The 268375-nt window shown below is 43.6% G+C and overlaps 8 protein-coding genes and 1 pseudogene across 23 annotated transcripts; 4 read left to right on the top strand and 5 right to left on the bottom strand.

The window, feature by feature from the left end:
* Nucleotides 1-5405: 5405 nt before the first annotated feature.
* Nucleotides 5406-31645, bottom strand: GPS1 (G protein pathway suppressor 1). Of its 3 annotated transcripts, none has more exons than XM_077328035.1 (15): nt 31506-31645; nt 29490-29693; nt 26278-26370; nt 22402-22583; nt 21158-21322; nt 20257-20392; nt 19871-19948; nt 19353-19413; nt 18943-19028; nt 18606-18700; nt 17804-17909; nt 16640-16720; nt 16414-16551; nt 11653-11787; nt 5406-9774 (listed from the first exon to the last, which is right to left on the bottom strand). In XM_077328035.1, the coding sequence occupies exons 1-15, from the start codon at nt 31536-31538 to the stop codon at nt 9700-9702; spliced, it is 1668 nt and encodes a 555-aa protein (XP_077184150.1). In that variant the 5' UTR covers nt 31539-31645; the 3' UTR covers nt 5406-9699. The 3 variants fall into 3 exon arrangements, with proteins under 3 accessions (XP_077184150.1, XP_077184151.1, XP_077184153.1); XM_077328036.1 differs by lacking the exon at nt 31506-31645 and adding an exon at nt 30592-30754; XM_077328038.1 differs by lacking the exon at nt 29490-29693.
* RFNG (RFNG O-fucosylpeptide 3-beta-N-acetylglucosaminyltransferase) lies at nt 31616-47625 on the top strand. 6 transcript variants are annotated; one of them, XM_077328045.1, is made up of 10 exons: nt 31658-31859; nt 32250-32337; nt 33444-34008; nt 35702-35750; nt 38570-38672; nt 39127-39280; nt 41902-41987; nt 42066-42231; nt 45039-45124; nt 45324-47625. In XM_077328045.1, the coding sequence occupies exons 3-10, from the start codon at nt 33511-33513 to the stop codon at nt 45388-45390; spliced, it is 1209 nt and encodes a 402-aa protein (XP_077184160.1). In that variant the 5' UTR covers nt 31658-31859; nt 32250-32337; nt 33444-33510; the 3' UTR covers nt 45391-47625. The 6 variants fall into 6 exon arrangements, with proteins under 6 accessions (XP_077184164.1, XP_077184162.1, XP_077184160.1 ...); XM_077328048.1 differs by lacking the exon at nt 32250-32337 and adding an exon at nt 32502-32653; XM_077328049.1 differs by lacking the exons at nt 31658-31859; nt 32250-32337 and adding an exon at nt 31616-31638.
* A 1322-nt stretch (nt 47626-48947) lies between these two features.
* LOC143831206 (14-3-3 protein gamma-A-like) lies at nt 48948-51787 on the bottom strand (annotated as a pseudogene).
* DCXR (dicarbonyl and L-xylulose reductase) lies at nt 51702-57634 on the top strand. The gene is made up of 8 exons (XM_077328050.1): nt 51702-51940; nt 52023-52120; nt 52874-53028; nt 54015-54057; nt 55512-55611; nt 55820-55884; nt 56245-56362; nt 56976-57634. The coding sequence occupies exons 1-8, from the start codon at nt 51892-51894 to the stop codon at nt 57077-57079; spliced, it is 732 nt and encodes a 243-aa protein (XP_077184165.1). The 5' UTR covers nt 51702-51891; the 3' UTR covers nt 57080-57634.
* On the bottom strand, nt 57235-66665 carry RAC3 (Rac family small GTPase 3). Its single transcript, XM_077328052.1, has 6 exons — nt 66398-66665; nt 60418-60489; nt 59290-59407; nt 58716-58778; nt 58287-58446; nt 57235-58135 (listed from the first exon to the last, which is right to left on the bottom strand). Exons 1-6 carry the CDS (start codon nt 66430-66432, stop codon nt 58005-58007), a joined length of 579 nt encoding a protein of 192 aa, XP_077184167.1. The 5' UTR covers nt 66433-66665; the 3' UTR covers nt 57235-58004.
* Nucleotides 66666-69613: 2948 nt separating this feature from the next.
* LRRC45 (leucine rich repeat containing 45) lies at nt 69614-92382 on the bottom strand. Of its 4 annotated transcripts, none has more exons than XM_077328031.1 (18): nt 92259-92382; nt 89763-90080; nt 87778-87839; nt 86882-86952; nt 86257-86435; nt 85516-85644; nt 83530-83642; nt 82871-82929; nt 82324-82401; nt 81600-81735; nt 81260-81337; nt 80996-81107; nt 80805-80875; nt 80037-80129; nt 79319-79411; nt 76427-76600; nt 75220-75367; nt 69614-72179 (listed from the first exon to the last, which is right to left on the bottom strand). In XM_077328031.1, exons 2-18 carry the CDS (start codon nt 89998-90000, stop codon nt 71983-71985), a joined length of 2031 nt encoding a protein of 676 aa, XP_077184146.1. In that variant the 5' UTR covers nt 90001-90080; nt 92259-92382; the 3' UTR covers nt 69614-71982. The 4 variants fall into 4 exon arrangements, with proteins under 4 accessions (XP_077184146.1, XP_077184147.1, XP_077184144.1 ...); XM_077328032.1 differs by having other exon boundaries at nt 92288-92376; XM_077328029.1 differs by lacking the exon at nt 92259-92382 and having other exon boundaries at nt 89763-90350.
* On the top strand, nt 92370-101221 carry CENPX (centromere protein X). Its single transcript, XM_077328051.1, has 5 exons — nt 92370-92483; nt 98746-98797; nt 98982-99035; nt 100255-100343; nt 100531-101221. Exons 1-5 carry the CDS (start codon nt 92370-92372, stop codon nt 100543-100545), a joined length of 324 nt encoding a protein of 107 aa, XP_077184166.1. The 3' UTR covers nt 100546-101221.
* ASPSCR1 (ASPSCR1 tether for SLC2A4, UBX domain containing) lies at nt 96590-218507 on the bottom strand. Of its 5 annotated transcripts, none has more exons than XM_077328040.1 (17): nt 218487-218507; nt 215627-215682; nt 211795-211909; nt 187512-187612; nt 169989-170046; nt 168271-168344; nt 165810-165916; nt 165522-165682; nt 160765-160904; nt 150008-150089; nt 149343-149409; nt 147885-147947; nt 147584-147636; nt 115967-116018; nt 111313-111382; nt 110840-111033; nt 110110-110245 (listed from the first exon to the last, which is right to left on the bottom strand). In XM_077328040.1, exons 1-17 carry the CDS (start codon nt 218490-218492, stop codon nt 110232-110234), a joined length of 1413 nt encoding a protein of 470 aa, XP_077184155.1. In that variant the 5' UTR covers nt 218493-218507; the 3' UTR covers nt 110110-110231. The 5 variants fall into 5 exon arrangements, 4 of the variants coding, with proteins under 4 accessions (XP_077184156.1, XP_077184155.1, XP_077184154.1 ...); XM_077328039.1 differs by lacking the exon at nt 218487-218507 and adding an exon at nt 217891-218439; XM_077328041.1 differs by lacking the exons at nt 110110-110245; nt 110840-111033; nt 218487-218507 and adding exons at nt 96590-99310; nt 217891-218445.
* Nucleotides 218508-233387: 14880 nt separating this feature from the next.
* On the top strand, nt 233388-250068 carry NOTUM (notum, palmitoleoyl-protein carboxylesterase). Of its 2 annotated transcripts, XM_077328034.1 has the most exons (12): nt 233388-233485; nt 234182-234541; nt 235909-235961; nt 237351-237446; nt 240087-240147; nt 241902-241960; nt 242792-242894; nt 243622-243813; nt 244187-244287; nt 245013-245160; nt 246287-246334; nt 248930-250068. In XM_077328034.1, exons 2-12 carry the CDS (start codon nt 234198-234200, stop codon nt 249234-249236), a joined length of 1512 nt encoding a protein of 503 aa, XP_077184149.1. In that variant the 5' UTR covers nt 233388-233485; nt 234182-234197; the 3' UTR covers nt 249237-250068. The 2 variants fall into 2 exon arrangements, with proteins under 2 accessions (XP_077184149.1, XP_077184148.1); XM_077328033.1 differs by lacking the exon at nt 233388-233485 and having other exon boundaries at nt 233748-234541.
* The last annotated feature ends 18307 nt before the right edge of the window (nt 250069-268375 follow it).

The following is a 268375-nucleotide window of genomic DNA, read 5'->3' on the forward strand; positions in this document are numbered from 1 at the left end:
CTTCCACTTCCCTCCGAGGCTCGGAGGCTGCAGATCCCTGCTGCGTGAGAGCTGCTCCTGCCAGTGAGTTCCCTAACAGCTGCCTGCAGCCTTTCCAGGTCCTGGGGGAGGGGGAGGCCATCCGCAGAGTTCTTGCACTCCACCCGCCTAATCTAGCACCCTTGGTATTCCCAAATGCAATTGGCTTGGCCCCTAGTTAATAATAAAATGCGAGGGGGGAACGACTCTCATTTTAGGCAAATAGGATTGCTGCCTTGCTTACCTACTGAGGACTGACTGTGACAATAAATCATTTTAATTACAAAACAGTGAGACAGCTGGAAGGGAACCCACATACTTAACTCCACAAAACAAGACTCAAAACTACACAGCCATGGAAACAAGTTCACATTTACATGATCCACATGAAGTTGCCTTATACTAAATCAGACCACTGGTCCCTCAAGGTCTATACTGTCTATGCAGCCTGGCAGTGATTCCCCAGGATGTCACCTAGTGCCTGGCCCTTTTTTACTGGGAATGCTGTGGACTGAACGTGGAACCTTCAATCCGTGAAGCAGCTGAGCTTTCACTGAGCCACAGAACTGGGGCATAGCTCTTTCTCTCCTTCCATATTATACTGGACATACAATTGTGAGAGAGCCCTAGGTGGAAATATAGCTCAATGGAACAGTGCAGATTTTGGATGAAAGAAGTCCCAGGTTCAATCTTTGGGGAAATATATAAGGTTGCCAGCCTCCAGTTGGGGCCTCGGGATCTGCTGGAATTGCTCTGGTGAGTGGGGTCTATGGCATTATCTATCACTGAGGTCCTTCCCCTTCCCAAACTCCAACCTGTCCAAACCACAGCCTCCAATCTTACGGGATTTCCTAACCCAGACTAGGGAGCCTTGTATAGGAAAACACTTAAGACTGCCAACTGGCCTGGAGAAAAATATTCTGTCCCTTTCCTAGAGGTTCAATAGACCATTATTTACCAGGTGATCTTCTTTACCTACATACCATGGAAGCCTTCTGCTGCTTATTTCCGCACAGTAAGACTGTATTAGAAGTTTCCCCCCACACTAGTTGGCAACCCTAGCTCATTTACTGCTCTACCTACAGTAGCTTCCTACAACTACTTTCCTCAATCACGTCATTTTCCTTTTTGCCCATTAGAGGGATGCCAGCCTCCAGGTAAACCTGGGGATCCCCTGGAATTACAGCTCATCCCCACACTACATAGCTCCCCTGGAGAAAATGGGTGCTTCTCTAACAGGGACTCTAAGGCACTGTACCCCAATGAGGTCCTTGCCTTCCCCAGCCTCCATCCCCAAATCTTCAGGAGTTTCACAACCTGGATCTGGAAACCTTACCCATCCATCCCCTACAAGTGTCCAAGGGCAGCCCTGCCCTGCCACCTTCTGAGCTGCAGATGCAAACACAGGGTCATAACATTTAAAATATTTGCTAAATGTTCATGGCATCCCAGCCATGCCTTAATGCTGAATTCTCAAGAGCTATTTCGCAAAACCCAGCCAGAGCTTTCATCAGAGCAATGAGTTATGTCCCAAGAAAGAGATGAGGGGGACCATTCATGGATGATTAGGAATGAGTAAATGCTTACTGTGTCAATGAAACAAGCTCAACTACCTGCTGGCAAATGCCAGACACACCTGCACCTACTGTCATTTTGAGATTTGCTTTCAATCTTAGGGATGATGGTTTATTATTCTGTTTGTCATACCTTTACATGGTGAAACAGTCTCTCATCCAAGGCCGGGGGTTAGTTTCCCTGCGGGTGTTGCACTCCTTGGGTGTTATAGATCATTTGCAGTCTGGATCCTTATGCAATGTTTTCCTCTGGCAGAAAGCACTTCTGCCAGCAGAAAAGGAGGGGGCAAGTTTTTATTGATTTCCCCCTCCCACTTCATCTATCATGCCATCCTCAGGAGCCCAAGTACAAGCAAACACAGACAAATGGGACAGTTTGTAGTGTCTACAATAAAAGAACCTATCCCTGGGCTACGAATAATATTCTCAAAAATTATACAGAATAAAGTAAAAAGTCTCTTCGTTCTTTGTTTTTTATTGTTGTGTAGAATCCTACCCAACCTGGACGGAGTGCGTCTAACAGTAGCCCACTCTGCCAGAAACCTGGGGGTGATCCTCGACACCTCCCTTTCCAAGGAGGCGCAGGACACAAGAGTAGAGCGGCAGGCCTTCTACCACCTACACCAAGCCAAGCTATTAGAGCCCTACTTGGCACCAGAACATCTAGCCACAGTGATCCACGCGACGGTCACCTCTAGGCTGGACTTCTGCAACTCGCTCTATGCAGGCCTACCCTTATCCTTGATCCGGAAACTGCAATTGGTGCAGAAAGCAGTGGCCAGGATTCTCACCAATACACTGTGGAGATCTCACATCCAGCCTATACTTCAACAACTCATCAGGCCCCCAGCTGAATTCCGGATCCGGCTTAAGGTTTTGGTTCTTACCTTCAAGGCCATACGCAGTCTGGGCCCAGTGTACCTAAGAGACTGTCTCTCTGCCTATGCCCCCAAAAGAGCATTACGCTCTGCCACCGCCAACTGGCTAGTGATCCCTGGCCCCAAAGAAGCATATCGGTCCTCAACGAGGGCCAGATCTTTTTCTGTCCTGGCCCCACCTGGTGGAACGAGCTCCCTGAAGAGATCAGAGCCCTGTCCAAACTCCCAGAATTCCGTAGGGAGAATGCAAAAGGGAGCTCTTCCACCAGGTATTTGCCTGAGACTGACAACAGGTCCCCCCTCAGACATCCCTCCATGGCCTGAACCAGTCTGTCCTCTTTAAGGGCCTTAGCTAAGTTCCTGTTCCTGTTATACTGTTGTTTAAGATCACTGAAATTCTGTTATTTAGATTATTGTTGTTGCTGTTGTATTGGCTTATGTTATATATTAATTTGTTCCATGTATCCCCCCATATTGTATGTAAACCGCCCTGAGCCATATGGAAGGGTGGTATAGAAATCAAATCAAATACATAAATAAATAAAATGGTTTATAGATGTATCCCATTTTCAAAGGGTAATTTTCCTCAGTGGTTGTCCTCTATTAAATAGTTTAAAGCATACACCAGCCTTTGGATCTGCACTGTAGGGGTGCTAGTAATCCAACTGCAGTTAGTAGCCAAGGGAGAGGTTCTTTCTCTTATTGTATCCTCAGGAGCCCACCCGGAGCGCAAACTTTGAGGGCACAGACAGAAATTTCCAACAGAACAGGAGAGGTCAGTAAAATATTGTGTGTTTATTCCAAAAAGGACTTGAACCTTAAGATATTGTGCCAGAGAGGGAACTTTTTAAAAATTAGTTATCAATTTGTGCCCACCTTTTCCCTCAAAGGGGACCCAAAATGGCTTACTTTGTTCCCCCCTCCCTTTTATCCTCCCCATCAACCCTGTGAGGTGTGTTAGGCTGAGTCTGACTGAATTTCTCAGGTACCAGTCTGACGTTCTTAACCATACTGGCTGATTAATGCGTAAAAATCAGGACTACTGGGTGATGGGTGAAATGACAATCCTTATTTAACTTCCAGGGTATATTAGTCTATTGCATATGCATATATATACGTATATACATACATACACACACATACACACTGTCCAAAAGTCTAACAAGCTTATCAACAATACATATCGCTACTTGATATGTGATTGATTGTGAAAACCTGACCCTCATGACTGCCGTTGCCTCATCTTGGGATGAATCACCACCTTATCATCTAGAGCTTCTTTCACAACTCAGTTATGAGACAAGAAAACACCCTTGTGAGCTTCCAGTTTGGTTTCAGAGCACAATTCAAAGGGCTGGAATTGATCTCAATGACCCTAAGTGGGCTGGAACCTGTGTATCTTTAGGGCGGCTAGCTCCCCTAGGAACTTGCCTGTTGATATCCATGCCAGAGGCACATCTCTAGGTACTATCATCTTTAGAGGTTATGGAATGACGTATCTGTAGTGGTGGCCCAAAGACAGAACTTCCTTCCTGACTTGTCTACATGTGGCATACACCTAACCCCCCTTTTGGTGTCAACAGAACCTTTTTGCCAATGCTTTCAGGGGTATTCAAGGAGTAGTCGCTTCTTTGAATTATGTAGGGTTTTTATTACTGATTTATTTATTCTACAGATTTCATAAATGCTTTTGATTGGGTGTTACCTTGAGTGCTTCTGATACAAAAGAACAAGATAATTTTTTAAAAACCTACTTCTATTTGGTATTGCACAGGAAGACTCAGCCTTAATCTGAAGAGGCAGAATGGTATAGGTTTAAAAGACAGGATCTCATCCCCACTGTGCCATGATGCTCATTAATTTCTTAGAGTCACCACTTTCATACCACCCTGACAAGCTTTTTTCTGCCTGAATCCTAAGCACCAGTTTCACAAACCTAGCACATGGGCTGCTGCTTACCAGTGAGCCTGAGAAAACTCCATGCCAGAACTTCCAGCCATCTCTGAATCCGTCCTTTCCCCTCCTGGGTCAGGCGCCATCTTCCCTTCTTCAGCTGTCCAGTTCATCTTGATGATCATACCCAATGTCCTCTGGATACTGCATACCCTCTCACAGCAAGGTACCTGGGCTTCTCCCCATCTACCAGAGGGCAGGCATTCAGCCAAGCTGCCCACACCCTTCTGCTGAGGCATGTCAGGTAGACCCCTACCAATGTGAGGCTTGAGCTGTCTGTTCAGAAAATTAGACCAACGTATATACTTGCCTTGCTTTAAAATGTTAACTAGTGACCATTCCTTGTTAAGTACAAATTCCATCATTGTTATTGTACAGAATTCGATATAATGGAATTTTGATCAGAACAGACTAAATCTTCACCAAAATTGCCCAGGTCTCTTCAATTCTATTGAATTTAAAAACACACAACATGACTGTAATAAAACAACCCTGGTGGATGTCCTCAGTAGGGGACTTCTCTCAAACCATGTATCTGTTAGCCTTATATTTGGCCCAGCTGTTGATGATTTGAATTGGGGGAAATGAAGGATCAGCCTTCCTGTAACAAAGTAAGCTCCATGTAGCATATAAAGAAATGCACTTGAATCCCACCTAAATTTTCCACTTGTGTGTGTGGGGTGCGTGTGCACGCACCATGTTCAGTTCCTCCTCACAGGGCAGACTCTGCTTTCACCCCCACACTTTTCCTGAAACTCCACTGAACTCCAAGGGGACAATTTCAAGGGATGTGGCAGATTGAAAAGGTTTGTGTGGGGTGTGCAAAGTGACAGCTCCTCCCCTGCTGGGGACATTACTTTCTGCCAGAAAACTTAGGCAGCAGCGCAGTCATTGTGGCAGCCAGGGAAGAAGTTCCACAACTACTTTAGGTAGTTTTCAGATATAGATCTTTGTAACAACACTGGTAAAGTCACCCCTGTGGTAGTTTCAGTGATGTTATCCATTTATTCACAAATGCTTAAATAGCTTTTATGTTACAGCAACAATTGTGTGGTCATTTACCACACAGATGTCACAGCTCCCTTACAAATCTGCTAGGTGACACAATGGCTTCATATTCCCTGGAAAACCAAGAAAACCAATTGGATGCAGTAATTTGTTTCAGGCTACAGTCTAATGCACACTGACTTGGGATCAAGTCCCATGGTGTTCACGGGCCAAAAGCCCAGTAAATAGCCCTGATCCATTCTCAGTCATTTTGGAAAAGGAAAATTGGCAGTGTTACAAACAATACAAATTCACAAATGTACATATTTATGCCATCAGTGCAACACCAATGTAATACACAGTCCAACTGCACTTTCCCTTGTCTCAACACAATGGTGGAGCTGGACATCTATTGTTGCTTTATGATTTTATTGGAAGCTGCTCGGGAATGAGGGCTCAGTGGCCTGGATGCCAGGGAGCAAATAAGTCAAAAACATGACAATTTCAGGAAGGTTTGACATTGTAACCCTAAACTCTAAATTCTCAAATTACTCTTCATTGAGCTGGTGCTGAGCTGGCAGGTTAAGGTATCACACTAGAAACTTTAGCTGTCCTGTAAGTTCAAAACTTTAAAATGCAGGTATGAGCATGGCATCAAAAGTGCAGGACCTTTCTACCCACATGGCTGGGCCCAATTACCTAACTCCCAGAGTCCCTTCCAGAAGGAACTGTGGAAACTGTCACTCAAAGGAACATCTGCATCCATCTAAAATTGTTACTGCCCATTTAGTTGGCAGCACAAAATAACTGAGTGGGGCAAGAATTCTCATCTTTCACATTCAACTGGTGCTACCATACCAAAACATTTTGGAATACAGGTAGGAAACAGGCAGGCTCTGACGTACTATTGGTGCTCTTTCAAAGGAATCTGGTTCTGACTCAGAGCACAATACAGGGGCTTTTCTTTAGCTATGATAATTGCAGGAACTTGAACAGAAATGACAAAAAATGCTTATGGGTGAACAAGAAGTAGCGCACACTAGTTTCCTTTTTCAGCATATGGTGTGCTAATCTAGCAAGTGTTTTCTTCCAAAGGAAGGGTTCAGTTTCTCTACTAATGGCAACAATTTTAGAGTACAGTAGAAAAAAATTAAACACGGTCACCCGTGAACATGACTTTTGGCATGCTCCTAATATGCTAATGCAATTCATGTAGGCAGAACAGCTGTGTCCTTCTAATAGAAAAAGTATTTTCAACATGAGCTTCAGTTCTGACAGTTCTGGGTTGATTCCGTTTAACAGGAGCTCCGTTGTCCAAGGACTACTAAAAGCTTTCCTCCAATAGCTGTTGCTACTGTGTGCCTCGCCTCCTCCTTACACTATAAGAGATCCAGGTTCCTGGAACTAAATCTAGGCGCTTCCTTACTATCCTCTTAAATTCACTGTCCCTGGAGACTTGTTGGCCTTGACTAGCTGCTTGGGGCCTTTGTACAGACAGCTTTTATTAGCAAAACCACCACAAGTAGAAATCCCACAAACCAGGTGATCAAGGTCAAGACGACAATGACAGAGATGCTTGCATACGCAAAACATTAGAAAGAAATAACTGTCTCCAAGGTCAACTGGAGAAAGTGCCGAGCGCCTGAGAGATGTTGAGGAGTCCAATCAGAACGATCACTTTTTGCTGGAGTTGCAAAACAGAGTATGGTATTATCTGCAGCAAACCTTTTCCCCACCTTTTTCTTCAGCTGAGAGCCAAGCCAGATGTGATTGTCCTTGTGCCTGCCACACAGATGCTGCCACGTAAAAGCCATTTAAATATGCTGTGAGGGCCTGATTCTGATCATTCTTACCCCCCATACCCCATATGCTTTATAAAGTGATAATTGCGGCATTCCTCCCCACCATGATTGTTTCGGCACTTGAAAATGCATTGGGGGGGGGGGCGGAGAGGCTGTTTGCTATGGGTCCAGTCTTGATCAAGTCCTCATGGCATTTCTAAATGACTTTTAAAATGCAGCCTTTTCTTCATGGCAGACTTGAGGATGTGGTCACATCTCATTCGGCCCTGATAAATAGCCTCTTCTCTTAGTCTGGGGCCTGCAGTAGATCAAGTTTTATCTTGTTTTGTACAAGAGAATGTACATTTCCTTCCAACTAAGCTAACAAATCTGGTGCTAAAAGGGATGATAAGGATAAATACCTAAAGCACTGTCAACCACAATACAGCATCGTGCAGAAAAGGACAGTTCCTGAATCCATTGACCTTTCCCTGTTTCTGGAAGTTAATACTGTTTGCTAAAACCTTCAGTTTCCATAAACACTTCCCAAATAGGTCAGAAAGGACTCCTTGTATGAAGGGCTTCCATTTTGTTCTCCATCTCCTTGTGCTGTTCACTTGTGAGCCTAGCTGAGGAATGATGCACTTGCATTGCACTCTCAAGCAGTTACACCTTTTTCTAAACCCATTTAAGTCCACGGGCCTGAGGACTAAACTGTAAGTCACAAAATTGCATCATGGACCACCCAACCACTCCCCACTCTAGACTTGTAGTACTCCACAAGTTTATACACTGAATATGCTCATGCTCCTTCAGTCCATGCAAATCAGTATATATCTGTTCTGAGCTCATATGAAAAGGAGAAGGAAGCAGGTTACTATAGAAAGAGGCAAGCGTTTTTGTTTCCTTGCCTTCATACAGATTCCAGAGAATAAGTTACTAATATGGCAGCATTCTGCCAAACACAACAGGACTTTCACCTTCAGCCTACTAGCCAGAACTCCAATGAAAAGCAAGGTTGGTTTGGTTTACAACCATGTGACTAAGACATCCTAATTCTATGAACCTTGGACAGCCTTCAGGGCTTTGTGTGCTAAGGAGCACTTGGATTCTGATAAGCTCAGTTTTCAGTGAGGCAAACAAACAACTCAGGTTCCCACCCCTTATCATCATTTGGGAGGGTTATTTATTGGGGGGGGGGCAAGACCCAATACTTCCTTTCCCCACAATACTAGCACATCTCAAAAACCTGACTGGGGCTGCTCTGTGGCTCTGGTTCTCTTCCTTATTGTTCGAAAAATGATTTTGGAAAAAAGTATACCAAGCCTTCATGCTGCCTGCTCAAAGACTGCCCAAAAGGATTACAGTATCCGCTTCCTGCTCCAACCCAATAAGGCCATGGCCATTTCAAAAGACTGCAATGCAACCATTCCTTATTTTAGAGCCATTTTTGAAACTGGGCTTTTCATACAGCTGTTGGTTCCACAGTTTCCTGTGCTAGAATTTTGTCTCTGTGTTGTTGTTGTTGTTGTTTTGGGGGGGAATCCATCAGAGCAATTCATTGCTGCAGTTATCTTTACAACTATGCTTTTTAATGCATAAGAACGTTGTTTTTAAACTAAATATCACTGACAGTGTTTTGCTTGTCAAGGGCGAGATCCAAATTGGTAACTTTGTCCCTGGGACTAGGGAATTAACTGCAAAATATTCAAAATTTTAACTACTACCATTAACATAACACCATCCATGTCTCACCTGTAACCACAACCCTCTTCTGTAAAGGAGAAACAAGAAGTGGTCCTGGGAGTGCAGACAACTGGATACAGGTGGAGGCACTTCTGTGCCCTTTGCCCTCATCATGTTTTCCAGAGAGGCTAAAAAGCCATGACACACTACAGAAGTAAGTCTGGATAAGGAAACCTTAAAACTATACCCAGAACAGGGCTAGGGATGAAAGAACAAGCCAAAACATAGGCTTTCTTTTTTCCAAGGGAAGAACAGATTGAAATGGAGCTGACCCAGGGTAAATGCAAACACAAGCCTTGGATGGAAAGGATACCAGATTTCCTATGGGTATTACCTGAGAGGCACTCTATTTGGGCTGGAATCAGGGTAGGAGACAACACTGGTGTGAATAAGAAGTTCTTCAGGAACACACCCATCCTTCCATGTTCTCACTGTGGTTTACTGAATGGAAACTACAGAGATCGGTTAGCAAGTCCAAGAACCCGAGATAAGCCTCTGTTTGTGAAATACCCTGGGAAAGGACGAGATGCACATTCACATGCTCTTGTATTCTTGCAGTGCGGCATCTAATGGAAGTTTCAACTCTAAAAGGAATTACCAGACTCCTAAGGCATGCCCCCCCCAATAGTCCTGCCCCTCCCACACCCAGAGAGACAGAAAAGGCACCCAGGGATCATTGGTGGCTCGGATGTTGGATGTGCATGTTCCCAGGTGCAGAGTGTGTGTGTGCGGGGGGAAAGTCTTTTGATGATTCCTAGAGCTTTACATATTGGTGCTCATTCGGGACTGGCTGTTCGCTGGAGTGAGTTCACCTTGGCTTCCTTCTCTAGGAGGAGACTGCAAAAAAAAAAAAAAGAATAAAAAGAAAAAGAAACAGACCAGAGGTCCAATGAGCTACTTGCTAGAATGACAGCCCTCTTGGACAATTCCCAAGATGCCAAGGCAGCAGACAAATGTAAGAAACCCCTAGAGTGCCAGGCTAGAGGAACTGATATGCAGCCGTTTACCCAACAAAGCAATCAGATGAACATTTTCCCACTACCAGGAATGACTTCGAATTCCTGCAGCATAGCTGGCACATCACTTAAAGAATCTGAGGAAGTGTGCATGCGCACGAAAGCTAATACCATGATTAAAACTTTGCTGTGTTAAAGGTGCCACTGGACTCTAAATCTGTTCTAAACTACTGTAAACCTGAAATATCTTTCAGAACCGAAAAAGGCACAGGCAACTCTTTCTTCAGCAGTCTGCCAACAGTTGCCATGCAGTGTTGTGGGGGCTACTGTTTTATTGGTGTGATCTTCAGTTATTTACACTCCTTTTAAATGATCATACAGGACATCATCAATAGATCAAGAAGAAGAGTTGGTTCTAATCTGCTGCTTTTCTCTCCCAGGAGTCTTAAAGTGGCTTACATTTGCCTTCCCTTTCCTCTCCCCACAACAGACACCCTGTGAGGTGGGTGAGGCTGAGAGAGCCCTGATATTACTGCTCGGTCAGAACAGCTTTATCGTGGTGAGCCCAAAGTCACCCAGCTGGCTGCATATAGAGGGGCAGGGAATCAATCAGTTTGCTTCTGAATCAAGTTCAAGGTATTAGTTCTGACCTTTAAGACTATACATGGCCTGGGTCCTGCCTACCTGCAGGACCACTTGTCTCCTTATGGCTCCTGCAGGGCATTGTGCTCTGCGAGTACAAATTTGTTGAGGATCCCAGGTCTCTGGGAAACACGCCTGTCCTTGATCAGTGCCAGGGCTTTTTCAATCCTGGCTCCTACCTGGTGGAATGAGCTTCTAGAAAAGCTGAGGGCCCTTTTGGAGCTCTCTGGGTTTCCTAGGGCCTGCAAGATGGAGCTCTTCCACCAGGCTGTTGGTTGAGGCTGGGCTGAATATGGGGCTATAAGATCGGGTCATCCCCCGGCCTTGTGGCATCTGGATCTTCCCGGGGCCATCCATTGCCCCAGCTTGCATCTGGTTGACACTGCTGGGAATGGATGAGCAAGGCATTTGCATCTTGTAGGAATTTTTATGCCTGCCATCTTTGCCAAATTTTGAACTGTGGATTTTGTATGTATTTATCGGCGAGATGATAATCTTGCCATCCTGTGTTTTTATGTTTTAATTCTGTTGTGAACCGCAACAAGCCAGCTGGTCCAGGAGTTGGCGGTCTAGAAATTTAATAAATAAATAAACAAACCAGGCTTGCCAGATTAGAAGTCAGTGCTTCTAACCATAAAGCTGGCTCTCAAGGGGCTCAGGACAGCAAACAAAGCTCTCCACTTTCAAGGTTATCTTTACAACCCTCCCCTGAAGAAGGTGAGACTGAGCTGCTGGTCCAAGACCACCCAGTAAGCTGCATCCCTGACTGGAGATTTGTATCCAGGTCTCCTTGGTCACATTCCAACTTTTGAATCACTGTACCACACTGATTCTCCCAAAAGACTCCCAACAAAGTAGTTTGAAATAAAGCTGTATTGAAGTGACCAGGGATTAATTTTTTTAAAGAAGCATTTATCTAACCTTGTTTGATTATCTATTAGGTAATGCAATTCAGAACATTTGGGGGAGGGGTGTTACTCTCAGAGCACCTATCGACTTGCCCATGATGTTTTTACCACAAGCCAACTTAACTTCCCTTAGCAGTAACTATTTATCAGCTTATCTAAAAAGTAGCCAGCTCCTGCTCCAAATTCCCAGGCAAGGACTCTTTGCTGACCTTCACATGGATCTGGTTACGCAGGACAGCTGCTCGCAGGATCATAGCTTTGGCGCGACGTTGAAATTCCTTCCCCATCAGCAAAGACTTTTCAAAGGTGGTGCTGCGCTGATCAACATCTCGTGCATATAAAATCTATCCCAAAAAGAGATTAAAATAAAAAGTTGCTGGAGACCTCCAAAGGCCGAGCTTCTCAGTGCACTCCTAAAGCCAATCTGAAAAGCTACCACTTATCAGCTGATGCTCACTGACCAAGAGCTTGCAAGAAGATGGGTCACAAAGGTAGGAAGGAAGCACTGCAGAAACCCTTTGGACAAAAGAAAACACGCCCCCAGTGGAATAGGAGGGAATGATTCATTGGGCATGGGGCAGCTGAAAGTCCAGAAACCAAAAATGACTTGGGCAGGTCTTTCACTAACCAGAACAGCTTATTCTCCCTGCATAATTTCCTTTCTTTTCCCATTGCTTACAAATATCACACTAGGCGCTCTTGAATTTTGGCAGGGCTTGATGTAGTGTGTTTATTTATCAATTTTATATCCCACTCCCTCTCCCCTGAATGGGATGCAGAGTGGTTTACAGCAGTGGTCCCCAACCTTTCTATCACCGGGGACCAGTCAATGCTTGACAATGTTACTGAGGCCCGGGGGGTTAGTCTTTTGCCAAGGGACATAACTGCCGCTTGAGCCCCCGCTCCACTTGCTTTCCTGCCAGCACCCCGACTTCCCGCTGCCCGCTGTGCAGTGTCACGTTGAGGGGGAGCTCCAGCCATGGCCACCCCTGAGAGCACCAAAGGTGAGGCGGCGGCAGAGTGGCAGGGCAGCCTCCGAGGCAGCAGCTGGGGAGGAGGATGAGGAGGAGCCACAGCCCGGTACAGAGTGATCCACGGACCGGTCCCGGTCTGGGGGTTGGGGCCCACTGGCTTACAGCATTTAAAATACAACAATGCTCAGAAAGACACAATAAATAATCTTTAAAATATAAAAAGGTTAAAAATATATCCCCATTAAAATCTATCCGCTATCAAACAGGATAGGATGGGAAGATGATGAAGACACAGCTGAAGTGTACCAGCTGCCTGGTGGATCGTGATCATCCAAAGCTCACCTGGAAGAACAGCCCTGCATACAAAACACTGGACTCACCTGAAGGTTTCTTCTCCTCAGAGGGGCAAAGTCATCCAAGCTGGTTAGGTCACACTTCTGCTCGCTCAGGTAGGCAGGGCAAACATGCAAATTTTCCTGAGCCACTTGGTGAGTAATCAGAGTCTGACCTTCCAAGTCTTGCCCAAGCCCTTTTGAGTTTTCATGTATCAACTGTATTGACCCAATAGTCGTCTCGACTAGTCCACTATTTGCATCCGGTTCTTTCATTCTTCATCCTGTTTGATTAATTTTAATGTTTTTGGTGGTTGTTTTTTTTTTAAAACATCAATGAGGACTTCTGCACATCTTTTGCTGGATGGGGAGTGAATTACTTCCCCCACTGAAGAGAAGAAACCTCTAGGTGAGTCTAATGTTTTGTTCTCCTTAAGTGGGACAAAGTCATCCAAGCTGTACCCAAGCTGTTCTCCAGTGCAGGAGTTCAGAATCCTCCTCAGTCCTGTGCTACTTGCTGCAGCACCTGGTGGCTAAAGGTTGCTTCAGCTGAGTCCATCTGGTCAATACAGTAATGCTTGACGAAGGTGGAGAATGATGAACATGTTGCCACCCAGCATACCTCCATCACCAGAGTTCTGGTGGAGAAGACTGTGGAAGATGAGGCAGCCCACGTGGAATGCACTGTGATCTTCCTGGGAGGGATCTTGCCTTGAGACTTGTATGCCTTGATAATACAATAAGCTATAATCGGAGCCACCACCTTTCTGCCCAGGTTCAGGGTGCCATGAGAAACGAACAGTGTGTCCAAGCATCTGAACCTGGCCATCCTATTCAGGCAGATGCGTACATCTAACTTGTGCCACCCCTTGTCCTCTTGATTATTAGGTCTGGGGTAGAATGATGGAAGCACCACCAGCTGCTCCAGGTGGAAGTCTGAGTTGACCTTTGGGATGAAACTTTGATCCATCTGCAGCATAACAGCATTCTTTTGGAAGATGCACAACCTGAACAATTGTGCTGCCAGTTCTGACATACACCTGGCCAGAGTTATAGCCACCAGGAATGCCATGTTCCAAGAAAGTACTTTGAATTCCGCTCTCCTAAGGGCCTTGAAGGCTGGTTTCGTAAAGGCTCAGAGAACAATGGCAGTCTCTATGTGGGAAACCTATGCTGTACCAGCGTATCCAGCTGTTGGAGGCCCTTGAGGAAATGTTACCCCTACATGTTCCCTGACAGGGAATTAGCCCGCATGAGCATTGCATTGAGGACTGCCCTCAGGGCTACCACCTGTCTTCTCAAGGTATATGCCCACAGGCCATACTTTCTGCCCTCAAAGAGGAAGACTATAACCTCCTTGAAAGAGGGGCTAAGCAGATCCACTCATCTGGTGAACACCCACTTGCTAAAGGTTTTCTAGGTGAGGTCGTACAGTCGCCTGGTCAACGAGCCTAGCTCATGATTTTTACAATCTCCAGAGTGAATCCCAGGCATCTCAGCATGTGCCATTCAATTTCTAGGCCATTAGCAGTAGCCACTCTGGCTCTAGATGGAGAATTGGTCCCTGATGAAGGAGCTCTCGTCTGACTGGAAAGATCCAAGGCTCTGACTTGGATAACTGGATCAGCCTGGGCCAGTGAGGTGCAATGAGAATTACCTTTCCCTCCTGATTTTGTTCAAGAGTCTGTTGACCAAGAGTCTGTAGCAGATGAGAAGTATATAGCAGGCCATGGGTATGTGAGGATGTCTCACCCTCTGAAGCTCTGTCATGGAAGCATGACAGAAGCCTCTTGGTCTGCACGTTGACTGATGTTATCAGAAGGTCGATCACGGGGGAGTTGAACCTGGTTGTAATTTGTGCAAGGGCCTCCTGGTTTAGGCTCCATTTGCCCAGATCCAGGTCCTGCCTGCTGAGCCATCCCACCTGCTGGTTCATCTACCCCTGCAGATGCTCCACTCTCAGTGTGGCCAGGTTCTTCTCTGCCCAAGCCAAGAGACAGCAAGTTTCTAGGTAAGGGAAGCGGGACTGTATTCCACCTTGTCTGTTGATAAGAGGTTTCTTTGTCATACTGTTTGTTCAGCCTTGGACATGGTTGCCTTTAAGCGTGGTCCAGAAGGCCACAAATGCTAGCCTCGCTGCCCGTGCATAGGGGCTGGTGGGGCCTCCTCAGCCTCTGTATGGGGACTTAAGACCCAGAGCTCTGGGCTGCCCTGCCCTCTTTCCCCTGTGGAGTTCCATGGAAATTGGGGTTTGTAGACAGGGTTTGAAACAGGGACTCAATGGCCGGGCTCGCTGGCCCTGTGCTTCTCCCTGACCGGCTGTTTGTTGCTCCACAGCCCTTTCCAGGATCACCCCGCCCAGAGATCACTCATAGGGCAGAAGATGCTCTGAAGCTGGAGCGGGGAATCCCTTTTGAAACCATCCTTCTTAGTTGGAGTCAAGATTACAGGTTTCCCATCCATTCTTCGCTTCCCCATTTTAAAAGGCTGGTAACTTGCTCCGCTGATCTGTTCTGGGACTCATTCTTCCTCTTTCTTCTTTCATGGCTTCCTCCCTCTCTCTTTTTTGTTTTTAAACTCCAAAAGTCTGTTAGCTAAGAGCAGGGTTTTGAATAGCCTACCCAAGCAGTAGAGCAATCCAAACTGGAAGGTGAGGCTCTGGTCACTTACCAGGTGGCTCAGAAAAATTTGCAAGTTTGACCTATGTGCCTGAGGGAGCACAGGCAAGACTTAACCAGCTTGAATGACTTTGACCCCCACTGTAGAAGAATCCTGTGTAAACTAGGGAGATCCTGCAAGGCACGCAGCTGGTTCCACAGGACAGGAGGCCACTACTGAGAAAGCCTTTACTCTTGACACAAGGTGGGCAGTTTGTGGACCAGGAACCATCAATAAATTTCAAGATGAAGATCAAAGAAGGTGGGGAGGATCATGCCAGGAGAGGTGGTCCCACAGATCCCAGGCCACTTAGGGCTTTAAAGATCTTTAAAGTACCAACACTTTGAATTATCACCAGAAATTAATTGGGAGGTAGTGCGGCTGGCACAGGATAGATGTTATGCGCGCTGATCAGTACACTCCTATCACCAATCTTGCAACTGCCTTCTGGACCATTTGTAGCTTCCAAAGCATCTTCAAAGGTAGTCCTGCATACAACACATTATAGTAGTCTAGTTTCACAGTGACTGTTGAGTGAATCACCATGGCAAAGTCTTCTCAAGACAGCCAGTTAGCAGGCCTGGCATAGATGGTAAAACACAGTCTTGGTCATCAAGGACATATTTGTCCATGAAGAACAAATAATTGAGCCATACTCCCAAATTCCTAGGCAGTACCAAAATATATTATATTTCTGTGTAACAACTGGATTTTCAGGTCTGAGATTAATTCAATGGAACATCTATGCAGGATTTGGAAGGAAGTTTTGGGACAGCAGTAAAAAGAAGGTAAGACAATTACTCTCCAAAAGGAGAAATCCTTCAGTCTATGGAGATGTGCCATCAGATCTAAGCCTCGAGGCTTCTCAGACATGCCATGTGGGCTTTATGTCCTAACAGCACAGTATATATGAATGCAGCATATAGCATCATGGAGAAAAGTCAAGTATAGCAGGCTGTCCTAGAGCCATAAACTTTCAGCAGGAGTCAGAGACACAGGCGCTCACCTTGCTGTGAGAATCTATTCTGGCATTAATCAACCCTTCCAGGATCAGCTGTGTAAGCTCATCTTCCAGAGCTGCCACTGTGGTGTTGAATGCAGTAGCCATCTTGCGCATGTCTGCTGACACATAGGGACTGAAGTACTAGGAAAAAAAAGAAGTGTTCATCATTAACTCTGTACTGCACTCAGTGAGAGGAAGAAAATGCCATCCCTTGAAAGTGAGAAGTTACCTGGATGAGGGCCCGATTTCGGATCTGTGTGTAAAGTGTTCTCACATGGGGTGCCAGGTACATATCCAATAGCAGGTTATCCTGTACAAAGTGAGAACAGTACTGAATAATGCTACTGGGAAGACAAGAACACATGAGACTGCCTTCGTCCAGCAAGGTCAGTATTGTCTACTCAGACTGGCAATGACTCACCGGGGTCTCAGGCTGTGGTCTTTCACAATGCCTACTGCCTGGTCTTTTTAACTGGAGATGCTGGGGACTGAACCCTGGACCTTCCACATGCTGACCAGATGTTCTACCACAAAAAATGAAGTTCCACCACAAAAACATAAGCCCTCTTCCTTGCTCTTGCCAGCGGGATTACACAGAGTAAAGCTGATGAAGATCTTAACAGACGGGCACATTTATATTAGAAAAGATATGGGGAAAGGAACGCTGGATGTCCTGATCAAAGACCACATAGGGCTTTCTTTCAACAATGCTTTGAAGCAAAGTGGTATCCAATGTGGATCTTTTAAAATCAGCATAATGTGGATTTCCACAAGATGTGCCACCAAACAACCATGGTGCTGTGTTTCGAACCAGTGAAAGCTTCCAAACAATCTGCTCAAGCATGCTTAGAACACATAGAGCGCTATTTTGTTAGTAATATGGAGAGTTAAGGCATGCTAGTACTAAGGGGGAAGGTTTGTTTCTCCCTCCAATTTTCATCATGTAGCCATCTGAAATGGCTACAGGAAATGTTTGAGGGACAAAGAAAGGCAGGCTGAAGAGAAACCCATTCCCATGACTGAAAATACATTTTTGACCAGAAAGTAAAGCTACATACACAAACAAAGGCTCCCTTCCTTCCAGTAAAAAAGAGCACACAGCTGTCCCACTCTTTCCCCTTGGCACTCAATCAAAGAACAGGTGCTTTTAAACATTTACACCCAACAGTCTTCTTTGCCCCCTCATGTAGCAGTCTTCCACAAGGTATTTCCATCTACTAAAATCACAGTGATTTCAAAACCTGTGAACGCCTTTCTCATTCAGCCATGCATTTCTGCTTCTTTGCCAAAAGTCAACTTTGTGGGCAAGTTAAGAGTTATACTGCAGCCAGACAAATGTTGTTCTAGCCCCATCTCTATACACCCTCAGAGAGCTCAGGTCTCTAGAACACACCTTCATCTCATCCAGCATCTTGAGACATGAGGCATATTTGGATTCATAGAACTTGAAGATGATATCACGGACCTGTGGTTCCAGCTCCAAGAAGAGTTTGAAGGAACTGCAGAGACAACAGTAGTTAGAGGCGGCAATCTAGACTATTCTAGACTATTCCCTACTTTGCCAGAAGATGGGCACATTCTATGAGGACTGGATACACAGAGCCAGATCCCAGATATGTGTCCCTTGTTGAGGGAAGGCATTTAGCTCAGGATTTTGCAGGAAGGAACTTTTTGAACATCTGTTAGGATCCTTTAAACAGCAGATGGCCTGGCATTGAACCTGGGGACCTTCTGCATGCAAACTGGCTCCTCTCTATTTGACCAGATTGAAATCAGAAGTACAGGACAAGGGAGGAGCTTCTTAATCTTCCCCCTTCCTGCTATCTGTCTGTTGATACCACACTTGCCCTTCCACAGCTGTTGAGCCAGCTATATTCCCAATGAAACAGCTAAAGGGCAGTTTTAAGGGTGACAGAAAAGGGGCAAAGGAAAGGGAACGGATGCCAAATACATGTACCTTATCTCTATAATTGCAATTTAGAAGGATGTTACCCATCTATTTTCATTCATCTTCAGGTAGTCATATTGTTCTTAGGAAAATTAAGGTCCAGCTGCAGCAGCTCACCCATGACTCTACCACTAAACTACAGTCTCATTTGAATCATTCCAGGGAGCCAAGTGCTTTCAAAAAAGGCTAAGAGCAACTCAAACTCCAAAGGACTCTGCTTCAATTGGCTTGTGGATGAACCACTCACCTACTGGAGATGACATTGCGCTGCAATTCCTGACGGTCAAAGGTAGCTAGTGCACACAGGCCGCCATACACCGCTACATTGCTAGGAGACAGCAGCTAAAGAAAGGGAGAAGGATTCTGAGGAATAATATTTTGATACAGAGTTTCAGCTGTAAGCAAGAGAGAGCTAGATAGCCTGACCCCTATTTTGAGACTCTAAGCCCAAGGAAGTGCTAGTCCTCAAGGGAGAATGCAACAGTTTCATAAGTCACACTCAACCTGAAATAGATCACAACTGGAGCCTTACCCAGAAACATCCTCCAAACAACCCCCTACTCACAATTCCTACTAGTCCTCACCTCTGGGAAGTCACAGTGATCAAACGAGGCCAAGAGGAAGCACTTTGCTGCCTGCTTATATTTCCGGGCAGCCAGCTCAGCCAAGCCTAGGGGATTAAGGGACATGAATTGCATTTTACTATGGAGCCCTTCCATTACATATTTACAGTTCTAGGAAAAACAAAATTAAAATACAAAAGCTGTTCTTGGATCTCTTCCTATAGAAAACTGTTTGGGTAGGAAATAAGCATTACAGTGCATGCAGGTAGCACTATGTACACACAGCAAGTCTGCCTAGTACAGATTTCAAGGAAATCAGTACCAAGCACTCCCAAATCAGTCAAAAGCTCTTCTAATCTTTAGCAAGAGAAAAACAAGTCAATGAAAAGGGGGGACATCCTGTCCATAAAATACACATTTCACTCACTAACCTGCAGCACACTTCAATTTGGTGAGGATTGCCTGTGTCTGGCTGTCACGTTCTCCTCGTTGCTGTTGGGGGAAGAGAGGAAGAGGTAGAGGACCAGCAAATAAGCAAAAAGCTTTTAGCTAATTATTTCTATTAAGCCTGTCTGAAGAGGCCCTTCTGTTGTGCAACACCTTGGCCTTCCGCAAAGCCCAAGCAGTTTATCTGGAAAGGCAGATGGGTACACCAGTGCTCACAGAGAACATGCACACAACACATTGCCAAGTATGACAAAAGAAAAGTGGGACTGTGTTCTATTCACAAGGGACATCATGACAATCCTCACAATCAAAAGAAGAGCAGAGCTATTTAAGAGGACCTAAGACAGGAACAAATACTTATCCAGAGCCAGATTGTGGAGATCAGGGAGACTGTGGCAGCCTCTGGATATTAAGTAAGGGTACCAGATGAAATAAAAACATGGGTCTACAAGTGTCAAAACAGGGTATCTAATTATATTACTGTTGGATAAAAGTGAACTACCTCTGCAATTTCTGGTGTAGACTCTGCCTTGCTCACATAGCTCAGCACATGGGACCAATTCTGGAGGTAAACACTAACCTGTAAGGAAACAAACAGAAATACCACAATGCTGGAAGAGGACTTAAGGTAAGAACGAGAGTTACCAGTTGTTGGTCATTCTGTGTTCCTGTAACATGGACAGGTGTAAATAGGGAGACATCTGGTGTGGGAGGGGGAGAGCCCAAGCCAGTAATGGCCAAAGGCTGGGAAACGCCCAGCAGTCTGTATATTTCAAAGAGTACAGAGGAAAGGGGAGGTTTGTTTTATGGGTTATATGTGAGTCCTAAACAAAGACAGAATTCCACTGGCGTGCAGACAGAATTCCACTGGCCACTGACATGCCATACCTTGATAACATTGAGGCACATGTTAATAACATGCTTTGCGCTGGTGCAATAATCACGGGCTCGTGAGTAACATTTGAGAGCATTGCTAAGATCTCCACAGTCAAGGTAATGATCACCCAAGTCATCATGGCCTCTCCTAGAAAAATCAATAATCAATAAGGATATACATATAACTTTTTTTAAAGCCTTTGCTTAATCTTGATGAATGTCTAAATGCCAAACAACGTGTTATAGGGAAAGAACACAATTCTTCAGTGTTTAATGGATTCTAACATTATAAGTATTTTCAGATTTTGACAAGTTACAGAAAATATGCTTGACATTCTACCACTCTGTACCCAGCGACCATTTTGTGAGACATCAATCACTCAGGAACTGTTCCTTGGTGCTTTTGTGCTACAAAGTATCCATTTGCTGTTCACAGACAGCTCTACCTTTCCTTCTACACATTCACTTCAAAATATTCAGAAGCCCATCACAGTGAAATAATGCTATATTTGTGAAAATCATGAATTCAGAGGAATATATAGCTTAATCAACACTATATATTCTGGCTGAAGAATCTGGGGTGAAAGTGGATGGGAAGCAGTTCACATCTACAAGGTAGTGCTGGGAATGATTCTGAGAGAACAGACACAGGAAAAGACTTCTATTTAAATAGGTCATCCATACAATATTTACACAAGGATCACCTGATGAACCCAAGTCAGATTCCTCAACATATATACTTCAATGCACTAGATGCCAGGAAGCCTTTGAAAGACGCACTCCAACTGTACACCCACAAAACAATTCCAATAGGCATTTCTTGGACAAAAATATATTCTGGAATAGATGTAAAATTCCTTATTGCCAAATCACAAGAATTTGCTTTGGGCTAGCTAATGTCAGTGCATATCACCTGATGCTTTCCTTGATTGAATTCCCCTTATAGTTCTTTAGATCTGTATCCAGCTTTTCCAGCTTGAGAAGAGCTTTTTTGCGTGTTGCCTCAACCCAAGCTGTGTCTAGCGGCGGGGGCTCCATCCCTCCATCTGGGACAGCATCAGGCGTGTTCTGGAGCTCTCTGCAAAGAAGAGTATGGGCAACACAATCAACATTTTATCCATTTTTTTAAAATTTATTTTAGATTTTCATACCGCCCTTCCATACAACAATTAACAGCCAGATTAGTGATGAGTGGTTAACAGTAAGAGTTGTATTCAGTATTTCAGTTTAAGCACCATAACTTTATTTAAGTTAGCTCCCCTGTCCTAACTGAAGGCAGTGTGAGGATGTTTTCTTGTCAGAACAAGAAGTATTGTGCATAGAGCTCACTGCACACTTCGGCAGCAGCAGGTAGTCCCCACAAAGGACTACCTGCTGAAGACATTAGCCCAGGAGTGACACCCTCCAGCAAGCCCAGGTACTAACTCTGTCCCCACATTCCCTCAGGCAACACTATTTCAGGGCCTAATAACATCAGCCACACTTGCAGGGGCTCATTCAACTGCACTTCCTCCAGTGTGATACCATCTGTCAAAATCCATCGGCTGTCTAGATAGGACAAACTGGTCATGCTTCTATGCAGAACTTAAAAGGACACAAATTCAAGATCAACACATTCAAAAACCTGTGGCAGAATGTTTCAATCTACCAGGGATCTCTTCAGCAGCCCTGAGGTTCACCATTCTTCAAAGGAACTTCAAAGGGAGACTACAATGAAAAAATTACGAATTCTAATTCAACAACTTCTCACCGGAATCTCCCTTTGAAATATTAACTAAGAGTTGGACAGATCTAACACCTTAACCTTTGTAACAAGCATTAAATGGCTTAATACTAAATAGTCCGCACTACTGGAAATGGTCACTGGGCTTATCTTGTATACTTTTATGGTTTATACAAAAATATCATGAGTTCTGCCTTCTCCATTTCATAGCCTTCTTACCACTTGCTCATAATTCCCTCTGCTACCTATATCATTCTGATGAGATTTCACACCATGCATCTGACAACATGAGCTCTAGCCCACAAGAGAATTCTTTCAGTAAACTTGTTACAAGACTCTTTTTGTTTTGGCCATTACAGATATTCGTAATAATTAGAGATTTTTCTTCAGAGTTATACATCTCAAACAAGGCATTTTGAATATCATATTTGTACCTTGTGGCTTCAGTCAGTTTCCGATGGATTTCTTCATAAACGTCAACATTGAATGTTCTTTGGACAAAAGACAGAGCCATCTTGAGGGCTTCCACACGCAGCTGTGGGCAGTGGTCAGCAATGAACTGCAGTCGCTCAATTCTCATCAGGCCGCTGTAGCTTGCTGCATATTGCTCTAGATCCTGCAGGCCCCAGCAGGCAGAAGAGACAGATGCTATTAGCTCAAGCATCAGCTTGATCACTCTCTTTGTTGACCAAAAAGAGGAACCATAGGATTCTGGGATCAGGGTTGGGACAGGGAAATGTCTGCTCCATCATTATGATCCTGGGTCAGGTAGAAGTCATTACTAACAGTGCGAAATTCTGTCCCTTTACAATTCAGATTTATGGCTTATAACTATTTCATCTTTTGGCTTGTACTCTATTTGTACAGTAGCAACCTGTGCACCAACTCCATCTCTTTGTTAATACAGCAAAAATGATAAAATAGAGCACCCCCATTATTATGGAGAGTTTAATGCAGTGTGTCTAATGACATGTTTTATATTATGTTTTTTTAATTGTAAACTGTCTTGAGCAGGACTCTGAAGAAACTGCATGAAAACATGCTAAATAAATAAATAAAAATTCACAATTTAGATCATAGTGATTTTCTTCATACAAGCAAGAGCAGAATACAAGTCTTCAGCATGGGGATTCACGGCAATCTTGGCCTTGGTGACAGAACCATATCAGAATGTCGTTCAGAAGAGACAGCCTGACAGACAGCAAAGAGCAGAATGCAGTGATGACGGTCAGGATGCAGTCCTGTCCTTGATAGGTAAAAACTGCCACCCTGCTTTTTTCACCCCTGAGTCAATGGGAGTGCTGCTCCAGTAGCCAATCTCTTTCCAGAGGGGACTTGGGGGCTGCCTGAAGGAGAGTGCAGGCAGAAGAAGGGAATTGCCTCAGCAAGGGAGCAGATAGTTTTGTGCGCATATCAGCCTGGTAGGTCAGCTCAATGATTTAACTTTGCTTCTGGGAAAGGATAGAGTTGTAAGGCCTGTCTCAGGTAATGGCAGACCTTGTAGCTATGAGCTTTAATGAGAATTTGCAATATGACCTTTATATGAATAAATATTCTTTGTTGCTTCATTAAATCTACTGAGTCAGAGATCTCTGTACTGGCTCAATACAAAACTTAGAGCAGTGATCCAAAGTTCACAAAACCAAGTAGGTTCCCCCAGATTCAACCATGAGGCAGTTTGGAACCCCTTGGTTTCAAGAGAGGGCCTGTCACGGCAGCCATTCCCTACCCCAATGTTTTCATTTCAGAACAGGAAATGCTGTGCATAGAGCTCATTATATGGACAATGTTGGTCGGCCAATTCCTCAAAATGCTAAAAAAAAAAACACACACACAGAATGGAAAACCAACAGGGACGTGTTCAATTACTCTCACTTCCCCAGACATTTTCAGCAGACAATACTGCAAAGCTATCATGTGACAGGACCAATTAAGGAAAATGAGAGAGGAAAATGACCTACCCTTCTTAGAGCAGGGCACAAGACAGGGATGGGATTAGAAAACTGGATGGGTGCAATCCCACTACATGTTCTTTCTAAGCACAGGCACAATGGCTTTTCCCAGACTGGTGGAGACTCAGGGTCTCCCCAGTTCTAATCTAACCTCTCTCATAAAATCACTAACTGGCCTTAGACAAGCCATCATCTCAGTCCCAGCCCCCTTTCTGCAATGTGGGGGATAAAGAAAAACACAGATAAGGACACCTTACCTAAGAATATATACAGCCACTCCAAAGCAACAGTACACAAGAACCAATCAAAAGATATATGGATCTGCGGTGAAAGCAATCGATTGAAAGGAGCTTCTTGGAAAAAAATATGTACTGATATTGGAGTCCAAGAGGTACAACTATTTCAAGATTTACCAATGTATACTCCAAAGAGCCTCTTGTGGCGCAGAGTGGTAAGGCAGCTGTCTGAAAGCTTTGCCCATGAGGTTGGGAGTTCAATCCCAGCAGCCGGCTCAAGGTTGACTCAGCCTTCCATCCTTCCGAGGTCGGTAAAATGAGTACCCAGCTTGCTGGGGGGTAAACGGTAATGACTGGGGAAGGCACTGGCAAACCACCCCGTATTGAGTCTGCCATGAAAACGCTGGAGGGCGTCACCCCAAGGGTCAGACATGACTCGGTGCTTGCACAGGGGATACCTTTACCTTACTCCAAGGGAAAAACTACAACTGCATTTTCTCAGCCAAAGGCCAACTGGACAGAACATAAGTCAATGGGAGCAACAAGACGCAACAAGCCTCGATATGAGACCCCCTTAAGAAGCTTGGGGAACGGAAATGTGACACAGTGGTTGAAATTCTTTTCCTCTTTTCCCTCCTTTCCGTAGCTATATAGGCAATATAACTAGTTAAGAAGTTAATCTGGGGTCTAAGATCTTCTAAGTAACCTGAATTTGTATTATTAAATTTAATTTTGTAGTGTCTACCAGCCCAAAATTAAAGCCTAACTAAAAGGAGACACTTAATGGAATGGGTTTATATTATCATGTAAGTGTGGGGTTTTAGATTTCCTATGTTAGCTGAATTTGAATTATCTAATATATCTCTGTAGTGACTTTCAGCCTAAACTTAAAGCATAATTAAAAGGAGGTACCTAACTGAGGAGGTGTAAATGTAACTAACGAAGAATTTATTCTACTAACTAATGAAGACTTCATTTTATCATTTTTGGTATTAATAATGTACACTTATATAACTTAATAACCTTAACAACCCATATATATATATTTGTTTCTTTTCTTTCCGTACAACTAAGTAGGCTTGTATTTTTTCCTTTTTTCTTTTCCCTAGTGGAAATGTGGAGGGCATTAAGACCACGTTATGATTGTTAAAATTGTTAAAAACTATGTAAACAAATGTTGAAATGATGGTAACAAAGTAGACTTCTCTTTTTAAAATGTGGTGCAAACGTGAAAAAGTCTATAAGCTTTGGGTAAAAGTCCATAATATTGTAGCCAGTCTTATAATCTTAAATGAAGAGAAGAGGGTTTTCAAGAACAATGGGGCCCTTATCTGACTTACCTAAGAAAATAAGTTAAAAGGGGATTGAAACGGGGTATCAAGTGTATTAAACGAAGAGTATAATCTTTTTTTTTTCTGTAGCAATAATGTAGACTACTTGCATTGTATTATGTATATTATAAAAGGGGATTGAAACGGGGAACTAAATGTATTAAATGAAGAGCGTAACCTTTTTTCTTTTTTTTGTACTAATAATGTAGATTGCCTGTATTTCACTATCTTTAATCCTGGAAAATAAAATAAAAAATTTATTTAAAAAAAAAGAAAAAAAAAGAAAAACACACGAACATTACAGCTTGCAGCCAAGTCAAGTGGGGCAGGCGGGGGCTGGCCGACTCATTAGCAGGCCTGGGACAGAGCTCCTTAGCAAGCAGTCAGCAGGCCCTCATTAGTAGGGCCAGGCTAGCAGGCTAAGAGGCCCTTGTTAGCAGGCCCAGGCTAGCAGGCTGGGAGGCCCTTGTTAGCAGGCTCTCCACCACGACCATGGATAAGGATTTGTTATTTATTTCTGTAGGTTTCAATAGGAAACATATTCTCAGCTCTAACTTTCCCTTCTCATCCAAATGAAATGTTCTCAGGAATCCTCACCCAGAGGATTGTTTCCTGACAGACCTCAGAGGGAAAGGAAAACAAGATGTAATGCACAAGTAAAACAGGAATCTTTGGCAAATACTTTTGAGAAACAGTATCTATGCTAGATAAAGACTGAATGTCAGTTTCGACCAGTAATTCTATAAAGCCTAGCTATGACCTGTCTGCTGCTTTTACCTTCTAGTACATACCAGAGTCGGGTTCTCCACCACATAGTTGATGTCAGGTGCATTTTGCTGATCTTCTTGTGGGTCTACATCAATCTGCATGGGTTCTACCGCTCCCTGCAACAGCAACACATGAATGTAAAACAGAATCTAAGAGTCTTTTTTCCAAGAAGAAAGATCCTCCTGCATCAGCAGATATGACCTGGCTACCATTTCTTGCTCTTTAACATCTTTCTAGCAGTGCTTTTAGTGACTTTTTAGGTTAAAGCATAGAAGTTTTGATGATAACTTCTCTTACGCAGTACCAATGGTCCAGGAACACATGTAGCTGCTTTATACTGAATCAGACCATTGGTCCATCAATGTCAGCATTGTCTAGTAAGATGAGTCTCTCCAGTAGGTAAAGGTATTTCTCATCACCTGTTATGCAATCCTTTAACAGGCTATGCCAAGGATTGAACCTGGGATGCCAAACAAATGCTCTACTACTGAGCCATTGCCCATGTAGGTTACTGATGTTTCCTGACTGGTTGAAACACTCCAAGATTTCAAGTCCGAAAGGTTTTTACAAAGACCTGAAAACTGCTTTACCTGGGATTTTCAGTGTTCATTATCATGACCTAATGACATTCCTAAGCCCAAGAATCAAGAACACATGAAGACCTTTTAAAAATTTAAAATGTAGAATAAGGAAACAAAGAATGTCTTCCCTCTTCTTTCACAGTTAATTTACCCAAGCCTTATTTACGCTAATCTTATGTTTAGACAAAGAATCGGTATGTTAAAAAAAGTTAACAGCTTTAATTTTGCTCCCTACAGCTGGTCTGAGAAGCATGCTTTGGTTTGTCATGCATCCAGAGGAAGCAGTTTCATTATTCTGGGATATACAACTCTGCATGCTCTTGCATGCCAATCATGACACACAAAAGCAACTTTAAAGAGCAAAGTTAATTGGTAAAGGACTCCCTGGAGAAGAGCCTAATGCTGGGAGCGATCGAGGGCAAAAGAAGAAGGGGACGACAGAGAATGAGGTGGATGGATGGAGTCACTGAAGCAGTAGGTGCAAACTTAAATGGATTCCGGGGAATGGTAGAGGACAGGAAGGCCTGGAGGATCATTGTCCGATGGGTTGCGATGGGTCGGACACGACTTCGCACATAACAACAACAACAAAAGCATGTATAGAAACCAAACAGATGTATAATCTCACTTTACTTCAACTGGCAGACTGACAAATTTAAGCGAATATGTTGATACAGTTTACAAGTGAATCATGATTCCGATGAGCAGAAAAATGTATGCTGTCTTCTACAAAACTGAGACCCAGCAGTTTTGGCTACTGTCCTGCACAAACTATACACCACATGTAAGTGTGTGTAATGAATTCTGTCCATTCTTTTGTTTTAAACTGTAAATAGGAAGATAGCAATTTTAAACTGAAGCGTGGGAGGAATGTTTAACTCTTTACCTACTAGCCAGTTTCCTACTCAAAAGCATTCCTTTCACTGCTTTAGATGTGTATTTACAGTGGGTATTATGCATTTGAAATTCTGTAGGAGGAGATGCAGTTTGGGAAGCCAATTTGAGAGGAAAAACAAAGAAAAATTATTCAGCACCTCTCCGCATACCTCCATATAAAGCTACAGACTCCCAAGATTGTTCATTAAAAAGAAGAAACCAAAAAAAGTAAACATGCAGTTTATGCCATAATGTTAAAAGCTTAAAACATCAGGCAGAATCACCACCTCACACAGGCATGGAAAAGCACTTGTTTGCTTGGAGGACAGAAATGTAAAAGTTGACATAGGAAAACTGACCTTTTAATGTTCTATTAGTTAAAGCAGCAACAAATTATATAAAATTAGACACGTGTGCAGTGATGGTGCTAAAGCTTTTAGGTTCCTTAATCTCAAGTTAATTTTTTGTGTACCTCGTAGATTAAGTGAAAACTAAAATGCATGGGAAACAGAAGGATGGCTGGTGATTTAATAATGATGAAAAAAATGTCCAAACCTTCCATGCATTACTACTCTCTCCACAGCCCACAAGCCCAGACTCTTCTGTACTTCCCACTGACATCTTACCACATATTGCGGGGAGGGAGGGGGAGAGAGACACTTATGCAAGATGAAGTTAAGCTAGGTTGATTTTGCAGGTGGCAAAAACACATAATTGAACAAGACTATGGGTCCATCTAGCCCACTATTGGTGACCTTGAGTGATAGATGCTCTCCAAGGGCTGTTCCAAAGATCTATCTTAACTCTACAACCTGAAATCCATTTAACTAGAGAAAGCAGGAACTGAACCTGGATCTCTGTATTCAAGCCAAAGACCTATTACCCCTCCCTAAAATGAAAGATTTTTAGACACAGTATTTCAGAAGGTTTTCAGATGGAATTTGTTTCCTTCTTATTAATGAACGAGTCTGTTCCTATAACACAGAATTATTCATCTACAACTTCTGCAAAAGGTTACAGCTGGGTCAGCCTGGTGATTTAACTTATAAGGTAATTTCCTGATAGGTCATTGCCTAGAAGAAAGTTCCAGAAACTCTGCCAGTATCTCAGTGTCTTAGACCTTTAATGGTAATAATGATCAGTGTCAGCTCACCAATGGGCTTTCCTCATACTGCTGCCAAATTGTAAGAAGAGAAAATGCATGAGCCAATACCTACTGGTGGAACTGTTGAGGTAAATGGCCCTATAGTGCTAGCTTGTAGCAACACAGGGGCCATTTTGGTTGCCTTGCTGCAGAGCCATTTTAACTTCACCCCTATATTATAATCAGTTCCCTTCCCTGAAGATCAAATGGGTAGCCATGATGACCTGAAGCAGAACAAATTTAGAATCCAGTGGCACCTTTAAGCAACAAAGTTTTATTCAAGATGTGAGCTGTCATGTGCATGCACACTTCCTCAGATACACTGTATCATTGTACGAAAGCTCATACTTTGAATAAAACCTTGGTGATCTTAAAAGGTGCCACTGGACTCTTAATTTGTTCCACTCCCTTCCTGTCATTCCAACTTAGTTTGCCAATCCCACTGTCCACCCATTGGTTACCTCAAAAGTTTTTAAACATGGCTTTCAACCATACCTTGCAAAATCCCTTATTGTTTTGAAACATATTAATTCATTCTGAGAAAGGAACTATTTTAAATAAATGTGCCTTAAGGCTGGTAACATTTAAGCCATTCTCACTCAGTCACCCCAAAATGCTTTCTCCTTTGAGATACCTCATAGAGCAGGGTACAGGCTGATAAGCTGGCACTCAGGCTGAAGTCTCCAGATGTACCTGGGAGGAAGAGGTCTGACCTACTGCTGCGGGGGGTGCAGAATAGATCTGTCACTGATGATGAAGCTGAACTTGGAACTGAACTATCCCTCATCCTGTCCTGACTCTCTGCACCCCCTCGCCCTGACACAGAGCTTGCTGGCTGCTAAAGGAAAGAAAGGCAGTTAATACCTGAACAATCATAGACAATCTCACTCACACTGGGGCTAGAATAATATGCTCTGGCTATCTTATGCTTTCATTGTAGGTCTTCATTTCTTCCATACATAAGAAACAGTCAAAGAATTCCAAGACATCACGGGTTTGCATTCAACACCCACTAATTACAATCAACTGAACAGATAAATTACAATAAGCAAATTAGATCAGTTCCAATAAATTATCTATTAGGTAGCATCTGCAGTCAGTTTCTCTTATGGTGTAACATCTCTAAAAGAAGATGAAACATGGCAAAAAAAAGTGCATGGATCTTTACAAAAGTAAAACCTTGGAAACTAAAAAGCTCAAACTAAACAGTACTCTACATTGTATCTTAGCCTTGATTGACACCCTCCACAGATGCTGCCAGATGTTTTAAACTGTCAGTGATTCGTGTGCTAGCCTATCACAGTGCTTTGGAAAGAAAAAAATGAGCATAATTATATTGAAATACAGGCTAAATCTCAATCTGGCAAATACAGTCTGCGAGCCTCACTGGAGATGGCAGCACATGTTAGAGAAAAGACACAGTTGGATAGTCCCACTATAAACTATAAATATTTTGTTTAGACACCCTATGAAATCAAGCACATTCTACAGTTACACTACCGTCATAATGAAAGACCTTAATATGTCTGAGGGAGAAAAATCAAGGAGTAATAGTTAGGCTGGGCTTGGGAAACAGTGCTTTAGAGCATCGTTGTAAGCAAAGTTACACTGTCTTAAGCCCACTCAACAGGCTAGAAGAGTGCAACTCTGTAGTTGTTCATTTACGTCTCTATGAAAATACTATGCTATTACAACTATAAATATAATATTAACGGACTGTTGCATATTTCAGATACCATGTCTCTGTTGATTTTGATCTGACTACTCTCTTGAGGCAGATATTCAGCTGGACCACAAAATGAGCTTGCTAAGAAAAGCAACAGAATACTCTTCAATTACTCCAATCTTTCAAGACAGCACTTATTTTTTATTATGTTTACATAACGGTAAGAACAGAATCTGTAACCAAATACAAGAGCAGCATGTCATGGTTAGGTAACTAGACAATTCCCCATATTAGGCATAATATTAGTCTCATTTGAAACCCTGCTATGGTGCTTGTAGGGAGAGAAGTACTTGCTTTCTTTAAAGCAAAAACAAAGCCTGTTATTCAATTTATACTATATTACAAAATCTCTCAAAAAAGTTCTTTACCTCAGTATCCTACACAAAAAGATATCATGCAGTACCTAAGAGGCATATTTCGGTGGCAGCACTCATAGCAGTGGGGCTTATTAACCTGCACCATAGGATAACAAGGTAACTATGTCGGCTACCCAAAATTGTATATTAAGACCTGACGCCAAAAATCACGCGACAACGTCCACGAAAGAAGAGGGCTCGAACCCAAGAGTGAGTGACAGGAACCTCGGGGCCAAAGGCGTGAGACTGCAGGGCAGGCTGAGGGGCCTCGTCGTTGCCAAGAGAGAGGGAAGTTCTCCCAAACTGCAGCTGAGCGTCTCTGCCCCGGCCCGGCCGACGGGCCCTCTCATTCGCCTTTCTTTTCGCCCGCCGACACGTTTAGTGAATCCGCCAAGCTGACCGACTCAGTTGCTCGCTCAAGGAGCGCGAGCTTCGGGGGTGACCAGAGCGGCCCGGCAGGACCCACCAGATCCCCCCACCCCAGACCACCATCTAGCCGGCCTCACACGCCCCCCTCCATTAAAAAAAAGCCACACGCGCGCCCTGCCCCCCAAAACTTCCTCGATACCTGTAAATTAAAGACTTGGACGGGTAGCGGCATATTGACCCCGCACCTTACACTTCCGAGTCACTAACCCTCCCCACCAACTTCCACTTCCGGGTCGCTCGCCGCAACGAATTTGATCACATCCGTCGTACAGGTGAAGCCTTTAAAGGGGCCGCGGCTCTCTGTTTTCTTTCCCTTCGTCGTTGTCGCTGCTCTTTGCGGCGACTCCAGATCATCCCAAGGCGAAGCAGCTGACGAGCAAGGCGACCGGCGGCTGCTCCAGATTCTCTCGCCGCCCCTTGGGAGAGAAAGTCCCCTTGGAGATGCGACGAGCAGGGAGTGGCCAGAGCGCAGCGGCGGAAGGGGGGTGTTAAGGTGTGGGTCAGGTCCTGTTGCCATGGGGACCACGCGGGGTGCAGAGGAGCAGGAGTCTTTATGCCACGGCTGGGAAGAGCCCCCAGCTCCTGGCCTCGTATCCCTACACCGGCCTTGGGGGGAGTAAAGTGCTCCAGGCGACAGACAACAGAAATACTGTTGTTGTTGTTGTCTTCGTTTTATTAAATTTGTACCGTAGCTCCTATAAGTGTTCCAGCATTTGTATTGTCTGTCGTTACGTTGGCCTGAAGATAAATTGGGACAGGCTGCAATTGTACTGGCCTCCCTCCTCTTTAAGAGAAAGTTGCCCTTGGAATTATTTGAGGTACATTGTGGAAATTTAACTTTCATTCTGTTACTCTTATTTGTGGCCCTCTATTCTATTTGGAGGCTCAGAGCAACTGTATTAGAGTTCCAGCACAGACTTCCATTCAGGCAATGGCCAGGATGGTCTGCAAAACTGAAAATGCAGAATTAGGTGAGCTGTCCTAACTCAGTGTTCTGTGGAATGGGCATCCTGAATATTATTTATTATATATTATTATATTTATTATATGACAGAGTTACATGCAGGAAGCATATAATAATATAAAATATGTAGCCAGGTTGGTATATCTAATTTTTCAGTCCACTTATTTGCAGCTGGGGAGAATCCAAAGAGTTCTGACACAGCTCCCTGGAAAGCTAGACTCACTTTCTTGTGACAGATAGAAAAGAAAGTCCTCTCCTTTAAGAATTTCAAGAGGCTTGGCAAGACTCGTTTGTTTGCCAGGGCTTTTGAGGGGGTTTGAAAGGCAAGTATCTTTTAAGGGAGATTTGAGGTTTGTTATTTTGATTTGATTGAAAATGTTTGACCTGTTATTGTAAGCTGGAAATAAATGTAAGAAGGAAATAAATAAATGTAAGAATAAATGTAAGAAGGAAATAAATGTTTTCATAATAAATACAGTGAAAATCACTAGAGGTAATACAATGAAAAAGGTTATTTCACATCTCTTTATTTGTGTGAATGCTGTTGCTTTAAATACAATGATGTTGGAGTTTGGCAGGTGGAGTTTGGGGTTAGACAATTTTAAAGTTGTATGCAACTGTGTTTATTGAAACAAGGTTAAACTTGACATGCAAGACGCATTCCAGGAAGATGCTTGACTAATTCTGTTTTAGTTGCCTTCCCACCTATTTTAATATAGTTAAAGATGATTTCAAAAAGCCATGATCACTTATACTGTATATAACATAATTCTTTATAACATTAGAATACTGACCATTGTGTTTTTTAAAAAAATGTTTCGCTTGTTGAGCCTGAGCTGCCTGTGAATAGGTATGCTAGTCAATGTGTACTTTAAAGCTTGCATTTGTTTTCATTAATGCAGTTATTAATTAGCCTGCAAATTGTGTCTCCCTGTAAGAGCACCAGCAGTCCTTGTACTATTATTGACTAGGCAAGGGAAAGAAACAAAGTTCTATGGATCTTGGTGGCGCTTGAGTGCCATACAGATGCTGCTGCTTATCAGGAAACTTGTTAGATTTGTCTGATCCACACACAGCTGTGCAAATTTATGATCCATCTCTATTTTTTCCCAGAGGCTTCCACTTCACTTAGAAACATGTCCCAATCCTACAACATGGCAAAAGCCCTTTGGGCTGAAGAATGAGCTGTTCCTGCATTCGGTTCAGTAAGATCTGCTTCCTGATCTCGGTTATCTTTTGTGCAGTCCTCCTCTTATTAATCCCCAAATTCCAGGCTAATTGGAGACCTAGAAGTTATCCACAACCGCGTCCACCTTCAGTTTTTAATGCCTCGATCAGGAGTGAGGTCCAGTCCCAGCAGGCAGAGTCAAGCTCAGTTGATAATTTGAATGATGTGATTAACCATATCGAACCTTTTGTGAAAGAGGAACTGATACAAGAATGGAGGCCTCATGTCATAGACACTGGGAGATCCAGCCTGAAAGCTAACAGCAAGATGAATGAGAATCCAATTAATTCATGGTACAATGGGGTGAATCATGTGAGACCTGACAATGTCGCTGTTAAGGAAAAGTTGGAGTTGAAGGATATCTTTATTGCTGTAAAAACAACACGGAAATACCATAAAACAAGATTGAACTTGCTCTTCCAAACATGGATTTCCCAGGCTCAGGAACAGGTAAGAGTGCTTTTCCCAAAGAGTTAAAATAATAATTTATTCAACAGAGTTACATTTTCCTATCAGCTACAATATCCTTTTAACTGTTCGATCCTATATATATATATATAGTTAGTTCTATTGCATTTAATGGGACTTCTCCCTAGAGAAATATGCACAGTGTTGTAGTATCTCCAAAATGAACAGATGAGCCTTGACAATTTAGTTCCGTATTATGCTTCCCACAGTACCAGATCAGATATCTCATTGTCACAAAGCTTCCCCCTGCTGACATGGGGGAAATGGCAGCTGTCTCTATGACTTAATGAATTCAGACAGACATTTAAACTAAGGTGACCAGATTTTAACATTGGTAAAGCGGAACACCATTAACCGGGGGGGGGGGGGGTGTCTTGATTAAAAATTTGGACTATATGGAGCAACAAAAAGTTTCATAGAATGCATAGAACACACAAATAGTATTGTAATATATATATTTTTAATTTCAGCATAAGTACAATTTGCCAGGTACCCCCAGATGTCCCTCCAAGAGTGGGACAATCTGGTCACCTTAATTTAAACATCCACCCAGGAGTCAGACCAGATCCTAGTACCAACTGCTTTTCCCTACTGCCCATCAGCTTGATGATTTTTTCTGATACGAAGCAGAGTTATTTTCTGGGGGGATAAAACAGAAAATAAACAAAAAGTTCTGAGAAAATAAATCCTGACCTTTGTCTTGTTGGGTGATTTTCTGGGCTGAGAAGAGTTAAGCTTCTGTTATTTTATACAGTATTATACCACATTTTACTGTCTCTTGATCTGATTGTCCAATTTATACGTAATAAAGTTCTTGTATCCCCAGCATGAGCTGCCATGGATCCTGTTGATCAGACATATGCATATATTTTCATGTTAAGAGATAGCTCCTAGGGATACACAGGCCTGATTTGGAAAGGAACTGTGGTGGACAGGGAGAAGGGTCTTAATCCTCCCCACCCACCACCCATCCATCATTTTCTTGTCCTGAAATGGCCCTGATGGCTACAGATAAGTTTCCCAATGGGACAAACAGTGTTTCCCCAGAGATACTTCAGGTTATGAAAATAACACATGGGGGAAGGCTTACAGCCCCGTCCCCAGGCATGCAAGCCCAATCTGAATTATGTCCCCAAGTACCTGGCAGGTACTTCCAGGCACTGAACTTCAGGCAGACATTTGATCAACAAAACTCGTGGGCAACATAAGGATTTTATAAGGTTCAATGAGCCTCAGTACCAAGTAAATGGGTCTGTGTTCAGGAAAGAAACCATCTCTTTCTCGATCTTTTTTCTTAATACTGCAGGAAACAAAGAATATCCTCTTACATGGTATTCTGATTGAATTGAGCCTCCGGGGAGGGTGGTATAGAAGTATGATAAATAAACAAACAAACAAACAAATAAATAAATGAAATATTGAGTTGGGTCCTATGTGTTTTTTTAGTGGTGCAAGAAAGAAGAAGGGTCCTGACCCCCCAGAAAACCAAGACAAGTCTTGTAGGCATGTGTGGGACAAGATACCACATGGGATGGGGCTATACCAAGGAGGAAAATCAGGCAAGATTGCTCCTCCTCTCTTTCTAATGCCAGTAGAAAAGGGTTAGGAGCCAATCCACTGGTGTGACTCAGAAATCATTCAGAAATTAAGTGTTAATTTTCCTTGTCTCCTTTAGGCCTTTATATTTACAGACTGGGAGGATCCAGAATTGCGTCACAGAGCAGGTAAGCTTCCCACATTGCTGACAGGTATAGCATGTTTTTATGGGTAGATGGATTCAGAACATATGGAACAGCCAGGCCCAAATTTTGTATTCTTGCTTTAGTTGAAATGGATGATTCCTGTGGTCACTTCCAAATCTACAGCCATCTGCTGGTCTGGGTGAAGCCTGTCAGAATAAACGTTGAACACTAGATGGACATTGGTTTTATCCAGTAGTGTCTGATCTTAGTTTTTTAGTTTTTAGAAAGCTGATATTAGAAAAGGTAAAGGTATCCCCTGTGCAAGCACCGGGTCATGTCTGACCCTTGGGGTGACGCCCTCTAGTGTTTTCATGGCAGACTCAATACGGGGTGGTTTGCCAGTGCCTTCCCCAGTCATTACCGTTTACCCCCCAGCAAGCTGGGTACTCATTTTACCGACCTCTGAAGGATGGAAGGCTGAGTCAACCTTGAACCGGCTGCTGGGATCAAACTCCCAACCTCATGGGCAAAGCTTTCAGACAGCTGCCTTACCACTCTGCGCCACAAGAGGCTCTAAGCTGATATTAAAAATGTATTATTTACCATAAGGGGCTGAGTTAATTTGGTTACAGATTCCAGTGGGGTAGTTTGGTTAGCCTGTTGAAGCAAAAAAGAACATAAAAACATAAAAGAAGCCATGTCAGATCAGGCCAGTAGCCCAGCAAGTCCAACACTCAGTGTCCCACAGTGGCCAAAACCTAGGTGTCATCAGGCGTTCCAAAAAGGGGTCAAAAAGAAGTTTTGTGGCATCATACATTTTATTACTTTGTTGATGTTCCCTTATTGTATGGTATTTTTATTTTACCTTGATTAGAATCATAGAGTTGGAAGGGGCCATACAGGCCATCTAGTCCAACCCCCCGTGCTCAGTTCAGGATCAACCTAAAGCATGCAGGATAAGTATCTGTCCAGCCGCTGCTTGAAGACTACCAGTGAAAGGGAGCTCACCACTTCCTTAGGCACTCGATTCTACTGCTGAACTACTCTGTGGAATTTTTTCCCTGATATCTAGCTAATATTGTTCTACACATAGTTTAAACCCTTTCCTGTGGGTCCTATCCGCTGCTGCCAGCAGGAACCTTTTCCTGCCCTCCTTTGTTGACAGCCTTTCAGATACTTAAAGACAGCAATCATGTCCCTTCTCACCCTCCTCTTCTCCTGGCAGAACATTCCCAAGTCTCAGCTTTTCTTCATAGGACTTGGTTCCCAGGCCTCGGTTCATTCTCGTCTCTCTCCTCTAAATCCTCTCAATTTTGTCCATGTTCTCTTTGAAGTAATGCCTCTACAACTGCACACAGTACTCCAGGTGGGGTCTGACCAATGCGGTATACAGTGGGACTATGACTTCGTGATTTTGATGTGATGCCTCTGTTGATACAGAGCAAGGCTGCATTTGCTTTCTTTACCACCGCATCACACCGTCTGCTCTTATTTAGCTTGCAGTCCACTAGTACCCCAAAATCATGTTCATACACATTGCTCCCCAGAAATGTATCTTCCATCCAGTATGCATGTTTCTCATTTGTGTGACCCAGATGTAGAACTCTATACTTCTTGTTGAATTGCATCTTGTTTTCATTTGCCCACTTTTCCAGAGTGTTCAGATCTCGTTGAACTCTAACTTCTGGGTGTTCACTACTCCTCCCAATTTGGGGTCATCTGCAGATTTAATGAGGAGTCCCCCTACTCCTTCGTCCAGATCATTGATAAAAATATTGAAAAGTACCAGACCCAGTACTGGGCGCTGCTCACCTTCCTCCAATCTGATGAAATACCACTGACAACCACTGGGTGCAATTTTCTGGCAATTCCCTATCCACCTAACCATCTGAGAATCCAGTCTACTGTTCTCCAGTTTACCCATCAGAACATCATGGGGAACCTTGTCAAAAGCCCTACTGAAATCTAGGTAAACAACATCCATTGAGTTTCTACCATCTAATAAACCTGTCACTTGGTCAAACAAGGCAATCAGGTTGGTCTGGCAGAATCTGGAGACAAATCTGTGCTGACTTCCCCTGTTCAACAAATTGTTCTTCAGATGATTGCTGATCACTCACTCCTTTTAAAATCTGCTCCATTATCTTCCCTGCAATTGAGGTCAGATTCACTGCCCTATAGTTTCCTAGGTAAAATCTCCTCCCTTTTTTGAAGACTGGGATAATATTTGCTCTCCTCCAGTCTTCTAGCATCTCTCCATTGCTCCACAAGATCCTAAAGATGATGGACCTGGGTTCTGAAAAAAAAACATTTCTTGTTTCAATGGGCTTCCCAGGCCACTCTCAGCTCCATCCCAGTCTCTGATGGCTGAAGTAAATCTTGAAAAAGGAACTTCACCTCCCAGAATCAGTGCAAAGAGCATACATGGTATGTGAGAGTAGATTTAGGTGGGTAGCTGTGTTGGTATGAAGCAATACATATCTGAAGAACTGTGCATGCTCACAAAAGCTTATATCCAGATTAAGATTTCTTAAGGTAAAAAACTTTTGATGTAGTTCCACTTTTCTCTTGTGTTGTTGCTTGCTGGCTGTTCCGTAGCAGGTCCAGGCATGATCTTGCATATGTTCAAATAAAGTTCTCTTTCAGTACTGGGTGCCATGGCATTATTATATTCCATCTTTTCGGTTTGTAGTTCTTATGGCCTGGTTGTGTCGTTGTTAGGTGTGGATCTTACTTTGGTGGCATCTGGTATTCTCACTGAATATATCCAGTTTATTTTATTCACATGAGTTTCCCACTGTATTTGATGTTTCTCTTGCAAATCAGGCAGGCTGCCCACTAAAACTATCTTTCTGTTATAGGGAATCATATGATCAACACCAATTGCTCAGCTGTTCACACCCGCCAAGCACTCTGCTGCAAGATGTCTGTGGAATATGATAAATTCCTTGAATCTGGGCAAAAGTAAGTGAGAGTCACTGTTCCATTTGGTAGATTTGGGTGGGTAGTTGTGTTGGTCTGAAGCAATACGTATCTGAAGAAGTCTCCATGCTCACAAAAACTTACACCTAGAATAAAATTTGGTTGGTCTTAAAGGTGCCACTGAACATGAACTTTATTCTATTCTGGTTGGTGCTTTCCTTTAAATTACATTATCTTACTCCAGTATGAGTATTAGCAGGAACTCATTTAATCACTGATGGTGAGCATAAGGGCAAAGAAGACCAAATTTGGCTCAAAGATTGAGCAGAGAAGGGATATTGATTTGTGTTTTCGTTATGAGTTGAGCAGAGATTCACCAGTTTTCTTTGCTCAGTCTAATAACCACATGCACTCTTTGCACTGATTCTGAGAGTTGAAGATCCTTTTCCCAGATTACTTAATAGAGCTTGTGACTTTTGTATGTCCTTTCTTGCAGATGGTTTTGTCATGTGGATGATGACAACTATGTGAATCTGCAAAATCTCCTGCATCTCCTGTCTGCCTTTTCACACAGCCAAGATGTCTATGTTGGGAGACCAAGTCTGGATCATCCCATTGAAGCAGTAGATCATGTCCGGAATGATGGATCAGTGAGCATGTTCTTTGCTTGGGTTATTGATTTCTCAAAGTTTAATCAGATCAGATTCTTGCATTGTCCCCATATCTCCTAATTCTACTATATGGAGTTCTTTCCTCTTCTTTGGAATTTGGAGCCAGGTTTCCCTGTATCACAACAGTGCAGAACTAGGCAGTACTCCTCTTAAACATCAGGTGCAAAATTGATTTCTGCAGCTGTTTCTACTCGTACCAGTTATATCCTTTTTGGGGCATCATCACTTCATCCACCACTAAATACAGATGGCAGTTGACAGGAGTGCTGTGTTAACTATGGCTCAACTGGAAAGGGATGCTACCTGATTTTAAGTAAGCGCTGACATATCTCTGTAGTGTAAATGTGGCCCTGGGCCTCAGGAGAGAGCAGGATAGATTAGATTTGAATGACAGTCTTTTTAATGACCTTGTAGGTAGATTCAAGTGGGTAGCTGTGTTGGTCTGAAGCAGCAGAACAAATTTAGAGTACAGTGGCATCTTTAAGATCAACCAAGTTTTATTCAAGATATCAGCTTTCGTATGCACATACACTTCCTCAGATACAATGTCATGGAAAGAAAGTAATCAGCTCAAACCTATAGGTAGAGTGTAAGCATAAATTAACATACAAAGGAACTTCAAGAACAGAATGGAAAGAGAAATTGCTGAAATGCTAATCATTACAACACTCAGAACAAATTAATCCCCAGGACGCAACAGGGACATTGGTTTCTTAACTCACTATATATGCTATATGTGCATTCTTAACAAGCCCTTAGAAAGGCCTAATGTCCTCTGTATTTTAATTTTTCTCTTATTTGGTATAATTGATTTGAACAAGAAGATTGTACTGTAACTTAAGAAAAATATTGGTTTCTTAACTCACTATGTATGATAACCTACATTCTCAACAATCCCTCAGAAAGGCTAAATATCCTCTGTATTTTAATTCATCTCTTAATTGGAATAATTGATTTGAACAAGTAGATTGTAATGTAACTATGACTAGTATAATGCAATGTAGTTTTGAATATATTTATATATTGATATTGATATTTTCTGGACAGAGACAGCCAAATGCTCTACTTCAGGGGTCCTCAACCTTTTGGCACATGGGGGCCACATTAGCATGCCCAGTGCCTAAAGAGGGCTACATCTTAAACCAAATTATAACAAAATTATTAACCTACTTATTTAGATCAAAAGTAAACATTCAAAGATAAATGAAGAAATGTTAACTTTAATGCTGTGGAATCCTTTTATTTAGCTACACATGCCTACCTAGTCAGTGTGATTTTTGTGGCTGTTTTCTGTTAGCCAAGGCATTGATTTCCAAGTCAAGGTTTGTGACACTCTTAAAATGTCATGTAAATATTCATCTGTAAGCCTTGACATACACTTCGATTTCACAGTTGTATGTGATGCCAAAGAATGTGAACATACTTGCAGCAAATTTCTTTAGGTTGATAACTATATCAGGTAGACCAGAATCGAAATCTAACAATCTATTTTCTTTGTAAATGTCTCTGAGATGATCACTGGCTTGCAGATCAATTAGTTCCATCTGAAAAAAGTTAAGGATGAAGAAGATGATGATGATGAAGAATAGTTGATTCTTATATGCTACTTGTCTCTACCCAAAGGAGGCTCAAAGCGGCTTACAATCGCCTCCCCTTTCCTCTTCCCACAACAGACACCCTGTGAGGTAGGTGAGGCTGAGAGCCCTGATATTACTGCTTGATCAGAACAGCTTTATCAGTGCTGTGGCAAGCCCAAGGTCACCCAGCTGGCTGCATGTGGAGGAGAAGTGGGGAATCAAATCCTGTTTGCAAGATTAGAAGTCAGCACTCCTAAGCACTACACCACGTTGGCTCTCTGAACAGCAGTAGATGGTACCTCTTGAGACAGGAATAACATATAGGTTTGAGGGAAAATGCCTTGAGGATGATAGCAGCAGGGCCTCACAGAAAGACAGCGGCCTTAGGTTGAGGACCCCTGTTCTTCAAAGACAATAATGCTCCAAGATGCTTCCATGCTTGAGAGGGTAGGGGACAGAAGGGCAAGGTCATAGGTAACTGCTGTCAGCAATTGATTATCTATTTGCCCATTATTCTCTTGATGTGGACATATTTGTTTTACACCAAATGTTTCCCATGCAATACAGTCTCAAGTGAATACAAACAAATTCAAATTGATGTTTTTTCCTATTTATCTCTGAAATCTGTTAACCATCTTCATTATGTTAATTTACTCTCACACTCTGCCTATAAGTATGAACTGATTACTTTCATTCCACGACATTGTATCTGAGGAAGTGTGCATGCATATGAAAGCTCATTCCTTGAATAAAACTTGGTTGGTCTTAAAGGTGCCACTGGACTCTAAATTTGTTTTAATGAACCTGTATATCTTAAAGATCAGATTATCTACTGAGGACCCTTAAAAGTTGACCATGAATGATTCAGTTGCTCCTCCTGACAATGTGGGCAAATCTGATAGGACTGTTGGCTACAAAGGCTAAGCATACAAAGACTTACATTATTGGGATAGACTCTGACCATGTCCATCTGAGCTAAAATTGTCCATAGTTTTTCTAACAGCTATTTATTTATCTTGCTAGACCACTGTGAAGTTCTGGTTTGCCACAGGCGGAGCAGGATTCTGTATCAGCAGAGGTCTCGCACTCAAAATGAGCCCCTGGGCTAGGTATGTACAGCTTAGATACTGTTCTTCAGCCCTATGAACCTAGGGAGATATTACAGTACAATTCCTGTTTTCTGGCAGCTTGGGAAGCTTCATCAGCACTGCTGAGAAGATTCGCCTCCCTGACGACTGCACAATTGGCTACATCATTGAAGGGTTGTTGGAAGTGAAGTTACACCACAGCCCCTTGTTCCACTCACACCTGGAAAACCTACAGCGGCTGTGTGGTGAAGCAGTGTTCAAACAGGTATGGACAAACTTTGCCTACTTGAAATAGAATATCCAAAGGTTTCTGCTCCATAGATTTCCATTTAAAAATTTAAAGTTAAATTAGACATGGATATGGTGAGGCTGATGGGTTCAAATTCAAAGGGCAATTTCAGCTGTTGGGATGAGCTAAAAATCAAATTGGGGCCTTCTGATGTGGTTGCAGAGCCCTAAATGCAATTCTTGAGTGGAGATCAATAAATTAAGGATAAAATCACTACATCAGAAATCTATGTAAGTAAACAGTTTGCACTAACTGTGACAAATGATGTGTTCTGTACAGTTTGTGATAAGACCCTCCCCCTTGAAAGTGAGAGGCTGGAATTTTATTGATCTGTTTTGGTCCGATGTTCATCATTCTGTTATCGGCAAGGGTACAGTGAACAAAATAACCTAAATGGAATAGTTATGGCCTAAAAGACTGAGGAAAGCTATGGCAAATCTAGACAGCATCCTAAAAAGCAGAGACATCACCCTGCCAACAAAAGTGCGTCTAGTCAAGGCTATGGTATTCCCAGTTGCAATGTATGGCTGTGAAAGTTGGACCATGAGTTGGACCATGAGCGTCAAAGAATTGAGGCTTTTGAACTCTGGTGCTGGAGAAGACTCTTGAGAGTCCCTTGAACTGCAAGGCGAACAAACCGGTCAGTCCTAGAGGAGATCAGCCCGGACTGCTCCTTAGAAGGCCAGATCCTGAAGATGAAACTCAAATACTTTGGCCACCTCATGAGAAGGAAGGACTCCCTGGAGAAGAGCCTAATGCTGGGAGCGATTGAGGGCAAAAGAAGAAGGGGACAACAGAGAATGAGGTGGCTGGATGGAGTCACTGAAGCAGTAGGTGCAAACTTAAATGGACTCCGGGGAACGGCAGAGGACAGGAAGGCCTGGAGGATCATTGTCCATGGGGTCGCGATGGGTCGGACACGACTTCGCACCTAACAACAACAACAACAACAACAACAACAACAAAAGACTGAATGTCTGTGTAAACTAGACAATAAGGCACAAAAATATGCGTACATTTATTGTGTACAACTTTCAGAAAAAAAACTTTAAAAAAACAAAGCCGATAAGCCATTGCTGAAAAATTATCTTGTGCACAATAAAGGTTCACATACTTTTATAACTTGTTGTCTAGTTTACACAATCTCAACAATGATACACATAGATAAAACAGTAAACAAAATACAAAAACCTACTATGTAAGCAAGGCCAAACTTTTTTCCCCCCAAAATGCTGTTATATCAAAAAGCCAGCAATTTATATTTAACAAACAAACATGATACAGTGATTAGAGTGAGAGGTGCAAAACATGCTTTTCTTTCTGGCACAGGGTCTCACAACATGGCACCATGCCCAGCTTACAGTCCATAACTTCACTGGCTTTTACAAACTTGCAGTTGTTGCATGGTTGACCTGAAGATACTTGACAATATTCTTAAACTTCCAGATAACTTGCAGGACGTGACAGGAATTTCTCATATTTCCTGTTTCATGACTGCTTCCTCATATGTCCAAAAGACCATAAGAACTGTACATAACAAAGCACCAATAAATCTAATGGCAATATTGATACGTGCCATCACAGTAGCTTAATACAGACCATCCCAGTAGCTTGGTAAATATTAATAATTCTGTGGCCAGCAAGCCTTCCTTCTCTGCTGTATGTTCCAGCCAGATCAAGGAATTACATTCTATCTAATTAAATCCTCTCCATGTTTCATCTCATTTACATTCACTTTAAAGATCTTTAAAGGAACAGAGTTCTTATGCACCTTCTGATCTAAATATATAAACGTTTTTAGCTGAAATATTAGTTTTGACTCGTAAAAGTTTCCTTTGTATATCCTCTATATCTGCAGGCTTAAGAATATTGCCAAATTTCTGCAGGTCTATCATGCAACAATTGCAAGTTTGTAAAAGCCAGTGAAGTTATGGACTGTAAGCTGGGCATGTTGTGACATTGTGAGGCCCTGTGCCAGAAAAGAAAAACCTGTTTTGCGCCTCTCACTTAATCACCATATTGTATTTGTTTGTTAAATATGAATTGTTGGCTTTTTGATATAAATTTGTTGTGATACTGTCAGGATTTGGGGGGGGGATTGGCCTTGATTAGCAGGTTTTGTATTTTGTCTAGTTTACACAGACATAACTTTGTTGGTTCTAACTATTCTAGTTAATTTTTTTGTTTTGTTTTCTGTTCTCTGTAATATTTCTGTCATGTGTGGGGATTGTTTGTGCATCTTCATGATCCTCAGAGCCATCAATATGGGTGCACCTGTCTCCTTGAGAACTTCTGATTTAAGCCTGAGCTATATTTGCATTCTCCTGGGTGGTTGACTGTACGGTGGCCATTTAATTTACAGAGGAAGTTCCTGATGAGCCAGTGTCCTGAGGGCCTCTGACAGCCAGGAGCAAAGTGAGCCAAGTGGCCCCCGTGGTGGTGCTTGTAGTGCTCTGGCCCAGGCCATGACAACAATGCCAGTGGATGGAGGCTTATGCAGGTCTGAGCCATGTGACCCCTCCAGTGCTGCTAGTGCTAGATGGGTTCATTGGCTGAGCTTGCTCCAGGGCTATTCTCAAAGTCCCAGGCCATTTGTGGGAGTGGTTAGCAGAATGCCTCAACTGCAACATTATGATACTTATTTCTTTTCACATGACTGTTGCCACTTGTCTTGGAAAGACTGTAGGACATCTATGACTTTCCCCACAAAACAGAATTCCTGTATTGATTGCTATGCTCCAGCAAGTGTCCTTTCTGGGCATGTTTCTCTGTGTTTCCCTCAGGTTACCTTAAGCTATGGGGGTCCTGAGAACAAACATAATGTTGTGAATGTGGGAGAAGTGTTCAGTGTACAGCAAGACCCAACTCGGTGAGTAATAACTCTCCAAATGAAAACTGTTGTCCTGCTTGCTTGACCACTATGATAACTCCAAGCAATGGGCAGGAAATTACATTTCTCTGTCAGATATATTAGCAGATCATAACCAGTGTTCTTACAATGGTAGATTTGTAGCTATTCCCGGTCAAGTTGCTTTGAATCCTGTGAATTCTTACCTCTCTTTTTTCAGATTCAAATCTGTCCACTGTCTACTCTATCCTGACACTGCATGGTGCCCTACTATAACAGTGAAGTGACATCTGACCATCAAATTTGTCTCCTGTCGGCCCTTTATTTGAATGAACAACCAAAGCTGCCTTTGCAGGAGAAGAACAAAGATGAAGTCCAAGCAAATTCCTGGATGGTTGGAAGATCTCTGCTTATAACCCATATTTGACAGGACATCCCCCATCTCACGGATGTCCAGTTAGCTAATGCTGAATCCCTACTTTGCTGCATTCAAACAACCTCAGGAATGCCACAGTCTGGTACTGTAGCAATATGGTTGAGGGCTAATAGTCATAAATATTCCTGGAATGCAAAGTACTAAACTTAATTTTGAGACTGTAGAATGCTTGAGGCGACAGCATAATCACAAAAGTTTCACTGTCTTTTTTTCTATTTTACCCACATTTAAATCACTGTAGAATCACACTACAAGTATGGTTTCCCACTAAGCAAATAAAACAGACAGATCAGTAAATGGAGAAGAGTTGTTCTCTCTTGCCCTGGAGGGACGGACCAGAACCAATGGGATGAAATTAATTCAAAAGAAATTTTGTCTAAACATCTGGAAGAAGTTCCTAACAGAGTGGTTTCTCAGTGGAACGGGTTTCCTCGGAAGGTGGTGGGTTCTTCATCTTTGGAGATTTTTAAACAGAGCTGGACAGCCATCTGATGCATTTTTGCCTTATACATTTAATGTGCTAACCACTATTTCAAGATGGTCAGAATCCACATTATGTTGGCTGGACCACCATATAATCCTTGCTTTTTTATTGCTGCTGGGCACCATAGTTTGATGCATGCTACAATCAATGTGCTGGAAGTATGACAAGAGAACATTAATCGATCCTTGTTCTGGAAAAACATAAGATACTAGAACTTTTGCTTCTTCCATGATCAGTGGAATCCACACCATAAAAGATATTTCTGATATCCTGATCTGAGTCATAATATAGGAGTATTGCTCCTCCTTGCTAATACTGTGGCAGCATTCAACCAAAAGCCAAAAGGGGCTACATTCTGGAACAAGGTGAAGGAACACACTACATAGCCCTGGGATAAAATAGTTACTTAACAGGCTTTTCATAGAACCTTCTCTGGCTTGCTAAGCATCAACACCGAAATCAAGAGGGGCATAGTCGTAAACTACGAATAATGTCCCAAAACGCCATAAAATCTAATCCACCCAAATTAGGATGTTTATGGAGAAGAAGTGAGTGCACCAATCTGCTAACATATTCCAAGCCTTTTAAATATTTGTATGTGATGTGGCAGCTTCTTAAGGCAAATGTGCTGAAAATCTGTTTTCACAAAGTGCCAAGTATTGAAAGCTGATGGAGGTGGAGGGTACTGTAAGCTTGTGGAAGAGTATTTCCTTTGACTTTTCCTTTCTGAAAAAGCAACACATAACACACTTTGGGACAAAGGGGAAGGAATTTAATTGTTTTTAGAATAATTGTCTTAAATGTTTGTTGGGTATGTGTGCATGCAGTTTTTGAGTATTTATGTACATAATGCATCTCTGGGGAACATGACTGCCAGATGTGCCCACATGTTGCAGACCCCAAGGGCACAGTTGTGATTATGTTTGCTAGCCTGCTGATGTTTGACAATGCAACTCATTTTGGTCCCTATGGTGGCATCAGCATGTAGTACAATCTGGATGTCAGGGGCTCCTGTCACAGCTGATGCATCTCTTATGTTGCCACAATTGGTGCTTAGAGGCAAAACTTGGAACAGAATATTTGCTATGGGCCTTTTATAATACATGTGGATATGAGAATAGAATGTGGATTTTGATTTCAAATTTAAGCCCCCACAACTTCAGAAAAATACGTTAGTGTGCATCTGTTCAAACATTTAAGGGTGGCAGGATGTGTCTTGGGGGTATGGGAGGGTTTCTGCTGTGCAGTGTCCTCTGCCTTGTCCTATGTTTTCTGCCTTTTCCATTCTGTTGTATTGTATATGTTTAGCTTTTTCATCACCACTGCTGCATTTGAAGGCCAAAAAGTGCTGTCAATTATTAAATTTGGCATATTTGCATGATTCTGAATGCAGAATCTGTTTCCTTTGGCACATAATTTTGCATTCTAGGCTGTAGCATGTACCTGATTTTAGTTAGTGCAGAGCACTGACCTAAAGCAATTGATTTGGACTGTTGAATTCTGTTTGTACATGATGAAACTGTTGCAGCCTCAGTTGCCTAACAATGTAAGACCATTCTCATGGTTACTCAGACTTTCAGCAAATAAATATTTTTAGAAGTACGTAATTTTCTTATCATCTTTGAGAAAACCAGCTGAATATACCGAGCACTGCAGTAGTATTTTATAAGCATAGCCATTTCTTAGGCCTTTTCTAAACATAATGGCCTTTGAAGCCCTAGCTGAATAAAATAAAGAACTAAGCCTGTTGCAGATTTTGATGTTTGATTGCTATCAGTACAAGGCTGAGAATGACTTTAAAGCACAGGGGGTCACTGCCACTGTTGCCGCTCCTCCTGCAGGCGCCCACGCCTGGCTGCCAGCTGCTCCAACAGTGCCTCCGGTATGGCACAGTCTCCCACCAGGCACTCCAGGTGGCAGTGCAATTGGATGGCTTCGGGCTCCAGGTGACTGTCTGGAGCAGTGGAAAAGAGCGAGATCAGCATGGTGGGACAAGAGACAGAACCGAGAAACTCCAGGAAAAAACCAATTTATATACAATCATGAACAATGGATCTTCAAGCCATTGGTCAGTTTCAGTTTAATGTCTGTGAAAGAACACTTGCATAATTTTATGGTTGGGGTCACCACAACATGCGGAACTGTATTAAAGGGTCACAGAATTAGGAAGGTTGAGAACCACTGCCCTATATACATATACTGTATTTCAAATCAGTTTTTAATAAACAGCTGAGAATTTGATTTCTAGTGTTTAATGAGAGATGTGTCATTTAGAAACAAACAGCAGCTTTCAGCAGTGATATCCAAATTGTTAATATTACTAATGTGATCCAACAGAGGAAATTTCTTTCTAAATTTTCATTAAACTCTTGGGATCTAATCAAACACCTTGCATTAAGTACCGTGTTACCATGGTTTATTACAACATTCCCAAGGGCTTGGGCTGTAGAACGTTAGTTCCTACCTTGCCCCCAATAACATCTTCCAGTCAAAAAACAATTTAATCTCTATTTAATAAGAATTATCATGCTGACTCTTGCCAGACAGGATGGCAATTCTCACTTTCATTGAATTCTGTATTTTGACAGTGACCAGTCCAGATGGATGGCACATGAAAGTTAGCAGGTTAGACATGATGGCAGTGGCTATACCTTGTTAGTCCGTCAGATGCTGAGCTGGCAAATCTGACAGGAGTGGAGCTTGAGGAATTAACTTTTATTTCTAGTAGGGCATTAAGAAATGGAAGATACTTGCACCAGTCTAATTAGTGCAGCCTTTATCAACTTTTTTCCCCACTGAGAACCCCCTGAAACATTCTTCAGGCTTTGAGAAACCCCAGAAGCGGCACAATTGTGCAGAATATGATTGGGAAGCATAGCTGTGTACATGTCCACCTAAGGCCCCTCCCCTTCCCACCCCCTCTACTGGCCATTTTGGGAGAAGGTGGGTGAGTCAATATGACCATATATGGTCACATCATCCAAATTTAACACACACACACACATATATCTTAATTAACTCCCACCCATATGGAAATCCAGGTTCATCAAGAAACTCCAGGTTTTCACAAAACCCTGGTTTAAGAGTATAGATCTGGTACCTGGATGAATACAATACTAGGAATCTGTCACACAACTACCCATCATTGGCCTCCATGGTTCTGTTAACTGTTGATAGCCCAGTGCCTAACTGGGCCTTTTTATGGTTGCTTTGCCTAGCATGAAATATGCCTCAAACCACACTAGGACAACTTTTAATGGGTTGTGTATTTACTGCAGTGAAACAAAGAACACACAGAAGCAAGGGGAATGGTTCCATGAACAACTGCACAGAGAACAGTAGAATTACATACAGCGATTCCGCACCAGCAGCACCACTGTGTTGGACCCAGATGAAAGGTTCTGCTGCATCGGGTAGGGTGGGGTTGTGGGAAGGTGGGATTGTGTTAGAACACAATCCCTCCTTCCAAGAGAAAAATGCCCCAATCGGCATCACAAAGCACTGCAGAGCCGAGTGGGACATTTTTTTTTCTCCTCCAGGCCTCCATCCACACTGGCCTTCACTGGGCTAGGCCCCATTGGCCCTCTGAGTGCTTAAGGGAATTCAGGAAATATCTGTGTTCCCTTAAAGTGGGGAAATGGTGAACTAAAGCATGCCAAGCCTGGGAGGGGCCCGGCCCACTGGTGACATCATGTGAAAGCGGGGATTAGCCCCATCTCCATATGAGTGCCTTCCCAGGCCTTTTCTGCCCATGTAGAAATACTTTCTCCTTGGAGGCTGGGAGTGATGATGCCCTTGCAGGATGGGCCAATAACCTGGGGTCTCCACCTCACATTCCATCTCCCAGGACCACACTACAGCCTTTAAACCAGCCTTCCAAACGCTGCTGACAGGGATCCAGGTCTTTGCCTGGCAACAATTCCGACCTTCAAGGTTTATACATTACTGATGGCTGGCTCATGCCCTTTCTTCCAGCTGGCCTTGAGCTCAGGAGATAAAGTTCGGCCTTATTCAGAATGTTTCTTCAGCAGTTATTGGAAACTGTATTCCAGAAAGGAACAGGCTGCTTTCTTAGCTGCTTTCTCTGTCAGGAAACAAGTGCCAGGAACAAGTCAAACCAATACGTGAAACTATAACCAATCTCTAATAACTATGATCATTTAGAAGGTTGTAATCGTCTCCTTTATCACCATGGTTAATTGCTGGCTCAGGGCAATATTAGCCTTCAATATTGCTACTTTTCTCCAGCTATGGTTGTTGGCCACCAGTCCAATGAATAATGTGTACATGATAATGGGTGGATTCCTTGTAGTATTCAAGACTGAGGTCCTCCAGGCCAGTGATGGCTTTAGCAAAGGCAGTCCTTGGTAGTCTAGTTGAGGGTTGTTGACAGCCTCAAAGTAAAACAGCAATTCAGGGCCAGAGCCACGGGATGAGTAGTTTCCTCATAGGCTGCTTCTGCAGACTTTACTGCAGTCTCTTTCGCATCAGGCAGGGCTACCTCAGCTAGACAAATAGTTGTCTTCTTTCATTTTCAGGTAAAAGCCCTGATTTTCATAATCTGTGTCGCTGCAATGTTTCAATAGGACATTGCCTAACAGGCTAAGATTCTCCCAGCACTGAGTTTCCAGAGCCTTCTTTAATGGTCTCCCAATAGGCTTGAGGTTGCTCTTTCTGTTTCCCAACATCATGCCCCACGGAGTGCCTCTACTGATCCCAAGAGGAACAGTGCTCTTGTATTACGAGACCCTTTCCTGGTGGGTTAATGGATCCTTGCCTTCCACCACAAGCTGCTTCATGGCAGCAGCCATATCTCCTCCAGGCCTCCATCTGTGTGTCTGCCACATTGTTCTGCTAGCTGTGCTGCCTTTACCAGCTGCTTGTGACTCAGCACTGAGAGGGTGAGACTGAGGATCCGCAGCTGACCTGTATGGGCCCAGGGGAAAGTTTGTACTGACTGTTGTAGGTAACGACTGTTGCCATAGGGGCAGGAAAGTTCTGGAACATTGTAGAAGAGCCCACCGATTCTGTTCTACCCATACAAAACATCATACATGCCAGTAAAAAATATTAGATAAGAAACCCCATTACAGTGGGGCATCCCACCCACATTATCATATATGCCAGTAAAAATTACCAAAAACCATTATACTGGCACAACCCATCTACAGTGGGTAGTAGGTAAGCTATTAGAAGTTTGCAAAAATAATGAAGGGGGTTTACTCAGATATTAGTGGGGGGTGGGGGGTGCTCAATGGCAACAAGATTCAGAAGGGATGGAAGAATGAGGAAGGTTGTTTGGATGCAAGATCGATAGCAGCACCCAAATGCTTTTCTGGGACAGTGGCATTAGAACAGAAGGGGCAGGGTAAAAGCCAGAAAGGCCTGGAACAGTCCAGAACAGGCATTAAACAACCAGGAGTAGCACAAAAAACAGTGGGATGCATTACAGACACTTGTGGACAAATATTTTAGAAATGAGAAAGCTGAAATCTTGCACCTTTATTAACCCTTACCAGGCCAACTCCAAGACTGTCCAGAACAGGCATTAAACAAACAACAGTACTGCCAGAGGCATTTTGGCCTGGAACGGGTTAATAAAGGGGTGAGATTTCCACTGTTTCTGAAATATTGTTCTCAAGTGTCTGTAATGCATTCCACTGGTTTTTACGGTTCTCTCGTTTCTGTAATGGCCGCTCCGCCTTCTTCCCTGTCCCCAAACTGAAGGGAAGTCTCCCCGCGGGGGGCGGCCTGCGAGACGCATTAAGCGAAGGCAAGCGGCCATTGGGAGCGCGGCCAGACGGAGGGGCGGGAGCTGCTGGCTCCGGCTTTCACGGCCCCGAAGGCGAAGTCTTCTCTCGCACTGGGATGGAGCGTTTCGCGGGCCGCCGCGCTCTGGTGACGGGGGCGGGCAAAGGTATCGGCCGGGGCCCAGGACGGTGGGATGAAGGGTGTGGAGGCTGTCCCTTCTAGGCCCTTCCTTTCTCTCGCCCTTGCAGGGATCGGCCGAGCCGTGGCGGTAGCCTTGAGTCGCGCCGGGGCCCAAGTGGTGGCGCTGAGCCGGACCCAGGCGGACCTCGAGTGCCTGCAGGAGGAGGTATCGCCAGCGCCGCTTCCCGCCCGACCGCCCCTGAAACCGCTCTGTAACCCAGGCCTGGTCTCCCGCCCACAGGCAGCCCCTTCTCTTCCTGGGTACCTCCAAGACCTCTCGCCCCCTGAGACCTCACGCCTCCCCTGAGAAAACTTCTAGGAGAGCGCGTTTGGCCAGAGGTGGTCAGGGTTGCCAGTAGCGTTTTAAATGACAAGTTCTGGTGCCTAAAATGCGCAACCAGCAGAAATTCCGTCCTAGAATATTCTTCCAGCAGAATGATGGAGTGATAAGTTTCACCCACTTGCTGTTAAAGCAAGTAAAAGATCCTAGGAACCCGGCCATGAAAGGAAGCTGGCAACCTTTCATGGGGCAGAGTGGATCACAAAATTGCTGTGACTAGAGCGGCTGAACATTGTGCAGTCGCTTCCTCTAATTCTTAAGAGTATTTTCTCACATGGTATTAAAAATTCCTTTAAGCCTCTCGTATGTGAATATTACTGCAGGGCACAACATGGTAGAGACTCATTATGAAATTAAATGTATCTTCCAGATAGTATGGCTATTACGTTCTTGTAACCATTGCAAAGTGCACATTAAGCATTGTTTGAAAGTACTGTCTCTCATAACTCATCACCAGTCTGTAGGCACCATGTGTCTCCAGCCTCCGTCTGTGGTTTGGAAGGCCAATTTTTCATCAGCCGGCCCCAATTTTTCTGTTACTTTACCATTTTCTTAGGATTTCTCTGTTCTGCCCCCCAGTGCCCTGGAATTCAGACACTGTGTGTTGATGTGGGAGATTGGGAGGCCACAGAAGCAGCATTGAACAAAGTGGGTGATATCGATCTATTGGTGAATAACGCAGGAATAGCCTTGCTGCAGCCCTTCCTGGAGGTTACCAAGGAGGCCTTTGACAGGTAATCCCCGACGTGAAAATGCATTATCCAACATGTGCAGAATGGGGCCCAGTTTAAGGATTTGTGGGGCCCCATCAGAGTACAATTGCAGTGGGAGCAGCCAGACTGGGGGTAGAGGTGAAAGGGGTGTCACTCTGACTGTCCTCAAAGAGGGGAAATGGGGAAGGTGAGAGGCTACGGGCTTGATCCATGGGGGGAAGGTACTGTGCAAGACCGCTGGAAGTGCAGGGCTTGTAGCATGTGCTACATAGATAAACTGTCCCTGGCCACAGCCATCAGTTTGCAAGATCTGAGCAATACTGTTAATGATATGTTTAAGAGGACATTAATTCATAGGTCACCATAAATCAGAACACATACAGTAGATGGGCAATCAATCATTGTAACACTATAGCGATCTAGCAATTTCCAACTTTTTAAACAGCCTTGTGGTAGGGGAGGGGAAATGGTGGTTGTTGAGGGCTGAAACAAGGAGTTACAGGCAATACTTGTGTCTGATGCTTTGTTGCCACAGCAAATGTCTCTGCATTCACAGCAGCAAGACCTGGTAGACAGAAAATCATCTACTTCAAAGCAGCCATGGACTGAAGTGTGGTATTTCTTTCCAGTGGTATGGGGGGGCAGATGATATTTGACCATTCTCCATTGGAGGCAGACAAACTGCGACATAGTTTTTTGATTTTAACTGTCAGCCTGACCTTTTTGTAGCTTGTCTTGAAAACCTTTGTCCTGCATTGATGTTTAATTTTTAATCCCTCTCAGTCTGCCAAAGGAAAGAGGCATAAAGCATTCTCTCTCATGAAAATTCATTTTTAACATATCTGCTTGATTATTACCACATCAGATATGCTTGAAAAATTGCAGGGTGGGGACTGAGTTTGTAGATTACCACTGCCATGTTTTAGAATTCTAGAAACCAGTGCTAAACTGTTGCTGTCTGGGCATTCTTTATTTTGTCTATTTAATCTGACTGAAATTTTATACAGGTCTTTCAGTGTCAACCTTCGGGCTGCCCTGCAGATCTCCCAGGTGAGAAGAGGTAGTGGTATCAGGAGGGTGATGCTAATGCCTAAGCAGCATGTAGGAAACTGACCAAGAGAGATTTTGTTAAGTGGCTGGGCTGGTATTTTGGCCTCTGTGAAGGGTTATAGTTGTGATGAAGAAGACCTAATTTTAATACCCTATGCTTTTCTCTACTTTAAAGTGTCTGAAAACGGCTTCCAATCCCTTCCTCTCCCCACAACAGGCACCTTGGTGGGGCTGAGAGAGTTTGGAGAGAACTGTGGCTGTCCCACGTTCACCCAGTAGGCTTCATTGTGGAGGAAGGGGGAATTAAATAAATAATAATGGGTTTACATATATTAAATTAGCAAAACTTTGATACATAGCAGGTAGTAAACATTTTCATTTTTAAAAGTTATTTTTAATTGCTTCCTGCATGTGGACATATATACACCAAAAAATAATGAGTTACTCTATGACCTTTATATAGATTTTTTAATCAGGACACTTACCTTTTGTGTTTTTTAGGCTCAGATCAGAAATAGTTTTATATTATGAATAATTGTCCTTTCTAGAGTATGTTTTAATTATTCACAGGGGAATAATTTCCCATTTGACCAAAATGCATCTGGTTCTGTTTTTTTAGTATTTGCTATGTATTAAAGTTTTGTCCATCTGTTCCACATAATATATTTCTGGTAAGGGCTTGGAGGAGGAGTGTATTTCATGGCTTAAGTGCCACTCAGGGCTTAACACCCACTCAGGGCGACTGTCCCACCCTCCTCCTCCAACTGGCTTGCCTGTCTTTCCAGCAGCCAGCCAATTGCCTTCCGTCCCCTACCCCTGACCACCCCCTCCTCCTTCCACTTCCCTCTGAGACTTGGAGACTGCAGATCCCTGCTGCATGAGAGCTGCCCCTGCCGGTGAGTTCCCTAACAGCTGCCTGCAGCCTTTCCAGGTCCTGAGGGGAAGGAGAGGCCGTCTGCAGCTCACCCCCCCCCCCAATCTAGCACCCGTTGTATTCCTAAATGCAATGTGCTTGGCCCCTAGTGGAATATATATAAACACATTATTATTCATTTTTGTTATTAGGCCTGGCACAAACCTTCTTGGTTATCTGGTCCACCTGTGTTGAAGCTTTTGCTCCCCTCACCCCTTCTGTTTTGCTTTTGCTGTTTACATGTAGAGTTGGGAATCATATCTAGTTATCCAGATTATAGTCTGTGACAGTTGACCACTATACCACGGTAGTGTGTGTGTGTATAGACAAAGTTGACTTATGATTGTGATGAAAAAAACCCTGTTTTTTATGCCCCGCACTATTCTCTACTTTAAGGAGGCTGGGGCATATTGGAACCCTTCCATTTCACTTTTCCTCTGTGGGCTACAATAGATTCTGTCATAGTGCTGCTGACATTCCAGCCTAGCCTAAGCTACCAGCTACTATGCTGTGTTCGCCTTTCCAATGTCACACATTTCAGATCATTGCTCAGAAGCTGATTGCTCGAGGGTCTCCAGGTGCAATAGTGAATGTCTCAAGCCAGGCCTCGCAGAGGGCTATGCCGGATCACACAGTCTACTGTGAGTATAACTCTCAAGATGTCCTGTGTTGCTATTCCCACTAAAACATAAGTGGAAACAGCCAGCGGTTCTCAGATCAGTTGCACTGAGAAACCAGGCTCAACCTTTGCTTATTCAAGGCATCCCCAGATTTGCAATTAAGTGTATGGGAGGGGGAAGGAAAGAGCAGGCAGAGGCCTGATGCATTAAACTTTCCTGTTTACTGAAGGTTCCACAAAGAGTGCCTTGGACATGCTGACCAAAACAATGGCTCAGGAGTTGGGGCCTCACAAGGTACGAACTTAATCATAATGAAAAGAGCAAGGTAGATACATGGAAACAGCAATGCCTGCTCAGTGATAAGGGGAGTCAGAACAGGGTAATATTGAAACAAGGTACATGTGTGTGATTAGGCTGAAGGTGCAAACTGAGCGGGAAGCTTTCTGGAAACAGCATAATGGAATTCAGATATGTCTTCATGGGCCAACTGGAGGGTAAAACCCCAACACTGGAAAGATTAGTATCGAACTGAGATCCTGTTTGTGATCAAGCATATGAGGAACAGAACGAAATCCTCCAAACAGATGATTAAACTGTATGCATGGTCTAAGCCTGCATTCCCTGCCCCCTGCCCTGCCCTGTCTGTGCTTCAAGATCCGGGTAAACAGCGTCAACCCCACTGTTGTCCTGACTGAAATGGGACGCCGCAATTGGACTGACCCCCAGAAGGCTGCAGCTATGACAAGTCGTATCCCGCTGGGCAAGTTTGCAGGTCAGTTGGAGCATGAGTTTACTTTGTGAATGAATGTGGTGGGCTCGTGTAGTTGTAGATGCTGAGTCAAAAGAAAGAACTCAACACCCGCATAGCAGTCCTCTTTAAAGAATATGCTGCAGAGCCAGTGGGAAGTGCAAGACTGTAGCTGTGCTTGATGCCTGTAGCACCAGCAATTTGTGGGGCTCACATACCGAAGCTGCGTTTTCCGAGACATATTTGAAATGGAGAGAGAGCCTTCTTCCTTTGTATGGGTCTATTAAAATAAGCATTAGTTGAGATGAGCAGTACCATCTTTGCAGAGTTTTTGTGAAAGCTCCCTCACATGAATATCTCACGTTCTATTTAAAAAAAAAATCTGTGATGAAAAAATGTCACATAGGGATGATTTGTTATGTTAAGGTTGCATTACCTTCCAGACACATGTCTGAATTGGCCTGGGGATTCCAGTTACCAAGCTGAGGGAAACTGCTGTGTTGGGTCAGAGTACATGGGAGTGTGGGAAGTGTGGTCTTGTTGGGAGAGTGGGGAGTTTCTGTCTGAGGTCAAGAGGATGAGGCTGCTATGTCTCTAGAATTCCTTTCAGCTGCCCTTGGTGCATCTGTCTTTACAGAGGTAGCAGATGTGGTGAACAGCATCCTCTTCCTGCTGAGTGACCAGAGCAACATGACAACAGGTGTTGTGCTGCCAGTTGATGGAGGATTCCTTGTCAGTTAAAGCACAGTGGGTGCTCCATTCCCTATGGAAGTGTATCTCTGCTGATTATCTAGCCATCCTCAAGGAGCTAAAGAGAACATTCCACTACCAGGCCCTGCAGAATGAGCAAAGAATACAGGTCCCATTCCTTTCCCCCACAGAACCTAAACAAATCATGACTTATGGAGAAATGTTTATTGTATAAAATAAGAAGTGTTCTGCTCATCACTCTACACGATGATTAAAAACTGGACCTGTCTCCATCCCAACCCCTCCCAAGCTCTCCCTGCTCCATCCCCAATCCATCAGAACTGACAAAAGGAAGGGATTGGCCATTACCCTCCCACCTGCTTCCCTTTTAATCTTAGGCTTTTGCCACACAGCCTGGTCCTGCCCAGACTGGGCAAGGTAAAGCAACTGCCTCCTTCCTCTCCATCATTGGGAGGCTGATGGTCAGTAAACCAGCTCTGGAGTAGCACACAGGCTGATGCCCTGGAAGATAAAGACAGCTTTGGATGGCACAGAGCTGCTTAGCTAGTGTCTCACACAATAAAGCACTAATGGCTGTTCCTTCAACCTGTGTCTCATTTGCCTTTCCACCCCCACTGGGGTAAAGTTACCTGCTCCCACCACAGTGCTCTAGCACCAACTGAAGTAGTATAAAGGGCTGCTCTTCCTAGTCACGCAGTACCCCCTGGCATGGAGTCATGGAGAGCATGTCCCTCACACTGCTCCGCCCTGGAGTGGGAAGCATTGATCTCTTCTTTCTCCCATGTGGCCCTTTTTTACATTGACACAGACGTTAAATCAAAGAGACATTTAAAAAACACCGACTTCGTACATGATGAAGGGCCCCGCCTCTCCCACTGCGGGAACACCCAGAGAACGCTCCCTCCTCGAACACACAAGGAGAAGACACTCATTAACATGCTGAACTCAGATGCCCTTAGAACACAGTGCATTTCTTGCCAGGCTTCTTCACCGGTGGGGGGCACAGCACAGCACGGATGGCTTCATCGAAGACAGTCTTGAGGCCTCGCTGTGTAAGGGCAGAGCATTCTAGGTATTTCACCGAACCTACAGAAAGGGAGGGGACAGCCTGGCTTAGTGTGGCTCTGTGATTTATCTTCCTTACACTCTGGTGCTTTCAGAACCAGGAACACTGAATGAAATGCTTTGTGCTTCACATCTCCCTGTCTCCTCCAGTAGCCCAGTTTCCAAAACTCACCAATCTCCCGGGCCATAGCTAGGCCCTGAGGATAGGTGATGGGGGCCAGTTTCTTGTCACGTAGTCTCTCAATGGTGTCCTTGTCATCCCTCAGGTCCAGTTTGGTGCCCACCAAGATGATTGGGGTGTTGGGGCAGTGGTGCCGAACCTCTGGGTACCACTAAAAGTGGGAGGCAAAAGTAAACTTGCTTGGTGACACTGTGCACGGGGTGGGGCTGGGGAACGGTATCTGGGTTAGGAGAAGACTTCAAAGGGGGGGGGACTGATTCTGCTACACTGCATGCTCCCCACTGACTTTCGTCCTATATGAGAAGCATTACATGTATGCTTTAGTGAGCATGGAAGGCATAATGCTGGCTACCAAAAACACCACCCTCTGCCAAGATGTAGCCATGACAGTTTTCTTATGCTGGCAAGGAAATGTTTTACCTTGGCTCGGACATTTTCAAAAGAGGCTGGGCTCACTAGTGAGAAGCAGATCAAGAAAACATCCTGTGGGGATAAGAATAATCATTATATAAAAAGGGTAAAGCAGGGATGGTATATTCCTCTGCATAGTATACAGAACCACCCCATGCTTTTGTAGATCATTGGTTTCTCCTGCTAGAATCATCTAGTTTCCAGTTTCAGCCCCAACATACCCCAACGTTTACCCTATCATAAATACCAGATTCCATAAAAAGAATGTATGCTTAGGTTGCAACATGGCCACATCTCTGTTCCATAATACTAGAACGCAAGATCAGCAAAAATGGCAGTAGATTTTCTCATAATATGTGACGATAGCTTTAGATGGCTAACTTAAGGGGAATTAAACACATTCATGTAATGTATTTTCGCACAATGGAAATGAGTAAATGGATCAAATGGGTAAAAGGAACAAAAATAAACAGATTATATAGAGCCACTGCTTATTTCAGTAGACAGGAATTTGGGGAACCCTCTCTAAAAGGGAATACAATTAAACCCTGCTCAAAAAGCCGGGAACAATATTGGCACTTACTGTCTGTGGGTAGGAAAGAGGTCGCAGTCTGTCGTAGTCCTCTTGTCCTGCTGTGTCCCACAGCCCCAGGTTTACTGGCTTTCCATCCACCATGACATTGGCAGAATAATTATCAAACCTGGTGGGAAATTGCTCCTTTTAGAAACACAGTCTATCCCACCTCCATGCTGTATTCTCAAGGTGATTTCATTCTAGATCCAACTATTCCTGAATAAGTCCCACCTGTACATACTACCTTGAAAGTTCTCAAGCATTTTTCTGGTTTAACCCTGAACACAAGCCACTTTTGTTCTATGGACAGAGATTGGATAGTAAAATGGGTCTCTTCCTTCCCAATTTATTCAAAACTTACATGCCATATTTTATTAATTCATGTACTATTCCATAAAATCCAACAGCATGCACAAGAGGACCCACAAATATAAAATTTAAAACTCATTCTTTCCCTATCTGTTGGCCACTTTAATTGTGTGAGCAGAAATGACAACTGAAGCATATTTTAAGAGGTAACTGGAGAGAGCTAACTGATCTTGTATTCACTGCAAAATTGTGGTTGGCCTAGAATACAATCTACAAAGGCTTTATAGCCTTTTTAACATAGTAAATCCTATCCTATCTAGAATATAATCTACAAGGGTTCTATAACCTTTATAACATAGGACTAACTATGTTACAATTGTAGAACTTTTGTAGATTGTATTCTAGCCTAACCACAATTTAGTTGTGAATACAAGATCAATTATCTCACTCCAGTTGCCTCTTAAAATGTGCTTTAACTGTCCTTTCTGCTCACACAATTAGAATGGTATTACCATGTGACAGCATTACTTCATGTAGTTCCCATGCAGATAATCTTGAGTGATGGTCATAATATAAGTGCTTATATTTGCTGTGTGTACAACCATGCATGTTTCTGCACTCATGATTTTCACATGGGCAGACACACAGTTTCTTCCATGTGCTACCTCTGTCATGCTTGAAGTAGTCCGTTGAGTGGTTGGAAAGATTGGACTCCCAAAATCCAGAATATCAAAATCCCAGAATGTGTGCCTTACAAACCACAGCTTAGAATGCAACTTATCTCATAAGTATGTACTGGAACCTATGGCTTGGTTTCTAAATACTCACACAGTGGGGATATACTCTCCAGGGAAGGCATTGGTCGTGTAGCTGATTAGCAGACAGGTCTTCCCCACAGCCCTAAAAAAAGGAAAGCAGAGCCATAAAAGTACAGATATTGTAGGACTGTTTTTCCAAGTTTCAAGTCACTGATTCAAGCCAAAATTTCAGGTGCCTAGTCTAGCCAAATATAAAGTTAGGCCTGGATTAAGACATGCTGGGCTTTGATCAATGTCAGCTTTAAGAGACCCCATAGCATTACAAAAAAAGAGAACAAAAATGTAAATTAGTGATTAGTGTGGAGTTGTATTAGAAGTTCCTCATAAAATAATTTGTTTAGTTAGGAAGCACTGTGGCCATTCCATCCATATGAATGGTGTTATTTAGGATTGGGCACCATCAGGGTGGAAAAGTGACTGTCATGCTTCCTGCATGATCATAAATAACCTGGAATCAAGGATGAACAGTGAAATGGGCAAGTTTGCAGATGACAGCAAATTAAATTCAATGCAGGATCAGCCTAAAGCATCAGGAAAAGTATCAGTCCAGCCCCTACTTGAAGACTGTCAGTGAGGGAGAGCTCACCACCTCCTTAGGCAGTTGATTCCACAGCTGACTGTGAAAATTGTTTGCCTGATATCTAGCTGATATCATTCTCCACGTAGTTTAAACCCATTAGTACAGGTCCTATGCTGTGCTGCCAATAGAAACCTTTCCCTGTCCTCCTGTGACAACCTTAAAATATTTAAAGACAGCAATAATGTTCCCTCTCAACCTCCTCTTCTCCAGGCTGAATATTCCCAAGTCCCTCAGCCTTTCCTCATAAGGTTTGGTACCCAGGCCCTGGATCACTCTCATTGCTCTCCTCTGAACCCTCTCAATTTTATCCATATATTTTTTGAAATGATGCCACCAGAACTACACAGAGTATTCCAGATGCGGTCTGACCAGTGAGGCATACAGTAGGACTATGACATCTTATGATTTTGATGTGATGCTTCTGTTGATACAGTCCAAGACTGCAATTCCCTCCTTTATCACCACATCACACTGTCTGCTCATATTTAGCTTACAGTCCACAAGTACACCAAGATCATGTTCACATACACTACTACCCAGAAGTGTATCTCCCATCCAGTATGCATATTTCTCATTATTGTGACCCAGATGTAGAACTCTACACTTTTCCTTATTGAATTGCATCTTGTTGTCATTTGTCCACTTTTCCAGCATGTTCAGATCTTGCTTAACTCTATCTTCTGGGTGTTCGATACTCCTCCCAATTTGGTGTCATCTGCATATTTAATTAGGAGTCCCGCTACCCCCTCTTCCAGATCATTGATAAAAATGTTCAAAAATCTGGATCTAGTACCAAGCCCTGTGGCACTCTGCTGCTCGCCTCCCTCCACTGATATACCATTAACAACCACGCCTTGGGTGCAGTTTTCTAGCCGGTTCCCTATCCACCTAGGTCCACTATCTTATAAGAAATTCTAGGAGGACATGGTCACCCCCACAGGGGCCCTACCACCCCATCCACCACCTCTTGCCTGTTGGTCAGAATTAAATTGAGTATGGCTGAACCTGTCATATGTTCTTCCACCATTTGATAAATGAAATTGTCAGCCAGGCAGGTCAGAAAGTTACCCAACTCTGGACACTTAGCATAAAATTGAAGTCGCCCATAATTACAAGGTCCTGTTGCCCGGATAGTCCATCAAGCTGCTTAAGGAGGGCAGTGTCCACATCTTTACCCTAGCTAGGTGGTCTGTAGCACTAATCACTAGACTTTGGTTTTTCCTCCCTTATCTTCATCCAGATATTTTCCAACAAAGTATCACTCTCCTTCTCTAGTATCTCTTGACAGGCAAGCCATCTCCTCACATACAGCACCACTCCATCTCCTTTTTGACCTTTTCTATTTCTTTTGAACAACTCATATCCATCCACTACTATATTCCAGTCGTGAAATCATTCCAAGTTTCTGTATTGCTTACTAAATCGTATCTCTTTGAATGCATGAGAAGCTCGAGCTCTTCCTTTCTATTGTCCATGCTTTGGGCACTGGTATATAGGCACCTGAAGCCTCTTACCCTTGGTTCTATTTGACCCATCCTTCCCACACAGGTCAGCAGTATTTTGTCTCCTACATTAGAATCCCTACATTGGACGACATCTTCCCCTTGTGACTTCAGTTTAAGGTTCTCCTGATGAATCTCCCCAAGTTCCTGCCACACATTCTTCCCCAACTTGGATAAATGAAACTCATCCTGTCCTAGCAGGCCTTCTTCTAGAAAACCTATCCTGTGGTCCCAGCATCTAAATCCCACCTGGTGGCACCACTAATGCAGCCAGCAGTTCATCTCTATTATCTTCAGCTCCCAACTCATTCCTCTTCTCCTGATAGGCAGAATTGAAAAGAAAACCACTTATGCCCCCATTCATTTCAGCTGCCTCCCAAGATCTTCATAGTCAGCCTTAATATGTGCAATTGTGTTAATGGCTGTGTTGTTTGTTTCCAAGTGGACCATGACAAGCAGATAGGGATCCGCTGGTTTTATCAGTTTCGGCATCCTGTCCGTAATATGTTTAATCTTTGCCCCTGGCAAGCAACACACCTCTTGAACTAGGGGGTCAGGCCTAGCCACATTCTATTCCATGTCTCTCAGCAGAAAGTCACCAATGACCAACACTTTCCTTTTAATGCCATTTCCTCCTGTCCCCATGCCCTCTTCACTATGTCTTTGAATTTTAGGTTCTTCCTCTACCCTTGATGCTGCTTCCATCTCTTCCACAAGGGCTTGAAATATGTTCTTGAGCTTCAATGGGACCGAGTGCCATCTCACTCGATGCCTTTGGGCTCATGTTACAGCAGTGAAGGGAGGCTCTGTAAATAAGTCAATACTTACACTGTCCTTTGTACTTTTCTCTTCTTCCATATGCAGATTTGTACTGCTCCTATCAATGAAATCCTCCCCTTGCTTGATTTCATGCAGTGTTTTAATCCTCCACTCCAGGCCCCTAACCTTTCCCCCTAAAAGCCCTACCAATTTACACTTATGACAAATGTAGTTCATCTTGTCTTCAGGGAGGAAAACAAACATGGCGCACACCTGGTAGGTGACTGGATCCATGGGTTCCAAAAATAGATTGCTTGACTCTAGAATCTTTATCTTCAGCATAAAGTAGTTAGGTTAGGATCCTCAAACAAATCCCAGGCAAAAGCTTAAACCTCTAGCGAGGAGGAGCCTTTAACTTCTTTCCTTCAATGTTTCTTCCACTTTATTTCTCCCCATTGCCCTCCCGCAGATACCACAGCCAATTACTCTTCTCCAGGTAGGGCAGCTATGTCCCCCTTCAACTCACAAAGTACCAACTGTGGTAGTCATGTTGCATCCCAAGATTTCAGAAATCTTCCCCCTTTACTTTGTGGTGTATGGTCGAAAGATCCTCCACAAATGGAGTTCTTGAACAGAACCAGCATTTTACTGAAGACATAATTTACAGAGCTGGATCACCCCGGTACTTCTTTAGATGGGGTGTAACTACAGAACCTGTTCATAGCATTTGCTTGCTAAATGTTGGAATATTTAATTGTATGCATTCATTCCCCATTCCTCACTCTGTTTTACCATCTCTGAAGATATCTTTTATTCTTTTTAATTTATTTGCAGATTTATATACTGCTCTTCCTGGTAAACTGTCTCAGTAAACTTTATTCTGTGATTAGAATCTTTTTAGAATTTTGAGTACTGTAATAGAATGTCTCAAGCTTTCTAACTGGATAGGAAGGGGGCTCCTTCATAACAGGCAATGGACCAAATGGTTTCCAGAAACCTGAAATTATAATCCCAAACATGTAAAACCAGAAGAGATCCAAATGGCCAGCTGTCATTTTTATGAGTTTTTACATGCTGTGCTGGCAGAATGCGGTATCAAGTTGCAGCTGACCCATAGTGAACCAATAGGGCAGCTTTTCTCAACTTTTTACCATTGAGAATCCCCTGAAACATTCCTCAGGCTTTGAGAAGCTCCAGAAGTGGCACAATCACGCAGAATATGGTTGGGAAACAGCTGTGTACATGCCCACCTGGGGCCCATCCCCTCCCTTTCCCTCCCCACCCCTCTAGGCCCATTCAAGCAGTAATCACTGCCAACCCTTTCTGATGAGATGTGACAAGATCAGGCTACCAGATTAGGGCTTTTGAGTGTGTGTATGTATTTCAGTGTTTTTTTTAAGTACTCAAACTAATTCAATAATCTTCACAACAACTGCTGTAGGCCAGTGTTAGGGGGAAGGTGTGAAAACAGTGACCTGTATCCTACAATTCCATTCAGCAGAGCTAGTGGGCTTTCATCAGCCTAAGGAACCTTCCTCCAACTTCAGTGGCTTTTCCTCCCTTAGAAGAGCCACTTCACTTGAAGGACAACATTTAATGGTGAAAGGAAAAGGAGAACAAGCTGGCAGAACCAGACAGTGCCAGGAACCCAAACCTACTGTCAGCTACAGGGCCCTCCAACATTTTGATTGTTTAGGCTGAAGTGCTGTGGGAGGGATCAGACTCTACCTACACAGTGTTCTTCAGCATATGAAATCCATAGCTATTATTCTCTTCCTTTCAAGAAGCATACATGGACTTAGTTTTAATCCTCACCGCAGCAGCTCTGTGAGGTACGTTAGGCCTAAATACAATGCCACTCAGAGAGTTCCACAAGGAAGGAATCTGTGCCTTGGTCCCAGCACAGCACTCTGCTCTCTACACAGCCATGGACTCTTCTGCTTCACCTCACTCTGCAGACCCTCCACCAGGTCCCTTTGTTAAGTTAATCCACCAACAAGATTCATTTTCTGGTTCCATCATGTATGATGGGAAAGTGGTTCCTGGTTTAATTTTGTATCCTCGTTCCTGAGTGTCTATTGCTGAGAGTTCTGCAACACATTCTTAGAATATGTGTGTTAGTAAAATGGCACCTTGCATCACCCCATCTAAGGAAACCAGACGGTTGAATGAGCCAGTCAGTAAGATACCGGATCAGGACCAAAAACAGAAGCCCAGGGCAACCTTGGAGGCCAACAACATGCGTTCAGGGGTAAGTTTTTGGGCGGACTTCATCAGTGAGTTCAAATGTGCCGTGATTCAAGATAGTTTATAGTGGAATGAATTTGGTTGGTCTTTAAGGTGCCACTGGATTCCTCTTTTAGCCCACTGCTAGAGACTAATATGGGTACCCATCTGGAACTAACAAAACCTTGGGTTTCGGGAACTGGTCAAATCTGTCAGCCTGGCTTTCTTTTTCACTTCTCTGGAAGGAAGGAAGATGCATAATCTTCACGCTCACAGGAGGAAAAGCGCAAAAGCGCATGTCCCACCTCCGAGTACAATGGCCGTGATTTGGGCTGAATAGGTTTGCAAGAGCCCAGCACACAATACAATACAAGCCCGCCGACTCTCGGTCTAGTTGTTAGGGTACCGGGCACACACACACACACAAAAAGAGTCCCGCCCTGTCTGCAACGCTAGCCCAAGCTCGGCTTTCCCCTGGCTTCACCCAAACACATGGCGGAACTACAATACTCCAGAGGGGCAGATCCGACGCAAGGGTGATGAAAGCCCTCCCCGGAGACTGCAGCAGATGGGAGGGAGCCGAGCCGAAGAAAGACTTGGGGAGAGGCAGCTGCTGCCCACGGCAAGGAGCGGCGTGGAAGCCCCCGGGCGGGGCGGCACATTTTCGCTGGCTCAACAATAGGTGTGTGCGCGGGAGGACGCAAAGGCACCCGAGCGCCGGCCACGAGCCCGATGGGCGTGGGTCTGCCCTCGGCCGACTGTGCTGCGCGCGGTGTGTGTGTGTGTGTGTGTGTGTGTGGATTTGACGCCATCTCCCCTCTCAGGCAGCCCCTCTTGCCGACCCCTCCCTGGCCTTGGCCCCACGGCCCCTCGCCCGCCCGCCCGCCCCTCCCTCCCTGGGCCGCGGTGGCGCCGGCGCTCACCCGTCTCCCACGACCACACACTTGATGGCCTGCATCTGCCCCGCGAGCGCGCTGGGCTGGGCTGGCGGCGCCCGGCTCCCTTCCTCGGCGTCCTTGGCGATGGAGGCAGCCCGCAGCCGCAGTGAGCGAGCAAGAGCGAGACGGAGAGACAGACCCGGAGCCGGGCGGGGCCGGGGGGAGAGGGAGGGAGTCGGGCAGCCCCTCCTCACAAGCCCGCCACTCTCCGGGGCGGCGGCGGCGGCGGCGTGTGAAAGGCGGGCGCGCCGAAAGAGCCACTCCAGCGTCGCCAACTGGGGCCGCTGGGCGCACCCAGCATTTCAGGACCCAGAGGGCGCCGCTCAGTTGGGGACACGCAGCCGCCGGTATCTTGGCAACTAATTGGCGCTGGGGCGCCTTCCTTGGGGACACGCAGACCCCGAAGGCCTCTTGCGGCTGGGCAGGGAGACGGCGCAAGGCCTCAGCTTCCTCGAGGCACCCGGACAGGTGGTGCGTCCTCATCGCGGGAGGGTTGACACCATGCTTTGCTAGCACAGCCACCATGCCTGTAGTATTGATGTGTTTGGTTCCTATACCGCCCCTCCCTTGGCATCTTGGGCTGGTGTACATGGAACACAGAAGCTAGGAAATACATTATTACATTTGTTACATTTGTAACGGTTTGAAAGAAGGAAATATTACTATAATAGATCACAAAGAGCAGTCTAACGGATGAGGGACATCTGGTCATCGGTATTGCAGTTTCCTGGCAAGTAGGTTGGATTTGGGGTCTTCATCATTGGTCTTATCCGAAGCCTGGCAGCAGAGCTCCATTTTGCAGGCCCCATAGAACTACTTGAATATATCCACAGTGATCCCTCTTCTGCCTGTAAAAGGTAGAGTGAAGCTTTTCTTAGCAGGGGGACACTTCACCCATTGAGTTTCTGCCTGTCAGGCAGTCCTTAACAGTCCAGTGCCTTTGCAGATGTGGAGAAAATGAGAACATTACTCACTGCTCAAGTAATTCACTGCATGATAGTCCTTTTACCCAGAACGAGAAGGGCGGGGAGCGATCTCCTGTGAAAAGGTCTGGAAAGTGAAAGCCAGTCCCCATCTCTAGCCTTCAAAGTAGCCTTCCACCAAGCCCAAATGCTATGGCCACTATCAGTAGTCACACATACCTTGTTGCCTTGGCTAGCACCTAAGGGGGCCAGATTTGAGTCTTGAGGTCGACAGAGGTTGTTCCTTATAATTTCTACCCTATGCAATGGCAAACAAGCCAAAAAAAAAAAAAGAAATCTAAATGGTAAACAATTCTGTGGCTGAGGCAGATGTCACGGTGCCATATGGAGAGAACCATCCTGACCTGTCTTGGAGGCCAATTTGTCTTCTCAACCAGGCACCAAACTAAACAGATTTCTCTCTCAACCACTTGACAAGAAGGGACACAAGAGCCTCAGAACCATGGACTCCCTAGGATAAATTTATCAGCCTTATTAATCTGACCAGAGAACTTCGAGAAATAAGTCCAGAATCCCAGTAACTGAACACAAGCTTCACAGGTAGTTCAGCTCTCTGCATTCCTGTAAATGTATTCCTTAAAAATTAGTTGGTTCTATATACTAGCCATTCTCAACCTTTTTTGGCCATCACTCTTTTAGGAGCTCTTCTCTGGTTCCAGGGCCCCTGCAGTAGGCTGGCTGCTTGCAAAATGAGCTAAGCTTTAAAAAAGGCCTAAGCTAAGGTTGGAGCAATTACACTTGCTGTACCTTGTCTTATAATATATACTAGTTGTAAAGCCTGCTGCATACAGAAATGCAGTGGGTGCTAGCGGGAGGCAGGTTGGGAGGGGAGAGGCAGGCCTGGAGAGGCGTGGAGGGCTCCTGGCCACTCGGCCAGCACCCCCTCTCCAGGCAGCAGGTCATGGGCGCGCCGGGTGTGGTGTTGGCAGGCTCCAGGATGGCCATGTCCAACTGGGCCTCCACCTCCACCAGCTCCAGCGCTCTGCTGGTGATGCAGGATCCTCTTGGGGCCCTGCAGTGCGGCCGCACCCTCCCAACATTCTCCGGCACAAGGGCCTCACCACCGTGGGTTCATTCTTGCTGCTGCCTTCATTATGCTGCTGCCTGTTCGCCATCTCCTTATGGCCGTCGCAGGTTCCTTATCAGTGGTAGTGCTACCATGGGCTTACTCTCGCTGCCATGACCTTCCTTGCATCGCCACCTGTTCACCGTGGCCTCCTTGCTGCCGGCACGGCCTCCTTATCAGCAGCATCACCTTTTTGCCAGCGCAGCCTTCCTCACACTGCTGCCGCTTTCTTCGCTGGCGGCCTCTCGCCAGCACCACTGCGTTTTGTGGGCCAGCTCCTTCCCACCACTGCCTCCTTCCTGCCACGGCCAGCGGCTCCTGTGAGGGCTGCCTGTATAGGGACCAGCCCAATCAGGGTGTGGCCAGCCAGATTTGAGTCCAGACACCTATATATATTTGGCCAGTTTCCCAAATACATATAGGAGAACAAAGGATAATGATTTGTGAGATAGATTTCTAGGACATTTGACCACGTGAAGCATGTGCAGTCATTTTTTCTTAAATGCATTAATTCAAGCACACATGAAGGAACAGGCGATATGATTTTTTTCTTTCCCTTGGTAAAGGTAGAACTTCCTGGCAATTAATGACATCACGTGTGACAATTAAAAAAAAAAGGAATTTCATCGGTTCAGTTACCAGGCCCGCCCCCTCAACCCTTTGGGCTCGCCTTCTTACATTTTTCAGCCTTTGGCCCCCTTCAGATATTTCAGGGCTCCCCTGGGGCCATATGGCCTCCCCTGAGAATGGCTGTTACATACCAGGTATCTATTCTAAACATTTCAATGAGCTTTATAATCCCTTTGCTTTAGAAAACGTACAGAGGCTCTGATCTGTGCTGATCCCATAGGTACAAATGTCATTAAATATTTTATTCAAGGAACAGCATCTATTTTAACATATTGCTGTTTTCAATTTAACCTTTAGAACTGGCTGAGAATCTTTCTCTGCTGAAGTCTGACCTACTGCTCCTTTCTTCGGGGAATCATTGATCTAATCTCTTTGTTTTAAGGGACAAGTTTGCCTAGCCACTTGCCTAGCCATTCCCTAAAAAAACAATTCAGATTGCAGCATACCAATACTGAGGGTATTTCCATGTGATTCAGAGATCCAGTTTTTGCATTTCCCACATCAATAACTCAAAGGCACCCATAGAGTAGAAAGTTCTTAGATTGGCTTTTGTCCTTCATCATCATACAGTACAACCATACACAAGTGTAAAGTGCAAGAGAGCCTCAAAGTGTCATATGTGAAAATTCCCTGCTTCCCTAACACACATTACAACGACCACAAATCTGCTGATTTGCTGCCCTTTAGTATTAACTCCCTAAAATGCACGACAAGCCCAGAAGGAAACAAATTTCTGCCTCCCTATAGAAGCAGTCAAATCTCATTAACAGCGGGGTTGGATATTTTTAATACTCTGATGAAATGAGGGCCCTGGGGCAGAGTCTGTACGTGCATGCAAGAGGAAGTGTCTTTGCCACTGGCCAGTGGGCTGCCAGGTGCTGATTATTCCAGACAGGCGTGAACGAACCGCCCTCCAGTTCCCCCCACAACCACTTAAAGCAAGCTCTGAAAAGAGCAAAGGGAATTGTGGCCAAATGTTGCCCTATTCCTCACCGTACTCTCTTTGCAAACAATCCTGCTAAGTCCTCAGCAATGTTGCCTGGTTCCTACTACATACTTTGCTGCTGTTCTTGTGGGCAGACCCCGCATTGCTGAAGATGAAAAAGGAGTGAAAATTTGGAATTCTACCTCGAGTATGAATTTTATCTCATCTTTCCTCCAAGGAGCCCAGGGATCCTCTCTGTACATCATACACTACAAAGTATCCATGCATTCTTAATTTGCTACCAGCAATAAACTTAAAACAATCAAAAGAATTACACGCCAATTAAAAAAACCCTATAAAATATCATAGAATGCATGTACTACCTGAAACTGCCTTGGTCAATCATGACCGAAGCAGGAATCCTATCTTCATCGAAACTTTTAAGATGAGGTGGTTTGTGGTAAGGAGATTGTTGACACTTAAGGCTTTGGAGAGGAGGGGATTTCTTTTTGTCAAGGGACAGGATAAAAGAAACATTAATCAGACTACGGAAGAAAAACACACAGATCAGGGGTCTGCCTTTTGTGGGGTAGGAGTCTGCTTATGGTGTCACTTTAAGAAAAGCTATACCCTTCTAAGACCAGATTCAAATAAGTAGCCGTGCTGGTCTGAAGTAGAACAATAAAATCAGAGTCCAGTCTGATGAAGAGTGCTTGTACTCAAAAACTCACGCCTGGAATAAATCATTGTTGGTCTTAAAGGTGCTAATGGACTCTGATTTTACCCTTCTAAGAACAATGGGCTTAGCAGCGTATAACTCTTGTTTAGGATTGTGCAGCATAATTCAGATATTTGTTTGTTCAGCTTGCTAACTACAAACAATTCAGCTTAGGGCCAAATTACATGAGAGGCTGACTAAAAATACATTATTGTCACATGGAAATATAAAGCAGCTTATGTATACATAACAATATATACAAAGAGCATGATATAGAGAGATAGAGAGACTAAGTGCAAACTGGCCATTTCATTTTCCTCCTGATATAAAAGGTGGAGTTAGAATTTTAACAGCAAGATTGCCCATCCCCGGGTTCATTGCCTGCTAGAAGGAATGCAGTAAATCCAGAGTTATCCCAGCCCCTCAATCTCCATCCCACCTATCACAGTTCTATCACAGGTAAAGGAGGGAAGGGGTCACTTTTCTCAATAAATCAGAAAGCCTTATGTGCCTATTGGGATACTCAATCTGTACTGGGAAGGCCCAAAGAAATCACATCCTGGTGCTAGCAGCTTGCTCTCTTTCTTACACTTCAGAAAGCTTCGGCAAAAGTGCTATGACCAGGCACAGACCATAAATGATAAATGCACTTTTTAAAAGGCTATCAGTCAGGATATGATTTAAAGCAAGCCGCTCTTGCCTCCTCAGCCATGCCCCCCTCATGATCATGCAGGTTGTGTGTATCAGAGGTTTTCTCTGCTGACATCTATGACTGCCATGGAAGTGAAACAGCAGCACAGGAAGTACTGCATGGTAACAGTGATTTCTGACTCTGGAGGTTTCACCTGCTATTCCAATGCAGTTCTAGGATTAATTACAGCATCGTCATAGCACAGGGATGATGTACAAGTTCTACTCAATATGCAGAGAAAGACATTGTCCCGATCTCATTAAACAGGCTTTCCTTAATGGGCTACAGACTAGAACCTGGAATGAACAGTTGTGGTTTAGGGCCTTAAAGCATGGCTTGTAGGTTTCAACAAGGCTAGGCTTGGCCACAGGCTATGAAATGGTTTCAAGTTCTGGAATGACAGCCCAAGCTGGGGTAATATCCAGTGCAACGTTGTAAGCTCTCAATGATACAAGCCAGAATCTAGGATATCCCACATGCCTCACAAACTGACCACAATCTTCATTTGGGGACTCCTGTTTATGGAAGTTGGGGCAAGAGCCTTCAAGGCTTCTCACTCACTTCTTGGGGAGAAAAGAACTCAGGGGAGAGCCCTGAACATAGGTCAAGATGGCATTCTGAAGGAAACTGGCTCTCTGAGCTTCCTCTTCTTTCATCCTGGACATCTCTGCCTCTCGAACTCGCAGCTTCTCCAGCAGGCTTGAGATTTCACTGTCTTTGTCCAACAGCGCCTCCCGGTGATTACTGGACAGCACTACATGTGGAAGAATGAAGCATTAGCAGATTCAACCTTTCCAATTCAGATAGGGAAAATGCTTGAGACAAAATAAATTCTACAGAGTAGCAGCAGACAACCACTCACTCATACGACTCTCCACAGCCTAAAGCTAGAATGGCATAGTGGAAAAATCAGGATTTGGTCCCCACTGTACCCAGACACTTCCCTGCCTGCCTCCTACGGTACAGAGATTCAAATCCTGCTGCTGCTTGTGGACCTCCTGCACGGGATAATGGGCAGACAGAAGTCAAAGCCTCTTCCCAACACCGTAGGCTGGATGCAGAATTTTCAGCTGCAGAGGTTCTCACCAGTGCCACCATTCCCCTTCCAGCACCACACTTTCTCATACCTAGGATCAAGCAGTATCCCTTCCTCACATGCACCAACACTTCTGTTTTTCTTTTCTGTAAGTGCTCCTCTTAGTTAAGGCACACAGGGTCCTCCAAGCACCCCTCTCATTTCTTCCTAGTTTGAGACCAGTATTGAGGTATCCCTGCTCCCTTTGGTTTCAACCTGGTTGCGGGACAGAAACTGGGAGACAAAAGGTCCAAAAGACTAGAGCTAGATTTGGGTCACAACAGAAGTAAGCTGAGTCCCCTATCAGGGATGATCTTCAATTCAGGTGCTGGTTATTCCCTGTATAAACCTTAATGGTCTTCGAACTACATATCTGTAAGGACTGCCTCTCCTGCCATGCTCCATCATGTCAGCTTTACTCATCTGAACAAAGCCTTCTGAAGGTGCTAGTCTGGAACGGCCTGTCTAAATTGTTCAGGAAGCTCTCCCTCACACACTCACTTCTGGAAATCCACAATCTTTAAAACAGAACTATTCAGGAGGGGACTTCTATAAAAGGAATCATACTGTGATATAGAAATTAGTTTTATAAAGGAAACGGGATTTTAATCTAGTCCACTGTCCATTGTACATATTATCTTCCTCTCACTGCATTTTATCTAATTTTGTTAATTCTAGTTTTTGCAATATGTTACATATCTGATAGTTTTATTAGCACTGCTTCTAATTTTTGAAATCCTAGTCCTATTGTATTGTTTGCTGGAGGTTTTGTGCCAAGTGACTGCATTATCTTAGGCCAGCCTTTCTCAACTATTTACCATTGAGAAACCCGTGAAATATTCTTCAGGCTTTGAGAAACCCCAGAAATGGTGTGATTGCGAAGAATATGATTGGGAAGCATTGCTGTGTACATGCCCACCTGGGGCCCCTCCCCTTCTCACCACTTCCAGGGCCATTCTGGGAGGGATGGACAACATGACCACATATGGTCATATCACCCCCATAAATGTTTAACACATTTAAAATATTTTAAAATTAATTAACTCTTACCTATTAAGGAAACCTTTCAGGGCCATCAAGAAATCCCAGGGTTTCATGAAACCCTGGCTGAGAAAACCTAAGACTGTGTAAATCCACCAACTTTGAATCCCATGGCACTTCTAAGATCAATACAGTTTAATTCTAGGTATAAGCTTCTGTGTGGTCCATAAAGTAAATGAATAACTGTCCTTGGAAAAATGCGCAGCAGAAAACTACAGGCTCCAAGGTTCTGCTAGATTGTGACACCATTTCCTATCCTCTCTGGATAGTGAAAGCATAGTGGAGAACAGGTGAGGTGCCAGATGATTGGAGGTGGGCTAATGTCCCCATCTTCAAGGAAGGGAAAAAGGAGGATCCAGGTAACTATTGACCCATCAGCTTGACATCTGTAGCTGGCAAAAGTTTGGAACAAATAATCAAACATGCTGTCCTTGAGCAGCTGGAACTGAGAGCTGTGATTTCTAAGACTCAGCACGGGTTTCGCAAGAACAAGTCATGTCAGACCAACCATATCTCTTTTTTCGAGAAAGTGATTACCTTGCTGGATCAGGGGAATGCCGTGGACATAGTTTATCTGGATTTCAGTAAAGTTTTTGATAAGGGTCCACATGATATTCTTGTTGACAAGTTGGTAAAATACGGTATGGATCCTAATTCTGTCAGGTCAATAACTGGTTGACAGATCGTACCCAGAGGGTACTTGTTAATGGTTCAGCATCTTCTTGGAAAAGAGTGACAAGTGGAATACCCCAAGTATCTGTCCTGGGTCCTGTGTTGTTCAACATATTTATAAATGATTTGGATGAGGGATTACAGGGGATACTTATTAAATTTACAGACGATACTAAACTGGGAGGGGTAGCAAACACAACCAAAGACAGAATCAGAATACAGCATGATCTTGATGGGCTCAAGAAGTGGGCTAAACTGAATAAAATGAAGTTCAATAGGGGTAAATGTAAAGTTCTGCATTTAGGTAGGAAAAACCAAATACACCAATATAAGATGGGGGAGACTTGTCTTGGCAGTAGCATGTGCGAAAAGGATCTAGGAGTCTTAGTAGACAATACATTGAACATGAGTCAGCAGTGTGACTCGGTGGCTAAAAAGGCAAGTGGGATTTTGGGCTGTATCAAATGGAGTATTGTGTCCAGATCATGGGAGGTGATCACGCTTTACTCTGCTCTGGTTCAGCCTCACTTGGAGTACTGTTTTCAGTTTTGGACACCCCAATTGAAGAGGGATGTAGACATACTGGAACGTGTCCAGAGGAGGGCAACAAAGATGGTGAGGGGTTTGGAGACCAAGATGTATGAAGAAAGGTTGGGGGAGCTTGGTCTGTTTAGCCAGGAGAGGAGACAACTGAGAGGGGATCTGATAACCATCTTCAAGTATTTAAAAGGCTGCCATAAGGAGGATGGAGCAGAATTGTTCTCTCTTGCCCCAGAGGGACAAACCAGAACCAATGGGATGAAATCAAAAGAAATTTTGTCTAAACATCCGGAAAAAGTTCCTGACAGTTAGCCATCTGACAGAGAGGCTGATTCTGTGAAGGCACAAAGGGGTGGCAGGTTATAGTAGATAAGCGATAGGGATGTGAGTGTCCTGCATAGTGCAGGGGGTCAGACTAGATGACCCATGAAGTACCTTTCCAACTCTATGATTCTTAACCAAGTACCTTTCAGTTGCCGTTCCATGGCTGCAATTTTCTCTCGCAGCCCTTCCTGCAGGATCCTCTCAGCTTCCAGGTGTCCAATCTGCTCCTGCAGCTCCACTCGCACCTTATTGACCTCAGCTACTTTCTCCTGTTCTTTGCTGCTCAGCTCCTGCCATCCAAGTATATGGGACAAAGCAGTCAGAGATGCCTATAGTCTGAATATGCAGAACCATCTTGGTTGTAGTGGTTAGGAGTGCAGACTTCTAATCTGGCATGCCGGGTTCGATTCTGCACTCCCCCACATGCAGCCAACTGGGTCACCTTGGGCTCGCCACAGCACTGATAAAGCTGTTCTGACCGAGCAGTAATACCACGGCTCTCTCAGCCTCACCCACCTCACAGGGTGTCTGTTGTGGGGAGAGGAAAGGGAAGGTGACTGTAAGCCGCTTTGAGACAACTTCGAGTAGAGAAAAGCAGCATATAAGAACCAACTCTTCTTCTTCTTCTTCCTCCAGGGCAAGTCCACAATACCTTCCAAGAAAGGAACCCTCATTCTCCTAATTTCTGTTGCACTTGCTTCAGCTTTATTAATATGTGCTAAGTACAGCAGACCATTATATTGAGAAGTTGAAGAACAGAACTATTTATGTAGCCATAACACTGGTACATATCCATGGGCACATTAGCATTATTGAAGCAGTATATAATTGGATATATATTGACTGTCACAAAATCTGGATCCCTGCTCTAATTGTTGTTGTTATGATGTTGTGATTGCAGTGTGGGATTCAGACAGAGGATAACCAGATTCAAATCTTGGCTTGAATCAATTACCATCCCTCAGGCCAGCTGACATTACACAGCTGTTGTGAGGACGAGAGAGAGAACCATGGGCATTGTCCTGAGTTTCTTGGAGGAAGATTACAAATTTAAAATATCTAACCAATTTTAAAAAATTCAAAATTTATGTGTGTGTTAAAATTTGCTAGCTCTTACGATTATATAGGGAATTTGAAGCATGGTCAGAGAAGCTTGCCTTTCTTGTCCTGAGCTTTTAAGTTTTTCTACACTGTTCTTTCAACTCCCCCACCACACTTCTTTCTACAGTACTTCAATGAACAGATATTGTTTGCCTTTGAAGAGCTGTCGCTCAGGCTTTGTTTACTGGCTGTGGAATATGTGCCTCACACCCACCCATCCCTTCATTCAAGCCGCCCTCTCCATTCACCTGCTGAATCTCTTCCATCCGCCTCTTGAGTCCTTCCAGCTGCATGCTCAATTGGCTCTCTTTTCCAAGTGCCTCAGCCACAGCTTGTTTCTGCTGAAGGCAGTAATTCTGCGCTTCATCGCGGGACTGTGTCATCAGACGCAGCTTTTCCTCCAGGTGCTCCAATCGCTGTTGCTGCGGATTGCAAAAAGGAAAAATAAAGCCCAAACCCAAAATACTAGAACCTCTCTCAAACAAACAGGAGCTTCATGAACAAATGCAGATGGCATGAGTTAATGCAGGTTATTTTTCCCTACACAAACTACAATTTCTAGGTCAGGGGCAAGGTGACATGACCGTATTACACCCGTGCTGAAAAAAGGAAATCACAAGGCACATAGTAGTCTTCTCTATGTTTATAGATGGAAAGGTTATAACATAAAGTCTAAATGGTCAAACATATGATGAAACATAAAGAGTCAACCAAAACGGGATCCTAGATTAAGTGACCCGCTTTCTGTTTTATCTTCGTCAGTGGTTGCTCTGTAAAATGAATAGACAAGTAGACAATATATGCATGTAGAATTTCAAAACATAGTTCACAATTTTACAATTTTACAAAGCAGTATAACATACCTTCCAATATATTGTCACAGTAGTAGTATCACATTGGCAAAATGCTCATAATCGTCTGGGGATTTCATAAAGTGCCCATGAGGGCTACCTTCAGTTAGTATTTATAGAGAAGCTGGCAGTTACAGCTGGTAGTCAATTATTTAAGCAGGTCACTTAACCTAGGATCCTGTTTTGGTTGACTCTTTATGTTTCATCATATGTTTGACCATTTAGACTTTATGTTATAACCTTTTCATCTATAAACATAGAGAAGACTACTATGTGCCTTGTGATTTCCTTTTTTCTTCTGAGTTCACATTGAGGAATCCACGGTTCTATATTTGATTGGAAACCAGTGTACCGGCTACTGATTTGCTGCAGAGTTCGATTTAAAGAGCTGGTTATTATCTTCAAAGCCCTTCACATGGTGAGGCCTACAATGTGTGCTCCCTCTTAGATCTGCCCCCAAATCACTGCAAACTATCCTGTCTTTGTGGCTAGCCCAAATGGCCTCTGTTAGGAACCAGGTGATTTCAGGAGCTGCACTATCAGTCTGGAACAGCCAAGCCAGGGGCTGTGCGTGAAAACTGCTACCCTAGTCACTTTTAGAAGAGCTTGTATAGTTTTGTTGTTTCAGAAGACATTTAGTAAAAATTCTGCAGATGATGTCAATTTTCATGATTGATAGTGAACATATTAAACTACTACTAAAATACTGAGTTTATTTAGAGAATTATATCCTTTTAAAGAAAAAATATATTTTCATTCTTAATGATAGTTGCCTTCAGCCTTACCAGAAAGGTGAGATACAAAGATTTTGAATAAACAAAATGAATAAATCGTCCTTGAATACTGAGATATTGGAGTTGAGCATTTCTAGTTCAACTACAAGCTCAACCTGTGCATCCATTTCAAAATGAGAAGGATAGTAAAAAATATATCTTGAAGACAGAAATCTAGAAATCCTTTGGGTGCATTTTGAACATTCTATGTTAAAATTAGAGCTTCATTCCCCCAATGGGATTTAGAAATGCTGTTATGCAATATTTCCCTTCAGCACTCAGATACAACACTGAAATTTGGAGCACATTCTTATGACATAATTCTCTACTTGAAGGTAGAACCACTGCTCAGCCTGCATATCCATTGTCAAAGAGGCCAGGGGGAAAAAAACCATAAAATGCACTGCAATGCAATATCTCCCTTGAATGTCAAGAAACTGGAGAATTATTATGGCATAATTTTTCATTTTGAGTTCAAGCCACAGCTTTGGCCCATTTTTATGGGAGGAAAAGACAGAGAAAAGGAAACCACAGTGAAATACGATATTTGAAACAAGGCCCTGCAAACAACAAGCTTCTCCAGTCTATAGGAACAATGTGTCTGAGTAAAGAGAACAGGCTGAAACAGATATCCATGTTTCATTAAACAGAACAGAGGCTGAGAGCTACAATTACAGTCTAACACTAACAAAGCCAGTATGGAGCAACGGTTAACATGTAGGATTGTAACCTGGGAGAGCCAGATTCAAAGACCCACTCAGCTATGAAGCTTGTTTGAATCAGTCTCTCTCTCTCTCTGCCTAGCCTATTGAACAAGTTTAATATGATGACAAAATTAGGGGACAGAAGAAACCCCTCATGCTTCTTGGAGGAAGGATGTGACAAAAATGTGATAGCTAACATAACAGAATACACAGGATTCTCCTCCAGCTGTACAGTTCCATGATTCTGCAACAGAAATGTCACTGTACTCCAGAGACAGGACTATACACTATGGAAGACAGAGTGCAAGCCTTATGTTGTTTTTCTAGGTTGGGCATTCTTTAGCATTTTTAACTGATCTACTAATTTAGATGTGGAAGAGAGCAGAGAAAATAAAATATCAGCTTCATGTTGATCCCAGAAAACATAATACGTCTAATTGTGCACTCCAAGGTCATTAGATTTTGCATTTTCTTGTCCCTTGTCAAGTCATTGCTTGCTATCAGTCTGGGTGGAAAGAACCAGTGTGGCCCGCACCCGGATTCAAATCCTCGCTCAGCTCACTGCATGATCAGTGGGGCTAGCCATTCTCTTTCAGCCCACGTGGTTGTTGAGAATAGAAAGGAAGACACCACCATGAGCTCCTGAATGAAAGAGTGCAGTAGAAATGTACTGCACGCCATGCAGTCGGAGTGCCATGTGGAAAGTGGAGGAGAGACGAGAGAATGCTACACACTTCTGGGGGCACCTCTGTGTTTCTTACAGCAACATGCAATGCGGTCCAAGTCCCCTTGAGATGGCAAGCCACACTCACCTCTTCTAACCTGGCTTGGTTTTTGGCTTTGATAAGCTCCTCCTCAACCCGGCCCCGTTCCACAACTGCAGCAGCCTTCACGTGGCTCAGTTCCTAGTTACAATACAAGAATATCATGTTCAGGCCTTAGAAAGGGAATGTGCCAGAAATGGGAATAAGTCTCTCACTCAGACTGCGTTTGGAGTCAATATTCTAGAGCAGGAGTGGCCAAGCTGTGGGTCACCCAATGTCCATGGACTACAATTCCCATGAGCCCTTGCCAGCATACCACATGTGGAGAGTCACAGTTTGACCACCCCTGCTCTACAGGATGTCAAAGCAAAAGAGGATGGGAAATAATGGAATGCTTAGCTGTGACAAGAAGCAGTTCATGTCTGGGATACCAAGGCAGAGTGGTTTGTTGACAACTGAACAAGTCCTGGAGCTTTAAAGTCCAAACACATGTTGATTGGCCCCACATGGAGTGATACCTTCAGCCACTGGTGCTATCTGTCCCTTTGAATGGATCTAATATGTAATCTTGATGAGTTCTCCTGCCATTTGCTTCTGTGGGCCCATAGAAAAGGTGGGATCATTTGCTTATCTTGGTACATCTCTGTTTATTACTAGATCCAATGGGAAGTCAAGCAGCCAGCAGCAGAAGCCCCAGACATCTCACATACTAGATGCTTAGCAGGATTCTCCAAAAAGCATATTCACAAGCTTTCCCTCCACTCACCTCCTCAAGCCCTATGCGGACATTCTCCAGTCTTTGGACTCTCTCCTGCAGGGAATGTTCGGTTGCCTCCAAGTAGCGTGTCATTTGATCTACCTGTATTCAAAGAGCTCTGATCAGGAGACCAGATCAGCATCACCCACATACAGTCTGCTATAAGATGCCTCTCTTGTCAGCAAATGGGAGTCACTCAGCTCAAATAAAATATGAAAGTAGGTCACTGGTCTACTTAGAGCAAGCACCAGTCTTAGGGCAGAGAAGGGGAGGGGACAAGCCCATGAATTTAGCAGAACACAATCAGTGGAACAGAGTTGATCATCTGGTGCAAGAGAAGGGCCTGGATTTAAAGGATGGGCAAGTAGCTGCCTCAGGCAACAGTGCTTCAGGGACTCAAGAGTCATTAGGAAATCCCTCAATGGAGAACACCATCTCTCCATTTAGGAGCAGGGCCTCATTCAAGTGCATTTGTGAATGTATGGGAGCAGGAAAATGAGGGCCATAATTGGCAAAATTGCAAGCATTTTGCTATTCCAAGGGGCCTTCCTTGGGACAACCACTTCCTTCATGACAGAAGAAAGAAAAAAGGCAGCAAGTAAGAAGACAGAGGAGACACAACCATTGCACATCACAAGATGGTGGAGAGAGAGGGTCATCAAAATAGTCTGAAGCAGCTCTGCTTCTACCAGTTCTTCTAAGCTCACGAAAAAGGAACTGAAGTGGTAGTTTCCTAGTATGCTCCATTCCTCCCTGAGCCACTTGAGGTCTTCTCACCTCCTTCAGCCGAAGGGACTCTGCATCCTCAAGGCTCTGCTTGAACCTCCTCTTCTCCATCTCCAAGCGCTCTGAGGATAAACAGGAAAGGCTACCTCCATGGCCCCAGCCACTTGCACATCCCCTCCTTTCCCTAGGCAATCCAGGCTCTGGCTTACCTTTGACTACTCATGTTCTCAAAGCATGCTCACCTTCAGCCTGCGCAGCCCGCAGTTTCAGCTCTGCCGTCGTGTGGGTCAGGGCCTCCTTCACCTCAAACAGCTGCTCCTGCTGCCTTTTGCCCTTTCTTTCCAGTTCATCCACCTAGGTGGAAGCCACTCTCATGATACAGAGGCAAGCCCAATATCTGTACAGGACAGTGGGCTGCTAGGACAACATCAGTTTGTTAGAACAAACTGTGGGAGACCCCAGACAGGAAAAGAATTATTGGAGGGTGTCCACAGCCACTTTCCTACCTCAGTCCTGAGCAGGAGATTTTTTTCATTGACAGCTGAAAGGTCACACTGAAGCTTTGCTTCTCGATCAGCAGAATCCTACCAACCCAACCAACAGAATATATCAGTTCTTCAATTTCCTTCCTGGATATCTCCCAGTCTTCCCACAGTTCTTGTGCACTGATCATGCATCGCTTTCATGCCACCACTCAAACCAACTCCTTTCCCAACCAAAGCTTTCATTCCCAGACTTCATGCAACTCCGCAGATCTGCTCAATGGCATTATTACCCTAGACTACCCCAAGCTATTTACAAAATGTACATCCCACCTTTCTGCCCAATCTGGGCCACCAGGCCTACCTTCTTGAGCTGCTGCAACTCCTTGGCGTGACTCTCCACCAGTCTTGCCTGCTCCTCCTTTGCTGCGCTCAACAACTCACCCAGACTATGCACCTTCTCCTCCGACAGAGCCAAGGCTGCCTGAGTCATTTGAAGCCTACAAAGCCCGAAATGTCATGTGAGGCACTCTGCCCAATCTACCCTTTAGTATTCAGATCCCTGAGCCACCACCACTTTGGTACCTTTAAAGATCACTTACTGCGGTCACTTGACCTTTTCAGTAAGTGCACCTCACATCAAATCCCAAGAGTACAACAGTACACATACAGCCTCCAGTGCTTTGGTATGGTTTTGCCTACAGCCTACAAAGCTGAGCAGGCACTAATGCAACACAGGAGTAGTAGGCCGAAGCACGACCATCCAATCCCCAAGGCCCCCCTCCCTCCACAAGCATTTCTGTTGCCTCTGCTGTTTGCGGCACTGATGCCTTAATGCAAGTTGTCCAAGCATCTTGGTCAGAGTGGTAAGTGACGGCAGAGGGACAAACCTTTCCCCACTCTTCTGCAGCTAGTTTACATTATTGCAATCATGCACTTGTACTTTATTCCAGAACAAAGAGAGTCTGCAGGTGGATTACAATAATGGAATATGCCATTCCCATCCTGCCGACACAGTTTTTTCTTCTCACTCCCATGTCTCTCTAATGCCAGCTCAGCCCGCCTCACAAAGACTTGTTCCCCCTTACTTTGCTTTTAGTGAGTTCAGTGCAGAATGCCGTTCAGTCAGGGCTTCTTGCAGCTGCCCAACTCGTGTTGCTGATACCCTGCAAGGAGAACAGAGGCAATATGTGGAGATGGGACCACCCATAAAGTATATCTCATATCAAGAGAGGAAGGAGAGAAGCAAGTCTGTAACAAACAAAGAACACCGGTCAAAATAGGACAAGGGCTAGGGAGGGCTTAGAATGGCCTCAAAAAAGTATGACATACATTTATGGACAATCCTTCCAAGACAAGAGGTACTTTCAGACATAGTGGTTTGCAGGTGATCACCCGCTGAATCACTGTTAGTCCAGAAGACCAAGCAGGATCTGCTCTAATGGCAGACATGTGTCACACTAAAGGGCAACTAAAAGGCAACTGCCCCTGCAACAGGACCTATTTTTTTGAACTGTTTCCTGTTGGGCATTCCTCGTTACTTGCAGCGATGTTTAGAAGCATTCGAAAGCAGCCTCTGGGCAGCCCCATCTAGGTCTGGGGTGGGGAAGAGCATGTTGCCCATAACTCACTCACCTGTTGCTGCGGGTTATCTCCTCTCTCTGTCTGTCAATAGTGTCCATAAGATCCAGGAACTGAGAAGCATAGGCATACAATTAACATCAAGACTTTGAAATCTGAGCCATTGGCAGTTGAATCTATGTCCCCACATTGGCAAGAAGTTCTTCAAGACACAGCAGGGAAGACCGTTCCTCCCAGCACTCCAGTAACTGTGGAGAATATACTTATTTCCAAAAGCTTTTATCTTGCCCTTTTTCTGGTATGAGTTACATGGCTCTCCTTCACATTTTACCTTTACAATAACCCTTTGAGGAAAGCTAGGTGGAGACAGAATTATTATCTTTACAAAATTAGGAACTTACTGATGGGGACTAATCAGTTTTGGGAGGATTTTGTTGACTGTGTGGGGCAGCCCCCTACCAATCCTATAGGTCAGGATGGCTTCTTCTGGCAGCTCATAAAGGACCACTGAATAATGGCAAGGGATGAAACATTCTGTCAAGCACTATGGTAAATCTACTATCAGGAGCACCGGAGTGATGCAAGCTGTCTCCTGGTGCCCTTTCTGAAGTCTGCCGAGATGAAGAGGGCAGGCCAGCTCCATCATGCCTTAGTGCTTTTATCAGTATGTATCCACAACTCTTGCCACCCCCAATGCAGTCAGGCTAACTAACCTGTTTTGCTTTCTCCTCCTTCAAGCATAGAACCTCTTTACTAAGCACACGTGTCATGTTACGACTCTTACAGAGGATGTTCTGACGCTCTTGGTTGTGTTCCATAGCTTGATCTGGGTCATAAAGAAGCAAAAAGTGAAGTCTTTCAAAAATGTTTTCCTACGTTTCATGCTGCTGCAGAGACAAGCAAATGGCCCAAAGTCACCCCAGGAAAATTTGACATTTAACATTAGCATGCTCCCCAGGCACCAAAAAGAGAGAAAACTTTTGAACAGGATTACAGCATTGAATTCTGTTTTGTCTCAACAATGGATGGCAACTTTTTGCCCACAGTTATTGTGAGAGAAATCCTAAAACTTGCTAAAGTTCAAGAGTGCCACCTAGAGGGTCTGGGTTCTTGGACTTCTAGAAAATGGAGTATTTTCATGGGGACATGATAGCCCTCTTTAAGTATTTGAAAGGTTGTCACTTGGAGGAGGGCAGGATGCTGTTTCTGCTGGCTGCAGAGGAGAGGACACGCAGTAATGGGTTTAAACTTCAAGTACAACAATATAGGCTAGATATCAGGAAAAAGTTTTTCACAGTCAGAGTAGTTCAGCAGTGGAATAGGCTGCCTAAGGAGGTGGTGAACTCCCCCTCACTGGAAGTCTTCAAGCAAAGGTTGGATACACACTTTTCTTGGATGCTTTAGGATGCTTAGGGCTAATCCTGCATTGAGCAGGGGATTGGACTAGATGGCCTGTATGGCCCCTTCCAACTCTATTATTCTATGATTCTATGATTCCACACTGGATCTTCCTGGAAGACTTAATCCCTTTTGGATAAAGGAAAACCTGGTTTGGACAAGGGCCATCTATTTGTCATGGAAGTTCAGAGCCATTATCAGGTGCTTGATAAAGGTGGGGCTATATTGGATATGGCTCTGACTGGAAAAAGTAGCCTCTGACATCAGAGATGGGCCTTGTGTGGGATTGGAGAAATCAATTTATTCTTTGAAAGGAAGCTGGCTTAGATCCAACTCCATTTAGCATAAATATCTGGACACGTGGGATTTTCAGTCTTCAATGGGTTCACGGGAACTTGGATAGGGGTTAAGGACTCCTTCGACTTCTTGATACCACAAGGATCTCTGCACAGGCTCTGAGGAACCTGTAGGTAATATGTGTTTAGCTTTGTTAGCGTTTCATTCAAATATTAGTATTGTTGTAGCTATGTTTTCCCCTGCATTTTGTTTTGTCTGTTTTCACCCATTTGAATCTAATTACACTTTCCCTCCCCCAACCCCCATTTTACATTAAACCTTGTTATAAAGATTTTTTTTTTGGCTTTGCTTAGTACACTATTTCTTGGCAATATTTCCCTTAATCCCCATGTGCTAGACCAGTGGTCCCCAACCTTTTTATCACCGGGGACCACTCAGCGCCTTTTACTGAGGCCCGGTGGGGGGGGGGTAGTTTACTCCTTTACTCTCAACCACTGCCCTAGCGCTCTCTGATCGCTATGGTAATGTTTAAACATCCCTTCAAAATAAGATACAGACACGCCACAACAATGAACATAAGGAACATTTTATTTTCATGGAAATCTTAACTCATGACAGTTAAACTGACAGTTTAACTCATGACAGGGGGGGGGGAGAAGGCATCCTTCGGGGCCCACCTCCAATTAGTCGAAGGACCACATGTGGTCCGTAGCCCACAGGTTGGGGATCGCTATGCTAGACAACACAGGTACCATTGCGTTGGTTATAAGTTATTGTGTTATTGCTCCACCACTGCGCTGGAAGACTACCTTCTGAGCAGGTCAGTCTAGAGGTTCTCAGGAGGTCCTGAGTGTTGATGCCTGATTACCAGGGTACTTTTGAGGGAACCCTTGGTCTAAGGGAGTTTCCCACCATAGGAGTTATTTATGTACGCAGAAGCAGGTGACAAGTATGGGACAACCTGGAATTTATAATGCTAAGCACTTAGCAGGCTGGTTGCTTACCCACAGCCTTTAGGATGTCACTGGGAATATTGTTCCCGGCCAATTCAAGTTGTCGGAGTGCCCGGTTGCTATGCAGGCAATTCAGGAGTGCACGCCCTCCTAGAAGCCCAATGTTATTCCAACGGAGATCTAGACAAGAAACAAAGTACCACAGATGACCATCAACCATTTGATGTTACTTTTCTGGCCTTCTGGATACTGGATATCTTTTCTGGAGAAGTTAAATACAAGCGCATTTCAAGAAGATCATTCACTTTAGAGAGGTCAACACTCTAAAGTGGTCCTATGCAGCCTTAACCCCAAGATAACTTCCACTGAGTCAAATGCTGTATGAAGTAGTTAAAAGAGAGATGCTTCCTTTTGTTTGCCTCCTGAACTGGTTTTCAAATTGTTTTACGTAAATTTCATTGTGCAACTGCTTTATGCTTGGATATGTTCCAAGCTTCATTGATTACCTGCAGGTGGAAAGACAGCTGATAAATATTCTAAGGCCAACTATTTGCCAAAACAGCTGGCCATTAAAGGTTTCCTCTGTAATTGTACATTTCTGTGCCCTATTCACATTTGCTTAGTGCAACTGACAATGAGTCAGTTTGCATCCTTTGGAATCTCTCCGGCATGACACACTATTACCTGCAAGGAAAACATGACTGCCCCATCGCCTTGCTCCATCCTACATTGCTACTGTATGACACCCGGCAGACACACAGCATGAACAAGGCAATGGACTCCAGGCCTTACCAAGTTCCTGTAGACTGGAATTGTTTTTCAGTGCCATGGACAGCTCTCCTGCACCCTGGTGGTTGATCTGATTATTGCGCAGATCCAGGCGTTGTAGAGTACTGTTTGCTCCAAGTCCTTCACAGAACAAGGCAAAGCTTTCTTCCCAGATACCTAAGTTGTTCCATTCTAAAGTGAGGCTGGGGAGGGGGGAGTCAGAATTAAAGGTGAATTAAAGAGAGACTTTAGGATTCAGAACACAGCCCAATCCACACTATAATCAAGAAGGGCTGGATCCACCTTTCTCTCATGCCTGGATCCATCGTCAGATAAGAGTCTTTCCTCTCCAGTTTCCAGCTACCTTTGACTGGATTGTCAGAGAGAAGCCAGGAAGCCTCTCTCTAGAGCTCCTGCCTAGATCCAGCCCCACCTGACAATCTCCCTCAATGCCATCCCATCAGGGGAAGGACAGGAAGCAGCAAGGCACCTCTCCATCTTGCTTAGATTCTGCTTGCATACAAAACATGAAGAATCTATCTTAGTCCTGGCAAACAGCAACAAAGGATGCAACTCCTATTTAGCTGCACTCCCCCCTCCTCCCAAATCACCACTGGGTGCCAAAAAGTGACTCAACTCTTCTGCTCACCTCCTGATAGACTTGTTCTGCCTGAGCAGTTTCCCCAGAGCTTCAGCTCCCATGGCTCGCAGGTTATTGCCCTGAAACAAACAGAACATAGATATCTACCTGCTGTGTGACAGCTTAGCCAGGAAGATTGTCTACTCTACAAATACTCACCTGTCCAACTATGGCTTCATAGCTTGCCGGGTATATTGTGGATTTTCTCCTTCACCTCCACAAAGCTATAGTTTATGCTTATGTGTTTAAAATGTTTTTGAGCTATTCAGTTCTATACTGCTTTGCATATTCTTTGAACAGAAAGTTACAATAGAAAGTTTAAAAAAATGAATTCCCAGGACTCCTGGAAAAAATCTGTAACACAAGCACAACTGCATATGGCCAAGCTATCGTGGTCCACACTACTAATATATTTCTGACATAAATATATGCCTTTCCCAACTTGTGAGGTAATGAGCAATTATGCCGTTCTTATTGGTGCATAGTTCCATATTATGTATTCAGAGTCAAGATGCAAGTCATACACAGAGAATCGTAAGAACCAAAAACCCAATTTATTTGGGGTTATTTTTTCTTGCCCTCTTCTTTCTGATACATTTTGTATTTTACCTTCGTATTTTAAAGCATTCCTGTGACAACAAGAATCAGAAACCTACTTTAAAAAGGCAAAGTTCTTTGCAGGAATGCAAAGGGCACATACAAAGCCACCAGCGTGACATGGCCTAAAAGCTGCGCGGCAGCTGTGCCTGTGGGGAGTTACTTTCCCCTGGAATCATACGACAGGTAAGAAAAGAGTTCCGTAAGGCTTTTCTTGTTAGCAGTCCTCAACTTACTACTTGTTGCCAAAACCAAGGTTTGGCCTTAGAAAAGTCCAGGTCCTAATGCTTGAGGTTGAGCAGGCTTACCTTTAGGTCCAAGGATTTAACAGCTGTGTTAGTGCAAAGTCCATGAAGTAGTAGCTTAGCCCCTGGAAAGGAGAAGCAAGGGTAAGTGCATTCCAACTTTGGCCTCTCATCCCCCTCCAGCACTGATCGCAGGCACCACTGTGGACTGGCAGGATGGTGATATCAGCACTGCATCCCTGGCTCTGTGGATGACTAGCTATCACCCTGACACCAGAGAAGCCTGAGGTCTGCTTAGCTCATTTATACATCACTGAGGTCTTTGAAGAGTATCATTCCGCTTAGGATTTCAGGGAGCGAGTGTCATCATTGCTCTACCTCCTTCCAAGGGAAGGACTGGCCCCCTCAGCCTACCACTCCAGCTTCTGAGATTTCTAGACATTATCCTTGAAGTCTCTGAAGCTAGAAACTCGTGTTAAATGCGGTTCTCAAACCTAGTATTAAAATTCTCCATTCACACAGAGCAGCCCATAACAGAGTATGCCGAACTCTGCTAAAGAACCTGACAGTGCATATTTTGAGCAGTGAGCAGATTCTGCTGGGTTCTCATCTAATCTTCTCTGAGGCTTAGTTTGTCAAGATGGATTTAAGAGGATTCCAAATGCCACTCACATATCTATCATCATTCTAAACATCTACCATGACTTTTAACTTTGTCCCTTTATTGTCATTTTCCTCTGTGAGAATTCCCAGCCATTTTCTCCTGTGTCTCACATTGCACCTCATCGTACTTTGTTTCACTCCCTTCCACAGCACAAGGAAGTCTCCTTAAAAATCAGGCCTTTGCCTTACAAAATTCTGTTGCTGGTGTCAGAACAAGAAGCTAATTGTTCTTGGTCTATGAACAGACTATCTTCCATCTACTCCTACAGCCTTTACCCAAAATGCTTGTAAAACAAAATAATGAGTTGCAATCTGAGGAGCTGAGGTTCAAGTCTCTTTTCAGTCACAAACACTTCACATCCTGACTCCCCATCTGCAATGTGGGAATAATGTTGGCCTATGCCACGATACTGGGGCTAAGGATTCTTCTTCCTCTGTGAACTTAGGCAGATTGTAATTGGTTGGCAGAAGGAATTGTGTAGGTGTTTGGCTCTTGTGACTATTTCCTGCATTCTGCAGGGGGTTGGGCTAGATGACCCTGGAGGTCCCTTCATACTCTATGATTCTACCTCTGTTCCACAACAGTTTGTTACAGTGTCAGACTAGAATCTGGGAGACCCGAGGTTCAAACCCACATTATACCACAGAAGCTCACTGAGTTACCTTGGGCCAGTCACACAGACTTGGCCTAGCCTACCTCACTAGGTTGTTGTGAGGATAAAAGGGAGGAGAGATAAAGGATGTAAATTGCTTTTGGTCCCCATGAGGAGAAAAGTGGAGCCAGCTTGGTGTAGTGGTTAGGAGTGTAGGCTTCTAACCTGGTGAGCCAGATTTGATTCTGTGCTCCCCCACATGCAGCCAGCTGGATGACTTTGGGCTCACCACAGGTCTGATAAAGCTGTTCTGACCCAGCAGTAATATCAGGGCTCTCTCAGCCTCACCTACCTCACAGGCTGTCTGTTGTGGGAAAAGGGATTGTAAGCCGCTTTGAGACTCCTTCAAGTAGTGAAAAGTGGCATATAAGAACCAATTCTTCTTCTTCTAAATGAACAAATTTTTTAAAAAATAAGATTTATCAGTATTCCTGCTTCACAAATCCCTTTGATATCTCACAATGAAGAACTGTGCCTGATATAGAGCTAGTCCAAGGGAATGTTAGGAAACACTTTTAACCACGATGGATAATACTTTTATTTCTAAAATATATATTTTATGGTTATTTGCTCAATTGAGTAAAACTGTGTAACTTTACAGGCAAACTATTTATGTATACTAAGCATGATGACCAAGGGAAGTTAAATTGAGGAAGTAAAGCTGGGGAACATATGGTCACAGACTTCAAAAACCAAGGATCCCCTTGCAAAAAAAAAAAAAAAAAGCCCCACCTTCTTCACTCAGCATGCAGTCACTCAGCACAATCTCTGTGAATTGGAGCTCATCTTGCAGGAGCTTGCCCAGGGCTCCACACGTGTCCACAGAAAGGCTGTGTGTGGCAAAATCCATGCGGCTTTTCCCTGTTGCTTCTTGGAAGTGCTGCAGGACGCTCTCCTGTGGCTCAGCTCCACTCTCTTTGCACAGCCTAATGTAGGACCGTCGGAAGTCATCCATCTCTGCAGCAGGCATCGGTCTTACTCCTGCCCCCTGCCCCCCCGTTGCAGATGAGGGCCTAAGATAGCTCTGGTCAGGAAAAGGGGGGGTGTGGCCTGGTAGACAGCAATTGTTAGAGGTTATTCTCCTGGCACACAACACTAACACCCCCCCTCTCTCTCTCATTTTCACTTAAAGATTCTAAACCTCAAATAAGGGCATGATAAATGACTGTTTCCCCAACTTCACCCTTGCAGGAACACCGGAACATCAACGAGACCTATTTCCAAACAGCAACTGAACATTGCTAGAAATACAGCCTCACCTTTCAACTGCCAACTGCAGTCTATGTAACTAAGGAAAAACAGTGTATGATGGGAGTTGTAGTTAAACTCTTCCCCGCCCAAACCCTATTACAACAAAAGTAATGCATGCTGGGAGCTGTAGTACAGAGAGCATTTGACCTCTCACACATTTCTTTATTCAGCCTTTTACATGGAATGTATGTTCTATATATAGGTATGTTGAACGTATTTCATTGTAAGGAACTGGAACTCTTCCAGATGTATATAGATGCATAATATACTATGGATTTATCTCTCCAATAAGAAACTGATCCAGTTTCAGGTAATCTATTTCTAAAAATAGGACAAGAAAGTGATTTAAGAGTTGCCAGATCAGCAGTGTTAAAACTGTGGAATGCCATGGATATATTTTCTTTGTGTTCCTACAGGACCATGATGTTCTGCTCCTTGATCTGGCAGCATAACAAGAGATTAGCTGTTTTGTGGCATTGTAACAAGCCTCTTGTGGCACACTTAAGGCAGTGACATGCTGTCTGAAGCTCTGCCCATGAGGCTGGGAGTTTGATCCCAGCAGCCGGCTCAAGGTTGACTCAGCCTTCCATCCTTCCAAGGTCGGTAAAATGAGTACCCAGCTTGCTGGGAGGTAAAATGGTAATGACTGGGGAAGGCACTGGCAAACCACCCCATATTGAGTCTGCCATGAAAACGCTAGAGGGCGTCACCCCAAGGGTCAGACATGACCTGATGCACAGGGGATACCTTTAGCTTTAAGATGCTGAACTATGTTTGTTCTGCAGTCACACAGCTTTTGTGGCCACTGAGGAGCTATTTCAAGGACTAGAACAAGATACTTAAAGAGTGACAAGTCATCAGCTGAAGGGGCAAAGTGAAACACATGCATACAAGGCCATCCCAAAATTAAAATGACATCCTGGAGGACTGATACAACCTCTCATCTATTTGTTTAACTTTTGAATCTCTTTTTCATCTGTAGTTTGTTTCATTACTTCAGTCCATTATTTATCCTTGTTATGCAAGATAATCAATTTGCACACAAAGGTCTATAAATCTATATTTCTTCATAACATATATAAGTAAGTAAAATACATTAATGTATGGCACATAATTACTTTTACAATTATACCACAATCACTCAGTGGTACACTGCTTGTTGAATGGGAACTTGTACTTTTCCTGTTAATTATAAATAAGAATATTAATTTAAATAATGCAGCATTGGCCTCATGAATTGCTGGTGCTATTGTTTCTCTAGCTGAATGGAGAGTAGGCCCTAAAGGACCACCCCCTAAATTCATTGCCCACACTCATTCTGGTCTTCCAGGCTGTAGCCTGGTTTATCTGCCCTTAAAACCAGCCTGGTACACATACATGAGTCAGTGTGCAGAAAAGTTCCAATATTTGTGTGAAGTTTTCTCACTTCCACAAAAATGTGCTTTAGGAGCTTGATGGTAGAAGAAAGTTCCACTGAATTCACGGTGACTAACAGTTGACTCCAAAGTACAAAGTAGTTTTAGGCCTGTAACCTTCCACTACAATCCAATGCATGTTTATACTTGAGTAAGAAACATTACACTTATTTCTGAGCAAACAAACATAGGACTGGACAGTTAGGTGCATTTTTTTAGAAGAAGGTCCTAGTAGTATTAAAATATATCAGCTTTAAATGGAGAAAAATTAAGCACGATCATGAATTAGGACCAATTAAAAACAGCCGCATCCCGATCCTAATATTTCAATTGAAATCACTGAGGCTTCTAAAGAAGCGTGATAAGACTTAGTAGGATCTTCACGTCATTAGAGGAACAGGGAAATGCTGTTAACAAGCGGACCCGTGCTAAGTGAGAAATACCATCGCCTGCACATTCTCGCTTTACATCAGCACTGACTGCATACTTTTAGCCTTCTGACCAGCCTCCCCAGACCCCCAATTATTGACCGAACCAGAATACTTCTTAAGACAATGCACACCAGAAAAAGGACAACAATTCCCATAGCACCTGGCGAGGATATCCTTATCCGCGACCGGAAATAGACGGAGACGGTGAGCGGCTTCGATTTAACAAGACTACAGTTTCCAGCATGCACCGCGGCGCAGCTTTGGCTCCCGAGTTCCTCGGGGATTCGAAGGCGGACAGGGGGCGGAGCCTCTGTGAAATGGAGAAGCGGGAAGGAAGTAGCTGCGGCTTCAAAAAGGTCGGCGGCCCGGTGGGAGCTGTGAGGGCGGGATGTGGGGGTTATAGCAGCTCAGGGGGTGACCCGCTTCAGTCAACCTAAAACCTTTGGGAGAATGTTGGTCCTAGCAGGCAATGGACACAATGTGCTGGAAAGAAGGGATTTCATTGGGTTTATCCGGTTATATATATGGGGGGGGGGCTAATTCAGTCCCATGAAGTCCCTGCTGCCTCACCCTGTCGCACCACTTTTACTGCGGCCTGAACGTGTTATGACGGTGGACGTAAGTGGGTTGTGAGGGCGATATTCGAGACCGACGAGGTTTTCGGGGTAGGAGCTTTCGAGAGTCAGCGTCCCCTTCGTCAGGTACAAGTCAGCTGAGGGGAGGACAGAATTCCAGTTGGATAACTCTGCTAGTCTGCGGCAGCAAAATCAAGCAGGAACCCATTAGCACCTTAAAGGCCGCCAGCTAAAATCCCAGCAAACCTTTTTGCGCGCTAAAATTCGCTTACTAGATGCGTTGCAGAAGAAGAACATGGAGAAGGAGCTTTGCCTCCCCCTGTCCCAGCAAGGGATGAAAGTATTTAGAAACTGGGATAGAAGAGCGGTTCCTTGTGGGGCTGTGGAGTAGCAATCAAGGGGTCCCAATAAAACCTGAAAAAGAGAGCTGAATTGTTAGGATCCCTCAGCCTAACCCCCTGCTTTGGGGGCTCTTCCATTCATCCTGTCAAGATTCATAAATTGCCAGCATTGCCTATCTAATACAAACCATCTTACAATTGGAGATTTTTAGTTTGGCATGGAAATTTGGACGCTGGTAATTGCCATGAACTTGTAGTTAATTTCATTATTTCAACTATTCTCACACTGACTAGTTAAACGTATCCTCTGGTTCGCATGGAAAGATCAATGCTGTCATTCTGGTAGATGATTGGGCTGTGGAACAGTTGGTCATGGGACTCTAGTTTAAGCTCATTGAAATCTTTGACCGGTGGCCCGGATCCAGCCTGATATGTAAATACTACAGAGCTGATATGGAACTAGGTTGTTGTTAAATTCAGCATATGTGTAAGTAGGAAGGTGTACGCACTGCTGTCCATGTCAACACTTAATTTTAAAAAATGGTATTTTAAAGGGAGGGTATTAGTGAAAAAGAAGTATCAGAAAAGTGAAATCTCCTCAGGAGAGCTCAGCAATGATAATAGCTGCTCTGATGAATGTACAAAACAGATTAGGAAAAGTAGAAACAAGTAGGACATACCAACAAGGCTAAGTCAAGGCTGCAATAAAATGCCGGAAGGCTTTCCTAAAAAAGAGTGTAGTGGTTAGGAGTGTGGACTTGGTGTAGTGGTTAGGAGTGTGGACTTCTAATCTGGCAAGCCAGGTTTGATTTCGCATTCCCCCACATGCAACCAGCTAGCCTGAGTGCATTAAACTAGTTAACATTAAAATAACTGTAATATTGGGTAGTGTATTATCCTCATACATTAACTTTTGGCCAATTTACATTTAGATAAATATATGCTTCAAATATCAACGTGCCTGGCCAATGCTGGAATAAGGGGGACAGTCCTTCAGTGGTAGATCTCCTTTCTCCGGGATCGCAGGCAGAGGGTAGCAATAGGAGAGAGATGATCAAGCAGCGAACAACTTTCATGCAGAGACCTGCAAGGACCGGTCCTCTCTCCAATCCTATTTAATATCTTTGTGCGCCCTCTTGCCCAACTGGTACGGAAGTTTGGGCTGGAATATCATCAATACCCAGATTGAAGAAAGATGTAGACAAACTGGAGTGTGTCCAGAGGAGGACAATGAAAATGATGAGGGGTTTGAAGATGCACGAAGAGAGGGTGAAGGAGCTTGGTCCATTTAGCCTAGAAAGAAGATGACTAAGAGGTGATATGACAATCATCTTCAAATACTTGAAGGGCTGCCATATAGAATATGGAGCAGAGTTGTTTTTCGTTGCCCCAGAGGATCGGACCAGAACCAGTGGGTTAAATTTAATTCAAAAAGATTTTCTGCTAAACTTCTGGAAGAAGTTCTTGACAGTTAGAACGGTTCCTCAGTGGAACAGGTTTCCTTGGGAGATGGTGGGTTGTCCTTCTTTGGAAGTTTTTTAAGCAGAGGTTCAATAGTCACTTGACAGAAATGCAGATTTTAATGAACAGGCAGATTGTGAGTGTGTGACGAGGGAAGGGATGTGTCAGTGTCTGTCTCTTGCATACCCAGGGAATTGCTGATTGCCACTATGTGATGGTAGGTGAATTGCCTCCAGGCCAGGCTGGATTATAGAAAATTTTGGTGGGAGGATCACTGGGGCATGAAATTAGGGTCTCTGTGGGTGGGCAGGTATTTTATTTATTTATTAGACTTATTACTGGGCACTCCTGGAACTGGCTCGTGGTGGGTTACAATTAGTCCACATAAAACCCTATAAACCCCATTAAAACCCTCTGGATATAAAACCATACGATAAGACAAAACCACAAAAAACAGAGGTATTCAACCTCCTAACCAAACTAGCATCTAACAGAGAGGTAGGAAGAGGGAGCATAGATGATAAATGCTACATCATTTACACCTCTTAGCACTTGGGGTAGTTGTGTTCCTGCACTGTTGGACTACTTGACCCTGGAGATCCCTTTCAATTCTATGACTGAATAAAATCTGTCATAAAAAGCATTTCACTTATTCCAAAAGAAAATATTTCACAAGGGTATTTTCTTTTAGTGTGCCCTGAAATGCTTAATTGTTTTTACTGAAAGAATGGGGGAGAGAATCCTAGGGGGGGGGGGGGGGAGGATGCAGAAGGAAGGCATTTTTAATTTTTTTCAGGAAAGATAAAAAGAATAGTATCTAATTAATTCATAGCATTTATTACCACAAGGTGTGAGAATGGTCTGTAGCTTGAGCAATTTAAAAGCCAATGGAATACCTTGCTAAAACTTTCAGGTTCAGAGCTATCAGGACTCCAGATACAACAGGATATTTGTTGACTTCTTGTCTTGCTTTTTAGTTTCCCAGAAGCATCAGGCTGGCCACTATAGAAAATATGAGGCTGGACTTCCAGCAAGGCTGACCTATTTTTAAATGGCTCATGTGCCTATCTTGCTCAAATAAAATTCACATAAAACAAGCGAAGCACAGATTTTTTTTTCCAACTGAACTTTGAACTCTTCAGCAACAAACCCCTCAAGGGAAATGCCAAATTAGCAACATTCTTCGGAGCACTTCTAGAAATATGCAGCAGGTAGCGCTAGTGCCTAATAAATCTTGTATTTACCTTTTTCCAGCAAGTAGACAAGATCAAAGCCACAGAATTGCCTTCCTGCATTAAGAATGTATTTTAAAAGCTGCATTTTTTTGAATCACAGGGGAATACATTTCAAGATAAGCCTAATCTTGTGTGGAATAAGGCATGTCTCCTAAACCCACTGATTTCAAAGGCAAGCATTTAACTCTGTTCTGGGTTGGCCTCAAATTGCCTGTTGACATCTTTTAAATAAAATAATCCTATTATCTTAGTCCAACTAGAGATCTTCCAGGGAAAACCTTTTTTCTCTTTGCTGCCCACCAACCATCCTGATTACAGCTATTTATGTACAGTGCTGTCAAGACCCATGCAGATGATACCTTCTGATTCTGTTAGCCCAGTTGACCTACTCAAGCTAATAATTTCCATCTGGACAAGACACCTGTTGGGAGGCAAACAATGGTTTATGACATTGAAAGTATGGTTTAATTAAGTTGGAAAGGATCTTTCAGGCCATCCAGTTCAACTGCTTCCAGAAGCAGAACTTGCTTTACACAAATCACTTTTTAAAAGACTCCCCAGATTCACTGGTTCTATTAGGTAGATGTTCTTAGAAAGCTTGTCCTATCAGCCTGTTTTGCTAGAACTTGGAACGTGTTGTAGGTTGTTTTTAGATCACTCTTCCCTTAGATATCTTATAGCTGCCCTTGTGTCTCTCCTAAGCTAAAAGGGCTCATTTCCTTCAGCTGTTCTTTTGCCATCTGCTCTGAAACCTTCAGTTATCTCTTTTACTCTTAATAATCTCATTTGCTGATAAATGATAAGAATCCTGCTTAAAGTAGGGAGAATAACACTGAGTCATATATTCCAGCTGTATTTTTTAATTCATTTATACTTTGCCTTTCACTCCAAAGGGGCTTACATCAATGTTCTCTAATTTTATCTTCACAACAACCCTGTGAAGTAGGTTAGGTTGCGAGAGTGTGACTGCCCCAGTGTCACCCAGTGAACTTCCATGGCATAAGTGGAGATTCAAACCTGGATCTTCCAGATACTACCTTGATACTCTTAACTACAACAAAACACTAGCTGAAGCCTGATGAGTCCTAGTGATGTTGTTCTTGCTTTTGTATTGCATATAGCATTTATGGTAATGCAACACAAAGTTGTGTTTTCCTTTGAAATGAATGAGCCTGGATCCTACCGTTCCACTCAGCAAACTCTGAACCCTTCATCTAACTTGAGAGAGCCAGCTTAGTGTAGTGGATAGGAGTGTAGACTTCTAATCTGGCGAGCTGGGTTTGATTCCCCATCCCCCCCACATGCAGCCAGCTGGGTGACTTTGGGCTGGCTACAGCACTGATAAAGCTGTTCTGACCGAGCAGTGATATCAGGGCTCTCTCAGCCTCACCCACCTCACAGGGTGTCTATTATGGGGAGAGGGAAGGGAAGGTGAATGTAAGCCACTTTGAAACTCCTTTGGGTAGGGAATAGTGGCATATAAGAACCAACTCTTCTTCTAACTTAAGGAATCTTCAATAGTGGTTCTTTTTCCAGAGGAAGACCCAATAAGATTGGAGGAAGTTTCCTTAAGAATTGAGGAAGGCATCAGATTTCATTGAATGGAATGGTAGTATACTGACCATTATTTATACAGTGCACAATGTACATCCTGCCTTCTTTGGCCAACTGTTAGATTGTTAATTTGATACTGTTTTTCTCTTCCAATCTTTCACTTTTGAAAATGTGTTTTTCTTCTTTCAGGTATGTAACATTTTATTTTCTACATCTACAAAACTCATGCTAGATTTTCTACGCCACATTTCATGGATCCTCTTCTCTACTAAGCAGCTATTATCAGCATCACTAGGAATTAATTTTTATTTTTTTATTTACAAGTTTTATCTCTTTTTGCTGGTGTCAGGGCCACCAAAGCAGCTAATGAATTAAAAATAGATAATAAAAACACCTTAAAAACCATTACAACTAAGCAAAATCACATCATTTAACCAGCCAAAATCTATATACAAAAACATAAAAATAACAATTAAAACTTATGGCAGTAAGGAAGGTTCACTGAGGGAACTTTAGGTAAAACAAAAATGTTTTTACAGATGGGTGGATGATGGTAACAGAAGGAACAGGCAAGTCTCTCTGGGGGTTCTTTTGGTGGGTTCTTTTCTGGGTTGCTACCTGCCCAGTCTCAGAAAGCAGAGTACCTGCAGCAAGGGCTTCAGAAGGTGACCATAGTAGTCTGATAGCTTCATAAGGAAATAGGCATTGCCTTCCTGAGAAATGAGAAACTGGATATAATTGATTGAAGGGTGTCAATTTTAGTCAGGATGCGAACTAATGTGTGCTTTTTTTTTGCAAATATTTTGGTTCCGGTCCATTATTATAACAAGGGGTTAAAAAAAAAGAAAACCCCAGAACATTAAAGAGCTTTTGTAAGCCCGAACCCACTTTTCTAGATGCATGAAGTGCTATCAGTTGGCAATTCTCTGTGTCAACACACAGAAAAATACAAACTACAAGAAGAGATTGGGGTGGGGGAGCACTGTCTCACGAAATATTACATCTGAATATATCTGCTAGTTTTCAAGGTGCCCCACAACTCTGCATCTGACTAAGGTGGTTACCCCCCTGGAATTTCTCACCATGGCTTTCAGCACAGAAGACAGTTGGTGGACATGAGGATGTACTGCTGATTCACAAGTGTTCCCTTCTCAGCAACAGAAAAACAAGGGATGGGGAGAGCCAGAGCAGCTATGCGGTTCTCTTTGTGGGGATGGAAGGCTGACTGGCATGAGTTGTTTTCGTTGCTTTCTCACTCCTAGTGAATGAGATGCAAAATGTCTAAGGCAATGTTTTATTGGGTCCATTTCTTTTGGTGCACTCCTACACCAGCAGAAGTGAATCTCATGAAAGAGATTGCCTTTCCTATTTTATATCTCCTCAAAATGGAAGGACGAGGAGATTCACTTTTTCTCCATTAACAGCCCTTGACTTGGTTCCCTTTCTGTGCAGGAGACTGTGAACAAGCTGCTCCAGCACTACTTCAAAGATGACAAAACACAAGGTAATTACTTTCCCTTCTGTCTCAATAAAGAGGCCAATTCCTGCTAGAAGTCTTGCCAAACTTCTGAGCAGAGAGATCATGCTCTGCAGTATCAAGATCTGGGGTAGCTGCCTGATGCCTTTTCAGGTGGGGCAGACCATTGTGCTGGGGCCTGTCTCCTGGTGACTCTGTTTTCCTCTTCCAGTCAATGATGATGCTCTGTCGCTGGTAGCAGAACTGCTCAAGGTGTTTGTTCGAGGTAAGTTGTCAGGAGAACATAATTTGTTCCGTGGAGCAGCCTTTGTTAGATGGGTGATCTGCAGTTCATAGGAGCTTGAAGTTTAGTGCAAAACTTGGTCTGTAGGATTTTTCTTTTATATTTTGTAACCTTCAAAGTCATCTAAAAAGCCATGAATGCTGAATGCTGAAATCAGAGAGAACTAGTCAGAGCTTCCAAGTTTTCCAAAACTATTCTTCCCTTCTGTTCTTTTGCCATGTGTCCTTTGGCTTTCATATACATTCCCATCCCAGTCCCTACAAAAAGAACATTAGATTTAAATCATATCAGTAATAAAATGTTTGTGCTACCTTTATATTCTGATGCTTTTTTCTTGCTGTAGAATTTGTACAAATTGAATTAAACACAGTCAGTTTTTAATTATATTTTTAGCAGATTCTAAAACAGTGATTTTCAACCTGGGGGTTGGGACCCCTTTGGGGGGGGTCGAACGACCCTTTCACAAAGGTTGCAGCAGGGCAATCAGCTTGGCCGGGGGGGGGGGGGAAGAGCACCATCTACACAACAGCCTTGCGGGGTAGATAGGGATAGCGCATTCGTCTGTCTGGAGCAGCGGAAAAGAGCAAGATTGGCATGGTGGGACAAGAGGCAGAACTGAACTGAGAAACCCCAGAAAAAAACCCAGTTTATACACAATCATGAACATTGGATCTTCATGCAATTGGTCAGTTTTGGTTTAATTTCTCTGAAAGAACACTTGCATAATGCTATGGTTGGGGGTCACCACAACATGAGGAACTACAGTTAAAGGGTTACGGCATTAGGAAGGTTGAGAACCACGGCTCTAAAAGGATCAGATGTTACATACACCCACTTTGAAGTCTCAGGGCCTGCTAATGTTAGTGGATACCAGTGCAATGCCAAGCAGAGTTACACCTGCTAAGGTTATTCACTTAATTTGACTTAGAAGGATCTGTTTAGAACTGCACTATATAAAGAGGCATTGTACTTAGTATGGTATTATCTTCCTGGTAGATAGAATGGTGAGAATCTAGCAGTTATTACCAAGATGAAACTCCAATATTAATATTTTGAATTGCAGACTTTTTTCTCCCCAGCAGGCAAATAAAAATCTCTGTGAAAATAACTGCCTTTCCTGTTAGGCAAAAGTCATCAGAGTTTGCTAAAGGCCATTCCTGTCCACTACCAGTTTCATTTCTTATCTGTCTCTGTCATGCAGAGGCTGCAGCACGAGGAGCACGCCAGGCTCAGGCAGAGGACCTGACTAAGGTGGATGTGGAGCACGTGGAAAAAGTGCTGCCCCAGCTGGTATGTCAAGCACAATTCACATTCCTCAATTAACAGGATAAGGATGTGGGCAAAGCCATCTTAATCCCTCTTTTTTCCTGGGGGATGTTTGGTTGGTTAGTAATATCCTTACTGGGCAACTGGAAGTCAAGAAAAATGTATTACCCAAGTGCCTTGTTGAACTAAAACCCCTACTTCATTTCCACAGCTTCTGGATTTCTGAAGAGTGAACAGTGCAAAGCAAGCATTCTCTTTCACACAGAAATGTCTCCTGGATTCTGGATGAAGTTGATCATAGACTTTTTTTCTTTGTTTTTATATGGAATCTCTTGCAAGTGATATGTTATTGGCAGCTGTTCTGTCTTTAAAAGTTCCTCTCTCCCCATCTTTTTCCTGGGTGCCCTGGAATTTTAGAGTGGTGCATGACAGTGTCTGTCTCTGTCTTTTCACAAGAGAAGGCCTGGAGCAGAAGGCACCTGGCCCATCCTGGCACTCCCCATTCACAGCCAGCCAGAGTCGACTTTCTTTTCCAATGGGAAAAACAGGTGCCATTCTGTAGGGGTGGGTGGAAAGAGCACGTATGCCTGGAAGACTTCCCGACACCGTGGGCTCTCATCACCTCAGCAGGCATTTAAAGGCCAACTTCAGGCCTCTCTGCTGGCTGAGGTCTTAAGCTAGAGCTAGCCCCAGGTCTATGCCAACAGCAGGTACCTGATCTTTATTTTATAAATAAACAGTGCCTGTCCCTCAATCCTTTCCAGCATTCCACTGGGGCCATGACATCAAAGAGTGCTTGGAACCTTTTAACCATTTGATATTCCTCTCAGAAGCTGCTTCCCTCTGCTATAAATTTGTTCTCACAAAGAAACTTCAATAAATCAAAAATGGTCTCCCTCCCTTGTGCAGGCTTCTTGTTGCAATTAATCATAGAAAGTCAAGTAGCTTCAAAGAGTTGTTTGGCCTCTCCCCACCTCCTCTTTGTAGGATGAAAAAAAAACTTTCAAAAAGGGGCAGAATAACAAACAGCATGTGTGAGGATCCCACATCACGCTAGGCCCAGCCTCTCAATCAGCAGGGGAGTGGGGGGGGGGTAGAAGCTGTGAAATAGTAAACCTTACACATGGAGGGCAGGGCGTCTGGTTCCACTGAGAAATAAAGCCGAGGCCCAGTGAGGGAGAAGCAGCTGCCCGTCACACTACCGCATGTCGCATCAAATCCAGGAAAGCAACAAAACCTCCCATAGTGGTTGATATGAGCTTGTCAGTACATAATGTCGGAAGAGTTTGAATATGCAGAGAGAGCAGAGCACCAGTAGCTTAAAGAATAGGTTTTATTTATGAAGTGAAAAACTATGCATAGAGAGAGATAGACACCTAATTCTTTAGCTAGCTGTTGGCTACAGTCAATCTTCTGTTCTGATGGTAAGCAGGGTGGAAGTGCACTCAAAAGCAGGAAGTCTCCTGCTGAGCCAGTCATAGAATCAGAGTTGGAAGGGACCTTGGGGGTCATCTAGTTTGACCCCCTGCGGAATGCAGGAAATTCACAACTACCTGTCCACCCACAGTGACCCCAATTCTTTGCCCAGATGATGCCCCATCCCCCCACTCAAAACCAGAATCCCCGGCCAATCTGGCCTGGAAGAAATTTGCTTCCCCACCCCAAAGTACTGATCAGCATTTTCCTGGGCATGCAAGAAAGGGCCACATGAGCCAAGCAGAGACATAATCCCTTCTGCCCATCCACTCACAATCTGCCCAGGTTCACATAATCAGCATTTCTGTCTGATGGCTATCCAAACTTACAAAGAAGGAGGACTCGCCACCTCACGAGGCAACCTGTTCCACTGATGAACTGCTCTAACTGTCAGGAACTTCTGGATGTTTAGCTGAAAATTCTCTTAAATGAATTTCATCCCATTGATCCTGGTCCAACACTCCGAGGCAACAGAAAACAACTCGCGCCATCCTCTATATGCCAGCCCTTCAAGTACTTGAAGATGGCTATCTTATCACCATCAGTCAGGACATTAAAGGAGATGATTTGAAAATCAGGACGTTTCTAATCTAAGGTAAATATGCATCTCCTGCTACATTTAATAGGTTGTACTTAAGTTTGTGTTGTGTAGGATAAGGATTGGAACCTTAAAGTCACATGAACTAAGGAGAATTGAAAGACCTAGGTTAGAATGATGATAGTATTAAGCAAGTGTTAATTAAAAGTTTGAACATCAATTTGTTCTTTTTCTCAGCACTAGTGCAGAACTTGGTTCCAACAGACCTTCACAGCACTAAAATCTTGCTTCTATTTAAAAGATGTTTGATCTGTAAAAGTACATGTAAATGTGGCCCTAGCTTTACCTGTTGTGCTGGTACATTCAAATGTCTCTTCCTAGCCCAGAGGAGTAAAAACAAACACCTGAACTTCTAGTTATAGCTTGATGTTGTCTGTCCTTCCAAATAGTATATTGATCAGGAAGCTACTTTGTATAAAATAAGCTAAACAATTCTGGTTGCATATTTGCATGCGTGCACAAAGTTAATGATCCCTTTTATACAGGTACTCGGAATGTGCTAGGGAACAGTGAATACAAAGTACCCATACACTCATACCAAAGTTGAATTAAATGAGGTGTTTGTGTTTTGATTCAGTTTTTCTTTGGCAAATCCAAATCGCAGTCCAAGCTTGGTGTTGAGAAAGAGAGGGACATTAGAGTATCGTTATCCTTGAACAGACCCTCAATGCTCTGCATTCCCTGCATAGGAGAGAAGGAACACTTTTTGGTTCAGCTATTGGCAGTCTTGTCTCCTGAAGACCAAACTATACAATATGATTTCTGAGTTGAGTCCAGCTTCCCCAGGCCTGACTCACTTTCTCCACAGCAGCTTCAGGGAATGGCATCTGAAGGCTCTGCAGTGCCTGATTTGGATAGTGATAATGGTGTGGAGGGAGGAGGGGTTCCTCCCTCTCCCAGTGCTGCGTTCCAGCTCGGGAAAACTGCATGGGGATAGTTCTAAGCTGAATCAGGCCACTCTACAAACTTCAAATGCCATTCTTGTGAGTCAGGAACCCAGATCCACCTTTTTAGAAATCATATTGCATCATTTGCTTGTAAGCGAACAAGCCACACTGGGTTTTGGTGCATTTACTCTTTCACAGAGGAAATGAGCTTGGTCAGACAAGAACTTGGTGAATGAGGGCATTAGCAGCTGGAAGGTCAGTTGCTGAGAGGTAGATTGCTACCTGTTTGCCTGCAATCTCATCCTGGTGCAAGATGCCAGCTACAGCGCCAGCAAGTGAGTCTGGCTAAACTTCGATTTGAAAGCAGTTAGGATTTTCATTTGGAGAGTCTAGCAGTGATCCTGTGAGCCTACTGCAGTTTCACTCAACTCAGCAGGCTTCCTCTTTACCCCTCTCGGCAGAAACTGTTACAAGGTCTATTAATATCCCCAGCCTGGAAGAAAGGCAGAGTTGAGATTCCTCATTAGCACGCAGGTCTCATTGTCCTCTACCAGGCCAGAAATTCAAAGCAGTCCACCTAAAGTGTCATTCACCTTTTTTCCTTGGAAGGACCAACAAATGCCATTGCAGGTGCAGGTGCAAAGGCACTGAAGCAACTGTTGGATGTCGCCTGCAACTTTAAAAAAGAATGATTTACTCACTGCGCATGGGAATGAGAAGGGGATAAAGAAGAGAACAAAAGCTCCTGGACCAACACTGACATGTGACTTGGGACAAGACACATCTGGTGCACCCGGGCAGCATAATGCAAGTCCAACATCTATCACAGGCATACACGTCAATGCAGGAGAACAGCTACATATAGAAAAACACTCCTAAGCTATTAACTGATCATTTGGAATTGGAAGCAGGGTAGATGTGTCTACAGTGCACCAATTGTAGCACTGCTCTGATTTTTGTTCATTTTTAAAGGAACAGTTTCACATGAATGTAAGTTGTGTTGGCTGTTGTAGGAATTCTGGATGGCTGTGGTCTAATAACTTTAGTCCCTGGTGTTTTGGCAGTAACTGTGGCTGGCATCTTCAGAGATAGTACATGGCACAATGGGAATCTACCAGACCATGGCCATGCAGCCTGGAATACCTGCAGCAGCCAGCTGACACCAGCTGTGAAAGCCTTCAAAAACTGGAGTGTATGTTGTGTTTAAAATAAAAGCCATTCCTTACCCTTTGAAACGTAACAATATGTTCAAAACTCAGAGAGAGAGGACAGGTTTGGAATTTTTAGTGTGAGGGCCCCTGCTGCCACAAAGACCATGGGAACCCACCACTGACCAGTTTCCCTCCACCCACAGAAATAAATAAAGCCATAAAACAAGATTCTAACTTGTTTAAGCTCATGTCCCTTTGAATGAGAGTCACCTGTATATAATCCTTACAGCAGTGTGCATATACCATCTGAACAGCATTTCAGTGGCTGTTTATGCACCTAATTTTACATTATAAATATATAAAAGACAGGTCACAGGGGAAAAAAACATAAAGCAGCATCAATGTTAATGCTAATGGGTTCAAAGGAAACTACTGCAAACTAATAGCAAAGAATGCAGAGTAAGAAGACGTTTGCTAAACTCTACCCAGACAGAGACATGGAAGTTTTCCACATAGGATTTCCTGTGGTTTCCCAATTGTTACTGTTGCTGCCAATTCAGCACAGCTGCAATGGGGCTCCCCCCCCCCTTTTCTCTGCCCCAGCCTTCTACAGCTGCCATCCCCACACAGGTATGTTTTTTTTAATGGACAATACTGGAGCACCAGAACATTATAATGATCTATTGCAACAATGTACTTGTTCAAAACTTAAAAAAAATGTTAAACCCCGATGCATAATCTGTACATTTCCCATTCTAACTCCACAATGAAAAGGCTAGATACTTACTGATTTTTTTAAATGAAAGCTGAGTACTAGAACATTGTTACAACAGATTGTTATAGTATTACTAGGGGCCAAGCCTGTTGCTTTCAGGAAGATAACGGGAGCTAGATTAGGGGGGTGAATGGAAGAACTCTGCAGATGGACTCGCCCTCCTTCCAGGACCTGGAAGGGCTGCAGGCAACTGTTATGGGACTCACTAGCAGGGGGCAGCAGGGATCTACAGCCTCAGCCTTGGAGAGAAGTGGGAGGAGGAGGAGGTGGGGAATGGAAGGCGATTGGCTGGCCGCTGAACAGATAGGCAAGCCGGTTGGAGGAGGAGGAGGCACTTGGGGGGGCAGCTGCCCTTAATGGGTGTTAACCGCTGAGTGGCACCTAAGACATGAGACACCCGCCTCCAAGGCCTTACCAGAAATATTAAGTGGAACAGATAACAGCAGTGACCTCAACTTTGTTCTGCTCTTTCAGAAAAGCTTGGCATGTAGCAGGTTTTAAAAATGCAGAAGAAAACTCAAGAGGTGCAGAAAGAGCAACATGTATGAGAAAGCAGGAAACCGATTCTCAACAGCATCCAAGCCAGGGCAAACCACCTGGATGTTAAGACCACATAGACTCATCATCATCAAAGAATAATAAAGACCTCATTTTGCTAGGATTGTATGATTAGAATTGACATGGGATTTAGATTCTACCTTGACTTTTGTAGCAACCCACCCCGCTTCCACTATGAGACGGCAGCATTGTCTATACAATAATCCCAGCTTCAGCAGCAGTTGTCTGATACTCTTTGGTAGCTCATTTTTTGGGTGATATTAAAGATATATTCTGTTAATATTTTAACTGCTTTCTGCTTGCTTTGGTCAGCAGTTTTCCTCTACCTTTTTCCTCCCATAACTCCTATGATTGTCTTCAAAGCAGCTGGGTACATTTGGAAGTAATTAGACCTGAAGGGAAATGTTGGCCAGTCTGGGAGACAATGACAAGTGCCAGGAACCCTTGGTGCCCCTTCCAGCCACTTTGAAGTTCATTCAGATGGTACAATGCTCTGTTTTCTTTGTTGGAAAAGTGGAGGCAGGAGAAAAATGGGCCATGTCAAACTCTCTGAATAGGGAGTAGGTTACTGTGAACTGATAAAGAACATGAATGGCAAGCAGGCATAATATACAAAAGGAGAACTTTGGCCTCCCTGCTTTATTATCTACAGAAGTCATGTACATTTCAAAAAAGCCATAACAGCATGGCACCCATTGGTAGAGGGATACAAATTACTAAAACAGTTTTGATAATCTAACTCCAAGGTTTGACTAAACAGAGACTATTTTACTTTGATCACGAGTCAGTGGGAAAGACAATAAAGCTAGAAAAACTTGAAGGCAGTAGGAAAAAAGGAAGACCCAGCAAGAGATTGATTGATTCAATAAAGCATTCCAAAGCCCTCAGGTTGCAAGACCTGAGCAAGGCTGTTAACGACAGGACATTGTGGAGGTTCTTAATTCATTGTTGTTGTTAGGTGCGAAGTCGTGTCTGACCCATCGGGACCCCATGGACAATGATCCTCCAGGCCTTCCTGTCTTCTACCATTCCCTGGAGTCCATTTAATTCATAGGTTTGCCATAAGTCAGAAGTGACTTGATGGCAGTTAACACAGAGCTCCATGGTCTTCACCTCACAGAGCTCAGGGCCCTCTGGTTGGTTACAGAGTCCCACTTTGAGTCATAGGCTCCTACAGATCCATTTTTCTGCTCTTTTTTGGAAGAACATGTTAGTATTTAGAAAGTGCACTGTGCTCTCTAAATCACATTAAAATCACAAGGTGTCAGTCCCACTATATACTGCATTGGTCAGACCCCGCCTTGAGTATTGTGTGCAGTTCCGGAAGCTTTCATAAAGGACGTGGACAAAATTGAGAGGGTTCGGAGGAGGGTGATGAGAATGATCCAGGGCCTGGGGATCAATCCCTATGAGGAAAGGCTGAGAGACTTGGGAATGTTCAGCCTGGAGAAGAGGAACCTTAGAGGAGACATGATTGCTGTCTTTAAATATTTGAAAGGTTGTCATTTAGAGGAGGGCAGGGAAAGATTCCTGTTGGCAGCAGAGAATAGGGCCCGCAGTAATGGATTTAAACTACATGGAGAACGGTATTGCCTAGATATCAGAAAGAAATTTTCACAGAGCAGTTCAGCAGTGGAATCACCTACCTAAGGAGATGGTGAGCTCCCCCTCACTGGTAGTCTTTAAGCAGTGGCTGGACAGATACTTATTGTGGATGCTTTAGGCTGATCTTGCATTGAGCAGGGGGTTGGACTAGATGGCCTGTACAGCCCCTTCTGGCTCTATGATTCTATCCACCACTGCTTACATACATTAAAATCAATAGGTCAGAGAAGCAAGATAATTCACCAAGAGAGAAAATTCTTTGTAGTATAGGCAAGAAAGAAACCACTTCCTACCAAGTTCCCCATTGCTTGCTTGCTCTCTTTTGGCTTGGCCTTCCCCTTCAACAATTAGTTTTGCAATGTTGTGTGCATGCTGCACATTCCTTTTTATAGTTAGGTCACTCCTCTGCCTCCCGCTTGAGAGCTTTTCTAGAAAGGCAATAAAGCCATACTATGATTCAGCACTTACGAAGAGGTCAGCAACTTAAAAAAAAAACAGGACCCAAATTTTGTATTTCATAGGGGTAGGAACAGCAGTGCATTCATGGGGCTTGTTGAGTTTGCTAGATGCATGTTGCATGTTAGAGTACCTGCACATATATACAATAATGCTATTTATTTTGCCAGATGGGTGATCAGATGACTCACCCCTTTTCTGTAACATGTATAGTGGCCCTGAGGATCAAATGAAGACCAGATTCTAATTCCAAAAACTACAAGTGAAGTTCTTCGACAAATACAAAATAAGCAAAAGCAAAATCTTGGTGTCAGTATTTCCCTATCAATATTTTCAGATTTTATTTCCTATTAGTTACTACAAGACAAGAGTGTTGATAGATTTGACAACTGTTTGAAAATCTGGAACCAGAATAAAAGATTTCTGTTAAGAACATATACATTTTGATATTGTAAAGGAAGATATATATAAAAGAACTGGATATTCAATTGAAGAATAGTGGGAGTACATGAATCTGGAAGATTATTTTATGTTCTAATCACAGCCCCCATGGCCTCCATCTGCAGATAACTTAATCCAGGTAGTGGAGCCACATGGATGCCAAAGAGGTTTTTCTGCAAACTTTGGGAACTCCCCAAGTTTGCTGAAAAATCTTAAAATATAAAAAATCCACACAGGGATTTAAAACCTCCCCAAATTTAAGCACTTACCTTTGGCACTTCACAATGGTGGCACCAGGGCTTTGTGCTGTATCCAACAGTGGCAGCTGTGGAGCCCAGGACTCCATGCTGGGTCCAGAGGGTGGCTTTGCAACCTGGGAGCTGCACTAGGCCCAGCAGCAGCCATGCAGCACAGAAGCAATACTGGGCATGCCAGCAGCAGTGCAGCCTGGGCATTGTGCTGAGCACACCAGCATCAAAGCTTGGAAACTGGAGATCACATGGCTGCAACTCTGTGGTAGAACATGTACCTGATATGCACATGGTCCCAGGTTCAATCCCTGGCATGTCCATTTAAAAAGGATTAGATAGTAAGATATGAAAGACCTCTGCCTGAGACCCTGGAGAGCTGTTTCTGGTTCCAGCAGGAACAACAGATTTTAATGTACTGAGTTGGACCAATAGTCTAAGACAGCTTTCTGTGTTCATTTCAGCAGACAAATGAACAAGCATTGGCAAGGAGGAGGAGCAGAAGCTGACATCCATGTACTCACTCTTTCATGGACAGTGACAGAAAATAAAAGCAGCATTTTGTTGTCTGGGTTTGTTGGAAAGGGGAGGCCTACTTGCAGGTGTAAATGTCCCATGGCTCAAAGAAATCTGGAGGTGGTCTTACTTTCTGAGCTTGGCTAGGACACGGGGGAGAGTATAGTCTAAAGACATGCAAAGGCCAGAGACACTGTAGCAACAGGAAATGTAGCTGTTGCAAGAATAATGGGGTCACTGCTAGGGGCAGGGTAATGTTGAGGCTAGGACCATGATCTTGGAAGTGGACTTGGCAAAAACACAAACAAAAAGCCACAGGAATTCTTTAGTATGAAAAAGAAACTACAGTGGGGCAAGTAGCCCAGGATATTTTCTGGGTTGAGAGTTGTCTGACAAAAAGAAGGAATGATGGGAGGAACGTACATTTAGTACAATTTCAATAACACAGATTATAAAGACAACCCCCCACCCAAAATGACAAAAGCACTGAGCTTGTGTAATTTTGGTTGCTGTTTCCTATGCCGTTTGTACAATACTGCAGTATTGCATGTTTTATGAGACAAGACACCCCAAGAAAACCAGAGCAATCTGAAAAAACTTTAGCCTATCCCTGTCTACACCTTCCCCACCTCTGTTTTATTGGCCCTTAGATAAGATTTTATATTTTAAGTTCTCTGCACATTAACAAACAATATCCAACAACAATATCTTATGCTGAAAAATGAGAGCATCTGGAGCCTGCAAAGCAATGGATTATCAGAACTAAACTTCCAACATGGAAATTGTATGTTGACTGTGTTTTGCATCATGATGTCTGGACCATTTCACACAGCAGATTTAAGCACCCATATAGCCAACACCATGGCCATGTTACCCACAAAGGCAGCAAACAATTTTCACAGTCTTTGTACTTGTTCACTTCATGTTATTGGAAAATACAGCAAGCCCAGAACCTCTTCTCACTACCCTAAGCCAACTACCCAAATCTACAACTAGCGCATGGTGTTGCAGACAAGACATCTTTCCCTCATTCTTAACACAGAAGGAAACAGGAAGACACCCAGGAAGGCAACAGGAAATGGAGTATTGCAATTTTATTCAGAAAAAAAAAACAATTTGCGGTCACATCTTTTTGCATGTTCTTGGTGCAAGGAAAGCAGCTAGGCAAGGCATCTCTTTGAAGAAAGGTATCACAAGTCCTTCATTTCTTCCCACCTGAAACACAAATATAAAGTATTAACATCCTCTGTCACATTGGGACTTGATACTGCCCAGCTTCCATGAGCCACCTCAATACTATGTACTCTCAGACTTAAATCCAGACAGTACTTTGGATTATTGCTGGGCATCAATGGGTGAGATGCACAGAATGACACATATGTACTATTCTAGACAAAAATACTGAAAAAGAAAAAACAATACAATTCAAGAGAAAGCTAAATAACCCCAGCCAATCAGTTACAATGAATTCCTCCCCACTATCAAATGATATTCAGATACTGTGCCAAAGCAAAACCCACTGTTCAGGGAACCCCTTTCCTCCAATTTTCTGGCACATGTTCTCCCTTTGCAGCATTTAATCTCCACTTTGGACAGTTCCAGTTCCTCAGGGAAAAGAATGCAAGTCAGCCTATCTATCTAGAAAGCAATTCTTCTCTGATCCCATTGGGTCTGCTATATAGTGGGTGGCTACTGTTTCAATAATGTCTTTGAAATAACTACACAGTTTAAAAACCCATGTGTATACTGCTAGGACCTCTTTCCTAGGGAAGTCCCTGCTAGGCAAGCATGTGACACTTCAACTGATACCTGGCAGTTTCAGCCACTTTGGCACTTTTCCAGATGGTGTTCTCCTTGCTGGTGGTTGTGGCACTTCAAGGGTTGCTGCTGTTGCTGTGTGCTCTGTAACTATGCATTCATCAGCTTCATCTAGCTCAGATGGGGGACCACAAACAGACTCTGAACTTGATAAAGAAGTATGAGATACCGACTTGGACAAATACCTGGCAGAAAAATGTGAATGTTAGATGTTTATGTTGGTCTTCATCTGCTGTGTCTGGTTTCTGTGGAAAAACCCAAAGGTCTAGATACCATATATTGAACATTCTCCAGTCCCTTCTGGATTATGGCAACATGGGGTATTCTCTCCATTCAGAAGGGATTTACAAAGCTATGAGATTGCATACACAAGCAAGCCTTGTCAACTTCTGGCAAACTCTTGAGTCAGTGAGGCAATAATCCATTCCCTGCTTCAAAAAGCATTACTCACAATGTCTACTTACCTAGCTACTAAGAGGTCAGCCTCTGACGGGGAGACTACACATTCCAGCAGGTCCAATCTGAGATAGTAATCTGTAAAATATATATACTCACCAATCTAAGTTTATGCTTTGTAAATAAAGTAGAAATCCTCCTGCTGTATCTGCATCACAGTGCTTCAAAGGTATAAAGCCTGGGGATGCTCCTCTGTTCTTTATAAGATTAATAACCTCCCAAACCAGACTAAGCCTTCTCAGCCCCCCCTGCCGCAACCCCCCCCCCCGAAAAACACACCTAAAATTCTGACAGTGTTGATTTTAGAACACCCATCCCTCTGTCTGAAACCCAATTCCATGGTCTGATTAAATGAATATTATGACAGTCTCACAAATATAACTGTCAGACAAGCAGTAATGGGGCATCATCCCGCGGCTGTATAAGTTTCCTTAGTCTTTTATCTCTTGATCATTTTATAACACTGGTCATTTCCTAATACACTGTGCTGGTACAAAAGATTTCTAGATGTCCTCTCCAGCTTGCCACACAATCTAACTCTGATCTCTCCTGCAGACAAATTTTCTTAAAGGCCACTCCACTACAGTGGTCAGCTCTGCAGTAACAATATAAATGGGCATCATACAAATACTTGTTCTTAGTTTGAAGGTGATCTATGCTGAAGGCAACTATGAAGCAGTCACACATGTGACATTTAAAAATATGGCATAAGTCTTGGTCTAAAAGAAGATACAAAATACAAATAAAGTGTCATCTTGTTTTTACCTAACAATAATTTGAAATTTGAATCTCATTATATGTGCAGTTCCAAACTTTGCATGTCCTTGATACAGCTGACCATTTTTTATCTCTTGCCTTTAATATGGAGCTGGTATTAAGAGCATAGTCCTTAGGTGGCTTTACTCTCTTCTGTCTGATCAGACAGAGAGTCTCAACCAAAGGTGCAGAATCAACAGGATGGGATTAATTTTGTGGGGAACCACAGAGTTCTATTCTCTCACCCATGCTCTATTATGTAATAATATATGAGGATGCTGAATGAGATTAGAAGGTTTGTTTTACTTATGATGAATCTCCCTTTTCGGTGATCCTAGGATGGGGCAGTCTGAACCTATGAGAAGTGGCTCTTCCCTGAAGGCAGGCAGGGTCACAGACAATTCTATTCCTTTAGTGGAGGACCTTCTAACCTCCTATCACATGAATCTCTAGGAAGGCCACCCAACTCTGCTGGACTGACGGAGTTAGAAGAAGAGTTGGTTCTTATATGCCGCTTTTCTCTACTCGAAGGAGGCTCAAAGCGGCTTACAGTCGCCTTCCCTTACCTCTCCCCACAGCAGACACCCTGTGAGGTGGGTGAGGCTAAGAAAGCCCTGATATCACTGCTCGGTCAGATCAGTTTTATCTGTGCCATGGCGAGCCGAAGGTCACCCAGCTGGCTGCATGTGGGGGAGTGCAGAAGTCCACACTCCTAACTAATACATCAAATAGGCTGGTGACTGGGGCATCCACTACAGCCTCAGTGAGAGATGACTGGTTGACTGGTTTTGGTCCTTGTAGGAGCTTTCAATTTGTATTTGACCACCTTGTCAAACATGGATGGAAACAGAATTCTGAGGGAGGGACCCCCCCCTTGGGAAAAAGCCCTAGCTGAGCCAAAAGGCCAAGTTGGGTCTGGCTCCTTTCTTGCTATCGGGGATTTCTAGGATGTGGAGGAACTTCGGAAGAAGCTTAGGAAAGACCTCCTGTGGAAAGACAATGGTTTGCATGGTGGTTACAAAGCATTCCTCCTCAACAGTTCTCTCTCTCTTCCCTTGGAGAAGAAGAATGTAAGGAATCAGACTCCTGGACCATTAAGAGACTTAAGTCTCTAGAGAAATACTTGACAGGCTGGAACCATCTTATGCTTCTTAGGATGAGGGGGTGGTGGAAATAAAGGGTCAGTGACCCTACCTGCCTCCAGGGAAGAGCTGCTTCCCATAGATTCATACTGCCTCACCCTGGACTACTGGAGAATGTCCCAACCTTTGGGGTTATGGGTCATCAATATTCACATGTCACCCAACTCTATATTTCATTGTCCAAGTTTACAAATGTTTCTGAACTGATGCTTTGAGGCTGTGGTCAGGTGGCTGAGGCAGAACAAACTGAAGCTGAATGCAGTCAAGACAGAAGAAATGCTGGTAAAAAAGACTGATATTCTAGAAAGACTGAATCCACTTGTGCTAGATGGAGTGACACTGGCCTTTTCTGTTTAAAAGCTTAGGGGTGCTCATAGACTCTGCATTGCTGTTTGAAAAGCAGCATGGGGGTCAGGAGCACCTTCTATCAACTGCATCCTATTTACCATCTTTCCCATTACCAATGGGACCATGATCCATGCTTCTGTAATCTAGCCATCAAATTATTACAACACGCTCTACACATGCTGCCCTTGAAAACAATCTGAAAATTACAACTGGTCCAGAATACAGCACCTGACTTTTGTCAGGGGCTGGCCTCTGGGAACAGATGTTGCCCAATTTAAAACAGCTCCACTGGTTGCCAGTCTGTTTCCAAATCCAATTAAAGGTGCTGGTTATGATTTTTAAAGACCTTCACATATTTGAAGGACTGTCTCCTTCCATATGGTCCTGTGTGCCAACTGCAGTCATCTGGAAGCCATCTGCTGGCTATCCCACCACTTAAGATGGCCCTTTTAGCAATGACCAGAGTCTCTTCCATTTTGACTCTGTGGAATGGGTACCCTGAAGAGGTGGGGATGGGGCCCTCCTTGGATTTTCAGGAGGTGCTGCAAGGCATGCCTGTCCTACCATTTTACCTTTTGTTAGCTGGGGATATTTTAAAGCACTATTGTAAGCCACCTCGAACTGAGAGGATACATATATATATTTTAAATAAATAAGTAAATATAACAAATGAGACTGGTCTAGTTAATATACCAATTGAAGTTGGGCAAGTTAAAGACATCACCTTTTATTTTATTTATTTATTACATTTATTAACAGCCACTCTTACAGCTCACAGCCACTCTAACAGCCACTCTTACAGCAGGTTACAACAAAGTAAAATACAATAAAATGCAATAATACAATAAAATATACTAACAGCAGACAGCCAATCCATTTCCCAAATTCCTAGCTCCATAGACCCATCTCGGCCCAATGCTTCAAGGCAGATGCTTGGAGGAAATCACCTCCAAGTATGCCAGGAGTTGACCCTTGGTGGCCCTTTCAATCACCTTCCCCAAAAACGTGAGGTGCAAGACAGGTCACACGGATCAAGCAATGGTTTCTTCAGTAGAGGGCAATCCCCTGCCTCCTTTAGTCCCTCTGGAAAGTCCCCTGATATATTTATAATGTCCAGGAGGGGACCTCCTATCCCTTCAGTTGCCTGAGCACCCAGGAAGGACAGGGATCTAGGGGCAAGTGATTGCCTTCACCAAACCCAGCAACTTGTCTACTTCAGTTAAAGAGAGCTGCCTGAAGCCATCATATGTAGTCTCTCAAGATGGCCAAGGAGTCTCCAGTTCCCTTATGGCAGTGAGTCAAGATTTTATCTGCAAAAAGTTTGTCAATGCCTCGCGGTGCAACTCCAATTGACTAAAATTATGGCATCCCTCCTTGTGGGCAGTACATGATCAAACTACTCTAAACAATTGTGCCGAGCCTGAACTCGTGGACATGATGGAGGCAGCATAAAACTCTCATTTAGCCACCTTCACCGCCACCTCATGTGCATGCTATAAGATGTTCTAGAGGCCAAGTCACAAGTCTTCCTCCACATTCACTCTAGCTGTCTCACTTCCTTCTTCCTCTCCTGAAACTTCATGGAATAACCAGGAGCCTGTTTGAGGTGAGGGTGGAGACGGCATCGGGGAGCGATCTTGTTGATGGTGGCTGACAGTTGGGAATGCCAGTCCTCAACAAGGCCAACAAGTTGCCAGGAGGCATTGGCTCCAGCAGAGCATTCAGGAGTACATCTGGGTCCATGAGTCTCTGTGAGCAGGCTAAAATATGCCTGTCACCTATCACGGTGAGGATGGCACCTGAAGCCAGGCCTTCAGAGCATAGTGGTCTGATCATGGGATGGTGTTAGCCAGTGTTATTCACCTCTACCCCAGGACTGAAGATCAAATTGAGGGTGTGACTGGCCTAGTGGAGGGGAACAGCAACAAATTGCAAGAATCTCAGGATCACCAGGTCCAAGCTAAGTCTTGGGGATGACTATTCTGTGCAACCATTGAAGTCCCCCAGGACTAAAAGCCCAGGACGAAAAGCCTGGGGAACTGCAATGTCCAAGTTGCTGTCACCTCCAGTAGACCCGACAGGGCAGCTGGTGGCGTGTTAGGCAGACAGTATACCAACCAGATGGCCAAGATCTTGACTGATTCCCACCCCAGGCTGACACATTTCATTCATGGGATCAACGGAGCTGGGAGAGAAAAAGATTGCTTTGGTAGGCTGACTTTATAACACTTATATCCCATTGAAGTTCTTCCCCTCCCCAAACCGCATCTTCCTCAGGTTCCACCAAGTACTTTCCAACATGGAGCTGGTCCAATGAATGGAAAAAAGCAACCACCCCCTTAGCATTCATTTCCACATTGCAGAGACTCCCATTGTAGCCTCTTATAGGAAAAAGCAAGAGATGAAGGCCACTCACCACTATACTTTTCAGATCCAAAATGTACAACAGCAGCAGGGAAGAGGTTAGCCTGCAGCAAAAGGAGAGAAATATCACTGGGTTAGAACAGATACAGGAAGCATTGGAATGCCTCTTCTCTAGCTAGCTTTGGGAACTAAGGGAATGCTCTCATGCATACCAGCCTCCATCTTAAGCAAATGAGGGCTTTTTTTTTTTGGCAGCTTCAACTTTAAGGGGTAGGCACTCAGGAGAAGTGAGGACTAGAAAAAGCTGCAAAACAGAGCAATTTAAGAGAGCTTTTGGCTGAATTGCTGTGACATTTCATTCTGTCATGATGTTTTACTCTTGGGCAGGGAGTCATGATGCTTTTTAGCTTTAGTTGAATGATAGGTAAAATTGGTATATAAATATTGAAAATAAATAAACACAAAATTATTTATGTATTTATTTATTTTTATATTAATTCCCCACCACTCCCGAGGCTGGCTCATGGCGGGTTACACAAGTCCATAGAATCATGTGAGACAAAATCATCAGTATTTACTTGTTAATGCACTGCTTCTCAAGAAACCAAGCTTCCATACTGGAAGCAAATCCTTCTAAGATATAAAGCAGGATTTAGATAAAATCAAAATAAAAAGGTGTGAAGATTTGGCATGCCTGTGCTGGCTATATTTGAGCAGCCTTCTACAGAAGGAGACTAAATGAGTAAGATTAAGCCATCGTTGTTGCCACTGTTGTAAATTTATTGGATCTTATTGTTATTTTATGGTTTTTAGGGGACGGGGTTATGTAAGCTGCCTCGAGCTTTCGGGGGGAGGCGGGGTATAAATACAACAACAACAACAACAACAACAACAATAATAATAGAATGCGTAATCTGCTTTTACTGATACCTTTCCAGAAATCTTCAATCCTAATCTAATTTTGTAGTCCTGAAAGTTTTCTCTCATATAACTAACAGTTGCTTCTTGTCAGCCATTTTAGACTTATGTATCAATATACAAAATTACCACACTGCATGCATTTTAAAGGGTATATGTATGTGTAAATCATTTATCTGATGCACATGCAAGTGGGAACCTGAATTTTTACAAGCCTATAATTTAATTTGTATGTTCTTCAAAACTGATGCCACAATTATATTTTGTAGGCAATATTTGAACCCAGCTACAAAAATGTCAATGAATGTCTTGTATTAACATTGTGACAAAACACCTCCTATTTAGATTTGCATGGAGTGGACAATGCATTTGTTCCATGCCAGGGCCCATTGCTCTTAACATGTTATGACCTAGAAAATATAAGATTCCACCTACACAGAACTTGTAGGTAGTGGTACTTCTTGTATGACACAGCAGAAAAGTAGTAATTTGCTAATATTATAGACACAATTTAGTTTTTCGGGGTAAAGCTGATAGCAAACAGGATTCCCAACTCAGTTTTTGTAACCGATGGGCAAAGAAATGGTTGGATTTTCCATGCAGAAAATTGATAAGGAAAGGTGACGGGCTATTACATGACAAAGGTGTGAAAGGATTACTGAAAGAAGATGGGGAGGATACAGATCAACTCGATGAATTCTTTGCGTATGTATTTTAAGTGGAAAACATTGAGTGGATTACTTTCTTGAACTGAATTTCTCCATAAGTTGTGAGAAGAAGATGTCAGTTCTAGGATTGATAAATTAAAACTGACAAATCATTGGGTCCAGATGTTATATATTTAAGAGTACTTAAACTCAAAAATGAAATTGTTGGATCTTTTAGTAAAAGTGTAACTTCTCACTAACACCATCCTGTGTGCCAGAACACTGGAGGATATAGAACATCATGCCATTAACTTCTGTCCAAGGTAAGTTGGTAGAAAATGCAAAAGACACAATTGTAAACATATACAATTGAATGAGGCAAACTGAAGATAAGTCAAGTATGGATTTTGTAAAGGGAAATCCTGCCTCTCCAACATCTTAGGATTCGTTAAGAGTGTCAACCAGAATGCATACTGGATGATCCAGTAGACATTCAGCAAGCATTTGATTAACTGTTTCATCAAAGGATTCTAAGTAAACGTAATCACAAAACAAGAGGCTATTCCTTCTCATGGATTGGAATTTGTTTAAAAAGAAAAAATAGACGGGGGAGGGAATTGAACCATTTTCACAGTGGAGGGAGATCAACAATGAGGTTCATCTTTGCTGAAAATTGATCTATTTGATTTATTCCTAAGTGACTTGAAATAGGGGAGAAAACAGTATGGTGGCAAATCTGTGGATGAGTCCCAGTTATTCAGGATGGTGAGAACAAGGGGATTTTAATGAGGTACAAAAGGACCTCTCAAAACTGGGTAAATGAGCAATAAAATGTCAAATTAAATTTAAATGCAAATTGATGCAACATAAAAGCAAAAACAAGAGTCCTAATTTCAAACATACAGTGATGGAGCCTTAGCCCTATTTGGATTACTGTCTATAGTTCTGATCACTGAATTTCAAAAAGAATACTTAAGAGCTGGAAAAAGTTCAGTTTATGGCTCCTCCTCCACAACCAATTACCTTCATTATGGTTGGAGTATCCACACTATGATGCAAGGCTAAAACCCCTAGCACACTTTAGTTTAGAAAAATTATGCATAGTGCAGAGAAACTGGATGGAAACTCCCCACAGTACTGGAACTCCAGGTCACCCCTTCTATTTCATTGCCAATAGATACAAGACAAATAAAACAAAGTATTACTTCACACAACTTGCAGACTCACTACCACCAGATGAAGTAATTACCACGGATTTAGATGGCTCTAAAAGGGGAGTGGACAGATTTTATGGAAGACAGCTGTGTCACTGGCTGTTATCTGAATGAGGCCCTCTGGATTCAGTGGCAGATGCTGGAAAGCAGCCAGAGGTCAGGGATGTTGACTGTGGAAATTGATCCTGTGCTTCCCTGAAAGATCTGACTGACTGACTGTTAGAAGCAGGATACTAAACTATATGGACCATTGGTCTGAGACAGCTTGGCTACACTTATGTTCATTTTGGAGAAGGAAGAAGAATAGACTATGTGTGTTTGATCCTTCCCCTATGGTACTTTTATATGCCAGTCCCTCCTGCCACTCACTTTCCCCCATCAAACATGTTAAGAAACCTGGCCTGGAGAAAAGGTGGCTGGAAAAGGGTTTACAAAAGAAAAGTGGTGTAATAAGGAGACTCCAGTATTATTCTTTCATTTCACCACTTCCCTGCAAATTACACCCACAAGAGGTACTATAGCTAGAGTTGGATGTTTCATATTTCACATTGGGCAGACAATTTCACTAGGTTTTTCAAGGAAAACTTTTAACTTTGTCCCAGGTCACAGTTATGGGGTGCACCTTCCTGAAGCTAAATAGATTTGAGCTTGGTCTCTGACTGGGATGGGTGATCTCTTGAGAATCCAATATGTTACACATGGAAGGAAGGCAGAATATAAAAAGACTAAAGCCTAACTATAACTGATAACTTCCAATATCCTTCTATATCATTAGCCTTGTTGCTACTTTAAACGGTTGATGCTGGACAGCATGCTGGGAATAATCCAGCCCAACAGTAAATTCCCTGTTCATGAAGAAGAACAAACCTTAGTAACCTACATATTTGAAATGAGTATGTGACATGATGACTCTGTCAAACATGGGGTGGGGAAACTAATTTGGGGAAATTGGGGTGGTTGTACACAGAATGGCTGGTAGCATACAGCCCCCAGGAAGAAGAAAGACCACCCTCCAAATCAGCACCACAAGTCACCTCCTTTGTAATGATCAGGACTTTTACACTGCCAACCTGACACCCCAGCAGTTGGGAATAATATTTATTAGGCCTTTTAAAACATTTCCTTTCCCAGGCAATGGGACCCAAGGTTGCAGGCTCCACCGAAAGCCAGTCACAAAGGCGGCTCTCCGTAAACTTTTTAATTAAAAAGTACCAGACACTGTTAAGAAACTCCAGAGAAAACTCTTACAAAAGCTTTGATGTCTCCGCTCCCTTCATCTGAAGGGATCCTACTATTTAGGGAAACGATAACAACAACAAAAAAGCCCCCCCCCCACCTCTTCACACACACCATTCTTTTCACACCAGCCACAAATTTGGAAAATGAGGTTTTTGTAGCATGTTAGTGTTGGAATTTTTTAATAACCTCCCCTCTCTCTTTTCCTCTCCTGCCCAATTATCGTGATGAATAATTAACATTCTGAAGGAGATAACTAAGCACAGCATCTCAGAGCTCAAAGCCCTTTAGTTCAAAGCCCTGCCCTTTTTTCTTCGTTTCTCCAGTTGCCGCCACTAAAACCTCCTTGTCAATCAAACTCTGGGCATGCACATCAAAGCTCCATGTGGGAATGGCCCCAAGGGGTCAGAGAAAATTCATGGCAGGGCCTGTGAGTGAGGCACAAAGAAACAGGGAGAGACAGAGAGCACAGGAATACAGTCCAAAAATGAGACAGATACACTCAGCACACAGAGAGGGACACACACACATACGCACACACACAAATTCTGCAATATACAAATAGCATGCCCCAATAAGAGCAGCTACCCTATTTTTACCTCACAACTTGACAAATAAGTGCAGCTGAATCTTTCAAGCTCCTCCTCCACAACCAGTTCCCACCACTGGCAAGACATCAGACCAAAGCTCTTTTAATTGGATGAGACTTGAAGGAATGAGACAGCGGCTCGTGAGTGCAAAAAAACAGCTTCCTCCTCCTCACAGCTCATTTTTTGCCCCCACCCCAAGATCTACCCAACTTTTTTCCTCCCTAAAGTCTGGCCAATAAAAATGTCCCTTACTTTGGCTCATTGATGGCTCAATCCTTCTATTTCAAGCAAGATATAATGCACATTCACTCCCAGAACACTCTTATGTACATTTCATCGGAATCTAGAATATACTTTGTGGGCCAAAGAAAGAAAAGTACATTCCCTTAATACAGCCCATAAATACTCTACCTCGTGTATCAAAAAATCATGACTTTCTACAGTTGCTTTGGCCCAATAGGTCAAAGCACTTTATTTCCAAGATCAGACACTTATAAGCACAGGCAGTTTGGAAATGTACCAGGAAAAGCCCCTCATCCCCAACCTTGTCACTAAACTAAATACACATCCTGTATCTCCTTCATTTATACCCTGCTGTCCTCTTATGGAGATCATATTCTCACAAAATCATAGATCTGGAAGGAATCTCCAGGGTCCTCTAGTCCAACTACCTGCCCACCACAGTGACCCCAATGCCATGCCCAGATGATGCCCCCCAAAACACACACACACACAATAGAATCCCTGGCCAGTTTGGCCTGGAGGAAATTCACCTCCCAACTCCAAAGAGGCAATTGGCATTTCCCTGGGCATGCAAGAAAGGGCCATAAGAGCCAAGCACCCACACAATTCCTCCTGCCCACTCACTATGATATCTTGGGGCAATGTACATTAGAACTGTGGGAATGAGAAGATACACTGAAATATTTGTAACAGTTTGAAATGAAAAACACAAACAATCATAAACCGTCAACATCAATCAGAGCCAAAAATGACAGTTAAGAGAAGCTTAGGCTAGGGACATGTTGGGTGTCAGTTGCCTGGCAATGGGGAGGTCCCTGTCATTGGCCTCACCCAAAGCCTGGTGGAAGAGTTCCATTTCACAGGCCCTACAGAACTATTTGAGTTCCAACAGGGCTTTGATCTCATTGGGGAGCTCGTTCCAACAGGTAGGGGCCACTGACAAAAAGGCTCTGGCTCTGGTTTGGGGCCAGGGCTCACTAGTTTGTTGGAGTAGATAGTGTCTCTCTTTGGGGAGTATAGGCAAGTAGATGGCCCTTGAGGTATGCAGGAACCTGACCCCGTATGGCCTTGAAGGTGAGTACCAACACCTTAAACGTGATCCGGTATTTGATTGATAACCAGTACAGTTGTTGCAGGATTGGAGTGATGTGGTCTCTCCATGGTGTTCGGGTAAGAATGCGAGCAACTGCATTTTGGACCAACTGCAGTTTTCAGAGCAGGTATAAGGGAAAGCCCACATAGAGAGTTGCAATAATCCATCTTAGAGGGGACTGTTGCACGGATCACTGTGGCAAGGTGCTCTGGAGCCAGATAGGGTGCTGGCTGCATGGCTTGGCAGAGATGGAAGAATGCCAGCTGTGCTACTATTGTGACATGGGCTTTCATAGTTAAGGAAGTGTCAAGGGCCACACCCAGGTTCCTGACCGATTGTGCCTGGTTTAAAAGTTGCACACTGTTCAGGCTGGGGAGATGTGCTTCCTGGTCTGACCCTTTCCTGCCTATCCAAAGGACCTCTGTCTTTAAGGGGTTAAGCTTCATGCAGCTATGCTGAAACCATTCTGCTACAGCCTCTAGGCATCTGACCAAGGAATCAATAAAGTTACCAGGCTGACTGTCCATCAGGAGAGAGAGCTGGGTGTCATTGGCATACTGGTTTTGGACCAGCTGAGCAAGAGGGTGCATGAAGATGTTAAGAGGAATGGGAAGGCGACTGTAAGCCGCTTTGAGCCTCCTTCGGGTAGGGAAAAGCGGCATATAAGAACCAACTCTTCTTCTTCTTCTTCTTCTTCTTAAATACTGTTGGGGAGAGAATCGCTCGATGCAGGACTCCACATTTGAGTTTGCAGTGATGCAATTGGTTCTCCCCAATTGCCACTCTTCATTTTTGACCGTGGAGAAAGGAGGTTAGCCATTTTAAGGCTGTCCCCTGGATCCCTGTGTCAAGAAGAAGGTGAACAAGGAGCTCATGATCCACAGTATCGAACACTGCCGTCAAATTTAGTAATATTAGCAGCGCCAAACCACCTTGATCCAGCTTGTGCCGAAGGTCATCCATCAGGGCAACCAGTGCTGTTTCTACCCCATGGAAAGGTAAGAAGCTGAATTGGAAGGAATCAGGGACTGAAACTTCATCCAGATATGCTAGTAACTGGTCTGTGGATGCTCACTCCACTGTCTTCCTCAGGAATGCCAGGTGTGAGACAGGACATTAGTTAGCAAAGTCCTGCAGATCCAGTGATGGTTTTTTCAATAGGGGACATATCGCTGCCTCTCTCAGCCCACTTGGGAAAATTCCTGATGACAAGAAAAGATTGATAATTTACCAAAGTGTTCCTCCTACTCCTTGTGGCTTGTTTGGAGGAGTCACAATGGGCAGGGGTCTAGAGGACAAGTGGTAAGCCTCATTGAAGTTAGCAGCCTGTCAACTTCAACCTGTGATAGGCACCTGAAGTGATTTAATCCTCCCCTTGAAGACGGGGAAGGGGCCTGCAGTTCTTTTACTGTGTTCAGGGTTGGAGGAAGATTGTGGCAAAGCATCGAGATTTTATCCTCAAAGACGTTTGGAAATGACTCACAGTTGCTATCAAATTTGTTGTTAATTTGGCACCGATGAGGGTGGTTAGAGACTGAACTATCTTGAACATCTACGCTGGGTGTGAGCTAGAGGATGCAACAGAAAGCTGCATAGTAAGCATATTTTGCAGACTTCACTTCCATATTATAGTAAAGGTAAAAGGTAAAGGTATCCCTTGTGCAAGCACCGAGTCATGTCTGACCCTTGGGGTGACGCCCTCTAGCGTTTTCATGGCAGACTCAATACAGGGTGGTTTGCCAGTGCCTTCCCCAGTCATTACCGTTTACCCCCCAGCAAGCTGGGTACTCATTTTACCGACCTCGGAAGGATGGAAGGCCAAGTCAACCTTGAGCCGGCTGCTGGGATGGAACTCCCAGCCTTATAGGCAAAGCTTTCAGACGGCTGCCTTACCACTCTGCGCCACATCTTATAGGCTGTCATAAAAGTCCTTCAAGATGTTTTTGATGCTTTGTTGTGAGTCCTTCTCCAAGCTCAACTCCTTTTTTGCACAGCTCCTCTGTATACCATGGGGCTGGTCTGTGGTAGGGGTGGAGAGGACGTCTGGGAGCGATCTTGTTGATGGCAGCTGACATTTGGTTGTTCCAGTCCTCAACCATTACATCTAACAAGTTGTTAGGAAGGTTTGGGTTTCACAGAGCACTCAGGAATCCTTTTGGATACATAAGTCTCCGCAGGTGGGCAAAAATGCACCCTTTGCCTGTAAGAGGAGGAGATGGGATACAGAGCCAGGCTTTTAGGGTGTAGTCGTCTGACCATAGCACTGCTTCATTTGCAATCAGTCCCACTTCTATTCCTGCAGTAAAGATCAGGCTGAGGGTGTGGCCAGCCAGGTGGGTATGAGAAGAGACACACAGTGGATGCTCAGAGATTAAATGGGATGCATTGGTTATTATGGAAAAATGGGCAGGTCTGTGCTATCATCTCAGAACAAAATAATCACCTTGCTGGATTAGACTGAGAGTCCATCTAGTCGAGCATTCCACAGACAGTGATTCAAATGTGGAATCCGTTGCCAGAAGATGAAACAATGGCCACTGGTATAGACCGCTTTAAAAGGGGATTAAACAGATTTATGGAGAATCAGTCTATCAGTGGCAACAAGCCAGGATGTCTAAAGGGAACTTCCACATTCAGAGGAAGTCAGCCTCTGAATCCCAGTGCCATGAGGCAACATCAGAGGAAGGCTTCTGTGCCCTATTGTTGGCCTTCCAGAGGAATTTTTTGGTCTTGGTATAAGATAGGATGTTCAACTAAATGGACCAGTGATCTGATCCAGCACGGCTATTTTTATGTGCTTATGTATGGGCTAGGAAAATTTGATAGAGGGACCTTTTCACCTTCTCCCAAAATTCTAGAAAGGTGCCTCTTGTGATGTTAGTCCAGGTACAGTATGACTTCTTTAACATAAGAGATCAATTTGCCTGCTACCCCCTTGAGCACCTTAGCCCTGGGTGAGAAGGGGAGAACAGAGGCACTGCCGTAAGTATGCCAACAGCACCACCATGGGATAGAAGTAGGAATCCCCTGGATCTGCAGGGGCAGGGGAGGAGCAAATAGAGGGCAGGCACCCAAGGTTGGTTTCTCAATGGAATAAAGCCCTATTCAAAAACAAAGGTTTCTTTTGAAGAAAAGACCTATTCAAGAGTGGATACATGGAAGAAGAAACTAAGCATATCCAGGGGACGGATAATAGAAAAGTCATATTGAAGGAAGTAAGGAATAAGCAGATGACTAGGACCAGTTAGGAGAGGAGGGGGGAAGGGGAGTAGTTAGTTAGGCCTAAGCTCTCTACAGTCTGGACCAAGAAGGTAGTGTTCCTGGCCAAGGGCTAGCAAGTATCACCTACTACTGACCTGGGTGGCCTATCTGCCTCGGGTATTAACCCTGCACAAATGGTTTGGCAACCTGAAATAGGTACTTTCAGGATCTGGTGAAGGACTGAGGCTGCAAAAGCCTACCTGGAACCTGGATAAAGGGTGCTGAAGGTGATAAAGAGTAAACAAGTTATGCTGCATGGTGAATGCTAAAACTCAGAAACTGATGATTAGAAACTGGGAGAAGTGTATTTTAGCAACTATTAGAAGGGTAGATGTTAGGAAGTCTTGTCTATGTAAATTGCCTGAATTACCTGTTCTGGTTTCCCTATTTTCACACCTTCCCCCACCCATCTCCACTTGGCTCCAACGTGGCCCAGGAGCAATTGCAAAACCTGAGGCAAGGGTCTAATACAGTTTCACAATATACATAAGAATACCGCCGCATAGCTGCTGGATTGAGGCCACCAAGATCCGTTTTTTCTGGGAGGGCCTGCTCCCTGACCTCCTTGAGAAAGGCAGGCTGACCCTACCACCCTCATGGGATTGGTACAACTAGCCGGGGAGGTGGAGGCCTGGTTCCGGATTGTCAAGATGGTGAAAGTTCGGCACAGCAGGGAGGTACCTGAAAATCACACTGGCTCCTCCTGCTAATGAGGCTGAGTGCACCTAGCACCAAGAGAAGAGCCTGTGCCTTGGGTGTGGCAGGTCCAGACACTTCCTCACCGACTGCTCGTCCAAGAAAAGATTGAGACTGCTGCCTGCAAGTGCTCTGATGTCTCCCAAGGTGTCTGCTGCATCCAGTGGCCAGAGGACCCCATGCAAGCCAGGAGGACAGCCCACCAAAATGCTCCTGACCCCCCTCAAACACCATGCAACCGCATCATTAGAGGAGTCAGGTGACAAGGTGTCTGAAATCCCCCAGCAGGTGAGAAACAGGGGCGACCTGCTATGAGGCGTCCCCACCAGCAGGTCCCAACTAGGGGTGCAAGATCAGTGAGTCCCATCACACTCTTTCTAGTGCCAGTGACTCTGCCAAACGCAAATAAGGGAGAAAAACCTTTCCCAAGGCTACTACCAATATTTTCAAAATTTATACAGAATAAAGAAAAGTAAAATAAAAAGTCTCTTCTGTGTTGTAGGATCCAACTAGAACTGTTTCTGAATGTCTCCCTTTTTCAATGGGTAATTTTCTTCAGTGGTTGTTCCTCTCACTTGTAAGTACATTGGGACTTCAATACCTCTATTGCACCTATTCAATTGTTTAAAGCAGCGGTTCTCAACCTTTTCTTCGCTGGGACCCCAACTTCGGTGTTGAAGCCCAGCAGGGACCCATCTGGAGGAGCTGCCAGCTAGTGTTGCAAGAAACACTTCCGCCGGCCCCCCCAGCCATGGCCATGGGTGACCTCAAGCAGGAGGTGACTGGAGGGGGGCGAGGGCCCTGCCTGGGGGAGGGGGCTGCTGCAGCCGTTGCTACATCCATGTTGCTCACTGTCCCGGGCCAGGCTTGGGCGTGCATCTTGCTCCCTTGGCTTGCCGCTTCTCTCCTTTCTCCCTTCTTTTAACTGCAGGGGGGGGGGTTTTTGCAGTGGTTGCTTTCTTGTCAGCTCTAAAAGAGCTGAGCGAAGAATTTGGTGCATTCCTCGGCAGGCTCCATCACAACCCTCCGGGCAGGCTGGGCAGCTGCAGAAGGAGCCAATGGGGTACTGAAAACATGTGTGCACAAGTGGTGGAGGTTCCTGATTGGTGGAGGCTGGTGGTGGTGGCGGCGGCAGGCGGCGGCATGTGGAGGTGGTGGCCTCTACACCGTCTTGATTGTTGTGTGCCACTACTTACCTCCGCACACCGCTGGTGCCTGACACTGCATCGGCGGACAACCTGGTGACTCCGGGGAAGGGGCCAGGTGACCCCAAATGGGGTCCCGACCACAAGGTTCAGAACCACTGGTTTAAACTATACCCTGGCCTTTGGCTCTGCACTGTAGGGATGCTAGTGATCTAACTGCTAGTGATTAGAAAGAGTTCCCCTGTGGGGGACACAGAATGGGTGGAAGCCACCCATGTTCAGACACCTGGGCTGGTCCAGGACTCACTCTTGCTACCCTCCAAAATATTTAACCAATTAGTGGATTAGATTTGATGCAGGATTTATGAAGTTTGAAGCTAAAATTGTCCTCGCTTCTATTTCCCTCTGGCTAAAGGCACACTGGGCACATTAAGGGTTTCTATCTTTAATCATATGCGACAATTATAAATCTAAGTGAGTCTTAGCTACAGAGGATGAAATCAATAGACTTGGTTTTTCCCCCAGGTTCTGCTCTACATGGCAAGAGATCAGGCCAAAATTGTGATAAAGCAAAGGACAATAGACTCTGAACACCAAACAGACTTTGCCTATAACACTAAATACCTTGTTCCACACAATCCCAGATACATTCTAATCCTTGAAGAGTATCCTTATTAGAAGCCAAACATCTTAGGAGGGCCTTCACATTAGCAAGGGAATCAGCTCTACACTCTGTGGTCCTGGAGGGATGTTATAAGAATGTTCCAAGAATAGAAAGACTTGGGGGGAGGCGGGGAAGGAGGTTAGAGTCCCTTGCGCATATGATCCTCGGGTGCCCCCAGCAAGGTTTAATTACTTGTTTTCAATAAACTCAATCTTTTGCACCTAGTCAGAGATGTGTGTATTGGACAATCTGCAGAAACCTGACACTAAGCTAAGCATTAGATGGGCAACCTGTGTATTTCCTGGGTATGGGCTCATCTTTGGCAACACTGATAAAGGCCCAGGCAGATGTGACCCCAGAGATTTTTCATAAGCCTCAGATGTGAAATTCTAATCAGGGACAGTTCCTAGAATTAGGTGTACAGATATGTTCAATCATGTCATAGAACAGCTTGGGCAGACTTCTTCTATGACACTTGAACTTATGTCTCATATATCTACATGAGAAGTCAGTTAAATATACAGCTGTAAATATAGGAGACAAAAGGAAAGTCCATGATATGCTATATTGGCCTTGAATGCAACCCTGTAAGCATTTATGGTAGACAAAACAAACAAGGGCAACCAGCTGAAGAAAGGAATTTCTGCCTGGACCTTTTTGTTCCCTGCTTGAAGTGGAAAGCTGGCCTCTCCTCTATAATTTTGCTACCTTTCTGTCATAAGTCCTTCTCCTAAATATTCAATATGTGAACACTCCTGCAACAAAAACCTGCTGCAATACCATGAAATTCCCTGCACTGCTAATTTGTTTACCAAGTTTGTTTGAAGGCCTTCAGATCAGGCAGAGGCTGCTGTCAGAGTGGGGTGGGGGAGAAACTTGCAGCTGCCAAAAGGGGAAGCATTCTTTCCGTTACATGAGCTGAAATGATTAGAGTGCCACAGGTCCGCTGGTAGTTTGATGTTTAAAGATTAATAAAAAATGAGCACTTCAAAGAGAACACACACGTGAATGTCGAAATCCAAGCTACCAGCATAAAATACTGCACAACACTCACTCCACCCTTTCACCAAACTCACTAACTGTGCTTCGAAAATTCAATCAGAAAGCCAGTGGATCAAAAGCCTCTCTGACAAAAGGCAAAGAACATCTCCGGAACAGAAATAAACACGAGAGCCATGGTCAAAGGAACATTACCTAACAGCCTCATCTCTTTTAATACCCAAGAACAAAGCTTCCCAAACTGAGAAGACCCTGATCAAAACATAAGGACTTAAGGCTGCTGTAAAAGGGGGGACTTTGGTCTGTTACCGTTTTCAGATTAAGTCTCAACGTCAAATCCTCCCCAAAGGATGGTGATCAACAACACCTTCTAATATATTCCCAAACCAAAATATCAGACATGTTTTAACGGCTGGGTACTAAGAAAACTGGTAGGAAAAGCAACTTGGCTGGGTCACTCCAGATCCATCCTTGGTCTCACACAGTAGAGATACCACAGTTCAAATATGATGATTAATAGCATTTTTCTGAAATAAACCACATTCTCTATGCTAAGAGAATCCCAGAGATAGGAACAGATTTAAAGACCCAATATGTGGTGTAGTGTCAAATTAGTTATCAGACAGAGAGTAATTATATTGTGGAATTTGCTGCCAAAGGTTATAGTAATGACAACAGGAATAAATAGCTGTAAAAAGGGATTGGATAGGTTCCTGGTTTATGAGTGGTTACTAACCACGGTGACTGAAGGGAATCTCCACATTCAGAGCCACTAAACTTCTGAATCCCAGAGCCAAGAGGTAACATCTGGGAAAGGTCTTTGTCTCTGTGCTCTGTTGTTGGCCCTTCAGAGGAACTGGCTGGCTGCTGTGGGAGACAGGATGCTGGAGTAGATGATTAACTGGGTAATCTTGGCCCAGTCACACTCTCAGCCTAGCTTACTTCACTGGGTTGCTGTGAGGGTGAAATGGAAGAAGGAGAACAATGTGTGTCAACCTGAGCATCTTGGAGGAATACGAGGATTACAGTGTACTAAATAAATAATAAGACTTCATAGACTGGAGATATATGGCAAGCACAGTGATCCCTGTAGCTATTCCTCCTCATTACTCATTCCAACACACATGCTCTCTTTCAAGATTTATTTCAGCAGAAGTACATCAATAAAGATTCAATCTGGAAATAGTACTTTTTGGTCCAAAAATGTGATTAAAAGTTCTTCCCTGAACTGCAAGTCCAGCAGCAGACTGGCAAATTCTGGACAGTCCTTATCAGCAACAAGTCCACATTACTGATACCAAAGATGCTAAAGAGCATCAGAAATTGTCTAAGAAATAGTATGAAATTATAACAGCGTGCAAAAATGAAGAAGCTACATTCCCTCTCCCTTGATGGAAATCCAATTAGGAAAAAATATTTAGATGGAAGCCTGTGGGGCCTTTTTCAGTTCCTTTGAAGATGGGACCGCAGCTGTTGTCCGCCTTCACCACACACTGTGATGCTCGCCTCTGCTCAGTGTTTCCCAGTTCAAGCTTCAGAGATCAGTGAACTGGCCTTCCCTGAGCCTCAGGCCACTGTCAGGCCAGTTCAAGTGCCTGGTATGGAGTGCAGGAAGGGGTTGGGGGGTAGCATTCTGAAAGGCTGGCTAGGAAGAAAAAGCACACACAGCTGGAACTGCAGGAACCCCTTGGCTGAGTAGTGCAGTAGAGAAACCTGCAGTTGATCAGTTCTGCCCTCAAGAACACTTTAAAATAATTCATGGGACATGGGGATAATGCGTCCAGCACAAACAGCAATAACAAAATATCAAAGCAATGCCTTGAAGTCTTTATGGTTTCCAAAACCCCCAAGATGCTGCCAGTCTGAGTGCCTGCCCTCCTGTAAATGCACACACATTGCAGGATGTTCACTTCAGACAAGTTGACAACATTTGTTCTCCTAGCTTTGATCTCACAGTTAGTCCCTCCACTTCCCTTTGGCTATCAGGTTTAACAATGGTTGCTCTAGATGCCTTTTCAATTTTGCAAGGGTAAGAAGCATCAGGGATAGTCCTGCAAATCCAGCACTTGATCTGATGGAGTGCCTTGATCTGACCTCTATCCATCACACTGAGCAAAGCCCAGAAATATTAGAAAAACTGTGAGAAGGAGAAGCACTTCAAGACTTCCCGGGGGGGGGGGGACCTCCTGTTTTCCCAGATCTCCTGCCAACACTAGCAAGAGAGCACATTGACTCTTTGTCAGGCCCCTGTAGCTCAGCTCTAGAAGCTCTGACTGAATGGCAAAAAGGAGGCATCAGCCTAATATCGTCATCATTGATACTTCAAACGTAAAACTAAACTAGTTTTCACTCTATGCGCCAATGAAAAAGTTTTCACTGGAAGATAGTGTTACTCTGCATTCATAAACCATAACAGCCAATGGCAGTTTCCAACTGAATATTGAGATTCAGGTTTTATGCTTGCTGGCCTTTTTCTAGTCAGTGAGCAGCTCTGAAAGTTTTTACAATTTCTTTGCACTCTTGTTCAGGTGACCTCTAGCTAGAGGTCATTAATAAATTCAGAAGCTGGATTAGGGCCTTTTGAGCTGCAGCCTTACAGATCAATTGCTCTATGAGACCTGATCTTGAAGATCACATACAGACAATGCAAATATTTTATTTAAACTTGCTTTTACTGTGTAGCTTTTACAATGTAGTCCCTCACTATACTGCTTTGAGGATAATAAAGGACAGAAGCCTCCACAGTATGTAGCAGGATTCCTCAACTAGGGTTTCGTAAAGCCCTGGAGTTTCTTGACAGACCTGGAAGGGTTTCCCAAATGGGTGGGAGTTAAATAACTTTTTGTAAAAAATTGTTAAACATTAATTGGATGATATGACCATATATGGTCATGTCAACCCATCCAACCCCCTCCCAAAATAGCCAGTAGTAGGCCTGGAGGGGGTGGGAAGGGGAGGGACCTGGGGTTGAAGCGTGAATAATGTTTCAGGGGTTTCTCAACAGTAAAAAAAGTTGAGAAAGGCTGGTATTATACACAGCTTGCTACACACTTTGAAAAGGAGCTGTCCAACACATGGTGGGCACTGGTGAGGAAGGAGCTGAAGAAAAAATGTAAATCCAAATGGGAGTGCCCAGATTGATAATATTTGAGGACCACTGAGTTAGAGATATTTTTGAATGCTAATGCATTATCTTCAACTGTGAACATAATTTTTCAAAACAGAAGAAAAATTCAGATATTCATATAGAATTTTACTTCCACAACCTCACCACTGCTCCACAGATTGTAGAGTACGACACTAACCCTAGCACGTATAATCGTGGTTGAGCAGGCTGTTCTGCTAAGCACCACTAAGCAAACCTGATGGCTGTAGAGGATTCCTTCATCACAGCTGCAGCGGTTATTAAAAGAGCTGAATGCTGTAACTACTCTGCTTTAGTGAGTGTCTGCCACACACTCTCTCTTTCCACTTCACTGAAACTGGTCTCCATAGTTTACTGAAGGCCTGAAACAGGTAACATCATGAGAAAGAATGCAAGCAACTATAAAGCCTAGCACCAGACATCCTCAGACGATGAAGAATAGTTGGTTTTTCCTGAAGGAGTCTCAAAGTGGCTAACAATTGCCTTCCTTCCCTCTCCCTACAACAGACACCCTGTGAGGTAGGAAGGGCTGAGAGAGTTCTGAGACAGACTGCTCTGTGAGAACAGCTTCTAATAGGACTGTGATGAGCCCAGGGCCACCCAGCTGGCTACATGTGAAGGAGAAATGGGGAATCAAACCCAGCTTGTCAGATGATAGGCTAGATATCAGGAAAAGAAATTTCACAGTCAGAGTAGTTCAGCAGTGGAATAGGCTGCCTAAGGAGGTGGTGAGCTCCCCCTCACTGGAAGTCTTCAAGCAAAGGTTGGATACACACTTTTCTTGGATGCTTTGGGCTGATCCTGCATTGAGCAGGGGTTTGGACTAGATGGCCTGTATGGCCCCTTCCACCGCTCTTAACCACTACACCAAGCTGGTTCTTTGATTACATACCCCCCATTCCAACAGATCTACCTAAGCACTTATATATCTGGTGTTTTGAGAATTCTGATTAGTTTTGTTTGTTAATATGTTAAATTTATACATGCCATAAAAGTGTGTAACCCCTCTCAAATATTGACATATGCTGTACATTAAACTTTGGCCTGTGCTCCTCTGCATCTTGCATTTTCTGCCCCACCCCAAAATAAGAGAAATCTCTATTTCCATATAAATTACATTAAAGACCTAAACCAGGACTCTGCAGGGCACACATCCAGGTATATGATTTTACTGCTCAACAAATAATTCAGGGGTAGAAGAAACCAAGTTGAACCAGTGTTCCCGCCTCAGTACTACCCCTTGCTCTAGTGCTGAGACAGGTTCAATAACAAAACACCTCCTCGTCCCAGGAGTACAGGGACATAGGCAAAACATCCCGATTAGTAACAGCAGCCTATAAAAAGGGCATCCAACAATAACGAAATTGCCAGGGACATGAAAGCTGGAGCAGTTTCCGCACCCATTTCTCTCCAGAAAAGAAAGCCCCCTTCAGGCTTTGCCAAGCTCTCAGTTCTCCAGCAGCAGGGAAAGGCTATCCAAGCACAAGCCATTGCAGCATGGAGCCTCCACTGACTCCAAGCATAAGTCAGAGAGAGAGAGAGAGAGAGAGAGAGAGAGAGAGAGAGGAGAATGAAGGTTTATACAAGTCATGGAGAGCAAAATGTTATGCAAAATCAGCCAACCTAAACTGGGAAAAGGCAGCAGCAGCCTAGGAAGTTATGGCAATATGATCTCAGGCAAAGAAAAGCAAGAATTTGGAAAGGGATGAGGAAGGACTCACTCATGTGAATTTGATGCTTCTTTTTAATGAGTATATGGACTCGTTTCTTCCAGAAGTTATTGTTTAGGGTCTGCACCAGGTGTTTTTCCTGGGGTACATCCCAATAACAGCTGGCACAGTCTGCACCTCATCCTGGGTGGTACTGTTTTTTAAAAATGCAGAACTCTGAATTTGGGTGCATTCCTAGTTCTTTAGTGATGTGCCAGAGAGCACTGGCATTTGTAATAAAAGCACTCTATTTTTCAACACCTAAGGTTTGTCCACACATAGATTTCTCAGTGATTTCATAGACTCATAAGCAAACTAGGCTCCTACTCCTTCCGTTAATTACGTCAAATGGAAGGCTTGCTTACAGTAGACTTGCAGTAGTTTGCTTGCAGGCAGGAGTCCTGATGACTCTTAAGTCCATCCCTGACTGGATCACCTCACTTGGCATAGCAGCTAAGGCAGTTCCTCCATGCAGCCTATAAACTTACCCCACTATTTGGCTACACAATGTAGAACACATGGGCTTGTGCATGGCCAAAGTATTATATGTGCAGCTTAAGACAGCAGTATCATTAAAGTTCAACCTAAAAGCAACAGTTCTCTTAGAAAGGAATTGTGAAGAGAAATTAAAAAGCAAGACTGCCAAGTTGCAACTGATAATGAAGCCCAAGACAATGCACCCACCTGGACTTAATCTAGACTTCCTCTCTGATTTCTGAAACTAATGCTGATTTCTTCATGCCTACTAGCCCTAATCCAATCATGTCATTCACCTGTCTATTGTCATTTGGCACCTGAAATCACTTCATTTTCCAATAATTATGATAGATGGATTTACATTCTAGCTCTATCTGAAGAAGGAAGCAGTGATGCATGAAAGCTCGTACCCTGCCACAAACTTTTGTTAATCTTTAAGGTGCTACTGGACTCTTGTACTTTTCTACCATTAAATTTAAACACTGGTGTATAAGTCACTCACAGTGGTCCAAAATGGATTTCATTTTCCTTTGGAGATTATGGTCAAAGATTTTACTGCATCTGGATTAAAATTTCATAAATTCAGTTAAAATTGCTTTGTAGGCCTGATTTGGCCTCTGGGCTGAGGTCAAACAGCAGCAGTAAATATAACTTCCCATTTTCATATATTAATTTTAAATCAGTCATTTTAATCAGGATCTTAGTTGTCCTGTTTCCCCTAAACTTTCTCAGGGTTCCAGAGAAAACATCTGATTTTTCATCTTCCCAGAAATTGTGTGGGAATCTTTTAAAAAATGCGCTGGTTGGCAGCTGTCGCCAAGATGGCACAAAACAAAGGGAAGATGGGAGGAGCTGCTTTCCAAATGAGTGGGAAAGCCACCCGGATCAAAGACACAAGGGACCTTTCCACTGGCACTTCTGCTATTAATCAAAGTATCTTAAGTGGCTTTGAAGGGGGAGGGGGAAGACACTGAACTGGCTGCTCCCCACCAAGATGACATTATGACTCAAAACCAAAGGCACAGAGCCTTCTGTTCCAGCATGGAGGGACTGCAAGCACATCTGAGCAGATGCCAGACTCAGGTGCTAAACAGCTTCCAAAGTCTTTCACTGCCCACGTAAAAAACTGCATTTGATCCTCATTTGCTGCAAACAGTTCTCATGTCACCTCTGAATATCACACTGGTGCTGTGACAAAATTACATTTTCCAAAGACATTGCAGTCAGGACCCAAAATGCTGCTTAGGCTCATCAGAGAAGCATCTACTAGCCCATTGGAACTCTTGACTTTCCCTTCAAATGTCTGACTCCCATGTTGTATCACAATCTATGTCTGATATTCCCGTTGGTTTCAAAGGCCACAGGCCATGCAGCAGGAGCTCTATGCATTAAGACAAACTGAAACGTCTTTGGTCTCACATAGTTATCTTCAGAAATATATTGTACCCTGGATAATGTGACATTTCTACTAGACAGGACACCAGTTTCTGTTTCAGAGAGTAGCTGTGTTGGTCTGCAGCTAGATTTGAGTCCAAGATCACCTTAGAGACCAACAAGATTTTCATTGTATAAGCTTTCAAGAGTCAAAGCTCTCTTTAGTATATCACAAAGGGAGCTTTGACTCTCCAAAGCTTATACTCTGAACATTTTGTTGGTTTCTAAGGTGTTACTGCACTCAAATCTAATCATTTCTGTTGCAGCAGCTGAGATAACTGCACTTCTATGAGTGTTACATATGGTTACTGCATATTTTTGGTGAGGTAATTAAAAGAAAAAGTACTCCATCTCATTTGTGACTCTTCCATTTTTACATTATCTGGGAAGCTATGCATGACTTTGATACATATGCACACTTTTTAATAGAGCAGAAATATAGTTAAAAGGAAAGAGAACTAAAATCAGCACTGACAACTATCACCTCCCTAGGCCTGACAGCTATGCTCAGTCATTTTATGAATTTTGAGTTGATCCATTTTTGACTTTAAAAATACCCTTAAAGTGTGCATATTTCCTTTCCTGTGCTATAGTCTGCATTGTACCACAGTATAATGATAATATAAAAGTGCAGCAGCAAGAAAATGTTTTCACAGCAAGAAAATCCTTCTCTTCAGGTTACCTGTGAGTATAATAGCAATGGAAAGGGATTTGCAAACCCATCATAGAACAGATGAAATGTATTTGGACTCCCTTTGATTCTGCAGAAATGTCTTTGACAGAAGAAAATACAACCAACATGCCTGAGCTCCAGAACCTTTAGTAATAAATACACGCCCATGCTGTAAAGTGTGAGTAGAACCAAAATGTTTTTTTTGGTCAGGGGAAGGAGATCAACACAAACACTGTGATGATAAACACAGGTCTATTAGTAAACCATGCAGAAACCAATATGTTTTCAGGGGTAAAACAAAGTTGCAATTACCTGTAACTGATGTTCATCAATGTATTCTGGGACTGCACTTGCACAAGTCTGCCTTGGATAGGATTTTTTTCTATCTTTAAACAATCACAGGGGGACAGGAGGGAGGGAATGTGTGTCTGCACAGCAGACGTAGATTAATGTCAGAATTAATGTAACTTCATTTTCATCTTCCATCTTCAGTGCAGCCCCACATTTGGATTTTACTGAGCTACTCATTAAGAAGGAAGAGGAGTGACATTCTCATTGAAGCCACAATTGGAGAACTGCCTTGCTGACCTCTGCATCATTCCTCAATTGCAGGTCCAGCCACACAGTGGCCTTACAGATTACTGTAACCCTGTGAAGGAAAATTACTGAAGACTCCTGTGCCCTGGTGGAAAAGCCCTAATGACATGGAAAGGACTTGCTAGAGGTCTCATAACAAGACCAGATGGCTACTATAATGCACCTAGCTATGGACTGAGAAGAAGCTGATTGCCCTTCTTAGGATTGCGTAATAAATAAATATCCCTTGTCCCACTGGAAAGGCCTTATTCTGTCAATATAATACAGTAGGGCCCTCCTGACATCCAGGAAAAGCAAGGCTTTCTCTGTCCTTGAAATAGATGGGAAAAAACAAGTAGGATCACCTCCTGAGCAAAATGGAACTTAGAAACTACCTTGGGCAAAAACTCCGAGCTAGAGTGTAACATTACCTTCTCATTGAAGATCTTAGGAAAAACAGGTACACTATAAGGGCTGCCAACACATTCATCTTCCTAAGAAACCTAACTGCTATTAGAAATGCCACCTTTCTAGGCAGTATGACCGGTGAGCAAGAGGCTAAAGGCTTGAAGGGGCTCCGATGAGACTTGCTAAGACCTGGTAGAGAGACCACTGTGGAACTATGTTAGGAATCTGGGGAAAACATTAACTAGGGCCTTAAGGAAGCATTGGGACATCTTGTGGGCCAACAAAGAACAACCTTCAACATATCATAATGTGTTGAATGGTTGCCTGGTGTATCTTAATGAAGGACACTGCCAGCCCCCCATGTGCTAAAGATAATAAGTATTTGAAAACTAATGGCCCCAGGCAAGTGAAAGGTCATAAACCTTTGGTGCTAGCCCTGTCCTCAAACAACAACAATTTCCTAGAGTAGAAATACCCTGTAGAGGGCTTCCTAGCCTGAATTAACATGTCATACTTCCTGAAAGTTAGAGCGGTTTCTCAGTGGAACAGGCTTCCTCGGGAGATGGTGGGTTCTCCATCTTTGGAAATTTTTTAACAGAGGCTGGATAGCCATCTGACAGAGAGGCTGATTCTGTGAAGGTTCAAGGGGGTGGCAGGTTACAGTGGATGAACAATAGGGTTGTGAGTGTCCTGCATAGTGCAGGGGATTGGAATAGATGACCCAGGAGGTTACTTCCAACTCTATTGTTCTATGATTCAAGGGCAAAAGTGGAACCTGGATCTAAATTCTTCATGCTGTTAGATGCAGGCATTCTACACTGTAGTGTAACAGTGGACTCTATGTCAGAAGTGTCCTGGACCAAAAGAATGTCTATGTATTCCAAATCTGCAAGCTGAAGGAGTCTCACAAATCATTTCTGCCATGGCTAAAACAGGTACAAGAATGCAGTCCACATTCTCCACAATAATCTTCCTTAGAATCTGGCCCCAAAGGGGAAATGGAGGGCAGGAATAGAATGTGGGGTTGCTGCCTGCCAGGCCACAGAATCTTAGGGCTTTTCTGGACTCATATGTAACAAACAAGTCCATGTGAACACTTGAACAAAATACTTGGCCTGGACAGACCATTCATAGTTTGAAAGGTAGACTCTGCTTAGCTGGTCAACTTTAAAGTTCAGGGAAGCCATTATATGAATGGCCCTGATGGAAATACGATTCTTGACAGCAACTGCTTCAGCACACAGGGTCTTTGAACCCTGTGCTTGTTCAAATACAACATGGAGGCTGTGTTGTCTGTCTGAATTAGAACCTTCTTTCCTGGGAGAATATTTGTGAGGGAGCAAAGGGCAAAGTGAACTGCTTGCAGCTCAATAATATTAACACGAAGCCCTCTGCTCTGCAAAGACCATTTTCCTTATATAGAAAGGGCCTCACAATTGGCTCCCCATCCTATCAAGGATGCACCACTGTTAATGGTAGTTAATGGCACCCTAAACCCCAAATCAACACCTTAGAATAAGTTATCATCCTCCTTCTACCACACAAGGACCTAATTACTGTCCTTGTGGAAACAGAAGCAGTCTCCTGGGGCATGTCTCTTAAGGTCAAATTTCCTAACAAACCAGTTTTGCAACTCATACATGTGAAGTCTAGCTAGGGGAATGACTGCTGTAAAGGATGCCACCAACCAACTAGGCACTAAATTGCCTTACCGGATTGCCACCTCTTTCTAGTAAAGCATGACACTAATATCCTGATGCTCCTTACCCTGTTTTGTGATAAGGGCAAAAGTGGGATGGGCTAAATTCCTCATACTGTTAGATGCAGTCTTGGCTTTGGAGGTGTAAATGGTAGCCTCAATGGAACGAAATGTGAGGGGCTCCAACTGGAACATTCTCCTATTAATTACTAGCCCTAGCCTTTGGCAGGTCACCCAACCTGATTTATATCTTCCATCAGATGCTTCTTGGAGGGAGCTACAAGGAACCAGTCATTGAAGTAGGGAAAATCACACACCTCTTGAGTTCTCAAATGTGCCACCACCATAGCCATGCACTTGGTAAAAACCCTAGATGCCATGGTTAGGCCAAAGGGAAGAGGAAAATACTGGAAAATCTCAGAATTGTGTCTAAAGCAGAGGTACTTCCTGTGCATAGGATGGTGATGTGGAAATAGGTATCTTTAAGATCTATTACCCCAGATAAAGAGCCCAAAGTAAGGAATTCCACAACCAATGAAACAGAGACCATTATGAACTTTGAAACTTTCAAAGACTTATTTTAATTTCCTCAAATCAAGGATGAGTTTACAGCCCCAATTTGTTGTTGTTGTTGTTGTTGTTGTTAAAAAAGAAAAACTTTAAGTGAAACTGCCAAGTATGAAGGCTAGAGGGAACTTTTTCCAACTACTCCTTTCTGTAAAAGCTCATGAAGCTGCACCTGGAATTTGAGGGACTGGTTTTCCACAGCTGCTGCAACAAGGGCGCAAGAGGACAGTGGAAGTAAACTCTAAAAAAAACCTACTACAAACTAGTTAAAGCCCAACTACCTGCCATTCTGCATAAAAGCATACAAGCCAATCCCTAAAGAAGGGGGCTTCTGACTGAGGCTGAACCTCTAATCAGAACTTCTGCTGCTATTGACTTTGTTCCCTCTGAGGAATCTGGTGGCTTCTTGACCTAGGTCGAATAAAGGTGCTTTTCTGAAAAGGAGGAAGCTGATATTGGCAATGAGGATTCTGGGAATACTCTGATGCTGCTGTACTTACTGCAATAGAAGGGGGTAGCAAACATTTGTTGATGTATAGTATGAAGCAGTGAGAATAGGCTTAAACCCTCAAAGGGCAAGTCCTCCAGCCTACAGCATATATCTGGAGGAAGAGTGGTTTGATGCAACTGTGAATGCCATCTTAACATGGCTTTGGGCTGATCCTACATTGAGCAGGGGGTTGGACTAGATGGCCTGTATGGCCCCTTCCAACTCTATGATTCTATAATTCTATGAAAAAGGCCACAATGCCCAGAGAATTGGGCTTGTTACCAGACACTGTGACATCTATAACTAATACCTTAGCCATCCTTAACATTTATTCAGCATATAGGCACAGTTTCTCATTAGGAGAGATAGAAGTGGAGTCCCCCATTCGATCAACTGGAAAGGTTTTTAACTGACTTCCTGAGCTAGAACAAAAGACAGTTCCTTTTCCTTCAAACTCAAACTCTGGAAACACTGAGGGTATCATATGAAGCTGAGATCCCTATCAACCAAAGCACTTGCTGGAGGGATTATAAACTTGGCAAACCAGGGTGAGAGTGTTGAGAATAAAAATCAGGTTACAGTTGTAGATAAAGCAGCAGATAAAGACAATTCATTGATTAAGCAGATCAGTTCAAGAAGGAAAGAAAAATCAATGAAGTGGCAGGAAAAATAAACTTCACTTTTATCCAAGCTATGGCGTTCATGGGTTTCGCCAAGTACCTTGTGAGCCAATTTATACTTGAAGATATGAATGCTTAAATTTATCACTCATAGAGGATTTAGGAGAGACTATAATATGAGGGTTTAGCCACTGTTTAAAGGTATTTTATTGAAAATGAGTTTTAAAACAGTATCTGGACCCTGTTCTGGCTATCATCCCATTGATGATTTGTTACGTGATTTTGAACATCTAGGATAACATGTAAAAAAGAAGAACAATTTTTGAGATACATCGCTTCATTGAATTTTCTACTGTTGTAGATAGAATGCCACTGTGGAGAGCATAACTGCATCCTCAGAGTGGGTCTTGATGGTTCCAACATGAGAGAAAGCAGGTCCTCACATGGAGGGCTGGTTCTTTCCTTTTCACCCACTGACATTTGCATATTTAGGAAAGATACGTGCAATGATGGGAGTACGAGAAAAGACCAAAATAACATTGGATTGCAGGGGGAATCTAGGCAGAGAATGGTTGGAGGAAGGGGTTGTCTTTTCCTTGTGTTTGCTTTCCCTCACCTTCTTTAAAGGGCATTTGTCAGGCAAAGCAACCCTATTCCCTCCTCCCAAGGGTTACTATGCACTATGTCTCGCTGGTTCCATCTTGCAGATGTTTCTATTTGGGCCTAGCAGGCCACAGACCTCTTATCTTCAAAGCCAAAGCAAAACATGGCATAATTGGCTCTACATCAGAACCAAAGAGCCACAGAATGGAAGGGGAAGAATTAGAGTGATGAGGTAATTTTTCCAGAAGGCTCTGACAGGGATGCATTCTGACTGGTTCATTGTCAGCAAGAGCCACCTCACCACCTAAAAAAATGTCCCTTGATGATCCAATACAGGACACAACTCACATGAAAACACTAAGGAGGAGAACCACATTGAAAAAACAAATGGGAAGCACAGAGTGATTGCTAGAGAGATCCTATCTACCCAGCAGCAGAAAAGGAATTGAGGTTGTGGGAGGCTCCCCACTGGATAATGTGTTGTTTTGGACTCAAAAAGGCCATTGCATCAGCTCAGGAGGGGAGTTCTCCCCGTGACTGTTTAAAGCTTTAAAAAATCCTACCCAAGATAGGCCTGCACAAGCACAGTCCCAATGTAGAGTTGCACTGATGACAGAAGTTTAACTGAAGCTTCTTGTCTGGGGCGGGGGGCGGGGTACAGCAAGCCACATGCATCAAGAAGGGGACAGGATTAAAGCCTGGATGCAGGTACTTTAGCTATTGGCTCTTTATAAATTCAGTAATCTGACAGCAGCTGCACTTATGTCTCATCCACATGGCCTGGCTAGGAAGAAGTGGAATTTGGAAAGCTCCATTATAAACAACTTCAGAGGAGCACTAATCCTTCCCTAATTCAATATGCTGCCCAAGAGGTTTTGACATGCAGTATGCAAACAGTTCCCATTACATTATGTATGACCAGTCAACCTCCAAATGACCAATGGTTTATGACAGCTCTGGTTTTGCCTAGTGTTCTATAGGCAAGAAAGCTATAGCCAGTCAGTTTGTTGGCTTAGCCCTTTCAGTTCCACCCAAAAAATCTGAACCCCAGCTAGTTCAACTAAAAACACTTTTGTGCAAGCAGTTCTTCATCTTCTAAAATCAAAAGCACAGATTTTCAAGCCTCCAGAAACAGAGACAGACTGTTAACTTGGCAAGTGTGTACTCCTGTCTGAGGCCCCAAGGGTATGAAGTTCAAAAGAAAGAACGGGGGCGAGAAGAGGAAACAAGTCTTAGGGGTGTACATTTGGTTGTATCCAAGCCAATAAAATATCCAAAAAATACCTTACTGGTATTTTGGGGTGTATTTTTAAAGCTGCATACAGATCAGAGAATCTGACTGGTTACCAGTCTTGCTGATCCTGAATAAAGTCATTTCCCCCCCTGGGTATATTTGGCTATATTGAAAAGCTGGTGGTAGAGGGGTTTAAAGAGCTGTAGAGTTAACTTTCAGTTCTCCTGTAAGGGGCTTTCTCACCTTTGGTTTCAAGGGCAGCATTAGGGAGGAGAAAGAGGCATCTCTGCAGTCTAATCATACCTTGAGGGTGCCTTGGAGCCAATCACTGCAATGCTTTTGTAAATGATTCTGCATTGCAGATCTGCAACTTGCAAGATTGTTGGCTTCAAAAGCGACATCCAATTAAGTAACTTCCTAGCTTTCCCTGCCCAATTCCCAGGGAAAAGAAGACAAAGGGAAAGGAGTAGTGGCAATTTGGCAAATAGAATTTCAGGTTAGGTGGAACATTGCTTTTATAAATTTATTCTTTTTTAAAATTCTTCTGTGCATAGGCAAGGAGCATAAAAGCAAGACTCTGGCTGAGCTCTAGATTCCATTGCTGAGAGTTTGGAGAGTATGCGCTGGCTTTGGCTTCAGCTGCTGCTCTGAACCTGACATTTGGTGCCTGAGCGACACTGCTGTGGACTTCGGATCAGGTTCTGCCACCTGCCTGGAGAAAGGTGAACATAGCGACTGGTTTGACTGAAAAACATTTGTTTTAAGTTTTCTTATTTTACTGTTAGGGCTTAGTGGGTGGCAGGTTGTTTATGTGTGGGTGAAGCCAAGACCCTTAAGCCCCTTTCTTTGGTTCCCTTTGGTTTTAGTCTTATTTTTTAGTTTCTTCTGGTTTTGTGGCTTGCAGTTTTGATTGTTACTTATTGTTAGGGCCTGGTGGTTGTGTGTGTATTTGGAGGAGGGTGAGGCCAAGGACCTCAGGCCTTTAATTGGTCCCCTTTGGTTTGGTTTTCTGTGCTTGGCATCAGTCCTACTGAACTGGTATTTGCCACAAAGTCACTGGGTTCTGCTGCTGGATACTACAAGATGGGCACTTGGGTTGAGTGCGGTTTGACTACCTTGGCGATCACCAAAGTCTGACGGCGGTGTGTAGGAGGCCAGTGCTGTGGCATGGAGAGGAGGGGTGGCGATGATGCGCCAGCTGGCGGCCGCATGCAGGCACCAAGCTCTGCGCCTGCGTGGGGCCGCCGGCTGGCACACCGCCACCACCCCTCCTCTCCACACTGCGGCACTGGCCACCTCAGCCTTCAATGATATAAGATTCTACTTCAGTTTCTATTTCAGAGATTCTCAGAATGGACCTGTTAGATTTTGGCAATGCCACATTGGTACTGGTTTTACTCCTGGCCTTACAAAAATGCCTCTCCAAACATACATTCTTTCCTATTGCAAGGATACTCCAGGACATTCTGCATGGCTTGAATTGCCTTGCTATTCCGCCCCGCCCCCCCATTGGAAGCAATGGAGGATGGGGGCACCTTCTTTGACTCCCTGGTCCAATCTTTTTAAAACTTGGAGAATTCTTTGGAGGAGAGGCAACAACAGCTTTGCTGCAGGTTTGATGCCTCTACCTCCCCCTGCAACAGCTGAATATACCCCAAGACAGATTTGCCATTAACTATAACAGCTCCCATTGGGTATAATGGACCCCCCCCCCAAAAAAAAGAAATTCAGATTCCCAAATATTCCCAAATCCAAATACCATTCCAATATTGAGGTTCAGAAAATATCAAGAAATACCTATATTTTGGGGGTCCAATATACATGAATTTAAGAAAAAAACTTTTTTCCCCCATACACACTCCTAGTCTGCATGGTCCCATATTCAGGAAGAAAACTACGGAAATTAGAAAATTAATCCCAAGAAAAGTAAGGAAGGGAAAGTCACTGCAGTGACCTTCAGTATTGATCATCAATGCAAACTTCTTGGACTGTATTAAAGGTGACCAGTGCTAGGAACCAAGGTAAAACTCAGTATGATACACACATACTTGAGGTGCCGATATGATGGGAGGGCTCATACCTTCTTTAATAACCATGCCATTCTCCTAAAGAGGGGTCAATTTCAGCAGCATCAAGTAAGACAATGCTGCCTGATATTCAGCAAGCCCTATAGGAATTCAGTTCACACAAGATGCATTTTAGATCATATAAAAATTCAGAAGTTTGCAGTTCTGCTCCAACAGTAGCTCCAGCATGTGAAAGACGCCTCTGAGGGAAAGTGTAGACAGTGTCAAAAGTGCCGACCAAGGCTCCTTAAAGGTAGAATCTTCTGAATAGACGAGAATGTAGACGAGAATGCTGGAAGGGAAGGGAGCATGTGAAGGGTGGGCGCTGCTCAAACAAGAGCTATTGCATGCTCAATCAATGACTATTCCAGAAATACGAAAACACTGCAGGAGCTCTAAGAAGCCTATTTGGATGAACAGAGAACTTCAAGAGGAACTAAGAAAGAAAAGGAAAATGTTCAGGAAATGGAGGGAAAGACAGAGCTCTAAAGAAGAGTACCTACAGGTTACTAGGCACTGTAGATCAATCATCAGAAAGGCCAAAGCTGAGAGTGAGCTAAGATTGGCCAGGGAAGCCCATTGTAACAAGAAAAGATTTTTCAGTTACGTGAGGAGCAAACGTAAAGTAAAGGAGGCAATAGGCCCGCTGTTGGGTGCGGATGGACAAACTCTAACGAAAGATGCAGAGAAAGCAGAAAGGCTTAGTGCCTATTTTACATCTGTTTTTTCCCACAGGTCTAAGTGTTTAGGCACATCTAGAGATGGCTGTAGCCAAAGGATAGTGTCTGGGTGGCAGGTTAACATGGATAGAGAGGTGGTCGAGAGGCATTTAGCTGCACTGGATGAGTTCAAATCCCCTGGTCCAGATGAAATGCACCCGAGAGTACTCAAAGAACTTTCCAGAGAACTTGCACAGCCCTTGTCCATCATCTTCGGAACCTCTTTAAGGACTGGAGATGTCCCGGAGGACTGGAAAAGAGCAAACGTTATTCCGATCTTCAAAAAAGGGAGGAAGGATGACACGGGAAACTACAGACCAGTGAGTCTGACCTCTGTTGTGGGGAAGATAATGGAGCAGATATTAAAGGGAGCGATCTGCAAACATCTGGAGGACAATTTGGTGATCCAAGGAAGTCAGCATGGATTTGTCTCCAACAGGTCCTGCCAGACCAACCTAGTTTCCTTTTTTGACCAAGTAACAGGTTTGCTGGATCGGGGAAATTTGGTTGATGTCATTTACTTGGATTTTAGTAAAGCTTTTGACAAGGTTCCCCATGATGTTCTGATGGATAAGTTGAAGGACTGCAATCTGGATTTTCAGATCGTTAGGTGGATAGGGAATTGGTTAGAGAACCGCACTCAAAGAGTTGTTGTCAATGGTGTTTCATCAGACTGGAGAGAGGTGAGTAGCGGGGTACCTCAGGGTTCGGTGCTCGGCCCGGTACTTTTTAACATATTTATTAATGATCTAGATGAGGGGGTGGAGGGACTACTCATCAAGTTTGCAGATGACACCAAATTGGGAGGACTGGCAAATACTCCGGAAGATAGAGACAGAGTTCAACGAGATCTGAACACAATGGAAAAATGGGCAAATGAGAACAAGATGCAATTTAATAAAGATAAGTGTAAAGTTCTGCATCTGGGTCAGAAAAATGAAAAGCATGCCTACTGGATGGGGGATACGCTTCTAGGTAGCACTGTGTGTGAACGAGACCTTGGGGTACTTGTGGATTGTAAACTAAACATGAGCAGGCAGTGTGATGCAGCGGTAAAAAAGGCAAATGCCATTTTGGGCTGTATCAACAGAGGCATCACATCAAAATCACAAGATGTCATAGTCCCATTGTATACGGCACTGGTCAGACCACACCTGGAGTACTGTGTGCAGTTCTGGAGGCCTCACTTCAAGAAGGACATCGATAAAATTGAAAGGGTACAGAGGAGAGCGACGAAGATGATCTGGGGCCAAGGGACCAAGCCCTATGAAGATAGGTTGAGGGACTTGGGAATGTTCAGCCTGGAGAAAAGGAGGTTGAGAGGGGACATGATAGCCCTCTTTAAGTATTTGAAAGGTTGTCACTTGGAGGAGGGCAGGATGCTGTTTCTGCTGGCTGCAGAGGAAAGGACACGCAGTAATGGGTTTAAACTTCAAGTACAACGATATAGGCTAGATATCAGGAAAAAGTTTTTCTCAGTCAGAGTCGTTCAGCAGTGGAATAGGCTGCCTAAGGAGGTGGTGAGTGCCCCCTCACTGGAAGTCTTCAAGCAAAGCTTGGATACACACTTTTCTTGGATGCTTTAGGATGCTTAGGGCTAATCCTGCGTTGAGCAGGGGTTGGACTAGATGGCCTGTATGGCCCCTTCCAACTCTATGATTCTATGATTCTATGATTCTATGATTCTATGAATAGACTGCTCCCTTCTTAGCTAATTCACTGGCATTATCTAAAGGGTAAAGGATCTAAGTGGACAGTGTAAGGGTCACCGTGAATCCTTTTAATCTTTACTTTCTCCTTCAAGAATACTAAAACATATTATGGGTTCACATAGTCTCTCCTGCATCCCCTCCTTTTTTTTTGTTCTAAGCTGAAGAGGCTATGGATGCAATCCTATACATACTCACCTGTGAGCAAGCATCATTGAACATACAGGGGCTGATTTCTGAGTAATCAAGCAAGTGTGTGATTAAAATGCTACATAGTCTTGTTTGGTTTAGTCAAGTTCCAATGAAGGTTTGAATAGCTGGGGTGACTTCCTACAGAAGAGTTCCAGAAACAGTATCTTTTCAGCACTAAAATGAGCTGCAGCTATCTCTCCTGCTCAGTATTGAAAACAGTACCAAGCCAAACCAATTCCACAGCATAGATATAATCATTTGTCATTTTAAAAGTCCCTTCACTCTATTAATGTCTCACCTCCCTGTCATGCTGGTGATCTGCCTCTGTACTCTAGTCCAGACCTCCCACTCTTGCAATTTCTTCACAGAAGTGAAGGATTTATGTAAATTTTCCATCAACCATGTTTTACTCTTACAAAAAGAGGCTTGTCAAAAAGTGTCTATTCTCATCAACACAGTCCTCAAACTATTTTTCAGCACAAGGGAGGGAAGACAGGTTCTGAAACGGTAAATTCAATCTATTCTTGCTTTAATCAAGAGTCACACTGATAATTACTCAAATCCTTTTTTAAAAGAAAAAAACAGCAACATATTTTTCAACGAGGAAACAAATTAGACATGACAGAGGAATATAACCATTACCTGGAAGAGGGTCAAACTGTCATCGCTCAGGATGGATCTGGGAGGTGCAATAACTGAGGTGAAACACAGAAGTCTGATTAGGAAGATAACAAGAAAAAAAAGGCTGGCTCAGGAAAACAATTGGGGGCAGGTGGGAGAGAAATACACACACCCAAGAGGCCTTACTTGCAATCACAATTAAAATTTAGAGTTGGTACATAATACCCTCATCTAAATACTGAAAAGATCTCTTTTTCTAATACTGAACAGTAGGACACTATTCTGAACTTCAGCTGTAAAATTAAAATAAATCAAAACTTACATAAATAAAATGGCATCTCTGGATCAGCAAGGTGACTTCTGACAAAACTCCTCAAAGCACCAACTGTTAAACAGAGCAACAGAAAAGGGCTTTATGGAACAAGAGATATTTTGAATGTAATGACTTTTGATGGTCATCAACTATTAATTACCATGTACTACACAACATCACCACAACCACCACCCTAAAGATCCATGGAGAAGAAAGAGCAAGAGCAGAAATTCTGATTGGCCAGCACCATTATAGGATACCCCTCAAAAGGAGCCTTTGCTCTCCAAAGCACTATTCTTGCCCCTCCTGCCTATAAAAAATTACGAAAAAAATCTGTTCTCCCACTAACTGCTTAATTTCCCAAATATACAGAATGGCCTCACATTATGCACCAGTCTTTTGGCTCGGGACGGATGAAGGAGCTTCTTCAAATGCCATCTTTTCTTATATTACCTGTCTGCCTAAGACATCCCTCTGCCCCTGTGAGTGCTTCACTTTTTCTCTGAATGGAGTAAATCAAGTGCCCTTCCATTTATGATCAGAGGCTTTCACAGGCAACCAATACTACCAGAATCAGAGAAAGATAATGAAGCAAGCACACAGCTGTTTCTAAATGGAAGTGATAGTCAAATAGAGATGAACACAGAGCAAAAGACTGAACACCACAAACAATATTAAGGCCAGTCTTCTTTACAGTTCTCTTTAACCAGCCTTTTTTCTTAAAAGGGAAGCGCAACAATTGCACAAGTGATTCTAAAGCAGTTAATCAGAGCTCTTTGAAACACCTGTCTCTCTTTTTGCAGTAAAGGATTTACACCATGCAAACGGCAGCCTCTGAAATCCACCCCAGGCAGCCCTAATGGAAGCAGCTGATGTTCAAAAGAACTGCTACCTGCCAAGAGTTCTCATGTCAGGCCTAAGAAAGAATAGATATTCAATGTGATCAACAGAAAATTAGTTTTCAAGATGGGCCTGGATCTAAGGCAGAACCAGTAAGTGAAACTGGGTGTGTGCCCTGTCATGCACCAGGAAGTTCTAACTGTTTGCTATTTAGAGGAGCAAGGAAGCCTGGTTTTGCTTTTGGCCTCAGCACACTCAAGAAAAGTGGCTGATTTAAGTTCTATTCAATATTTCCAAACCTTTTTTGGGGCTATGGCTGGCATTATACTGGACCAACACCCTGTTGTTCAATAGTTTCATTTAGGAATGACTAATACCATTTTAAGTGGACTGGAAGAGAAGCTACCAAGCCGTTGTCAGAAACGCATCCTGTTTAAAGTAGAATCACAGCCTTCCTTCACATAGCTCACAGTGCCCAAGCTACAGTAGATCCTTCTAAACCACCAACCAAATAAAGACTCTAGAAGAGGGAAGACACAACACTAGGGTCTAAAAGGAAGAATTGTTCCTCTATGTCTCTATACTTTACTAGGATAAAGCAGCAGCCAGAAGACAAAATACTCTTACTTGTTTCATTAGGGTGGAAGAAGCCCTGCAGAATATGACGGTCAGGAAAGTACACTCTCAATACCACCTAGGTGAAGACAAAGAGCATGTGCTTACTCAGGTAGCCCCCTGGCTTTGACTATGACAAACTCATTCTCATGAATCTGCACCTTACTATTAAACAGCAGCCAGTATGACTTCTCAAAATGTTATCTTAGTCTATACCAAGAGGATATGGCAAATAAGAAATTACAAGAGATGTCACTGGACTGAGTTACAAACCAGGACATTCCCATTCAAATCTTAACCTCTGTAATGAACTCAGTGGCAAATTGTTCTTAGTCTCGCCATCACATCTTAATATGAGAAGCATAACTGACTCACCTGGCTTACAACAAGACAATACACGTGAAGCTCTTTGAACACTCTAAAAGTACTATATAAATGCTAAGTTTGATTGCTATTACTACGATAGATTTCTGCTGGATTCTACAAGAGTGCCATCATGCTAAAGCCATTTGTCATTTATTTGCTAGCTGAGTAATTCATTTAGTTGGTGAGACTGAAGGAGCCATTTACATAAGAGGAAACATAGTCAGTTGTGATAAAACCCTAGATACCTAAGACCTTATCCCCTTCTTTAATATTTACACAAAAGTTGAAGAGACCTTAAAGCACAAAGTTACCTTTGGATAGCGCTCCAGCTTCTCCTTCACTTGAGCATCTCGTTGCACCTGGGTCATCAAGGGAGCTTCCTCCAAACGCTTCCTAGGAGGAGAGGAAATTTAGCAGGTCAGTGCCCTCACATATCAGTACAGCAAGCTATTAGCACTCCATACCATCCAGTAAGTCTGCTATCACCTTAAGTTCTACATCAAGAGGCTTGTTCATGCCCTTCTTCATACTTCTTCTTTAATACAAAGGTCTCATAGTGCTCTAAAAACTTCTAAATGTTCCCAAAAGAGAACTGCAAAAGTTGTGGCCAACTGAGCAGATCTCAAAAGCCCTACAGCAAAAAGCCTCACATCTACTGCTTTAGCCTCACGTAGAATTAGCCTCACATCTACTGCTGCCTGAACAGTTTCATACCTACATAAATGTGCCTCTGCATAATTGGGAAGACATAAGTTTTAAGTTTGATTGTTTATGTTTGTAAGCTACTACCCCTTTAAGAATGAACCATGCAGCATTCTGGGCAATGGAGACATCGAAGATATCAGTTGACTTCAGTGCTGAAATGGTTTGAGTTGTAAACTAAAACTTTTTCAGGTTGTGTGTTTCCTTAAGAATTCCCCCCCTCCACATCATGCCTTTTCGATGAATGGAATTTGACACATACTTCTGGTTTGAACTTACCCTGTGCTTCATTACATCACCATCTAACTTCTAAAGTCATCTATTGTGCATTTTCCTTTAGTTGTGAGAAAAAGTCCACTGATAACAAATTTACAAGCATTCTTGCCACATTTCCCCCTTGTGGTATATAAATGAAGTTGTAACAAGCATCTCTCTTAAAACCATGCAATCTAGGGGCTTATATTTTAGGAGTGATTTTCAAAGCTGTCCTCTGGCCTGTACTACTAGCTTCATTTTAACATAATAGTTTTCAAGCTGTTCTTGAGAAATGGCAGGATGGGACCTAACTAATAGGTCCCCAAAAGAAAACTCTTTAAACTGAAAACTCCATTCAGCTTTAACTACATTGTACCAAAATGCCAAAGGAACTATTCATTTGATATCCAACAGAGTGCTCAGATACAAATACTTGAGAGAGGTAAAAGGGTTTACTGTAATCAGTGAACTTATAAAAAGAACATAAAGTTTCTAACTGTTTTTCTCACTGAAGCCTCTATTTAGCAATCTCAGCACAGTGCCCTCAATAACAATACTTTATTGCCTCGCTATTTTCAGTAAGATGATAAAATAAAAAAAAATTGACTGTCAAGGTAGAAAGGTTTTAAAGAGAAAACCCTGTGAAAATATACAAATGTGCATAAAGCATCAATGATATTTGGGTTTACCAAAAGACTGATATAGTCTTTCCAGTTATAAGTATCCAGTAGTCCAAAACCCCAAACAAAACTATGAAATATCATCATTTAGTCTGAAGTGCATTACAATTCTAATCTCCTTCCCAATTTGTCTTCACAAGTAAATACTGTGCCCATTTCCAATATATATGGTCTTCATGGGGAGGGAGGAATATAACTATAATAAACAAATAAATAAACAAAAACAAACAAATAAATAAATGCTTAGCTCCTCATATCGTGTGGCCTATTTATTTTTCCCATTTCCAGTATATGGTAATCTGTATCTAGGGGCCAAATCTAGGGACCAAGATTTGTGATCTCCACATGCTCTTGATTACTAAATACCAACCACAGGAAGACAATTTGAATCAGGGTCACAGTATTGTGTAGAGAGGGAAATGACAGATAATTAGCTTTCTCCACAATGTGTCAAAAACTAAGCGAAAAACAACTCAGTGTTTCCTCTCCCTTGCATCCCCATTCTGGTCCCTATTCAACTTCTGTTTAGCAAGAAAAGTGTGTTGTAGATGTGATCACAGATCTCTTCTAGCATTCTGCCTAGTTTGGCCCTTTGGCTGTAACTACTTTCTTATCGTTGTATTTAACTTTATTTTCAAATATTCAAACAGGATCACAGTAGGATTGAACAACAGCCTAACACGTAGAATATTCTGGGTACAAACATAGTTTTCCAATTTTGATACCGAAAGTACATGTGCTCAAATCTATCCTCATTTTGACAAGGAAATTCTCATTTTCAAATTATTAATATCAACAATCCGTGTAGAAAATGAAAGGAAATAGAATTATGACTTACACGGAGTGGGGATTTGCTTTTTGGATCTGTACCTGACCAAACTTGTCCTATGATCAAAGCAAACTGAAATGGACTGCAAATTGATAAACAAAGCAACTATGAGCTTTGCTGTCCATTCATGTGTCTTAATGTTTTCTTTCTAGTGTTTATAACAGAGGTATCTAAGCAGACAACAGACAGTATAGATAGAATTTCTAAGAACTTCTAAGGAACCTATGACCTAGATGCAGCAGTTAATGGAAGACAATATGATTCATGGGGCCTAAAAGTCACCTATGAAAATCCCAGCCTAAGGAACAAATGTTCAGCCCTGTAGAAGGCAGCAAATTAACCTATTGTAATTATGAGCCATTGGGAACAGGAATGTGTATATACTGGAAAAGGTACAGGATATAAATCTGAGAAGTAGATGCAATTTGAACATAAAACATCAATTTTGTATACCATACATTAAATTTAAAAATAGCTCCCATTGCTTTCTAACTCATGTCAAAAGCTACAATCCTATGCCCAGTTACTTGGCCATATTTTTATTTGGGTTATTCATAGTTTCCCTTTCTCACTTGAAGTGGATTACACAAGTGAGTCAATACTATTGACAGGATAGAGATTCAATAAACATTGAGATAGGAATTAGGGTTGTAGAATCATCCAGAAGTCTAAAAATGGAACTGAAGAAAAGTGTATTAATATAACACATTAAATGATGAAAAAATATGTAACAGAACCCTAGTTTCAATAAAGAATAGTAGACCACAGTTCCTAATCATTTATCCAAGTAAGTCTGTGAAACATTTAGTGTAGTAAGACTCTGTTGCCTGCATAAAAAAGCCCTCTTGAATAATTCAGATTTGCTTACTTTGCAGAAAGCCAGGAAAATCATGATCTTCTCAGGCATGCCATTTTATAAGGGGGGCTACAATAGAAACAGCACAAGTATGGGCACTTTCTAGTTCAGCCTATTTGCAGATTGGCATCTGGCAAAAGACCCTGCCCTGTTAAGCATTAGCTGTTATGACAGAGCATATGGAGAGAGGCAGTATCTCTGAACTCAGGGAAACTTATTTTTGAATAAGTATGCTTGGGATTGCACAGCTTACATTTCACATCTTGAGCTACATTCCCCAGCCCTTAAAAGACAGCATTAATATTCAATGTTAGGCAGTCAAACCTGCTTGCTTAGGTGGAAACTGAAAAAACAGGACCTGAAATCTTCAAGAACATAGCGAATTTTATATACAACTGGCAGGCAAAGATTTTTCAGTATCCACGTTCAGGTGATTCTCCCCAAATCAGCACAATACAGACTAGGGGGAAGGAACCAAACCATGAAGCAACATTCTTCACAAATGTTGCCCTGCTTGTGGTTAGCAATGGGGCTACTGTCACAAACTTCAACAAACTTTTCTTTGAACCCCCCTGCTGTTTCCTGCAAAATTTACAGAAACGGCTGGGTGGCAGGGAGGCACTGACTGCCACTCAGCTGTTTCAGGCTCTGCAGTCCCTTTAAAGTTTAAAGGCTTCCTGTTACTCAGTTGTTTCTCAGGCTTTTTGCAAACCTTGTCTTAAGGGACTGTGCCTTTCAATGGGGTTTGTGAGGCTATAACCAGTTCCATTTGCAGTTCCGCTTGCTTTGCAATGAACCTCCTAGTTCAGTTTGTAGTTCAGCTGCAAACTACAAACCAACACAAACCACATTTTTCCAGTTTTTGTCCATCTCCAGCACAGATCAATACATTTATTTATTTATTTGTCATATTTATAGACCACCCCTATTGGGCCTGCCATCTCGGGATGGTTCACAACATTAATGATATAAACAATATAATAAAGTTTAAAATCAGTTAAAACAGTTAAAGTAGCCAAACAGTTGGTGGAATCTTCGCTGATGTTCTTCTTCTGGAAGTCAATGATGAGAGCTGTCTAAATTGTGGCAGGGGAGGCCCTTTAGGTTAGTGGACTTGTTTGACCAAACAGGCCTCAACTGTAAGCCTGGTGGAAGAGCTCCATCTTACAGGCCCTGCACAACTGTAATAGTTCCGTTAGGGCCCTGATGTTCTCTGGGAGCTTATTCCACCAGGCAGGGGCCAGGGCCAGTTGGAATTCTTTCAACATGTCTGGAGGGGAATTTGATTGACAGCCCATCAGGCAATAGAATTGGGTGTCATTTGCTTAAGTCAGGAACTTAGGTTTCAGTAGCATCAGCGAGACCATTCCATAGACTTAACAGACTTCAATTTGCAGGTAAAGAATAAAAAGTCTTTATTGAAGGTATTTGCAAAGCATGATAGAAATCTCAAAGCATGGCAGGACAAAAAATTGACTGAGACACAGAGTAAGGATCTAGTCAGCCTTTTATAGTGCTGGAACTACGGGTGGGAAAAAGGAGTTCACATTGAAAGCACTTTTGAACTTCTTAGGCACAAAATCTGGAGACATCCAGACTGATCTTTTACTGGATGCCAGGAAGTACCCCTGGCCATCATTCTTTTCCCCTGGGAACCAAAGCCATATGCTGATAAGGCAGAGCTCCCTGCAGTGAGCGGGAGTGGAGGTAGTTGGGGAGCTGACCAGCTGTAATTTACAAAGGAATGCAAAGGCTGGAAGAAGATTGAGCATAGAGAGAATGGTCACCTGGCCCAGGTCAAGTCTCCCGGGCAACTCTGGAGACCCCAAAAGAATGTCATATGACACATATTGGTGACAAGTCCATAACTCTGGATCAGACTGGCAAGAGGTCACATATAGATGGTAAATAATGTCAAAGAAAGAACAGTCTCCTGCGGAACTCCACAGAGGCAAGACTGATTCTCCCTGATTGCGACTCTGTGCCCTCAACCCCAGATAAAGGAGGTAACCCACTGGTGGGCTATCACCTGTATACACAAGTCGATGAGGCGGTGAGCAAGAGCCTTGTGATCCACCACAGTGGCCCCCAACCTTTTTCGGGCCGGGGCCAGGGAGAGAGAGGCGCGGGTGCTGGCAAGCACAAATGTGCAAGCACGGCAGCTCCGCACCTGCATGTTCAGTGCCTGTGCCTCCCCCCCTCGCAGTGTGGCGCTCCCGGCGCAGCAAGCACTGTGCCAGGGAGGGAGGCGCGCCCACTGGCGTCCACACTTCATCCCCCGCCGCGGCCCAGTACCGAGGGCTCCACGGCCTGGTACCGGTTCGCGGCCCGGGGATTGGGGAACACTGATCTACCACATTGAATGCTGCTGTCAAATCTAGCACTACAAGCAGCACTGACCCACCTTCGTACAGTGTCTCTAGAGATCATCCATCAGGGTAACCAGTGCTGTCTCCATCCCGGGTCCAGGTGGAAGCCCAACTGGAATGGTACAAAGACCAAAGTTTCCTTCAGATGGGCTAGCAACTAGCCCATGGCCACTCGCTCAACTGCTTGGTCGCGTGGATTCAGTAATTGTTTCTTCAGTGGAGGATGAAGCACCGCTTCCTTCAGACCCTCCAGGAAAGCCCCTATCACCAGGGACAGATTTCCAAGAGATGGCCTCCTATCCTCTCATCGCTCATTTTAAGAAGCCACAAGGGACAGCAGTGTAGAGAACAGGTGATAGGCCTTATTGAAGCTAGCAACCTTTCTACCTTGGTCTTGGTAAGAAACTTGAATTGATCAAAAAATACTTCTGAAGGTAGCCATGGGGCCTAAAGCTCTTTTCCTGTATTGAAGTTTGGATGGAGGTCATGTTGGAGCTACAAGATTTTATCCACAAAATAGCTTGCAAATGCCTCACAGCTGATATCCAATTCTCTATGGTTTCAGTGCCCTTCTTCCAGGGCAGTAAGTGATTGAATTATTCTAAATAACTGTGCGAGGCATGAGCTCGCGGATGTGATAGAACTAGCATAAAATTCTCATTTAGTCAATTTCAGCGCCATCTCACAAGCGTCCTATAAGATGTTCTCGAAGCCTCATCACGAGTCTTCTTCCAAACTCGCTCTAGCCATCTCACCTCTTGCTTCCTATAGCACAGCTCCTCTGTGCAACAGGAGACTGGCTTTCGATGGGAGGGTGTCGGGGTGCATCAATGGTGGCTGACATTTGGCAATGCCAGTCATCGACCAGTTTATCTAATGAACTGCCTGCAGGCTTTGGGTCCTGCAAAACATCCAGGAATCCCTCTGGATCCATAAGTCTTTGTAGGCAGGCATGAATACATTCTCTGCCCTTTGGGAGAGGAGGTGGAAGCTTGAGCCGGGACTTCAGGGTGTAGTGGTCTAACCATAACACTGTACTGTGGGCTATCAGATCCATACCCAATCCTGCACCTGAGATCAAATCCAGGTTGTTGGTAGGGCTGGTAACAAATTGTGAGAGCCCTAGTGCTGCCATGGATGACACCAGGTCTGGACCTGAACCTGTGTCAGGCAGTTCCACGTGGACGTTGAATTCCCCCAAGATAATAAGTCTTGGGTACTGCAACGCCCAGGTGGTCACCACTTCAAGCAGGCCCGACAGGGCATCTGCTGGTGCAGTGGGCTGCCAGTACATCAGCCAGTAGCCACGCTCTCAAACGAATCTGAACCCAGGCCAACACACTAAATTCCTGGGATCATTGGTAAAGGGAGGGCTCTGAAGGAGACAGCCTTCCAGATCAAGATGGCCACCCCTACCTCCCATCCTGGGATCCAGGACTGATGAAGAACCAAGAAACTGTCACTTTGAAAGAACTGCCCCCCCCCAGTTTCTCGGTCGTGTACCAATCTTTGTCCCACCGTAGGGGAGGGGGGGTGGCTATCTTGGTCCGAGAGGCTTTCTCCTATAGGGCTCTTCCTGCGCCTGACATCGGGGGAATGGAATGTGTTGGTATTAGTGTGGGCTCAGTTGAGAGCTTGGCCATCTGGTTGGTTTACCGCCCGCCCAACACGCCTCCAGATGCCCTGTCGAGCCTGCTGGAGGCGGCGGCCGCCTGGGCATTGCAGTACCCGAGGCTTATCAACCTCGGGGACTTCAATGTCCATGCAGACATGCCGTCCCCAAGACTTGGCACAGACCTAGTGTCGGCCATGACGACACTGGGGCTCTCGCAATTTGTTGTTGGACCCACGCATTGCGCCAGCCATACCCTCGACCTGATCTTCGGCGCGGGGATAGAAGTGAGTCTGGATACGGCTCTGGCCGTTCCGTGGTCAGACCACTACGCCCTACAGGCCCGGATCAAGTCCCTCCCCCTCCCCCAGTTGAGCGGCGGACGTATTCTAGTCCGCCCACGGAGACTAATGGATCTGATTGGATTTCGGAATGCTCTGCAGGACTCGATGCCTCCTGGCAATTCGTTGAACTCCATGGTGGAGGACTGACAATCCCGCCTGGCAGATGCCATCGATACGATTGCCCCTAGATGTCCTCTCTGCCCTCGACTCAAACGGTTGCCGTGGTACACCATGGCGCTCCATGAGAAGAAGAGGGAATTGAGACGACTAGAGTGAGTGTGGCGGAAAACGTGCGACGAGATCGCAAGAACATCATCGCACGCTTATGAGGGTGTATGAGATGGTAGCGAAAGCAGCAAAACATGATTACTTTGCTGCGGAAATCGCGTCCGCAAGCTCTCGCCCGGCCCAAGTGTTTAGGGTAGTTCGATCCTTGACCGCCCTGAGGATGGGCGCCAAAATACTAGCATATTGGATCTAGGCTGTGAGGCATTAGCGAGCTTTTTTGCAGATAAAGTCTTGTTGCTCCGCAGTGACCTTCCCGCCACGCTTAATACAGTAAATGAACTGGAGGCCTGTTGGCCGCCTTTGGATGTGGTGTTTGATGGCTTCAGATGGCACTCTATATCCGAAGTGGACAGGTTGCTGGGCCGGGTGCAGATGACCACTTGCTCCCTGGATTCCTGCCCTTCTTGGCTCCACAAGGAAGGGGGGCCTAGGCTAGGACTGCAACTCCGTGATATTGTTAACTATTCCCTCCAGTCGGGGGAGTTTCCGGAGTGGCTTAAGGAGGCAGTGGTCTGTCCGCTCCTGAAAAAAACATCGCGGGACCCGCGGGACCTGGCCAACTACCGCCCGGTTGCGCATTTAGCGTTCCTGGGAAAGGTAGTTGAAAGGGCCGCAGCATACCAGCTCCTGGCATTCCTGGAAGAAACTTCGGCGCTCGATCCATACCAGTCTGGCTTCCGTCCTGGCCACGGGGTGGAGACAGTGCTGGTTGCCCTGACGGATGATCTCCGTTGCCAGTTGGATCAAGGCGGCTCTGCTGTGTTAGTTCTTTTAGATCCTTCAGCCGCATTTGATGTGGTCGACCACGAACTACTAGCATGCCGCCTCGCCGGGACGGGGATAAGGGGCATAGCATTACGCTGGATACGCTCCTTCCTCCTAAACCGGACCCAGAGGGTGGCGTTGGGGGATGAGCTATCGAGTTCATTTGGGCTCCCCTGTGGAGTACCACAGGGCTCGGTGCTTTCCCCCACGTTTTTTAAAATCTTTATGCGCCCTCTGGCCCAGCTGGTCAGGAGTTAAGGCTTGGGTTGCCATCAGTATGATGATGACACCCACTGTATCTCTTGATGGACGGCCGCCCAGATTCCCCCCGGATCCATTTGCCAGATGTTTGGAAGCCGTAGCTGGATGGCTCGAGCAGAGTCATCTGAAACTCAACCCTGCCAAGATGAAGGTCCTGTGGTTTGGGGGGGAAGGGAGCATATCAGGAAGCACGATTACCCACCTTGGCCGGGACGCTACTGACCATTACGCCCCAGGCAAGGAATTTGGGGGTGACCTTGGATGCCTCGTTAACACTGGAGGCCCAGGTCAAGAAGGAAGCGGGCCTGGCTTTTCTCCATCTCCGTCAGGCCCGGCTACTAGCGCCCTACCTGTCTGACCACCTAGCCACTGGGATCCATGCGACGGTTACCTCCAGAATGGATTTCTGTTACTCGCTCTACGCGGGCCTACCCCTACGCCTGATCCGGAAATTACAGCTGGTACAAAATGCGGCTGCTCGGGTCCTCACAGGAACAGCTTGGAGGGCCCATGTCCAGCCTGTGCTGAGGCAGCTGCACTGGCTACTGATTGCTAGCCAGATCAAGTTCAAGGATTTGGTTTTAACCTTTAAGGCCCTCTGCGGTCTGGGACCCACATACTTGAGGGACCGCCTGACACATTATGCCCCCCACTGGGCGTTACGCTCGGCGGGGACTAATTTATTGGTGGTTCCTGGCCCCTGGGAAGCACGTCTGGCCTCGACCAGGGCCAGGGCCTTTTTGGTCCTGGCCACCGCCTGGTGGAATGAGCTCCCGGAGGAGCTGAGGGCCATGTGGGATTTGCCATTGTTTCGCAGGGCCTGCAAAACGGAGCTCTTCCGCCAGGCCTATGGTTGAGGCCGGCGCGCCCCCTTTTTAGATCGCCCCCCCTTTACATCTACATCAGCAGTGACCCCTGGTTTTTCAGATAGTTCCGCCGCCATCAGGTAGGGTGGGTCAGGTGGGTTGGGGATTGTTTTAGGTGTTTTATGTGCTAGGGGTTTTATGGGGGGTTTACATGTTGTTACGCACCATGAGCCTCAGGGGAGCAGCAGGCTAGAAATCTAATATTGATAATAAAATAATAAGAATCTCGAGTGGGAGGCAAGCTTTCAGGGTGACAGTTTCACTTTCCTTCACCCAGGTCTTGGTCACACAAAGTAAACTTGCAGAGTTGAGGATTTGCTATTATAATTGACCTAGCGTTACACAACACCAATATCAGAGTCAGGTTATAACCCTCAGTTAACTCCACACTTTTCTTGGGATGGGATGGAGATTAGAAAAGGTGCAAGCCTGTCCATATCTCACACCCTTTCTATTGTCAAATCTCCTCCCACCAGCATATGTTCCATCCCTGGATCATCAGCCCCTCAGACCTCCCCTCTCAGTCAGCTCATTTTCACTGTTGTCTACAATACAGTTGTCATTTGCCATCCTTATTTCAGTTGCTATTTATAGCTCCTATCCTATGGTTACATTTCCTATAATCTCCTATTACTAATTTCCCTCTATTGCACCCTCCCCAATATTTCACATTTAATTTCCTATCCCTATCTATATTCCCCTTAATCTACTAACAGCCTATGTTACCCTTACACCCTCTTACCTAACAATCATTAACTAATCATCAAGCTATGTAACACTAATTTCTCATCACTAATTACGATCCCCTTCCAATAACTTAATGCCTAATTCAATCCTAATGATCAACTGATCTCCTTTCACAAAAGAGGTATCGCAGTGGGCACTAAGATCTCCTAATAGGTGGGGTATTTTTTATTTTTTACTCTTGGAGTCATAAGATCCACTTTCTTCCTTCTCCTGGGGTGCTAATTGTCCAATTTCTTCTTTCTCCTGGGGTCCTGTTTTTCAATTTACAGTATCCTACTAGGGGAGTGTAAATCTTATTATTTCTTTCCTCAAGGGGCTTAATTCATAGCAGACTGCTGATGTTTGTTTAAAGGTGGCCTTTATCTTCCGTCACAACTGACTACTGGTAGGTCTTGGGTAACTGGTGTTCTCATTCATGCACTCCTGGGCCTCTCGGCACCACTTTACATCAGCAAGGCTCTGTAGTGACAACCATTAATGAAAAAGGAACTGACCTCTCACTTCTAAGCTGGGCCAAGCGTTTTCTCACATCATCTACTGTGACTTCAAAGAATTCATCAGGAAGCTCTTGTAGGCCAGAATCCAATGGCTTCTGGAGATCTGGATGGCACACAACAGCCTCTCGCTCCAAACTCTGCAGAGAAAGCACAAGTCAAGCTATAGTATGTGAATACAAAGACACACAAAACTAGCACAGTGTAAAGAACCAGATCTTTGCCTGTGTAGCAATGTCCATAAAATTCTCCACAAAAGACTGTTCATTTGGCTCTATATAGGTTTGTTTGTTCTAGATATGAACTACCTTGAACTGGTGGAATGCTTTAAGAACTATTATGACTTTTTCCAAGAGTATGTGGCACAGCCTTAGTGGAATTGTACCAATTCAGAATTTGTGTTTGAATGTGCCATATAAGAACCTCCTTAGATGTACAACACAGTCACACCAAAGAAAAACTTCCAGCATATTGCTATTTGTGATACCCTTTGCACATACAGGGGAGAACTTTTAAACAAGTGACCTTGTCCCCAAGTATGCATAACTGAGATATATATATATATATATATATATATACTGGAAATGATGCCTAGTAGATGTATGGTCAAGAGAATATTTGGATCTAGAATCATGGAGTGGGAAGGGACTTCAAGGGTCATCTAGTCCAACTCCCTGTACAATGCAGGCATCTCACAATTGCATGCCCAGATTATTCCCCCTGCCCAATAAAACCAGAACTCTTGGCCAGTCTGGCCTGGAAGAAACTCACCCCCTTATGAAGAAAAACAGATTCACGGAGACTAGAAGTTTTTGAAAATCCATATATGGAAATGCCAGTCAAAATAAAAGGCCCGTTTGGACAGATCCTGTGCTAACAAGTCATGCTAAGAGATTTTATAGCAGAACAGCATCCAACTTGTATTGAGCTATACACTACTATATTTTAACCAGTGTTTCAAAGTTTCCATTCTGTTTAGGTATAAAACTTTTTAAAGAAAGCAGCGAAGGGACATCAGTACTGAGGTTAGATCATGTGCTGTAGAGCAAAGCTGCTGGTTGACATGCTATGAATCCAAATTTAAAAAGTGACGACACCACTTGGTCTGTAGTGCTAATAAGGCTGCTTTGAAACCAGCAGTCTTGACCATCAATGATTTGCTTGGTTTGGCCCCAGACTTCATGAACTTGGATATCCCTTATTTATACAACCCATACCCCCCACATCCTGATGTCTCTAGCACATCCCTGTCTGTCTCTGTCTTCCTTCCCACCCCCTCAATCCCTGGCCAGCAACTGTCCTACTTTATTCTCATTTCTCCCCAAAACTGCTCCCATCCAGCCCTGAACAAGCCCTCTGGGAATAGAAGGAGCCTGTCTCAATTGTCAGTAGAGACAACACAAATTACAAGGCAAGATTTCCTCTATTTGTGGGCACCGAAGGGTAATTTAGAAAGTTAAAAGAGGGAGGTTGCGTGGGTGGGACCCTTAGCTACTTTTAGAAAACTGAAGAGAGTTGGGTCTAACTAGAGGGTGAAGGAGCCTGATTGTAGCTTTCCCTGGGCAGACAGCACAGGGAGGACCCGCGGGCTGCCAATCTATGCTCTTCCAAAGACTCCTGTCGCCTAACTCTGGCTGTTTAGAGACTGCCACCAGGAGCAGAACAGGGTGGGTAAGTGTCTTGAACTGTCAGCCTAGGACTCCGCCTTCAAATCGACTGCCAGAAGAGAGCTGCTTGAATCACAAAATCTGGATTGTCATCCTTCAACAGAGTTGCATAGTAAGGAATCAATGGTTCCAGCAAATTACTTTCAACTGTCATAAAGAAGTAAATTCTGCTAAATAAGCCAGCCATTAGGCCAAGTTTACTGGGAGGCGGGGTGTCACTTGGCATACCTTATAAAATATGTTGCTGTGTTTTCCACCACAATGTCACTACTTCAAGCAAAATCTGAAGGAAAAGATGAACTCCACATCATGTTTCTAGAGTTCTATATAAGCCTAGAAAGAATCTAGAACTGAGCTATTCTGCATATTGAATCCTAAGAACCTCAAACTAATACATCTAGAAGTATTACTTCTACAGTGGAATCTCTCAAAGAGGAACAAAGAGAACACACAAAGATAAAGTTTTAAAATATATGTTCATTATGGATGACATAATTAGATAGTAAAATACAAACTCCACATGCACGTGCAATACTTCTGCAACCTCAATTCAGATTCTATTCTCCTGCATATTTAGTTGGGCTTGGCTCTGATGTACTGTATTGTCACTACATTTGAGTCCAAACATAGCTTTAAGACTAACAAGGTTTTATTCAAGGTTGAATAAAGCTTTTTTTGTGCTCAGCACACTTTGACAGAAATGGGAATTACAAGACTTCATAAATAAGCAGAGAGAGGTCAACATAATGAAGATGTTGACCAAATACATGGGCCTTGAGTCTTTGGAGGAAGGCAGGCTATAAATGTAATTAACAACAACAACAAGAAGATGCTAAGTTTATAAAGTCATCATCAACTCCAGGGGAAAAACATAGTTCTCCATCATTCCAATGTTACGTGCCAGGGAGAGCACAAAATGTTGTCTAGATAGATCCTAGAATGTTTTCTATTCAGTTGTACAACTGGCTTGATATGAAATAGTCCCAAACTCAGAGCAGTCAACTTGCAGCTCTCAAAAGCATTGACTGTTGAATAATTGAAGCACATCTCAGAAGGGCTATGTCTAGAAACAAGTAACTGACTTGAGGACAAAAACAATGCAACACATTCCTCTCTACAAAATATTAAAAAAACGCAGGATACTGGCAACTTCTAGTGTGGCTAGGGATGGCTGCCAAAAACCTGAGACAAAAGGAACAGGAACTCTTGCATACCAATCTTTTGTAGCAGGCTCACAACAGGATGCTATTTACCAGATCAGCTACCAGTTTTGGATGTAAAGCTGGAACTGATGAGCTAACAGAGCTGCATTGCTCACTACGGTATCATCCAGTCATGACAAATGTCTTGTGATCCAATCATAGCCTTCAGAGAGGGAGGGCAAGAATCACTTAAGTCTTAAGAGACAACATGTACAGGTTGTGACCATGATTCTTCTGTTTTGTGACCCATTGCAAAAAAAAAAAAACTTGGGAGGATAAATGTGAAATTAGTAGTTATCTTAAATCCACTTTAGTTTTGATGCACAAAATGGACTTCTAAGAGATTTGTCATCAATAGATTATAGGCCCTCTATGAGGCATACTGTAACTATGCCATTCAGTGCTACCTATTACTTACCTAAGTATGACTGCGTCAAATGATGTAGACACAGCATGCTGTGACTTTATAGCAAGGTGCTGGGCTTCCCCCCTTAATGCACAATTCTCTGATTTCAAGGAGAACTGGAATAAAACTACCTTCTAATAATTAATGTTTAGACATCAAAGCGAAAACATGGCTGGTCTGTAAACCATCCCCAGCCCAGAAGTAGAGGGATGCCGGCACAGATTTTATCCAGCCTCTTCCATCAAATCCAAAAAACCACACACAAGCACAACATTAATGGGAAGATTCTTCTACTAAAACAGACCTTTGATGTTTAAAAATAATTTGTTTTGTTTTGGCTTTTTTCCTCCCCTCTGGACTGAAGAGGGACAAAAAGCAGATGCCATGTGGCCAGCCCCATCCTGGAGCTGCTGATGAGAGCAAGGAGAGGGAATGGAAGGAATGGAGGAGGGAGTGCAACGTAATCAATCAGCGGCAAAGTCACCGGAGATCAAAAAGTCTGAAAGCAGCAGTCAAAGTCACATGCTGTTTAACATAAGGAAGGGAAACTCCAACAGAACCTGCAGCTGCTCCCAAGACTGTTCTTCACCAGCTCTGAGAAGGCAGACTCCAGGGGCATCTCTTAATCTTATAAGTGAGCTATAATTTTGGCAGGGTAAGGACTTTATTTTTTTTAAGGCAACAACAGGTTTCCATAGCTACAAACAAAACTATGCAAGAAGAGTTAGGGTGGGCCTGAATAAAATCAGTGACAATTAACCAACATTTATATATCCTTAAGAATTCTCTCCTCTCTCCTATAGAACCAGGAAAGCAGTATCCACAGTGAACTGTTTCACTTGGGTCAGTGACAAAAGCTTCGTTCATTCAAAACGGGTCACTGTCGGATGGTATTAAACTCCACGGACTACAAAGGATGAGCCAAATATACATAATTTCACTAGGACAATATTTGCTATTTATACTAGAAGCTTTTCAAGAGAATGGACTATTACATTCCTGAACAGATATTGGGTACAACCAAGGAGCTATGTCTACTGCTGCATGTCGTCTTGAGCTTGGTTTAGAATTCCCAGATGTTTTTCTTGTACTAATAATTTATTTTTTATAAAACCTTGCTTAGTTATATGAATTGTTCACCTCAGAAACAAAAATGTCAGAAATTCCATTAGAAGCAGATGTCAGATAGAAAGGGAAGCAAAGCCAAGTGAACCAAGAACAAGGTTAACCTTGGGAGAGTAAAAGGACCCTTTTTCCTGTTTCTGAAAGGCAGAATAAGCAAGGCCCAATGCCTCTCCCCTCCTCTTTCTCAGGATATTGTATATTGGAAAAAGTTTTGCAGAAACACAACTCTTGCTGGGTCAAAGCAGTTAGAAAGATCCATTTCAAGAAGACATAGTAGCAACCGAGAAAGATCCCAAAGTACTGGCAAAGAAAAATATCTCTCTAACCTTGTATACTGTAAGCAAGACAAACCACTACCTCTTTTTGCACTTTTAGTTTTTCTTGGCTGTTCTTAGACTTCTTAGGCTTGGAGGGCCCACCAGGACTGGACAGAGACGTTGGTAGATTTGATAATGGCACATCTGACACTGGAGGCGACATAGGTTCAGGAGTACTTCTCTCCAGAGGTTGCTTACTGCCTATAAAAGTAAAAAATGAGGAAAGTTCAACTGAGTTGTCCTGTATTGCAGCCCTGCTGGCAGAGAAGGTCTCATAACTGCAGGCCAAGCTTGTTGGGAATGTGCTTTGTATAAGGCAGGGACATACCCTCTGGTTCTTCCATGGAAGCTGCCCTTCCTATTAGCTCTTTTGTAGGAGATTCATGGTTCCTAGCTTCTGCATGGTCAGAAAGGGTAGATTTCTTTGAAATTACCCTACAAAAAGATATACAAGGAAAGATGAAACCACTGATGACACTGTAAATGTTTACTTCATCCCTAACTGCTCAATTAAAACCCCCTTACAAACAGCAACAAAATCTGAGCACATCATATCCCACACAACTGATGAATAAAAACAGGTGCTACCCTTTATGTTAATTAATAATAATAAAGTTGGTGTTTTGACCCAAGGGCTCTAATTCTGGTTCATGGAAACAGGGCAAGCAGCTGTTAACAGAAGATAAATTTTTTCAGGCCACAATCCAGGATTATTTCATAGGTAAAGACAGGTCTCCCATAATTTCCCAATGTGCAAACCATTTCTGCATGATTGTATGAATGGAAGACATACACAACCACACACAGAGAAGAAACTATTTCAATCTTCTTCAGACATTACAGAAAACATATGGTTAAAAAAACTCAAAAAGCAGAAACCATCTTTTCAGTAAGATGTGAAACTCCTCTCAAACAAACAACAGCAACAACATGCAAATAAATAGTTTGAAGAGAAAGATCCTGAAGTGTGTGTGAAAGAAAAAGGCTAAAACATCTACTCAGGAATTTAAGTAGCATGCCTGAGAAAGTATTTATTTATTCCAAATACTTATATGATCAAAGGACTTCTGAAGCAGTTTACAAAGGAAAAAAAGACAAAAATAAAGACAACGATCCATGTTGATACATTGTTGAAAAATATAACCTTAAGAACTAAAATCAAGACTTTAAAAAGTCAGTAAAAGTCACACAAAATGAGCTCAAGCAAAAAAACAAACAAACAAGGATTACAAATCAGCATCACATGCATGCGCGCACACACACAGAGGTTCATATCCATTAGTGAAAGGACAAGAGCCAGGTGCAAAACACTACAAAGTGGGTGCCACTAAAAAGAAGCCCTTCCCCAGAGCCATACCAAATAAACAATAAAGAATGGAATGTGAATACTGCATTTGCTGGTGGATAAGACTACTTTTCCCCCCTGAAAAACATGCCTCCAAGTGGGGGGAGTCGTCCTATACGCCGAGTGCACTTCAGTTGGGATAGACATACCTGCCCATAGTGGCCTCCCGATGCTCGCCCGGTGCCCATAGTGGCCTTCCGATGCCCGCCTGGTACCCATAGTGGCCTCCTGATGCCCGCCCACCTCATTCTACATACCATCCAATATTGCGCGGTATCCAACACAGCCGCGGCGGGTCATCAGCAGCGAGACAAGGGTGCCAGCCTTTTCGGCGTGACCGGCCCGTTCTGCTCGGCAGGAAGCAGTGGTGCTCCAGCCCGCCCCTTGTCTACACAGAGCTTGCACATGCGCACTAGTGCTGGTCACAGGGAAATGCAGGCGCAGGCCGGGTATATAACAAACTTTATATTTTGAGTAGAAACGTTAGGGGGTTTGTCTTATACGCCGGCAAATACGGTATCTATTTGGTGTATTTAAAGCATTCTGCTGATCTCAAGGTATGGGGAAAAGAAATTTACCTCATGCAATGGTTCCCAAACTTTCTGAAGTGTAAACCCTTTTTAAGCTTACTGACACGTATTCAATGGTGCTTTCAACAATATGGCATTTCTATTTGTGGAAGAAATCGTGGCAACTTCTATATATCCCTCCCCCAAAAAATGTTTTTTTGCTTCTCAAGCTACACCTGAGTGCCTGCTGATTCCCTAAAGTAAAATTTCAAGAAGCTCAATTAACTATAGCTATGGGGGGGGGAGGTCTCATTTCACAACATTCTCAGATGGCTGGATATACATGACCATAATTGGTCATATACACTACCTCCCCTATCCCTAACACAAAATGCAGAATTCTCACATCAGTTAACACTGAAAACATTTATATTTTAGTATTTACAAATACATAGCATTACTGAACAACAGGCTATGTCACATGCATTATGCAGAAGCAAAACAAAATTATGTATTCAAGCCTCCCAGGGCCTCCTCTTCTCACATATTCCATTACTCCTTCCTCTTGGCCTTATGACCCAGCTGCAAGACAGTTATGATCTAGTTCTGGGTCCCAACCCACAATCTCAAAACTACTGCTCTAATGCAAACCACTGCTAGAAATGAAGACAATGTAGTAACAAGGTTTTGTTCACAAATTCTTTCCAGCAGCACTGAGGGGTCAGAGCTAGTGCCTGAAGTAAGCACATACAAGAAGCAGCTTCAGAAAAACAAATAATCACTAAGCACTAGAAATGTTGGCATTTGGACATTTTCTTAAATGTCCAAATGTCCCCCTCTCTTCTCAAAAATGAAACAAAGCTACTTATCCCATGCAACAAAGAAAGAGGAAAGAAGAATTTGCTAATAGGGAAAAGCACAAGATTTTTCCCAACCTGATGATGGCACTGCCTCCTGTCAAACCAAGGGACTTCAGGGTTGTCTTCTCCAGAGCAGTTTTCCCAGTCACCTGCAACAGAGAAGGAAGTAGATACTGTTTAACAGTTCTGAAGAGACCCCCATGCTCAAAAATGACACCAAGGAACAATTAGGATCTTACCCTCACGTACTCTTGCTACCATATTTGCCAACTGTTGTGTTCTTGTAAATACCGTATTTGCCGGCGTATAAGACGACCGGGTGTATAAGACGACCTCCCAACATTTCCACTCAGAATATAGTGTTTGTTACATTACATTACAGTACTATGAGCCACTATGTCTATCCCAACTGAAGTGCACCCGGCGTATAGGACGACCCCCCCACTTGGAGGCATGTTTTTCAGGGGGGGAAAGTAGTCTTATATGCCAGCAAATACTGTACCTTAAAATCAGGAAACTGGGAAGGATCTACAGCTCAATGACAGAAGCAACATCTCCATTTGAAGAAGTTTAGGAAGTAGAGTTACAAAACGCAACCCCCCCCCCACACACACACCTGAGTTCTCTAAAAGGTCCTACCAATCAGAATATACAATGTAAGACAAAATGCAGACAAAATGCTTTACATCACGTCTTATACCACACACCTGTTAAAAAGAGAACTCTGTGTTGGTCAAACCCACTGAAAATGTTGCTCACATGACCCTAACTCAATATATGTTTTGTGAGATTTCCTAAGTCTGGTTCAAACCAAAGCTTGAATGCTGGCAAAAATGTTGTAATTATCTAGCAAGGGCATCTAAATGCATTCTTTTTTTAAGTTGCAGGAACAGGTTCTATGGCAGGGGGTGAATCTCTTTATTAATTTTCCAAATGTTCCTGCGGCATTGTTCAGATTTGTAGAAAGTCCTTTGTTCATTCTTGGCTCCAATTTTCGTATTAAATATCCACAGATTCAGCCATGTTGAGAATTACATGTATTGATTTCAATGTACAGGGTGTAACTCTGCTTAACATGGCATAGTTAGCCACTTAACAGAATACTGCCTACTATAACTAGCAATGATATTCAAAAATCTCAGGGTTCTTCACATGTTCTTGTTTTCTGTAGGTTTAAGGAATTCAAATGTATCTAATTGTGTATAATTATGGAGGACAATTTCTACCAAAGAAGTTAAAAACACAGAGAGCAGAAAGAGAAAACCCAGCACGCCCCCACAAACACAAAAAAGTGCGGAACCATTACCCACTATTTTGTGGCTTCAGCATTAGGGCAATCAGTGTAAAGCCCAGTAAGAAATAAAAGGCAAAGCTGGCATTTACTTGGGGGCAGACTTCAAAATACTGACATATAAAGTATTAAACAAAAATATAAATGTAGCACAGATCAAAACATGGAAAAATCAAATATTTATTAAAATAAAACTTGTGTTGTGACTCTTGGGCTTTAAAAGAATTTGGGGGGAAAAACATACAAACAGGTCATTGAGAGTGTTTTATGGGCTTAGAGACTTGTGCTGAGCAACCCATGATTACATTCCAGCAGAAGTTTGTTTTCCTCACCCCATACAAACACATCAAGCTTTGAAGAGACCAAAGCTCTTCCATTTCCCTTCTCCAGAGAGCTCAGAGAAGGAACACATTTTCCAGCCTGGAAATCAGCAATAGGTATACCTTGTTATTTTCAGTGGCAGATGAAGGGAGATGGCCGAGAAGAGAGTTTGTTGACTTACCTCATCTCGCATGTAAATACAGACAGGGGAATTTTCACAGTATTGCTCCACATATTGTCTGAAACAGAAGTGAAAAGCAAAGGAGCACCATTTAAAATCAAAACAGTGTTCTGGCTTCAAGTCCACTGAAAAAGGAGACCATTAGTGCAAATCCAATATATATTCTGCAAGTTTTCCCAATCCAGCCTGACCCAGTACAAATATCCCTTTGCTGAAGGCATTCCAGGTCCAGCCGGCATCTATCAATGTTGACACTCAATACACTAATCACTATTTTCTTTCTAAGTCTGAGCCAGCTACCATGTATTTTCCATTATTTTGCTTCAGAAAAACCTTAATAGTAGATCAACTACATCAAGGAGCATCAGGGAAATAATTTTAGAGCACAACAATAATTAGAATATACAAGCTAGACTCAACGTGGCTCAGCTTGCAGCCTCATGTTTTAAAGGTCATAAGGAAAACCAGGCTAAAAGTCCCACTAAATCAAAAGAGGTTAAGCTAGACTTTCCACTGAGAAATCTCTGAAACATTCTTCAGGCTTCAAGAAACACCAGAAGTGGTACGATTATGCAGAATATGGTTGGGAAGCACAGCTGTGTACACACTCACCCGGGGTCCTTCCCCTTGGTGTAGTGGTAAGAAGAAGAAGAAGAAGACGATGACGACGAAGAGTTGGTTCTTATATGCCACTTTTTTCTACCCAAAGGAGGCTCAAAGCAGCTTACATTTGCCTGCCCTTTCCTCTCCCCACAACAGACACTCTGTGAGGTAGGTGAGGCTGAGAGAGCCCTGAACTCCTAACCACTACCACCAAAGACTTCTAATCTGGTGAGCTGGGTTTGATTTCCCACTCCTCCTCCGCATGCAGCCAGCTGGGTGACCTTGGGCTCGCCACAGCACTCATAAAGCTGTTCTGACTGAGCAGTAATATCAGGGCTCTCCCAGCTTCACTTACCTCACAGAGTATCTGTTGTGGGGAGAGGATAGGGAAGGCAAATGTAAGCCACTTTGAGACTCCTTTGGGTAGAGAAAAGCAGCATATAAGAACTACCACCACCACCTCCTCCTCCTCCTATATATAAATTAACTCCCACCCATCCAGGAAACCCTTCCAGGACCATCAAGAAACGTTGGATGAGAAGGCGTGGATTAAGGAATTTCTTTAAAGAGTCTCAATGCTATACAGAAAAGCACAGCAGAATTTCAATTAATATTGTAATATCCTGAGCCCCCGGGGAGAGCGGTATATAAATATAATAAAATAATATCCCTCCATTGTTTTTTGCATTGTTTTCTACAGTAGTCACAAGAATGAGATAATGGTACTCTGATACATATGTTTATATCAGGTAACTGTTTTTCCTTACACTGACGCACAAAACACCTTTTAAAATAAAAGTTGCACATATTGCCCCAAGTTATTTATTTATTCACTTTACATCCCAACTTCTAACCTGAACCAAACGCACAAGCCAACACACAAATAGACAAAACGCACACAATAAAAATGACACACTTGCTAAAACATTTCAACACTTAAAGCCAATACTTAAACTAGTCTTGGAGCAATATAGAATCTTGTGTGCAAAACTAGAGGACAGCACTTCTGTCCATCTTCATGAATGTTCACAAGCCGCCTACTAAGTCTGTGGGTTCAGCAAGACAGACGCAGTTTCTTCAAATCCAACAGCTCTTTATTCAACACTAGTATCAACTAGAACAAAGAAACGAATGGAACTTGTATACATTTGAACTGGTCCAACAAGGAACCTGACTGGCTAACGGAGCCATCTGAATGGTCCATAACATAGTCCTAATACAAGTCACTCATTGGTCACATTAGAATCCTTCATTTGCGTACTTCAACCATTGAACAGACTGTATGCATACCCAACACCCCTCCCCCTAAGATACGCACATACCAGATTGCAAACAAAGTCCTCCAGGACCTTGGAAGGAGTCCTTGGGTTCCCTGAGCACCTGAGTTCTGGCAGAGGAGCTAGAGTTCGACCCGGAGGCGTGGACAGTGGAGACAGTGGCAATGGAGTCAGAGGTTCAGCTGGCGCCGGCATAGAACCAGTGCAGTCAACGGGGAGGTTCACCAAGCAACCTGACTGGCCGTTAATGGAGAAGTCTGATTCTGCCCTCTCCATCCCTTTCCAAACTTGGCTTGTCCTGGGTTCCATAAAGCAGGGTGCCCCCTTGGTGCTGACAGTGATGCAGATCTTCCTGCATAAATGTTGTGTGAACTGTATCTTTACAGTTGGGGCATGAATTGCATTGGTTGCGGAGCACAAAATGCGACAGGTGTTTGGATGTCATGCTGCCCTATTTGTAGCTGTTGTCTTTGGGGTTTTTTTGTTGTTATTGCTGTCCATTGGAAGAGAAGGGAGGCATTGTTTGGCTCCAGGGCTGGTTCTGGGATCAGCAGACTCAGGTGATGTTCCCGTTTCCCATAGAACAAGCCCTGAGTATCCTGGAAACGGCATGTTTCCGTGATCCCCATCACATCTGGCACAGAGGCTGAGAGGCTGTTTATTCTGTATGTGGCAATAGGACATTTGGAGCTTCTCAACCTCCTCATCCAATTCATCATCTTCACTCTGGATGTCCTCATTATGGATTGGCATCCCTTTTTTGTATTTTGGGTGGCTATTTCTGCAATGTTTGTTGGAGGGTGAGCAACCATGAGGAGAAAAGGCGTCACTGTGTGCATTCATCACGAAGGCTGCAGACAAAGTGAGCGCAGAACATGCTTTCAAGATTGTTGAAGTTACAATGGTGAGCTACCAGATGGAGGGCCTTGAACAAAGCTGTGACTGATTCACCTTCCTGTTGGTCCTTTCTGAGGAGTGTCTCCTTACAATCTCGACCAGTTGGAGCTCAAAGTGCTGCTGGAGTATGTTGACGATGGTGTTGTACACAGTTTCCTGGAACATGGAGGGAGCCAAAAGATCTCAGGTGAGCTCAAAGGTTGCACAGCTGCAGATGCTCAGCAGAGTGCTGTGCTTCTTGCCAGGTTCCATGATGTCCCTCAGAAGGCAGGATAGTGGCAGTCCCAGTGTCCAAAAGGCACCGCCGAAACTCTCCCTGGAAAGCAGAGTAAGTTGAGTGCTTGGCCGGACAGTCTCTCCTAGACAGGCAGGGCACCAGGGTAGGTTTTCCACTGATGGGCAGAACCAGTCGCTTGCCAAGGCAGGCCACCTAGCACAGTGATTCCATCCTTGTTGCCAATATTATGTCTATGGGTTTGGCAACTCACAGATGCAATTTCTTCAAATCCAACAGCTCTTTATTCAACACCAGCACCAACTAGAATACTGAACAGCAAACATAGGAACTTATGGAATTTATATCTGTGAGAGATTTTTGTGTCAATAACTGATTTGATAGGGAATGTCAGAATTTAAAATCCAGACTATGAGCTATCTGCCATCAGTTTCATTGCTCAATGGCATTATCTTTACCTGTTGATTTTTGCAAGTAAAGAACCGGCTTAAAAATGCAATAAGAGCAAAAATCCAGAATTTTGATGAAAAACAATGGGAGCAACTGATTTAGGCCACTGCTGCTAACAACACTGGGAGGCTCTGGGCATTAGTTTCAGATACTTTTCGCAGGAAACCTTTATTAACAATTACAGTCCCCTTTCAAATATGGTATAAATATTTTAATATATTTTCTATTAAGAGGGGATAAATATAACTGGGACTATAGAACCATCTATAACAGATGCCCCTGAAGGCACTCCTGTATCTCCTGAAGAAACATTAATTAGGCAGCTAAAGTCTGGGAAGGCCTCGGGCCCTGATGCAGTACCTCCTGAATTGTTGAAGTCCCACCCTGATTCGTGGGCTCCTTCTTTTTCTGCCTTATTTACTGTAAGCAATAAATCCAGCATTATGTCAAAAGCATGGATGAATGCACTCATAGTCCCAGTCTTTTAAAAGGGACATCCTACCTAACCTGAAAACTAGACTGATTAGCCTTATCTCTGTTATGGGGAAACTATTATGCCAAACAGCTACTAAACAAACTCACCAAGTAGATCTCTAAGAATAAGATCTTAGGTTCTGAACAAATTGGATTCTGTGCCAGGGTCCACTTTGGATCACTGCATTATTTTAACCCATCCAGTTAACAAATACAGGAGGGAAATAGGGTTAAGCTGTTTATTGCTGTTTTTAGAGCTTAAGGAAGCATTTGACTCTATCCCCAGGGATCTCTTGTGGTATAAGTTAGCCCATTTGAACATAGATAAAAGGCTACTATTTCTAATTAGGAAATTATATTCTCACACAAGCTGTCGGGTAAGACTTACTCTCCAGGGTAGCACTTCTCAACCTTCTTACTGCTGCGACTCTGCCTGTGGTGGCGGCAGCAGAGGCAGCCCGTGCATGTGTGTGGGCGATGTGTGCAGACGTACATGTGCAGGCACACAAAAATCAAGGCGGTGGTGGTTGAGATATATTTATTTATTTATCACATATATATCCCGCCCTCCTTTATGGTTCAGGGCGGTTTACAGAGAATATGAAACTGTGTGACTAACCTCCCCTTAGTATCCCTATCACGCTGTCAAATAATTTTCTTCTTCAATTTTTCAAGTTCTCTTTTGTCTACTAGGTCTGCATCCTAACTTGTGTACTGTTGTTATCACAGAATTATGCTCCATATACCTGCTGCATTGCAAGGGAAAATGGTTAATAGAAAAATTTCCAGCATCTCAGTTGCCAGTATATTTTCAAGAAAAGAGAAGAATGTACTTTGCTACGCTGAAGAATGATGGATCTGCATTCAAACATTAATAACTGGCTCGGGCCACCTCTGCACATGCAAGTTCTCCCCACATTAATTTCCTAAGTATTTGCAAAGAAGAGCTAAAGGCATAATCACTCTGGCTTATTTTCCTTGAAAAACACAGGGGGAGTGAAAAGTGAAGAACAAGAATATTGGTGGAAGAAAGAAATAGGTCCCCCTATGCTCCATCTTTCTACAGGAGTGAATTGAAGACAGGAGAAAGACAGTGAATAAAAGGAAGGAGAGGTCAACATTCCAGGTGCACAGGAGCTATCTTTGGGGTAAAGGTTAATGCTATGAAGAAAACTAACAAAACTATAGGGGAAAGAATGCAAGATTTTAACCCTGTGAAAGACTTTATTCCAAACTCAGCACTGAGCCAGGTCTAAGGAAGATAGAACAAGGCTCTTAAACAAAAGCAGCTGCATCTAAGTTTAGGTTAGAAGATCTCAATCATAACAGTGCTTGGTCAAAACAGAAAAAACAAAATGCATCAGTTAAAGAGCCAAAGACTTTCCACGTTAAATCACCAATATCACAAAATGAATGGTTAACACAGCTGAAAGAAAGGGACCATTACCCACAATTCGAGCCTGGGAGGGTGATCTTCAGATATTTTTGCCTACCAATCAAATAACAGCACATCTTTGTAAATCCATCTTAGTCATGTGGTAAACAATAGATTCTAATCTTGGAAATTTATTTTTCTAGCAGGCAAAATATCAAAAAGAAATGAAAAACTTAGAGCAGATAAGATACTCCTTTGAAAACTCTTATTAATAGCCCAATAATTTGATTTTTATATACAAGAGTTGCCATTATTCATGGAGTTTTCTCTTCAAATTGGCACCCAACCCTTCGGGTATTATTCTTTCATTTCCTTCATCATGAAATATTGATAAAGAAGAGAACTAATGAAGTCCTATGTCAGAATTATTGGTCTGTAACCATCCACTTTTTAAAAATTCCTATCTGATCAGCAAGATTTTGGTCAAAGAAAAAATGGCACACCCATTTTAGGGATGAGGGATACTTCAGAAATATTTTAATTTTATAGCATGTCTTTCATTTGTATATTAGTGAAGCCATGCTCCTGAAGAATTGTAAGCTGCCAAATCCCTGAACAACACATTTGGAAAATGATAACAGTCTCAAAGGCAGCCCAAATACAAATTAATAAGCTTTAAAAGAAAATACCCATGAGCCCAGAAGAGGTGCAAACTGCTTCTAGTAGAACACTTTGAGCTGCATGCAAGCACTGATTGTTCCACTATTAGCCAAGAGATATTCTGGAAAGAACTAATAGACTAACCTATCACCTTTTATTTCTTTTCTGAACAGCAAGTCACTATGTAGCTTTCTAATATACTCTTATTTTTTCCCCTTCAAGTATTCTCTTTTGTGGTTTGATGTTCCTTTGCCTAAGGCTTTTTGCCTTTCAAGTTATGTTACCATTACCCATCTCCATTCCTGTGAGTTCACTCCTACACTGCTAGCTTTCATAGCACAGAGATTCTCCATTAATTGAAGAAGTCCCAAGACATAATGGTAGCTCCCACAAAAAGCAACAAGAGCCACACAGTAGCACTGACTGATAGTTCTTTGCAAATGTCATGAATATGTATTAAAACTGACAATGCTTGGATCCAGACTAGATGTTTCTGCAGGTACAGGGGCTACTACCCAACTTCTTGCCTGCCCTCTTCCACAGTAGCCCTAAATGGCTTCTGAATTCTGCTTCTCAAAGTCCTTCTCAAATTGGAACTGCATTTCAAACGGGCATCTCCAGAAGGGGGAGGCAGATAGAAATACTTGTACCCATGGAAATATTTGTCTGGATCCAACCCATGAGTAGGAGGTTCAGATCCCCACTCAGCTATAAGCTTACTGGGTGACCTTGGATTAATGATACCCGGATCAACCTGATTTACACTCTGGCAGGTCTTGACAACCTCCCAGTGATGGGAGGATCAAAATGGAAGTATGGGAGGGAGGGCTATGCAAATCAACTTGATCATTTTTAACACAAGCACAGGATAAAATATGATAGACATAGACAGAACATGCTGTGATAGCTAGGCTAAAAGAAAGAAGAAAATGTCCAGAGCTCTACAGCTAGATAACCTAGGCTTCATTACCCAAGACTACATCTTCCAGATCAAGCCTCTACAAAGATGACACAAACAAAGATCCCAGAGAGATGCAATTGTGTGCAATGGTTGGAAACCAGCAGGCCCCTCCTCCAGCTGCTGTTAATCCATTACGTGCATTCTCTGAGGCAAGCAGACACATCAAACAGGCTGCCATTTCTTTGATGTGCTGTTCTTCAGAAGGAGAACAGCAGGCAGATTAGATTGCCTCATGTAGGGATCTGACAGGGCCTGTAAACATATTGTGCAAGGACTAGAGCATGCTGAGGAGGAGGAGGAACAGCTAACAATAGCTTCCAGACCTTCTTCAGACCCAATTAGCAGGAATGGACACTAGAGACCCGGGGGGAAATTCCAGTGGGTTTACCATATCCCCCTTGTGTTCTGAGAAAAACTGCATAATACAAGTATTTGTTCAAAGGAGACTGCCAAAGAATGATGAAAAAGAGCCAGCAACTACAAAAGTGACTAGTGACTACCAGGACCAATACTAAAGTAGCCACTAAAACATATCGGTTACAAAATATAGGCAAACATGAACTTTACACAACAAGAAAATATAGCTAGAAGATCCATCAGTTCAGAATGCTCATCTGTCAGATTACATATGGCTTTTTAGTGTTCCTAGAATTTAATGAAAAGTTATCCAAATGGCTGCTTCCCGATCCCAGAGGGTAGGATATCCCAGCTGTGTTTCATAGTCTGAAGTTAGCAATAATTAACACTTCTATTGTGCTTCTCATCTTCAAAAGAACTGTTTAACTAAACACTGTTATACCTAAACCAAATCAAACCAACTGTCTGCACAGGAAAAAATTATTTTAACAAAGAAAATTGGAGAGAGAATCACTTACCTGGATCCATTTACCTTAGCAGCTGATAGTTTCCCCCAGGTCAGCATATGAAGCCACAGTATACTGATGTGGACTGATCCATCATCCGTCATCCAGCAAGATAATGCCTGCCAGCAACTCAGGAGATCTATTTCATACCTCTCGCCAGAGATCAAGATATGTGTTCAGTCACTAAGCTATGATCCCTCCTATATTCCTACCTATCTACAGTCTTCTCTTGTGAGGAAAATAATAATCAGTGTGGGAAAATCATATCACGTTATGATGGATTGGAGTTGCATCCTAGGATCACTGCTGGGCTAGTCCATAAACAGCTAGTTCTTTTAAATGAAACCAAGTCTTCTGGGCAAAGGTATGAAAAAAACTTGCAGATGTAATTTTTGAACCTCTGTCCACTATTTTTGACAATTCCTGGACAATAAATGAAGTGCCAGAAAATTGAAGGTAGGCAAATGTTGTCCCCATCATCAAGAAGGGGGAAAATGAGGGCCTGGATAATTACCGACCCATCAGATTGACATTTCTAGCTAGCAAAATTTAAAACAAATTATCAAACAGTCAGTCCTTGAGAAGCTAGAGCAGATGGCTGTGATTACTGGCTCTCAACTCTGGCTCAGCTCAACTCCACTCCCTATCCCGCTTACTGTGTGAACTGTCTTCCTGGACCCTGACATTATGGACTGGACTCTGGCTTCTGGCTTGCTTTTCCCTGTCTCAGCACAACAGCCTGGTCAAGTAGGTGTAGCCCAACAGGGCAGCACAGCTGTGGATATAATTTATCTCAATTTCAGTAAAGCCTTTAATAAGGTTCCACTTGATATTTTTGTTGACAATTTAGTAAAATGTGGTATGGATCCTATTATTATTAAGTGGATCGAATATTGTTAGGTAGATTGCACCCAAAGGGTGTTTGTTAATTATTTGTTATATGTCCTGGGTCCGGTGTTTTTCAACATATTTATACATTATTTGGATGAAGGAATAGAGGGGATGTTTATTAAATTTGCAGATGATACTAAACTAGGAGGGATAGCAAATGCAGCAGAAGAAAGGATCAGGATACAGGATGATCCTGACAGGCTGGACAACTGAGCTAAAATGAATTTCAATAGTGATAAATGTAAAGTTTTGCATTTAGGTAGGAAAAATCAAATGTATCATTATAGGATGGGGGAGACCTGTCCTGGCAGTAGTATGTGCAAAAAGGATCAAGGGGTCTTAGTAGACCATACACTGAACATGAGTCGGCAGTGTGACTCAGTGGATAAAAAGGCAAATGAGATCTTGGGCTGTATCAAAAGAAGCATAGTGTTCAGATCACGCAAGGTACCACTTTACTCTGGTCTGATTAGGCCTCATTACTGGAGTGGATCCAGAAGAGGGCAATGAAAACAGTGAAGAGTTTGAGACCATAATGCACGAGGAAAGACTGAGGGAGCTTGGTCTATTTAGACTGAAGAGAAGACACTAAGATGTGATGAAGATGGTAGCCATCTTCAATTACTTGAAGGGCTGTCACATAGAGGTTGGAGCATAGTTGTTTTCTGTTGCCCCAGAGGGTCGAAGCCACGCCCGAACCATCCAGAAGAAGTTCCTGAGAATTAGAGCGGTTCCTCAGTGGAATAGGCTTTCTTGGGAGGTGGTGGCTTCTCCTTCTTTGGAAGTTTTAAGCAGAGGCTAGATAACCATCTGACAGAAATTCGGTGAAAAAAGGCAGATTGTAAGTGGGTGAGCAGAAGTACCGTATTTGTCGGCGTATAAGGCGACTGGGCGTATAAGGCGACCCCCCAACATTTCTTCTCAAAGCCGTGAGCCCAGTGGGGGGGGAGCTACCGCCGCCGCCGCCGCCGCTCGCCCAGTGGGGGGGGAGCTACCGCCGCTGCTGCTTGCCGCCGCCGCTCGCCCAGTGGGGAGGGAGCTACCGCCGCCGCCGCTCGCCCAGTGGGAGGGGAGCTACCGCCGTCGCTGCTTGCCGCCGCTGCTCGCCCAGTGGGGGGGAGCTACCGCCGCCGCCGCTCGCCCAGTGGGGGGGGAGCTACCGCCGCTGCTGCTTGCCGCCGCCGCTCGCCCAGTGGGGAGGGAGCTACCGCCGCTGCCGCTCGCCCAGTGGGAGGGGAGCTACCGCCGTCGCTGCTTGCTGCCACTGCTCGCCCAGTGGGGGGGAGCTACCGCCGCCGCTCGCCGCCGCTCGCCCAGTGGGGAGGGAGCTACCACCGCCGCCGCTCACCGCCGCTCGCCCAGTGGGGGGGGAGCTACCGCCGCTGTTGCTCGCCGCCGCCACTCGCCCAGACTGAAGTGCACCCGGCGTATAAGACGGCCCCCCCATTTGGAGGCATGTTTTTTAGAGGAAAAAAGCCGTCTTATACGCCGGCAAATACGGTAGTTGTGTTGGTGCTTGGCTCGTGTCCCTTTCTTGCATACCCAGGGAAATGCTGATCAGCACTTTAGTGTCGGGAGGCAAATTTCATAGAATCACAGAGTTGAAAGGGGACATAAGGCCAACCCCCTGTTCAATGCAGGATCAACCTATACGTTAAGTATCTGTCTAGCTGCTGCTTGAAGATCGCTACTGAGGGGGAGATCACCACCTCTTTAGGTAGTAGATTCCACTGCTGAATTACTCTGACTCTGAAATTTCTTTTCTCCACCCAAAATCCATGAGGTTTTCTCCTCCAGAGCACTTCCTGCACCATCAGTTCCAGGAATTGAATGCGTTGGTGACCAACACTATCCTTTTTCTTTAAATGCCATTTCCTCCTGTCCCTATGCCCTCTTCACTCCATCTTTTAATTTGTTTAGGTTCTTCTTCTCTCCTTCCATCTCTTCTGTAAAGGCTTAAAATCTGTTCTTGAACTCCAATGGTTCAGAGTACCATCTCATTTGATGCCTTCGGGCTCATGTTACAGTAGTGAAGAGACGCTCCGTAGGGAAGTCAAATACCCCCATTCTCCTTTGGAATGTTCTCCATATGCAGGTTTGCGTTGCTCCTATCAATGAAATCCTCTCCTTTCTTGATTTCATGCAGTATTTTAATCTTCTCCTCCGGGCCCCTAAACTTTTCCTCTAAAAGCCCTACCAATTTACACTTATGACAGGTGTAGTCCAGCTTGTCTTCAGGGAGGAAAACAAACATGGCAAACTCCTTGCAAAGGCTTGATGTGGTAGAATGAGCTCCCAGAAGAGCCAAGGGTCTTGCCGGAGTTGTCAACATTCTGCAGGGCCTGTAAGACAGTGCTCTTCCACCAGGCATACGGTTGAAGCCAGGGCATGCCCCGTATTCAATATGGGATCCCTCTATATCCATTGTGCTCTTCCATTGATTTATTTCCCACTCTCATCAGTAAAACAGCAAGGATTTGGCCCGGCTGGCTGAGGTGGTAGCGGTTTTACTGTTAATGATATGACCAGGGTTGATTATGGGTTTTTATTATGTTTTTATTTTTTTTATTATGTGAACCGCTGTGAGCCCAATTGGGATCGGAGGTATACAAACTCAATAAACAAACAAATGGATTCTTATCATCTGGATAAAGTAGTTAGAGTGATCCCTAGACAAAGAGTCACAGGACAAGAACCCTTGACTTTTGCCCTTTAACTCACCCCAAAATTTCCTCCAGGCCGGATTAGCCAGGAATTCCAGGGTTTTTGGGAGGGGGCATCATCTCGGCATGGAACTGGGGTCACTGTGGGTAGGTAGGTAGTTGTGAATTTCCTACATTCTGCAGGGAGTTGAACTATATGACCTTGGAGGTCCCTTCCAACTCTATTATTCTATGATTCTTTGGGTGGGCCATGTATTTATTTTTAAGTTAATTCCCATTTGTTTTTTTAAGGCCATATTGTTAGGACTGTTAAGGGCAGCAGTAGAGACCCAGGCCCAGCCATACCACTGAACAGCCAGTGTAATCTCTTAAAGCTCTAATAACACCAAAGATTTACTGAAGGCAACATTAAAGGTAAAGGTAAAGGTATCCCCTGTGCAAGCACTGGGTCATGTCTGACCCTTGGGGTGACGCCCTCTAGCGTTTTCATGGCAGACTCAATATGGGGTGGTTTGCCAGTGCCTTCCCCAGTCATTAACATTTACCCCCCAGCAAGCTGAGTACTCATTTTACCTACCTCGGAAGGATGGAAGGCTGAGTCAACCTTGAGCTGGCTGCTGGGATCGAACTCCCAGCCTCATGGTCAGAGTTTCAGACAGCATGTTGCTGCCTTACCACTCTGCGCCACAAGAGGCTCTTTGAAGGCAACATTAGTCATAAGTAAAAGAAAACAAAAAACACGTATTTAAAAAGTCTTTCCTCTAATTAAAGGACCACAACTGAAAGGGCAGGGGGTTCAGTTTGAAGAAAAACTTCCTGACTATGCTAGGGGAATGGAAAAACAACAGGCCTTAAAATAAATATCCAAAACAGGCGTGAAGATTCACTTTGCAGAAAAGACACAATTATAGAATTAGGGGGATATATATTTAAGTAGCATTTCAGAAGAAAGCTGTGAAAGATAGCAACAGCGAGGAGCCAATCCTTTAGTAGCAGAGTACTTACTTGAATGCCAAAGATCTCAGTTTTAATTTCTGTCATCTCCAATTAAAGGATCTCAGGTAGCTGTTGCTGAGAAAGACCTCTGCCTGAGACCCCAGGGAGCTGCTGCCAGTCAGAGAAGACAATATTGAGATAGACGGACAAAGGTTCTGACTCAGTAAAAAGTAGCTTCATATGTTCAACAGGCAATGCCAGTTGCATGAACAGAGCAAATCTGTGCCTACTGCTTGTGATCAGAAGCCAATCAGACCAGATTTTAAAAGAAACACTACACTAGCAAAAAATATAGTAAACTAAAGCATTCAATCCGACAAAGCATATCTGATGCCTGTTCAGGAAAAAACATTGTGAAATTTCCTCATGGGGACCCCAAAATCAATGTTAGATAGAATGTAAACCCAGCAGGGATCCAAAAATTATCCAGCTCCACCTTCTGAAGCAGGTTTTCACATATTCAAAGTTCTTCAAATAAGCTGGTGCCTGTTAGGGTTAGATAGCTGACCAGTTGAAAAAAGACCAAAAGAAGGATCAAATATTGTCAAATTCTGTTCAAGCTCTGTATAGTTTGCTAATACAATTAATCATGAACAGATTTCCTGCTGCTGCTGGTTAAAAGACAAATTTGTTCTTCTGTGGTATTAACATATTAAATTATAATAATTAACTACTTTAAACATTAGATACTGCATCTTTGTGAAAGGTGTGAATGTTCTTGGGTTTTATTCTGGAGTCAGTTATAGTTTCAAAATGAAATTAAACAGAAATAAAGCAATGTTGCGTATCCTACAACTTCACATATGAGTGCAGAGCATTCTGTGTTCCTCTCTATACCCGTAGCCCTATCCAACCTCCAGAGGAATTATTCCCAAGGTTGCATCCAGGGATGGAGGAGGGATGAAGTGGGGAAGGATATGAAAATAAAATCACACCTTCTTCCTTTTCCAAATGCAGCTCAGCTGGAGTCAATTTCAACCCCTTGTCCCACCTCACTCCAGCCCACCAATCTGGTTGAGGATACCGGGAATATGGAGAGAAATGCTCTTTTCCAGGAAAGCCAAGGCATGACCAGATGATATGTGAGGGATCTTCGATAAAGAAGGATATGACATCTCTCTCACACAGTGTTTCTACAGAGAGTTTGGGTATATGCAAATAAATACCACTTTGGTACAGCTGTTATTTTAAACATGGAATGTGAGAATTAGTGAATTACTAAATTTATACAGAAACAATCTGTACTGGTGAGGGAAGTTTTCAGTGTGCAGGGTAACACTTCGGCTCTGCACAGGCTTGCTGTGTGTGCCACAATACATGGACTAGTACATAGACAAGGAGATAACAGAACTTTTATGTTTGAAACTGGAGCTCTTTACCCAAGGCATACCATCATATAGTCTGACAAATGCAGTGTTACTTGTGAGATTAATCTCTGCAATGTGTGAAAGGAAGAAAAACATAGAACTGCATATTTACTGGTTGGCAGAGATCGAATGTTCATCTGCTTGTTGTTATTCATACAACTGTCCAAATTAGCCCACCCACCCTTTCCAAATGAGTCTGTCATCTCAGCTTTGGAAGACCTAGTATGACAGGAAGTCAATAACTCCTTTGGACGGTTATTGGAATGATTTCTGAGCCTAAAAAAAATAGCCGCCAATTACACAATCCAACACCACACATGGACTATGGAAAATGACTCTTCAACAGAACAGGAGCCAAAACAGTCCTGTTTGATCATAGAGAGAACCCAGAGCTAGATTCAAAAAATCTGAATGACGAAAACTGCACTAAACTGACACAGCCCCTTCTCGATCGTCAGACAAATCCTACTAACAAGGACAGAGAGAATTAAACAACCTGCAATAGCAAACGTCTCTAGTGTATGAAGTTTAGCCTTCTGAGCTCCAAAAGAAACAAAGTTAAGTAACAAAATTGTTTTTGGAGCACAAATGATTAGCTTGACATTTGTTTTTAAAGAGCAACCATTGTTCTTGAATCCACTTCAGACAGAAGGAAGCATTAAATATGGACTGCAGCAAGAGGGAGGCAAACCATCACGGAAGCTTGTTAATCCATAGACATCACATATTAAAGACAGGCTGCTTTCAAGGTAGTGCAAGGCAAAAGACAGCAACCCGGCAGATCTTCCCCTTTGAACAACATATGATCAAAGGTTTGAAAAAGACCAGTCAACCAACACTATGTCCTAATCAAATTTTCTGCAAGTCTTTTTTTCCAATAACAACATCCCACCAGCATGTAAGGGACTGCATGCAAAATACTCCTGGATTATGTGTACTCTGGCGCAGAAAATGACCCACAGTCACCAAAGAACCCACAATCATCAAAAGGAAACAAAATGTTCACCCACTGTAGGAGGGATGTGCAGAGTCCTGCCGAGGTTTGCCCATATTTTCCTTAAGGAATAGAATAAGCTGTTCTACAGTAAAATATAGGACCCGGCAAAAAGCATGGTAAGTGAAAAGAAGGCACAAGTTAAACTGCTCCAATCACTCGCTCTACACGGGCCTGCCTTTGTCCTTGATCCGGAAACTGCAGCTGGTACAAAATGTGGCTGCTAGGGTCCTCACAGGAACATCTTGGAGGGCCCATATCCAGCCTGTGCAGAGGCAGCTGCATTGGTTGCCAGTTGTTGCCCGCATCCAGTTCAAGGTTTTGGTTTTGATCTTTAAGGACCTTATGGTCTGGGACCCACATATCTGAGGGACCGCCTATTGGTATATGCTACCACCACCACCACCCCGCAGAACCTTACACTCTGCAGGCACAAACTTATTGGACATTCACAACCCCAGAGAGGTGTGCCTGAACCAGGGCCAGGGCCTTTCTGGTCCTGGCCCCTGCCTGGTGGAATGAGCTCCCACAGTAGAGCTGTGGGCATTGTGGGTGCTATCGGCAGTCTGCAAGGCCTGCAAAATGGAACTCTTCCACCAGGTATATGGTTGAGGCCAGGTTGGCAAGGAAGATCTGGTTGGGGCTCCCCAGGTGCTAGGCAACGTTAGGACCATCTGTTAACTATGGCCCCCTCTTCCCACTCCCTTAGATGTTTTATTGGGGGATGGGAAATGGAGGACAACTGCCATGTTTTTGGGTTTATTGTTGTATGTTTTTTGTGTCCTTGGACTGTTTTAATGGGATTCTATAGGGGTTTTTAGCATGGACAATTGTAACCTGCCACAAGCCGGTCTTAGGAGTGGCAGGAAATAAATTTTAATCATCAGCAGGGGTGGAAGGGTGGGGGGGGTCGAGTCGCAAGGGGGTCGAGTCGTGAGGGGGGGAAGATATGGGGGTACAGAAGTGTAGGTGGCTGTGAGTCTGGGTGCAGGGAGGCTGAAAGGAAGAAAAGCAGAAAGAGAGGAAGGGCAAAAGCGAGCAAGTGTGAGGGAGAGAAAGGGAGAGAAAAAGAGGAAGTCAGGAAGGAAGGAGTCAGTGCTCCCACCCGCCCCCCCAGCCAGGGGCCGAAGGAGTTTGCCGGGCAGCTCAGTTGGTGGGCGGGGCTAACGCAGTGCTCCCGCCCCCCCAGCTCTGAGAGACAGCCATCACGCTCTGGGCCGCCGTGGAAGGGCTTTCCCCCCAGGCCTCCCCACCCAGCCGGCCGCGACTCGAGGCCCTCTCCCAGCCCCAGGAAGAGGCTGTTCTTGGGCCCGGAAGAAGGCCTCCAGCTACCAGCCCCCCCCCACAGCGTTAATGCAGCCAGGGCGGGAAAGGAGCAGGGACACCGTGTCTTCGACACGGTGTCCCTGCTCCTTTTCCTGAGGCGAGGGAAGCTGGTTGGAGGACTCACCATGTCAGAAGGGCTCCTTCTTCTGTGCGGTGACTCCCCAGCCCGCCTAGGCAAGGCCGGGCCAAGCAGTCAATGAATTGAGTTTTTATACCGCCCTTACCCTTTTACTCCTATCGCTCCACAGGAGTGGTTTATAGATTTATTTATTTATTTATTATATTTAAATACCACCCTCCCCTGAGGCTCTAAACTTCCTTCTCCCACATGGAGTTTAAGATATACATTTGGTCATGTTTGCATATTAAACCCAATATGGTAGGAAGGCAGCTTATAGCTAAGGAAAGGATTTTGTCAGTGTCTTCTGACATACTATTACTTCCACTGTTCTGAAGTGAATTGTAATACAAAGGGCTCCTAAAATACCAATCCACACATTTATATAAAATTGAGAGGCTGCTGAGGAGAGCAATGAGGATGATCTGAGGCTTGGAGACCAAGCCCTATGAAGAAAGAATGAGAGACTTGGGAATATTCATCCTGGAGAAGAGGAGGTTGAGAGGGAACATGATTGCTCTCTGTTAAGTATTTGAAAACTTGTCACTTGGGGCAGGAAGCAGTTCCTGTCAGCAGCAGATGATAAGACCCGCAATAATGGCTTTAACTATGTATACAATGGTACCAGCCAGATATTGCGGGGGGGGGGGGGGGTTATTCATAGAGTAGTTCAGCAATAGAATAGGCTACCCAAGGAAGTGGTGTGCTCCTCCTACCTGGCGGTCTTTAAACAGCAGCTGGACAGATACTTTAAGCTTTAAGCTAATCCTACACTGAGCCGGGGTTTGGACTAGATGGCCTGTATTGCCCCTTCCAGTTTTATGGCTCTACATGCAATACATCATTTGATCAGAAGGGGTATAACTTTACTTTATTTCAGTACTGCTTAACAGGCAGGAAAGGGGGATTCTTGTTTCTCACTGTGTACCCCATACCAGTACTATATCTCCAAATGAGGATGGCAGCTGTGCAAGTCAAAAAAATACTCATGGTTGGCTGCCATCTGTTTAGTCTGCTGCAGCACTAAGGGTTTTTCCCTGTTTTGTTTTTGTAACACAGTGATACGATCAATTTCTCTAAAAGAAACGAGCAGTTTGTTCATGAATGAGGCAACTTTCTTAAGAACATACAGAGCTGGCAAGATGGCCAGTCTCGGTTCTAGCCAGATCACTGACTATTAAATTATTACAAATCTGTTCAACTCAGTTATGGAGTAAAACAGTAAGGTTAAACACCATCTGAGGGTTATTTTATCACAAAATAAATAGATCAGCTCTTACTGAAGTTGAGGCACAGCTTCTATTCATTCTCTAGCATTTTAATTACCTACTTCCTTTTTTAAAAAATTCAAATTATTTCCTCTTTGAACTCACCTGGTCTGTGCAAAATGACTAAGAATCTCCTGCAAGGTCTGGCTGGAACAAAAAGTATCCTGGAGTCTTGAACCATCATCCAGCTGCAAGGCAATCCGTACCTAAGAGGAAGGACCCAAGAAATTAAAAAAGAAATAAGGGTATCCCATATAATTATTGGCAGAATGATGATAATTTGTGAGTTGCTTAATGTCACATCTGGCCAGCAGTCCCAGATTATTACTATTGCTTTAGATTGGCAGATATTTATATCATTTAGAATTTGCAACTAGTGATCCAAAAATGAACAATTGACAAATAAAGATCATGTTAATATTCCACTGCTTCACTAGTAACAGAACTATAACACAGAGCTACATGTTCAACAAGGAACACACAATGGACTGTACCACTTCAGCACACAGGTGACAGATCCTTTTATTAAACTCCCATTTAAAATCAAAGTTCTCTACATGTAGTAAGTCAGAGTGGAAGGGAGCTTCACATCAGGGACAATAAAGCTGTCCATAGTACCCAGGTAATGAAAATACAAGAGCTTGATTATTTGACATAAAAAGGCAAATTTGAGACTAAGACTGCAGTCCTAAGGATCCTTTCTTGGGGGTAAGCCTCAATGAATAATACGGGACTTCCTTGAAAATAAGGCTGCTCAGGCTTGTTCCCCAAGTTAAGAACACAGATTTCCAAACCAACAATACATGTAGAAGGCTACTCCATTCAAAATGCCCCATACCTAATCTGTCTTGCTGGTTTATGGCTTCTTGTTTTAACCTTGTTTCAGATCTGAAATTTCTATTGTACAAGTCAAGGCTAGCTTCTATTTGAGTCCATCATAGAATCCTCCTGGCTTAATAAGCTCAGAACTCTTTTAGAGGTCATAAAATTAATCACTATAAAAATATACTGATTATACGTGCCGACCTATACTCTCACGGGTCTGAATCTCAGTGGTTGGTAGACCCATTATTGGCCTGAGTTTAATGGAGGGAAAGTGGCCTGGGCAATGATTCTGGTAAGGGACTAGACGGGGGGGGGGGGGCTGTTGAGATGGTAACAGTGCGACGTTAGACTCAACCGAATGCCTGATGGAAGAGTGCTGTTTTGCAGACCCTTCAGAACTTTGGGACTTTTGTATGGGCCCTGGTACTTCTGTATGGGCCCAGTTCATTCCACCAGCCTGGTGCCAGGGCCAAACTCACTTCTAACCCGGACCACCAGGTTAGAATTCAGTGAGCAGAATGCCCTTTGCAGGGCGTACATAGGGCATAACAGAGAGACATCTGTTCAGATACACAGGTCCCAGACCACATAAGGCCTTATAGCACCTTAAATCTCATCCGGAATTCAACTGGCAGTGGCTGGAGAATGACTCTCCATACGAATTTCATAAGGACCTGGGCAATGCATTCTGTACCAGCTGTAGTTTCCAGGTCAGGGATAAGGGAAAGCCCATATAGAGCGAGTTACAATAATTTAGACTGGAGGTAACCATCACATGGATCATTGTGGCTATGTGTTCTGGGGCCAGATAAACCTGGCATAGATGGGAAAATGTCTCAATCCTTCAAAGATGGAGGACCTATGGCTCGGCAGGAAAGGTTCAAGCAAGGAAGCATTATTCCGATCTTCAAAGCATTATTCCGATCTTCAAAAAGGGGAGGAAGGATGACCCGGGAAACTACAGACCAGTGAGTCTGACCTCTGTTGTGGGGAAGATAATGGAGCAGATATTAAAGGGAGCGATCTGCAAACATCTGGAGGACAATTTGGTGATCCAAGGAAGTCAGCATGGATTTGTCTCCAACAGGTCCTGCCAGACCAACCTAGTTTCCTTTTTTGACCAAGTAACAGGTTTGCTGGATCGGGGAAATTTGGTTGATGTCATTTACTTGGATTTTAGTAAAGCTTTTGACAAGGTTCCCCATGATGTTCTGATGGATAAGTTGAAGGACTGCAATCTGGATTTTCAGATCGTTAGGTGGATAGGGAATTGGTTAGAGAACCGCACTCAAAGAGTTTTTGTCAATGGTGTTTCATCAGACTGGAGAGAGGTGAGTAGCGGGGTACCTCAGGGTTCGGTGCTCGGCCCGGTACTTTTTAACATATTTATTAATGATCTAGATGAGGGGGTGGAGGGACTACTCATCAAGTTTGCAGATGACACCAAATTGGGAGGACTGGCAAATACTCCGGAAGATAGAGACAGAGTTCAACGAGATCTGAACACAATGGAAAAATGGGCAAATGAGAACAAGATGCAATTTAATAAAGATAAGTGTAAAGTTCTGCTTCTGTGTCAGAAAAATGAAAAGCATGCCTACTGGATGGGGGATACGCTTCTAGGTAGCACTGTGTGTGAACGAGACCTTGGGGTACTTGTGGATTGTAAACTAAACATGAGCAGGCAGTGGGATGCAGCGGTAAAAAAGGCAAATGCCATTTTGGGCTGTATCAACAGAGGCATCACATCAAAATCACAAGATGTCATAGTCCCATTGTATATGGCGCTGGTCAGACCACACCTGGAGTACTGTGTGCAGTTCTGGAGGCCTCACTTCAAGAAGGACATCGATAAAATTGAAAGGGTACAGAGGAGAGCGACGAAGATGATCTGGGGCCAAGGGACCAAGCCCTATGAAGATAGGTTGAGGTACTTGGGAATGTTCAGCCTGGAGAAAAGGAGGTTGAGAGGGGACATGATAGCCCTCTTTAAGTATTTGAAAGGTTGTCACTTGGAGGAGGGCAGGATGCTGTTTCTGCTGGCTGCAGAGGAGAGGACACGCAGTAATGGGTTTAAACTTCAAGTACAACGATATAGGCTAGATATTAGGAAAAAGTTTTTCACAGTCAGAGTAGTTCAGCAGTGGAATAGGCTGCCTAAGGAGGTGGTGAGCACCCTCACTGGAAGTCTTCCAGTGGTTGGATACACACTTTTCTTGGATGCTTTAGGATGCTTAGGGCTAATCCTGCGTTGAGTAGGGGGTTGGACTAGATGGCCTGTATGGCCCCTTCCAACTCTATGATTCTATGATTCTAAGCACATTTGCCCAACCTGGACGGTGTGCAGCTATCAGTGGTCCACTCCACCAGGAAACTGGATGTGATCCTGGATACTTCTCTCTCCATGGTCACAAGAGTAGCACAGCTGGCCTTCTACCACCTTTGCCAAGCCAAACTACTAGCATCCTACTTGGGCCCAGAACACCAAGCCACAGTGATCCACATGATGGCCACCTCCAAGGTGGACTTCTGCAACTCACTCTACACAGGCCTAACCTTAACTTTGATCCAGGAACTGCAACTGGTCCAGAATGCAGTAGCCAGGGTCTTCACAGCAACTCACAGCAACTCACAGCAACTTAAGGTTTTGGTAATTACCTTCAGGGCCATACGTGGCCTGGGCCCAGTGTACCTGAAGGACCGCCTCTTAGCCTATGCCCCTCAAATAACTCTGTGCTCTGCCACCTCCAACTGACTAGTGATCCCTGTCACCAAGGAAGTCTGCTTGACCTCAACGAAGACCAGAGCCTTCTCTGGCTTGGCTCCTAGGTGAAACGAGCTCCCAGAGGAGATCAGGGCACTAACAGAACTAAAAAAATTCTGCAGGGCCTGCAAAAGAGAGCTCCTCCACCAGGCATTTGGTTGAGGTTGACCGAAACTAAACCACATTTACTGGGCCCCAAACCACCCTCTTTGAATCCATGCAATCTAACCAACCATGGGTCTGTTAGACTGTTTACCTTGTCAAAATATCATCTCCTCTGTTATTATTGTTATTATTACTGTCACCTTCATTTGTTACAATCTCCAAGTCTGATGTATTGTTCCTGTTATCTTCTATGCAGACTGCCCTGAGCCTTAGGGAAGGGTGGTATACAAATGCAATAAGATAGACAGACAGACAGATAGATGAAATATAAAGAGAGAATATGCCCTGGTGTATCAGCTCTGAAATCTACAGTAGAAACCTATTTGAACAAATCCCAACGGAAGAAAATTGATTGTTTAAGATATAAAGATCTAATTTTTAGTAACTGGCATATTAAAAGCTGGAATCAAATAAAATGAGACAACAAACTGATTGACTAGTTTGGATATCTGTAAATAATTATTTTATTGTCTGTAAACCGCTGTGAGCCCAATTGGGAACGACGGTATATAGATCCAAATATAAATAAATGAATAAACCTCAAAATTGAAATCTGAGCTAAAAATGTGGGAAAGCCACTTTGAAACTATAGTTACACGAGGAAAATCCCATTTGCAGCGTCAAATATATACGTTATTACTAAAATTTGAGACTGAAGGTGAACAAATTAAAAAGTGCATGATAAGTTGAGGCAAAATGTTAACCATAATGTATCATTGGAAGAATGAGAAAATTATGAGGTAAATCTTTTTCAATTTTTTTCCATTTTAGTCAAATGGAGAGATAATTTCTTTACCTTTTGATCAATACAACTTTAAAAAAAAATCCAGAAAACATCTCTGAATCTCCTTGTCAGTTCAATATTTGATGTTCCCTATTTTCATCTTAGAAATAGATTTTTTATTAATTTATTTTCTGTAAGCCAACCATTTCCCTGGTTTATGAGCTATTAAAAAAAATAGTTTCAGAAAATCAATTTTTTTCTTCTCAGTATTCAAAAAGTCCCTTTTTAATTTTAGATACTTAACTTGTCTCCAAAGTTGCTTGGTCTGATTCTTTAACTGCTCTACCATATCTCAGCTCAACTTCAAGAGGATTGTGGTCTGCATATGTAGTATTTCTGCACTCACCAGCAAAGGTAGGAAACTTTCAGAAAGCCAACACTGATCAATCGATGAATACGAATTGTGTTGCTCTGAGAAAAAAGTATATTTACATTTATTTGGATTCAATTGTCTTCAGACATCTACTAAAGCTGATTGTTTGAAGTTTTGCAACACAGATTTTGTCATCTCAGCACATTTATCTTCTCTGATTTATCCATCGATGCACATGGGACTATGTTAAAATCAATTATAATAACTTCAACATTTATTAAATCCACATATAACCAAGACAGTTCTTCAAAAAAACAATTATTTTTCCATTGTTTGGTGCGTATATGTTCACTAGGGTCTAGTTTTTCCTATATTATAAAGATAGTTTGATAATAATAAAGTGACCTTCCACATCTTGGTCCAGAACTTCTGCATTAAGATTAGAGTTTAGGATGTAGACCACCACCACCCTTGTTGCTTGACTTTTGCAGAAGCTGCAGACTCAAGTTTCTTTGCACTCAAGATATTTTCATGCTTTTGTTTGATGTATGTTTCCTGTAAACAAACAAAATCCACTATCCTTTTTTATCTGATTTTTAAAAATTCTTTTTGTTGGTACATTTAGACCAGTCACATTTACTCAAATAATTTTGAATCTCTCCATAATTCCACCTTTTTCACCTTCAGTCTTTAGCCCGAGGTAGATGGGCCTGGTTTTGGTTGATCAGGGGGCTGAGGCTGATCTAGAGGCTATTTCTGCAGTTTTTATTCTTCTTTGCTTGGAGTTCGTGAGAGTTTTCAGGTAGCAAAACTTTCTAAACAAAAGTAACCTTCCAAAAATATTTGATCTCTTTTTGTATAAGCTTCTGTCTTAAAAAGTGAAATTCAGCTCTTTTGCAAATAATACCTCCTGGAACATCCTGTAAGTCACTCATCTTGAACTTTACCTTTACATTGAACTTTAAATGGTGACGATTAGTTATTCTCCAGTACTAGATCTCCTACTGATTTGTTGTCAAACCTTATAAACATGTCTTTTGGTTGTTTCCTACACACTGCTGGCTTAGAATAAATCCTATAGCCCTTTTCAATTTGGATTTACTTTTCCAGCAAAAATTTTTGAACTGGTTCTTTAAAGTCTTGAAGTAAGTTAACTTTTCCAAAATCCTCTGAAATACCTTTCACTCTCAGGTTCCGCGATCTCCTCGGACATCTAAAAACTCTAGTTTATCTTCAGCTTAGTCTCACCAATCCCTAGCTCATTAATGTCCCGTTATGATTACTGTACCTTGGCCTGGATGTCTTCTAATTGTCCTGAGATCATCAATTCTGGTTGATACCAGTTTCTTGGTATCCACCACTTCCTTCTTTACATCTACAATTTCAGCTTCTTCAGTAGCTCTTCAAGCAATCCACAGTTTATCCTTAAAATTAGCCCCTTTTTTTAAATCTATTTTGGACCCACCTAATAATTCTTGAGACAGAAGGAAGCAGGCTCAGTACATGCCAGTAAATTCTTGTAGCTTTAAATCCACAGCCATTACTGCAGCAAATCTCTCTCTCCTGGAAGTTTGGCTCTATGGTTTAGTCAGGGCTTCTAATCCCTCATGGCGTCTATGCTCTTCGGTTCCTCTTTAGATCTCATTACTCAAGCCTTGCGAGAGTCATACTACAGAAGGAAATCTCCAATAATAATGTAAATAACTCACAGGCAGTTCAAATCCCTCTTCTCTCTCCCCCAACCATTCTAAATGACCTTTAGAGCACAGTTGCAGTGCAGTGGCACTGAGCTGCACTTTACTGAGGGGGGGGGGGAGATCAGGGGAACTTCAACACAGTGCTTGTCAAAAAGCTGGGGGAGACTGACTTGATGCTTGTCAAAGTTGTGAGCAGGCAATTACCAATACAAATCAGTTTTGATGCAGAGAAGAGTTAATTGCAGAAAAGTCAAAGAAGAAATAAGAGGATTAAGTGGGCGGAGTCTGGACCCTGCACATGGAGAATCTTGCTGGTGTGAAGATCTGTAGATACCTATCAAACAGGCCTGCTAATTTGAACAAGAGACCCTGACGCTTTTGCAGGCTGCTAGCGAGGTAATGAGGGAAGTTCATGTACCCCCCCCATAAACCCCTAAACTAGGATCTGCCTTACTACAGCGCAGGAGACTGCACTGGGATCTTCCATCTTAGTTCCACTTGCTGTGCTACTCTTGTGACTGCCCCCATAAAAGGGAAGTGTTGAAGATCACATTTAGATTCCTGGAGGAATGAACAACAGACAATTGCACTCCACCCAGGCCGGGTGGCCCTCCATCAGAAGGAAGAATTTGGTGTCATCTGCATATTGATGACACCTGAACTTTCTGACCAGCTGGGCAAGAGGGTGCATTAAGATGTTGAATAAGATTGGCGAGAGATTGAATAAGATTGCAGTACTCCACACTGGCGTTAACAGCAGTGTGACTCTCTCTCTCCAATAGCTACCCTCTATCCGTGACCCTGGATAAAGGAGACTAGCTGCTGAAGTGCTGTCCCCTATATTTTGATAGCCATGAACACATTCTATGACAGCGAGTTACACAAAGCAACTGTTCACTGTATGAAGAAATCTGCTGTTTCAACAGATAAGGCTGGGTTCTAATATCTTAAGAAAAGCTTCTCCTTATCCACTCTTTCCATGCCATGTATAATTTTAGAAATCTCTAGTTGGCAACTACTTCAAGGTGGAACCACTTACCAACCACAAGCCCTAGAGGGCAATGGTCCTGCCTGATTTTCTGAAACATTGGGGACCAGTACTCAGAAGAGCCAGGGGTGGCATATTGAAGAGCTAGATGTGACTCCTGAGTCACAGAATGTGTATCATTGTTCTAGTATCTAATATTCTTAATGATATAACAATTGCTTTCCCCCATGCCATGGAAAACTACAACACTTTAAAACACACACAAACAAGGATTTTAGTGTTGAACAGTAAAATTTGAGTGAATTCATTGTAGATTTTTCCACATATGAAGAAATGTTTTGAAATCAGAAGGCTATTTTGCCAGCTGAACTGACAGCTCATCTTACACAACTGTGTTTCCATAGAAAATAGACCAAACTATACACCAGGATTTTGTGAAACCTTGGGGTTTCTTGACTGACCTACAAGTGTTTCCTAGATGGGTGGAAGTTAATTAATGTTTAGCATATTTTTAAAATGTGTTAAACATGTATTGAGTGATATGACTATATATGGTCATGTCGGTCCCCGCCCCCACGGCCAATGATGGGTGGGCCCCGGGTGGGCATGCACACAGCTATGCTCCTCAACCATATTCCACATGATTGTGCCACTTCTGCAGTTTCTCGAAGCCTTTAAAATGTTTCAGGGGTTTCGTAATGGTAAAAAAGTTGGAAAAGGCTGCTATAGACATATAGATTAAATTACTTATGGGCAAAGGTCACAGGTTCCCAACTTACATGAAAAGTTATATGATAGTGGGCTGGCAGTCTACTAACTGGATCCTTTTTACTGTTACTTTAATGTTGCTCTACAAAGCAATGTAACGTCCTGATTTCTGAACCATCTAGCCTCATTTTTAATAGCATTCCCTCACTTCCAGTCAAACATTCTTATAGCTATGCGAGTCTATTTTCTTTATAAATACAGATTCACACACAAGAACTAAGAATGTTTCTTGTTGCACATACACTGTGAGTTCAAAGCTTCATCCAACAGAGTCTAGGCTATGAGCCATGAAATCCTATTAATATCGTTGAAACTACCTTAAATAAAATATTTTCAGTACACATACTTATTATATGGTATACACCAGCGGTCCGCAAGCTTTTGGCCGCTGCGAACTGCTGCGGCGGAGTGGGGGGAGAGGGCGGCCCGGGGGTCCGCGCACGCGCAGCAGCCCCAGCCTAAACGCGCATGCGCGGACTGCCGCGCACGCGTATTTGCGCCCGGCAGGGGCGCAAACACGCGTGCGCGGCAGTCCGCAAATGCACGTTTGTGCCGCCGCCATGCCGGCTGCCGCGGCTCCCCCTCCCGGCCCCTCCGGGCTGCCAGCAAATCGGCCGCTAAAGCAGCTTCTCTTCTCTAAAGGCAAGCTTCTCTTCCCTCCCCTCCCGAAACAAGAAGCTTGCCGGGCCGCGAGCTAATTGGCCGCTTTGGCGGCCGATTTGCTCGCGGCCTGGTGAGCTTCTCGCTTCGGGGGGGGGAGGGAAGAAGGAGCCACGGCCCGGCACCAAGGCCTTCACGGCCCGGCACTGGGCTGCGGCCCGTGGGTTGGGGACCACTGGTATACACAATGAAAAAGATTAAAAACATCATGAATATCAGACTACTTAAAACATCAAAAATTAGCTTACATATAGTAATTTCACATGCAACACAGATTATAAACAATTGATGAATATATCCAATGTCCACAAAACCATATGCATTTTGGCCTATAAGTCCTTCATCAGTGGTCAATATATTATTATTTCAAAAACACAGATTCAGAAGTGAATGTATAAATCCAGATCAGCAATTGCTTTTTCAATGGTAGTACACGTACTAATCCTGGATGCTTTAGGCTGATCTTGCATTGAGCAGGGGGGGGTTGGACTAGATGGCCTGTATGGCCCCTTGCAATGCTATGAATCTTTATGTTATGGGACTGATGAAAATGTATAAAGCAGGCCATGGACCTCTTCTCATGGTAAATGCATGTACAAGATTAAATCTACAATAACCATCTGGTGTAAAATTTCCAGTGTCTCTGGATATTGCAATAAATGGCTAAGAAATCCTATACCATGTCACATTTATTAAGTTGTTAAAATAAAACAGTACTCATGGTTTCGGCTGTGAGAAACTGAGCAGTTTCTGCAGAAATCAATTATTTCTTCAACAAGAAGTTTCACTAGTAAAATACTAACTATAAACTCAAGGCTAATGAGGAATCACTGGTAAACAATTTGGAAATCTTCCTCCCTCTACATAGGTTCTCAATGGCATGAGTGGACATTTCCCTCCTGCAATTTTTTCTTATTTATTCCGAGTCCTCCTCAAGGCAACGTACAATTGAAAAAAAACAAGCAAAATAAAAACATAAGCAGCTCATTTAAAAGTTGATAAGGTAAAACCCCTAATTAAATGCCTGAGAATAAAGATATGTTTTGACCTGGTGCCTAAAAGAAAATAAAGTAGGCGCCAAGCTAGCCTCAAAGAGGAGGGCATTCCAAAGATGAGGGGCCACCACAGGAAATGCCATCTCTAGTCACCACCCCCCTCACCACTGAAGGCAGCCGCAGTGAACAGAGCTGAGGAGGCAGATCTTAATCAGCAGCTAGATAGTATGGGAAGAGACTGGCCTTCAGGTCCCAAGCCATTTAGGTCAGAACCAACACTTCAAACTGCACCAAAAAATGGAAATGTCACCTTTAACCATCCCTAAACTGCTCTCATCATTGTGTACCTCCGAAAGTATATTAGTCCTAATCTATCATGTTTGGAATTGTTTTCCTTTAGAGTCCTGTTTTTCAGCATACTCTGCACCTGTGAAGTGTGTTGAAAAATAGGTGAAAGGTCAAGGTATCCCCTATGCAAGCACCAAGTCATGTCTGACCCTTGGGATGACGCTCTCTAGCGTTTTCATGGCAGACTCAATATGGCAGTGGTCCCCAACCTTTTTATCACTGGAGACCGGTCAATGCTTGACAATTTTACTGAGGCCTGGGGGGGGGGGGGGAGGTGGATAGTCTACTAGAGGACCTGTCATTGGAGGGCGCTGGAGGGGTGGGCTTAGCTGGCAGTTGCTATCGCTCCTCTGATTGGGCAAACGGACAAGAAGGATGGGGAAGCAAGCTGGCCTCTGTTTCTTTTCACCGTGGTCGCTGAAGGCAACGGGCAGGGACCTTGTTGCCACGGAGTTGTGTTGGCTGCCCTGGGAATAAGGCGCTCCTGGACGTGAGATGAGGGAGTCCAAGTCAGAGCAGGAATGGAGAAGGGGAACTTTGTGACCTGGACTTCTGCAAAGTTGGGTTGACATTGGTAGGCTGAAGCACCTAACTTCTTAGAGCTGCGGCCCGGTACCGACTGATCCACGGACCGGTACCGGGTTGGGGATCACTGCAATACAGGGTGGTTTGCCTTCCCCAGTCATTACCGTTTACCCCCCCAGCAAGCTGGGTACTCGTTTTACCGACCTCAGAAGGATGGAAGGCTGAGTCAACCTTGAGCCGGCTGCTGGGATTGAACTCCCAGCCTCATGGGCAGAGCTTTCAGACTGCATGACAGCTGTCTTACCACTCTGCGCCACAAGAGGCTCTATGTTGAAAAATAGCTTGTACATTAATTAAAAGGACAAAAATGTAAACAAAAATTGGCTCAGTAGAGCAGGGGTAGTCAACCTGTGGTCCTCCAGATGTTCATGAACTACAATTCCCATGAGCTCTTGCCAGCAAACGCTTTCAGGGGCTCATGGGAATTGTAGTCCATGGACATCTGGAGGACCACAGGTTGACTACCCCTGCAGTAGAGAACGGAAGACATAGAATCATAGAGTTGGAAGGGGCCATAAAGGCCATCTAGTCCAACCCCCTGCTCAACACAGGATCAGCCCTAAGCATCCTAAAGCAACATGTTTTGTACTTGGGAGTCCAAAGTATGTGGAAATCTCTAGCCTGTTTTACTGTTTTTGTAATCATAATGGGTGCTGACTATTTTACTTATAGTAAAAATCCAAAACAAAGGAAGCCATCAATTAATTAAATAGGAAGGCCATGTCTGACCCTAAGCTAGTCCAACATAAGAGGAAAGGGGGGAAAAAGAATTTCAAAAGCCCTCTTTGGAATCAGCTCTCAAGAGCCAAGTTCTGAGCAGAATCTGTTCTGATAACTAATCTATTTTCCTTCTTAGGCTATACTCCTTTTCTTGCTACTAGCTCTTAAAATACTTTGATATACCACAAAATCAACTCCCCCATTTAAATTTATGAGATTAAATAATGCATCTTTCAATAAGCATGGAATAGCAGTATGATTATAGAGGGACATGGGCATTTTTAATTATTATTATTATTCTAATGGAAGTTTGGAGATACTAATGCTTGTAGCTGTTTCAGTAAGGAAAAATTCTGTTATGAAGAACAAAGTCATATTTTTCCTCCCCCTAAGTCCTGGATTCCAGGACAATCTACTCGCTAACAACATCAACCAGGAAGCCTGTAAGAAAACATGAATGATTGGTCAACTGACTCCCTGTCTCCCATAAAATTAAAAAATAATAAACAAGAAGTCTTGCACATAGAGAACTCGTATCTTATTTCATTTTTTATTTGTATCCTGGTTTTTGATTCTGAGTCACCAGAAGTCTACGTATTAACACTTTTTATCATAATAAGGAAGGCTAAAACCTCTTTCTAGAGGGCAAGTACTAAGATTCTTTGAGAAAACACTTAACAACATTTCCAGAATTGGCAGCATTGCAAGAGAACTATTACCCCAACTTGGTTCATTCCTTATATAGTCCTCATCACTGAAGTATTCAAGGGTTTGGAGGAGACAGACACAACAAAACCTTTCCGGTTTTTTAAAGAGAGCTCTTTTCAAAGTCGACCCCAGGCACTACAAGATCTCACACCCCGCTGCTGTTATTGGTAGGGTATATTTGCTGTCAATTACACAGCATGCTAAAAGATGGGACCTGCTGGGATTTGGGAACACACCCTAAGGGGCCAGGGCAGTTTCATCCTATTATTGTCATGGTTTTACCAGTTTCTTCTTCATTCAAGTCAAGACCAGCCTTCAGATTATCCTTGGCTGGATAAGTGTGCTGACAGCTGACATTATTAGACTACAGGATAAACCCACATTGCCAATTGCATCAGTTTTCTAGGCAACACTTCAAAGCGATACATGCCACAAAATCCATATTCAGGCAATTTTTAAAAGCTTCACAGAAATCCTAAACTATAGATGAAATGTTAAGCTTTTATCCAGAAAATAGAAAGTTGTGCCAATTAATTTCTAAGTTTATGAATACAAGTACAAGTTTGATTAATAGTTGAATTGAATCGCTATACATTAGTTCTTTGTAACAGTATCCTTCCCCTGACTCAAACGATTAGCTTTCCTTGTCTTCCATACATCTATTTCTAAAGGCAGAACGTTTTTAACAAATGCTACTGGGAATACAAATCCAAGAATAATTACATTATTCACTACATTACTGAATATTAATGAACACATTTTATAACATCCCTCCTTCCAGGGTTCAGTACTCACAATTCTATAGAAAAATCAGTGTATGCATTTCTAAGAAACAGTCAATTGATGAACAGAGAAAATAGATTTCATATACGCAGCTTTACCTAACATCATAGCTTTAGAGCAGCGGTTCTCAACCTTGGGGTCCCGACCCCATTTGGGGTCGCTTGGCCCCTTCCACGGGGTTGCTAGGTTGCTGGCCGCAGCTGCAGCCCACAGCGGTAGCAGGTGAAGGCGAGTGGTGGCGGTGGCGGGTGGTGACGGCGGAGCCATGGCACTGGCCGCCTCCACGCTGCCTTGATTTTTGTGCACCTAGGCACACGGACGTCGCCCACGTACATGAGTGGGCTGCCCCTGCCGCCGCCGCCAGGGTCACAGAGGTAGAAGCTTGAGAACTGCTGGTTTAGGGTAACACAACTAAATTAATGACATCTTTGTAAAACCTCACCTGCAGAATCTGGTAGTCTGATTCTGGCAAACATGCATCCTCCCCAACTCCATGTTTTATCATTCAAAGCAACTCTCCCTTCCTGATTACCTAGGATTTTTAACAATGCCACCCTAAACCAACATACACCTTTATAAGCCCATTAACTTCAATGAACTTAGAATAGCATAACTCTGCTTAGGATAGCACTGCAGCTTTCTTAACTCTAAAAAGAAGGGTTGGTTTTCATACCCAACCTTTCACTGCTTGAAAAAGTCTTACAAAAGTCTTACAATCGCCTTTCCTTCCTTTCCCCACAACAAACACCCTGTGAGGTAGGTGAGGCTGAGAGAGCTCCTGCTTGTGATGAGCCCAAGGTCACCCAGCTGGCTCACCAGATTAGAACCCACCTGTAGTGCCAGTGCCTTTGGCACTTTCTGATGAGCTCCCACACAAATCTGATCTTTCAGCCAATCGACTTGGTTGTCAGCATGCTGTCAGCATACTGGTGCACAGCTGAGGGCCCTTTCTCAAATGAGGACTAGGCCCAGCTACAGTCCCTTCAGTTGACAGCTACCCCACACAGCCACGGTGTACTTTAGGAGAGGTTTGGAGCAAGCTTCTCTGTGCATGCAACACATACATGTTCAGCTTGTCTGCCTAGATATCCAGTGTTCCTGCTCACTACAGCAAAGCTCTGCTCGTTTGTTCCTGGTTCCTGACTGTGGCTCTTTGACTTTGTTCCCAGCTCCTAATCCTGGCTCAGCTTTGTTCCAGGGTCCTGACCTTGCCTCCTTGACTCTGCTGCTTACCAACCCTGGCTTGGTCCATGACCTCCCCTTGGTTCCCGAGGGGTCAACTCAGGACTGCTTTCCGATAACTCAATCACGGTATGCTTTTGGAACTCTCTGTAACATTTTGACCCCAGTCTGGCTCCCAGCCATACTCATGCCTGTCTCCTGTGGTATACTAACCTCGTATGATGGCAAGATCTGAACATGAAGAGATCTCAAATCTACAGGGAATGTTACATAAGCAGGGAACTACTAGCTTACAACGAAGTTCAAAAACCAAAACCATGAGGCACACAAAGGATGGACAACGAGGTCTCTACAACAATGCACAGAGTATGGGAAACAAGCAGGAGGAACTAGTGGTCGTAATAGAGGAAGGGGGCTATGACCTAATAGGAATAACAGAAACGTGATGGGATAATACTCACAATTGGAATACTAAAATTGAGGGGTACAATCTATTCAGAAGGGACAGACAAGTAAAGAAGGGGGGAGGTGTAGCAATATATGTGAAGGAATACAGGTACCCAAGCATGAAAGTTCAGTTGAGTGTATTTGGGTAAATATAAAAGGAGTAGGAAATGAGAGCGGTATTGGGTCTGCTATAGACCACCAAGCCAGTCAGAGGACTTGAATGAGATACTGCTAGACCAAATTACACAATTTTCAAAAAAGGGGGAAACAGTGGTCATGGGTGACTTCAATTACCCAGATATCTGATGGAAGACCAACTCTGCTAAAAATGCAAACTCCGTTAAATTCTTAACTTGTCTTGCTGACGGCTTCATTTCCCAGAAAGTAGAGAGGGGAACCAGGGGTTCTGCTATTTTAGATTTGATTCTCATCAATAGGGAAGAACTGGTAGATGAGGTGGAAGTAGTGGGCACACTTGGTAGCAGTGACCATGTGCTTTTGGAATTTTCAATCGTGGGAAAGAGAAAACGCAGTCGTATGTATAGACTGAACTTCAGGAAAGCTGATTTTCACAGACTTAAAGGTATGTTGCGTAGAGAACCATGGTCAGAAAGACTTAAAGAGATGGGAGTCCAAGAGGGCTGGGAGTTTCTTAAAAGTGAAATACTGAAGGCTCAATCACAAACAATTCCCTTGAGAAGAAAAGAAGGAAGCCAAGTTGGCTCCATAAGCAGTTGTCAAAAGATTTGAGGAATAAAAAAAAATCATTTAGGAAATAGAAGGAAGGCCTTATTACCAAGGATGAGTATAAACAAAAAACCAATAATTGTAGGGGGAGTGTTAGAAAAGCTAAAGCTCAATATGCGCTTAGGCTAGCAAGAAATGCTGAACATAACAAAAAAGGCTTCTTTAGTTATATTTCAAGCAAGAAAAAGAATAGAGACACCATAGGACCACTGCTAGGACAACAAAGTGAAATTGTAACAGATGATAAAGAGAGGGCTGATCTGCCTAACTCCTATTTCTCCTTAGTTTTCTCTTGTGAGGGAAATAGTGATCAATGTGGCAAAAACGTAACACAACACAGGGGATGGGAATGGTGGCCTAGGATCACTGTTGGAACAGTCCACAAACACCTAGTTTCTTTAAATGAAACAAAGTCTTCTGGGCCAGATGAACTGCATCCAAGGGTACTAAAAGAACTTGCAGATGTCATCTTTGAACCTCTTTCCATTATTTTTGACACTTCTTGGAGAACAGGTGAGGTGCCAGACGATTGGAGGCGGACAAATGTTGTCTCCATCTTCAAGAAAGGGGAAAAGGAGGATCCGGGTAATTATCGACCCGTCAGCTTGACATCTGTAGCTGGCAAAATTTTGGAACAAATAATCAAACACTCAGTCCTTGAGCAGCTGGAACTGAGAGCTGTGATTTCTAAGATTCAGCATGGGTTTCGCAAGAACAAGTTATGTCACACCATCTAAACATCTGGAAGAAGTTTCTGACAGAGAGGTTTCTCAGTGAAACAGGCTTCCTCGGGAAGTGGTGGGTTCTCCATCATTGGACATTTTTAAATAGAGGCTAGATAGCCATATGATGGAGAGGCTGATTCTGTGAAAGCAAAGGGATGGCAGGTTACAGTAGATGAACGATTGGGATGTGAGTGCTCTGCATAGTGCAGGGGGTTGGACTAGATGACCCATAAGGTCCCTTCCAACTCTATGATTCTATGATTCTAATTGATACCTGATGCATGGCCTGGCAGGGCAGCACACTGCCATTCTTAACCACTCCACCATGGAGGCTCACTGCCCAACAGTACAATAATCAGCTCTGTCCTAATAGGAGCAGATGCCAATAAAATACTCAATACATCCGATCTTCATAAAAGGGAGGAAGGATGACCCGGGAAACTACAGACCAGTGAGTCTGACCTCTGTTGTGGGGTAAGTAAGTAAGTAATGGAGCAGATATTAAAGGGAGCGATCTGCAAACATCTGGAGGACAATTTGGTGATCCAAGGAAGTCAGCATGGATTTGTCTCCAACAGGTCTTGCCAGACTAACCTGGTTTCCTTTTTTGACCAAGTAACAGGTTTGCTGGATCGTGGAAATTCGGTTGATGTCATTTACTTGGATTTTAGTAAAGCTTTTGACAAGGTTCCCCATGATGTTCTGATGGATAAGTTGAAGGACTGCAATCTGGATTTTCAGATAGTTAGGTGGATAGGGCATTGGTTAGAGAACCGCACTCAAAGAGTTGTTGTCAGTGGTGTTTCATCAGACTGGAGAGAGGTAAGTAGCGGGGTACCTCAGGGCTCGGTGCTCGGCCCGGTACTTTTTAACATATTTATTAATGATCTAGATGAGGGGGTGGAGGAACTACTCATCAAGTTTGCAGATGACACCAAATTGGGAGGACTGGCAAATATTCCGGAAGATAGAGACAGAGTTCAACGAGATCTGAACACAATGGAAAAATGGGCAAATGAGAACATGATGCAATTTAATAAAGATAAGTGTAAAGTTCTGCATCTGTGTCAGAAAAATGAAAAGCATGCCTACTGGATGGGGGATACGCTTCTAGGTAACACTGTGTGTGAACGAGACCTTGGGGTCCTTGTGGATTGTAAACTAAACATGAGCAGGCAGTGGGATGCAGCGGTAAAAAAGGCAAATGCCATTTTGGGCTGTATCAACAGGGGCATCACGTCAAAATCACAAGATGTCATAGTCCCATTGTATACGGCACTGGTCAGACCACACCTGGAGTACTGTGTGCAGTTCTGGAGGCCTCACTTCAAGAAGGACATAGATAAAATTGAAAGGGTACAGAGGAGAGCAACGAAGATGATCTGGGGCCAAGGGACCAAGCCCTATGAAGATAGGTTGAGGGACTTGGGAATGTTCAGCCTGGAAAAAAGGAGGTTGAGAGGGGACATGATAGCCCTCTTTAAGTATTTGAAATGTTGTCACTTGGAGGAGGGCAGGATGCTGTTTCTGTTGGCTGCAGAAGAGAGGACACGCAGTAATGGGTTTAAACTTCAAGTACAACGATATAGGCTAGATATCAGGAAAAAGTTTTTCACAGTCAGAGTAGTTCAGCAGTGGAATAGGCTGCCTAAGGAGGTGGTGAACTCCCCCTCACTGGCAGTCTTTAAGCAAAGGTTGGATACACACTTTTCTTGGATGCTTTAGCATGGTTAGGGCTAATCCTGCATTGAGCAGGGGGTTGGACTAATGGCCTGTATGGCCCCTTCCAACTCTATGATTCTATACATAGCACCAGTAATCAAATCTGATTCCTACTCTGTTCTATCTTGAACATAATCATATTTCCTTACTGCACAGAGATACTGACACTCCATTTTAAAACATGTTTCTTACCTAAAATAAAAAATATTTGAGAAGGAAGTATATGTAAATAAGTGCCATTGACTTATGGCTACTCCGACGAGGGGCTTGCAAGGCGAGTGAGAAGCAGAAGTGGTTTGCTACTGCCTTCTTCTGCAGTGCATTCCTTGGCAGTCTCCCATCCAAATACCGACTCTGCTTAGCTTCCAAGATCTGACGAGATTGGGCTATACTCAGCTGCCTTCCTTCCGCTAGAAGGAAGTAAACACAAGGCGATTTTCATCAATCTGCCACTTCAGAAGCAAAAAATTCAAATTGTACTCAACCCTGGCCAGAGTCCATGAAAAAGCATACCAGAACACATGAGTTCAGCCAGAGTTGAAGACAACAGAGTATTCAAAATTTAAAGGGATCTGTAATAACACAGGTTGCCAAGAATGAGATACTGATCCTTTTTCTTTTACTCCTCACCTGTGTCTTACCACTACAGATAACCCTTTCCATTCCCTGTCCTTGGAAGATCTGGCAGATTCTGTTTGCGTGATTTAGATTAGATCATTCGACAAATGCTTTAAACAAACTCAAAAGCTATGCAAAGTCAGCCCTGGTCAGTACTTGGAAAGGAGACCATCAAAGCAATCTAGGGTTGCTATGCAGAGGTAGGCAATGGCTAACCACTTCTGAATGTCTTTTGCCTTGAAAACTGCATAGGTTTGCCATAAAACTGCAAACTGTCAGCAAACAAACAAAAACCCAAACATGCTCACCGGTTGACCACTGATATGGACACTTTTTCTACTGGTCCTTCCTTGGGGTAAGAAAAGCTCTGCTTGCAGCATGCTAATTTGGGAGAACGGGTCTTTTCAGGCTCAGTAGAACATCTAGAAATATTGATCCCTTTTGCCAGATGTAGAAAAAGAACAAGGAATTCCCTGCCATCTTGCCAAGTCTTTAATACTTACTCTTTTCCAAATTCCTCAGTAGCTCAGTGTAACAGCAATGAACCCTCAGCTACCTACCCACCCCCTTGTTGTGTTTGGCCTTTACAAAAGTTAATGGCAGCAAAGACCAAACCCTACCCCCTTGTTTGGAGATACAACAAGCACATATCTTCACCAACTATCTTTTCTACTTCCCTTTTGCTTAATGCAGTAGATAATGGATTCTGATATTATCAATAATTCATTGTGTTATTAAAAGATTATTACTCAGGATCAACAATAATACTGTTAATTACTTATCTATTTCATAAAGAATCATTTAGAATTAACTAACAAGGTAGGCTTTCACTCATGAGAGCTTACATAATAAATTCATTAGACTTTAAAGCATCACAAAATAAAAATAGGTGTCCAGGAGTTTGTTAAGATAAACAGAATTGATTCTAGCATAGGTTGTCATGAGTCAAAGGTTACTTCATTACATTCTATATAGACTAACAACCATCTGGACTTAAACTGTCACAAGCCTTTGTTGTTTTCAATATATATCTTACTAATTTGGTGAACCTTCCCAAAACAAAACTATTTTATAGGTTAATACTTGGAGGAGGAAGAGGAAGAAGAGTTGGTTCTTATATGCCACTTTTCTCTACCAGAAGGAATTTCAAAGTGGCTTACAGTCGCCTTCCCTTTCCTCTCCCCACAACAGACACCCTGTGAGGTGGGTGAGGCCGAGAGAGCCCTGATATCACTGCTCGGTCAGAACAGTTTTATCAGTGCCGTGGCGAGCCCAAGGTCACCCAGCTGGCTGCATGTGGAGGAGTGCAGAATCGAACCCAGCATGCCAGATTAGAAGCCCGCACTCCTAACCACTACACCAAACTGGATCTCCAAAATGCACCAAAATGCAACATCATCAAAGGGGGGAAGTTTGAATCCATGTCCAAATTTGATTACAACTGGATTTGTTCATTATATGCATTTTAATAGATCTGGACATCATTCCTCTTTCTGATGAATGATTCATCCCAATATTAACATGGCTTTCCCAATTTATTTCATTGCCTCCTTGGTTACATAATAGGGCTGCCAACTGACATCACCAGGTACTAGACTCTTCCCAGAAATACACACTGCCAATTGAATCAGCATTTCAGGCAGCAGTTCAAAGTTAGGAAGGACATTAAACTCCACCAAACCCATTCCGCTTGCTGAGCCAACAGTTGATTTCCTGCTGAAGTTTCACCATTGACTTTCGGTCACTATTCCCTGATGTACAGTAACAAGATAATATGTAGCAAATTACTTAATGGTAACATCAACAGACAATGCTAGTTTCATTTGCCCAAGACCAGAGTTGTTTAGTCAGTAGAAGGAACAGGGGAGAAGCTATGCAGTTGCCAGGGCAGAAAATGGGAAATAGTGGGAAAAGGGACACAAGAAAAAAAAGTCCTTGCAGGTCCCCTCCACATAATAACCAGGTTTGCTGGCATTCACCTTACAGTTATTAATGAAAAGATAGTTGGAAGGGACCTCCAGGATCATCTAGTCCAACCCCCTGCACGAAACTATTATTATTTCAATTTATTACCTGGTACTCCCAATAGGCGCGTGGCAGGTTACAATAGTCTGGATAAAAATTCCCAATAAAACTCCCCTTAAAACCCCAGACATAAAACACAGAAATCCATAATCGTAAATCAAGAAAACATAAGATACAGCAGAAAGGAAAAAAAACCAATCAATCCCATCCCCCTCATTAGCAATCCTGTTGAGGAAGGGGGGGGAGATGAAGCCCATCGCTGCCATACACATTGCTCTATCCTGAAATGCGGAAAGCAGGAAACTCATAACTACCTGCCCACCCACAATGACCCCAGTTTCATGCCCAGGTAATTCCCCTCTCCCCCCCCCCCGAAAAAAACAAATCCCTGGCCAGTCAGGCCTGGAGGAAATTTGCCTCCTGACCCCAAAGTGGTGATTAGCATTTCCCCAGGCATATAAGGAAGGGTCACAAAAACCAAGCACAGACATAGTCCTTTCTGCCCTTCCACTCAATATCTGCCTAAGTTCACAGAATCAGCATTTCTGTGAGGTGGCTATCTAGCCTCTGCTTTAAAATTTCCAAGGAGAACCCACCACCTCCCAAGGAAGCCTCTTCCACTGAGGAACTGTACTATCAGCAACTTCTGAATATTTAGCTGAAAATTATTTTGAATTAATTTCAATACATTAGTTCTGGTCGGATGGTCTTGGGCAACAGAAAGCATCTCTGCTCCATCCTCTATATGACATCCTTTCAAGTACTTGAAGATGGTTATATCACCTCTTACAAACAGTATATCCCTTTTCCAGCCAACTCTTCCATAATTAACCATCTGTAGGTTGCACAGTTATGCTTATCAGATACAAAGGGATTAAACTACTAAAGGGATTAAACTATTAAACAATTAGTTTGATAGCTCATGTTTTTGTTGTTGGCAGCTAAATATTGGTTCTCTGATTAATCAATGGAATAGTTTACAATGAATAAAAGCAAACAAAATCATCATCATAATACTATTACATGAAATCATAACCATACTTCCAATTATGTCAGTCCTATGACTGTCTCTCAGGGTGAGGGGAGGGCCTCCCTCCCCCACTGAGGGTCAGCATGTCATTGGATAGATGGCCTCATCCTCCACCGACGCCCTGCACTTTGTGCCAGACTCCTCACACCTGCTGGATGGCAGCCAAGACCAACCACTTTCACTGCCTGCTTACGTCTGCTTTCCAACCCACCTCAGTTCCTGCCCCTCCCTACTCTCCCACATCAACAGAGCAAGGGCAGAAGGCAAGGGGCAACACAGCTTCTGCGCAGCAGCCCTGCTGCAGTCCTAAGTCTCCTTGCTCAGGGAGAGCTCCCGCTGCCTCATCCTACAAGACCTGTAGGAGCATGATTGTGAGGCCAAAGGGTAACGGGACTCCTGTGCGGTAGCTGTATCCTAGCCACGAGGGCTCCCTGCCTGGCCCTCCAAATCTTTTTTTTTTTATAACATTAGTCTAATTTTACAGCAGTTCCTCTCATACCCCAGAAATGGTCAGAACATGCTATTTAGAAAAACTCGGAAAAAACTTAAGGATTGTAGTTCAACTGTTAATTCGTTTTTATTGTGAGACCTTACCCAAAGGGGAAGAACTAATAGTCTTACAGACAGCTGAATAGTGCTTAATCTTAAAGTCTTTGTTCGTGCTTAATCTTTACCCTCTTTGCCCACTGACTTTCTTTAAATAAACAGATATGACGTAATCGCATATGATACAGAAAAGTACTTCTGACCACATACAGGCCTTTCCGTGGTCACAGAGAAACTGCACTCTAAACTGGAACACTTAAAATTAAAGAGCACAGAAGACTGCATGGCTCTCAAACAAATCTGAGTGTAGCAACTCCTCTTTACAGACCATGCTTTCTCAGTTAGGGTTTCATGAAACCCTGGGGTTTCTTGATGGCCCTGGAAGGGTTTTCGGAATGGATAAGAGTTAATATTTTAGATATTTAAAAAAATTGTTAAACATTTATCAGGTGGTATAACCATATATGGTCATGTTGTCCTGTCCCGTCCCACCCCCCTAAATTGGCCAATGATGGGCCTGGAGGAAATGGGAATGGGAGGGGCCCTGGGTGGACCATAACTATGCTTCCCAACCATATTCTGGAAGATCATGGCCACTCCTGGGGTTTCTTGAAACCTGGGGTTTCTCAATGGTAGAAAGGTTGAGAAAGGCTGTTGTAGACATTAGGAACTGCCCTCCTCCAGTCCCTTGACAGCACTGTACCAACACAATCCAAAATATTCTTTGAATCATTGAAATGATTTCTCAAATTCTGTTGCTCACCATGTCTACAGGTATGGTATTTAAAAATTTTTCTTTTAGCATTTTAGAGGTCTAGAGATTGCAAGGATTAATTGTTTAAGTAAGCATAGAGGATACCATCATAGTAGAATATTAGGAAAATATTCTGAGGCATCCTCACTCCTGCCCCAAATTACATAAGCATTCCGTAACTGAAAACAAATTCAGCAATTTAGGCAGTAGTAAAGGGTTAAGATGATACTTATCTCTCCTAAAACTGGAAGGCTCCAAATGCCACTAACTCAACTGTTATAGAAGTGCCTTCTGACAAGAAATCAACTGTAGATATGTGCACCAACAACCCATTTAGGCTACATTCCAAGAATCCAGGCAATATCCATGCATCCTAAATGGCTATTCCTCAAAGTACTGCTAAAAGTCAGTCGCAGAATCATAGAGGTGGAAGAGACCTACAGGGTCATCCAGTCCAACTATCTGCAGAATGGAAGAAATTCAGTGATCCTAGTGATGGCCAAATGGGAAGTTAAAAGTTCTCTGTGAACAAATGGCAGTGAGGAATGATCAGCTCAGCCAAATGTAAGGAAGTATGTCAAAGAATCTGCTAAAAGAAACAGGATCCCAGGTATTTATAAAAGAGAAAGAAATATTTTGGAGTGTATGAGGAATTGCCTTTGGAAATAAAGTTCTTCCTAATGCCATCATACATTCCAGCTCTTTTTTCCTCCTCTTTCTTTCAATAAATATCATCAACATTGCTGAAAAAAAAGGAGGATGGAGAAGATGGGAACAACTATAGAGTGCCATGAGGAACCTGCAGGGAGGATGTGGTAGAGGAAGATGTTAAAAGGTTTGTTATTATTATGGGGTAAGAATCAAAATGACTTAACAGTTCATTAAAATAAACGGTAGCTATCTAAAATGAAGGTGAAAATCTGCTGTGGGAGAATCTCTTATCTTTAAACAACACCTACAAATCCACCCAGACCTTTGTAGGTGTTGTTTAAAGATAAGAGATTATCTTTAAACAACACCTACAAAGGTCTGGGTGGATTTTAGGTTTTAAACATACAGGAAATCTTTGAAAACAACCTACAAAAAAGTGAAACATAAGTAGGTAATTGCTTCCCCCCTTTGATGATGTTGCATTTTGGTGCATTTTGGAGATCCAGTTTGGTGTAGTGGTTAGGAGTGTGGACTTCTAATCCAGCATGCTGGGTTCGATTCTGCACTCCCCCACATGCAGCCTGCTGGGTGACCTTGGGCTCGCCACAGCACTGATAAAACTGTTCTGACCAAGCAGGGATATCAGGGCTCTCTCAGCTTCACCCACCTCACAGGGTGTCTGTTGTGGGGAGAGGAAAGGGAAGGTGACGACTGTAAGCCACTTTGAGCCTCCTTTGGGTAGAGAAAAATGGCATATAAGAACCAACTCTTCTTCATCTTCTTTTTTGTAGAATGTAAGAATTAGATTTAAACATAACATAAAATGTAAAGAACAAACCATAGTTTCAGTTCCTGATCTATTATGAGAAATTGGCACCATCTCCAGTCTCGCATTGTTCGGGAGGTTGGCAAATCTCCATTGCAGAGAAAGATCCAGTACAGTCCTCTGAAACCTGTAATACACAAAAGACCCCAAATGACCTTTTGCTCTGATGCTGCATCAGATAATTTTATCAGTTTTCCTCAAACACAAAGATTTTAGAATACCAAGTTGTTGTTTTCAGCCATCAGAATGAAGCTGTGTCCCAGCAGGACCTGAAATAGTTGCTGAGAAAGACTGTCTTAGAACCTATCAGTTTTAAGTTAAAACCTACCAGCAGTATGCAGATCAATGGCCTGACAGTGCACTGTAGCTTCCAGGAGGAGCCCTTACTCAGTGGCATATATTTCATATGAAGTTAGTGACTGAACGAAAAACTTAGCTCTGTTTATGGAAGTAATAACTTGACAATGATCCAAGACCTACCCAACATTTAAATATTCATACTCCTCCCAGGAGTCTGCAGATGCATTTAGCAAGATGATGACTCTCCTCATCTGATTTCATAGTGCATTTTGGAAACACTCAGAACTTCCCAGACACAACATGATCAACGCTGCCTATGATCTCCTCCAGCACTAAAGTAATAGGGCCTGGTTAGAGAAGAAGTGCAAGGTAGCTTCTGAAGTGCAGAGGCAAGACCCTATTCTTGCACCAATTCTAGAATTTGGAGAGGTCTCAACTATGGCTCAGCAGTGTTTGAATGGCATACTGAGTCACAAAAATCTGCTTCATCCATACTGCGCATGTCAGAGAACTACAGGAGGTTGGGGCGTAGGTGACAACCATAAATACAGCCTGAATTGCAAGGCCAACCAGAAGGCATTGACTCCTGATTGACACTCATTAAAGAGAAATATCAACTACAGAAACATTCTAACTAAAGTTCCTTTAAATGTAATATGGAAATAACTTTTCTATTGATTCATCCCACGGTATTACAATATATGTAAAGGCCCACAGACACATGGCTGGGGCCAAACATGCAGGTCAACATGAAAGTTCTCCTTGGCTCGGTCTTAAATAGCCCAATGGACGAGTCACAGTCCTGCCTCCTCCCTTGCAGCTTGATCTCTAGCAACTAAGCTTCTGACTCACCCATCGTGATCGTGATAACCAGTGAATCAACTTACTTATTTGACTTTCTTGTTGCCAGAGTGATGGCACTGACTGATCAGCAGAGCTGGATGGGTTTTATATGCAACAGAACATCATCAGACATTATTGGTGTAACTCTGGTTTTTCATAGTAAGCTGTATCCCCAAAAACTGCTTGGTCCCCAAGGCATCTGAGATCAGTTTCTCGAGTTACTGCATTGATATGCATGGCTACTGGAAGGCTGAAATCTTTAACCAAAATACTCCTAAAATTCCATTATATGTTATGCCGTTTCTTTGACACACACAGTAAATATATTTTGTTTGCTCCTTTTTCCAAAATAAAATCCAAAGCATGCAACAATTATTTAACAATTAACAGCATGCAACAATTATCTAGTAATCAAGATTACTGAGGCTTATATTAACTATACCTTAAGATTTTTTCTAATTTAATATCTAGAAATGGCAGTTGCCAGCCAACCATCAATGAGTTACTGATTACCATTTCAAGGGGTTGCATATCTTAAGAAGGGATGCTGTAGTAAAATTTAAAGGCATAAGGCAAAATATTTGGAGCAAAAAATAGCAAGATGCAATTTGCAAGCAATATATAATAATTGCTGCAGCCAAAACTGGCCCTACCATGTGACTCTTGCAATGGAGTTAGACACAACCTAATATGAACTACTGGGCACAATATACCTGAAGAGTCTCCTACATGCACTCTACAGAAATGAGGAGGATCTAACCAAGACCATGATAGTATTTTTGTAATTTCCATTCATTTCACATAGACTTGTACAAGATGCTTCCTAACTGTTCCCCAAGTTAACTCGAGGCAGGGGGTATGCACCATTTGGATAATCTACCTCAAACACCCAAATGTCTCAGGTTGGCCCCCTGCAACTTAAAACCATGATATTATTAGTTCTACCAGAAACTTCTCTGCAGGGAAAACACTAAGGCTTTCCACTATGTGGATGTCATGCTATGCATTATCTAACTTACAGCAGCACTATTTTCAGGAGTATTCATGTGACATCATCCTTTATTAATGTTGCTTCTGTGTTTTCTCTTCTTTTGCTGAGATACCGTAATTCCCAAACCTGATTCATTACAGTTTTTGACCTTTGGGTACTGTACAGATGGGAAGTACTGCTCACTGGGAAGTACTACTGACTAGTCCTGCTCACAAGCATGCAACGTTCCTTGCCTCAGTCGTTGCAATTGCCATTCCCTACTCTCCACAAACAATTTGTAAACCTTTATTTAAAAATCAGGAATTGCAGGATTAGAGGCCAACAGTGATTGATTTATTGCCATAGTCTATTAATTCCCAGTGTCTTCTTTTTTTTTTTTTACATCTCTAGCCCTTTTCAGTGCAGAATTATCTGTTCCACATAATATATTTCTGGTAAGGCCTTGGAAGAGGAGCATGTCTCATGGCTTAAGTGCCACTCAGTGCTTAACACCCATTCAGGGTGGCTGTCCCACCCGAGTGCCTCCTCTTCCAGTTTGCCAGTTTGGTGTAGTGGTTAGGAGTGCGGACTTCTAATCTGGCATGCCAGGTTCGATTCTGCGCTCCCCCACATGCAATCAGCTGGGTGACCTTAGGCTCACCATGGCACTGATAAAACTGTTCTGACCGAGCAGTGATATCAGGGTTCTCTCAGCCTCACCTACCCCACAGGGTGCCTGTTGTGGGGAGTGGAATGGGAAGGCGACTGTAAGCCGATTTGAGCCTCCTTCGGGTAGGGAAAAGTGGTATATAAGAACCATCTCTTCTTCTTCCTCTTCCTCTCTGTTCAGCAGCCAGCCAATCACCTTCTGTCCTCCACGCCCTGCTCTTTCCACTTCTCTCTGAGGCTTGGAGGTTGCATATACCTGCCATGTGAGAGCTGCCTCTGCTGGTGAGTTCCATAACAGGTGCCTGCAGCCTTTCTATGTCTTGGGGGGAGGGGGAGGTCATCTGCAGAGTTCTTCCACTCCACACACACCCCAATCTAGCACCCGTTATATTCCTGAATGCAATGGGCTTGGCAACTAGTTATAATTATAATGAAAAGGATAATGATTAACCTTTCTGCTGTAACTCTGCAAAGAAAGGGAATCAACTCCAGGTGGAAGACCCACAACTGGAACCATACAATAAAAGCTAAAATTGTAGCTGACCAATTAATCCAAAATACTTTGATTTTCAGTCTACATAATCACACATTTGTTGGTGTTATTACTCTGGGTTATAAAGATTGTACTGTTTAAGGATGCTTTAGAAGAAGCCCAAGAATAATCGTTTAAGCAAAGCATCCTCCATCATTCAACATGCAACCAGAGCTTTCCACAACTGGAGATCACTGAATACCTTAGGTCTGGAGAAAGACTGCTTTACTCCATCAGCAAACCACAAGCAGCTTAGGTATTATTTCACTGATGGATATAACCTCCTAATAAGTGTCTGATATATTTGAAGTGGAGGAAGAAGGAAAAATAGGCTTCCATAATACTAAATCTGACAAGTTAGTGAATTTCTAAATCCTTACAGTACTCAGCATCAATTCATAAGAGATACTCAACAGAGCGCCAGAAGAAAATGGCTGTGGATTGTGTTAGAAGCATCCTATTAGAATGAATTGCAAAATGAGGGCAGTATGCCAAGCAGGAAACAAATGAATAAAAACGGTAGGACTCACTTCAAGTCATATTCATTGGGACTGAAATTTTGCTTCTTACAAGCTTCCTCCAGAACCTGTACACAGAATAGAGAGTGAGTTAATTTGGAATGCAGATGATTTTCACTGTAAAGAACATTGGCCATTTATTATAGTATCCTCTCTTCCCCCTCCCTCCTATCACATGATTATGGACTAAATAGGGATACTAATCTGTACTAACAATCATCATGACATGGAGGAAGCAACTTCAGAGCACTAAAACCAACAGCTTGAAAATCACCATAGAGAAGTTACAATTATTCTGAGGAAACAACCCCAGGATGTTTGCATTACTGCAATTAGAAAGCAGACCCTTCAAATTCACTTAAAGCCAAGATTGAAAGGCCAAACAATCATGAGTTCTGTAAGACAGAATGAATTTGGGGAAGAACAGGGATCCCTGGAGTGAAATTTATGGTAGCACTAATATCAAAGCTGATTTTAAAAATGGGCTTTGAAAGGCGCAGCAGGCAGGAGGGTGTGAAAGGGTGGCCGCGGCTCTCTTTGGCCCACAAAGCGGGCTAAAGGGAGTGGGAAGCCCCCCCCCCTGGCGGTGGCAACAGGGCTTTGCGGCCCACAAGGGGCTCCAAACTCCCCTCCCTGGCTCCCTCCCAGCAGGAGTGTACCTGCGGGCTGCAAAGCCGTGTCCCTGCCTCACTTCTTGTGGGTGATAATAGAGGCCACAGCCACAAGGATTCTAGCAGGCAAGGAGGGAGGGTGGGAGCTGTAGGGGGAGGGCCAATCAGGGTGGACCTGGACAGACAGGGCCCTGGACAGTATCCTCCCAGGGGGCTGTTTCCCAAATATATAAGGGAGCGAAATAGTGTTAAGGATTATGTGTCTCTGTGTTAAGTGCCATCAAGTCAATTCTGACATACTGGCAACCCTATGAATAAATCACCTCCAAAACATCTTATCATTAACAGCTTTGCTTAGGTCTTTAAATATTAGGGTTGCCAACTCTGGGTTGGGAAATACCTGAAGACTTTGGGCTAGTGTCAGTAGTGGGTGGGATTTGGGGTGGGGAGAGACAGTGCAGTACAATGCTACGCAGTCCATCCTTGAAAGCAGTCATTTTATTCGGGAGAACTATTCTATGTTACCTGGAGATGAGTTGTAAAACCGGGGGAGACCCAGGTCCCACCTGGAGATTGGCATCCCTATGCAAATCTAAGCTGTGCCTTGTTTCATAGAAGCAATCTGTCTCACGTTGGGTCTTCCTCTTTTCCTCCTTCCTTCAATCTTCCTAGCATTATTGTTTTTTCTAATAGCCATAGTATGACAGCCTCAGTTTGAAGAAGAGTTGGTTTTTATACCCCACTTTTCACTACCTGAAGAAGTCTCAAAGCAGTTTATAATCACCTTCCTTTCCTCTCCCACAAGGCACCCTGTGAGGTAGGTAGGGCTGAGAGAGCTCTAATAACTGTGAGTTGCCCGAGGTCACACAGTTGACTGCATAAGAGTGTGGAATCAAACCTGGCTTTCCAGATTACAGGTTGCTACATTTAACCACTACACCATGCTAGTCATTTTAGCTTCTAAGGATTTCAGGCTTGATCTGATCTAGTATATGAATTGAATAAATTACAAGGAAACGTAAGGTATTACATAGTTTACAGGCTTCTAGGTAAAGCAGTCACAAAAACAGCAATACCTCATGTGACACCTAGTCTTGTAGGCCAGATTGGGGTTGTTTTTTTTTTTTTTTTTTTGCTTTTTAATCCAGATAGTATGCCTCACTGTTTTTGCAAGTACTTGATCCTCAAAAGAGGATAAACAAAATTAAAAAGAAATATCAACAACACAACCAAAGGTCTTACAGGCACCTCACTCACAGAAGGCATTTAATATTTGTTTCCACTGAAGTTATATAGAAGCTCTTAATCTCTACCAACAGAGAAGGGTCGTTTCTAGAGCATTTAGGAACTATTTCTTCAGGAGTAGTAAACTGAGTATCATTAATGGTCGCGTATGAACAGACGTGTATATTTTTTTCTGTTGTAAACCTAGGAAAACCACTCCATTACTTTATACAGCGGGGCATTCGTGCCTTTCTCTTCCTACAAATGATTAGACAATATTTTCAGCTAAAAACTACTCCCACCATAGGCCCAACAGAAAACCGTGCAACTCTCTGCCCTGTAGTCCAATCAGAACGAGTTCATTTTCCCCTCCCCCCCGCCCCCGAGCCAATCAGAGTGAGCTTATCCGTCTGGCCTCCCCGTTCTTGAAACCAAACCCACCTGGAGCAGCGCGGTGCTGGGGCCTACCCGCACCGTCACTCTTCGCCCGTTCGGAGTCAGAACCGAGACAGTGGAAAGCCCCGCGCCGCCAGCCGCCGACATCTTCTCTCTCTCTCTCTCTCTCTCTCTCCCCCCGCCCAACAGTCCGGCCTTCTGATGCCGCCGACGCTGCCCGGTCGTGCCGCCTGTTCGATAGCTGAGCCGAATGGCCACGGCAAAGGGGCGCGGCTACAATTGAAGCCGCCCCGCCTCACGCTTTCTCTCCGCTCGTTGGCCTCGCAGCACAATACTGCCGGGACTCCTCTTGCGCTCAATGGAGGTGCATCCTTCACCAAGGAAGACTCCGCTTCGCGCAGACACTGCCCTCTTCCATTAACGTAGGCATAAAGGGCTTCCCACTGAAGAAGAAGATCGGCTTCCTACGCATGCTGGGAACAAACATCTCACGCCCGCGACTGCTGCGGCCGTCTCCCACCCCTTCCTAACTAAGCTGTTGTGCTGCTTTCCCACCTAGCTTAATTCCAGGCGTCAGGAAACCTTCACCGGCTGAATTTCTGCCTACTGGGGGGGCGGCGGCAACCTTGAAATGAACTCACCGTCATGAGAGGACTTGGAACTCGGCTGGGAGCAAGAGCGTACGTTTTTCTCCCCCCCCCCCCCCCCGACGAGTTAGCTTTTCTCACTCTCGTTTAAGTTTCTTTCCTCCTCACGGCTATTGCAAACAGGGCAGTAAAAATAAATGGATATCACTTCCATGTGGGCAGTTGCTGACAAATCTGTGTTAAGTATCATTAGCAGAGTGCTCCAGTTCGTATCCGGTTCCTGTGAAATGTACTTGCACCAAAACAAAAAAATTACAGGTAGATTTAGTCCATTAGATCCCAAAATACCTATAGCATAATACTTTCTAGTAGGACCCAACGCTAAATCACTAGGTAGGGACCAAGTTTTTGAATTTCCCAAAGTTATTGCTCAGACCACTATTGTTTTTTTAAAACTATGTAAGGGGTGTTTAAAGATATAAAGCTGTGAATACATCAAATACCAAGAGAAATGAGCAAAGCTAATTCCAACAGTACCTTAAAGATTAACAACATTTGTAAAAGAACTTTCAAGCTCTTGGATGAGAGGGGGAAAATGCTTTGGGGCATATATATATATATATATATATACACACACACACACACATACAGCATTAATCAAATTATAAATTTTAATTTAGTTTTATAAAATTGTTTTAAAAGCTGCCTCTTTACAAATTAAAATTTATTTATTTATTGTAGCAAAATCTTGCTAAGGAGGCAATAATCAGTGCTTGGAAGATTTAGTTAGTTGGATGGGTTCTCAGGCAGAGAGGCCAACATCTTCTTGGTATTATTTCCTGGTCTCAACCGTAGACCTGGCAGAACAGCTCCATCTGGCAGACCCAACAGAACAGTAAGTCCCGCCCTGATCTCCCTAGGTAGAATGTTCTGCCCTGGTTGAGACCAAGTTTACCACTTTGAGGCTGGAGATCCTGAGCAAGTTTTGATCTTTCAGTCTCAGTGTTCTTTGGGGGGCATAGTGGAAGAAGCAGTCTCATAAATATACTGTAAGTGTCCCAGATGGTAGAGTTTTGAATGTAAGAATCAAAATTTTGAACCTGCTCTGGTCTCCAATCTGAAGTCAGTGCAGCTGGGAGAGCACAGTTATAATAAGTACTCCCCATGGGGTTCCAGTAAGGATCTGAGCTGCTGCATTTTGAAGAAGAAGAAGAAGAAGAGTTGGTTCTTATATGCCGCTTTTCCCTACCCGAAGAAGGCTCAAAGCGGCTTACAGTCGCCTTCCCATTCCTCTCCCCACAACAGACACCCTGTAGGGTGGGTGAGGCTGAGAGAGCCCTGATATCACTGCTCGGTCAGAACAGTTTTATCAGTGCCGTGGCGAGCCCAAGGTCACCCAGCTGGTTGCATGTGGGGGAGTGCAGAATCGAACCCGGCATGCCAGATTAGAAGTCTGCACTCCTAACCACTACACCAAACTGGCTCTCTTTTGGACCAGTTAGAGTTTCTGAACCAGCTTCAATGGCAGTCCTGCATAGAGCAAGTTACAGAAGTCTAACATGGAGATGACCATTGTGTGGATCACAGTGGCTAGGTCGAAGTGCCAACTGACAGTCTTCAAACAGCAACTGGACAGGTCCTTATCCTGGATGCTTTCGGCCATGGGTAGTCAATCTATGGTCCTCCAGATGTCCATGGACTACAATTCCCATGAGCCCCTGCCAGCGTAGTCCATGAATCGTAGTCCATGAACATCTGGAGGACCACAGGTTGACTACCCCTGCTTTAGGCTGATCCAGCATTGAGCAGGGGATGGGACTAGATGGTCTGTACGACCCCATTCCAACACTATGAGCCCATGATTCTAAATGTATGTGCCCTCTGGAATACAGATGGATTTCCCCAGCAGGCACATGCCTGACAGTCCTTATTCTAATCAAGCACTACACATATTGGAACTGAAGAGAGCCACAACTCATATGTGGTAGTGTTGGACCTAGAGCCACCTCTTTGCTCCATACTGTATAAAGATATGTACTATATTGTATTGCTTTTCTCCCATTTTGGTTGCAGCCAGGTAGAGGAAGATCTGCCCCTCCTCTGGCATTCCGCTCTACATCTTTCCCTGGATGCATGGCAGTTGACAGTGGGGCTTGAACAGGGTGGGTTGAGAGGTGGGTGGGAGGGTCTTTTGTTGTTATTTTATAATAACAGGACTGTATTTTATTAAATGTTACGAGCCGCTACAGACTAGCTGGCTAGAAGTGGCAGCATGTAAGTTAAATAAATATTTTAATAATTTTAAAGCAGTTTTACTATGTTGCAAATAGATCAAGATGGGTAACCATGTTAGTCTATAGCAATACTGGACATTTGCTCTTTTCTGTGTTACAAATATTTAATAAAATTAAGTGGCTATGATGTAACATTTTATTTTGTGACATATTCGACACCATTTGATGAAAGGTCCTATTGAATCAGAGGAAGATGATTTTCTGCAGTATCATTCAGCTTGGCTGCATCATCATAATGTAAGGTATACAAAATTACCTCAGAAAGCATTTGGACATCTAAAAACTTTTGCAGCAGAACAAAATATACAGTGAAATATATTAAGAATTAGATTGTTGTCGTCGTCCCCCCCAAATTGAGGAGAACTTACCTTTGGCTTTAGAGGCAGAACCTTTCTCAAGACTCAGAACAATGTTGTCTAATGCAGTGGTCCCCAACCTGCGGGCCACGGCCCGGCGCCGGGCCACAAACGCCATGGTGCCGGGCCGGGGCTCCCTCTCCCCGCCCCCCCCCCCCCGCAGTAAAAAACTTCCCAGGCCACAAGCTTGCGGCCCGGGAAGCTACTTACTGCGGGAGGGCGGGGAGAGGGAATCAGGGCCGTGCCGTGCCCGCGCGGCCCGATCCGCGGGCGCGGCTCGATCCGCGGGCGTGGCTCGCAGGCACGGCCCGATCCGCGGGCATGGCCCGCGCGGGCGCGGTCCCCGCAGGCGCGGCCCGATGCCCTGCCGGTCCCCAGCCTAATAAAGGTTGGGGACCACTGGTCTAATGCACAATCACATGAGGAGACCACCTCTGCATATGACCAGTTGACTGAATTGTTCGGCTCCTTAGCCAAGCCTGTTTCTTTACCCTCCCCTATACCCTCATCTTGTTTTGATTTAGAATGTTATTCAGAGAAGAAAATACTGAGGTCTCTTTTTAGAGAGGCTTGTGCTTCAAATGATCCTGATACATTAAAAGTGTACTATGAACAGAAAATGTCCAAGTTACAATGTCTGCTTTTTTAAAGTATTTTTGAAAACAAATGGGCGCAATTGCTACTAGCCTTAAAATCGAATAACTCCAAGACTTTTTGGCCATTGATCTCTGATTGCTTTGGTTTTAAGTTTGATTGGGCCTCTTCTAATATTTTTCCTCAAATCTGGCCTGATCACTATTGTACTATATTTAGTTTCTCATCCACAGCTCTAACTAAGAATTTGGATATTCTAGAAATTCTAGAATTGATTAACTAAAAGTAGGGAAATCCCCCAGACTAGACAGTCTCCCAGCAGAGATCCTGAAATTTTTTCTTTCTGATGGTCCCTCCCTCTTGTTAATTTATTTACACTCATAAATCACTTTGGAGTAATTCTAGATTCATGGCTTAACCATTCCAATTTTTTAAAAAGATTATCCAAATCTACCTGAAAATTTTTGCCCAAGTAGTTTACTTTCCATAGTTCACAAACTCAATGCTAAACATTTTGAATGGCATCTTATTTTGTGGATGAGTGCTTCTGGAATTATTGGCCCAGAACAAAGAGGTTTTTCTAAGGGGCAGTCTACACTAGATCATTGCCTGCTTCCAGCTTCTCTAGCTGAAAAAGATATGAACTTTGGAACAAAACAGTTATTTGTAGCATTTATTGATTTGAAAAATGCTTTTGACTCAATTCCAAGGGAAGCCGTATTTATAATTTATTTTTATTTATTTAACTTTTATACCATTGATAAGCAGAGACATCACCCTGCCAGCAAAAGTGTGTTTAGTCAAGGCTATGGTCTTCCCAGTTGCAATGTATGGCTGTAAAAGTTGGACCATAAGGAAGGCCAAGCATCAAAGAATTGAGGCTTTTGAACTCTGGTGCTGGAGAACTCTTGCGAGTCCCTTGGACTGCAAAGCGAACAAACCAGTCAGTCCTAGAGGAGATCAGCCCTGCCTGTTCCTTAGAAGGCCAGATCCTGAAGATGAAACTCAAATACCTTGGCCACCTCATGAGAAGGAAGGACTCCCTGGAGAAGAGCCTAATGCTGGGAGTGATTGAGGACAAAAGAAGAAGGGGACGGCAGAGAATGAGGTGGCTGGATGGAGTCACTGAAGCAGTAGGTGTAAACTTAAATGGACTCCGGGGAATGGTAGAGGACAGGAAGTCCTGGAGGATCATTGTCCATGGGGTCACTATGAGTCGGACACAACTTTGCACCTAACAACAACAACAACCATTGCTCTTCTAATTGTCTCACGGTGATTCACAGCATGGGAAATGAAGCATTTCAAAATTGATCTACCCTTATTGTTTTTACTTTGGAAACTGTATACTGGGACCTTGTGTCAAGTCAGATATTCTACCCAGGGCCTCCTACCCACTAAGCTTCCAGTCACTAAAGGAGTGAAACAAGGTTGTGTTCTTGTACCTGTCTAACTTGGCTCAGAATTGTAATCTGATCAATGGACATCCTCCAAAAGCTGACTCATGCGCGAAACCCATGCTATTGTATGCAGATGATACAGCTATCCTTTCCTATTCAAGAGTTGGTTTGTCAATATTTCTCAACTGCTTGTATATTTATTGTCAACACAACTCCCTACTGATTGATTATCTGAAATCTAAAGTTTTATTTTGTTTCCCATGAGTTAGAATCCAAAGAAATGGGCATTGGGGATCAAGACAATTGATCAAGTTAAGAATTTCAGCTATTTAGGCATTACATACAAATATAATCTTAAATGACCTGTCTGTTGTGAGCTTCCAACTTAGCTAAGTGTTCCTCAGTGCAAATTAAATGTTTTAATTTCTTAGAAAGTAACCAATATTATATATTGGTTATAAGAGTCTTTAAGGCTAAAATTTTATCCCAGTTGCTCTATGGTATCCCCATCTGGTTAAAAGCCTTAAATAGAAACACAGAAAGGGTCCAGGGAACTTTCTTCCATCAAATTTTCTGGGTGCCTAAGCATGTGCCCTATACCATGTTATGTGCTGAGATGGGTCGACATTTTTTAGAAACCAAGGCTTGGTTGATAATATTTAAATTCTGGCTTAAAATACTTTTTAGAGCTGAGCTGAGTAATTTTTTTTTAAAAGATGGACCCACAATGCAGATCATGGTTTTCAACCACTGAATCTAAAATCACACAACTTGGATTTCCAGTGGATTTTTAAAAAATATACTGAATGAGTCTGAAATCTTTATTGCCTTGAAAGAAAGATTAGTCACGTTTGAATGGTCAAAAATGTTTCCATCATATCCCTATGTATGTGCCCCCACTGCCTTGGGCATCCAATTAAGTCCTGGGAGAATGGTGTAATACTTCTACAATCTTGTTAGTCCACCCCTCTGTAGAGACTTCATGCTGGCAATAATGAGTTCACTCCCCTACAGCATCCTAGTGGGAAGACACCAGTTTGTCCCTAGGAAGGAAAGATTGTGCTCATGCTCTGCAAACTCCGTTGATTCAACCCAGCATACTATTTTCGATTGTCAGCTTCACATGACCCCCCTCACAGTGAACTGTTTTATTTCCTATTTTTCTCTGGGAATTGGCAAATGATGAAGTTACTATTCCATTTCTACTAAATGATAATTCTGCAGAGACCACACTGTGTGTGACTGAATTTTTAATGGTTGTATATCATGCTAGTTCAAAGATATTTTAAGTCAGTTTTGTATTAATCACACTGTTTGATTGTATCTGTCCCTCCCTTGTTTTATGCCAATAAAGGTACCATTATCAACTCAGTAGAATTAAGCTCAAAACCAATCTGCTGAACTTCTCTTCATTTAAGACATGCCCTGAATTACTGAAGGTCTAATTACCAGTACAGCTAGAGGATGAAACACAAAATGAAGGACTCTCAAGTCTAGCCTCTAGTTTTTGTTCAATATGGTAGCATTTTAAAGGAAAAATGATTAATAAGTTTAATTTTCAAGCAGGCTCTATTCTACAATGTTTGTTGGGGGGAGGGGAGGTAATAGCATAGCAGAGAAGTTCAAAAAGGGAAGCCTATCTGTGGTAGTAGCCAGTGGAACTACTGATGAACACAAGCGCTGCTCCCTAGCAAAAACTTTTCTCAAAGCAAACATTCTTAATAAGTTGACATCCGCCTCAGAAACCTTTCTGTTTTTATTATATCTTTACATCATGAATCTGCAATGCACATGGCATTTATCTTCTATCCTGACTACTTCTGTCCTATTTGTTAACGTTTCCCATATTTTACCATGGTGAGAAACACATAGTTAAATGATCTTCCTGAAAGTATAATTCTCAGAGTATGAAGCAGGAATTCTTATAATAATGAGGTAGGGCTGACATCGGCACACCCTGAGGTAGGGCAGCTGTCAGGGCCAGGTCTTCTGTTGGAGCCCACTGATCACCCACACACCTCTTCTGCCAGTTGTCCAGAGTCACTGTTGAATGGCATGTGGGTCACGTTCCTAGTGGTAATGTCAGGTTTTATAGGCAACTGAGCGTGAGTGGTGGGAGAGCTTGCAAGCGGAAGGACACAAAGGCAGGTGAAAAGCAAACAGGGTGCCCCCATCCCTCTCATTATAGCCTATGGAGAGTTTGTCCCATAAGATATAAAGGAATGGGGGCACCCTCTTCGGGTGCCCCTAAGATGTGGACCCTTTGGACCAATCATTCTGAAATTTGGAGGGGAGTCAGGGAAGAGCCTCCTGGAGTTTGAATGCTCTACCTCAAACCCAACCCCCCCCCCCAAAAAAAAACCACAGGAAAGGCAGGAATGCCGAAATTCCCATTATAGTCTATGGTGCCGAAGCACAGGCATCCGGATTGGGCCCTTAGTGAGTCCTTTGATTTTTTGTGGGGGAGGGTGGAATTGTTCCTGATTGGGGAGGGAGAAAACTTTAAAGAGGCCTGCCTTGGGTTTAAACTGGGGGGGTTGCTTTGTCTGCAGGATTCAATGCCTATTCGTTGCTCCAGGCAGTTTGCTTTTATTAAAAAAAAAAACATCCCTGGGAGAAGGGAGAGGGAGGCGGGTGTGAGGGTGGGAATTGGAGGCAGAGATAGCGCCACTTCGGCTCCACACATTTCCTTGGCATGTGGCCTGCTGTTTGCTCTCCTGTAGCTCACGCTTTTTAGGCTGGGGAATACACTTTATGCGATTCCCCAGCTAGCACTTGAAAATGGAGGATTTAGTTTGCTGCTTGGATGCTGGATGTTGAAGACGTCATGCAAAATGCCAAAAATATGGCTTCTGCCATAAGGTAACCATTTTACTATATTTAATAGGTGCGGAATAACCCAGTTTAACACAAATACCCTATCAAAGCCCACACTCCCCCTTTTCAAGTATTTTTTTAAAGATACTCCATTACATATTCACATGGAGAGTTATTTGGGCTATGAAGAAACAATAGAAACATAATCTTCCCCATTTTCTTTATAAACATTGATTAATTTAACTAAAAATTAAAACATGCCGATTCGCTAAGGCTTGTGAGGGGGCATGTTTTCTCATCATCAGCTATTTTTATCTTCCTTCCCTAGCAGCCCCTGCAGCACCTCCCCTCACCTGCTTTTCTCTTTCTGACCCACCAGCCAACCTACCTTTATCTGTCCTGGCTATAGTTTTTGCTCCCCCTAGCAGCCTCTACCTGGGACACTGGTCCCATTGCATACTGTGGGCTGCTAGGCTGGGCCGAGTTGCACTACATGGAATTTCTAGAGGAAATCATGAGGCAGACTGGAGACCAGGGGGTCTGCTATCTCAGCACCATGCAACTGTATAGCTTTGTGGAAGACTCATTACTGCCACTGATGAAAGATATTAAATTGAAAATGGAAAAACCATTTAGACAGTGTTTTGGCTGAATCCTGGTGGAAATTATAATAAAGGGATAACAGACTCTTATATTTCTAATATTATTTTATTAAGCTATTGGATAGATTTTTTTCCTCTTGTTTGTGTTATAGGGATTGTCCACTTCCTTCTTGTAGCATGTTGAGTGAGTAACAGCACCTGGAGTGGGAGTGGGAATGGGAATGTTAACTAGATTTCTCTAACCCTCATCTTTCCCCACCTCTCTGACTTAACAGGGCTTCTGTTGGTTTCCAGTTCTAGAAATGAGGTGGAAAAGGAATTAGAAGAGGCAAAATTCCAGACCATATAAATTTAGCAAATATAAGCTAGTGGAGCAACAAACTGTTTTAATGAGATGTAAAAATTAAGCTATTACAGGCAATAATGTAATGATAATTACTTGCTGGGACTTCAGAAAGTAACAGATTTTATCAACATCTTAAAACTCAGCAATTCTTTACAACTTAAGCTGATCCATCAGCATTAAGAGCTGCAAGACATGTTGAGGGAGTGTGTCTTGAATATTACTGATTTCAGTTTATTTACAGGTCTTTAAAATAAATAATAAGATAAAAATGGAAATGTAACAAAAAGTATTGAACATGCTAATACCCTCAAACTACGCAATAGCTTTTTAAAGATAGTGCCATACACCTGTTAATTGCTGGTAGCTCTGAATATGTATGAGTATTAATATCTGTTTACATTTTAATCCGGTGTAGTTCAAGCATATCACTTAGAAGTCACAATATACAAAAGTGAAATACTGAAGGCTCAATCACAAACAATTCCCTTGAGAAGGAAAGATGGAAAGAGCCTAAGGAAGCCAAGGTGGTTCCATAAACAGTTGTCAAATGATTTGAGGAATAAAAAAGAGTCATTTAGGAAATGGAAGGAAGGCCTTATTACCAAGAATGAGTATAAACAAATAACCAATAATTGTAGGGACAGGGTTAGAAAAGCTAAAGCTCAATATGAACTTAGGCTAGCAAGAAATGCTAAACATAACAAAAAAGGCCTCTTTAGTTATATTTCAAGTAAGAAAAAGAATTACACTGTAGGACCACTGCTAGGACATGAAAGTGAAATTTTAACAGATGAAGAGAGGGCTTGAACTGCTTAACTCCTATTTCTCCTCAGTCTTCTCTTGTGAGGGAAATAGTGATCAATGTGGCAAAAACGTAAAACAACATAGGGGATGGGAATGGTGGTCTAGGATCACTGTTGGGGCAGTCCACAAAAACCTAGTTTCTTTAAATGTAACAAAGTCTTCTGGGCCAGATGAATTGCATCCAAGAGTACTAAAAGAACTTGCAGATGTAATCTCTGAACCCCTGTCAATTATTTTTGACACTTCTTGGAGAACAGGTGAGGTGCCAGATGATTGGAGGCGGGCAAATGTCCCCATCTTCAAGAAAGGGAAAAAAGAGGATCCGCGTAACTACCTGTCAGCTTGACATCTGTAGCTGGCAAAATTTTGGAACAAATCATCAAACAGTCAGTCCTTGAACAGCTGGAACAGAGTGCTGTGATTTCTAAGACTCAGCAAAATGTCAGATTAACCTTATCTCTTTTTTCGAAAAAGTGACTACTTTGCTGCATCAGGGGAATGCTGTGGACATAGTTCATCTGGATTTCAGTAAAGCGTTTGATAAGGTTCCACATGATATTCTTGTTGACAAGTTGGTAAAATGCGGTACGGATCCTAATTTTGGCAGGGGCTCATGGGAATTGTAGTCCATGGACATCTGGAGAACCACAGGTTGACTACTCCTGGGCTAAACTGAATAAAATTAAGTTCAATAGGGACAAATGTAAAGTTCTGCATTTAGGTAGGAAAAACCAAATACACCAATATAAGATGGGGGAGACTTGTCTTGGAAGTAGCAAGTGCGAAAAGGATCTAGGAGTATTCTTAGACCATACATTGAACATGTGTCAATAGTGTGACTCGGTGGTTAAAAAGGTGAATGGGATTTTGGGCTGTATCAAACAGAGTATCGTGTCCAGATCACAGGAGGTGATGGTATCCCTTTACTCTGCTCTGGTTCGGCCTCACTTGGAGTACTGTGTTCAGTTTTGGGCACCACAGTTGAAGAGGGATGCAGACAAACCTGAGCGTGTCCACATGAGGGCAACAAAGATGGTGAGGGGTTTAGAGACTAAGACATATGAAGAAAGTTTGGGGGAGCTTGGTCTGTTTAGCCAGTAGAGGAGGAGACGACTGAGAGGGGATTTGATAACCATCTTCAAGTATTTAAAAGGCTGCAGGATGGAGCAGAGTTGTTCTCCCTTGCTCTGGAGGGACGGACCAGAACCAATGGGATGAAATTAATTCAAAAGAAATTCTGTCTCAACATCTGGAAGAAGTTCCTGACAGTTAGAGCAGTTTCTCAGTGGAACAGGCTTCCTCGGGTAGTAGTGGGTTCTCCATCTTTGGAAATTTTTAAACAGAGGCTGGATAGCCATATGACAGAGAGGCTGATTCTGTGAAGGCTTAAGGGGGTGGCAGGTTACAGTGCATGAGCAATAGGATTGTGAGTGTCCTGCATAGTGCAGGGGGTTGGACTAGATGACCCATGAGGTCCCTTCCAACTCTGATTCCATGACAACACACTGTTCCTGTAAAGGTACAAGATGTATTTGGACAGATGTGACTAAGAGCAGATGTACTTGGTGCAATCTCTCTCTTTTGCTCTGCACCTCTGTAGATATGCTACAGTAATGTTTCCATCAAAATGTGATCCTGGACTTTCCTCTGATATGCTAAAAACCTTCCCAGAACTTTTCCTATTTAACATGAGTTAGTATCTGTGTTATCAGTGTGATATAATATAGTGTGATATAATTAGTGTGATATAACCCCTTCAGTGTTAAAACATCTTGAGATGAAATTGATGTGAAATACCAAAACTGGTTTTCAGTGAGGGTGCATTCACAGCAAGGGTGGGAAGAGGGGATGGATTGTAGCACTGAAAGGGATTATTTTAGTTCTATTAAGCTTTCCTTTTTAGTAGTAAATTTTCTTCTTAAGCTTCAGATATTAATGTAGACCTCATGATGATAAGTAGAATCAAACATACATCCCAATTCTAATGCCAATACAGTAAAAGTTTTATCAGTAGGCCTTGCATTTGCGCAACTGCAGAGGGGAATTACCAGCCTGCAGTCCCAATTTCTCACCCCCAAGAAATTGAGGAATAGGAGAAGAAAATAGCCCTCATATAACAATGTTCTAGAATATGTTCCCTAGTCTCTATAGTAAAGACCAGCCTTTCTCAACCTTTTTACTGTTGAGAAACCCTGAAATATTTTTCAGGCTTCAAGAAACCACAGAAGTGATGTAAGCAGGCCATCCCTCCCTGCCATGGCTCAGAAGTCACATGTCACCAGGAGTGACATCACATTCCATTGTCCCCCGCTTCCCAAGTGCCAGAAACAGCCCAAAAACCAATTCCACCAGGCTGGGGCAGCCATCCGCCACTCCATCATCCCCTGCCACCCCCATACCCCAATGTAGTTTAGTTAAAATAAGAGTTCTTACTTCTCTGGATTCCAGTTCCTATCACATACAATGAGGCCAGGAAAGATTTTTATGACTGGAACCCCTCCCCTTTCCACCACCTCCAAGCCCACCATTGGCCATTGGGGGTTGACATAACCATATATGGTTATATATGACCTGATTTTTTAAAAATAAAATTCAATGAAAAATTTAAATTGGCACAAATGTGAAAATGTGCTGTGGAAGCCGAGTTGAAATCCATAGCAGTTCAGGGGAGAGGAGGTGAAAAGACATCCTATAGCAAGAGTGGAAGTTTGGAACACCTTTCTTATGAGGTAAGGCTAAAGGAAGAAATTAGACAGGTTTTTTAAAGTATGCATATGTGGGGATGGTAGATAAAAATACTAGAATTACGGATCAGTTACGTTTATAGGCAATAGATTCAAGATGGAAAAAAAGAAATAGTTATTCACTCACTGAGTAATGATATTGTGGAATTCACTGCCAATTCAAGCTAGATATTTTCATGGAGGATAGTTCCTTCAATGGCTATTACTCATTATGAGTAAACTCCACACCCATAAGAAGTAAACCTCTGAACACCAGTGATAGGAGCAGGAGTGAAAAGAAGGAGGTACAGGATGGAGTACTGGTGTGGCTGAGCACTGTGTGCAAAACAAATGCTCTGTGGACCAGCCAGTAGGTGATGTGACCTTGGAGAGCCACTATGAGTCAGAATAGGCAATACATTTCTGCCAGCCTTCCAGGTTTCCTCCCAGCTTTATGGCTATTTCTACTAAACCTACTTTGGTATAATCTTCAGAAGATTTGAGAAAGTATGAAAATAAAAGTGCAGATTTATGAACTTTTCCTCCCACATCCAGAACCATGTTCCCCCTCCCTCTTTTTAACTACAAATAATAAAACTACAAATAATAAACTACAAATAATAAAAAGGATCAATAGGCAATACTGACTTTGAAAGACTAATGGCCTGAGTCGCTATAAGGCAGCATCATGTTTTCATGTGCAAGAAAATCGCCAAACTGGTAACTTTTATCTTCCTTGAGTCCCCCACGCCCCAATTAAGTGTCTTTCATCCATAACTTTGTTGTTGTTGTTGTTATGTGCGAAGTCGTGTCCGACCCATCGCGACCCCATGGACAATGATCCTCCAGGCCTTCCTGTCCTCTACCATTCCCCGGAGTCCATTTAAGTTTGCACCTACTGCTTCAGTGACTCCATCCAGCCACCTCATTCTCTGTCGTCCCGTTCCATAACTAGGAGGTAACATCTAGGAAAGGCCCTAGCCTGTATGTCCCATTAAGCCTGCAGGGCAATTTATAACCATTGTGTGAAACTGGATGCTGAACTAAATGGACCTCAGGTTTGACTCAGCAGAGTACTAATTCTGTAGTTATAGGAGGAATAGTTATGGGAAGGAGAAAAATGGAAGAGATCACTACTATAACAATGTATATAATATAGTAAAGCAACAACAAATCAGATTGTTCTTTCAGAAATTCAAGTACAAGTTTAGTTCCTTATTTTAAAAAGCCATTTCAACCAAGGGTTTGGTTCTTCATCCATTTTAGGTCTGGGATGGCCCCCATTTTCTGTCTGAAACTTACAGCTGTTTTCTATTATGCATCTGAAAGTGGCACATCCTTTTATGAACTGTATTCTGTTAGAACGGGACTCTTTGAAGTAACTTGAGCTGAATTATCCATATTGCAGGATTCAAATGATGCCTCCAATTTCTAAAGGCATAAAATAATCAGAACTGTTGTAAAGAGGTTAAAAGTCACATTTCATATCCAGCACCACTTCTAATTTGAAATAGTTGAATAAAATTAGAAGCATCAGGGTATAGAGAAGGGGGATGGGAATACAACCTGGAGCTCATTACAGTTCTACAAAGAGAGATGAATTCATCAAGGAAGAGGTGAATACATCCTTTGCAATTCACATCTCTTCCACTGATTCCTCAAAAGCACCTCTGAGATGTTAAGCTTGTTTATGAACCACCCTAAATTCCTCCACATATGCTCCCCAGTAAAATATGTTTTCAAATGTGATCAATTTGAATCAAATGAAATCTAGAAAAAGCTTTGGAGGTTTATGAGAAAAGGCTTGCAGATTTTTGAGATGACTAACAATATCTTGTTCATATGATCATTTTGCTGATGATCTGAGATCATCATCATTCCCAAAACTAGGAAGCGAAAATACAACCTTTGAAAGTCCCCAGAATGCAAATAATGATCTCCAACATAAGAGTAAGGGGGATGGGGAAAGTGCACCAGAATCCTATGCACGCTGAAGCCCTACAGAGACTAATTCCTTCAGTAAATACACATAGGTTGCAGGCTTAGCACCACTGGCTTGGTAGTGATGTTTTAGAGAAACTTTCAGTCTATCAGTTGAATACATTTACCCTGCTTTTCCTCCAAAGAGCTCTGTAGTACACTCTGCAGGGAAAAAAATCCTTTTTTTTAAAGAAAAAAACTTGTATTGTCCTTTAAGAGGTTAATGAGAACAAAGAGAACAAACAACCTGAATAGACTATATTCTCCATCTCTAGTGCTCCCACTTAACCGTGTCAAATTGATAGTAGCCTTTCTAAATTTACAATAATGTCATTAGAAACTAATTTCATAAAACGTCTGAATGAGCCAACATATGCCTTCCTGAAGTATTATTAGGGCCCTGAACAGCTTCTCTGCCATCACAGACAGGCCTGATTTTCTGAACTTTGAGTATCCAACAAATCCAGCAACTGAGACAGAACCTCAGGTGAGCCTTAACTAGAGGTTTGCAGTTAGATCTTTCATTCCTTCGGATTTGCCATTACACTGTCATCTGGCTGGCTGTCAGCCACAGGTTAAACTCCATGAAGTGCCAGATACCTCTCAGTATGTTTCATGGCCAGGAATAACAGATTCTTGAACCAAAGGGGGGCGAGCTGTGAGCTAGGCAGGCCTTGCTTCTGAAGCTGGGCTTGAGATCTTTCAAGAAGCATTTGGCAGTCTATGGTCAGAAACAGGGCTACATGTGCCCTTGGCCTGATCCAGCAGAGCTCTTCTTATCCTGGAGATTGGTGGAAGCTGGAAGGGCCCCTATCCGCAAATCCTCCTGAAAGGGGTGGGGGTGGGGTTTGAGGTCATGGCTCCTCACAAACTTTCTATCGACTTTCCTTCTCACAAACTCCTCCCAAGCCAGTTTGGGGTGTGTTTTGTTCAGCTCAGCACGTGGAAATCGAAGGGGCAGCAGCACATGGCCAGGGGGAACCCTGAGCGGGGAAGGGGGACTCTGGGCAAAGGGGGCGGGAGAATCCTGAGGGAAACGGAGCAGGGTTCCTGCTGGGCGAGTTATCCTTGGGAGACGGGGCAGTCGAAACCTCCCCCCCCGCTCTTGTTGCAGAGGCCTCCCCCGTTGCCACAGAGGTGAGTGGGGGTCAGGACCCGAAAAGGGGGGGACACCCTCCAGCCCCGCCTGGACCTCTATCACCCCACTAGCTTAGACGGGAGGCAGGCGCTTCGGACACCCTCTGGGCGACTCTTCAGACGGGACTGGAGGGGAAGGGGCGAGAAGAAAGGAAGGCCGACCAACGCAGCGACGTCTCTCGGCTCGGCAATGAAAGTCAAGTCTCTCCCCCTCCTCCTTTTACACTCTCCCGCTTCCCCTCCCCTTCCTCCTCCTCGTCGGCGGGGCGGGCGGGGGCTAGCCGGCTGCTGCCGCCCCACGCGGCGCCCGGGCTGGCGGCGCCCCCGGCGGGCTCCCCGTGCACCTCTTGTCATGTTTGTGGTTTGGGACGAGAAGGCGAGTCCGAGCGCCAAGAAAAGCCGAGCACCCTCGAGACCCGCCGCAGAGCCCGGACCGCTCGGCCACCAGGCACCGGCTCCCGCTCGCGACGCCCCTCGCCCGCTCGCTCGCGGCTCGCCGGGGCCAGAGTTGCCGAGACCCTTAGCTAGGCGAGGCACGGAGCAGCCACAGGCCGGAGCCCCCAGCCCAGAGCCGGCGCAGCGCCGCTCGCCGCCAGGGGCAGAGCGCGCCACCGGCGGACGAAGCCCAAGCCGCCCCGGCCCGCGCGCCCGCCGGCCGGCCCGGCTCACAGGCTTCGTCTCCCTCCTTCCCAGCAGGTGGCTCCGCGGCGCGATGGGCAGAGGGACCGTGCAGATGCTGCTGCTCTTGGGGCTGCTGCACTGGGGGCCCGGCGGCGAGGGCAGGAAGAGCTGGAGGCGGCGCGGCCAGCAGCAGCAGCAGCACCAACCGGCGGCGGCGGCGGCAGCCCGCGAGCGGAGCGAGGCGGCCGGCCAACCGGTGGAAAGCTTCCCATTGGACTTTACCGCCGTCGAGGGCAACATGGACAGTTTCATGGCTCAGATCAAAAGCCTGGCGCAGTCGCTGTACCCATGCTCGGCGCAAAACCTGCACCAGGAGCTCAGGCTCCACTTGCTGCTCAACGGTTCGGTCACTTGCAACGACGGCAGCCCCGCCGGGTGAGTGCGGAGTCCGACTCCTTCCCGCCCCCACCTCCTTTTCCTCTGGCACCCACCCCTGGCTCGTCCCTGGCTCAGCAGGTCTCAGGCACCAGCCTACCTGCCTGCCTCCTATGCCTCTCGGGGAGCAGAATGCCCCTGCCGCTGCACTTCCCTATGCGCCTCTCCTTACCTGCGATCAAACTGTGGTTCTCTGTCACCCTCAGTTTATCAGCACCCCGCAAACCCAAAGCATTGAAAGCAGTCATTGGAGATGGAGGGAGAGGAAGTGATTCAGCTTTTGAGGGAAAGGGTGGGATGAATACTCAGCAGGGATGTAACTCTTTCCCGATTAATGTTATTGTTTCTCTTTCCTTTGCATTAAAGGTAAAGGTAAAGGTATCCCCTGTGCAAGCACCGAGTCATGTCTGACCCTTGGGGTGACGCTCTCTAGCGTTTTCATGGCAGACTCAATACGGGGTGGTTTGCCAGTGCCTTCCCCATCCTTTGCATTAGGATTGCTTTTATTTCCTAATTGCATAGGTTAGCCTGCATCTGGAAAAGTACACAGATGTTCAATAACACCTTAAAGAGTAGAGTGTCTGTAAGCCAGAGCTCACTTCTTCAGATGCATTGATGTGTCTCACAAAATTCTTGCAGAGACTTATTGATAGCTGTCCCTTATTTAGAGGAATGCCTCTCCCAGTCCATAGGACATAGTGGAACTCTTATTTCCCAAAAAGAATGGCTCTTGGGATTGTATAAATTGGTTATTCAATGGTACAGTGCAGCATTGTACACTGGGATTTCAGTTATCCCCAGTTTCACTATAATGGTCTTATTTTACAAATCAGAACTCTGTGTTGATTCTCTGCATCTGGAGTGAACATGGATAACAAGTCTTACTGAAGCATGTTTTTGCTGAAGAGAGATGCTCACCATGCTGTTTGCTCTTAAGGCAGTCTTCTGGCCCTTTTCTGTTCTTGTTGTAGGCATACTTGGAAGAACTTTGAAAAAGTGCTGAAAATTCTGTTCAGTGTTTAAGCTCTGCTTCCACCATGTGGCTATTACTAAGAACACAGCCAGTAACAGGTGGAATAACTCTTTCCTGCCTGGAAATACTTAGGAATGCTAGGAATTTGTTTAATGCATTTATTTTGGAGCAAGATGAAAGTCAGCCCAGGCTGGCTCAGGGTCCCTGAGAAGGCCCTTTGATCAGGCTCTGTAGCTCTTCTGACAGCCGCCCTGTTTCTTTCTCTTGTTCTTTAACCAAGATTTTATGTAACCCTCTTGATATTATAATGAGTTGGTGTATCAAAGAGTTTGTGGTTGAGTGAGCCAGTCACCCTAATTAAGTTCACGCTGCCTTCTATTTGTTTTCATTTTAGCTACTACCTCAAAGAATCGAAAGGCAGTAGAAGGTGGCTGCTATTCCTGGAAGGTGAGCTTGAGTTTTCTTTCATTTTATTTTCATTTATTTAAGAAAAGCTCACTGTCTAGGCTCTTGTAGAAGTTAGAGGATAGTGGAAGGGCTTTCTAGCTGATATCTTCAAAGGACTTTCAGCATGTGTGTATGTGCTAGAGGCCTTCTTTGTAAGCAGGGTCCCCATTCTTCCCCTCTTTTTACTATTTTATATGCCACTGCAGATTTACTGGCAGGCTAACTACTCACCAGGTTTAATCAAAGCTACCTTCTCAGCCTATTTCTTCCTGTGGTTTGCTTGTCCACACATTGACTTTCCCAGTTTTCATTATATATATAGTAAACAGATTCATTGTATATTCCCCCACCCCAGTTGTCTTCCTCCCTGAATAATGTGATATCAGTCAACTGGCTTTTACATCCTAGCTCCAGATAATGTTTTTTATGAATGTACTACGATTTCTTTTGATAAAGGAATAGGATTATAGCCCCCAAATTATTTTGAAAGTAACCATACAAAATCTGTAGCTACCTCAACATTACTGAAATAAACAAATGCTTTGCATGTTTTTGACCTTGCCAAGTATCTCAGATGCAGATTCCAGATATTTCTAAGAAATTCTGCTGTGTATAGAATCAGTCTTCTGTGGATCTACCAGTCTGCACACACAAATTCCAATCCTGCAAGAGCAATCCATGAGCAGAAGCAGGCGTCTTATGTGAATCTGCATTGCTGTGCTCATCCATGCCTAATTGAAATGGCTGGATGGGCCTTTTCACAAAAGGCCATAGGTGATGCACACAAGTAGAACGGAAGTGGGCCATTACTTGAAAGTAAGTCCCATTGATTCCAAGCCCTTGATTCCAGTAGAGGTTCAGAGTGCAAAGCAGGTCCTTTTCATTTTGTTTGCACAACAGTGACATAGCATGAGGCATGGAGTTCATCGTTGTGCTGGAGTATGTGTGTGTTAGGATCAGTTTTTTGGCTAAATAAAAAACATGAAGGCATCCAATTAGTTCATTGAAAAATTAAATGCTAGTGAACGCCCTTCCCCCAAGAATAAACTGTATTTTTAAGGGAGCTGTTCAAGGCAGATTATGCCTCCTCTGTGGACATTATAGTAGTCGGTCATTTTTGTACCATCATTGTTTACATCAAATGCAGCATTTTAATTTGCTGGATTGAGAAATAATACCTTACATTCACAGTCAAAAAGTTATGTCTTCTTAATGCTCTGTTACACAAGTGTTAGAACGCTTACTTGTTGGAATGTGTGTGCCATGATATGTGGAAACAATATACAAGTAGTGCTTATTTATGAGTACATTGCTTTTCAAGAACCCTCAAATGGCATTCTGCAAAGCAAAATGTTATTGGTGAAGTGTATCCTTGTTTTTATGCATCAGGAGGTTGGTACTGCTTCAACAGAGAGAACTGCAACACTCGCTACGAAACAATGAGAAAACTTATGAGCTCCAAGGAGTGGCCCATGACCAAAACTGGTAAACTCTTTAATCCAATCAGTTTGGGATTTACTTTTCTATATATACATTGCTATCTGATATTGTATCATCTCTCTAGAAAGCCCAGGGCTGACAAATGGTGACACCATGGGGTTTTCAAGGCAAGAGAAATTCAGAGGTGGTTCGCCATTGCCTACCTCTGCATCACAACCCTAGTAGCCCTTGGTGGTTTCCCATCCAAAGATGGACTAGGGCTGACCCTGCTTCGCTTCCATGATATGATGAGATTAGGCTGTCCTGGGTGTTCCTTTGCTTATTATTTATTAATTGGTTCAAGTATATAAATATTCTGCTTTCAGCATCCAAAGTAGCCCATAAAAAAGAATAAAAACATAGAAACTCAGCAATAAAGCAATAAGATTTTTTAAAAATTCATAATGAAGATACTGCACACAGAGAGAGGCCGATTTGCCTCAGAGAGCAAGGGCAGCAGGCTGCCTCTGGTTATCTCTGTGCACAGGAAGTACATATGGAAGGAAATATGGAGGCCTTTCACTTTTCTATTAGGGTCTGTTTTTACTCTGGTTTGCTACAATGATAAATACCCCTATATAACTATAAGCTTTTTATTTACCTCATTAATTTATAACAAAAATTGAGTTCAGTAGCACCTTTAAGACCAACAAGATTTATTCAAGGCATGAGCTTTCAAGTCTAAGGAAGGAAGAGTGCATGCACTCAAAAGCTGATGCCTTGAATAAATCTTATTGGTCTTAAAGGTTCTATTGGACTCAATTTTTGTTGTGCTACTTCAGACCAACACAGCTACCCACTTAAATCTAGTTAATTTAAAATTTACTCTCATGACCATATTAATAATGGCAAATAAATTTAAAGTACTGTTAGGATAAAAGAGATCACTACTTAATGCCATTCAGTACTTGTCTAAATGGGGAAAAAAGCTGGCATCAAATGTCTTCTTTTTCATTTTCCCCAGTTTTCTGTTTAAATTTTGTACTGTAGTACTTATTTTAAAGCAGATATTTCAAAGCAGATATATGAAAATCTTTCGTATATCTGCACACCTTTTTGCAGTTGTATGTGCTGTAAAGTAAAGTAGGTATCAAAAATAGCCCATCCCCTGTATGTTCACTGCGGGGATTGCAACAGGACAAAAAGAATGAGACGATCTTTAAGGTACCCAGGCAAATTCCGGCAGACACCAGCTCGGGGGATGTGGTAATGCAGTAAACTCAAAAGGTTTCTAGCATGCTGTTCAAGGAGGCTAGAGGGTTCCCTATCCATGCTTAGTACTATTACACCATGTAACCTTTATGCCAGTGTTTGGAACATTTTTCCTAGTAATATGGTGGTGCTTATCCTTAATCCACCAGTCTATAGAACTAAAATTATATATATATATAATTATATATAATTATATATATATTGCTTCCTGTTACACTTGATCTTCAGATGATCAAGATAAGTTTCTCAGAACTCTTTGCTAGATTGTGGGAGGGGAGTTACAGAATGCTGAGACAAGCCAAACATGCCCCCATTTCCATCTCCTGATGCTAAGGACTGAGTGACTGGAGAAAGCCAGAGCTCTGACTGAAAAAGGAGGGCTGACAATCATGCTCAGTTGCATCTCTCAGCTGCTCAGTTAGAAAATACTGGACATATATATGTCCTGTGTTTTCTCACTTGCTTTCCTGTACAGAAAGCACAAATACTGGACCGTCCAGGTAAAAACTGGACAGCCAGAAATTCTAACATTGCACCAGCATACTTACATTAAGTTTTAGTGAAAACCAGAAGTGACACGATAGACACTAGAGTTTTTGCAAAATGCTAGAGAGAGACTATCACAACACTTCTGGTTTTCACAGGAAGTGAAGTAACTATGGTGGCATGCCAGGCCTCACATCTCATTTTCTCCTCAGAGTTGCCAGCTATGGCCTAGCAACCCTAGTCAGAGATCTGACCTCTTGGCTGCAATTGAAACATGTTTTCCCTCCATTTTCACCAGACCCAATCCTGAAGCTTAGTGGCTGTTTTGGAAATGTAGGCCTGTGCATGAGGGAAATTCTGTCTTGTTTTGACCAATGACATGAAATTATATTTCAAACTATCACATATCAACTGGCTTATCTGTAGGGCTGCCAACCTCCAGGTGAGCCCTTCTGCTATTACAACCAATCTCCAGGTAATAGACATTTCTTAACCCTGGAGAAAATGCATTGTATCCTGCTGAGGACCCTCCCCAAGCTTCACCCCCAAAATTTTCAGGTGTTTCCCAATCTAGAGCTGGCAATTCTACTAATCTGCCTAGAGTAGGAATGAGCCTGCTATTTGCCGCAATGGATCGGTTTTCTTATCCCATTTTTGAAACTGCAATTTACATTATTGGACCTTTTTGCCCAAGGCTTTCTTTTTCCCATTCCTTTAATGCTACCATTTGGAAATAATTTAATGGATGATACTGTGCTGATTAAAATGCTCTGAACCACATGCATAAGATATGGGCTAAAGACTGAAAGTCCTGTTCTTAGAGATTTTTTAAGCATCTTTCACCTGTTATATTAATGTTGAATGTTTTCCATAGGTTGCTGAACACCATTTTAATGTTCAAAGGATTCCCCACCCCTCTCTTAATATTTTCTTATTTTCCGTCTACAGGAACTGGCATTCTGTCATCACAACCAGAGGAAAATCCACACTGGTGGAATGCAAATATGGTGTAAGCAAGGGAATAGTTGTTGGAGTTGGGAGGGGTGCAGCTGTGCAAAGTAAACATGATATAGGAGAAGGAACCAAATGGGAAACGGGGATTTGGCTCAAACATGAAATAAGCAGGACTAGGTCTTTCAACTTATAACAAGTAATAATTGTAAAACAAGTATGCATTGAAGTTGCAGATAAAGGTAATTAATTAAATGGAAAATATTCGTACTGTGGTTGCTCCACTTTTTCTTAGACAGCATTTTTGAGGTTTGGAAAGATGAGGATGAATGGTACCAGGTTCAGGAAAGGCAATAGCAACTAGTTCTGAGCCAATGCCTTATAGTGGTTAGAGAGAAAGGACATGGGAGAACTGAGTTCAAATCCCTGTTCTACCAGAGGACAGAATGCTGGGCTACATGGAGCTTCAAATGAAGTTAATGCAAAGTTAATGCAAAGTAAGTTTAACATGAATAAATTATATATAGATATAAATATTCCCAAACATTACACCATTCTTTGGAAATCACTGGCCACAGGATGTGTTAAAGATAACTACTGTAGTTGGGTTGAGAAAGTGGCTCGTCAAGGCTTAACTTTTGACTAAATGCAGGATAACTAGAAGTGACCAGCTGGTGCTGGGTTACTTCTGATGTTGCACTATATAATTTGCATTCGCTTTAAATTTTGAGGATAAGTAATCCATTGATACATCGTATTGAAGCTGCTCTACTTGGCTTATGATAATGGATGTCAGAAGAGGGCATAAGACATTGGTTATTACTCTTTAGATTTCAGAGAAGAATAGGAGGCTTTCTGGAAAATGTTCATGGAAAACCTTTTACGCTTAAGTGGCTGCTAAAGATGGAAAGAAAAGAGGTTATATCAGAAAACTAGAATGGTCCTTTCTGGTCATAATTGTTTTGAAAATTATAGGATAGATCACTGACAAGTTCAGATGCAGTGTTTTGGGAACAATCACTAGAGAAAAAAATGTTATCCAAGTTGCCTGTCTGACCCATTATGCACGGGGGTTTTAGCGCAAATTCGGGGTGGAATGGCGGCGACTAAAATCACCGATAACGCACGGAGCCGGCTGCAACCGTCCGCAGCTTCGGTGCATGCCGCCGAAAAAGCCGTGTCAGTGAAACGCGGAAGAAAGTGCAGCTTCCGGGTGACCGGGGCACAACCAGAAGCGGCACCCGGATCGCCATGTGCATAATCGGTTACTCTGGGTTTTGCCGCCGTCGCGCCCCACCCCGTGCATAACCGGTATGCGCCGCGTCTTCCCCCTCCACGTTTTCCATGTGACCCGAAATCGCCATTTCGGCGGCCGTGCATAATGGGCCTCTATGAGGAATCATTAAAAGAGATCATATCACTGGAGTTTAGAAATACTTCAAGCTCTACATTGCAGCTCCATTCACCAATGTTTGCCATGGTGGGTCAGGAAACTGTGGCCAACTGAAGCTCTCTGGCAGACCTTCCTGAGTGTTTCAGGCTGCAACTACAATAACAAGCACCAGTGGAACACCAGTATATGAGCAATATGAAACAACTCTTACAAAGGATAAATAACTTGATAAATGTACATTTGAATGTAAGCAAGATAGGGCAGTAAATCTAAATGAATGCTACTTGAGTGATTTTTTTCTGGGGAATATCCAGCTGATACCTCAGATCTGAGTGGGCATGAAATTGTTTTCTTCCCGTTTCCCTTAGGGTTTAATTTGCTTGACCCCAATCTTACCCCACTCTGCATGTCTCTTACAGTTTCATCCCATATTGCTCAAGCGATGTCTGGTGTGGAGCCTCTGCCAAGACTGAGAAAAGTGAGTGCTTCTGACAGGCCCCTGCCGCCTGACAGACATTAAGCATTAAAGGGATATGGCCTGGCTTCTCTACAGCAATGCAAATGAAGGAATAGCTCTTGCCAATGGTCAGGAAGGAATAATAAATATCCTCTAGGGAAAACATCCGCTTCCAAACCCCGCTTTGTCATGGTTCAGAGCACCATCACACAGGGATGTCACAGCAATAGCCAGAGGGAAATTGCTGCATCCTGAATATCTGACGCAGCCAGTTTCATTTAGAAAAACTTCCTCCAGTCCCTGCAGCTACCACCACAAATAGAGTTTAACTTTTACATTTGGTAAGGAAGACCTGAACAGTGCCAGGATCTGCAAACTGAATTAAGAATGATCCTGATGTTTGTGCTTGGGTTTGAGGAGAACAGTACACGACCTAGAATTATTACAAAAACTATACAGGGAGGCTCACTATGGCTCAGAAAAAGATGTTGGCTGACTTAAGGAGAGGTCTGTGCAATTCATGTTGAGTTGCCATTCCATCTTCTACTAGAGATAATATTTCAGGGATGGGAAGCATTAGATTTTACTATGTAAAATGTTCAAAAGCTTCCAAAATGAAACCTGCCTGTGTGATTTTGGAGCTAGGACCATGGATAAGAAAACATGTCAGATCTGAGATGTGCAGCCATATCCGCAGTATTTTCCAGGCTTGTATTTTTTCCTACCGATACATTTCCTTTTAGTAACTTTGTGAATAAAAGAGTGATATGTTTTTCCAATGAGTACCTCAGATCTTCAATTGAGAGGAAGGCAGCTGTTTTCATTGTGAACAGTTTTCTTTCTTTTTTACAGATGACTATGCCTTCATGGGATCTCTCATCATACAAGAAGTTGTAAAGGAGTTGATTGGAAAAGGCCTGGGAAATGCCAAGGTGCTGCTGCTAGCAGGAAGCAGGTATATGCTTGGGTATGAACACTATGTAGGAAGGAGAAATACATCAGATAAAGACATCACAAAGTACTGTCCAGATCAGGAACTTAGTCATCACAAAACACTTATTATTTATTACTATTAAATGAGGACTGCTTTCAGATGACAAGGACTCAGTGCTATGAATGCAGAGGAATGCATGTTGATCATTTCACACACGGGAGTTCTTTACACACTTCCGATCCTACAAGCAGTCTCTCTGATGGTTAGAAAATTGAATGATAGAATTGGCAGAGACATACAGCTCACGAGCTCCATCCAGACAATGGTAGGATCAATTAAATCATCCTAGTGTTTTTATTAATTGATTCCCTGATTTGTCAAATAACTTAACAAATCAGAATTCTAAAATCCTTCTTTGCAACCACATTTTTTTTAACAACCTGTGGCACTGCATGAATAGGCAATAGAAATAAATAAATAATAAAAGATTAGTGTAATTTACATAAGGCAGTGATAACATAGGCACTATACGAACACCTTGAATATTCAGTTTATTGGGTTTGGATAACTGATAGTGCCATCCTAAGAGGAATTACATCCTTTTAAAGTTTGTGGGGTTTGAAGGGTATAGCTGTTGCTTAGGATGGCACTGTGAGATTTGGATAATGGTGATCATATTGTACACAACAGTGAATACTTCTGCAGTTGAGTGACTAATCTCACTGAAGGATTACCCTTGGTGTTGCAGTGCTGGTGGAACGGGAGTGCTCCTGAATGTGGACCGTGTAGCAGAGCAGCTGGAAGAGATGGGGTATCCTGGGATTCAGGTCCGTGGCCTGGCAGACTCTGGCTGGTTCTTGGATAATAAACAGTATCGCAGAACAGACTGCATTGATAGCATAACCTGCGCCCCCACAGAAGCCATCAGGAGAGGACTTAGGTACTGAAAGTATTCTAAGGTCTCCTTTCCCAGAAAGTTGGGCACTGGTCTCGGACTTTCTTTTTCTTTGTTATTTTAGGATATCTATTGCATTTAGCAGATAAAGTTCTACTTGGAAAAGAACCAATATTCACAAAACGTTTAGGTTTTACTGAGAGCATACTAGACATCATATGTACTGAAGCGACATGCTAATATAGTGAGAATTTCCTTTTTGTTAATGTATTTAATTGCTCAACTTCGCAGCTTTACTGCCCTCTGCTGTCCAGAATTTTTGAAATTCATGTATTCGCAGCATCCCATAGATTGTCGTTAGATATTTACAATTGAACGGGTTTCTCCGATTAACTATTGTTATAATTTTATATTTCAGATATTGGAATGGAATTATTCCGGAACGTTGCAAAATGCAGTTTAAAGAGGGCGAAGAATGGAATTGTTTCTTTGGCTATAAAATTTATCCCACTCTCCGATGTAAGTGTGTAAAAGCAGTTTTTTAATTTAGTGATATGAAAGACACTCCATAAGGTTTTCCCTTATCATAATTAATAACAGCTGGAGATGACAATTAGTTAAATAATTTTAGTAGGTTAATCATGTGCCATTGGTGTAGTGGTTAGGAGCTTGGTATAATGGGTAGGCGCACCGACTTCTAATCTGGTGAGCTGGGTTTGATGTGCTCCCCCACATGCAACCAGCTGGGTGACCTTGGGCTTGCCACAGCACTGATAAAGCTGTTCTGACCGAGCAGTAATAAGTAATATCAGGGCTCTCTCAGCCTCACTTCCCTCACAGGGTGTCTGTTGTGGGGAGAGGAAAGGGAAGGCGACTGTAAGCCACTGAGATTCCTTCGGGTAGAGAAAAGCAGCATATAAGAACCAACTCTTCTTCTTCTTCTCCACTTAACCAATGGCTGGATAAGTAAACTTACAAATTATCAAAACATCAGTGTAAAAGATAATTTAGTAGAAGCTACATCATTTTTAGAAATAGATCTTTAATATTTTCATCTTAACTTTCTTTCAAAGTAGAGCATCAGCATTAAAACTTTCTCAGTAAATAAGAATTTTGTTAGCTTTTCAGCCTCACTGATAAAGTGTACCGTGCCAATTTATCACATAAAGATTCAGTTAATGAATTCTGCCAATTAAAACTTGCAGCCCTAATAATGATAAAATCTTCATCCTTTCATTCTGTAGCTCCTGTTTTTGTGGTGCAATGGCTCTTTGATGAAGCTCAGCTCACCGTAGACAATGTACATTTGACTGGCCAACCAGTGCAAGAGGGACAATGGCTTTATATCCAGAATCTGGGCCGTGAGCTGAGGAACACTCTCAAGGATGTGACGTTAGTCTTGCCTCTTATAATTTCCTTATACTTTAAATAGTTTTGTTTAATGATGTGGGATAGGAATCTGCTGTTCTTACAATTTGAGATCAAAAGACTAACAAGCCACATTGTTGAAACAATTTTAAATATTTACATACACTCAAGTATTTAGAAATCTCGTATCACAATTTAAGGAGAAAGATTACTGAGAATTAGGTGTGTGCAAAGAAAAATTTATATTTTTCTGTTCAGGTCCATTGGACAAGAAGAAAAAACAGTATTTCCAAAAATATGGCATTTAGATCTGTGATCTTTAAAAAATCCCAAATGTTTCAGTTCCAATGGACCTGAGAAGAAAAATGCTGATTAAAAAAACAAAAAGGCCAGCTTGACTCTGGGGCTGGCTTGGCTTCTCCTGCAGTGAAGCTGGCCCCAGGATCAGCATGTGGTACAGAGGTCTCCCCCTGCTGCATGCAGACCTGGCTGGTAGCTCTTAGATCCTGCTGACCTGACTGATTCTGAGCTGACTTCTCTTGCAGCTTGATATATACTGAGCTACAAATGGAACTAGCCCCAGCTAAGGTGGCACCGAGTTCTCAGCTCCCACTGCCCCAGCTGATCTTCGCTATGGCTGAATAAACATCATTAAAAGTAAAACAAAAAAGGCTTTTATTCATGATCAGCTATATCGATAGCTGATCAGGTTTTCTGATCTGTATTTGGTGTATTTTTTTGGTTTGGTCTATGCTGAATGCACACCCCTTCTGGGATTTCAGCAGTTAACCTTGAGCTAGTGCTTTTTATTTCCTATAGAAGATTCCTGCCTGCTATTTATACCAGTTCTAGCCTTCTCCATGGGGTTGCTCACAAAGCAGTAAGAAGCCTCCTGAAATAATGTCATTAATCCTCTAGCAACTCAAGTCATTTATATCATAGTCAATTCAGCACAGCACCTCAAAGAAGCTCAGATATGAGCTCCAAGTGTAGGCCAGCTGCCACCCTACCAATTCAGACTTGTACATACCCATAAAAGCAGTAAGCTAGCCAAGCCATATTGCAGGGAACAGTCAGAAAGGTAATGCAGAAATATTTGTGTTTTTGTCACCTGCTTCATGTCTCCCCCCTCCTTTTTTTTCTTTTTCAGTGCCAGCTTTGCTCCAGCTTGTTTGTCTCATGAAATTATCACGCGCACGTAAGTGTCTAGAATGGGGAGAAGCAGTCTGGGACTTGCTTTGTGCATTCTCAGAATGAAGCTTAATAACAGCATGATAGAAAGCCAACCCCTCCGTCTCCCACTTAACAAAGGTTCCCTGGAACATTTGCTTGGGTCCTATAGTGCCATTCTGACAGAACAGCAGCAACTTCTTTGTAACATCCATGGGGTCTCAGAAAGAGACCAGGCTACTGGCTAAATGAACAACAATCGCAGGTCACCAAACGTAGCTGTGTGCCAGCGCTTTCATGTGCACAATGCCGGGTGGCCATTGTGCAGCACTTCCAGGTTGGCAATCACAGCTTGAGGTTTACCATGATCTGGTAACCCCACAGCAAGCATCACTTGCAGGCTGACAACTCGGTTTGTCAGGCTATGAAAGGCATGAGGTCCGGGTCTTGCTTGTCGCTAGGCCACCCCCTCCAACACCCAGTTGAGAATGCAAGATAGGAGGCGATCCATTGCAGAGTAGGTGGCAATGTCCGTGGAGTGCAGCAGCGGCTGCAGGAGCAAGTCAAGCAGCAGGACTTATGTGGCAGGAAAAGGGTCTACATCATCTTTAGGTAGCGGCAGGCGGATGAGAGTGTTGATGCTCAAGACTGAAGTTGTAGCCGTGGAGCAAAATGGACCAGTGCAGCATCTGTGCAGAGACGATCTGTAGCGTTTGTTGGTCTGTAGTGAAGAGGCCAAGAAGAGGTTTGTGGTCTGTGATGACCATAAACTGGTGGCCATAGAGGTAGTTGTGGAATGTTTTTATTCCAGCCACTATAGAGTGTACCTCCTTATATATTTGCATATAGTTGCGCTTGGCAGAAGACAAGGTCCGTGAATAGAAGGACACTGGTGCCTCTTGCCTATCCAGTCAGTGATGGCTCAGTATGGTGCCAATTCCATGTTGGGAGGCGTCGCTAATAAGTACAATGGGCTTGAGTCTCATCAAAGTGCACCAGCATACTATCCGATGTGATGAGACATTTGACAGCCTTGAAAGCAGATTGCTGAGTGGGTCCCAAGACCCAGGGCATCTTCTTGTCTAGGATCCAATGCAGAGGGTCTGCAATGATGGCTTTCATCTAGGGAAGTGCCAGGAGGCATCGGGTTTCGCAGAGCATTGAGGAATCCATTTGGATCCATAAGTCTCCTTGAATGAGCCAGAATCTCGGCACCCAATTTGGGTGGGAGTGGCATTTGCAGCCGGGCCTTCAGGGCATAGTGGTCTGACAATGGATTGGTGCTCACTGTTGTCAGCTCTACTTCCAGCCCTGTGCCGAAGATAAGGTCCAGGATATGGCCCGCCTGATGAGTGGGGCCAGTGACAAAATGTGAGAACCCTAGTGTTGCCATGGCCAATACCAGGTCTAGCCCATTTCCAGAGGTCAGCAGTTTAGCATGGACACTGAGTTCTCCCAGGATCAGTAGTCTGGAGAACTGCAATGTCCCGGTTCTCACTGCCTCCAGCAGGGCTGGCAGGGCATCTGGTGGTGCATTGGGTGCACAGTACACCGCCCAAGTGGCCAAGTTCTCAGCTGCATCCCACCTGAGGCCAACATATTCTATGCCTGGGATTGACCGCACAGGGAGGGCTATGAAGGAGTAATCCTCCCGAATTAGAATTGCCACCCCTCCCCCTGCAGACTGCAGCTGATGGCGGATGGAGAACCTGGCAGGGGCCAGTTCTTTTACGGTAACAGTTTCATCCTCCCTGACAGAGGTTTCCATCACACATATCAGGTCTCCTTTGTGTTGTGTGATGTAGCTTTGCAGCGTGATAGTTCTATTTATTGATTGACCTGGCATTGTAAAGCATCAGTGTCAGAGGCGGTTTCCTAGCCTCCACCTCTGTGTGCCGAGGGATGGGAGGGAGATTAGAAGGGGTCCGAGTGTGTCTGTATCTCAGGCTTCTTCTCAGATACCATCTCCCACCGCCATATCTGCTTCTACCTGATATTACTGGGATCCTTGACCCCTTAGAGCCCTCCCTTTTTGTTTTTACCTTTCTGTTTTGTTATGAGTGGTGTTCATAGCCTTATTGCTCTGTTCGGCCTTATTCCTTGGGTAGTCTGTTCAGCTGTTGTTTCTCTCTTCTTATTCCTTCCCTGTTTTCAGTGTTGGGTGTTCAGTTGGCAGTGGTGGACTGGTTTGTGGTGCCTTGTTATGTTATGTTTGTTATGTTTGATTCATGCCTTCCCAGATCAGAGGCCTTTGATCCTGTTCCATGGAGGAAATGGAGGGAGGAAGGGGAATCGGCAAGCACATCAGCAAGCTTGGCATGAATAAACCTCTGTCACAATACTGGAATTTAGCCGTTGTAATGTTGCCACATATGCATGCAAATCAAGTCCACAGCTTTTCTGGGGCCTAGGAGACTGAGCCTAAGCACAGTCTACTCAGAAGTTCACTTTTATTCAATGGTGCTTACTCTCAGGAAAATGTTCCATTGCAGCCTGTGCTGAGAAGCTGTTCTGCCAATCACTGTGTTGCTATGAATTGTCATATGCCACATGATGTGAAAATGAGTAATGAGTATTGTGATACTCTGTATTCTGATGTAATTTGTATGGTTTTCTTTTGCAGTCACTGGACAGATATCCAGGTGAAAGGGACCTCTTTACCCCGTGCTTTGCACTGCTGGGACCGCAGCCTACATGACAGCAACAAGAACGGGAAAGCCCCACTGAAAGGCTGCCCTATCCACTTGATTGACAGCTGTCCGTGGCCACATTGCAACCCCTCATGCCCTACCATTCAGGACCAATATACAGGGCAAGAGATGAATGTGATCCAGTTTCTCATGCACATGGGTTTTGATGTGCAGAAAATGGCACAGCAGCAGGGCCTGGAACCAAGTAAACTTCTGGGGATGCTGAGCAGTGGTAGCTAGGAGAGTTTTCCATTAAGGAGGACCGAGTAACTGCCTGAAGGAAAGAAGCCTTTTCGTTCCTCTCTTAAATGTTCTGCCTGCCTTGCCTATTTTCACTACACAAGCAGCTACAGAGACACACAAGTAAATTCACGCATGCACCCTCTGGTACAGATTGTATATCAAGACAGAAGGGACAGATTCTCACACTATTTGATTGGAACAATGCTTCTACTTCAGGGGACATTCTGTCCAAAATAATTCCCTAATGGATGCAACAGCTGCTTAGAAAATTCACAATGAAGAACCGTCTCCAGAACTAAAAGGATGATACTTTTTTTAAAACCCTTTTCAAGATCCTTTCACACTATAAATGGACCATGTGTGGTGGTGGGGGGGAAGCACTGGATTATTTATCCAATTAGAAATGATGATTACATGACTTCCTGGAGGTCAGCATCTCATGATGTAACATAATGTACAAACCAAGCACACAGGCTAGAAATGGACTTTTCTTGTACTCTATTTACTTTTGTATTATTTTATAAAATGATTTTTATTACTTAATTTTTGAAGAAATAAGCAAGAAATATAAGATTAATTATATTGTTTTGTAACATTTTAAAAAATAATGACAAACCACCTTGTGCTACTTTGGCAATGTGAAAATATTTATTTTAATATGTAAATGCTATTTATAAGGGCTGACCCTAAGACATGCTCATATGATATTGTAAAGTTGTAAATACTTCTCCTTTGGAAAGGTTTTCCTTCTGATCATATATGTTTGGGAGACAGCAAGGGTCAGCAGTGGCATTGTTATTATAATTATTATTAGATTCCCATGATCCCATTTTATTATGTTTGTTGTTTGTTGTTACTTAAGAATGGAAAAAGACACCAGTCACAGCCTCTGGGGAAAACTTATTCAAAAGGGCTTTTCCTTATATAGGTAAATTGCTGTCCTACCCATTATCAGACATGAAACAGAAAGTTGATAGGTAGTGGAGAAGGCATGGAAATATACAGAATGATGACTACTTAGATCAAAACAAATTGCTATTTTATGTTTATCAAGAATAAGATCTTGGATACACGGGCCATATCATTTCTGCACTTAGCAAACTGGAGCTACTCCTATATAGAGGTTTTTCTCTGCTTGGCTTTCAAACTGGAGGGTTTTGGTTTTTTAAGCATCCACACAACATTGTGCTCTAATTTTCTTTCCGTGGTTTCCACAACCTTAATATGCTGTTTCCCAAATTTGCCTCACTCCCTTCTTTTTGCTTAGGATACAGTCCAAGTACACAAACATATTGTGGAAAGAAAGGAGTACATTTACCTGCCGCAAAGGCTCTGCTCACATTAGCATCATTTTCTTAGGATCAGCTCTATACAAGTGCACTTTCCCAACATTTTTTCTTGCCATACCACCACATGTGGTCTATGAAAAAACGTAACTGCTATTAGCATGATTCTATAACAACCTGTTCCCCGTATCTATTTTTGCTTCAGAGTTCTGTTCTTCTGAATTCTGTGTTTATTTTAAAAATGAAATCTGCAGCACTTCTAATTGAGATACAAGGGATAGTTTTTCTTCCAGTTTCCTGAAAAGGAAGGGAAGCTCAAAAATGGCTCACACTATACAACCAATTGACATGTTTTTTTTTCAAATTTTAATAGAACCTTTATATTGCTTTAGTGTGTAGAAAAAATAACATTGAAAGGGTCAGCAAGTTGCCTTGGCAACTAAGATGATCACTTCCCCAAGAACCAGTGTGGAGTTGCTGCAGAGTTCATGTGGAGTTTGTCACCAACACGTGATCCGCATTCATAGTAGCAATGAAAGCACTGGAGAGATTCCTCTCCATGTCCCATAATGCATGATGGCAGCCATACTGAGCTGCCGCCATTTCATGGTGGCAGGGCAAAAAGTCCCACTGTCCCCCGATTATACATGGGGGAGGAGCTTCCCCAGCGCATGACGCCTGCTTCCCCAGCGCACAACAGCCCCGTGCACACAATGCAGGGCCGGAAGTGCCAAGAGTGCTCTGAAACAGAGACAGCGGTGACGGGGGGGGGGGGATCAGGGGTGTGGGGTCCCCACTGCATGATGGTGGGGAGCAGTATGCTTCTCTCCCACCATGGTGAGGGCAGGGGGATGCTCCTGTCAGCCCTGCAGAGCTTGCAGGGGTGAGAGGCGTTATGCACAGGGCTAGGCCGACCTAGCCCTTGTGTGCGCCCTCTGCAGACCCAGGAACACAGAAGAATCTGCGTTTCCTTAACAAGGGTCTTCTGAGGGCCTGGGCTCAGCGGCGCCCAGGATGGCAGCAACGTCAAGCATAATCTGGGATTTTCCCCGAAGCCCTGTCGCCACCAACTCAGACATTCTGCCGCGTGCATAATGGGTCCATGTGGAAGCAGCTTTGAGCAAATCTTGAGATACAGGAATGTTACATAGATCTAGCATATCGCATTTCTCCTTTTTTGCTGCACTAAAGCCCAGAAATTCATGCAAATGTTTTCAGTCCTAGAGTTCTTCACCAACAGGCAAATATATGCATATCTTCTGTCTTAGTCTCTGGGTTGATGACGAATTAGCAGACTCAAACATCCAACCAACTCATAGCTAACTGAGTCCTTGCTGACCTTAGAATCATAGATGGAGCCAACAGGGTCATCTAATTCAACCTCCTGCAGAATGCAAGAAATTCACAACTACCTGCTCACCCGCAGTGACCCCAATTTCATGCTCAGATTATATGCCCCCCCCCTAAAAAAAACAATCCATGGCCAGTCTGGCCTTTTCCTACCGTTTGGGGAGACACAACAACTCTGCTCCATCTCCTCTATGTGACAGCCCTTCAAGTACTTGAAGGTGGCTATCATAGCATCTCTTAGTCATCTTCTCTAAATAGACAGCTCTCTCAACCTTTCCTCATACACCTTGGTCTCCAAACCCATCACCATCTTTGTTGCCTGCCTCTGGACACTCTCTAGTTTGTCTACATCTTTTTTCAGCTGTGGTGCCCAAATCTGAACACTGTATTCTAAGTGAGGCGTAACAAAAGTAGAGTAATGCAATACAATCACCTTGCACAGTCTGGACACTACACTTCTTTTGATACAGCCCCAAATCCCATTTGCCTTTTTAGCCACTAAGTCAATACTGCTGACTCATGTTCTGTGTATGGTCTACTAAGACCCCTCTATCCTTTCTGCACATACTACTGCCACGACAGGTCTTCCACATCCTATAATGATGCATTTAATCAGAACTTTACATTTATCACTTTTGAAATTAATTTTAGCCCACTTTTCTAGCCTGTCAAGATCATCCTGTATCCTGATTCTGTCTTCTGCTGCATTTGCCACTCCTCCAAGTTTAGTATCATCTGCAAAATTATTTATGAATATGTTGAACAGCACAGGGCCCAGGACAGATTCCTGAGGCACCCCACTTGTCATTCCTCTCCAAGAGGATGAAGAAAATTAACAAGCACTCTTTGAGTGTGATCTGTCAACCAGTTATTGATTTTTAACCAACTTGTCAACAAGAATATCATGTGGAATCTTATCAAAAGTTTTACTGAAATCAAAATAAGCTATATTCACGGCATTCCCCTGATCCAGCAAGGTAGTAACTTTCTCAAAAAAAAGAGAAGGTTAGTCTGACATGACTTGTTCTTGAGAAAACTGTGCTGACATATGACGGAAATAACAGAAACAGAAAGGGACCTGTGCGCTTTTGCATTTATCAGGCATGCTCAAATAAGCAATTTCTTGCCATTACCCACAAATGTAATTTATCTTGGTTTAAAAACTAAGAATTATACCAGTGTTGGTTACTATAAATAAGCCATGCATATGTACTCACACTCTATAGTTTCACCTTTCATGCTATAAATAAGCAATTTTGCTGCGTGTCCTTATTCAAGCCTCCCAAAAGCTTCTGATCTCATGTAATCTTAAACTAGACAGTGGGACCTGACTGATTATAGCTCATGCAGTGATCAAGTTGTTAGGTCTGAGAGCTGGGGTTTTTGTTTGTTTTAGTTATCTAAAATGCATACCCAAATTTACAAGTTGCAGGAACAAGATGAGAAGACACAAATAATCCACACTATGATAGCCTGATGAGCAGGATTACTAATTCATTTCCTAGTTCATCTGTTAATCATTACTGATCTAGTGTGCAGGTGGCCATGTTGGTCCCTTAGGAAAAATCCAAAAGCAGCACATCGGCTACTTTCAATAAGCATGTCATTACCATCTTGGAGTTGGAGAAAGTTCATACGAATCTATGTTCAATTGCATACTTGAGTGCCTTGCAAAACTGGTTCATAGTGTTTTTACTACCTTTTCTCCTCAGGAATTAATAAACTCAATAAGAAAACAATATTATCTTCTTATATCCATTAAAGAAAATGTAATAGCCAAAAATACAATCTGTAACCGATCAGTGAGTGGTATCATATTTGGGCCTGGGGGTCAGAGAGTGGGTGGAGCTGGTCCAGGTGAGGGCCCAAGCGGAAGGCTCTTTGCGCCTTCCGATTGGGCCCTCACCAGGACAGGACAGAGTTCTAGACCCGCCCTCCACCCGTGGAGCCTAAGGGCTAAGTGGCGGTAGGCCCAATCATTGGGCCAAATTTCTGACAGGGCCTGCCCACCCAGCCCAGCCAGGGGCAATCTGGAGACATCAGTGCCAGTCAGCCCCTGACCACCACAGGGAGAGGAGGTCAGTAGGGCTGCCAAGGGGGATGAGAACAGAGGCTTGGACAGGCTGTGCCAGCCCTTTTCGCCCCAAGGCTGCCCTAACTGTCATGTCCAACTGTAACTTGCCTCAGAACACTTGCCTCCCCTCCCTCCCTTCAGGCCTGTTGCGAAGGAGCTTCTGAGAGGCCCTGACTGAGGGGAGGGAGATGTTTCTGAGAGCAACATAGGGCAGTCTGAGGGCATGGGTGTGAGCATTGCTTTTGAGGGGGGGAGCTTTCCCCTTCTGCCAAACAGCTGGCTGACAGGGAGGCCACAGAAAAGCCCCTTCTCATTTAAAATACTGCTCTGGCCGTGGGTTAGACACAGCCAAGCCATGTGAATTTCTTCTTCACAACTCTCTGCAGATTTGAAGCCTACTGCACAGCATTATTCTGCAGATGAAACTGGATGCTGTTGTAGAGGTTCTTTTGTCTCCTGTTTCATCTGCACAACAACCCTGTGCACTAGGCTTCAAGTCTTTCAATTCAACAACAACCTCTGTGGAAGGCCTTAAACGTTTATTCTCCACCACAACCCTGTCCAAAGTAGCCCTTTCTGCCTGGAGAGCTGTAATTCCAGGAGCTCTCCAGGCCCCACCTGGAATTTGGCTACCCCTGGGTTAGAAATATTCCTGGAGGTTTGGAGGTGGGACTTCAAAATCATACAATGTCTTAGAGTCTGGCCTCCAAAGTAGCCATTTTTTGCTTACAGAGCTGATCATTATAATCTAGAGATGAGCAGCCATCTAGATACTATGGTCGAGGCTTGCAGACTGCAGTTGGGGGTGGGGGGGAGGAGTTGTGCAGGTGTGTCCCTCCTGGGCTATGGGCTAAGGCCAGCCCTTACCAGCAACTGTTTGTATTCTGGAGCACAAACAGACAGACCAGCATCAGTCCTGTGAGTCTGGAAAGGAAGATCTAAATAAAGAATATTTACAGCCTGAAACTGTGAATAGTGAGCAAATAAATGGCTGGAGAGACATGGGAACTGACTTGATATTTTTCAAGCTTGGCCTGGCAAATAAAAAAACAGTATACAAAATCTTACTAAGGTCAAGACTGCTGTGCACAGAGAGACGTCCTCTTAGGGTTGCCAGCTTCCATGTGAGGCTCTCTAGCTTATCTCTGTCATGGGCAGTCTGCTATGGGGAGAGGAAGGGAAGACAATTGGAAACTGCTTTGAGACACCTGAGGCCTGCTGGGTCACTGTGGCCCATTCCCAGTTCTCTCAGACCTCTCACAGCCCCACATCCCTCATAGGTCGTCTACTGAGGGGAGACGAAGGGAAAAGGTGTTTGTAAACCGCTTTCAGACTCCTTTAGGTAGTAAACAACAGGGTACAAAAAAAACAGTTCTTCTTCTAAGGAGCAACCATAAAAGAAGCATGTGAGCACATAACATTTTATCAGCAGAGAAAAAATGGAGACAAAAGGAGAAGGGTGGACATCTATGTACTGTGACTACCCCATGTGTATTAGGGCAGGGGGACATTTCAATGTCTGTGGCCTAATTCACACAAGAAAGGAAATGACGCAGAACTGTGAGGAATTGGTTGCCATATAATCTCCCCCTAAGAAGAGTGTCCAGTCTGATTTTCCTTTACATATCTGAAAACACGGCTCTGGAAAGCTCATCTGTAACCACTATGCCATAATTCTCAAAGGTCAGTCCTCTCTCACACTCAATGAACATTCCAAACCACAGGTTCTTGACACCCATCTTTCTACACCCATGCCCTCATTTGTCACCACATCACCACATCCTCCCACACAACACACACATTCAACCCCATAACCTTACAGACTGAACAACTCCTCCCCTTCCTCTCCCCCCCACCTTGGTCCAGATGTCCAGTTCTCAGTCACAGGCCGTAAACACGCAGCCCTCTCAATTATCAGTCACATAACACCCTATATCCACCTCTGGCTTCTGCCAGCTTGGGGTGCTCACCACAACAGTAGACATGTACCAGGGTGACTTGGGCCCCACTCCTTGATCTGGGCAACAGGTTTCTTCTTGTCCCTCTCACCCTGAGCTTTGGGATCCAAGGCTCCTTCCATAGACATGTTGGTCAAACAGTGGGGGCTCAGAAACTATTCTGTGAGTTTCATCAAATTGCGAGGACATTCAGTTACCCAGAAAAGCAAACTCTTGATTTGAGGCAAAAGATTTCATTTATTAAGAAAGCATTCTCAACAAGGCATTGTTGAAACTGAGGCAAAAAATATGGACTAACACATATAACTCTGATCCCAGCCCCCAGTGGAAATTCAGAGAAAGCACGAGAACATCAAATGGACAGAGGGTAGCAATAGGAGAAAGAACATCAGACCGCCGACAACTTACTTGTGGAGTCCCACAGGGAGTGGTCCTCTCTCCTATCCTATTCAACATCTTCATGCGCCCTCTTGCACAACTGGTACGGAAGTTTGGGCTGGGTTGCCATCAATATGCAGATGACACCCAGCTCCTCCTCCTGATGGATGGCCGCCCTGACTCTCCCCCAGAAGCATTAGCCAGCTGCCTAGAAGCAGTGACGAGATGGCGCAAGCAAAGTTGTCTGAAGCTCAATCCTTCAAAGACGGAGGTCCTGTGGCTGGGTAGGAAGGGCCCATGTGAGGAAGCGCGCCTGCCTGCCCTGGATGGTGTGCAGCTCTCTATGGCTCACTCCGCCAGGAACCTAGGCATGATTCTGGACACTTCCCTCACAATGGAAGACCAGATTACAAAGGTAGCACGGCTGGCATTCTACCACCTCTGCCAAGTCAAGCTACTAGCGCCCTACCTGGCCCCGGAACACCTAGCCAAAGTGATCTATGCGACGGTCACCTAGACTGGACTTTTGTAACTCACTCTACGCAGGCCTGCCCTTAGTCTTGACCCGGAAACTACAGCTGGTTCAAAATGCAGCAGCCAGGATCCTTACTGCAACACTGTGGAGGTCCCACATCCAGCCCATTCTCCATCAACTGCAATGGTTGCCAGTTGAATTCCGGATCAGACTAAAGGTTCTAGTAATTACCTTCAAGGCCATACGCGGTCAGGGCCCAGTGTACCTGAGGGATTGCCTCCCTGCCTACGCCCCCAAAAGAGCCCTGCGCTCCACTGCTACCAACCAGCTAAAGGTCCCTGGCCCTAAAGAAGTCTGCCTGGTCTCAACCAGGGCCAGAGCATTCTCTGTTCTGGCCCCCACCTGGTGGAACGAGCTCCCAGAGAAGATCAGGGCCCTGACGGAGCTTAAACAGTTCCGCAGGGCCTGCAAGGAGGAGCTCTTCCACCAGGCATTCGGTTGAGACCAGATATATATAACCAACAGCAACCAAAGGGCCCCTGCTCCCCGCCTCCCCTCAGAGCACCACCTATACACTCTGGACCTGTTTGTATGTTGCAACGTTGTATTGTTTATTGGTTATACAATTATAATGTTACTAGGGGCAAAGCCTGTTGTATCCCAGAATACAACGGGCGCTAGAGCTTGGCAGTGGGAAGAGGAAGGGGAGGAGATGTCCAGTCTATAAGGGTATGGGGTTGAATGTGTGTGTTGTGTGGGAGGTTGTGGTGGCATGGTGGCAAATGAGGGTATGGGTGTGGAGATATGGGTGTCAAGAACCTGTGATTTGGAATATTCGTTGAGTGTGAGAGAGGACTGACCTTTGGGAATTTTGGCATAGTGGTTACAGATGAGCTTTCCAGAGCCATGTCCTCAGATATGTGAAGGGAAAATCAGACTGGAGACTCTTCTTAGGGGAAGATTACATGGCAACCAATTCCTCCCAGTTCTGCGTCATTACCCTTCTTGTGTGAATTAGGCCACATTCACCGAAATGCCCCTCTGCCGTAATACACATGGGGTAGTCGCAGTACACAGGTATCCACCCTGTTCCTTCTGTCTCCCATGTTTTCACTGTTGGTAAAATGTTATGTGCCCACATGCTTCTTTCATGGTTGCTCCTTAGAAGAATGGATTTTTGTACCCTATTGCTTACTACCCAAAGGAGTCTCAAAGTGGTTTACAAACACCTTTTCCATTCGTCTCTCCACAATAGTCAACCTGTGAGGTATGTAGGGTTGTGAGAGATCTGAGAGAACTGGGAATGGACCGCAGTGACCCAGCAGGCCTCAGGTGTCGCAAAGCATTTTCCAATCGTCTTCCCTTTCTCTCCCCATAGCAGACTCCACATGAGGGAGGTGGGGTAGCGAGCCTCACAGGGAAGCCGGCAACCCTAAGAGGAAGACTCTCTGTGCACAGCAGTCTTGACCTTAGTAAGGTTTTTTATACTGTTTTTTTTATTTGCCAGGCCAAGGTTATTTGCCAGGCCAATAAATCATTCCAGTTACTATGTGTGTCCAGACATTTACTTGTTCTCTATTTACAGTTTCAGGCTGTAAATATTTATTTAGATCTTCGTGCACTTTCCAGACTCACAGGACTGATGCTGGTCTGCCTGTCTGTGCCCCAGAATACAAACAGTTGCTGGTAAGGGCTGGCCATAACCCATAGGCCAGGAGGGACATTCCTGCACCACTCCCTACCAACTGCAGGCAAAAATGGCTCCTTTGAAGGCTGGACTCTGAGGCATTGTATGATTTTGAAGTCCCACCTCCAAACCTCCAAGAATATTTCCAACCAGGGGTAGCCAACCTACAGGTGTGGCCTGGAGAGCTCCTGGAATTACAGCTCACCTGCAGAGTATAAAGATCAGCTCCCCAGGCAGAAAGGGCTTCTTTGGACAGGGTTGTGGTAGAGAAGAAACATTTAAGGCTTCCCACACAGGTTGTTGTTGAATTGAAAGACTTGAGGCCTACTGCACAGGGTTGTTGTGCAGATGAAACAGGAGACAAAAGAGCCAGTTTCCTCTGCAGAATAACACTGTGCAGTGGCCTCAAATCTGCAGACAGTTGCAAAGAAGAAAGACACATGGCTTGGCTGTCTAACCCCCGGCCAGAGCAGTATTTTAAGTGAGAACGGGCTTTTCTGTGGCCTCCCTGTCAGCCAGCTGTTTGGCAGAAGGGGAAAGTCCCCCCCCCTCAAAAGGAAGGCCCTCAGGCTCCCCTGCATTGCTCTTGGAAAGGCCTCCTTCCCTCAGTCAGGGCCTGTCAGAGGCTCCTTCACAGCAGGCCTGAAAGGAGGGGGGGGAGCACTCTGAGCCCCCGGGGAGGGCAGTATATAAATATAATAAATAAATAAAATAAATAAATAATAAATAAATAGTCAAAACGCCACAATAAAGGCATTCCAAGGTTCTCTCTGTGTGCGCAGATGAATAGTGCAGGGGTGAGGAGGATCAGGAAGGAGAAGAATGCAGGAAGAAGCATCAGAGCAAGAAAGAGAACATAAGGCAATCAAACATTATAAAGAAGACAGGTCAACTCCAACTCCTACAAGGCTAACACTCTATATGCCTATCTATATAAACATTACTAAATAATGGCAGAATCAACAGGGTTCTGTTTTTCCAATTCAGACTCTCACTAAATGTGATACCCAGGTATTTAAATGAGCTGCATTGTTTGACTGCATTTTCTAGTATGCTCCAAGAAGAAATTATTGGCCTTTGTCTTCTCTTAGTTTATTTTAAGAGCTTCTTCCTTACAGCATGTACCTATTTGATAAAGTAATCTTCGCATCCCAAATTTTGTCAGGGAGATTAGGGCTGTATCATCTGCATATAGTAGAATTTATATTTTTTATCTCCAAGTGTAGGGGAACAAATTGTGAACCTGAAAGCCTTTCAACAATGTTGTTTAGTTACAAGTTAAACAACAAACTGGCCAGCACACACCCCTGTTTAACTTAATGTTGCATTGGTATTTTACTCATTAGGGACCCAGATATTCCCACCTTAAGCACCTTAAGCACAGGTATCAGTGTACCACTCCTGCAGCAAAAATAACAGCTGCTTGCCAATATTAAATTCTGCTATTTTCCCCATAAACAGTTCTGGAGGCCAAACTGGGAGTTCTACCAAATCTAGTGTGCTTTTTTGTATTTGTAGCATAGTCATCAGGGGATAAACTGACTGGGCTCCAAAGATCTTGCTGAAGTGCAAAATCCAGTTTTTAGCTGGTATTTGAAGCCCAAACTGATAGGATGATTAGCATAATCACATTTGTTTTGATTATTTTTTTATTGGGATCTAAGATGCAGAAAAGACATCCATGTCTCATTGTTATATTGTTGCTTGTCTCATTGCATGAGTTATTTTTAAAGGTTTTACACTCTTGGTTAAACCATCCGTTATTTGTATATGATATAAGTTTGACTGATCTATTATTAATAAGCATGGGTTTGAGAAGATTATTGATGACTTCAAAAAATTTAATAGAATCATTAGCAGGCTGAGAGAGAGCATACCTCAAGGACTCCATCTCTGAATTTACGAAAGTTTCTGTGAGGTTTCTGCTGATTACCCAATGCACGAATCTCTGACTTTGTACAAAAGAGTGAATTTATTGGAAGCCAGTGAGTTAACCTAACCAATCCCTTGTCAGAAGTGAGGTAAAGCAATACAGGTTCAGCATATATCCCCACATTCAAACCCCTTCCCATGAGAACCCAAGAAACGGTGGGAGATCTTCAAAGCCTAAACATCCCAGCTATCAAAGGGATGCCCAAAAACACCAAGCAAAGACAAATGAAGGAGGGAGGTGTGAAGTCAAAGAAAAACCAGAGCAGGCAATAATCCCATGCAAGATTTCCTAACATTTTTAACATTTGTTAAATATATGGCAGAAGCCTGGCACTTCTGATCATTTGAGATAATTTAATATATAGCTGGTCTGACCGTTTGAGACTCTTAAAGCCTGGTTTGATCATCTGCAAATTATGGGACTGTTTTCAATAAACTGTTATTAATAGCATTGAGTGTTAATCTCAATGTACAATGGTCACTTAGAGGACTATCTATAACCTCAAACTTAAGGTAAAGGTAAAGGTATCCCCTGTGCAAGCACCGAGTCATGTCTGACCCTTGGGGTGACGCCCTCTAGCGTTTTCATGGCAGACTCAATATGAGGTGGTTTGCCAGTGCCTTCCCCAGTCATTACCGTTTACCCCCCAGCAAGCTGGGTACTCATTTTACCGACCTCGGAAGGATGGAAGGCTGAGTCAACCTTGAGCCGGCTGCTGGGATTAAACTCCCAGCCTCATGGGTAGAGCTTTCAGACTGCATGTCTGCTGCCTTACCACTCTGCTCCACAAGAGGCGCTACCTCAAACTTAGATATATGAAAAAATATTCAAACTAATGAAGTAGAAAATGTTCCTAAACAATCCCCGCCTTCCATCTTTCTTATGGACCAGGAACATCTATGTGTGCCAGCCCTGTAAGGGCTAATCCCAGTCTGCTAGTGCTTTTCTTAAACAGAGAGGGGCTGTGGCTCACTGGCAAAGCATTTGCTTGGCATGCAGAAGATCTCAGGTTTAATCTCTAGCATCTCCAGTTAAAAGGATCTGGTAGGAGGTGATATGAAACCCCTCAGCCTGAAACCCTGGGAAGCCACTGCCAATCTGAGTAGACAATATTGACTCTGCTGAACCAAGGGTCTGCCTCAGTATAAGGCAGCTTCATGTATTCATCCCTTTCTGACTGATGAAAGCTGAAGAGGTGAAACTTGTTGGTATGGGAACCACAAAGCATTGTCTTGTCCCCAGACTGTTTCCTGACAATTTCTGTAGTAAGAAGGTCTCTTCAGTAATGAGTACAGCACAGCCTAGAAGGGATTTGGAGAGACTATAAAGGATGTTCCATTTTGAGAAAACAATTCCTGACATGTTGGGAAGTACAACATGTTCCTCTTCAATGTCCGAGAAAACTAGATGCAATGACCTATAGCCTCTGGTATGCCTGACTAACCACAGAATTTTCAGAATTAGGAGACACCCTCTCACAATCAGAAATTACTGGATTTGGGAATATATTACTGGAAATATTTCACAAAGATGGCCTAGAAAATTTTGGAGCCTAAGACAACATTCAAACAATACCCACAATGTTGGTTGAAAACATCTTAACCAACTAAATTCAAATGTCTTGCCCTTTCATGGTACTTCAAAATCTGCAACCTGAAGTTGACTGCCTCATGACTAATAGTGGTCTTAATGTTGCATTTGTATTTTATTTTTAACAAATGCACATGAATATTAAGAATCCAACAAACATTTGCAGGCTAGATCTGTGAGGACTCCGGCAGTCCATATGCTGTTCAGTTTCTAGTCTCAGTCTACAGTTCTTAGACTAGAGTTAATTAAATCCATACTTCTATCCATTTCCTCTAACATCTCATTAAAAAAGTAATCCAAAGCCACAAAAGTAATAAAGAGGGTGCAGTTCATTATGATGGACCCAACTACTCCACCTCATTTTAAAGCTGTATTTCTCCTTCTGGGGATTCCTTCTGATCATGGTAACCCTTGAGAGAAAATTGCCTTTAAAGAGAGAAATGGAGATGTTCAGGCAGGTAAGAACTTGGCTTCCCCCTTCCATGCATACTGTGCTATAATTGGCAGGGCCAGACTTGGCACCCTTTGGAAGGATCAGGCTGAAAACAAATCCTGACACAGAGGGTCTGCTGCCATAACATCTAAGTTACTTTAGTTTACTGAATAGAGGATGATGAAATGTTCATAAAAATGTCCTCAAAGGCCATTCAAATCACTTATAAGAGATGGAACTGTTTACATGTGCGCAGAAATTGTCTTAGTAGCCATGGGCTAGTCACTATCTTAGACTAGCCTACTTCATGGAGATCCCCATAGTCATGTTGCTGAAATTCAATGAGGATCTGCAGATCTGCAGGGATTACCAACAACAAGTAACTCCAGCAGTATGCGTATCCCGTGCCAGTTGTCATCCACCTCCTGTCATCCCTTACCTGGGGCAAGATTTTCATGAAGCACAAGCATACCAGCAGCTGCCTGTCAATGATGCTACAGTTGAAGACCAAACTATCATGACCCATTGGTGGGAAGTTCTGGGCTTATTTGCTGCAGTTCGGCATGAGCATAGCACTGAGCATCTTTCAAAATCTCCTAGAGGATGCCCTCAAGGGGTATCATTCTTTATTTTGATGATGTCCAGATTTCGGGAAGCTCAGCACCTGAACTCAGCAGCCACCTCTGTGAAGTACTGTGCCAATTCCATGCTGCAAGATTCAGGGCGAAAAAGAAAAAGTGCCATATTGGAGTGCTGTCTGTTGAGTTTTGGGGTTTAGCATTGACGTGGATGGCATCCACTCCATGGCATCCAAGGTCAAGGCCATCCGGCAAGCACCATCGCTGCAGTCCTTCCTCAGCTTCTTGAACTTCTATCTCACATTTCTTCCGGACAAGGCCACCGTTTCTCAACCTCTCCACCACCTGCTTGACAACAGAGCACCCTTGGTCTGCTACAGGGTACAACAGGATGTATTCATCACTGCCAAGGCTCTACTGTCTTCCGCCAGCATCTTGGCCCGCTTTGACGAGTGGTAGCCCATCATCCTGCAACACCTCTCCACATGGACTTCAGGCAATTCTTAACCATAAACTGTCAGATAGCAGAGAAGCCTCTATCACGTTTTACTCCCAGACACTGGCACCAGCAGAGAAGAACCATGCCCAGATCGATAAGGAAGCACCTGCCAGTGTCATGGGCATCAAGAAATTTCATAACTACATCTAAGGGAATACAGTCACGATCTTCACAAACCATAAGCCAGTATTAGGACTGTTCACTGCTGACTGCCAGATGCCCCAGATTTTGTCATCCCAGATGTTGCAGTGGTCCATTTTCCTTAATGGCTACTACTGCCAGCTGCTGCATTGGCCCAGTTGGATCATGGGCAACACTGATGCCCTCAGTAGCCTCCCAGATGCCTCAGATTTTGTCATCCTGAATGTTGTGGTGGTCCATTTTCCTTAATGGCGATGACTACCAGGTGCTGGAGGCCCTGCACGTACCATCTGAGCATCATGCACATCCAGGCTCTCGCTCACAGCTATGTGTGGTAGCCAGGCATGGACAAAGAAATCAAAGACTGGGTCAACCCACTGTCAAACTTGCCAAGCGAGCCAACCCAAGATGCCTCAAGCCCCATTGCAGCACAGAGAGACAATAAGGTAGCCATCATAAGGACTCCACATTGATTTTGTGGGGCCATTTCAGGGCCAGATTTTCCTCATGGTGTGGATTCACACTCTAAGTGACTGGAATTGGTGCTGGTTGCCCAATGACTTTTTGAGTTGTCGTCAAGGTCTTCCACAGACTTATTGCGGCACCTGGCCTCCCAGATGCCTTCTTGTCAGACAACGGGATCTCATTAACCTTGGTGGAGTTCTGAGAATTCACAGGTGAACATTTTATCTGGCACATCACCTCAGTGCCATTCCATCCTTCAACCAATGAGCAAGTTGAGTGGTTGGTATGGACAACCAAGGAGGCACAAACCTGGTTTGTTCAGGGCGACTAAGCACAGCTGCTGTTAGACTTCCTGTTCCACCAGCACATCCTGCCCAACTCCACCATGGCTAAAGCCCTGCCAGATTGCTCATGGGCTTGCAACTACACTGAACGGCATCTCACTTCAGATTGGCCTCCATGGTGAGAGGATGTCCTGGCACCCTGACCCTTTACCCCTGAGGACCCAGTCTTCATCCAGAACCTCGACCTATGATCACAGACATCCCAGAACCAGTGGAACCTGCTGCAACTCTTGAGGCCCTCATTCTGGAGCCCTGACACTCTCAACAGATCTGGACACAGCCACACTACATTCAGAACTTCTTCTGTCACCTGGTAGACCCCTACTTAAGATGGGAGGGGTGTTATGTATGCAGACTTGCAGAGACTGGGAGAGGGGAACCCTCTCTGGGCATCAGGGATACATGAACTCCATTCGCTAGCATGCAGGATACAACCTGCCATTGCTTGTCCATTTTGTTCAATCAGGGGGCTCTGCTTAGAGTCAATCACAGGCTTTGGCAGGAATCCCTCTACTGTATAAAAGTTGGGTGGTGGGTTGTTTTGTTGTTCAGTTGTTGGCAATCAATAAAAGAGCTGATGTTTTGGACATGAGCATCTCTGCACCTTACTGAACCCACTATTCAATAGGAATAATCAAGAATCTGAGTCGAAAACTGAACATATGCTTGTAATCAGTCTATTCCTCTTTCTGTGACTTGACCAGCAGCACCCTCTAACGACAGCTTTTAGAGTTTTGTTTTGTGACTGAGGAAGAGGGAGCTCTAAGTCAGTACCGTGTAACAGTTCGTTGAAATGGGCCACTGACATAATGGAAATCATTAACCTATTCACTGCAACATTAGTACAATAATGGGATTTGGAAATCCACTTATCTATGATTCTACTACTAATGTGACAAGATGGCAGAGGGTCAGGGTGGAGTGGGAACACTTTGAAATGGAAGCAATGTGACAAGAGAAAAAGCACAGCAATCACTGTTTTCATGATCACCTGGGTAGATTCCACACAGATGATCTGTGCTGTTCCAGCCACCTGATGTGCACTCTCCATCTCCATTTCCCTGAAAGCACCTTCTATTCCAGCACAAATTGTAAGTCTATTCTTTCTCCCAAAAAACCCCAACCCCAAACTTTTTTTTTCTAACTTGGGGAGAAAGATGGTTCTCAGCATGACATAGCTGGGACAATGTTTTTTTGTGTGTGTCTAAAAGGGAAGGTATACCTCGTGTCTGAACAGAAGGAAATGTCCTCTCCCTCTGCATTTTCCCACTGAATGGACTGCCTGAGAGTGTTGTGTTCATTTGTTTTTAATTGGGGGGTCACGGCAATGTCATAGCACAGTTTTACTAGAGTACAGCAATACAAAACCAAAGAAACTGAAAGACGGGGAAGCAGCATGGGGCGGGAAAACTGGCACCAGTATCTTGGCTAGCCCAGGACTGAATTGAAGCCCAAATATAGAGAGATGAGGGGTGGGGGTGTCAAAATGCACTTACCAGAGTACAGCAAAACAAAGCTCGTGAGACTGGAAGAGGAAATCTGGACCAGTCAAGCACCAATATGGAGCCCAAATACAGGGGGGCTGGGGGTGGGGGGAGATTATCACCAGCTTGTTTGTGGTGGGGGTAGACCAGCACCAAGTGTTTAGTTCAGAGTGACAACGGAGAGAATGCACTTTCTTAAAAACAAAAAGGTATTTAAAATTGCATTTTTCTCAAGCCATGCTACACGTAAGTAAAAAATAATTATAAAAGGGATAGGAAGAGAATCTTCCCAATGGAATGGAGATGAGGGTTGGGGAACACAACACACATCTGGTTGATTGGGAAACAAGAGCTAATGATAGAGAAACAAACAGATGATCCTGTGTCATCTTATATCTCTATTCCAAGTGTATAACATGACCACTATGGGACAACCTCCCTCTTTTGTAATAAACCCTGTATACTTTATATGGCTCTCTGGAATACCAAATAATTTTATTGCTATCAGAGAAGGCAAATTTGAAGGCAAGGTGGGTGCAACAGAAAGGTATATAGATAGTTCCATTTCTATCACTTGCTCTATATACGACATCTCTTTCTCATTAGAAATGTGCATCCCAACAGTCACTGATTCAAACCCAAATAAAAAACCTTCTATTTATTAACTGCTGTTATAACTGATCAGAATTGGAAAAATTAATAGCACTTGGTAGTATTTTAGAATGTTCAGACATAGTTGTGATTCTGGTTCTGGCTGTCTGGTTTAAAGTTCAGCAAGATCGGAAGATAATGTGACTCAGATATGTAACTAAGAGGGATATTTACCAATCAGCAGAGTTGCTCCGATCTTGCCACCCAAGAGGTCTACATTGATAGTCTTTCTTTCCAAAGTGTTTTCACAACTCACATTGCTGGTTCACTGGCTTGGGAAGAACTTTGATTCTATAGAAGCAGTAGCTTCTGTGGATCTTGGTAGGTAACAATACTTCCCCAGCAATAAAATCCCCATAAACAATAATAAAACCCTAGTATAAAACCAACCCTTGATGGCAAAAATCTCTCTCTCCCCCCCAGCTCAACAGATCTTTTGATAAAAAATGTCTCAGGGGAACAACCATGGGGGAACCTGATGACCGCCTATTCAGTGAGTGGCCCAGATCTCACTTGCCCTGATCTCAACCAAAGACTTGGCAGAAGAGCTCCATCTAGCAGGCCCTGTCGAAGTAGGACAGTTCCATCAGGCCCTCAGCTCTCCTGGGAGTTCATTCCACCAGGTAGCGGCCACAACCATAAAGGCCCTGGCCCTGGTCAAGGCCAGGAGAACCTCACTAGGGCAAGGAGTCTCCAACAGATTCATATCTGCCAAATGCAATGCCCTGCAGGGAGCATAAGGAGACAGGCGGTCTTGCAGGTATGAGCAGCCCAGAAATTGCATGGCCCTAAAGGTTAATATCAGAACATCAGAATATCAAAACCATGAACCTGATCCGCAACCGGCAACCAATGCAGCTTCCTGAGCACTGGCTGGATATGGGTCCTCCAAGATGTGAGGACCCTTGTTGTTGTTGTTAGGTGTGAAGTTGTGTCCAACCCATCGCGACCCCATGGACAATGATCCTCCGGGTCTTCCTGTCCTCCACCATTCCCCGGAGTCCATCTAAGTTTGCACCGACTGCTTCAGTGACTCCATCCAGTCACCTCATTCTCTGTCGTCCCCTTCTTCTTTTGCCTTCAATCGTTCCCAGATTTAAGCTCTTCTCCAGGGCGTCCTTCCTTCTCATGAGGTGGCCAAAGTATTTGAGTTTCATCTTCAGGATCTGGCCTTCTAAGGAGCAGTCATGGCTGATCTCCTCTAGGACTGGGAGTTGACACTACATAACATTGATTGATAAGCCAAAACAGAGAAAAAAATGGCAAGAAGTCCTGACTTCTGCTCTATTAGCTGACTCGTGTGGGAGCAAAAATCCAGTGCAAGATGGGCTGAGGTGGGACAAAGGCTCCCATGTGGTCATGGGGAAAATCAGGGCAACTAGCCGTGGACCAAAAACCAGGCAGCATACTATCCTTCGTGCAGTAATGGTCCTAGTGGTGGCTCCCACTGCTTCATATTGGGGGCCATTCCGCACCAGGACCAATGTTGTCAATTGTTCACAGAATGTAGAAATGCTATATTAAATAGTGGAATTTCGTCATTCCACATACCTTTTTTTTTAGTGGAATATAGAAGTCCCAGTAGCATTTCATTCATTCCCCACAGGTTTCCGGTCTTGCTGGAATCGCAACAAAGGAAGCGATTTTTTTCTGTGCTTTTTCCCGTTCCTGGCCGTCAATCAAACAGAACAGCCAATGGGCTGTTGTGTTCATGCTCCCGAAAAGCCCCTTTCCCTTTAAGAACTGTTTTTTTTAAAAAACCAAACACACCCGTTGCAATGAATCTGTGTTCAATTGTTGCATCGGAAAG

This window comes from Paroedura picta, chromosome 3 (genome assembly GCF_049243985.1).
Source record: "Paroedura picta isolate Pp20150507F chromosome 3, Ppicta_v3.0, whole genome shotgun sequence".
NCBI lineage: Eukaryota > Metazoa > Chordata > Lepidosauria > Squamata > Gekkonidae > Paroedura > Paroedura picta.

What these genes read in the sequence shown, in the direction of transcription:
- DCXR (XM_077328050.1), top strand. Translation starts at nt 51,892, where the DNA reads ATGGAGCGTTTCGCGGGCCGCCGCGCTCTGGTGACGGGGGCGGGCAAA. An exon ending in GGTGACGGGGGCGGGCAAAG is followed by an intron (nt 51,941 to 52,022) that starts GTATCGGCCGGG and finishes TCGCCCTTGCAG; the next exon opens with GGATCGGCCGAGCCGTGGCG. An exon ending in AGGAGTTGGGGCCTCACAAG is followed by an intron (nt 55,885 to 56,244) that starts GTACGAACTTAA and finishes CTGTGCTTCAAG; the next exon opens with ATCCGGGTAAACAGCGTCAA.
- ASPSCR1 (XM_077328039.1), bottom strand. Translation starts at nt 217,992, where the DNA reads ATGTCGGCGGCTGGCGGCGCGGGGCTTTCCACTGTCTCGGTTCTGACT. An exon ending in GTATTTACATGCGAGATGAG is followed by an intron (nt 168,345 to 169,988) that starts GTAAGTCAACAA and finishes TCTCTGTTGCAG; the next exon opens with GTGACTGGGAAAACTGCTCT. An exon ending in GGAGGCAGTGCCATCATCAG is followed by an intron (nt 165,917 to 168,270) that starts GTTGGGAAAAAT and finishes ATCTTTTTGTAG; the next exon opens with GGTAATTTCAAAGAAATCTA.
- CENPX (XM_077328051.1), top strand. Translation starts at nt 92,370, where the DNA reads ATGCACCGCGGCGCAGCTTTGGCTCCCGAGTTCCTCGGGGATTCGAAG. An exon ending in GTAGCTGCGGCTTCAAAAAG is followed by an intron (nt 92,484 to 98,745) that starts GTCGGCGGCCCG and finishes CTTTCTGTGCAG; the next exon opens with GAGACTGTGAACAAGCTGCT. An exon ending in CAAAGATGACAAAACACAAG is followed by an intron (nt 98,798 to 98,981) that starts GTAATTACTTTC and finishes TTCCTCTTCCAG; the next exon opens with TCAATGATGATGCTCTGTCG.
- GPS1 (XM_077328035.1), bottom strand. Translation starts at nt 31,538, where the DNA reads ATGCCGCTACCCGTCCAAGTCTTTAATTTACAG. An exon ending in ATCACTGTGACTTCCCAGAG is followed by an intron (nt 18,701 to 18,942) that starts GTGAGGACTAGT and finishes CCCTTTCTTTAG; the next exon opens with CTGCTGTCTCCTAGCAATGT. An exon ending in AGATGCTGGATGAGATGAAG is followed by an intron (nt 16,721 to 17,803) that starts GTGTGTTCTAGA and finishes CACTTTGTACAG; the next exon opens with GATAACCTGCTATTGGATAT.
- RAC3 (XM_077328052.1), bottom strand. Translation starts at nt 66,432, where the DNA reads ATGCAGGCCATCAAGTGTGTGGTCGTGGGAGACGG. An exon ending in TGTGTGGTCGTGGGAGACGG is followed by an intron (nt 60,490 to 66,397) that starts GTGAGCGCCGGC and finishes TCCTTTTTTTAG; the next exon opens with GGCTGTGGGGAAGACCTGTC. An exon ending in TTGAAAATGTCCGAGCCAAG is followed by an intron (nt 58,447 to 58,715) that starts GTAAAACATTTC and finishes TCCCACTTTTAG; the next exon opens with TGGTACCCAGAGGTTCGGCA.
- NOTUM (XM_077328033.1), top strand. Translation starts at nt 233,838, where the DNA reads ATGTTTGTGGTTTGGGACGAGAAGGCGAGTCCGAGCGCCAAGAAAAGC. An exon ending in GTGGCCCATGACCAAAACTG is followed by an intron (nt 237,447 to 240,086) that starts GTAAACTCTTTA and finishes TTCCGTCTACAG; the next exon opens with GAACTGGCATTCTGTCATCA. An exon ending in GCCATCAGGAGAGGACTTAG is followed by an intron (nt 243,814 to 244,186) that starts GTACTGAAAGTA and finishes TTTATATTTCAG; the next exon opens with ATATTGGAATGGAATTATTC.
- LRRC45 (XM_077328029.1), bottom strand. Translation starts at nt 90,150, where the DNA reads ATGAGAGAGAGAGGGGGGGTGTTAGTGTTGTGTGCCAGGAGAATAACC. An exon ending in TGACATCCTAAAGGCTGTGG is followed by an intron (nt 83,643 to 85,515) that starts GTAAGCAACCAG and finishes TTTATGACCCAG; the next exon opens with ATCAAGCTATGGAACACAAC. An exon ending in CATGGAACGGCAACTGAAAG is followed by an intron (nt 72,180 to 75,219) that starts GTACTTGGTTAA and finishes TTCCACATGTAG; the next exon opens with TGCTGTCCAGTAATCACCGG.
- RFNG (XM_077328049.1), top strand. Translation starts at nt 33,511, where the DNA reads ATGAGCTGTTCCTGCATTCGGTTCAGTAAGATCTGCTTCCTGATCTCG. An exon ending in AGAATTGCGTCACAGAGCAG is followed by an intron (nt 35,751 to 38,569) that starts GTAAGCTTCCCA and finishes TTTCTGTTATAG; the next exon opens with GGAATCATATGATCAACACC. An exon ending in TTCCTTGAATCTGGGCAAAA is followed by an intron (nt 38,673 to 39,126) that starts GTAAGTGAGAGT and finishes CCTTTCTTGCAG; the next exon opens with ATGGTTTTGTCATGTGGATG.